Source organism: Aedes albopictus, chromosome 3 (genome assembly GCF_035046485.1).
Source record: "Aedes albopictus strain Foshan chromosome 3, AalbF5, whole genome shotgun sequence".
NCBI lineage: Eukaryota > Metazoa > Arthropoda > Insecta > Diptera > Culicidae > Aedes > Aedes albopictus.
The window spans coordinates 183,009,052-183,274,188 of record NC_085138.1 but is presented as its reverse complement, the minus strand read 5'-3'; the positions used below and the strand labels follow the sequence as shown (position 1 = coordinate 183,274,188).

Below are 265,137 nucleotides of genomic sequence, written 5' to 3'. Positions count from 1 at the left end.
TGACGAGGCTTTTGAAACGATGTACGCCACATGGTTTTGAAGGTCAGCTGAACATCCAGGAGAACACCAAAATCCTTCACTATCCAGCTTTTTACGCTCGCCCGCCATAAAATTTGAATCACCCCTATTTGACAATTCTTGCCGACACTATAAAATATTTATGGTTGGATCGAAGCAAGCACTGACATGCCGAAAATTTTCAATGTTTACCATGGAACGTCATTCTGCTTTTCCAACGAGTGAAAATCGGTGGATTATTTTACTCATATTTTAAAATAAATAATAACTTTTGACTATTTTAGGTTAATAAAGAGCATTACACGAAAATGGATAGTTTGGGACAACGACTGCAGCCCACATTCTGATTCCAAATAATCTAGGAACAAGTAACATCGCCTGTGAGTGCGATTTATTTTCGAAGTTGGGCAGGAAGTTGGGGATCTTCTTCTTCTTCTTGGCGTAACGTCCTCACTGGGACAAAGCCTGCTTCTCAGCTTAGTGTTCTATGAGCACTTCCACAGTTATTAACTGAGAGCTTCCTCTGCCAATGACCATTTTGCATGTGTATATCGTGTGGCAGGCACGAAGATACTCTATGCCCAAGGAAGTCAAGGAAATTTCCTTTACGAAAAGATCCTGGACCGACCGGGAATCGAACCCGTCACCCTCAGCATGGTCATGCTGAATACCCGTGCGTTTACCGCCTCGGCTATATGGGCCCTTGCCCTTGAAGTTGGGGATCATTATTACTAAAACTCCGTGCTGATATGTGAAGCCCGTGGCCACAACTCAATGAACCGTGTCTTTAGAAAATAAGTTGGTTACAGATCCTATATCCTTTCACCTGCAACGTCAAGCATTTTTTTTTTCTTCACCAAGAAATTGCGACCTTGTTTTGAACGAAGGAGAAATAAAAAAAAAGATCATTTCCTCTGAATAAATAAAACCCACAGCGTGATTGGTTTGTCATGTACACCTCAAAACCATGAAGTTCCAAGAAGACACATTTTTGCCACTCAAAAAGGTCATTTGTCTGTAGAACTATGAATATGTAAATCTTAGTCTTAGGCACGTCCTCTTTGATTTCATGAGATTTATTATGCCCTATTATGCCTAAAAATTTCCACAATATGTTGGAAAATTGAACTCAATCAGGACCTTAGCCTAAACTCGTCAGCAAACCTTTGTATAGCGTACACCTGTACACCGCACTATTGAGGGGGAACAATATTGAACCTCGATTTATTTTATTTGAATTTGTCAGTCATCTTTATAAGTTTCCAGTTGTAATCCTCCACCTAGAAAAGTTCCACGAATCCTAAAATTGTATAAAATAATTGAATTATTAAAATGAAAAATGTAAAAAATAGAACTCTAAGAAACCGTAGCTTCAAAACAATGGCTGTGAAAATTCTTGAAAATCAACAATCCTAAATCAATGCCTACTAAGAACAAGCTATAAAATCTGTCGGCAAGAATTGTCAAAATCAAATCACCCCTCGTCGTTTTATGGCCAGCGTAAAAAGCTGGTATCCAGCTTCAATCGGGTTTCCGCCTGTTGTTGTAGAAAAGACGCATCATGTGAGTTCCTCACTACGCAATACAGCTTTAGACCATCGGCATACGAGAGTTTCAGACAATCAAATACAAGATTGACATCGTTCATGTAGAGTAGGAACAAGAATGGACCGAGGTGGCTGCCTTGAGGAACGCCGGATCAATCCGCTTGAAAACTTAAAAAAAGACACTACACCGTCTTCAGCCAGAGGCTGCACAGACAACGGACAACACACATAACACCCAGTGGCCCAATGGAGAGTTTTCCGTTTGACGAAAAGTTTTCCTCGACTGGAGCGGGAATCGAACCCGCACTCCGTGGCTTCCAAAACGCCTAGACGGCTGACGCCGTTAACCACACGGCCACGAAGCCCACGAATGAAATTCCAAAAAAAGTTATTGAAAATATCGCACTGTGTTGCAATGTAAATTGTTTATTTGTTTATTTATTTATATCTCATCTGATTTTACTCTTGATGAGTTTTAAGATGGGGAAAACCCTTTTGAAAGAACCAAGTTCAATCAAAAGGGCATAAAACTCCATATCTTTTCAGAAAACATAATGCAATGAGTAATTCTCGCTGAAACGAGGCCACCATTTACATAAGGTCTGGGATTTCAATTTTTTCTTGCTTATTCGCTAGAATATTATAAAAAAGAATGAAAACCACTTTGGTTGGGTTAAATTGATGGACCCCTCGCTTGGCAAGGGGCTGACAAGGTGACAAAAAATGACGATTTTTCATCAAATTGCACCTAATTTATTGCAAAATATCTCAAAATTTAATGTTGTAACATATACAAAACTTCGCTTTTCTATGAAGGGAAAGTATAGACCTTTCATTTGAAGTTGAAAAATTGTTGGCAGCCAACTTGGATTTGGTCACCATTTTGAATTTTATTTTTTATTTTTTTCCAAATCATTTATTTGTATAGGCTCAATTGTTTAACAAAAAACTTAACGGAGCCGAAATTCTAATTAATATTTAAACATTCTAATGACAATTTGAAAACAATCCTAGTAAAGCGTTCTTCGTGCGCATTTCTTCTTCACCCGCGGTCCGGAACCTGAGCTTGAACCAGATGCGGCGAATTGAGCCCTACGCTGATCAGCAGTCGGATTTCCTATCACATCCTTAATGACCTTGGCTACTTCTTCCAGTTTCTCCATCTGTGTCATCGGGCGCCATTCATTTTCCGAATCTTCTCCAGGAACCCCTGATTGTACTTGTTCTCCATCTGTGTCCAACGGCTGATCCTCCAACACTTCAATTATATCATCTTCCGATATTAATTTCTGTTCCGGAGAAACCGGACCCTGCGACACAATAGCTGCATACGAGCTGGTTTCCGTTACTTTCCGCTGTTGATCCGCCTGGTGTGTTCGAGTTCCTCGTTGAGGACATGAATCTTTCCGATGGCCGACTGCTCGGCACAGGAAGCAGGTATCCTTCAATCCGTTGTGAAAAATCCGTCCTTTCCACTTTCCGACGTCAATCATTGGTGGTATGTCCTTTTTAACGTCTATGAATACTCCTCGCACGCCATTGTGGATATGACCGAGTCCCGATTCCGCGGCGAACTTTTCGCGAATCACTTGATCTATTTTTCCATATTCGGCGAGTACCAACGACAAGCACTCGTCACTCAGCTCCGGCGGCAAATCGAAAACCCGCACATATTGCACATTCGCGCCAGCGATGCACATCCGCACTTCGACGATCTTCCCGTTGGCGTAGATGAACTTTTTCGGATCCGCATTTTTCCTCAAAGCTTCCTTCATTGCCTCCAACGACGAAAACTTCAGAAACAACGAACGATCATTTGCCGTCTTATATGCTGATTCAATAAGCAGCAAATCAGTTTCCAGCGATTTCAGAAAACTAGCTATTTCTGCCCAGGACGGTCGCGGACTACCCGCCGGGAATCGAAATTGTGCGGTATTGATTATGTCACACATTTCGATATGAAGATGTTCCCGATAGCACAAAATGCACCACTGATGAGCAAACAAACGGTGAACGACCGGGAGACAAAAGACGCACGGGACCGTTTGCGCCGCACCAACTGATGGCAAATAAAGAGTTCGCTACGAAGTATACATTTCCTGCGTCTATACTCGACGGCAGCTGCGATCAAACTGATTTTTTTTTTTTTTTTTTTTTTTTTTTGAATTTTATCATTAAATTGCGATTTTCGCTGTGTCCGCAACCACCGATTTCAAATCCGAACTCATCATTAGAAATCTGAGAGTCAAAGCTTTCCAAAACATTCAAAAATTTAGGCGTGCATTGACCGCAACAATGATATAGGTACATATTAGCGTGGCTCAAAATATTGCTGTGTGCATTCGGATTGCAAATATCAAATGCAGGAGCACCAAATGCGGTAAGATTTTCTAACAAGTAACCCGATGTCAGTGGAAGCTTTTGAATCCCTGGTTGGCGGTGGTTTTCACTATGGTTGCTAAGTTGCCTTTGGTAACACTGTGTTACCGCGTTTGGAGCGCATTTGGGCACCGTTTGCATCCTGAACGCACACAGCAATAACACATGTCAAAAAGTTCGATGGGCCCTCTTCTCATTTCGTTCTATATGACGCCACGATGCTCTGGTCAAATTTTCAGCTGAATCCGTTAACATTAGGGCGGTGCTAAACTCGTTTGAAGTTTGTATGGGAGTTTATATGGAAAAACATCGTTTTTAGCATTTTTCTCATAAGGGGCATTATTTTTACATAAAACATATAGCCGATTATATAGAACTATAGTCTCACATGTGCTGAAAAACTTTGTCGAAGACCGCAAAGTCATCCGAAGCTTGTAAGAAAAGATATTACATGCAGACCATCTGGTGGTGCTTAACATTTAACATTTAAAGGAATAACAATAGCAATAAAATCTCATTGAATGAGCCTGTACTGTCTAGGCTATAGCTTTTTTCGCAAGTGTCTGATCACGTTGCGGTCTTCGACAAAGTTTTTTGGCATATCCCAGGCTATATTTCTATGGGATCAATTACGTGTTTTAAGGAAAATTTGGATCGATTACGTGTTTTAAGGAAAATTTGAACCCCTCCGAAGAAAATTGCAAAAAACGATGTTAACGGATTTAGCTGAAAATTTTACCAGAGTATCGTGGCGTCATATAGAACGAAATGAGAAGGGGGCCCATCGAACTTTTTGACATGTGGTTTTGCCATACAAGCTTGAGCCACCCTAGTACATATCGATGAAAACGTTAGGCGACCGCCTATTCTCCCATACATTTTGCTGCAGACGCCACGCGCATGCATGCGATTCCACCGATCCCGTTATCGCACGATCAGATGCGTGCGTGAAAATGTATGGGAAAATGGAAGGTTGCCTAACGTTTTAATCGATATATCATTGTTGCGGTCAATGCACACCTAAATTTTTGAATGTTTTGGAAAGCTTAGACTCTCAGGTTTCTAATGATGAGTTCGGATTTGAAATCGGTGATTGCGAACACAGCGAAAATAGCAATTTAATGATAAAATTCAAAAAGGCGACCAAATCCAAGATGGCTGCCAACAATTTTTCAAGTTCAAATGAAAGGTCTATACTTTCCCTTCATAGAAAAGGTAAGTTTTGTATATGTTACAACATTAAATTTTGATCAAACTGATGATAAATCGACTGATTTGGTGGAATTGATTATGTTTGGCTACGCAGTCATTTATTGAACAAACGACGTTCTTTATTTGCCCGACGTTTCGACACGTTTGTTCAATAAATGACTGCGTAGCCAAACATAATCAATTAAATTTTGAGATATTATGCGATAAATTAGGTGCGACTTGATGATTTTATGCAATTTTATCATATCCTAGCAATTAAGCAAGAAAAATTCTAAATCCTAAACTTTATGGTATTGGCAGCCTGGTTTCAGCGAGAATTACTCAATATAACATAAAAGATCACATACAATCGAATATTAAAAAACACATATTATAAGGTCCGTTTCATAATAATAACGCTATATACAATTTCACTAGTTCATTTAATCAAAAACTTCGAAAAGTTATATATTCCATGCCAATAGTATTCTTACATTCACAAAGTTCAGCTACCAGCCCAATAACTATTGAAAAAACATTTTTTTACTGTTTCCAAATTATAAGGCCACCAAAGAAACTATACAGAATATCAAATAAAATCAAAATTTTAACTGTTCAAATGCTTTCATTTCTTTTTTAATTACTTTATTAAATTGTGTTTTATGTTCTCTGTTAAATAACTTAGCTTTGTCAATAGAATGAAAAGCATCAGAAATTACCGGTTATATTTATAAACGCCGTCAACCATAATCTTCCAAAGATTTCTAGTAGGGTTTAGATCAAGTGAGCATGCTGATGAGTTAATGACATTGAATATCTCACTGAAAAACACCGTTATTGTTGCCCAACTTCCGAATACTTGCTTATTTTCTTGCAGAAATGTGAACAGTTTGAATCTATGTTTCCTTAAAAACGACACAATACATTCCTGAAATATGATAAATATGATGTAAACTGGTGCAACTAAAGACATAATAATGCCGGAAACGCTACCATCACACTACCTCTATCAAAGTCTGGGACGAATACTGGGACTCTGTGAAAATCTCTCTAATACCCACGGAATCCATCGATATTCCATTTTTTCTCATCAGAAAATATTACCTGAAGGTAAGTTGTAAAGAATAAGTAATTCCGTGACGTGCATTAACCTCTTTTTGTAAGCATGTCGGGAGTAAGAATAAACAACAGGTTTGCTAACTCGTTTCGCATTTTTATTACTGAAATGGTGTGAATTCTTGCATTCCGTGACTACCATATTTGAATTCGAGAAATTTCGCACATAACCGGTCTGACTTATTACGGGACACAGCGAAGATGAACGCACGAAAATGAATCCGCAGTACACATGATCAGGACAGAAAACTGGGGATTGATAGGCTTAAAACACTAGACTTCGCCCCCCTAAAATTCTGCTCTAATCTTCGCCACTTCATACATAAAAAATGGAATTTGTATGAAGGGGGCGAAGACTATATCAGTGGCGAAGTCTAATGGTTTTACCAATTTATTTTTTAAAATAAATTGGTGTAACAGCATCGAAAACATCACTTTGCCGAGTTTTAAGGACAGTGAAAATATCTAATTCGCTAATATGATGCAATCTTGCTTCAAGACTCCTAAATCGTCAAATCTTTGTATTCAATATGCTCGAGAAAATACACGGTAAAAACTCTGCACGCTGGATGGAAGGGAAAAATCCCTTAACTATTCAACGTCCCAATCAACATGATTAAAAATTCTTTTCCTTTTAAATCGCAATGTTATCAGTTTTGATTTGAGAACCAAAACAAACCCATCGAAGAAATAAACTGAAAATCACTTCGATTTGCACTTATGTACACAGCAATACAATCCAAGGGGAAAAGCTGTTGATTTGGTAGTGACTGTTTTGGGCTTGAAAGTAAATATAGATGCCAGGTAGTAGAAAGTGTTTCGCTTCGATTCGCACCTCATCATCAGATGTGAAGTGGTGTAGTGGTAAAGCAGAAGACCGTGAATCTCAAGGTCCTGGTATCGAATCTTGGCGTTGGGGGGTTACACTTTTTTATTTTTTATTTTGAAATCATAATATTATTAACAATGAATTGAAGTGCATTTCCAGTAAAACTGAAGAGGCATTGGATGTTCTTTTTCAAATGATATTTAGATGATAACAAACTGTTTGGACAGTAGTGCGAATTCAAGTGCCAATCTGTTCATATCAGAGTGCAGATTTTTTACCGTATAGATCGCAATAGGACACAATCGGCGAAGTACTAGAATTGAAGTAATGAGCTAAATTTTGTATGATGAGAAGTTCAATTCTCCGTGTCTGTAATGAAATGGTTCAAATAGCGTGGGTGTTATGATTCTCTGCCCAATTTGCTACTGTTTGAGCAAAACTTTTGGTAACCATGTTGTTGTTTCCCCCATTTCTTGTAACTGAAACAACACAGTTACCCAAAGTTTTGGTCAAACAGCATCAAATTAGGCAAGGAATCATAATATCCACACTTTTTCCACTCTTCCATTGCAGAAACGGAGAGTTGACCTTCTCACCATATAAAAATCAGCTCACTTCACCGATCGTGAGCGTGACCTATTGGAAATTAGTAGTCAACTCCTAACTTAGTATTTTTTACCTTCAGGAAATATTTTCTGATGGGTAAAATGGAATATCGATGGATTCCGTGGGTATTGTAGAGATTTTCGTAGAGTCTCAGTATTTTTCGAAGCTGAATATTGGTGGAAGTAGTGTGATGGTGTGGGGAGTGATTTCCGCATTATTATAACTTTATTTGCCTCAATTAACATCATATTTATGTCTATCAGGAATGTATTGTGTCGGTTTTTGGGAAACATAGATTCAAACTTTTCACAGATAGTAAGCAAGTGCTCGTGAGCTGAGTAACAATGGCGGTGTTTTTAAGCAAGATTATCAATGTCATGAACTCACGAGCATGCTCACCTGATCTAAACCCTACTAGAAATTCTTTAGAACATTATGGTCAGGGACGGCGTTTATAAATATAACCGGCATTTTAAGCCTGTTGACAAGCAAAAAGCAGAAATTTCTGATGCTTTTCATTCTATTGACAAATCTTAGTTAACAGAGAACATGAAAACACAATTTAATAAAGTAATCAAAAAGAAATGAAAGCACTTGAACAAGTAAAATTTTGATTTGGTTTGATATTCTGTTTAGTTTTTTTGGTGGCGTTATAATTTTGAAACAGTCAAATAAACATTTTTTCTCCCAATACATCTGAAGAGTCTTGTTTTTTCAATAGTTCTTGGGCTGGTAGCTGCACTTTGTGAATGTAAGAATACTATTGGTATGGAAGATATAAATTTTCGAAGTTTTTGAATAAATGAACTAGCGAAATTGTATATGGCGAAACGGACCTTATAACAACAGTCAAATGTCCAAAAAATAAAAAAAAAAACTTAACAACTAAAATACTAATCAGCAAATTCCGCGTCATGAAGGTTGTTGTCGCTCGTAGTAAAGGAGTTGATTGAATACCGAGAAAAAACAAAAACTCAGCAACCAACTTTCTTCAGGGCTAGGTATTGTGAGGTATATATTTGGCTGCACGAAGCTGTGGTTATGAGATTAATCACAGCAGGCGATCTAGTGCGTTTATCTGTGCTATGAACTGTCAAGCTAACAACGTTGGCATCAGTGAGTGTATAGCAACCACCACTGCCCATGACAACCAACTGCATTCGCCCTCGTCACTTGCGAACCGACGTCAGCCTGGGTAAGTTGTGCGTGCTGCATGTGTCGGGTGATTCCTTCCCGGATAAATCCTAAACTCCACAGGTATATTGGAGAGATACTCACCTGATTGTAAATGTTATCCGCTCACACAGATTCCGCATGTTTAGGTAGTTGTTTAAGTCGTCTTTTATATGTTGATATCGAGATGAAAAAGTCGAACAGATGATATACGTTGTTGAATTCGCGGCACATCGCAGTAATGGGTTCGTTGAGTCCATATTTAGTTCTCCGAAATTCAGGTCTCAGCGGATCTCTAACACGCAAGCTAACTGATGGTGCATAAAAGTCTAGCTATTTCAGGACGTTCGGTACATCAGTTATTCCTAATATCAGTTTATTGACAAATGAATGCTGAATGAATTCCATCGAAAGCGCAGCGTTTCCATGCAGTAGATGGCATCGAATCTCGTTTTCCGGCATGTTTGCAATATCATTCTATGATAGTAATCTTGTGAATCTGGCCTGAATAGCTTCCAATCTTAAAATCCAGATGTTCGTGTTAGGACTCCACACAACACACAATGTATTTTACTGCAGTCGAATGTATGTAAAAAAGAAGCATGTAGTTGTCACCCATCACTAACGAACCATGTATGAGTGTGATGATGGCAACTAGTTCTGTGAATTTTTATGTTTCTTTTTCACAAGGGAACCATTTGGGGGTCGCCAATGTTACGGAGGTGAACCAAATTTTTGAATACTTTTTAAGTAAATCAAACATCAACAAAAATTATAGAAACTAATGCCAACGAACGATACTTAAATTTCATATGATTTTGTTGTAAAAAAATCACTAAAATTTTATTGGATTTTTCAGTGAAATGTTTTTACTAATTAATATTTTTTTTACTGTATTAACGAGATTTTTAGCCCTAGGCTAGTTCATCTCGGGACCCACGCTTTACTTCCCTTCCGATGGAAGAACTCACATTTTGTGAGTTTGTCGGGAGTGGGATTCGATCCCAGGTCCTCGGCGTGATCACAGACAAACAGACGTAACACTTGCGAAATTTCCATCGACCACGCTTTTAACGATCATTTTAAATTTGCATAGTTGAAACTTTCACAACCAGAGGCGCGCGCATCGTTTTTCTATGCGTTTGACGTTTCACACTAGCGCCTTCTGTTGACGATATTGCACAACACAGTGATTCGTGCAACTTTTCCACCAGGTGATGGTAGTGTGAACTGGCCGATGGATTATAATGAAAATCGTTCAAGGTGTTACGTCTGTTTGTCTGTGGCGTGATAGTCAAGTGTTCTAACCATCACACCAGGTCCACTTCATAAATAATTAATCCTTAAAGTATCAAATGTAGATGGATGAAAAAAATCTACTGTAGATTTTCAGTGGAATTTAAGTGATATTTTCGCTCAGTGTGTTTCGTCCGATCAAATCGAAGCCAGAGGAGCTAATTATCGTTCATCCACAGTTTATCGAGTTTAGTAATCGCAATCTGATGATTCATTTTATCAAAAGCGGCAGACAGGTCGGGGTGGAGCGGACCTGGTGTGGTGGTTAGAACACTTGACTATCACGCCGAGGACCTGGGATCGAATCCCACTCCCGACATACTCACAAAATGTGGGTTCTTCCTTCGGAAGGGAAGTAAAACGTGGGTCCCGAGATGAACTAGCCTAGGGTTAAAAATCTCGTTAATACAGACAAAAAAAAAAAAGACAGGTCGGTGTAAATAGCGTCAACTTGCTGACCAGCTTCAGTTTGGCGAATCATGAACGAGGTAAAACATGCCAAATTAGTTGTCGTGGAGCGTTAAGGCATGAAACCGTGTTGATCCGGCGATATGAAATGACTGTAGCTCTGAATTAGCTGTTGCAAAACTATCACCTTGAATATTTTAGAAATCGAACTCAGTGCAGCTATACCTACCACGATAATTCGAAACATTCATTCAACTGCCTTTCTTGAACACAGGGAACACATATGATAGCTTCCAACATTCCGGGAACACCTTGGAGGTCAGAGACATGTTGAAAACTGTTGCCAAAGGTGCTGCCAATGAATCCAAACAGCTTTTTGATACCAAAGAAGGAACTCCATCTGGGCCGCACCCCGTAGAAGATTTTAGCTGCTTTCCAGCTGCAATAACCATGTCGTCGGAGATTGAAAACTGTTGCAGCGAATTATGCATTTTCAGCCATATCCGTTTAACGGTACTTTAAAACGACGCTCTAGAAAATTTGAGCTATGTACTCAAAATCTGAGCTATGTACTCCATGGATCGGAACGATATGCGGAAGTCTTAGCACCTTTTGAAGGTATACGGTAGAAGGCTTCGATTGTGCTTTTCATGGCACTATTTGAAACTATTGTGGTGCGCTGATGCGTTAGTGCAATCTTCTAGACTAGAGTGACGATCCTTTCCCCTAGCTGGCCTTTTTCCCATGCCCTATTCCTTTTCCTCTCCCTATGGCTCGGGTAGATGAGGAATAGGTTCGTGTTTATGGCAATGGCACAAATGTCCCAAATGGAGGAGAACGTGTCTTTGCAGCTGATATAATCGAGAGAAGAAGAGATCGAAACAAAGAAAAATAAATCGGATAAGGAAATAAATCATGGTGTATATCTGAAACATTTTTATTTTGCTAACCATATAGATATAATATAATCCATTTTGATCGATTCTTCTTTTGATATTTAGATCGGATACACACTTCTATTGTTTTGCAATGGTTCAACACACTTTGCCTAAAGTTTTTGCTCTCCCGTTGTGTAACTTCTAGGTATCTACGTTTAGAAATTTGATTTTTCGCCATACACTTATAAAAATAAAATGTCGTTCTTCATTTCTCTTATGCCCGTATCGGTGTGAAATCTGTTCCAACTCGTGTCATCAAGTTTACCAGTCAAATTCCGGCTTCCGTTTCAACTTCTAACGTTGCTTATATACTTGGATTACTTCGTTCCTAAATTTGCTTACTTCACTAGGTTTCGTTCAGTTAGCACTCGAGTGCGATTTGTAATAATTGTTTACACCTAAAACTATACAACAATTTCCTACAAACTTGAGTTTGATTTTGTTTAATATATAACAGGAAGTTCAACGTTAGAATACGATTTTGCTTCATTGTTTTGCTTTTTTTTTTCTATGTTCTCATTTCGAATGAGCTTCCGCTAGGATGGTTCACATTTGCCAAATCCAATAAGCTATTGCTTTACAAATTCTTGTAGTGACTTTATACGGGGTTTTACGTCAAATCCATAGGAAGAAACGAGATCAGGTAGTTCTATTATTTGGCTCTAAACTCTGTTTGTAATTCCTTGCCACGTCTTTGCAACACTGTAATAACAAATTTTACATCTAGATTAGACACTTATGGTACTGTTTTCTGTGTTTTCTCTTTGAGTTACCTCTATCATCGTTGATTTACTTCATCTTGTAGTATGTAGTTAAACGTTATGTAGTAGATACCACGTGTAGAAAAGATAACATTTGGAAGTATCAAACACTGTAACAAATTCCATTGCAGAATCTCCTTAGGAACGAAATGTGTGTTGAGTATAGACTCTGTTCAACATCGATTGGGGAAGGAACACTCAGATGAAGCTTCTTGAGTTTTATGAATACGTATCAAAAAATCTCGTTAGTAACATTTATTATATCCATAGACTTTGATTTTTTTTTCAAACAGATGCAATCTGTTGAACCCTTCTACATAGGCGAAACTACTGGGGGTGCCGGGGGTGCCAGGCACCCCCAAGAATTTGAATGCATTGCTATGAAATATGGGGTGATGAATGATGAATGAATGAACTAATGAATATTTGTTTGTAAGGCACCCCCTGGCAAAAAATCGTAGTTTCGCCAATGCCCTTCTATGAAAAAAGGACTGTCAAAATAATCGTTGTAGTTGTTGAACAATGGCTTTATGCTATGGGTTCGTCGTTACAATCAAGCTTAAAACATTTGTCAAAAAATGTACATCACATCTATAAAAAAAACGAAGATAAAACTACATCTGTCATATCTATACGATCGGATAAACACGTTCTTGACATCTGGTTCTCACAATACTGTTGGCAAAACATTTACTTTTTTATATGTACATGTTCATCGTTTTGGGCCCGAATAGGATATTTGTTTGTAACATGTAAGAAATCTACGGTGTATCTGTATCCAAGTGTGGTACATAGGTAACAATGTTTTGGTTGCTATTTCTATATATCTCTGTTTTTTTTTATTGTTTCGCAAAGTTGTAACAAGTTCCAATTGCTAAGGTTGCTCAGTGAGCGTTACTGTTGGTTTGTGTTGTTTGCTTAGTTTTTATCAAAATGCCACTCGAACGGAACGCATAACACAAAAAAAACGTAAAAAATGCACAAACACAGGAGATTTAAAATAAGTCCGAAAAACAAGAATTTAAAAAATATTTAACGACAGCATCCTAAACGTTTTGATGAAGCTACATGCATGTATGAATAAATCCTAGAAATCCAGTCATTTGGTCTATTTCGTAGAAAGCATAGCTGAAAGTCACACAGGATTTTTTTTTTCAACCCGGGCAAGTTCACTGCTTCCAGAGAGCTATTCGCTTTTTGAAGGAAGCATGACGATGCCTATTATAGACAACGCACAGTAGGAAAAAATATGTATAAAACGCGAATAAATTCAATATCTCAGCTCGGAGTGGATGGATTCGAATGAATTTTTGACACAAACTGTAAAGATCTTGGGTGTCATTCGCCGCACGATGCTGGAAATCAGTGTATTGAGCTCGTTTCACTCCGCTCTCTCTTTCTCACACATTTTTGAGAAAATCCTCATCTATTCCCACCTGGCGTTCAAAAAAATGCCTTGTTTAACTCGTATTTGTGTAAAAACTTCCACAGTATCGGCAATTTGACATAGGATTGGTCCTGCTCTTATGGTTTGCGTTCCACTTCGGGTGGAGATGCATGTGAAATTTTAAAGAAAAGGGGATGTCGGGGTAATTTGAAAGTATTCCAATTTTTAAGGCCATGTGGTGAGCTAAACCAGCTCCATTCGATACTACGGAAGTTTTTACACAAACACAAATTAGGGTCTTGTACCATTTGGGCAGGTGTACCTATTTTGGGCACTTGCCGCCATAACTAAGTCAATTTCAAACCGATTGATTTGAAATTTTGTATACAGTTAAGTACATACAGTATCAAACTCTGAACAAAAATTCAAATCAATCGGTTTGAAATTGACTTAGTTACAGCGACAAGTGCCCAAAATAGGTACACCTGCCCAAATGGTACAATACCCTAAACAAATTATTTATTTTGCACTCCAGAATTTGTCCAAAAAGGTGAAAAAGAGAGAAAATGGGGTAAAACGGGCCCGGTACATAGATTTCCAGCAACGTGCGGCGAATGACAACCCCCTTATCTGAACCTCTGTAGGGATTTTTGCAGTTTGTATCAGAAATTCATTCGAATCCATCCACTCCGAGCAGAGGTATTGAATTTATTTGCGTTTTATACCTATTTTTTCCCATTGTGCAACGGATTACCATGCAACGTCCAGTGGAACAGCCGAAAACATTTCCTGAAAACCGCAGCACGATGCTTTTTACTAAAGGCTTGGTGATACTAGCCGTACGAAGCCACAAAATCTTGCACTCCAGTTCAATGAACGAAGCATACCAACTAACTTCCGCAATAGGGAAAGATAAAAATGATTTCATTTTTTTTACATATCATATATTCTTTTGTTCTCTGGCGCACTAGGGTTCTGACCCCATTTCCGGCACTATAGGTAAACAAAATTGTGCATTACCTAAATTTACAACAAAACGACCGTTTTCGTCATCTTCTTCCATTTGATTTAGATACCTTATTGCGTGTTCTTGTTGTTAACAGTGATTGTTGTGAAGATTTTTTGCCAGAAAGTTGATTTTGAACGAGTTTACTGCACCTAGTCCAGCGCCAATTCTCGTCACCAGCGCCTAAAGGCGTCACCAGTGCCCAGGCGTCTAAAGAAGGTCGAAGAAAAATAGACCGAAACGCATCAGCCAAATAATGCTGTTTGTTGATCATTTCACCACACATAGCCAATCTAACTAAGCATACAAACGTACCCAAACAACTTTCCAAAATGTATCTGTCAAAAGTGGTCAAATATTTGGCGTCTGGGGAAATAGTGTACGAGCAGTTGCTCGAAAAGGTTCATTGAATCCGGAGATATAACAGCTCAAAGTTGGCTATCGGATAATTTTATCTTTTTCCTAGAATCTTTATAACTTCGAGCAGAATAGCCCGATGTTTTCCGAATTTTTACCACTGATACACAACTAGTTGATCATCTTACAGTGAAAATTTGAGAATATTTGATGCACTTTTACAGCTTATTGAACATTTTTTGAAAAGTTGAAGAAGAAGAGAATTTCATGCAGTGCCCTATACTAGGTCCCAACGCACCACCTGTTCATCGATTTCAAGGCGGCGTACGACAGTATCAACCGCAGTAAGCTATGGAAAATCATGGACGAGAACGGCTTCTCCGGAAGCTCATTGAATTGGTCAAAGTGACGATGGACGGTGTAAGAAACTGTGTAAGGATTTTGGGCGATCTGTCTAGTTCATTCGAATCTCGCCGGGGACTGCGACAAGGAGATGGACTCTCTTGCCTGTTGTTCAACATAGCCCTGGAAGGTGTTACGCGACCAGCCGGGTCTTGAGCCGGGCTCATCAGTCGAGGCACAGTTTTCACGGAGTTCGGCCAATTTGTCTGTTTTTCGGATGACATGGATATTCTTGCTAAAGCAATTGGAACGGTGGCAGAACTGTACACCCGCTTTAAAAGAGAAGCAGCAAAAGTAGGAGTCCGCTGGCAGGCGGAACCACGAACGACAGGGTAAGCCTAGGCAGCAGTGTTACGATAGACGGAGAGCCTTTCAAGGTGGTTGAGGACTTCGTCTACCTCTGGTCCTTATTAACGGCAGACAACAACGTTAGCCGCGAAATATGAAGACGCATCATCAGTGGAAATCGTTCATTCGTTGCAAATCCGGAAAATCTGCTAGCCGTGCTGTCAGTAACGCTGGCAGCGTACTTCGATGCATGTTAGTGTCAAAGTGATGTTGGAATTAGCGAATTTCATTCGCTAGTTGCAATGTAAAGATGTTGAAGCGAGTAAATGACTGATGTAGATGATATTCTACATACAGATTCCATTTTTTTATGTTTGAAATTGCAAAGATTAGAGCAGAATTCTTGGGGGTGGACGGAGCCTAGTGCTTTTACCCTATTACGTGTTTTATTTTAACCTAAGGGAAATTCACATTTTGATGGCCTATTTTCAGGTCATTTCGGGCAAGAAGATGTGTGAATCGTTCCCTAACAGGGACATAACACTGTAAACGTCTCGTATTGATACCCGAATTAAGATGCCCCTTAGGATTAGAAATTCCTAGATGATACACAAGCTATGAAAGCAACTAATGCTGCAAACAAAAGGCAATTTGCTAGAAAAACTACGATTGCCTACAGGATTGACTGACCAACAAAAATTATGAAATCTTGTCATTTGGGTTCGGAAGTTGTTATCCGCTAGGGTAACAGGGCAAAATATATGTCCTGTGTTGTCCATATGTGATGTTCTAGTTTATTACGCTTTTGTAGTGTTCCACTAGGAGATGGTATTTTAATATGTATTTGTAGTGCTTCATTATTTTTTTTTTTCGTTATATAGATTCCCTCGATTACAAGTTTTCTTCTAAGAATTCCAGCAACGATTTCTTAGGGACTTCTCCTGGAATTTCCAATGGGAATACTCTGGGGATTTCTTCAGAGATTTTTTTCGGATTTTTTTTCAGGAATTTCTCCCGTTATTCCTGCAGGGATTCCTTCAGAAATTCCTTCTGAGATTTCATTCGGAATCACTTCAAGGATTCCTTCCTCGATTGCTCTCGGAATTCTTTAAGAGATTTCTTTAGAATTATTCAGTAATTACTCCATGAGATCTTTCAGTGATTCCATCCGGGTATCTTGTCACGGTTCTTTCGAGAATTCCTTGAGAAACTCCTCTAGAATTCTTTACATAGAATTCCTTCAAGGATTTCTATTGATGTCCGGGATTTTTACATTGATTCCACCCGTGAATATCTTCGAGATCCCTTCTAGAATTTCTCTCATGATTCCTACAGGGACTCCATAATAAGTTCTTCTTCTTATTATTTGTGGCTCTACGTCCCACCTGGGACTTGGCCTGCCTCGTTTCAACTTAGTGTTCTTTGATCACTTCAACAGTTATTAACCCGCAAACACCCGGGACGATCTACTTTTGGCAGAAATGCAATATCTTCTTTGTTTTAAAACATTTTACACCAGGATTTTTTTTATAGTCAAGGGGAATAGTTGTGCTAAGAAATGCATGGTACCTCCCCCCTTTTGCGGGGAGGCGAAAATACGTGGCTTTTTTTTTGTAGTTTTTATAAATTCTACATGTTTTTGCTCAAATTTCATTGTTTTGCTAATCATCAATAGTTTTCACGGATCCTAGACATGCAATGTAATGACACATTCTACGGGCCCCGTATCATCAATACCAATTTTTCAAAGTTGAGTTATGCAGTGTTTGACAATTTTATCACATTCTACATTACTTCTGTCATCCAAAAATCTATTCGACTTGATATTAGTATGACAATAAATATAAATTGAACGACGATTAAGATTAACATTTAAATCGTGATTTTAAGTCTTTTAGGCACACTTTTCATCCAAACTATCGTATTTTAAACACCAACACACTGATTTTTCAAAAGTCTTCCATTATTTGTAGATAAATGTATGTAGATTTTTTAGCATAACAAGATTTTTAATCGGAAGACTTTACAACTCTGAAATATGGCTGATCATAGTATGGGTTTTTATTGCGTTGTAACGTCACGAAAAATCAACATTTTTAAATTTTATTCAAATACGGAAAACGTTACAAATATGATATTTTGTATGCTCTTTGTACTCGAAAAGATCTTTCAAATGAGACTAAAAAAAAAAGAAAATCGGTTCACGGAAGCCTGAGTTTCACCTGGTTGAAGTTTGCGTTGTAACGTCACGAAAAAAAGTTCTGTGGAAAAGACCAAATCTTTCTGGATTGGACGACTTCTGAATTGGACAAACGTAGTTCTATATTCAAAACAGTTTCGTTCTTGTTGTGTATGAGCTCTTTTTCGAGATATCGTTTATAAATTGCGTACCATTGCCGGTCAATAAACTACGTAGATTTTTTAAGAACGGGGGAGATGGTGTTAGGCCAAAATCTACGATGTAATTGTACTGCGATATTGTAAAATTTTTTAATCGTAATCTAATACCACTCAAACCGAAAATTTCTGTGATATGAGTGGCCAACGGACGAAACACTGACGAAATTACAAAGTTGGTCAAAGACTTACAGTTGATGGATAGTTTGATTTAAAGTTCCACCAACAGGCGGCGCTAGAGAACTTACAAATTTAAAATTTCATACATCTCAGGATCCCTTTTACATAGAAATACGATTTCTTCGGCAAAGTTGTTTGGTAAGTAAAGGACTTGCAGTTGATTTACCAATAGATGCGAGATTTTGCCACTAGAAGACGTTAGTTTCCATTTTGCAAAAGCAGGCAAGGGAATAGAATTTCTTGAAAAGTATTCTACAAGCTGGAACTTTTTTCACTTTGGACATATTGTATTCAAATCAAATTGAAATGAAAGATCAATATATAATTCTTAACTCTCAAAATTTAATTTAATTTGATTCACTTGTTCCTTAGATATAAGAGTTAATAGAACACAGTCAAAAATATGATTCTGCTTAAAGCGCTCCATCTTTGTGTAGAGCCAACCAATCAAGTCCAAAATTGTAAAAATTACAGATAACAAGATGAGGAACTATCAGTCAAAATTTGAGAATTTTTGATATATTTTATAAAAAGTTACGGCTTGTTGAATGTTTTTTCAGACTCTAGTTTAATTTAAAAACACTTCACTAATACTTCACTTTTGCAAAAGAAAATAAAAAATGAATAACTCTTTTAAAGAAAAACTAGAAAGGACGAGCAAATTCCTTTTAATTCTACTACTGTGCTTATCTTCGGACAGATAGGCCTATTTCGTCTGTGACTTACAGACTTCTTCAGTGTCAAGTGCTCGACTGAGTGTGTATGCCCTCTAGCGCCTCCTGGTGGAAGGATTTGAAATCATACGGCCCATCAATTGAAAGTTCTTGACCAGCAAAACAATTTTGTCGATGACACAAACTGTCTAAATAGTTAGGATCTTGAAATGTATGGAATGGTTATTACGTCAGTGTTACATCTATTTTTGATATAACAAGAACCACCGACAAACAGACGTAACACCTACGAGATTGAAACTCATATATCTCGGGACTCTAATTACTTAGACTTTAGACTTTTAGAATGTTTTGTCAAGAATTTTCAGTTTAAAAGCCGTTTGGTTCAAGTTTCTAACTGACTAGTGGTACATAGGGTGACCAAGGGTATTATCGGCAGGTTTGTTCTCTTCGTCATGGGGGGTTTTTGTGGGCCAAATTGCCTAAAATTTGGGCATACAGCTCAGCTTGGTTGGGAAGGATTTGAGGCTAACTCTGAGTTCAATAGGTTTCAAAAAACCTTCCATGACGAAGAGATCAAAACTGCCGAAAATACGTAATTTTCCCTAGTTGAAATTTTGAAAAATAATGCACTTTATATTTATTCAAATAATATTTAACATGTTGTAACTTCTTATAAAGTGTCCAAAGATTTTGCCAAAAAACTAATCAAAATTTGTTGATTTTTTTTTTAATTCTAAACTATTGTAAACTTTTAATAAGCGCCGCCCAGTGTGTCTGAATCTCACATCCAATAGTAAATCAGCTGTAAGTTTTTGACTTATCAAACAACTTTGCCAAAGACACTAACTCTCTAAGTAATTATGACTCTGACATATATAGGATGGATTTTTTTTGTCAGAATTAGATCTATTTGTCTCTGGAATCACAGAAATTGATGCCCCTAAGTGGTATGCAAATCCTCAGGTATGTCTTTGGTTCAATAACTGCTCGCACATCTTAAAGCTTTTTCAATTGAATCAATGACATTGCATAACCCTTTCGTGACGAACCAGCACAATCGTGCTGTTCAGCGGGTACAGTTTTGCATATTTTTTCATCTTTTTAGACTTTGTTTTATATGATGTAAACTGTTTCAATAATTCAGCTATAGCTTATACTTGTATGTGTGCAAACAAACCTTTGTTTACGTTGCCTGTGAATTATACCACAACAAGGTAAACAAAAAGTGGGCAAAAACCATAAAACATGAAAAAGTTTTATCTGTCGCATATTTCTGTTTCCGATTTACCTAGGTAGTCAAAGCAAGAAATCGAAAGATAAAGAGTAGTTCTTTTAAATGAGTAGAAATAATTGTTGCTTTTTTGGAAATTCTAAAAGTTGTGGAGAGCCAAAGTTGAGCAATTTGTATGGAGATTTCACTTTTTTGCGCTCCGTCCCGAAAGGGATAAATTATTGAACAAATGTTTAATTCGACGGCGTGATAAGCTTTATACTGCAAAATCTTAATATCTGGCGGTGCGAAGTAATGAATATCAACGGTTTAGTCTTTGGGACAATATTAGATTAATATGGGTGGTACTAGGCCGAAGATGGGTACCATTAACCTTCATGAAGGAGTTTTCATACTGCTGATAGCAATAACTTGGCCCTCCGAGCCATTTATCACAAAACGTATTTCCAATAAAATAAAGTTGCTCTTGGAGCAGTAAAAATAATGCAATAATATATTCACAAATTCGGGCAATTTTGTCTGATTATTCTGATTCAAAAATGATGTGCATTTTCGTGACGTTACAACGCGAGCAGAACCCTGTTTGAAACTGAACGGGCGTTGAAACATCACGAAATGTAAAAGTCAATTATTCAAAAACGAATCCGAAATGTATATGTTTTATTTCACTGCATTGAAGAACAAACCAATAAATTTCAATGGTGGGAGAAATTTTCAGTTTGAAATAAAAATCCGAGCAAATTTTTCAAAATGTTGGTTGCGCGGTAGAGGAGGTCGAATTCTAGCGCGTCACGCTACAAATGCGCATTTTGAACAAGTTTTTCTAATGAAAACTAAATTTTAAATAGGTCAAACATATCTGAAATTTTACAAGGAATCTGAATATGATAAAATATTTTGAGGTTTACAGCCGTTTTTTTGAATTATAGTAAAAAATCTGACTACGAATGCGTAGAAACGTTTTAACGTCACGGTAGAATGTGCCTTATCTCGACGGCGTGATGAGTTATATGCTGAAAAATTTTTAATATCTGGTGGTGCAAAATAATGGATCTCAGCGCGCTCGTCTTTGTTCCAAACAAGAAGAATATGGGTGATACTAAACCGAAGATGGGTGCCGGTGTCATTAACCTTCATGAAGGAATATTCATACTACTGATAGCAATAACTTAGCCCTCCGAGCCATTTATCAGAAAATGAATTTTCAATAGAATAAAGTTCCCCTTGAAGCAGTGAAGAAAATGCAATGATATATTCACAAATTCGGGTAAATTTGGCTGATTATTCTGATTCTGACATGATGTGCATTTTCGTGACGTTACAACGCGAGCAGGACCCTGTTTGAAACTGAACGGGCGTTGTAACGTCACGAAATGTAAAAGTCGATTATTCAAAAACAAATCCGAAATTTAAATATTTTATTCCATTTAATTGAAGGACAAACCAATAAATTTCAATGGTGGGAAAAAAATTCAGAATGTCATAAAAATCCGAGCAGATTTTTTAAGATGTTGGTAGAGCGTTAGAGAGGGTCGGATTCTAGCGCGTTGTAACGTCACGCTACAAATACGCATTTTGAACACGTTTTTCTAATGAAAACTAAATGTTCAATAGGTCAAATATCTCAGAAATTTTACAAGGAATCCAAATATGAAAAAATATTTTGCGGTTTACGCTCGTTTTCATGAGTTATAGAGGAAAATCTGACTACGAATGCATCAAAACGTTGTAACGTCACGGTAGAATGTGTCAATACTAACCATCATAGTCTGTTGAAGTTTTGATCCCAGAGCTATTCTAAGGCCTCCAAAGTACTCCGAAGTTTGTGACACAAATCTAACATTATCAACCAAATTTTGTACACGATGAATGATTACAGAACATTGTCTACGGTACTCAAAAAGCGTCAAAGCACTCCTAGAAAATTCATGGTACATGAATTGGGTGATCTAGGTCATCCAAACTACTCTGGAAATCATTTTCTTAAGATCTAAAACATCTACCATCGTTTGTGTTCACTCTGTTCAAGAAATTTAGTCACGTTGATGTCCATTAGACCTCACAATGCTATGAGCAACTCGATATTGTGGTAGTTGGACATTCCGTGAAAAGCAAAGGGCCCCCAATACACTTTGAAGTTTGGGTTACAATATCTACATACTGTATCATGCTTAAGTTTTGAAAAATTTGCATGGAATGTAGTCTATACTGCTAATGGAACCTCAGTGCACATCTATAATGCTTTTGGTACATTCATGGGATATTCCAGGCTTTCCAAACTATTCTGGAATTAGGAACTTCAAGATCTACAGGCTCTACTCTTGTTTTTCTTTACTCGAACGGAATAATTCTTTCACGATTGTATCTGTTGCACCTCATTATATTACGAGTATCTGTATTTGTTGCTATTCGGGTTTCCACTGGCATACAAATGGACCCAATGTATTTTGAAGTATGGGTCGCAATATCTGTAAATCTTAGGATATTTCTATTGTAGCTAATGCTTGCGGAATATAATCTGCGCTACTCTTAGAACCTCAGAGTGCAATTCTGATAACTCAGCAACATTCACTTGGTGATCTAGGTCATCCAAACTATTCTAGAATTAAGACCTTCAAGCTCTACAAGCTCTACTCTTGTATATCTTTATTTTATCGATGTACTTCTTCCACAATTACCTCTGTTGTATCTCATAATGTTTTGAGTATTTCTTTGTGTTGTTTGTGCATCCACTGACATACAAATGATCTTTATGGTATTTGAAGGTGTCAGAAATTACCCAGGAATTCCTCTAGGTGTTCCTCGGAAATTCCTCCAGGAGTCCCTCAGAAATTGATCGTGATGTTCTCCGAGAACATCTACGAGTTCCTAGGGAATGTCTCAGGACTTCCCGTAAAATTCTTCAGGAGTTTCCCAGCAGTTTCTCGAAAATTTATTCAGGAGCCATGCTGGAATTCCTTCAGGAGTTCCTCAGGAATTACTTCAAGAACTTTTCGAAAAATCCTGCAGGAGTTTCTTGGGAATTCCTCCAGAAATTCTCCGTAAATTCCACGGGAGTCCTTTAAAGATTTCTCCAGGCATTCCCTTAAAACTCCTCAAGGAAATTTTCTTAAAAATTCCTCCAGAAATTTCTCCTGAGATTCCTCCAAGAAGTTTTCCAGGGTTTCCTCCAGGAATTTTCTTAGGAATTTCTCCAGGGATTCCTCCAACGATTTCTCTAGAAATTCTTCCAAGGGATTTCTTAAGGGATTTTTCCAGAAACTTCTCCAGGGATTCCTTCACGCATTCCTCCATGGACTCATCAAGGAGTTCAGTTAGGAATTCCTCCAGAGCTCCTTCAGGAATTCATCTAAGATTTCCTCCAACAACTAATCCAGGGATTTCTTCAGGAATCAAGAGATTCTTCCAGAAATTCTTCCAGGAATTCCTCCAGAGTTTCCTCCAGGAATTCTTTCAGGCAATACTCTAGAAATTCCTCCAGAGAATTTCTCCGGGTAATCCTCCCGGGTAATTTCTCCAGAAATTCCTCCAGGAATTTCTTCATGAATAACTGCTAATTTATACATGAATTCGTCAAGGTATTCCTTAAGAAATTCCTCCACGGTGTCCTCTAGAAATTCTTCCAGGAGTTCCTTCAGGAATACCTCCAAGAATTCCTTCACAAAATTATCCCAGTATAGCTCCAGCAATTCCAACAAGGGTTCTTCCCGGAATTCCTCACAGGGATTCCTCCTTAAATTATCTCAGGAATTGCATTAATCATTCCTCCAGGGATTCCTCCAGGAATTCTTCCTGGATATACTCCAGGATATATTCCAAAAATTCTTCCAGCAAATACTCCAGGAGTTCTTTCAGGAATTACTCCAGGAGTTTCTCCAGGAATGACTCTACGAATTTCTTCTGGAATTACTACAGGAAATCGTCTAGGAATTGTTCCGGGAAACATCCCAGGAATTCCTTCAAGAAATATTCTACGAATACCTCCAGGAATTACTACAGGAATTTCTCCAGAAATTCCTTCAATTCCAGTTCTTGCGGGAAATACTTTTGAATTCGGAACTTTTCGCATGAATTATTCCATGAATTCTTACAGGAAATAATTCATGAAATCCTTCAGGAATTCCTCCAGAAATTGAAAATTGAAAAAAAAAATAAATTCTAAATTTCCTCGCAGTTCAAGGAAATCCTTAAGGAATTCCTCCCTGGGAAATTCTTTAAAAATTCCTTCACAAATTACTACATGAATTCTTTTAGAAAGTATTCCAGGAACTCCTTCAGGGTATTCTCCAGAAATTTCTTCGAGCAATTCTTGAAGAAATTCTTGGAAGTATTCTTGTAGGAATTCTTGGAGGAATTCCTGAAAAAAATCTTCAAGGAATTCCTGGAGAAATTCCTAGAGAGATTCTTGGGAGATTTCCTGAAGGAATTCTTGGAGAAATTCCCGAGGATATTCCAGTAGGCATTTCTGGAGAAATTTCTGAAGGTATTTATTGGAAAACCCTGGAGGTCTTCCTCGAGAAATTTATAAAGGAATCCCTGGTCAAATTCCAGGACGGATTTTTGGAGGAATTTTAACATAAATATTGGAGCAGGTCTTGGAGAAATTCTTATTAGAGTTCATGTTGGACTTCTTGAAAAAAAAATCTGAAAGAATTCCTTGAAAGAATTCTCGGTGGAATCCCTGGAATTGTCCCGGGAGTATTTTCTTGAGGAATTTCTGGAGGTTTCCTGAAGGATCTAGGAGGTATTCTTAAAGGAATTTCTGGAGGATTTTTTAAATGAATTTTTGAAGGAATTTCTTGAAAAATCCCTGGAGGAATTTCTGGCGAAATTCCTGAAGTGATTATTGGTAGATATCTTAGAGGGTTCTCTGGTAAAATTCTTCGGGAAGGTACAGTAGGAGTTTTTGGAATTCCTGGAGGGATTCTTGGAAGAATTCTATACAGATGTCTAGGACAGATGAAGGAATTTCCGGATAAATTTCTTGGGGAATTGCTGGAGAAAACTCTGGAGGAATCCCTGGAGAAATTTTTGGAAAATCCCTTGAATCCTGAAGAAAGCCCTGGGTTAGTTGCTGGAGGAAATCTTGGAAGAACTTCTGAGGGAGCTGTGGAGGAATTCCTGGAGGAATACCTGAATGAATTCCTTGATAAATCCATGGAGGAATCCATACAGGAATCCCTGGGGGTGTTCCTGAAGGAATCACTGGAAGAACTTCTAGAGAAACGCTGGAGGAATCCCTGGAGAAATTCTTAGGAAAGTTCTTGGAGGAATCCCTGGAAAATTTCCTGGAGGAATCCCAGGAAAAATTTCCAGAGGAACTCCTGCAGGATTTTTCGAAAAGTTTTAGAAGTAATTCCTGAGGAGCTCCTGAAGGAATTACAGCATAGCTCCTGAATAATTTTTCGGGACTGCTGGGAACCTCCTGAAGAATTTCACGGGAAGTCCTGAGACATTCCCTAGGAACTCGTAGAGATCTTCTCAGAGAACATCACGATGAATTCCTGAGGGACTCCTGGACAAATTTCCGAGGAACGCCTAGAGAAATTCCTGGGTAATTTCCGACACTTTCAAATACCATAAAGATCATTTGTATGTCAGTGGATGCACAAACAACACAAAGAAATACTCAAAACATTATGAGATACAACAGAGGTAATCGTGGAAGAAGTACATCGATAAAATAAAGATATACAAGAGTAGAGCTTGTAGAGCTTGAAGGTCTTAATTCCAGAATAGTTTGGATGACCTAGATCACCAAGTGAATGTTGCTGAGTTATCAGAATTGCACTCTGAGGTTCTAAGAGTAGCGCAGATTATATTCCGCAAGCATTAGCTACAATAGAAATATCCTAAGATTTACAGATATTGCGACCCATACTTCAAAATACATTGGGTCCATTTGTATGCCAGTGGACACCCGAATAGCAACAAATACAGATACTCGTATAATTAGGTGCAACAGATACAATCGTGAAAGAATTATTCCGTTAGAGTAAAGAAAAACAAGAGTAGAGCCTGTAGACCTTGAAGTTCCTAATTCCAGAATAGTTTGGAAAGCCTGGAATATCCCATGAATGTACCAAAAGCATTATAGATGTGCACTGAGGTTCCATCAGCAGTATAGACTACATTCCATGCAAATTTTTCAAAACTTAAGCATGATACAGTATGTAGATATTGTAACCCAAACTTCAAAGTGTATTGGAGGCCCTTTGCTTTTCACGGAATGCCCAACTACCACAATATCGAGTTGCTCATAGCATTGTGAGGTCTAATGGACATCAACGTGACTAAATTTCTTGAACAGAGTGAACACAAACGATGGTAGATGTTTTAGATCTTAAGAAAATGATTTCCAGAGTAGTTTGGATGACCTAGATCACCCAATTCATGTACCATAAATTTTCTAGGGGTGCTTTGACGCTTTTTGAGTACCGTAGACAATGCTCTGTAATCATTCATCGTGTACAAAATTTGGTTGAGAATGTTAGATTTGTGTCACAAACTTCGGAGTACTTTGGAGGCCTTAGAATAGCTCTGGGATCAAAACTTCAACAGACTATGATGGGTAGTATTACATTGCATGTCTAGGATCAGTGAAAACTATTGATGATTAGCAAAACAATGAAATTTGAGCAAAAACATGTAGAATTTATAAAAACTACAAAAAAAGCCACGTATTTTCGCCTCCCCGCAAAAGGGGGGAGGGTGCAAAGGGGGGAGGTACCATGCATTTCTTAGCACAACTATTCCCCTTGACTATAAAAAAAATCCGGGGTAAAATGTTTTAAAACAAAGAAGATATTGCATTTCCACCAAAAGTAGATCGTCCCGGGTGTTTACGGGTTAATTGAATGAGCTTCCTTTGCCTGCCTTCGCATGAATTTGTATATTGTGAGGCAAGCACAATGATACTTTATGCCAAGGGAGTCGAGAAAATTTTCCCGACCGTAGCCTTAAGCACTAGGCTAATTGTAGACCCATTCCATCATAAGTACTTTCAGATATACTTCTTCTTCTTGGCGTAAAGTGATTTTTATACATAATGTTGATGTTGGATAGCTCATAGCATAGCATAGCATAGCATGAATACTTGCACAAATCTTGGATGGAGTTGCAAAGTTGAATATTTCCATTGACATTGCTGATGTCGCTACTATCTACAATGTCATAGATTCACTCAGCTCCACACACCTGGCCAAGTCCTTGCAAGCATTTATAAATCCCTTCATCAACTTAGAAAGAGCCCAGAACTGAAGCATCTTCCAATAGATGAAAGGATGTTGAAAATAACGAATTTTCAACTCACAGGGGATGGCCAAAATGTTTGGGATAGGCAACTTTTTTTTCTCTCACAAAAAAGTTCAACACGTTATAACTTTTCATAGAGCGCATAAAAAAATCTCAAATTTTGACTGCTTGTTAACCTATTATATGTGCATCATTGGTACAAATTTGGGCTCGATTGATTAATATTTCGCAAAGTTAGAACCGTTCTGGTAAAACACCTTTTTTTAGACAACTCATTTTTGAGCTGTCATATCTCGGAAACGAGTAAACCGAATTGAATGAAATTTTGAACGTATACTAACAATATGTAAATGCTTCACAAACTATTAAAACATAGGTACTTTTTAAACGTTGAAAAAAGTTATCATGGATTGACACTTTTTGGACTTTTCTCGAAAAAATGTATTTTTTTTACATCAGTGTCAATAAATTTTAGAGTTGATACCCAAAGATTTTCCACTTCTGTTCTCAAATTATCTCTAATCCGATATATTAGAGCCTATTTAGATTGAAGGAAGAACACATTTAATATTTTTTGTGTGGTATTGTAAATTTTACTTATTTTCCTCTATATGGGTCACAATATCAACCCGATATAACTTAATTCGCTGTGAGAAAATATTACATTTTATAACGTCGTATTAAGTATCAATATATTGTTGATAAACGTTAAAAAAATCATTCAATTCGATTCACTGGTTTCCGAGATATGCCAGCTCAAAAATGAGTTGTCTGAAAAATAGTGTTTTACCCGAACGGTTCTAACTTTGCGAAATATTAATCAATCGCGCCCAAATTTGTACCAACGATGCACACATAATAGGTTGACAAACAGTCAAAATTTGAGATTTTTTGATGCACTCTATGAAAAGTTACAGCATGTTGAATTTTTTTGTGGGAGAAAAAAAGTTGCCTATCCCAAACATTTTGACCATCCCCTGTATATGCAGTTATAAAGTAAATATTCTGAAGTTGAATTGTTTATAAATAAATAATATTGGAAAGATCTCACCAATTGTTGTGGGGTTTTTGTGGTTCAATGCCGATCATCTAATTGTCTTGATTAATGTTCTTCTCTGTAAAGAACAACACAATACTCAGTACTGAACACTGAACACTCGCGCTTCTATTGTTTTGATTTTCACTCGAGACAATAGCGAACGCGATCGATTATGCTGCCATACTCACCCCTACAGGAGTGATGCATGCACAGCCAAGAACAACACAATACTCAATGTTGATGTTGGATAGCTCATACTGATTAAGTAAATATTTGGAAATGCTCAATCTAAAGACTACAAACTTTTCACAAAATTACGTACAGTACAGAAAATTTGTATTCGGACTGTTGAGTTCAGTCAAAAAAGTATCCCTAGAAGAATCCCCGAAGAAATTCCAGGAGTAAAATCCGAAGGAATTCTAAAAGGAGTCTTAGAAGAAAGTATAAGAGCAATTCAGAGGGAATTCAGGAAAGAATCCCCGAAGGAATTCCAGGAGGAATTTTCGGAACAATCCCAGAAATATATCCTGGAGAAATTCTTGTAGGAAATCCATGAGAGATCCTATCAAGAAATGCCTGATTAAAATCCTAAAGCAATTCCTGAAGGAACTCATAGCAGAATCCCTGAAGGAACTTCCGTAGACTTCTGGAGGCATTTCTGAGTCATCCTGGCTAAAACTTCAAACCAAAGAACGATCCTTGGAAGAAATCCTGGAAGAATCCCTAAAGAAACTTCCGGAGGAATCTTTGAAGGAACTCCTGGACTAATCCCTGAATGAACTTCTGTACTAATCCCCTGAGAAACTCCTGGGATAATTCCTGATTTCTTGGTTCCCCCTATTGTAAGAATCTATGAAAGAAAATCCTGCACGCTAAAACCGCTCGGCACTAAAATGTGTAAGACCTACCCATAAGCGCATAATTTCCAGACCACACAAAAAATGTGTGACAGCTACACATGCACAAAATCAACTCCTGCATCCACAAAATCGTGAAATTTGGAATGTTTTTTGTTCGGCGATCTATATAGGTTTACTAGTGACCTTGGTAAATCAAAAATATTGACATTTCGCATCTAGAAGATTATTTTTTATTCTTAACAGGTCAACTTAATTTACAGCTCTTTTGTGCTCTGCGGCACTACAAGAGCGATTCTACCTGACAGCCTCACTTACAGCTTGTACAGCGCTTAGATTTATGCCATTCTACTTTATCGAACTGGTATTTGTACTGCATTCACTTTTCTACTCTGTCCATGGTAGAATGATGAGCACGAGGAAGTTAATGTTTCGCTACTGTTTCCTATTGTATGCGCTATTTATTGGAATGAGTAACTGATATTAACGATTAGGTCTGGAAATTATACTGAGCTATTTTAGGGTATGGAGAGACCCCTGAAAGGGCTTCTGGAGGAATCCCTGAAGGAATTCCAGGAGAAATCTCTGAAAAAAAAACATCTGTACGAAACTTCTGGAGGAATCTCTGAAGAAACTCCTGAACTTAGCCTTATAGGAACCCTACTAACAAAAGTAGCTGCATAACAGCTTATGGAGCAAACGCTCTTGGAAGAAAGCTAGCATAAGCACTTATACAGCAGAAATGTTAGTTGGGAACTTCTGTAGGAATTCCCGAAGAAACTTCAGAAGGAGTTTCTGGAGGAACTCCTAGACTAATCTTTAAAGGGCCTCCCGTTGGAATTACTGCAGGAGCTTTTGGAAGTATTCATGATGGATCTCCTGTTGGAATAGCTGATAAGTTGGAACTTCTGAAGGAATTCCTGATAAAGCACTTGGAGGCGTCTCTGAATACTCCTGGTACTACATACTGAGGAGATTCCTGAAGGAACATCCTGAGCAATCTCTGAAAGAGCTACATACTATACTGCAGTAATCCTGGAAGAAACTCTTGGATTAATCCCTGGAGAAACTTATGTAGGAATACCTGAAGGATCTCCTAGAGAAATCCCTAGAAAATCCTGAAAGAATCACAGAGAATCTCCATGAGTCATCGCGAAGGAGTTTCAAGGGGAATCCCCGAAGAAATTTCAGAGGGGATCCTTCAAGAAATTGCAGGATGGATTCCAAAATGAACTCCAGGGTAAATGGATCATTAAAACTAAAGTGTCTCGAGTATACCAAAGTGGAGAATCCTTGTCGTTTTGACAGGTCTCCTGCTCGATTGGAACTATGCGGATGACAGTAGATCGACTGTTCCAATTTTGACGTTTCTCCTCTTTGTTTTATCCAGGCTCGTTAATTAAAACAAACTTTTCTGGCAGTTGCCGCAGCATCAAAACAAAGGAGCCACCGTATATGGGCTTTAGCATTGTGGTGACAGCAGACGAGTTATGTCAAACACACAAGGCTACGGTGGCGCTGGTGACATGAGGGAAATTCGAAATTTGTGTCAGCCTAAATGAAACAAAATAAAGTCCAGTTTTGAAAAACAATCAACAAAACAAAACTGATGAGTCGATAAACACGAGCTTGTATGGATTAAGTGTCACTTACTTCAAAATCAACTATCCAATCACTTTTACAATATGCATTATTCAACCTTCAACGGATGACATATATAAAATTCTATAAATTCTCTAAGTAATCAAATCGAAGATACGGATTTACCTAGCACAGTCTAAACTACTAAAATGTTCAACATTTCCTCGAAAAAAAAAGAATTCCGCGTTAAAGCTAGTGTTTGCACAAAGATCGTGATCTGTTGAGATCGTTCCTAAGATATCCGATATATGTTGGCTTTTCTAGTACGTCAAACCTTGCTTGGAAACAGTGTACCATGCTTTTACCTTGACTAAGGTCGGAAGTTCTGGCCGCGGGTGGCAACCTAGCTCCACCGGGCGACACTGACCGGTGGCGAGCGGGGTGATCGTGGCGATCCCTCCGGTCATCTGCGGTGGGTACTCGGAGTACCCGGACGGGTAGGACGGGTTCCTTACTGAACAGTGCGTGGGACGAGTCGATTGCTGTTGATACGTTTCGAAAGGAATGTGATAATGTTTGAGCTGGTGGTGATGATGGTAGCGAATGCTGCTGGACTTTTGCTTCGCCTTGCCGCCATTCATCAGGATCGATTGCTTGCGGTTGCTGGCTCGGGTGGACTTGCTGAGCTGGTTGGTGCTGGCAGACGTTTGTGATTTGGGAACGGTGGCAGTCTTTTGGTTTTCCTCTGTCCTTGGTCCGTTGGATGCGTCCGACTTGTAGACTGAAACCAAAGAAGGAATGGTTAACTTTTGCTTTCCCAAGGCTTTGAAGGATTATTCGGATAGAACACAAAACTTATTAAATTCCATTCACACCCCAATACTTACAATCAGTCTGCTGACTATAGCCGTTCATACTCTCGGTGGTATCTGCAGTGGGGTTTCGATCTACAACGTACGCCGGCAGCGTGTGTAGCTTCTCCAAAGGTCATATGGTTGAGTCGAATACGCTCATTGAATCGGAAATTATTTTATCCTTCCGACAGCAGTCTAGGAATTCCTCTATCGTTATCACTCCATCGCGGTTGGAGTCCATTTTCTGCAAGAAACAAAAGTTTTCCCCGTTGTAATAAAACATTTCATTTCGATTTCCACTTCTTGCTAGAAAACCACCTGAAAAATTATGTCGACTTTGTTCTTAATTTGCACATCATCGGTGCCGCCATCCTCGCGCTCACCCATCAGTTCGTAGATGGCTGTCACGATGTCAGTCATTTCCTCTCGGGTTATCTTCCCGTCGTGGTTGATATCATACAGCGAGAAAGTCCAGCAAAGTTTCTCCTCCAACGTACCCCTGGACAGAATCGATAGACCTTGCACAAAGTTCTGGCATACGAAAAGACATGTTAACTACTATAATTCAAGAGTTTAAAATTTCTTAATGTTTATGGGTCTCACCTCAAAGCTGAGAATTCCTGTATGGTCCTTATCTAAGGTGTTGAACACATAATGGGCATATAGACCTGTATTAGCTGTAAAAGAAAAAAAACGAAACATTAACTTGATTGTTTTTTTTACAATTCTTCATTTATTCCAATTGTATTGTACATGCTAAATCAATATCGCAAAAGCCTAGAAGCTGTTGTGGACAAGCTTCCGAAAGGTGATATCAAGATCCTCATTAGAAACTTCAACGCGAAGGTTGGTTCCGATAACTCGGACTATGAGCACGTCATGGGACGCCATGGTCTCGGAGAAATGAGCGAAAACGGAGAGTTGTTTGCAGAGTTTTGTGGCAACAATGACATGGTGAGTGGAAATCGCTCCTTACTCATCGACCAGTGCAGAATGTGACATGGGTTTCCCGTGATGGCGTCACGGAAAATCAAACCGACCACATCTGTATCAGCCGAGAATGGAGACAGAGCCTTCTTGATGTGCGGAACAAACGTAGCGCCGACATTGCGTCCGACCATCATCTTCTAATCGGCGAGATCCGACTGTGAATTGCTAGGATCCATCGACAGGAGAAGAAAATCGGGCGCCGGTTCAACACACGCTGACTGGAAGACGCTGCGCTGCGATGAAAAGGTCCTTCATCGAGGAGCTAAAGAACCGTTCTGCGGATATTCCAGAAGGTGGGGCGCCATCAAGAACGCTATCATCGCCACCGGTTAGAATAATTTGAGTGAGCCACGCTACGCACCCGGAGAAAGCAGTGGATCACAGATGTTACCTGGAGGAAGATAGAAGAGTGAAGGAACGGCAAAGCCGTGATAGAGCGAGCGAAAATACGAGGAGCCGTAGCCCGTCAGCGCTATAAGAAGAAAGTTAAACGCTAAAGTAGACGGGATAAAAGAGCGAGGGCGGACTCTCTACCCGACGAAGGCGAGAAAGCCGCTAACACCGGCGACATCCGTTTCTTCTGCGATGTTTCACGTCGTCTTAGTGGGACTATGATGAATGCTACGATGTCCGTGAAAGACACGTCTGCACAGTTATTGACCAACTTGCCTGACCAGCTGAAACGCTGGTTCGAGCACTTTGGAAACCTGTTTCAAGTGTCGGCCACGCCATCAACACCTCAACATGATCCGTCAAAGGTCCAACGCATTACCCGTGTCAACACCGAAGCTCCCGGAAAGAAGGACAGGGTGGGCCCGTAAAGGTCGGCCCGTGCCGGATCGAAGGGAACAGGGGGTTGCGACCTCTGTGATTGGTCTTCAGTAAGCCCAATTTAGGGCGGGTCAGGGGAATGACGCCAGGGGGCCAGGGGGAGTCAAAGTATTCGGAAGTCTTGAAGGCAATGAAGAGCGGCACCAAGATCGTGCATCTGGAAACCGACGTGGGCAGTGTTAGAGGCCAGATCACAACGTCCGAGGTCATACTGTTTCGGTTATTAAGCCATGTTTTTGCGAAATAACACATAAAATTTTGGATGTATCATAAGTGCCTTCTATCCTAGGACTTGCCCCAAGTAGCACTTGTAACTTACGGAATATTTCAGAAAAATCATGAAGGTTGCATAGCCGTTTCACTTTAGACTACTCGTAACTGTTCTGTATTTGCAGTATACATCTTGCTTGCTCAGACATCGCAATGCAACCTTAATATTGCAGAAGCTACATTAATGTCACATGGTAGCTTCCGTGTAATATGCTCCTGAACTGTCAGATTCAGAAAGTTACATACTTGACATTATTCTGTTACATCGAAACCAAGAACCAAAACAAATGATCAATACACCAGCAGCGAAGTCAAAGTTTGGTTACAATAGTCCTGTTCAACGACGTAGGTTGAACTTGCTCGAACTTGCTCCATCCCGCTCTTTCCCGTTTGTTGACAAATGAGTAAGCGTAGGATGCAGCAACTTCGAGCAAGTTCAACCTACATAGTTGAACAGGATTAATGTATCATGATACCGAATGCCATTTCCAAATAACGACAGTGCAACTAGTTGTTGTTTCATTGTAAACACATATAAGACGCACAAAAACGTACGACTACTTAGTCACAAAGGTGCGACCTAACTGTTACTAGTAGGTTAAGATCAACACTGCATGTCAAAAGTGTTTAGTAATTAGATGAGTTTGTATGCAAAAACTTATCAAATACAATGTTTAGAACTTATTATGTTAAAGTAGCTCACAGAAAATCCGAACTACCTATATTTTTGGGTGAATTCTTCCAAAAAAAATTGAGTATATCGAATAAACTAGTTTCCCAAAAAAAAAAACAAATAAAGCTGCATCGACTCAAGGGGAATCGTGGGCCAAATATGTAAGTCAATTTCGGGAAATGTAGTTTTACTCAAATTAGAGTTGTTTGCGGCAAGACCCCCGCTTGTATTCAATTAACATACTCTTGAGTAGATTTTTTGATGGAGGAAAGGCAATTTATCTAGTGCGATTTACTTAAATTTATCTTGTTGGGTCGAAATACGGGTTTGTTTCGTCGGTGCACCGTCATAAAATTGACTGGCAATTGTATTTTTCTGGTGAAATATTCAATTTTACTAGCAGAAAACACGAGCGCATGCAAAATTCGAGAATTTTAGCATATACATTTGCACATCGCACTGATTCATTGTACGATTTTGAACGGGAAAAAGGATCTATAATGCAACTTTGAGTTTATTTTTCTATTGCAGTGTAAACAAACTATATTACAAATTGGTTACCATCTAATATATGCGACGAACGACATGTTACACAAAGGCTCCACGCTCCAAGCTTTTTCGGTGACATAGTTGTAGAAATCGACGTTGCAGTCATTTAAAATCGATTTTTGAATTTGTCACGTAGAAATTACCGTGATTTAGTTGTAACAAAGTGTGCTGCTTGGGTGAAGAGGTATCTGCATGTTCGGACGTTATGCTTTGGAAAAATGCGCCATAAAATCCTATGAAAATCCTGGCTTCGGTCGTTATGATACTGCGCCGCAGTATTAGACGTACTCGTGCAGATGCAATGATCCTCGAGCTCAAGCGCGACAAGGAACGCAAGGGTGCCGTCTATGAAAGTCTGGCGGAAGATCCTTTGGCGAGGGCGTTGAGGTAAGGGCTCTTATAGCGAAAGCGATTCTGAATGTTAAAACGAAGACGAGATCACTAACGCGGAAGAGCTCGTGACGGCACTGCCGCAATAGTGCGTGGTGCTAGTAGCCATTAGTATACATTAGGTTTCGGATGGGCCCGGCAGACGCTAATAAGTCCGTTAAAATAGGGAAGCTCAAGGTGGGCTGGTCAGTATACCAATTGACCTTCCACGATCTAACGGAGGTTTGCTTCAGGTCAGAGTTTGGAATTTTATCGCGACCGCGAGCCACTGAGTGGTCTATACTCAGCTTGTGCTACACTCGACGAGTATAACGCATCGTAAAGCGATGTGCTCGGAAACGCTTCCCGAGTTGTGCTGTTCATTCTCTTGCACGGTTCAATACGAGAGCGCAATCAATAGAGAAGATGCTCGGTACAGACTGAACAAGCATTAACATTAGACAACGGATAACACACATAACACCCAGTGGCCCAGTGGAGAATTTTCCACTTGACGAAAAGTTTTGCCCGACTGGAGCGGGAATCAAACCCACACTACGAGGCTTACGAGACACCTAAACGACTGGCGCCGCTATCCGCTCGGCCACAAAGCCCACAACCTTTTAACCCTCCTAATGCATCAGGTTGGGAATAGCAGATCCTAATGCTTAAAGAGGGTTAAGCGGAGACGAGCTGGTGACGGTGCTTTTGCGTGCGTGCGATGCGACCGTGCCTAAGAAAGTCCACCCTAGAAATAGGAGACCACCGGCTTACTCGTGGACTCAAGCAATAACGGACCTGCGCCGCACCTACCTACGGGCTAGGTTGCGGATGCAGTGAGCACGAACTAAGGAAATGAACGGCGAGTGGTATCCACCACTGCTAAAGTCATGCTGAAGACCGACATAAGGGCAGGCAAAACCCCTGCTTCGAGGGCCTCTGTCAAAGTGCCAATGTAAATCGGAGTGATGTTTACAGGATCATGATGGCCAAGATGAGAGGTGTTATGACTCCTACAGAGCCATCTCCAGAGATATTGGAGGGGATCATCGGCTATGCAGAAATCCTGGAAGAGGGAGTTTTTCCAGAAGTATGGTTCTATTGCCAAAGGTGGGAAAACTACCCGGAGACCCGTCGGCATATAGACCAATATGCTTGATCGAAATGGCGGAGAAGGTGTTCGACAAGGTCATCCTCAATAGAATGTTGAGGCACTCGAGTAGCTGTGCGGCTTATGGAAGGGGAGGTCAACCGTAGACGCTATCCTGTTGGTTACAAAAACCGACACAGCCGAGATAGCGTTCAAGCGTAATAGGAAGGGAATGTGCAGCAGTAACTCTGGATGTAAGGAACATGTTCAATAGCGCCAGTTAGCCAGCTATTGCCGATGCGTTCCTGGGGATACCTGGGTACCTGTACAAAATTCTCGGAAGCTACTTCCAGAATCGAGTACTACTTTACGACACAGAGGTGGGTCGGAAGTGCTTTCATATAACCTTAGGAGCCTGCAAAGTTCCATCCTGGGTCCGGTGTTATGGAATGTTATGTACGACGAGGTGTTGAGGATAGAGTTCCAGGTGAGAGTGGAGATTGTCGGCTTTGCTGGTGACATAATGCTTGAATTTTACGGTGAGTCGATCGAAGAAGTAAAGTTGACTACTACCCACTTGATCAAGGTTGTAGAGGCGTGGATGAGGTCCACTGCCCCCATTCGCACAACAGTCCCATATGAAAAGAATACCCAGCAAACATGGGACTGTTACGCGAATAGGGGAACTCGAGAAAACTGGTGTTGGCTCACCACAAAACTGAGGTGGTGGATGTGAACAACCTGAAGTCGGAGCAACAAGCGTAAATTTGTAAAAAAAAATTTAGACTGGACAAAAAAAAAAAGAGACACACAAAATAGAGTATAACTTTTAATTGCGTGCACAAAAATAGCTGATGATGAACAGCATTATGTGTAGCATATAACATAAAAAAATCAACAAAATCGATAAGAAGGCAGAACAAGCACTTTAAAAAATATCACTTTTTTATACCTAAAATTGTAGAGCCAAAAAAAAAATTGCACCAGTTTCAATAAAAGAAATATACAAATATATATATATATATATATATATATATATATATATATATACATATATACATATATATATGTGTAAAAAATGTATGTTGAAGTATTGTGTCAAAATTTCATTCAATTTTTAAAATGGAAGCCCAAAGTTTCCAAAATCACATTTTATTGTATCGACAATTTCTCCGCACTCTTAACCGATTTTGATGATTTTTTTTTGTTATCAGCTATACATAATGTACTATTCCTGTTCAAAAATCAGCTACTTTTGTGCACGCAATCAAAAGTTATATACTATTTTGTGTGTCTCATTTTTTTCGAGTCCAGTCTTTAATACCTCTTCGAGACTGACTGCAAATTTGTGACCTCCCTTGATTTTGGTGCTTTTCATTTGGAGTGAAAACATTGTCTCTATTAATTGATTCTAAACAGCGTGAATTTGACTAAAAGCGTAGTCACCTAAACAACCTCAACGTAGGGTAGTGGAGGTATTTTGGACCGGGCAAGTATTTTGGCCCACCTAGGGAGTTTTATGATATTTATCACATAATCTCTACTAAATCTTGGTAATTTTTTATTGGAACATGAAAAGTATTCAATTATGTGATGACCTATATTTTGGATGTCCGTTAAATATGCCGACGGCTTTTCGGGCCCGTATGAAGTTGATCACCAATATTAACTTGTTTTCCCGATCAGCCTAGATAGCTGTGTAGTGTCGGTAGCGGTTAGTTCAACTGGCTAAGAATAGCACTACGGACCGCCTGCTCCAGTGGTAGGAATCCACTAATCAGGTGACCCCTAATTCATGGTGTTATGCGGCTTTACGCTTACCGTGCCTAGGAATGAATGGTTAGGGGGGTCTTATAAAAACCTAATCGCAAACGGAGCCTGTGGAGTACCAGGGCACCCTCCACAGTATTTGCCCTTACTGTGCTAACCGGAGCAATAGCGCGGTGGACCTTGTGTTTCTCCGAGACAATCAGCTGCCCTTCTTCAATCTCATACTTGAGGCTGAATAAGGGCGGGATTATGAAGATGTTGTTAATTAGTTTAGATTTTCACCTATATGGTTTCGCATTATGCGTTTTACAGTGTATTCTGTGCATCCTCGCCTTTGGAGCACTCAAATCGATACCGATCTGGCTTTATTGTTGCTGTTCTTTTTTGTGCTGTGATTGTTAAGAGTTTAATCTTGCCTAGTTTGGGTAGTGGCTACGGTTAGGATAGCTCAGATCAATCTTTAGCACAAAAGAACAGCAACGATCAATCTTTGTAGACTCATGCAAAATGGTACAGCCCAAGTGGCGTTAGTCCAAGAACCTTACTTTCGTAAGGGGAATTTCTATTTAGGAAACCTTGTGAATCCGGTGTTTGCTACTTTCAGTAAAAATGAAATGGCAAACTCACGTGTCATGCCTCGAGCATGTGTGCTTGTCAATAACGCAATCGTTGCTACACTCATCTCTGAACTAACTACCAGAGATGTATGTGCTATCACAATCGATGTATCTGTTGGAAACCTCAACAGAAAATACGTTTATTGTTCGGTTTATTTACCGCATGATGAAACATCCCCCACGGATGCTTTCAAGCAAGTCATTGCATACTGCACTTCAAAAGGCCTTCCGCTAATTGTTGGTAGTGATGCTAATGCTCACCATATAATCTGGGGCAGCTCAGACATCAATTTGAGAGGCTCCAGTTTGATGGAATACTTTAGTAGTACAGATCTTGGATTACTTAACATAGGCAACCGCCCAACCTTCATGGTATCTGGTAGAGAGGAAGTGTTAGACATAACGCTTTGCTCTAGCAGAATTAGTCATGAGCTAACCAATTGGCATGTGTCAGATGAAGAATCTTTATCTGACCATCGTTACATCTTGTTTGAACATGTGAAACTTTGCGTTTCAGGAATCCCCGGTCAACTAACTGGGATCTCTTTACCGATTTGGTTGCAGCCAAATTTCATGGATACTCACCATCAATTGACACTCCAAGTGATTTAGATGATGCCGTTGATACTACAACGGCCTTCATCATGGAAGCTTTTGAAGAAGCCTGCCCTCTGCGGTCTGTGAAGACCACAAGAGGAACCCCTTGGTGGAACTCCGATCTGGCGAAGCTCAGGAAACAATGTAGAAAGAGTTGGAACAGACGACGTTCGGCTGGATCGGAGGCTTTCAGGTCGGCTCGCAAGGCCTACCAGAAAGCTCTTCGGTCTGCTGAACGATCCGGCTGGAAAAACCTTTGTACAAATGTTCCCAGTCTGAGTGAAGCCAGTCGATTGAACAAAATCCTTGCAAAATCTAAGGATTTTCAAGTGAACGAACTTCGTTTGCCAAATGGTGATTTCACTTCCTCTGATGAGGAAGTTTTAGAATGTTTATTCAGTACACACTTCCCCGGATGTGTGGATATTACATCTTCGGATGAACCTGATGTCTTTTCTTGTAGTTATGATTCTTTAGCTTCGGCTCGGAGTATCATAACTTTAGAATCGATTGAATGGGCACTTAATAGCTTTGCTCCTTTCAAATCTCCTGGGGCAGATGGGATTTATCCTATTTTGCTTCAGAAGGGATTTGATCATTTCAAACATGTTTTGAAACAACTACTTGTTTGCAGTTTTGCTACAGGGTATATTCCCAAATCCTGGCGGGATATTACTATGAAGTTTATTCCGAAAGTGGGTCGCGCGTCGTATGAAGAAGCAAAGAGCTTCAGACCTATCAGTTTGACCTCTTTTCTTCTGAAATGCTTAGAACGCATTGTGGATCATCACATCCGTGATGTTCATCTGGCCAATGTGCCTCTTCATGTGAACCAACATGCTTACCAATCTGGAAAGTCCACTGTGACTCTTTTACACAAAGTTGTTTACGATATCGAGAAGGCATTCGCTCAAAAGCAATCCTGCTTGGGTGTTTTCTTAGATATCGAGGGTGCCTTTGACAACGTGCCTTTCGATGCCATATTGGAAGCCGCACGGGGTCATGGTATATCTCCAATGATTTCCAATTGGATTCACCAAATGCTCAAAAACCGACATCTCTTCACGACATTGCGTCAAGCGGCGATTAGGAAATTGAGTGTTTGTGGATGCCCCCAAGGGGGAGTCTTATCACCACTTTTATGGAATCTCGTAGCAGATACGCTATTGAGGCAACTCAATAATAGCGGTTTTCCTACTTATGGTTTTGCCGACGACTACCTAACATTGTTAGTCGGTATGTGCATCAGCACTCTTTTCGACCTGATGCAAAACGCTCTTCAGGTAGTTGAGGGTTGGTGTCGCCAATATGGCCTTTCGGTAAATCCGAGTAAAACATCTATTGTTCTTTTCACGGAAAAGCGAAACCGTAATGGTATTCGACCTTTACGTCTCTTTGATTCTGAAATCAATGTGACTGAACAGGTAAAGTACGTTGGAGTCATTCTTGATTCCAAGCTTTCCTGGACACCTCATGTTGAGTTCAGAATCAAGAAAGCTTGTATGGCCTTCGGGCAATGCCGGCGAACCTTTGGTACAACTTGGGGTCTAAAACCCAAGTATATCAAATGGATCTACACAACTGTTGTTCGGCCAATATTGGCTTATGGATGTCTTGTGTGGTGGCAAAAGGGTGAAGTGAGAACGGTCCAATCAAAATTAGGCCATCTCCAAAGGATGTGCTTAATGGCGATGTCTGGAGCGTTCTCTTCAACTCCCACGGCAGCGCTCGAAGTTCTCTTTGACGTTGCCCCACTACACATTCATCTTAAACAAGAAGCACTTTCTTGCACTTACCGCCTATGGGTACTCGGTTTGCTAGAGGAAACTCATGTGAACCGCAGTTCAACACACACCTCGTTGTTTCCACTTTTGGTGAATTGGGACAAAGTTGTCCTTGCTCCAAGTGATCTTACAATTGCTTGTAATTTTCCATATAGGACATTTTCCACGAAATTCCCTTCCCGGGAAGAGTGGACATCTGGTTATCTGGAGAGAAGTATTTCAGACGGCATCGTATGTTACACTGATGGCTCCCTTCTCGAAGGTCGAGCAGGTGCTGGTGTTTATTCTCGTGAGCTAAGGCTGTATCAGTCTTATTCACTTGGCAGACACTGCACCGTTTTTCAGGTTGAAGCTTCAGATTGACACCTGGGCTGCCACTCAGCACAAACAATACTGGAATAGTTTGGAGTCATGTCGTCAAACAAAATTGTATTGTACTGAGCCATCTCTAGGGGTGGCAAAGTATCTAACAAATCTGTCAAAGCAGAATTGCAGCATTCTTGTCAAAGCATTGACTGGCCACTGCCGACTCAGTTTTCACATGGCGAATATTCAGCAAGCTGATTCATTTGCATGTGATAGCTGTGAATCCGATTATGGAACTTCGTATCATTTAATATGTAACTGTCCAGTTTTTGCGCAATTGCGTTTCCGAGTACTCGGGAAACACTTATTAAGTGAAACTGACTTCAGAAACCTGAATCTTCAGGACGTTCTGTTGTTCTTGACCCGCTGTGGTAAAGAGCTATAGGCTCTCTTTACGCTTTATGCATTATCACAGTGCCCTTCTCAGGGCGCTGTTCGAACCCATTGTGGCACGCTTATGCGTTATTACAGTGTCCTTTTCAGGACGCTATGTGAACCCATTGTGGTACGCTTTTGCGAGTATGACGATCCTATTCCCTTACCTGTCCTTTCCCATGTCCTATCCTTTTTTTCCTTCCCTTCTCCGTCAGGTAAATGATGAATAGGCTCGTGTTCATGGCGATGGCACAAATTTCCCGAATGGAGGAGAACGTGCCTCTAGAGCCGACCTACTGATACCTGATACCACCTAAACAACCTCAACGTAGGGTAGTGGAGGTATTTTGGCCCACCTAGGGAGTTTTATGATATTTATCACATAATCTCTACTAAATCTTGGTAATTTTTTATTGGAACATGAAAAGTATTCAATTATGTGATGACCTATATTTTGGATGTCAGTTAAATATGCTGTTCAGTATCAAAAATAGAGAAAATGTTTTCACTTCCAATGAAACGCACGGAAAAGCACCTAAAACAAAGAAGGTGACACATTTGTAGTCGGCTTCGAAGAGGTATTAAGTTTTACAAATAAATATTTATTTCATGTGAATGTAGTTAGGGCCTTGTAAGAACTCAAAATAAACTGTTCTTAACCTCGGTGGAGCGATAATATTTACTAAAATGGTGGTTTGAGGTATGGCCAAAATATGTTCAACATGATCAGATGTGGACATATTTTGGACCACCTGTCAGATCCATCTCTCCAGTTCCTTCTAAAGGGAGAAAATATTCATGCCAATGTAATGTACTCTAAAAACAGATAAATAGAATAAGTTGGGGCCTCCCCTGATCTGGGTTGTTATACGTTTATTTTACAATGAGATTGTTGAGGGTTCGGTTTGTTCTAACAACTTTTCGCCAAGTTAAACATTTCGATTCGATTTGTGTCCTAACAAATCCTCGTATCATTCAAACTACTTTATTTTTGACAGCCTTTCCACTCATTACAATATGTGTGGATCGCCTTTATATTTAGCAAAATCACTAGACTTTCACATTTCCTATTAAACGTTACGTAATTTAAGCATGGTGACTGACGTCATGCAATAATTAATAAATACACATTTTGCGTAATTTTTTTTATGAAACGTCATACTACAATGCGAAAAAACTGGCAATTGCAACCAAATTTCATCATTTTTTACCGTTACGTAATTTTTAAACTTTCCCTGACTCAAAAAATGAATAGAAATGATGTAAACTTCACGTAGTTTTAACTAGTTTTAAATTATTGCTGAGGTGGCTTTCATTTCATCAATCAATTGAAGTTTAATTTGGTGGTCCAAAATAAAATCAAGTGGTCCAAAATAGGTGCCCGATATCCTTCAGGAGTTTAGATATTTCTTGTATTTACTACAACAATTTTGAGTTCTGTTTGGCCTTTTTCGACAGAAAACATGTTGCTCTACGTAATGCCTACTGACCCATATTTTGAAGTGGGAACCTTTTTTTCGCTGAATTGTTCATCTACTTCCTAAAGGGGTCCAAAATACCTCCCTTACCCTAGTCATTTTTTCCTGCAAACTCATTTTACAATACAGTATGGTTGAAAATTATTTGAAAATACAATGCCCAACTGTTAAAATAAGATTATTTTTGTTAATGTTCATTGTTCATGCTGTTAAATTAAGACTAAAGACTGTTCAATTTATAAAACGGACAACTTTATAAGGCTATAAAAAGAAGACGCGTAGTTCAAATTTAACCACGCTTGATTCGTTTTTCAGAACATCATCTCTCATTATAGTAATCATTTTTGAATCGAATAAAAATTGTTTTATTTTATAGAAAATCGGCCAGATGTTAAATGGGGTGAATTTTCGATAGCTGAAAATTCAAAATATATATGAAATTACTGATCACATATGGTATATCGCTTTTAATACCAGAAAAGTGTGTGCCATGCTGCAGCAGCATGAGTAATGAACATTCTGCCAAAATTTAAATTCAATTGGAAAATTAAGTGTTGAGATATTAAAGTCTCAATTTAGATTCGATTTTTTGAATAAAATTCAATTGTGAAACAAAAAGGTCATGAAAATATTAAATAATCAATTTTTTTATGCATCCAGTCGAAAGTGGGAATAATGTTGTTTTAAATGTAGAAAACTGCTTCTTAATAGCATTGCTGGTTTGGTTACTGTGCACCATTACAGACACAGTAATAAAAACAGTTTCGTTTTTTGATGGTTCTTCCAAATAACAAAGCAACCTAATGCAAATTTTGCACAACAATGCTGTTGGAAGTAAAAACTTTGCCTCCGATTATTATTATTAAATAAGGTGTACAATAACATAGGACCAGCTTTGTTGGACATATATAATAACAAGATTCGCTAGAGTCGAAAATCTGCATCAATGGAGCAAAAAGTATGGCATTTTTTAATATAAGATGGTCATATTGATGGTCATATGGATTATGATGAAAACTGCAATTAAAAGTAAATTTCTCTTCTGTATCATTCAGAGAGCATTATTCTACTACTATGGACAAATTTTTAGCCAAATCCGTGATGCTATTGCAACACATGACTTAAGGCTCAAGCATTCGTCATCACTTTTTCGAAAAATGAAAAGCAGTTTTTTCGCTGTAAACCAAAACAATGCTCACGAAAATGTATTCACTGAATTCCATTCCTAATGTGGAATGCAGTGAATATATTTTCATTAGAAAATATTTTGTTTTGAACGAAAAAACTGCTTTCAAATGTTTGATGATGACGATGATTTCAATGACGAATTGTTCAACGTTAAATGAACATTTTATAACAATTTCTATGAAAACAAGGCAACTCACTATATCAAGCTGGAACCTGCTTGGTGCATTATTACTGATCAACTATTGAGCTTTACCTTTAGTAGAATAGTATAAGCTTCCAATTCATTAAAAACTTCATGAAAATGTGCATGTTAAGTATGTGGAAAGTTATGTCGAATTTTGAGAAATGGGTTTTTATTGATATTTTACGAAAACCGCTTCAGTTACACAATAAAGAACATTTTGCTTAATGTTATATTTTTCCTACATTTGAGAATAGCTATAAAAGCTACGCCAAAAATTGATAATGATTTTATTGAAAAATAAAAAAGATATCGCACAAGCAAGTTGTCCGTTTTATAAATTGAACAGTCCTTATTTAACTGTACTGCTAGTTAAATTGACAGTGTTTATGTGGAATAAACTGAATGTTGTTGTCGGTTGAGAATCATAGGTACGGTTTAATTTTACTATGGAATCGATTGTTTCCACAACAATTAATTTCAGTGTATGGACATTGGACATTCTTTGCACTTCAAAGTCTTCTTTGTGAATGTTACAGCTAATATTTCCACGAATCCTCATGTGACCGGTTGCGCAAATATTTCGTAATGAGGAAAAAAATATTCAAAGGAATTCATGTTACCGGAAGCTGTAGGTACCATTGAACCAGTCCTGATTTCAGCATTCCTTAAGACATCAAAGGAAGAAATATCGCTCTGCTACCCAACAAATCACTCTCGTGAGCCAACAACATCGAACCCTCCCCATACATCTAGCCAAATCAATACAGATGGTTGAGCAAGCGATACTCGAAACCCATTCTTCCTTTAATCGTTTCCTTTCCCTCCCCAGATTTCCCGCCTTCCATGCACGCTACTTACTCACCTCCCTGGGGGAAGAACTGCGAATAAATAAATTTAAACGTCTCCTCCCGGATGATCCCGGCCGGGCACTCCGCCTTGAAGCCTCGGTAGATGCGTTTGATTTCCGACTCGGTGAACCGTGTTGCGGCACACAGCGCCGCAATGGATTCCGGCCGGTACTTCGGTGGGGCCACGATTTCCTCGAGCTCGCAATCTAGATATGTAAACGTAAAAAACATGGAATCACATTAATACGATCCGTGGGATAGGGAAAAGCTGCTAAATCAATCTGGGAAACTGAGGGTAAGCGAACTGAACGTGTACACGTGTAGGGCAGGAAGGAAGGTGCATTTTAAGGAGGGTATAACAATTTGTGGAAGGATCCCATAGATATATGGTAAGTGTGCAAAAAATGAGCATAGCAAATTTAAAAAATATATAAAACTCTTTCAACTAATTGGGTTTATCAAATTTTGAAAAATGTATTGATTTTTTTATATATGATTTTTTTCAGATATTTAGAACTCTGTTTTGGTACCTAAAATCAATTTCAAAGAGATTTTTTGAAATCACCTTTTGACAGCTGGGCAACTGTTTGACAGCTCCGCCCAGTACAAACTGCGACGAGGGGTGATTCGACAAATCGCTCCCATACAAACTTCAAATTGATTTTTAAATAGGTTCCCGGACTCCAAAATTCATGAAAATTTGGATTTCGGCTTAGTTTGACATGCAGATTCAGAATATGGGTTTATTTCAACACCGCTAAAGAAGCCAATTCCTTTTTATGGTATAAAAGACCATGCGTCTCCACCCACGATTGGTCTCTTGCCGACCGACCACGCTGAGTATAGTGTAGTAAACCAAGTGAATCATGAATAGTTAGGGATTGAAAGAAATATATAAAAAAATTCAACTTATCTGAGTGGAGTTATATATTAACTCCAGTGGGCTTCGTGGCCGTGCGGTTAGCGGCGTCAGTCGTCTAGGCGTTTCGTAAGCCTCGGAGTGCGGGTTCGATTCCCGCTCCAGTCGGGGAAAACTTTTCGTCAAACGGAAAATTCTCCATTGGGCCACTGGGTGTTATGTGTGTTGTCCGTTGTCTCGTGTATGTAATGTTCAGTCTGTGCAGCCTCTGGCTGAAGACGGTGTAGTGTCTTTTTTTTAACTGTGGAAGAACAATTTGTAAATAATGTAATAGCTGGGATCTAGGCTGGGATATAGTCAAATCCCATTCCCATTCCCAAAAGTTTTCCACGTATTTTAGAACCACTCCTTTCATGCATATGTCAATAATTGGCATGTTTACCCTACGCTAGTAATCTCAAAAGGAAAGTAGTTGAGGATGTTTTTTTACAGCGCAACGGAAATGAAAGTAAAGCGGAGCAACATTTTGAGGATTATGTTTTCATCTGTTTACCATATTGGGAGCTAATGTAAAGCAATTACGTTGGGCTAGGCTAGACTTATCGAGGCCGACGAAAATTGCCGATCCCTATCGTATGATTAATATCCTGAATGGCATTGATGTATATGTCCCAACCCATACTCTATAATTGAACCAAAGTTAGGGCTGTTCGGGCTCGTTTGGAAGTTGACCATCGATGTTAACTTCTTTTCCCGATCAGCCTAGATAGCTGTGTAGTGTCGGTAGCGGTTGTCTCAATTGGCTAAGAATAACACTACGGATCGCCTGATCCAGTGGTAAGAGTCCACTAAACAGGTGACCATTAATTCATGTTGTTATGCGGCTTTATGCTTACCGTGCCAACACGTCAAGTAATGAATGGTTAGGAGGGTCTTATAAAAACCTAACCACATACGGAGCCGGTGAAGAGTTAGGGCACCCTCCACAGTATTACGCCCTTACTGCGCTAACCGGAGCAATGGTGCAGTAGACCTTGCGTTTCTCCGAGATAATCAGTTGCCCTTCTTAAGTCTCAAATTTGAGGGCGGGAAATAAGGGCGGGATTATTCAAATGTTGTAAATTAGCTTTCATTAACCTATATGGTTTCACTTAATGCGTTTTCGCCATTGGCGTTTTTCAATTGACACCGATTTGGTTTGTTGTTACTGTTTCCTTTTTGTGCTGTGATTGTGAAGAGTGTAATCCTGTCTAGTTTGAGTAGTGGCTACGGCTAGGAAACCTCAGATCAATTTTCAGCGTAAAAAGCGTGTGTAGCCCAAGTGGCTCTACTTCAAAATGTTCATCTTCGTAGGGTAACTTCTGTATACGTTACCTTGTGAACCCAGTTTTGCTTTTTTCATTATAAATGAAGTTTGAGGCACGACACTCTATTTTAGAATAACGTTTACAGTATGTTTCAACCTTTCCTTATGGATGTCTTCAAGCAAGCTCTCGTATTCAGGATCTTTACGCATATATGTGGCAGTATTGATACGATGATTATATCATCTTAAGTAGCTCAAACATTAATTAGAGATTCTTCAGTTTGATAAAATACTTAGGTAGTACAGTTTATGGAAAACTTAACATAAAATTGCACCTAACCCAACTCTGCATAATCAGAATTTGTCATGAGTTGACTGATTCGCGTGTGTCAGATGAGGAGTATCCATTTGACCTTCTTTGCTCTGCCCCGAGTTATAGAATCGATTTATCTGGTTACGTCGTTCTTTCTGAAATACTTGAAACGCATTGTCGATTATCACAACTGTGATGTTCATCTGGCTAACATGCCTATTAATGCGAACTCACATGCCTCCCAATTTGGGATGTTCACTGTGACACTTTTACACAAAGTTGCAAACGTTTTCAAGAAAGCACTCGCTCAAACGTAGTTTTTGCTTGGGCCCTTTCTTGAATATTGAGGATGCTTTCGATGACGGGTCTTTCAATATCATATGGCGCCATCCACAAATTACGTAACGCTCTAGGGGGAGGGGGGAGAATGAACGAGCGTTACGGTCCATACAAAAAAATCGGGTTTTCATACAAAAAAGCGTTACGGAGGGGGAGGGGGGGGGAGGTCGAAAAATGTCGATTTTAGCGTTACGTAATAAATGGATGCTGCCTATTGAAAGTCCCACTAGCACAAATAGAAAGATAAAATCCTCCTGTCCTCCTCTTTCGATTAATGGATGTGAATTGCGTGAGATGAATAAAATACGATCTACAGCTCTATGAGAAAGCATTGGTTGCAAAAGCAGTTACGCCCTTTTGAAATGTTGGTGCCGCAATGAGCTGAGTATAGGCTCTATTTACGCTTATGCATTTTACAGTGTCCTTTTCAGGGCACTGATTCAACCCGTTTTGGTATAGGCTATGAGCTCTCGTTGCGCTTATGCGATCATTCCCTCTTCTAGGGCACCCCTTCCTATTCCATCGTCTTTCTCTTTCCAAATTCCCATCCTTTGTCCCATTCTCCCTCAGGTAAAAAATAAAATAGGCTTATATGTATGGCGATGGCACAAATGTCGCAAATGGGGCAAAACATGCCTCTGGATCCGGCCTTCCGATACCTGATACTAAAGTTCCTACTGGGTTTACTGAAAATTGCTTTCTTTTGTAATTATAGTTCAAATCCCGAAGGTTTAGCCGTAATGTAAATTTAGGTTAAATTTATGAACACGATTCGATTTATTGGTTATGAAGATTCGATAATGGTCTATTGACAACATCAACGATTACCGAGCCACAACTACCATCAGGGTACCAGATTCCGCTCATCTAAGGCCAGTTTCGCAGAAAAACATCATCTGTTAAATAACTGTTAAGCCAATTTGTAATGTTTTTCCATTTTATGTTAGTTCAATCTAAGTACAATCAGATACAAATCAAGACTTATGTAAAACTTTTCATAAAAGTATGATTTTATTACATTTGGTGTGAGACCAAAGTGGTTCTAATTCCGCTCACGAACAAATTTATGCCATCTTTTAAATAGACTTTTGTGGAAAAGCGCATTATTTTTGCAACTCTATGTTTTTACAATTATTTTTATGCAATTCAGTATCATAATTTATATTTTATAAAACTCATTTTGGTATCACAATGTCCACATTTTCCGATCTGATTCATTATGCAACTGAAATGAGTTGCATAATGAAAAATAGTTGTATAATGTTCATAATGCTACTCATTTGAGTTGCATTATGAACATTATGCAACTCAAATGGGTTGCATTATGAAAAAATCATTGCATAAAATTTTGTATGGAACTCGTTGCAAAACTCGATTTTTTCAGCACTCTTCGTATTTATCCAACTCGGCAAGCCTCGTTGGATAAATGTACGACTCGTGCTGAAAAAATCAACTTTTTGCAACTCGTCACATAAATAACTATTTCCTGTTCCGTAGGAGTGTATAATAGGGGTTAAACACACTGTGTACTAAAATCGGCAGATTTTACGATTTTGACGTATTTTTATACGTGAGCGGTTATTGGAACACATGAAATTACCTTGGGCTTTTTTGGGCCCAATAGCCGCTCAAAAATTTCATTGTTTTGTTTTTAAAATTTATGTTATCCAGTAAATATAGCATAAAATGGCTTTTACTCTCGTCTAATTTATATTAGCCAAGAATATCAGCACCGGAAAGAGTGTATTTATGCGTGTAAACTTGATTTTTGCAACAGTGAGCGGCTATTGGGTCATGAGCGGCTACTGGTACACTGACGGTATATTCAGATTTTTTGGTATTTTAATAGTTATTTATGTGACGAGTTGCAAAAAGTTGATTTTTCAGCACGAGTCGTACGAGTCGTGGATAAATACGAAGAGTGCTGAAAAGTCGAGTTTTGCAACGAGCTCCATACAAAATTTTATGCAATGATTTTTTCATAATGCAACTCATTTGAGTTGCATAATGTTCATAATGAAACTCAAATGAGTAGCATTATGAACATTGTGCAACTATTTTTCATTGTGTAACTCATTTCAGTTGCATTATGAACCGGTACGGAAAAGTGGGCCTGAAACGAGTAGTATAAAATAGAATTTATTACACTGAATTGCATAAATATTTTTTTCAGTTAAATTGAACATCTTCTTATCACTTTGTTATCTTTTATTTGTCTACAATTTGACGCTTTGAGAAAAAATATAAAAAAAAAAAACAAAAATTACACACACAGCTGATTTGATTAGAAAAAAATCTGAAAAAATATGGTTCCATATTGTTCACATTTTATGTAGGGGCTGTCCATAAACTATGACCAGACTATGACCAGAATCCGATGGAGACGCTTGGTATTTTTATTAATCAAAATAAAAAACTATCAAGCATCTTCACCAAAATATGGCCATGCACAAAATGCAAGGCAAACCAGGTGGAACCAATCATCAACGCGCTTGAAGAGATTGCTGAACATTTTCTTTTAGTACTTACGCAATAAAATCCACCACCATGATTGTTTACAACGCACGTCTGCAGTCCCAAGTAACTCTGAGGCAACAGGCAGAGATGAAATATACCCACACTTCCAGTAGCAAGCAACGCTATAACGCATAATGCTTAGGATGATGCTCTACACAGCGTGAGTTTCTTTTTTTAATGGTCGCTATTTGGTGGAACAATAAAAAATCTTGAAATGTATATTTTTCCAAAGTGAAATAACAGCATATGCCTTAAATGCAGCTGGTCAGTGGGAGTAACTGAGTGAGTTGTCAAAATAACCGTCTCACTAAAAATATTTTGAATTGGGGGTAGTAATGGCGAAGTCGATTCATAAAAATGATATACATAGCTCCATGGGAGCGAAACTTAGAAGATTGGTGGCTTAACTAGTGTTGGGTCTCATATAAAACTTATTCTACAGAATACTGCTGGGAACCCTATCCAAGTAACATTTTATGTTTTGTTTGGCTCTACTAGAGATCTTCATGACCAATTTTATAAAACTCGCAATAAAACTGATTTATTTATCAAAACCTCTTGATAACCTCTTTAAGAGCATCTTCCGGCTAAGTGGACTACTCTCGGAGAGGTTTTGCAAACCGCATTAAGAGTAGCAATAAAACCGTTTTAAAACCTAGTAGAAAAAAATCCTATTCTCGATTGTTGTTGTTTTTTTTTTTCAACAAAAACTATGACAGCTCAAGATGCAGAGAAGCTTCTTCGATGGCACGTAAAGTTCAGGACGATACATCATTCGTAAGTAGAAGCAGTCATTTCAAAGTAATATTTTAGTTGTTATTGTGTTGGTAGGTTTATGCGCATTCAATTTTACCGTGCATATTGGGGTGGCAGAATCATAAAACTAATGCGCTTCGAAAATAGTGAATATTATCATCTTGGAATGAAATAAATCAATTTGTTAATGTTGCAAAACCATCTCGAATCACAAGAAAACTCAACAGAGAGAGTTTATTTATGTGAGCATGTTATGGAAATGGTGGCAAACTATCAATTAATTGCTAATTTGAGCGAAATTAACTATTTTCCATTCACGTTAGCAAATTCTTCAATATGGCAACAACCATAATCAGCGAAAATAAAACGAAAGCAAGTTTACTTTTATGATGACCGCAATAGAAGTAAATTTGTGTATGTCGACTGGTTTGTGTCTCGGCTATAACCATACCATAATAAGACGTAGTGAGTGCAGCAATGGCTCCTGAATATATGTGTCTCATTATCACCATCTTGACGAACCTAGACAAGCGCCAATTTCTTATGTCGCCATTTGAATTTTCCATTGGCGCAATTGCAGAAGATAATAGGGGAATTGTTAGAGTTAGGTTTCGTAATAGAAAGACGACTTAAGCTCGATGACTTCGCTCGCATATCGGCTGGAGAATAGTGGTTATCGCGATTACAGTAAATTTTCAGTTAAGTTGAGTTGTGCTCTAGTTAACCTTTAGTAAAGCTTGAGACGGAGACTACGCGACCACGCGAACACTATTCTAGTGTTTTACTTTGAAATCGTACAAAAAAGCGCCTGGGCGCTTTTTTGGTACGGGCTGGAGTTCGAATCTTCGACAAGCGGAGTCGTTTGGGGCTTTTGTGGTGCTGTGCAAGACACCGTGATTAGTTTGAAAGGAGCTCGTGCATCCGCTAAGCCCGCCTAGCATAGGCAGTCAAACGGGGGAAGTGAAGATCGCCAGTAAGACGAGCGATATTCTCCAACGGTCGCCAATTAACCGTTGTTGTATAAGATCCACCCACCGTTACAACCCCTGTGGATCGGGAGTCAAGGAGAGCTCGGATTGGGTTCACGTCGCCAAAAGCGTGTCCCTTTCCGTACAGTCCGAAGGTCGGCACTATTCCTCGCTCGGTCATAACGGAAAGGTACGTGAAGCCGGGTCGTTGGGTCTAATGTCGGTCCGGAAGACCGTCCCGGGAAATCCGCGACCAATTGTCGGCGGAAAGCTCTCCCTAAAGAAAATCGGAAGGCCTCCGTCCAGCCGCCACTTCCCACCGCAACTTTATATCGGCCATCTTAGCACGAGCTCAGGTCCGCTCCTCGCCGCCATCGAGTGAGGAACGCTGCTAGCAGACCGCTAGCAATTCTTCGAATTCGACCAAGACTGACTTCTTCGCCGGCACCCCGCCGGAAGCTCATCGAGTCGAACATCGCATCGTAGAATACGCCGCTACGAGTCAACGACATCCAAAATCCTGCGCAGGTATGTGGTAGTTTTTTCATGGCCATGAATAGTTTTTCCCATTTCCCACTACCATAAAATAGTCCAACCCGAATGAGAAAGGTTCAATAAAAGTAATTGTAAAGTTGAAATTCCGAGACTTAGTTTGATCCCGTTTTTGAACACTGAAAGTTTTCCCTTTTTCTTACGTTTCTGTTTCCGTTTTTCGTTTGGGCTAATTGAGCCGCCGGACTTCTAATTTTCATTCGAGTTTGCGATTGTGTTTGAGCGAGTTTAAGTCGACGAAGGTTTGGGTAATTTGGATAATAAGATTGGTGATCTTAGAGCGAAAGTTTGGCGTTTTTCTAGCGGTCGAGAAAGTGTCTAGTTCGGTCCTTTTGTTTTGGTGAGTCAAAACAGCCGTTCAGATAACCCCTGAGGACTTGTCTCAGCAAAGTCGGGCAAATCAACAGACTGGTGGTCTCTCGCAAGCGAGAGTGGCGCTAAAGCCACCGAAAGTTTACAAAAAACCTCGGTTGAGTTCTTGAACGGTTACAATCTGTTGAGAGTTTTAACAGTTTTATTGTGGTAATAATGATTGCCAGAAGGTTTACAAATCGGAAAGTTTTGTTTACTCTTAAAATCTGTTTTTATGGATATCTTCAAGTATACTATAAAACATTTTATCAATGGTTTTTTATAAAAGCAGTCATAAAACTGCGAGTTTTAATTATTGCTGTGATAAAACCCTAATAAAAATCAAACAAAACTAATCAGCAATGAAATTGTTACTTGGGTAGTATAGCTGCGGAATCGATCTGTTTTACTAACCGTAAAAGATGTAGTTATTTTATAATTGCACACACACATAATAACATAATGACTTTGACAGCTTTCACCACACACTACCGGTTATACAATCGCTTTATTCTACACAGTGGTCACCAAACTGCGACCCGCAGGCTCTTGACCAGGTTTTGTACGGCCCGCGAACTGCTTTTGAAATGTATTAGAAAGTGGCCCACTCATAGATTCCATAATGAAAATCAGAAATTTCACAATTTTTAAAAACTTTCATGAGAGCATGAGGTGACCGTACACTTCCGTTACTGACCAGAACAGTCAACATTGCACAGGGAACCAAATGGATGGGGCCTGGGTGTAGCTATCCATCCTCAATGTGCAATTTTGAAGCTTCAAAACTTTATATTGTTAGTACCGGCGCCGGCCACGTCCTTACGGTCATCGGGGAAGGGATGCAATGTTGGTGTGACATCCGTTGCTACTAGAGACCGTGTGTACCTCCACATCCCCACGGTTGTCACAGGAAGGAAGTTTGTTAGTGGGAAGGGAAGTGATAGAAAGTTACATAGATCTGGATTCACATTGGTAAGTGAGGTGAGCTATGCAACCCTTGATATGATTTAGTCTTCCGCCAGCCGGCTGTCGGAAGAATACAATAATTTTATTGTATGTTTGTGTTTTAAATTTAATTATATACCGGGTATGAATAATTTTTAAACCACGCTTATTGCGGATTTTTAGAAAAATTTCCACTCTGCGGTAGCCGCCGAGTTCTACCGCAGCTGTCAAAGTCCTACCGCAGGCTTGAAAATCATCCTATCATTGAAACTGAAGGCCAAATCAAAGCATGCTTGCAAGGTGAATTGAACTGAAAACCAACAACAAACAATGATCATCGGCGTCGTATCCAAGGCATCGCTAGGGCTCGCTAAGGTAGATCGATGATACCTCAGTGAAAATCAGTAGTCTGACAGCTGCGGTAGCTTTTCGTTCTACCGTAAAACGGAAAGTTTTCTCTAAATTAGCAATATGTCAGATCAACTCGTAATAACGCACGTTTTAAGCTTATCGTTTCTTAGTCAGAAAATAAACTGTATGCAATTCCGTTTAGTGCTACTGCCAATTCTGAAAACCGAAACCCGCACCGTAGCTTTACGAGAAAACTGGATAACTAAACAACTAAAATCGTTGCTTTTGAGTTTCATCTATGTTTTAGTATTACTTTTTTTCGCGTTCACGTGTTAATAAGATTGCGGATAATAAAATCGTTGTACATACATATTTATTATCCGCGAATGTTCGCAACGCGTAATATAAGTTGAAGGTGTGATGAACAAAATTACATTATCATAAATATTCGAAAAAGAAATCGAAATTATGGAACTCGGCACGAATAAATCGACGCGGAAAACGTGGTCTACTTGTCACTGTATCGTACGGTAATCTTGACCTTTCTAAAGAGATGCTTCGCCGTTTTGATCGCTGATTGCCTGCTTGTCAATTCTTCGTGCTGATGTCGCTGAATTTATATTTTGTTTTTATCGGCGAAAAATTCATTGTTTTTTTTATATACAGTGACCCCACACCGATTAATCACCCACAGTTTATGAATCAGCTGGCTTTTTAATAACAAAATCAGAAGGTAACTTGCCACAACCCATCTAAAAAGTATTTTTGTTGAACAAATGATTGTGTATATCGAACTTCATAACAGTTGTTACAGCGCGGAATCCGATTTTGTTTCCGAAATCAACGAACATTGTCGGCGTAATTTTTATGCTGTCATTGTTGCCACTTTTTAGTCGCTTTTGCAAGACGTACGCCTGTTGTCGATTAGAAAAAACTGAGGATTTAGACGTTTCTAAACAGATTTTTGGGGATAAATCGAGTAGCAACCTACTGTAACAAGTTAAATCAGCATGTTTGTAAAGGAAAAGTGATGTGGAATGGCGACTTCACACAAAAATTTTTTTTTTTTTTACTTGTTCGTTTATTTGGAAGGCTCGGGCGCCACATGGGCATAACTGAGCCGAAATCTTTTGTTTTTACAATGGTTTTACATTTTACAATTTATTACTGCCTTAAGACTATGTTAGTTTGGGAAGCCGAAGTACTCGCGGCTGTTTCGAGGTTAAGGATTGAAAAAAAAAAAAAATAAAAAAAAAATAAAATAAAAAAATAAAAAAATAAAAAAAAAATAAAATAATATTGGGAAGGAGGGATTAATGGGTTTAAAACTAAATTATTTGCTAACTTATACTAAAACATTGATGGGACAATTGTCCATATCTGTAATGGAAGAAAGGACTTTATCGGTAGACAACGACAAGAAGAGGACAAACGGAAGGGGGGTGACGACAGACAGGGGCGAACAACAAAACCAAAAGGCGGACAACGAAAACAAGGAATGTACTACATCAAACTCTGACATCAACACGTTTCAAAAACTGATAAATCAGGTTCATGTATTCCAAATCAAGTCCTGCCAACACTTCTCTAACGGGTTTCTGTTGTTTTCCTCGGACCCGGAGAATTTCATGCAGCTCAGATCTGACCTCACGATACTCATTGCATCCCCACACGACATGTTCGATATCCTGGTAAGCCACGCCACAGACACAGAGATTGCTTTCTGAGAGCCCGACACGGAAGGTATGTGCGTTCAACAAATAGTGGTTGGACATCAACCGACACATTACACGAATGAAATCGCGGCTCAAATCCAACCCTTTGAACCATGGCTTCTTCGACACCTGTGGAATGATGGAGTGCAACCATCTACCCATCTCTCCATCTCTCCATTTGTGTTGCCAGCTGATCAAGGTCTCCTGACGGGCCAATGCAAAAAATTCATCGAAGGCGATTTGACGCTCGTAAATATCGCCTTCGCTAGCACCCACCTTAGCCAGAGAGTCCGCTTTCTCATTGCCCGGAATTGAGCAATGTGAAGGGACCCAAGCTATGGTGATGATGTATGAGCGTTTGGACAAAGCACTCAAGACTTGGCGTATTCCTTTCAGGAAGTACGCTGAGTGCTTCATCGGTTTCATTGACCGAACAGCCTCCAGAGAGCTTAGACTGTCGGTAAAAATGAAGTAGTGCTCAGGTGGGAGAGTGCGAATGTACTCTAAGGTGTAGTATATAGCCGCTAGCTCAGCAATATATACCGAACATGGCTTTTGAAGCATAAAGGTGGCGCTGTGAAATTCGTTGTAGACACCGAATCCAGTCGAATCATCGGTTTTGGAACCATCTGTGAAGAACTGTCTGGCCCCGCTAACATGCCCGAACTTACTTGCAAAAATTTGTGGAATACCTATGGAACGAAAAGATTCCGGTACACCGGTGATCTCATCCCTCATAGAGAGATCAAAATCCACAAAGGAGCTGTCGAAGTCTGAGAAGTTGTCACGATTGGTGTTAACCGGAGATGGGCTTACCTCCAGCGTCATGTACCAGTAGTACACACTCATAAAACGAGTTTGGGGATTCTGTTCGAGCAGCTTTTCGAAGTTTTCTATGACTAACGGATTCAGAACCTCGCATCGGATGAGGAACCGGAACGACAACTCCGCAAAGCGGTCTGTCAGAGGCTGTACACCAGCAAGTACCTCTAAACTCATTGTGTGAGTCGAGTTCATGCAACCTAACGCGATCCGAAGGCAACGGTACTGGACCCGTTGAAGCTTCAGCAAGTGTGTTTTCGCCGCAGATTGAAAACAGAAGCTACCGTATTCTAAAACCGATAGAATGGTTGTTTGGTACAGCCTGATCAGATCTTCCGGGTGTGCTCCCCACCATGTTCCGGTAATAGTTCGCATAAAGTTGATTCGTTTTTGGCATTTCTGTATCAGATACACAATGTGCTTCCCCCAGGTGCATTTGGAGTCGAACCAGACGCCGAGATATTGAGAAGACATGCTATGAGTGATTGTCTTACCCATCAGAACGAGCGGAAACTTAGCCGGTTTGTGTTTTTTAGAAAAGACAACCATCTCAGTTTTCTCCGGAGAGAACTCGATACCCAGCTTGAGAGCCCAAGTAGACAAATTGTCCAAAGTATCCTGTAGTGGTCCTTGCAGATCAACTGCTATTGATCCCGTTACAGAAACAACACAGTCATCCGCAAGCTGTCTTAACGTGCAATTTTCCATGAGACAATCATCTATGTCTCTAACATAAAAGTTGTAAAGAAGGGGGCTTAGACATGAACCCTGGGGGAGGCCCATGTAGCTAATTCGTGAAGCTGTCAAGTCGCCATGAGCGAAACTCATCTGCTTTTCAAACAGCAAATTATACAAAAAGTTGTTCAGAATTGGTGAAAGGCCACTGTCGTGTAGTTTGTCGGAAAGAACATCGACACAAACTGAATCAAAAGCCCCCTTAATATCCAAAAACACTGAGCCCATTTGCTGCTTTTGAGCAAAGGCAAGCTGAATTTCTGAAGAAAGCAACGCAAGACAGTCGTTCGTACCTTTGCCTCTGCGGAAACCAAACTGTGTATCTGACAACATGCCATTCGATTCAACCCATTTGTCCAGTCGAAAGAGAATCATCTTCTCCAACAGCTTCCGTAGACAAGACAACATCGCGATTGGACGGTACGAATTATGATCCGACGCGGGTTTCCCGGGTTTTTGAACAGCTATCACCCTCACTTGTCTCCAGTCATCCGGAACGATGTTGTTATCCAGGAACTGATTGAACAAGTTCAACAAGCGCCTCTTAGCGACGTCGGGGAGGTTTTTAAGCAAGTTGAACTTGATTCGATCCATTCCTGGAGCGGAATTGTTACATGAAAGAAGAGCAAGTGAGAATTCAACCATTGAAAAAGGCCTATCCATGTCGTCCCTATCTTCAGAAACATCACGAATTATTCGCTCGACGGGCACGGAATCTGGACAAACTTTTTTTGCGAACTTGAGAATCCACCGAGGAGAGCTTTCTCTATCCTCGTTTACCGACGACGCGTTACGCATTCTTTTTCCGACGTTCCAAAGTGTTCTCATCGAAGTCTCGCGCGACAAACCCTCGACGAACCGACGCCAGTAACCGCTTTTCTTCGCCTTGATCAAGTTCTTGAACTTGCTTTCAAGGGAAGCATACCGCTGAAAGTTTTCGACCGAACCGCGTTTCCGAAACACTTTGAACGCCGCGGATTTCTCGCGATAGATTTCTGTACACTCACTATCCCACCACGGATTGGGGGGTTTCCTACGAACCGACGGACCTGGCACTGGTCGACGTTGTGCCTGAAGCGCGCTACTGATGATCAGCTCCGACAGAAACCGATACTCTTCCCGCGGTGGAAGAACTTCTACCGATTGCTCACCGTCGATAATTGCTTCCGCGTACTTCTCCCAGTCAATGTGCTTGGTGAGATCGTAGGTGATATCGATCGATGGAGACTGATGCGACCCGTTGGAAATAGAAACAACAATCGGCAGATGATCACTACCATGGGGATCCTGGATAACCTTCCATGTACACTCCAGCGATAGTGAGCTCGAACAGATTGAGAGGTCTAATCGACTGTTTCTGGGGCTGCCATCTTGAGCTGGAGGTGCCACTCGTGTAACTTCTCCAGTATTCAAAATTGTCATGTTGAAGTCGTCGCAGAGGTCATATATCAACGTTGAACGGCTGTCATCGTACAGTTCCCCCCAGCCTGTACCATGGGAGTTGAAATCTCCCATGAGCAGCCGAGGCTCGGGCATAACCGAGCAGATGTGAGCGAGATCCCTGCGAGATATCGCAGTTCTCGGAGGAAGATATATGGAGGCAACACTGAGGGTTTTACCTCGGATAGTCACCTCACATGCGACGGCTTCAATGCCTGTCATCGGATAAAAATCGACTCTGTAAAATGGGTGCTGCTTCTTGATCCCTAGAAGCACCCCTCCGTACGGGTCGGATCGATCAAGGCGAATGATATTATAATCGGGAAAAGGTAAGGTTACATCAGGTGTCAGCCACGTTTCGGATAGTGCAAAAACATCGCATTGTAAATTGTTAACTAAAAACTTAAAAACGTCTAATTTCGGTGTAATACTACGACAGTTCCAGTGTAGAACCGAAATCGTATCTTCGACCTCGGTGGTTAAATTAGCCATCGAAAGATACGATTGTCGCAAGGAGGGGCATTTTAGAAGCCAACTGCTTCAAAAGAGGGGTCACACAAGGAAGAAGTCCTTTTACAATGTTCTTCACGGAATCTGAAGCATTGAAGAAGCTGAGGATGATGTCTACGATGCCAGAGAGCGTAAACAATGGCGCACCCTGAGGTTGCTCCTGGTGCTCCGAATGCTGTCTTTCTGGTTGAGAATTCGAAAAACGTGGGACATCTGGGATTTTAGATGTTCCCGGGAGTGATGGAAAGTCTCGTTCGTCCTGGATTTTGAATCCTGGAGGGGAACGTTTTGTGACTTTCTTACCACTCTTCAAATTTGTCATGGTGGGTTGGGGGTCGCTGCTAGGCAGATTCCGAGGTTTTTTGGTGGGTCTCTGGAGCCTCATCCGTTTCCTCGTTTCACCCTTGAAAACAAAGGGAACCCCGTCCCCGACCTCAGAGTCAGAGCCCTGATCATCGAGAGATAAAGACGAGTAGATGTTACGGGATTCAACGGTCGGGGCAGCTTTTTTCAGCATTTCGGCGTAGCTTCGCCGTGATCGCTGCTGCAACGATCGTTTTTGATGTTTTTTCTGCTGTATGTACCTTGGGCAATCAATCAGATCATGTGGACGGTCGCTGCCACAATAAACACACTTGGGCGGCGTTTTACACGCACCGTCCACATGTCTCTCCCCGCATGTTGCACAGCGAGGTTTATTGCTGCAGTACTGGGCGGTGTGACCCAGCTGCTTGCAATTGATGCAATTCATTACCTTCGGTACATACAGCCTCACAGGTAGCCGAAGTTTGCCAATCGCCAGCAGATCTGGTAATGCAGATCCGGAGAAGGTCACACAAAATTCATCAGATGGTGTGTAAACCTTCTTCTCGCCCTCCTGGGATACCGAATGCAGTTGCCGGCAATCCAGTATCTGGACAGGAGGTAGAGAAGGGTTATGGAAACGACCACAGCCTTCCATGATCGTTTCGTAGGTCAAAGATGCGTCGGCGACCTTCCCCGAAATCTCTATCGACGCGCTCGGAAGGTAAACGAAATACTCAAGAGTAAACAACTCGCAGGCCACAATCTCATTAGCGTGTTTTCGGTCGCCTACTGTCACCCGAAGCTTAGCTGTACCGACCATGTCAATGGAGACAACGGAAGAATACCGCTTAGTCAGATCCTTGCTGATTTGAACGGTGTTCAAACGTTTGCCTTTGGGTCGGAAGAAAACAACATATGGCCCGCCAAAGTCGGGAGGGTAGGCCTTGAGGCGGGGGGTCGTCGAAACAGTTTTACTGTTGGTGTCCATTGGAGAAGCACCAGGGTGAAGGGAGACAAAGGGGTTAGCATTTATATCGCCTTGTTGGCTCGAGCAATCCGATGCCAATAACAAAGCTTCGTTGATGCGGTACGACGTACCCCCGCCATCGTCATCATCGCCCATTGTGGTAGCTAACTACCACCACGGGGCACTCAAAAACCAACACTATCACGGGGACGAGAAATAATCAAAAAAACAAGGGACAAAATTAACGCTACAGGAAAAGTAAGAAAAAACTGCTTATGTACCAAATTAAATCTAATCAAAGAGTCAGTGGAGAGGGGGGAACAACGAGGGGTAACTTTATTTACTTATCTTTGTGCACTCTGTTTAGCCACAGGCTCGACGACGACAGGTCCAAGCGATCGGATCGCCCGCTCTGGGAGGAAGCGAGCTGCTGCTGAGCGCCCGTCGTGGCGTGCGGCGGTTGAACGCTCTCTGCTCTTCTCTCGGTGGGCTGCTGCTGTCGACGACGATGAGCTTGGGTACTCACTGGAAGAAGCCGATCACGGCGCGAGCGGCGCGGTGTGCGGGGGGTGCTGCACTTCTGTGCTCGATAGTCGGTCAATGCGCCACGTGATATAATGAAAACGTGAACTTTACTCAAATCAAACGAACTTTTGCGGCAAAAAATGTGGCCTAGCCAACCGCACTCGTCCCACTAGGGACAGTCACTTAATAACTTGATCACTGGGAAACACTAGCACTTTGAAAATAGCCACCGAACTGGAAAGTATCGGGAGAAAAACCGGACGAACTAAACCTTGCGACTGTCTCGCACGAACGCTCGCCAAAGAGTGACACACAAAAATTGAGAAAAACTCCTGATTCATAAATTGTGGAAAAAAAACGGGTAGGATTTACAATTTATAAATCAGGCAAAAATCGGTTGAAGTTTTGTAATTTACAATTATATTTCACCAGTTTTTCAACTATCGTAAAAAATGTTAGCATCTTATAGAACTCGGATGACCTTGGCTAGATTCAATGCCATTTTGTATGTTGTTATCGCTGCTGGACACTTGATGGAGGGCCTATCAGGTTTGTTCTTACAATGTGATGATCGGCAAACTTGTAGGGTAGTATGAATTTCAAATAACTCAACGTACATATGTTTTTGGTAAAATTGGGAGAAAATCCACAGCTCAAGTGAGATTTGAACTCACGACCCTTATTCGCTAGACAAGTGCTTTACCAACTTTTAACCACACGGATTGGTATTACCGAAAATTTGCACTTTGAGTGAGTCGTTTTCGAGCATCTACCTCTACGTAGTTATCCGTCGTATCAAACAGAATGCGAACGATGCGTTTGATCGCCTTCCAGGTAGCAATTGTTCTTCCTCTGCTGCAAGTGGTTGAGTAAGCGGTGCCTGTATGATAGGCATACAGTTTTAAACAATAAACAAATCGCTTTCGCTCTTCGTACATATGTACAACAGAGATGGTTAAATTTGCGGTTTAGGGGAAGATGATATAGATCGATGAGATTAGAATTGAACCTTATGAAAACTATGTTGCCGGGTCATTAATTGTTTCGGTAGCTTAGTTGGTAAAGCACTTGTCTAGCGAATAAAGGTCGTGAGTTCAAATCTCACCTGAGCTGTGAATTTTTTCCCCAATTTAACCAATAATTTACCCATATGTACATACATATGTACGTTGAGTTATTTGAAATTCATAATTGACCACACGGATTGGTATTACCGAAAATTTGCACTTTGAGTGAGTGTTGCATAATTCAACTCATTTCAGTTGCATAATGGACTAATGTGGAAAAGTTAGCCATTATTATACCGAAATAAGTTCTATAAAATGAAAATTGTGATACTGAATTGCATAAATAAACATATTTTTTTTTGATAAAAAAATAAAATCAGGGTACCGTTGATGGGGGTGACAATGGGTCTGGGGGATGAGATTGGGTCAAAACAGAGAAACATAAAATTTGAAATAGGTCAATAACTATCGATAATTTATATTGAAAACTTTATATTATTTCAAAGGGGAGATGTTTTTACACGTCATGGTGCAGAATAAGATGTTTTGCAATAATCGTTTTTTGTTAAATTTGTGGTTAAACTTATATGATGAAACTACTAGTAAATCACTCTGAATAAAATTCACCTTCGTAATGTTTAATACAAGTACCTAACCATAAATTTTCTTATAAGTGGTTAGCTGTAGGTATTACCTGTTTGATGTAATAAAAAAGCGGGCTGTCATTGCTCTTATTATTTAAAAACTTAATATTTTCGACCCCATGTCTAAATATTAAGAATGGGGGTGAGATTTACATATATTGGCGAGTTTTAGGGACGATTTCCTTAAATTTTAGCCAAATTTCCAAAAATATATGAAGAAATGTATTTTTTTCAATAAGAAAAAACAATCTAAAAATTCTTTCTCAACGTTAATTTGACATTTCATATGTAGGCCAGTTACAGTAAAAAATTCAGCTTAATCGGAGCATTGATAACGGAGAATGAGATGTGTGAAGTGAGCGACGTTGCTTAAAAATAGAACAAAAATCGATATCAAATCATCAACCTTGTATGGAAAGTCGAAAAAAATTCCGCTCTACTGCAATTTTTTTCCTTCGCGTTTTTGAACTCAGGGCATGATTCTACACCAAAAATGATCATCAGCTTACCGAGTTCAAAAATGCTGTAAACTAGTGTAATTAGACCTGTATTTTTTTTTTATTTCGTCATTAGGGTGATCGATCAATTTTATGATAGAGTGGTCCAAAAAATCATGTTTTTTCAAAACTATTTTTTTTTTCAAATTATAACTTTTGAGCCAGTTGACCGAATTTAAACTTTTTTTTTGTTTGAAATCTATTGAATTCTAGATTTCAGGAAAAGTACGTTGAAGGGGCTAAATTGTGTTTTGTGCAAATAATATGCAATTATATTAGTTTTTTTACGTTTTCATGGTCTCGGGATCAAATAGGTACCGTCGTTGGGGGTGAGAATGGGTCAAAAAACGATACTCAAAGATAGTTTGTTAAATAACAAATGCAATTGAAGTCGGAGTAACTTTTTATTTGGTATGTATACTCTCCTATGTGGTAATGATAGTTTAGCAAGAAAGTATCACGTTATATGAATTGCTTAGTAAACTACAAATGATTGAGAATTGACTCAATCTCACCCTTAGAGGGGGTGAGAATGGGTCAAAGTATTCGAAATCACCTATCTTAGAATATAAATTAATTTTATTGATCATATATAGTAAACCTACTTAAAACACAATGTTATCATGACAAATAAAGCTTAGGTAATTTTAAAAGATGATTAACCCACCTAAAAGGGCTAATACAACGGGAAAAATGGTCGAAATTTGATAATATAACGTTTGTATACTGTATCATCATTTTTAGCCATCATAATCATCCTCATTAAGAGTTTCAACCTCCATGAGAGGAGGAGAAATCACAATGAGGGAGGGGCGATGAAAGAATGAAAGATTGATTGTAAAAAAAACATGCTAGTTTTTGTATACTGCATAAGAAATGTCTAACCAAACCCTCCGTTATAAACTCTTATGTACATGATCATTGGCCTCTATATTGCTAAAGCAAATCACTCCATTTCAAGATAGTGGGTCTTTCAAATATTATGTTAAGTCTATTTTGTGAGCTTCCGATATTGCAGTACACTAAAGATTAGCTGATGATTAGAGGAGCTGTCCACACGCATGGGTGTATTGTTATGAATGATTTTAGGCACTAAACGTATTAACACACTCGTTTGACGCTTCTCGACATATTTTTGAAAGAAAGCGTGCTTTAGTGAAAATGCGGTAAACATGGCACCACTCTAACGTCAAATGGGGACTGGATAACAAGTTGAATTTTTAGTTAAGGTTACGTGCACTCGATAACTTGCTTGACCCAATCTCACCCCCATTCTTAATATTTAGACATGGGGTCGAAAATATTAAGTTTTTAAATAATAAGAGCAATGACAGCCCGCTTTTTTATTACATCAAACAGGTAATACCTACAGCTAACCACTTATAAGAAAATTTATGGTTAGGTACTTGTATTAAACATTACGAAGGTGAATTTTATTCAGAGTGATTTACTAGTAGTTTCATCATATAAGTTTAACCACAAATTTAACAAAAAACGATTATTGCAAAACATCTTATTCTGCACCATGACGTGTAAAAACATCTCCCCTTTGAAATAATATAAAGTTTTCAATATAAATTATCGATAGTTATTGACCTATTTCAAATTTTATGTTTCTCTGTTTTGACCCAATCTCACCCCCCAGACCCATTGTCACCCCCATCGACGGTACCCTGATTTTATTTTTTTATCAAAAAAAATATGTTTATTTATGCAATTCAGTATCACAATTTTCATTTTATAGAACTTATTTCGGTATAATAATGGCTAACTTTTCCACATTAGTCCATTATGCAACTGAAATGAGTTGAATTATGCAACACTCACTCAAAGTGCAAATTTTCGGTAATACCAATCCGTGTGGTCAATTATGAATTTCAAATAACTCAACGTACATATGTATGTACATATGGGTAAATTATTGGTTAAATTGGGGAAAAAATTCACAGCTCAGGTGAGATTTGAACTCACGACCCTTATTCGCTAGACAAGTGCTTTACCAACTTTTAACCACACGGATTGGTATTACCGAAAATTTGCACTTTGAGTGAGTCGTTTTCGAGCATCTACCTCTACGTAGTTATCCGTCGTATCAAACAGAATGCGAACGATGCGTTTGATCGCCTTCCAGGTTGCAATTGTTCTTCCTCTGCTGCAAGTGGTTGAGTAAGCGGTGCCTGTATGATAGGCATACAGTTTTAAACAATAAACAAATCGCTTTCGCTCTTCGTACATATGTACAACAGAGATGGTTAAATTTGCGGTTTAGGGGAAGATGATATAGATCGATGAGATTAGAATTGAACCTTATGAAAACTATGTTGCCGGGTCATTAATTGTTTCGGTAGCTTAGTTGGTAAAGCACTTGTCTAGCGAATAAAGGTCGTGAGTTCAAATCTCACCTGAGCTGTGAATTTTTTCCCCAATTTAACCAATAATTTACCCATATGTACATACATATGTACGTTGAGTTATTTGAAATTCATAATTGACCACACGGATTGGTATTACCGAAAATTTGCACTTTGAGTGAGTGTTGCATAATTCAACTCATTTCAGTTGCATAATGGACTAATGTGGAAAAGTTAGCCATTATTATACCGAAATAAGTTCTATAAAATGAAAATTGTGATACTGAATTGCATAAATAAACATATTTTTTTTTGATAAAAAAATAAAATCAGGGTACCGTCGATGGGGGTGACAATGGGTCTGGGGGGTGAGATTGGGTCAAAACAGAGAAACATAAAATTTGAAATAGGTCAATAACTATCGATAATTTATATTGAAAACTTTATATTATTTCAAAGGGGAGATGTTTTTACACGTCATGGTGCAGAATAAGATGTTTTGCAATAATCGTTTTTTGTTAAATTTGTGGTTAAACTTATATGATGAAACTACTAGTAAATCACTCTGAATAAAATTCACCTTCGTAATGTTTAATACAAGTACCTAACCATAAATTTTCTTATAAGTGGTTAGCTGTAGGTATTACCTGTTTGATGTAATAAAAAAGCGGGCTGTCATTGCTCTTATTATTTAAAAACTTAATATTTTCGACCCCATGTCTAAATATTAAGAATGGGGGTGAGATTGGGTCAAGCAAGTTATCGAGTGCACGTAACCTTAACTAAAAATTCAACTTGTTATCCAGTCCCCATTTGACGTTAGAGTGGTGCCATGTTTACCGCATTTTCACTAAAGCACGCTTTCTTTCAAAAATATGTCGAGAAGCGTCAAACGAGTGTGTTAATACGTTTAGTGCCTAAAATCATTCATAACAATACACCCATGCGTGTGGACAGCTCCTCTAATCATCAGCTAATCTTTAGTGTACTGCAATATCGGAAGCTCACAAAATAGACTTAACATAATATTTGAAAGACCCACTATCTTGAAATGGAGTGATTTGCTTTAGCAATATAGAGGCCAATGATCATGTACATAAGAGTTTATAACGGAGGGTTTGGTTAGACATTTCTTATGCAGTATACAAAAACTAGCATGTTTTTTTACAATCAATCTTTCATTCTTTCATCGCCCCTCCCTCATTGTGATTTCTCCTCCTCTCATGGAGGTTGAAACTCTTAATGAGGATGATTATGATGGCTAAAAATGATGATACAGTATACAAACGTTATATTATCAAATTTCGACCATTTTTCCCGTTGTATTAGCCCTTTTAGGTGGGTTAATCATCTTTTAAAATTACCTAAGCTTTATTTGTCATGATAACATTGTGTTTTAAGTAGGTTTACTATATATGATCAATAAAATTAATTTATATTCTAAGATAGGTGATTTCGAATACTTTGACCCATTCTCACCCCCTCTAAGGGTGAGATTGAGTCAATTCTCAATCATTTGTAGTTTACTAAGCAATTCATATAACGTGATACTTTCTTGCTAAACTATCATTACCACATAGGAGAGTATACATACCAAATAAAAAGTTACTCCGACTTCAATTGCATTTGTTATTTAACAAACTATCTTTGAGTATCGTTTTTTGACCCATTCTCACCCCCAACGACGGTACCTATTTGATCCCGAGACCATGAAAACGTAAAAAAACTAATATAATTGCATATTATTTGCACAAAACACAATTTAGCCCCTTCAACGTACTTTTCCTGAAATCTAGAATTCAATAGATTTCAAACAAAAAAAAAGTTTAAATTCGGTCAACTGGCTCAAAAGTTATAATTTGAAAAAAAAAATAGTTTTGAAAAAACATGATTTTTTGGACCACTCTATCATAAAATTGATCGATCACCCTAATGACGAAATAAAAAAAAAAAATACAGGTCTAATTACACTAGTTTACAGCATTTTTGAACTCGGTAAGCTGATGATCATTTTTGGTGTAGAATCATGCCCTGAGTTCAAAAACGCGAAGGAAAAAAATTGCAGTAGAGCGGAATTTTTTTCGACTTTCCATACAAGGTTGATGATTTGATATCGATTTTTGTTCTATTTTTAAGCAACGTCGCTCACTTCACACATCTCATTCTCCGTTATCAATGCTCCGATTAAGCTGAATTTTTTACTGTAACTGGCCTACATATGAAATGTCAAATTAACGTTGAGAAAGAATTTTTAGATTGTTTTTTCTTATTGAAAAAAATACATTTCTTCATATATTTTTGGAAATTTGGCTAAAATTTAAGGAAATCGTCCCTAAAACTCGCCAATATTTTGAATTTTAGCAATCTGACGCAAATACTGCACTCAGATGATCGAATGATATTGTATTCAGCTTTTAATTTATGGAAAAAGATTTGAAATTGGTCGAACAAAACGCAAGATATTTGAATTTTGGTAAATTTCATATTTTTAAAAATTGTAAAACTCAATATTGAGCTAAAACTCAAAAACTGCTCAACTTAAAATTTTTTAAAGCACGGTTCTGAAATCAGTGCTAAATTGTACTTCAAAAACTTTGGTCGTTGACAGAAGTTCACGACTTTCGTTTTATTTTGTAAACTAGTGTTATTTTCGATAAACTACAAACCCACCAAGTTGACAATGGAATGGCTGTATATATGTATCAGGATTCAAAAATTACTAGGAGGAGTGAGTTTTATAATTAATTCCCTGAAGAAATCACAGTTTAACGCTTAATGTATAGCGCATTTAGTTCACCACTGGACTATCGCACTAGTTTTCACGAGTGCGAAAACGCTAATAAAAGTGCGCGATTGCATCAAATCAACTCGGTGTCTTCAGAGCACTTGTTCTCTATAGATTGAAGAAATAGTGCGCCGAAGACATCAACCTGATTTGATGCAATCGCGGACTTTTATTTACGTTTTCGCACTTATAATGTCGCAGTTCGCAGTCCAGTAGTGAACTAAATGCGGTATATATTACTGAAAACAAATTCCAACGATACATTTGGAAAAAAATCTGGTGGGGCACAATAAAGGCCTAGTTGAAAACCGTGGAGGAATTCCAGGAGATTTCCTTTTGCTAGTAATTGCGAGCCAATCCCATGCGATTTTTTTTGAGACATTCTTTAAGGCTTAGCAAAATTATTTGGTCTTGACTCTTAGGACTTACTGTAAGAAAACTAGAAGCATTTTCTTAGCTTGCACATAGAAGATTACTTAGACCATCGTCGACGCGAGTTTTTAACATAAATAGACAATTACTAACATTTGCCAACGGACAACACAATAATAACACCGAGTGGAGAATTTTACGTTTGACGAAAAGTTTTGCCCGTCTGAAGCGGGAATAGGACACGACCAGCAAAGTACTAGATTTGTAGTAATAAGCTGAATTTTTGTTTGGTGAGAAGGTCTATTCTCCGTTTCTGCAAGGAAATCGTGGGTATTATGAATCATTGTCTAATTTGATGCTGTTTGAACAAAACATTGGAAAACTGTGTTTTCTCCATTTCTTGTCTTTTCAACAGTACAGTTTTCCAAAGTTTTGTTCAAACAGCATCAAATTAGACAATGATTCATAATACACACGATTTCCTTGCAGAAACGGAGAATAATTATTCGCCTTTTCACCATACAAAAAATCAGCTCATTACTACAAATCTAGTATCATCACCGATCGTGCCCTTTAGAACCCACACGCCAAGGCTATACACAGGGTGTTAAATTCCTGAGTGCAAACTTTTTAAAGGGTGATAGTAGTCCTCTATCACCCTTTAAAAAGTTTGCACTCAGGAATGGTGAAAAAAATTGCTCAACGCGTATGATCAAACCTCAACCGTTACGTAGCTACTGAACTTCCCATGTTTTTGACTATTATTGCCTTAACTGGCTATAACTTGAAAATGGTCAAACTTATCGCAGTTGTTTTTTACCCTTATCGAAAGATTATTGAATTTTCTATCAAATGACATCTTTGAATTGATTGGTTTAGTTAAATAACTAAGTTATCTAGAGCAAACAGCTCAAAAGTAGTGTGTTTTAATTTGTTTTTGTCAATTATCTATGAAAATGCACAATAATTTAAAATTCTTTATTAGGCAAAGTTGTGGCCCTGTTCCACTCTACAATTCGTTCTTTGACATCAAACTTCTATCTCTTACCGTTTTCTTGTAAATTTTGATGACCATTTTCAGGTTATAGCCAGTTAAGGCAATAATAGTCAAAAACATGGAAAGTTCAATAACTACATAACGGTTAAGATTTGAGCATATGCGTAGAACATTTTTATTCACCATTTATGGTCCTCTATCACTCTTTAAAATGTTTGCACTCACGAACCTAACACCCTGTATAGTTGTGTGCATAAATTTCAGTTACATAAAAGTTACCCATATGCATGAAAAATAATCGGGTTAGGATAAATAATTAAGTATGAGTTGAGCTTTGCGGTTTTCTGAAGCAGCGGAAATTTTGACCGATATTTTCTTCAACATGAAAATAACTTGGTACGGTAAAATCTCATGTAGGGTACTGGTTCCCTTATTAAGCATGTGGCTCCCATTTTCATCCTACGAAAAACAAAGGAATGAAGCGTTGTTTGTTTTGTTTCTTATTTTTGTATTTTTTGTTAGGAGTGAGCACGCATGAGAACAAAAAGAACGGAGTCAATCGGTGCCTTAATTGTTTGTTTCCGAATATGATGAATATGGGAGCGTGAGATTACTGATGGAACACATACCCTACATGACAGCTTTATGTAAAATGTAAAAAAGATAAAAAGTTTGTATTTGCTCCAAATCTCATTGAAAAATTTGATTATCAACAAAGATGTTCATCTTAATTGAACCATCGTAATCAAAATTTGAGCCAATTTTAATCTAGATTTGAACTACTGGCGGCAGCTCGAGCAGCTCACAAAACAACCTTAAATGTTAAACAATTAAAAATCACATGGAACTGCTAATTTTAGTATTTGGCTGTGAAATTTCAACTCAGAATGCTCGTAGTTCTTCAGGAATTTGGAAGCTGAATCGCCACCAATATTTCAAAAGGGCGTGACTGCTTTTGCAACCAATGCTTTCTCACAGAGCTGACTTATTGCGTGTAATGCAATGTGTGAGCTCTACGAGAGCACCGAAAATGTGCTTCCTCTGGGGGGAAATTGGTGAAATCACAGTGATTTTTCAATTGCCTATTTTCAATGAAATGTTACCAGGTTCTATTACGGAAAATCGTTTAGCACCTTTTGCGGGACAATATTTGCTCAAGTAGTAGGGTATTGGTTCCTTTATTAAGCATGTGCCTCCCATTTTTATCCTAAGAAAAACAAAGGATTGAAGCGCTGTTTGTTTTGTTTCTTATAAGTCTTTATATTTTTTGTTAGAAGTGAGCACCCATGAAAACAAAAAAGAACGGAATCAATCGGTGCCGTAATCGCATGTTTTCGAATAGGATGAATATGGGAGCGTGAGATTACTGATGGCACACATACCCTTTGTAGTTTTAATAGGTTTTAATGGTTCAAATTAAGATTACAATTTCACTAGTTCAAATTATAATTTCTGACCTTATGCGCATACAAATTTTGAACAATAATTTGAATGCGGTTACACTCATTGCACAATTATGGGTCACTATGTCACAATTAAGTCAGCCTGTTCATCATGATAAATGAAAATGACCCATAAGTGTATGTACACACCAAACATCGATTGAGAGTTTCAGCAAAATTTTGCTGAATTTTGCCGAGCTGAAGGCTTCAGCAAAATTTTGCTAATTTGTTCATTGAACTCTGCTGATCACCAGTAACGTTTTGCCGAAATTCAGCAAATTTTTCTGAAAGTTCAGCAAAAAAAAATTGCTGGACCCTTCAGCTCGGCAAAAATCAGCAAAATATTGCTGAAAGCGTTTAGTGTGTAGGTGACCTATGACTGTACCTTAGAAGAAAACATTCGGAAAATAAATGTGTAAATGAACAGAACAAGAAGCTCAAAAATGTGCATTGGTTATCTCTGTTATTGCCTACTCAGATTAGACTCAGATGCATAAACAATTATAACAGAAGATTTTGAAGTTGCTGTTTGGTATTCTTATATCCAAGCTTATATCAATATATAAACGATTCTAAGTTTCAAACACAATTATTTAAGCGCAATTCAGATGAAGCTAATATTATACTATTGCGAAACAAATTAAAGCAAAATATCATAAAGAACATGAAAATCGGCAGGTGCAATGGACGGACATCTATCAATCAAAATGAATATTTTACTAAGCAATAAAAACGATAAAAGCAACTTACCGGAAGGTGATACACAAGGAAAAGGGATAACGAAAAAAATGTGAAAAATGTGAACGGTATTAGAACAGCTATGATAAATACCAGAACTCGAGGAAAACTTTGCTCCCATCCAGGCGGTTCGCAGGTAGTTGAACACCCGGCGGCACAGCGGTCGCTTGTTGTGGCTCAAGTACTTGGAGACATCGTTTTCCAGATCTTTGTGCTGCAGGTGGGATATGAAATCATCGATCGTGCAAATGGAGCTGTCGTAATTCGTTGGCCGTGAAAGGCTGAGCGATGCCGTGTTGACGACGACCCCACCGGTTATGGACGGGGTCGTCACCGTGGACTCGTCGAAGTGCGGACCGGCCATGACGACGGCAACGGCGGCACAGAGAGGTCACTTTATCGCCTCAGTTGGCTTCGGGGTGGGATTTTCGTTACTCTTGGAATGTGTTGTAGATATAATCACTCACACGCACACTTTTCACCGGTTTCAGTCAGCGGAACACTTTGCGTTTAGTGGTGGGACATGGACGTCTTCTGTCCGTTGTAGGGGGGAACGCGAAAAGCAACATAAAACGGAAAGCTCACTTAAACTCGAGGATTATCACGTTTATTGCTATGGGGAATGTTAGGCTAGGTGGTGTTGCTGCTGGAAACAAAAGTTATAGCATTTTCTTATAGCTGGTCGGAATGTCAGTAGCAGTGGGATTAGTGATGAATGGAACGTAGTACATATATAATGTTAGTCGAAGTTCAGTTTGAAGTTTAAAAAATCAGTCATTATTATAGACCATGAGAAGAGGTTAGTTTAATAAACATGTAATATGAATATATATAAATAAAAATAATTTTCAAACCAACGAATTTATACAGGGTGGCCCAAGGCGCTTGTTAGTAGTATATATACTATTCTATAGTCAGGCACCACAAAGATGAGAATACACGTAGAAGTACAGTGAGGTGCATAATTTTATACAAAATGGCCAAGTTTGAGATGCTGTAACTAGTTTGCTTTGATGGATTTAGCTTAATTTTTGACACGGAACTACATATGCTGAATTTTCGTACACGTACAAAATGTTTTCGTTTACAGCCCTGGGCGCGACAAGGCGTTGAAAAATGTGCAAAAGTGGACGGACAGCGGCACGCGTGTAAATCAAAGGGGTACCGCTGTTCGATCACATTTGCACATTTTTCAACGCCTTGTCACGCCCAGTCCTGTGAACAAAAACATGTTGTACTTCGTGTAGGTACATAAAATTCAGCATATTAGAAGGTCCGTGTCAAAAACTTCGCTCAATCCATCAAAGCAAACCATAAATACAGCATCTTCAACTTGGCCATTTTGTATTTGTTCGATCAACTATGCACCACAGCGCACATTCCAAACCATTTTTTTGGGAAATGCGTTCATAAAATTTTTATGCACGTTCGTTTTGACATTTTTCTAGATTTTTAAAAAAAGGTTAGGAGAGATTTTAATTATCTTATAAAAACTAAAATGCCGTGTCAATAATTGGTTCGGTAGCTTAGTTAGTAAAATACTTGTCTAGCATATAAGGGTCGTGAGTTCAAATCTCACCGGAAATGTGTTTTTTTTTCATAATTTCCCCAATAATGTATCCATCGGTACATATTTGTATTTGCCATTTACTATAATGTATTTTCCAAGTAATACGTGTTCCCCAGAGTTAGATTACTTGGCATTTACTGTACGCATTCAACTTCTCCAAGCAGACCTCAACAACACCATCATCTAAATGTCGATGAACTGGTCATAGAAGTTCAAATTGAGTTTGTTCTACAATAGCGTTGCTGGAAGGAGGCCTATATATAACCCCCCTTCTCGGGTATGCGAGCCCCTCCCCGATCCCAGTTTAGTTCTAGTTATTGGGCACAAACGTGGCGTGGATGTGTTGTGGATTGGCATCTAAGCCGAACGAGAGATGGTTCGCGAAAAAAGGAATGTTCATGGTGTGTGCTCGGGTTCAGTTTGGCTTTCTATTCCGCAGAATCTTTACCTGTTCTGTGGCTTAGTTGGTTAAATCACCGGTCTAGTGAATACGAAGTGGTGTGTTCGAATCCCACCAGTACGCGATTTTTTTTAACAAATTCATATCTCAATTTGTCAATTAGCAACATCCTGTGCCTTCTAACTACAAGTTTTTCTGTATGAAAACATGAAATAGTTTCATCTCCCTCTAACGTGTACGGCAGTACGTACGAAGCAGTTTTTATTTTCGTCCTAAGTTGGACATCGTCCTGTAGATGGGCAACATCTAGCTAGGAACCGGTCGACGGAAATGTAAATGTTTAATTCCTTTTTATGTTTTGTAAGAACGATAAGTGTTGTGTCCGTGTCGCAAAACAAACGTCATTCATTCCTTTGTTTTGAGTTAGATGAAAAAGGGATAACATATGCTTAGCAAAGAAATGGATCACGTTCTGGTGAGATTCGAACCCATGACTCCGTATTCGCTAGACTGGCGCTTTAACCAACTAAGCCACAACTCATGTATTGCCATCTAAGCCGAAAGAGAGCCCAAGTAACACACTTGTCACAGAAGAGTCACGGCGGCTCTGGTTTTTGTTGCGCAGTAGTCACTGTGACTTACTTCTAACAAAAAAACACTTACTTGCTAGAAGTAAGTCACAGTAACTTCTGCGCAACAAAAACCTGCACCGCCGAGACTCTTCTGTGATAAGTGTGTTACTAGGAAGAAGGATATGTTTGACTTTCTATTCCGCAGAATCGTTACATGTACTGTGGCTTAATTGGTTAAAGCACCGGTCCAGCAAATACGGAGTCGTGGGTTCGAATCCCACCAGAACGCGATTTTTTTCACAAATTTCAGCTCTCAATTTGTCAATTAGCAACATTTCGTGCCTTCTAACTACAAGTTTTTCCAGTACTCGACTGTAAAGTTTCGACTTTTTCTTAGAAACGGCTACGTAGTCTTTTAATAATGTACCGAAAGAATGAATGAATTTTCCTTCAATTCCATTTATAATTTTTAATGGCGGGAATTGTGCCAAATCATTCTGTATGAGAATGTTGTCATAAATTCGGGCAGAATTTTCCATGAAATAACTTATTTTTTGATTTTGTGAAAGTTAATCAATGTAACATTACAGTGTGTCAGGGATATTTCCGTGCATGTGAAACGTACGTTAAAGATTGCTCCAAAGATCCATCGGATATTCAACAAGAAATAGTCAAAGGAAATCTCCAATTGAACTATAATAATAATAATAGTTAACCCTCTAATACCCAATCCCGCATTTAGACGGGGTATAGTTTGAGCATTTTTGTAATTTTTGTTTCATGGTAAATCATTTTTTTTATATTTTTGGCTGATATTTAGGACTGTTTTGTATATCTCAAAATAGTTTTTGGTGTATTTTAAAGCGTATTTACATTTTTTTAAAATCATTGAAAAATTGATGTTTTAGTCACCTTTTAGAAGTCATTGTTTATTTTGTATTGAATCGCTACAATTAACATATTTTAAATTTTTCCCAAATCATTCTATCCTTGTTTAATAGTTTAAGGGAATCGAATACACTCTTAAATTATTTTCCTTAAAATTACACGGAAAATAAAATTTTCAGTGAAAAAAAATTAAAAAAATAATATTTCAACAATAATCATAAAATCTCAAAATGTTTTTATCTCAAAAAGTCCGTTCCCCAAATTGGCTTCCAGGAAAAATATAAAAGTGTGGGGATATTCAAAAATAAAAATTAGAAAAATCAAAAACTGATATTCACGAAATCGAGAATTAAAAAGAATCATCTTCCAAAACATGTTTAGATCGATTTTAGATGACGTAAAATAATATTTAGATCAAAATCAAAAATTTGGGTATTAGAGGGTTAATGTTTTTTCGTAATTTTCTTTGAAAATAGACAAACAAACATAAAAAGTAGTCAGTACAAGCATCCATATCTCTTCTTCGTATGCTCTTCTAAAGAATTGGGTAAAACTTTGACAAAAGTTTCTCAAACTCACTCGCTAAAAAAAAACTCTGAAACAGTTTCTAGAAAGTTTTATCTACTACTAGCTGTCCCCGGCAGACTTTGTCTTGCCCACTGTGTTTTTGACGTCTTTAGTCTTTAGTCAAGTTCAAGTCCCCGTTCAAAACGTAAAAAAATCGATTTTCAAAAACTCTCAAATGTGACATGTTTTTTGCCTCATTCGGCCTTCCTCGGCCAAAAATTAACAGAAAAATTTCATTCAACCGTGTGCGGTCCCACGTATGCCTCTGCATTTTCAAATATATAAATGTTCAAAATTTCTCGCAAATGTTTTTAAAAACTTAATTGCTCGTTATTTCACATTAATTGATAATTTAAATATATTTTTATATTCATAGCATTTTTGGGTTTTTAATTGCTTTTTTGATATTTTCAAATTTATTATGAAAAAATTGGATTTATTAATGAAAAATACATACTTTTTGGTTGGAAAAATACATTTTTTACGCAATTGTTGATTCATTTTGTGCATTTTCGATACATTTTATGGGTCCAAAATAAATTGATTATAATCAATTATAAAAAAAAATGATTTGTTTATGCATTTTTCAATTCGGTTACGCAACTTTTTGTAACTTAACGTGGCTTCTATCCCAATTTTTTAAAGCGGAAGATTTTGATTTTTTTTATGAAAAATATTCACTTTTTTAAACGTTGTTATTATTTTATTTTTTAATATTGAATTTTCGAAAATATTTTTTCTTACGGAGCATTTTCTAGAGCTCTTGCAATTTGGAAATAAAATATGAATACCTTTGTTTTATTCTTATTCTGTAAAATTCTTCTTCATATCCAGCACAAAATTGTCCGCTGAAAATTTTTCGAAAATTTTGTATTTCAATAATATGTTTTTATAGCAGGAGTTTCTCTGGAAAATTTTCCAAAAATGTCTCCTAGTGTTTTGTAAAAGGAATTCCTAATACATTTCAATTTACTGTTTACATAATTTATGCCACCAGGCGCTTAAAAATTAAAAAAACACCTGTCACAATATATTACATAAATGCGGGAATTTTAACACATTTGTCTAGATGAATAACATTCCATGCGAATTCAATGAAAAGAAAAAAAGTGATCGAGCACCAAACTGCCGTGTGCAGCATAGTTGTCCCATGTTCTATGGGAATCCGTATTAACATGGGACAACTATGCTCCACACGGCAGCAAAGCATGTAACACAACTTCCCACTTTGTAGCCCAGCGAAAATGTTCCAGCCTGTCGTACGAAGTTTCTGCTTTCACGCAAATAAATCACTCTATTAAGATGGCAGCTTATGGAACAAACAGCTTTCTTCCGCATATACCACTTTTCGCGCGAATTTTGATATAAGCTATCAAAGTACATTACCGCTCAACAGCGAGTAGCACTCCCCATGCTTACTAGGGGGCAATTCATAAATCATGTTAATCTTTGCTGGAATTAAACGGCTATTCACAATCTTCCAACCGTACATCTCCTTTCGTGCAAAAACGCCGAAACAAAGATTGCAGAATTTATCCTTCAATCGCAACCAACGAGAGGAAGTTTTTCACGAACAACCCCCAAAGTTACACATTTGCAAACCCACTCCTCTATGGGTGGCGTCAGCTGGCATTTTCTTGGTTGAGCTGCAAACATTACCGTAACCGGCTTTCGAAGTGAACCAACCAATCTTGAGAAGTGAATTTTCAACCAAGCCCCGTTATGTGTATGACTTGATCCGTTTTCGCGCCCATCAAGCCCATTACCGGTGTTAATCTTAGCGAGTTGTAAAACAACATCAGACAGCACGAGACCTCTCGTATTACCTACGTGTTTTGCGCCTCCCGTGCTGGGGAATTCAGAAATCAAAATGGAAGGAGAGAACAATACAGAATGCACTGAAGGTGCTAAATTAGAGTAGCGATGGTTTTAAGGCTCTACAGTCTAGCTCCCTTCCAAGATGTTATCATTCAGTTTTGCCAACTTATAGTAAACCAAAAATAGTCATTTATCCCGTGATATGACTGTCCAAAATTTAATTCTTGGTCAAATTTAACTCATTAACCTTTCAACCCCCAATATTTGAGCATTATTGTATTATTTTTTCAATTCTGGGCAACTGAAGCATATAGTATAACTTTTACTGATAGTAATTTTTTAGTGTCTTCATACCTATTGCACGAAAGTCAAGTCAAGATGCAAACGCACAATTGTCTTTGGTAAAACAAACTCTCAGTTAAAAACTGTGGAAGCAGGGGTCCACGTATTCACCTCATTTAATTCATATTCACTTCCCTTTACTGAAGCGAGTCGAGATAGATGCAGCAAACGGGTAGTCCCGAACGAATACGCAACCCCATCGGCAGTGTGATGCGATGCCCCCCCAGTGCCAAAATTTCTGGAACAAATTTCCAGTATAAAACGCTTTAGGATGCAAAAAATTTCGGCTGCGTCGCTTTTTTGAACCTACGGCTCAAATTTAGTGTATTTATTCACGAAATGTGAGTGTCAAATAAAAAAAAAGTATTATTGATCATCGAAAACCCCTCCCAGAGCAGATTTCTGGCAACGCCACTGCGTCTTTTATTGCTTATCCTTTAACAGATACGAATATTTCGGCTACCACTTGCAATCTTCCTCAGTGTCAGTGTCAGTTATCCAGTGGGCGGAATCAAAACGTGCAGAACGTGCGTATTTCAACTTACCAATAACCAACTAACAGGCATATTAAAGAACTTTCAATAGCCTCGACCTTTCTGATATACTCCATGCCCAATGAAGGTAAGAAAATTTCCTTTACTAAGAGTTCCTGGACTGACCATGAATCGAATCCTGGAATCGAATTCACCACCCTCGGTCATGCTGAATACCCGTGCGCTTACCGCATCGGCTAGACGGGCGTTGTCCATCGGGCAGCAAGGATTATAGTCCCGGGGATTGACGAACCCCTGCCTTTGCGAGTCAGCTGCGTAGTTGCTGGCTAAAAATAGGACTACTAACCCCAACTCAAGGTGTCAAGCGACCTGTGCCGAGGAATTAGTGATCGAGGGGGAGAAAAAGATGCTCGATCGTTAACGGAGCCTGTGGGGTACCTGGGCACCCCCACAGTGTTTCGTCCCTTACCGCGTTAATGCAGGGCTCTGGCGTGGTGGACCTGCTTTCCCGTACTACTCGTGGGATTAATTTTGATATCAAATAGGTAGCGGTAGTGGCGAGGCTACCCCCTTCGCAAGAAGTGGGTTGGCAAGGTCTCCGTTAAGGAAAAAAAATCATGTATCTATCTACGGTAGGTTTGTTTATTCAAATAATCTCTAGTACACGGTGTGTTGAAACAGGATTATTATCGCACTTTCATGAACCTAGAATATTTTTTCGTTATAAGTTAGTCTTAGCTGTATATATTAAGATTCTGGAGGTTAAAAAATCTTTCATCGGGGAAAACGAAAATAAATTCGATTTTAGTAGTTTACCACTTTTCCCATATGATATGGTATTATGCAAATCTGATGAACCTAAACTCCGCTAGAAAAAGTCCCCTTTCTAATAATAAATTTGAAACCATTTAGAGAGAAACGAATGCAAAAGTTTTTACAACGAGTTTAAATTTGTTTAGCGTTCGTTTCATGTGTCCAGCCCACTACAGTCTGCCGAAAGTCATTAATCATAAAAGTCTACATCCCTTCCATTTGTCTGGCACATAGATATTTGTAATGGAGGTATACAAATTCTTCCCATTAGTGCAACTCATACATTTGAGGAAGCACCATACACCTGTGGCTCGTACCATTTGTAGCACATACTCTTCATGTGCTATTTTGCCTGAAATCGCTGGTTTAGTTGCACATACTTTGCATGCCAAACCACATCCACTTTAGGATATTTGCCAAAAATTATGAGTCGACTATACTGATCGTGCATGACTTATTTGTAAAAGTTCTGCCACTGATCTGTTAAGGACTTTTGTCCATACAAAATCTTAAAATTTTCAAAGGTATATTTCCTTGTTACTTATAAATCGATACCTTTAGGGTTAAGTAAACTGTTGAGTCTCCAATAACAAAAAGATGACACAAAATACAAACGATTGGTGCTGTCATATTATGTTAATGCATTCATAAATGATTATTATACATTTGGTATTAAATAAGGTACACCGGGACAAGTTGAAACGGGTAAGGTAAGAAGAAACAGCGGGTTAAGGCGATATTATCTAGTCATGATATGCAATTTGAATGTCATGCCCAGGTTCATCATCTTCATATCTTAAACTGTTTCAATCAAACATTGATTGATTTCATAATAAAAAAAAATTATTAAATATGCTTACCTTAAAGTACGTGTATTAAGGGCGTGTACCGAAAGAGTAATAAAAAGCTATTCCCTAAGGGCTGATTTCTTCACCTCGGATTAATCAGTAAACCAGATCTTGTACCGACTTTTCGAACCCTCTAAGCAGAATACCTTCTCCGAATGAGTACGAAACTGATTACACTCATTCGAACAGTAAACCAGGCTTACCCATATAGTTAAACCTGGTTTAACGCCTAAGCCAGGATGAAGGAATCGTCCCTATGTGTCCAACATGAGAACAAAAATATTCATAGAATGAATTATCACTTGTTAGTAAAACATCGAGCCCTACAAAATCAGAGCAGAATATATATAAGTTCTAATTATATTCGAAGCACTAGCAATATTTCTGCTAAACTAGCTTTTGAGCACTTAATTTACAGTTAACATGAATGTTAAAAAATACGCGTGATTAAGTCACCATATTTATTTAAGGACAAACGTCTTGAAATCCCGCTTCAACAGTGCATCAGAACTTCAGACGCACAAATCTCGAAAAGCTTGAAGCTTGCAACAGTGTATTTCATTATTCTGTGCTTGCTCACTTGTAATAAGCTTAAAATCAGAAGATCAGGTGCGCTGGTTTTGTTTACGAAGAGATTTGTGCGCTCAAAATCGTGAGTAGGTGCCAAAGCCGGTCAATGTGGCGGCCATTTTGGGATTCTAAAATTTCTTAATTGTTTCGCAATCGTGTATCGTTACATGGTCTGGCATGCAAAGTATGTGCAACTAATATCCGCCATTTCAGGCAAATTAGCACATGAAGAGTATGTGCTGTAAATGGTACGAGTCACAGTTACATGGTGCTTCCTCAAATGTATGAGTCACACTAATGGGAAGTATTTGTTTACCTCCATTACAAATATCTATGTGCCAGACAAATTGAAGGAATGTAGACTTTTATGATTAATGACTTTCGGCAGACTGTAGTGGGCTGGACACATGAAACGAACGCCAAACAAAATTGAACTCGTTGTAAAGACTTTTGCGTTCGTATCTCTCTAAATGGTTTCAAATTTATTATTAGAAAGGGGACTTTTTGTAGCGGAGTTTAGGTTCATCAGATTTCCGTAATACCATATTATATGAGAAAAGTGGTAAACTACTAAAATCGACAATGATTTTATTGCCCTTTTCCGGCTATACCAGTCGGCTAGTATGTCTGAAATAGACGTAAAAACTTGAAGTATTTTAGGCAAAGTACGTTTAATTGGCAAATTGAGAGATAAATTTGTGAAAAAATTACCACTTGTTTTGGTGGGATTCGAACCCACGACTCCGTTATCGCTAGTCCGGCGCTTTAACCAACTAAGCTACAGAACAAGTTACAACTCTGCAGAATAGAAAGTCAAACTGGATTCGAAGCACCACCCTAAACCGGGTCCGTCTTTCACAACTTTATCTCTCTTTCGGCTCTTAGATGCCAATCTCCCGCACTCTCGCGGCCTACCAACAACAAGTGTGCGCGTATTGGTATTGGTATTGGAGATTGGCATCTAAGAGCCGAAAGAGAGATAAAGTTGTGAAAGACGGACCCGGTTTAGGGTGGTGCTTCGAATCCAGTTTGACTTTCTATTCTGCAGAGTTGTAACTTGTTCTGTAGCTTAGTTGGTTAAAGCGCCGGACTAGCGATAACGGAGTCGTGGGTTCGAATCCCACCAAAACAAGTGGTAATTTTTTCACAAATTTATCTCTCAATTTGCCAATTAAACGTACTTTGCCTAAAATACTTCAAGTTTTTACGTCTACTAAAATCGAATTTATTTTAATTTTGCCCGATGAAAGATTTTTTAACCTCCAGATTGTTAATATAAACAGCTAAGGCTAACTTATAACGAAAAAATATTCTAGGTTCATGAAAGTGCGATAATAATCCTGTTTCAACACACCGTGACCGTGAGTAACACACTTTCTCACTAGATGGTGCTCTAGTATCTCTTTAATGAGCAGATTTAACTTGGTACGCTTGGTTATCTCTTTTGCTGAAACTCTGTTAATGACTTAAAGAGTTCCACAAATCAACTGTCAAGAATTCTAGATGAATGGTAAATATCGACAACCTAGGCCCAGGGAACAGAGTTAAATCTGCTGTTGAAAGCGCATTGAAAAGCTGCAAAACATCCTCAACTCGGTGAAAAGATTAGTCAGCTGGCTATGGATTTATCATAATTCCTATCAATTTTTCTCGTCATTCCGTATTACTCTATCAGTAGGTCGGCTGGCTCTAGAGGAAAGTTCTCCTTTTGATGATTCCATTCGGAATTATCTCTAACATTCTTTCCATGAGTCCACCAGGGAATCCTTCTTGATTCTTCTTGGGGTTTCTTTACAGATACCTCCGGGGACTCCTTTAGTGGTTTCTCCAGAATTCTTTCATGGGTTTCTCTCGAGATTCCTTCCGATACATCTTCCTCCCAGGATTTCTTCAGCAATTTTCCCCGGGATTTATTCAGTGATTTCTCCCGTAGTTGCTTCATTGATTCCTCCAAAGGTTTTCCCTAAAATTCGTTCAGGGATTTCTTTATTGATTATTCCCGGGTTGATTTAGAGATTTTTCCTAAGGCTCCTTCAGGAATTCTTTTCTGGATTTCTCCTGGAAATCCACTCGAGATTCCTTGCGAGATTTCTTCAAGGATTCCTTCAGAATTTATTCAGGGATTTCTCCTGGATTCCTTTTCGGGATTCCTTCTACGATTTCTATCGGGATTCTAGTCTAGGTAATTTTTCAAAGATTCCTTCTAGGATTACTCCATGTAGAGACTTTTTGATAAAGAGCCTTGTAATACCGTATGGGAAAATATGTTACAAGTAGACAGGGTCAGGGTCTTAGAAAAAGATCCTGGACCGATCTGAAATCGAATCCAGGAATTCTCAGCCCGGTTCTACTGTATATAAAAGCTTGAAATAGTGGAATGCAAATAGTGGAAGCTGGAGTTATAAGCAATCTAGGTTTAAGATTAAGATGATTTTATGCGTGTCTTGCGTTTTGAAAGTGAAGGGTGTCCCGATTCAAATTGCACCACGGAAAATAGTGTATAACTTTTGATTGCATGAATCAAAATGGCTGATTTTTCAATCGGCAACAGTTTATTATGTGCAGATAATGCCATCAAAATTTCATCAGAATCGGTTTAGTATTGATGAAGATATCTCTGATGCGAAAAATTAAGATTTTGGGAATCTTGTACAAACGAAGAATAAAAATAACAAATCTTTTACATATATGTAACGCTCGAGCCATAAATACTGAACCGATTACAATGATTTTTTTCTGTAAGTGACGTATGTGAAATTTAAAACAAATATTATTCGATTTGTACAAACGGATAGAAAGTTGCGGTCGTATATGTAGCCAAAAGTCGCAATATGCAAAAATGTTTTATTTTATTGTGAAATTCAAAGTTTTTGAACTTTGAAAGTGTTTAAACAAAATGGTTCGAAATTTGATTGAAACCATGCTATTATATTAGGATAACACTGTCCAATTTTATTGAGAATCGCAGCAGTATTGACAGTTTTATGATCGAAATAGTGCAAACGGACCTTCAAATTATTAAGAAGTGCCTATGAAATTCACTTTGAAGCGATTTGAGTTTTGAATTATATATAAACCGATCTTGGTGAAAATTTCACCACTTAATATGAATTATGTTGAAAACTTATAGTCAAAATTTCAGACGTTTTGATACACTAATTGAAAAGTTATAGCCTAAACCATTTTCAGAATGAGTGTACAAGATTTCAAAAAATTTGTTTTTCTCGCGTCGGAGATATCTCCGCCAATACTTAACCGATTCCGATAAAATTTGTATGGCATCATCTACACATAATATAATGTTGCGGGATTAAAAATCAGACATTTTGACGCATGCAATCAAAAGTTATACAGTGTTATCCGTGGATCAATTTGATTCGGGACATTTCCCGCTTTGAATTTCAATTGATTACCATGGGGCTCCATCGCTCCATCCAACTTTTTACGTCAACAAGCGGGAAGGTGTAGGAGGCGAATGGTAGTTAACCTTTCAGGACGCACGCCATCAAGCAACCGGAACTGCACCGCGCTCTCGCTATATACGACGAGCGAGGTTTTTTGGTGGTGTTGTACTTTTTACAACAGCGCGCGTGCTGAAGGGTCAATGGGTTTTATTCCATACAATTTGCGCGCAATCGCCTAAATTCCGTGCCTAATTTAATGTTTTCCACACTTTCATTCGAATATTCTAGTCATTCTTGGCATTGATCAGCTTTACTTTACATCAAGTTTTCTTGCATCTGACGGAAACATCATTGATATACTGAAAGCGTAGACACAGGGGGGCGACACTACTTTTCTCAAGCTGAAAAAAAACAAAAAAAAAAGATAAAACCCGCAAAAGTTTTGAGCGTTTTGTCGCATTTTTTCGTTTTTTTTGGGATATTTCGGCTTAGCAAAGCTAGTGTCGCTCCCCAGTGTAGACACGACCTTTTTCAATTCAAATTAAATTTTGCTCATGAAGTAAAGATCAAACATCTGTTTGACACCAATGAGAATTCGATCGATTCAAACAACTTGTTGGAGCATTGGTTTCTATTTGGACCCTGTGCATTGGGCCGACCTTAAGCTTCTAGGAAGCTAGCCGGCGGAGATACTGGACGAAGCGTGGTTGCTGAGGGTCATCAACCAAAAAAAAAGAAGGACTGCCCTTAATCGAGATGGCTGAGCAGCAACTTGGCAAGATCATCGACTTTGCGTCCACGAAGTCTAGCATTAGTTAAGGCCTGAAAATGGCCCAGCTGCGGCCAGGGATTGGCGGCATGCACCGAGCGGTGCGAAAAAAGCGTGTGCTTCACACAATCTCCAGTGCTTGTCTCCCGTTTAGCCGAGAGATAGAGACGATAGAGTGAGAGCTTTTATAATTGTGCGAGAGACAAATCGCAGCACTAGCTCTACGGCGCAGGGAGTAATGCACGGTGCTTGAGACTGTGCTTGTCAACAAACAGAGAAAAAAAACGCTTAACACTCTTGCGTCGATGCTAGTTTTCACTTACACGAACGTCGATGCCTCGAATAAAGTTGGAACGCTAGTCCAATTTTCATTTTTTTTTCTAAATTTATTACTGTATTTTGTAGGGTCTCTGGATGAGTATACATGTTTTGTAAATTTTCTCTGATACAATTATTATTTCTAGTACTAAAAAACCCGGAGCAAGTTGCTATAAATTTCATAACGTTTTTATGTTCACGCGGAATTTTGAATTTATCGCGATGACCACATGGGTTTTTGATGGTGAATGGCCCACGCGAATGTAAAAAGCTGTCAATGCGATTTTAGTGATTACTCATCACGCAAAGTACTCAATATATTCACAAAACTACGTATAATACACAGAAAACTATATTTTCTTTTGTAGCTTTAAATTTGTCACGATGACCACTGTATTTTTTTTATTTTAGAATGTGCCAACATAAGGAAGAAATTCTCAGAACACTATTTTTCTCTTCAAACAACTACAAAAAAATCAGAACACTACAAATTTTTCAGGAAAAATATACAATTTTGTTCCCTCAAATTTCCCTACATTTTATGATTTTAAAATATTTGCATATTTATCCAAAACAAGTTTGCAGAACATTGCTGATATAAATTTGGCCAAAGAACTACAAAAAATTTAGAAAACTACGATTTTTTTCAGAAAAATTGTACAGTTTTGTTATACGTAAATATTTTAAATATTTTAAAATTATAAAATGAATGGGGAGTTGAGTTTAATTTGAAGTTATAACAAAATTGTATATTTTCCCTGAAAATTTCGTACTGTTCTGATTTTTTTATAGTTCTTTGAAGAGAGTCAACAATGTTCTGAGAATTTCTTCCTTATGTATATGCGCACATTTTAAAATGAAAAAATACAGTGGTCATCGCGACAAATTTAAAGTTACAAAAGAAAATATTGTTTTTTTGTGTATTATACGTAGTTTTGTAAATAATTTGAGTACTTTGAGTAACGAATAATCACTCAAATCACATTGATAGCTTTACTACAGTCGTGTGGGATGGAAGGGAACAGGGGGATGCGACCGTTGTAAGGCCATCAGCAACCACAGAGTAGGGTGAATCAAGCGGAAGACCCTCCTTGGACGAAAGTCGAACGGAAGAGGAAGAAGAAAAAACCGCAGTTCGAGCAGATCGGGGACACCAAACCAAGCATGCGCAAATGAGTAGGTACCAAGCGCGAGAAAGGCGACGCTCTCGTCATCAAGAAGACCGAACAGTCACAGTACTTGGACTTCTACAAGGCGATGTGAAGCGACGCCGAGCTCGTGGATCTAGGAGCCGACGTGCGCAGTATCAGACGTACATGTACGGGTAAATGATCATAGATCATCATGATGAAGCGCGAAAAGAAACGCTAGGGCGCCGCCTACAAAAGTTTGGCGGAATCGGTCCTTGGCGAAGAAGTATTGTGTGAGGGCTCTTACAGCAGAGGCGACTCTGAAGGGAAAGAACCTAGACGAGATCATCGAAGCGGAAGAGCTCGTCATGGCACTATGGCAACAGTGCGACGTACAGGTAGCCACCGTAGCCGTTTGGCTACGGATGGGGCAGGCAGGGACACAGATTGCCTTGGTTCAGCTACCTGTGGCGGACGTAAAAACGTCTATTAAAGTAGAGAATGCCGGGGCCCATAGCGTAGTGGCTACACGTTCCTTTCATAAGTGGATGGTCATGTGTTCGATCTCAGCTCCGGCACATGCAATTTTTCGTCAGTTGCTCTTCCCCCCGAGAGCGGCTGACACCTGACCCTCTTCTGAGCATATGCACTAACGAACCCGCAAACTTGGATATCGGTTAACGGCAACTCATAATGGACCCCCAATCGGACTGGAAATGGAACAAAAACCACACAGCAACATCGTGCTCATAATTTATGGACAGGGAAGAAAAGTGATGGCAGCGCAAAGGCTACCAGTTGGAATTAGAATTAGTGGAATTAGCAGAGAATACAATTTGGCGCTGTACAAAGTGTAAGTGCAACCGCCAATTGGGATCGCTCACGCAGTGTCCTAGTGGACAAAAAAGCTGTAAATTAGGTTAAGTGGTTGAAGAATAAAAAACAAAGTAGAGAGTATAAAGGTAGGCTGGTGCGTATGTCATCTGACTTTCCACGAGCCACCCGAGGTTTGTTTCAGGTGACTGGAACCAGGACACAAGTCTTGATGGCGCAGTAGGGCAGCGTCCATTTATTACGTAACGCTAAAATCGAACTTTTTCGACCCCCCTCCCCCCTCCGTAACGCTTTTTTGTATGAAACCCCGAAAATTTTTGTATGGGCCGTAACGCTTGGCCGTACTCCCCCCCTCCCCCTAGAGCGTTACGTAATTTGTGGACGGCGCCTAGGCCATAAGGCACAAGGCTGCACGAGTCCACCCATTTGTCTGATTTGTACCGGGAAATCCGTGAACAATAGGCACCCAACGGGTAGGCCAAGGTGCTCGGCCTTCAAAAAAGTTGCAGTGAAATCACAGTGCAGGTAACGCAGCTAAACCTGAAACACTGTGACGCAGCTCAGCAACTGCTTTGTCAGGCGGTTTCTGAATGGGGGACAGATATTGCCATCATTGCGGACCCATACCGAGTATCCGCCGGAAACGGCAATTGGATCGCGGATGGGTCCAGAAAAATGGCGACGATATGAACGACGGGTACATAAATACCTCATCCAGGAGTTGGTGTCTTCTATCTATGAGGGTCGTGGTCACCAAAGTAAACCGGATCTTTTTCTGTAGCTTTTATGCACCTCCTCGGAGGCAGATCAAGCAGTTCACGCAGGTGCTGGACCGTATGAGACCATGCAACAGGACGAATGCCGGTGATAATGTCTGGGTCGTGGAATGGAGAAGCCGTTTCACGAACCAGCGGGGTCAGATCCTGCTAGAGACACTGACCATGTCGACCGGGCTCACAATAGATCTAAAAACAGGTCGCAGTGACTTATATACCCAACAAGGAATAAAATGTCGACCGGGCTAATGTCGGAACTAAGAGAAGCTTTAGTTGGGACGGTGCGGAGTCGATTATCGACGTCACTTTTTGTAGTCCTAGCCTAACAAGTAGTTCGATCTGGAGAGTAGACGATAGCTACACTCACAGCGATCACCTGGCGGTTCGCATCAGTATCGACTACAACAACAGCAGGCTTACCGGTGGACTCAAGCGATTGCGGACCTGCTCCGCGCCCCCCTACGGGCGGCAGATGCAGGGAGCACGATCCGAGGAAGAGCGAAACGAACGGCGGGTGGTGCTCGCCGCTGCAAAAGCCGCACTGAATACCGAGATAAGAGCAAGCAAAAAGGCCTGCTTCGAGGATCTCAGAATGCCAATGCGAATCCGTGGGGTGATGCCTAAGGATCGTGATGGCCAAAACGAGAGGTATAACAGAGATGCCGGAGGGGATCATCGATGGGCTTTTTCCGCGTCATGATCCTGATTATTGGCTTCCTTTCGTAGAACAGCCTGGGACTGGGGCTGGCGATGAGGAGAGGGTCACCGATGTGGAACTTGTGGGGATAGCAAGTTCCTTAACGTAGGTAAGGCCCCAGGTTCGGACGGAGCTGTGCACTAGCCCCTTTATGATGCAATGCCTTCTGGGTGGTTCCGGAGAGACGTTGGCGGTAATGGAAATGGTTATGTAAGTTTGGCCATTCCTACACTACTTTAGATCCCCGCTCGGGCAGATTATCCTCCGGTTGCTTAGAGAAGAAACATAATATGGCTGTTATCCTCATACTTATACTGAGATTTTCAACCAAGCCTATTAATGTTATACCAATGCAAATAATAGGAAAAATTTCCAACATTCTAGCCCTGTGCTAAACGCTAGTAACTATCTTCAAATTTAACTAACAAAGGATAGCTTTCCGGGAAAGGTCTTTTGGTGCTTCCTGAGGCACTATCCTCTTGGTACGGTTAGTTTGTTTGCGTTCCTACCGGCACACCGGCTGACAGGATAAAACCGTTTCGGAAAAGCATTTTGGCAGACGAACGACGGTTGGCTCTATTTGATTCCCATCGTTTTGGTAGTAGAAGGAAGGTGTGTATTTTGTAATACTTTCACGTATTGTCGGTCATCACGTGCGACCAGACTTGATATATGTACACATAAATATCCTCAAGCTCGTAAATAGGTGATCGATGAAGTTTAATTAGATTTATTTCAACTGACCCCTTTTCACTTTCTTACGTTACTGGCAGTCAACCCAGTACCTAGTGGAGAAAGAAGTCGGTAGGAAACGTTCTGGGTGTGAAAATACGTCACTGTTCATTGAACACAGGGCATTTCTAGGGAAATGCGTTTGTTATGATTATATATGTAAATGGATTCCGATTGAAGTTAGAGATTGAAAGAAACCTTGGGAAAAAGAAAGGCTTTTACCTTGAACTTCCTAAATTGCTTTGTTGGGAGTTGGGATCAACACCACATTAGATTCTGTTCGAAATATGTTTGAATCTAAACTGGAGCGGACCTGGTGTGATGCTTAAATCACGTGATTGTCACGTCAAAGAGCTGGGATCGTATCCCGCTTACGATATACTCGCCAAACGTGAGTTCTTGCTTCGGAAAAAAGTAAACCCGGGTAGAGGTACTGACGATCAAAATATGATATTGGTTTGATTGAGATAAGAGGTAAAAGTATTGAAAATAACAGCAAAAATTTGTTCTTGAACAAATAGCAAAATTTGATGTTTAAAGATCAATCAAATAGCTCACTGCTATTGGTTAGATCTTACTAAATGTGCTATGACGACGATGTTCCAGGAATAAATTAGATATTATTTTCAGTATTTTTACCTACTATCTCAAACAAACAAACATCACTTTTTGATCTCCGTATAAAAATATGCTATTATTTAGTTTTTTTTTCCTCTGCTCGGGAAACCGTGGGTCCCGAAATGAAATATTCCCGGGTTAATTAGCTTGTTAATAAAGATAACAAAAAACTTAAATCTAAGATGCTACAAAACTCTGGACTCACTGGAATCTTACTAAAGTTGCAACGTTTTCTTCTTTCTGGTCTTAATTTGAGTAAATATTAAAACAATCTTTGTTTACGCAAAAGAACCTAAAAGCAACACCATATGACAAGATTTTTTATTAATTATCCAGTAAACTCAATAGGGTTGTAGAAATCCATCCAAAACAGAGATAGCTCACATGAAGAGTTTACGTTTCATTTCTAATGGAGCATTATTGCGTGCTGTTATCACGTGGACCAAGCATGCGATTCGATTTTCACTAGCTCAGCTAAAATGCCTTCAACGTTAATAAATCTAACAAACTACCATCAGCAGGATGTAAGAGATGCCTTCCAAGAAGGCCGTTCTACGACCGCTACTATGAATAAGTAAATTCTCCATGAAAACGTCCTCTGGAAGATGACGGGTAAGCAGAACTTACAAACCATCGTTTATCCAAATAAAACCTTTGACCCGTGGCAAAACCCAAATGTATTCATTCATATTTACACCCAAAGAATTTCCCCGGAGAGCACCCTCGAATTCCAAAACGCTGCCGAAGCATTTTCCCACCCATCGAATAACATCAGTTCTCGAATACGTCTTAGTCAACGCCACGCCGGCGACTACCTACCACCACGCATTTTCTCACGATTTCTGCAACATGTAGCAACAAAACTTCCGAGAACTGGATGTGGGGGAGTTAATAAACGCACGCAAATAGTCCCAGGAACGTTCGTCGGCGTCGGCACCCGGTCGGATGTATAAATCCGCACGCCCATAAGGCTGGGGAGAAGATTGATAAGGGTTCGGAAGGAAGGAACATAAATAAATTTTCATCGTGATTGGGAAAGCCTTTTTCTTTTCGGCGGGCTAAACGGCCAAGGTGGAAGGTGAGCGCGCCGTCGTCGTCGTGTGAGGCGCGCCGATGGAGGTTATATGGAAGTCGTTTTTTATCGGTTCAACACTCGGTACGAATCTAATTATGATTACGTGAATGTGGCACCGATACCGGAAGAATGGGGGAGTTATTCAACTGATTTATTGGTTTTTATTTGCCATCAATATGGGGTAGGTAAAATGGATCCTTTTCCACGTGTTTCGTTGGTGGAAGTAAGGACTGATGATTAAGTTTTAATAACATGATTTAGGCCGATTTGATTCTCTTTAGCGTAGAAACAGGATAGGCATTAAGGTGGCCCACACTTATATGAAAAACAAAAATTTCGAAAAATGCCAAGTCTTACCTCCAAAATCAGTTGTTTTGGACTCCCAGAAGCTTCGTTCAAAATTTGAGCAAAATCAATTGAGCCTAAGGGGGCACTCAAAACGCTTGAAGTTTGTATGGGAAATGTATACAAAAATTGGCCAAATGTATGCAAAAAATTTAAGTTTTCGAATTTTGCCGCTTGGTGGCGCTGTAAGCGTTCAATAAATAAACCCTTTGGTATTATTGTAGGTGACTATATGCCAAACAAGTTTGTCGAAGACCGCAAAGTGATCCAACGTCTGTGAAAAAAGTTATATCATAGGTAAAGTTAGAAATTTTTCGAAATTTTTGTTTTTCATATAAGCACATACAAACAGACGTCTCACTCTACTCACTTCTCATCGTTACCCTTTTTACCGGTTAGTTCAAATATTTTGTAGTTCGCAAATCGCTCGGTCACGGCGCTCGCATCGTTTTTGCTCCTGTTTGACGTTTGCTCACTACTGCCACCTAGTAAGTGGTTTGCGTAACACAGCCTGGTTAGCATTGGGCGATTATGTTTTCGTGACCATGATTTTTACCGCTATTTGTTCCAAGTAATACGTCTGTTTATCTGTGATATAAGTGTGGGCCACCCTAATATGCATACATGGTGTCCGGCCGAATGCCGTTTAGCCGAATTATGATCAAATGAATTCATAGGTGAGGATGATTTCCGGGTAACATTCTAGCTGCCACTATGATCATCAGAAATATTTCCTTCTTTTAATTATTGGCTATTATTTTTAGTTTTACCATTGATTAATTATTTGGCGATTAAAGACGGGCTTGGTGATCTAGTGGCTACCGCTTCTGTTTCGTATGCAGAAGGTCATCGGTTCAATCCCTGGCCCGTCCCTTTTATCCTACTTTGTATCTTTCTATCCACTTTCTCTCTCTATCTCTTCTCTTTATATACAACTCATGTATAATCATATGTTTATAGCCATCGCTAGAACCAGAAATGAATTGCAAAAAATCGTTTCCCTTCCTTCTAACTTCCACAGCACAGCGTATATTCTTTATTACACTAACGAACCCAACCTCAAAATGAATGACAATTATCAGGTCATTTTGACAGATGTAACATGAGCATGAAAAGGACGGCAACAAGATCGATAAAGTAGAATCTATGATCCGTCTTTTTCGTGCATGTGTGTGGTCTGTCAAAATGACCTGAAAATTGTCAAACATTGTCATGGCTAGCTTTGTTGGTGTAATAAAGAATAACGCCTACAAGTCATGCAACCAAAGCGAACTGTGCCGCTTGTCCTTTATAGTAATCACCACACAACCTATCACCCTACGAACATCCCCAATCCATGGATCGCATCACCAATCCAACGCTGACTCCCAGATCTCCCATTCTTTCCGTCTAACAAATACCCCAGTCCGTGCTGGTTGTGGGGATGCAGAGGTGATCTCGGTCTTTAGTATGTAGCAACAACCAGCACACTCTAAATTATTGATCAAAAATGTATAAGCTGTTTAAATAGCACTTTGAGAATAAGTGGTTTGTCCCAGCCCTTATTCATTTGGATCTCAGTGCAATTGGTACCAGCTCAGATCAATCGTTTGATCGTTTGATCGTTTGATTAATTATTTGGCGGTAAAACTTTGATTTTTTGTCATAAATTTCTCCATGGCATCATAGGATGTTCTTTCGAGTTATATTGATGTGAAGAACACTGCCAAGCAGCACACATGTCACAAAGAAGTGTCGACTGCTAACTTCTATAGCCTAACCGAAAGAGCTCATTTTTCGGAGTTTAACGTGATTTTATTGCATTCCAATACCTTCGTTGATAGGTAAATAAACAAAACAGTTTAAGGCTTTTTACGGCATCATCAGCATCTTCAGCCATGTTGTATATGTGGCTCGAAATTTCAAAGTGATAATTCTCTGCCACCAAAGCGAATATTTGTATGAAAAAGTATCATCCCATATGCTCACTCGCAGTGATTACGATGATACTTTTTCAGCTGCGTTACTGCAGAATTGACAGTTTTTTATCACTTCAAAAACGCGAGGCAAATAATCATTGAAAAGCAAAAAGTCAATGATTCGTTTGGTGATGTATTATGGCACCTTAAATTTACGTGGATAGAATGGCAATACAATCTATAAAATGACAGTTCACTCAGAACAAAAAAAAATCCCCATATAAGGCCCCTTAGCGTGTCATCGCAAAATGGCTTCTTCAAAATCATTGACCGAAATCAACTTTACACAACATTGCACCAATACATATTTGTAAAAAATCGACACTTATCTTATTCTATAAAATAATCAATTTCACGCAAGATATTCGGCATAAAAATGTATTCACACTACTTCAAATACAAGCCTCTTTCCAAGTACTCACGATTACTAAGCATTATTTCACTCGAAAGTAGAAATTTTTAACGATTTGTTTCGACCGCACTCAAAATGTGGTTGGCGGTGTTTACCACCCACCGCAGTACCAACGACGACGCCGGCAGCGCGGTGATGTCTTTTGGCGCGCACAATCATCGATCATTACACGCAGTGATGTCGATCCTGCTGGCCAAAGCATCAATGAAATTGATCGAAATCAATTAAAAAATCCAGTCAAAGACATTGGTCATGCCTAGGGTCATGCGTTATAAAATCAAAAATAATTTGTGGGGTGATTATTTTTTAAGCAAAGCATTATAATTTACGAAATCTTCACCAAGCGGTCCGCCAGCACTGCTGTTGCAGCAAACATAAACAGTGGGAGAGCGTACCAAAATAATTCGATCATTTCTAGCTTGTTACATAAAAAATCTAACATTTTTCGTGACATTTGGATATGTTTCCTTGTTATGTTTGTTTATGGAAATGGTATAGAAAGGCTACACAACTACTATCGTGCTTGATGATTGTTTGGAATAAGACTAAAATAAGAAGAGCAAAATTTGAGCTGACACGCTAAGGGGCCATAAACTTTAAATGCATTTTAAAAATATTTCGCGGGCACCAAAAATGATGAAATTTCGGATGTTAACATATTTACCCTTGACCCACATGCACAATTTGGGTGCGGTTGGTTGAGCCCTCGCTCTTCGCTCATTGCGATTTAATATTGAATGGAATATTTCCATTTCCTGCATTTTTTTCTCATAAGGTCAAATTTCACATGAATCGTATTGAGCGTATAAGTATTCTCAGGATCGGCAAACGTCGATGGAAAGATAATGAGTACATATTCGACGAGAAAGGCACTACCACCACTAGGTGGATTAATCTGGGTTTTTTTGTGGTATTTTTACGTTCACAATTATTAATCACATGAACGAAACTGTTGATGCATAATTACTGGCAGTGACGAATGTGATGACTAGCTGACTAGTGGTCTAATCGGTCACAACTTGTAAGTACACCATGAGTTGAATTTCGGTTATAAATCGGTTGAGAACTAAAACCGTTTAAAACAAATGGATGTTTTATATTGGCTCCACCGCTTGCGCTTTTTTAGTTGCAATGTAGTCGTTAATAAGACGATTGGTTCAAATAGAATAACATTCAATATAGTTGCATTGAAATTGGCTTCTTTAGCGGTGTTGAGATAATTCCATATTCTAAATCTGCATGCAAAACTGAGCCGAAATCCAAATTTTCATGAATTTTGGTGCTCGGGAACCTATTTAAAAATCAACTTGAAGTTTGTATGGGAGCGATTTGTCGAATCACCCCTCGTCGCATTTTATACTTGGTGGAGCTGTCAAACAGCTACCCAGCTGTCAAAAGGTGATTTCAAAAAATCTCTTTGAAATTGATTTTAGGTACCAAAATAAAGTTCTAAAAATCTGAAAAAAATCATAGTGGCTCAGAAAAAGGTGCTCTTTCGTATAAAATCAAAAAATTGATACATTTTTCTTAATTTAAAAACCCAATTATAGGAACTTATTAATGCCCAAGTGTGTTGCTTGGGAAGATCAATGGAGCGCCATCAAGAACGCTCTCATTGCCACCGGCGAGAATAATTTGGGTGAGCTACGCACCCGAAGAAAGCAGTGGATCACAGATGATACCGGGAGGAAGATAGAGGAGCGAAGGAACGCCAAAGCCGCGATAGAGCGAGCGAAAACACGAGGTGCCTAAACCGTAGCCCGTCAGCGCTCTCAGGCGCCCGTCAGGCTCTCAAGAAGGAAGTGAAACGCTCATGTAGACGGGACTGGGTGGACTCCCTAGCCGACGAAGACGAGAAAGCCGCAAATACCGGCGACATCCGGTACGATGTTTTACGTTGCCTTACCTTAGAGGGACTAAAATGAATGCTACGAGGCCGGGAATGACACGTCTGGACAGTTACTGGCTGACCAGTTGAAACGCTGGTTCAAGCACTTTCGAAACAGTTTCAAGTGTCGGCCACGCCATCAACACCTCAGCATGATCCGCCAAGCGTTCGATGCATTACCCGTGTCAACACCGAAGCTCAGTGCAAGAGATAGAAACAGTCCGTAGTATGAAATCGAACAGGGCCCCAGGGGTCGATCGCATATCAGCTGAGATGCTCAAAGCTGACCTCGTTGTATCCGCACAACTACTGCATCTATTATTCTGCAACATATGGGAAACCGCAACATTTCCGGCCGACTGGATGCAAGGCGTCTTAGTAAAGGTACCCAAAAAGCGTGACCTGACTGTATGCGATAATTGGCGGGACATCATGTTACTGTGTATCGTTCTCAAAGCTCTCTGGCAAAGTGATGCTTAACCAGATACAGGAGAAGATTGACGCAACTCTCCGACGGTAGCAAGTAGGATTTCGTGCCGGACGATCCTGTGTGGACCATATTGTCACGCTCCGTATCATCCTGGAGCAAATCAATGAATTCCAAGAGTCTCTCTACCTGGTGTTCATTGATTACAAAAAAAAAACTTTCGACTGTTTTAATCACGAAAATATGTGGACTCAGACTCAGATGCACAGTATGGGGCATTTTCGTGCAGAGTACTGCACAGTGTTTTGTCCGACTCCATCCGGGTCGTCGCTGGAGTCAGAGATGTCCATATCCTCAGTGTGGGAAAGAGAAATAGTAAATACACCACTCACGCTGTGCATCTGAACAGGAGCCCTTCTCTTATATGTGGATCCACCACTGCGATTCGGATGCGCGCAAGCTTGGTGGGTAGAAATAAATCTCTTAGCTACCTGAGCACTAGGCCACACAACAGTGCGGCGAGAGCGATTTAAAATTCTCTTCGGTGAAAGTGTAAAAAATCACCCGGGCGCACGCTCCAGTGAGGTTTTTGCGCCAGAGTGCGCGCTGCCGTGAAACACCGGAGAGTTCTCGCCCCGGCGACACCATGGTGATAATTCGGTGACTGCTGGGTGAAAACACGGGAGAGCGCCGGAGAGCGATGCGCGCGAAAGAGTGAGCCACACTCGATCCAAGGCGGACGAGCAAGAGCACTCACTAGCGCTTGGTCTACCTACCACCCAAAACAAGAGAAACTGGCTTCTTGGTGTGGTGAAAAATGTTCCTATCCCCAGTGTGGTCGATAAACTGTCGCCGCAGTGAATCGCTACGGTGAAATGCCATCTCTGGCTGGAGTAAGGCAAGGATGTATACTATCGCCGCTAGTGTTCCTCATCATAATCGACGGAATCCTGGTAAGTGCAATCAGTCGTGAACCAAATCCTAGGTTTCTGTGGCAACCTATTACCATGGAGCACCTAAATGACTTCGAACTGACTGATGACGTTGCTCTCCTAGCTCAACGGTAGGTCTTAACATCAACGTCAACAAGACCAAACCGTTGAATGTGAACACGGTCAACCCTTTCAGCTTCACGGTGGCTGGGCAAGCAGTAGAGAATGTTGAATGCTTCCAATATCTTGGTAGCCAAATGGCGGCTGAAAACATTAGTGCACGTATCAAGAAGACTAGGGCTGCTTTGGCGAGTTAAGGAAATGTATAAAAAAAAAACAGTCAGATTTGTCAACGCACCAAAATCCGAATTTTTAACTCAAACGTGAAATCTGCGCTGCTTTACGCCAGTGAAACTTGGTATGTGTCAGTGGAGAACACTCAACGGCTGCAGGTCTTCATCAATGGATGTCTGCGCTATAAAACTCGTGCATAGATGGCGGCCTCACAATTGGATCTCCAACGTGGAGCTGCATCGTCGTTGTCATCAGAAGCCGATAGCGACAGAAATTCGTGGGGGGGGGGGGGGGGTGGAAGTGGGTCTGCCACACTCTACGCAGGGTCAGAAACGAAATGTGCTAGCAAGCATTAGATTGTTAGATTGAAATCCGACGGGAAATCAAGAAAGTCGACTGAAATTTGAACTGGCTACAAGTCAAGGAGAAGGCAAGCAATCGCCCAGGATAAAGATCTGTCAATTCGGCCCTCCGCACCATCATGAGTGCTTAGGACCTAAAGTACTTAAGTAAGTAAGTTGGCCGAAGTCCAGTCCAAAAATGAGTCCACGGTGATTATGGACAGCACCTTAGCGGCTAAACCAACCCCAGGCTCCATTTGTCGGTTCTATATGCAATTTTGATTATTCTACATAGTAAACCATGGAGAAGCTACCACCAGCCATTCAGTGATCATATATGATCATTATGATGATCGTAAACAATCATGAAAGGTAAAATTTAGAACTGAGCAAACATTCTTGTTTAATAAAAAAAAACGGTGTTTATAAAACATTGAGTAGGTATAATCAAATCTCAAATGACCGTTACATCTGAGTCTAACTGAACAGAACACGAAAATAATAAAAAAAAAAAAAAGATCACTCAAGTAAGAAGTAAAACTTTTTAATTCATAATTATTCAATTTGTTCTTAGCTCGAACACCCGCGACAATTATTGTTATCTAATTTCATCTTATATCGGCATAACCCTACCGAATGATGCAGCAACATATCAATCTAACGTAATCCATTCGTAAGCCACGAAACATTAATGATTATTACTGTTCAATCATAAATGAAAGTGTTATCATTCGCACACGGTGCTATATGAGGAATCTTGCAGTGGAAATGTGTTTGTAGAATTATATTTGCTCGATATCTGATGTTGTCTGATAGTGATAGGTTATTTCCTGCAAGATTCGACTACGAGAAATCGAGGAAAAAATTTCAAACGTTTGTTGGTAAAAACCGATGCACAATGGGGAAAAATAAGTATAAAACACGAATAAATTCTATATATTTGCTTGAAGTGGAGGGATTCGAATGATTTTTGGTACAAACTGTAAAAATATAAGGATAAGGACGGGAGCCTCCTGACGGACAAACGTGAGTTGATCGAAAGGTGGAAGCAGCACTTCGACGAGCACCGGAATGGCGAAGAGAATGTAGGCACGGGGGATGAAGGCAGCGGAGGAAATGACTATGTTGGTGCAGCAGAGGACGGGAACGAACCAACTCCCACGCTAAGGGAAGTTAAGGATGCCATCCACCAGCTCAAAAACAACATAGCGGCTGGTAAGGACGATATCGCAGCAGAACTCTTCAAGATGGGCCCGGAAAAATTGACCACCTGTCTGCACCAGTTAGTAGTTAAGATCTGGGAAACCGAACAGCTACCGGAGGAGTGGAAGGAAGGGATAATCTGTCCCATCCACAAGAAAGGCGACAAGTTAATGTGTGAGAACTTTTGAGCGATCACCATTTTGAATGCCGCCTACAAAGTGCTATCCCAGATCATCTTCCGTCGTCTTTCACCTAAAGTAAATGAGTTCGTGAGAAGTTGCCAAGCCGGTTTCATCGACGGCCGGTCGACAACGCACCAGATCTTCACCGTACGGCAAATCCTCCAGAAATGCCGTGAATACCAGGTCCCAACGCACCACGTTCATCGACTTCAAGGCGGCATACGACAGTATCGACCGCACAGAGCTATGAAAAATCATGGACGAGAACAGCTTTCCCGGGAAGCTTACCAGACTGATAAGAGCAACGATGGACAGTGTGCAGAACAGCGTAAGGATTTCGGGTGAATTATCCAGTTCATTCAAATCTCGACGGGGACTACGACAAGGTGATGGACTTTCCTGCCTACTATTCAACATCGCCCTGGAAGGTGTTATGCGACGAGCCGGGCTAAATAGCTAATTTGTCTGTTTTGCGGATGACATGGATATTATTGCGCCTGAAACGTGAAGCAGCAAAGGTTGGACTGGTGGTGAATGCGGCTAAGACAAAGTACATGCTGGTAAAACGGGCCTAAAACATGGATTTCCAGAATCGTGTGAAAAAGGACACCCTCCTTATCTAAAACTATAGACATTTTTGCGTCAAAAACTCATTCGAATCTATCCACTCCGTATAGAGAAACTGAATTCATTCGCGTTTTGTACCTTTTTTTCCACTGTGCGATGGTTGCACATTTAGTGAACATCAGTGCATTGTGATGGAATAAACTTTCCAAATATAAAATACTGAAAGGCTTCTAAGGACTGTTCAATTTATAAAACGGACAACTTTACAAGGCTATAAAAAGAAGACGCGCAGTTCAAATTTTACCACCCTTGCTTTGTTGTTCAGTACATCATCTTTCATTGAAGTAATGATTTTTGAATTGAGTAAAAATAGTTTTATTTTATAGAAAATCGGCCAGGTGTTAAATGAGGTGTATTTTTCGATTGCAGAAAATTGAAAATATATATAAAATTACTGTTCACATATGGTATATCGTTTTTAATATCAGAATAGTATGTGCCATGCTGCAGCAGCATGAGCAATAAACATTCGAAGTTTAAACTCAATAGCAAAATTTTGCAATTTATTAGTTGTTGAGACATTAAAGTCTCAAGTGAGATTCGATTTTTTTGAATAAAATTCAATTGTAAAGCAAAAAGGGCATGAAAATATTCAATAAACAATTGTTTTATGCATCCAGTCGAAAGTAGGAATATTTTTTATTCTTCAATCACTTAACTTAATTTACAGCTCTATTGTCCACTAGGGCACTGCGTGAGCGATTCTAATTGGAAGCTGTACACACACTTTGTACAGCGCCTAAATTTATTCTATTTTAATTGAACTACTAGCTGTCCCCGGCAAACTTTGTCTTGCCTACTGCGTTTTTTGACGTTTCAAGTCCCTAGCCAAGCCCAAGTCCCCGTTCAAAATGTATGAGAACCCCATTTTCATAAACTCTCAATTTTTCCATGTTTTTTGCCTCACAAACCTTCCTTGGGTGAAAACTAACAGAACAAAACTTAGACGACCCAAATCGGACCATCCGTTCGCAAGTTATGCGCGGTCTCACGTATGCCGTTGCATTTTTATATATATAGAAGATATCGAACTGGTTGCCGTTGCGCTGCTTTCACTTTCTACCCTATCATGGTAGAATGATGAGCACGAGGATGTTGATGTGTGGCTGTTGGTTGTTCCTGTTTCCAATCCGATTGGGAGTCCATTATGGGTTGCCGGTCACCGATGTCCAAGTATCCGGGTTCATTTGAGCCATGGGCTCAGAAAAGGGTCAGTGTCAGCTGCTCTCAGAGGGAAAGAGCAACTGACGAATGTGCCGGGGCTGGGATCGAACCCATGACCTTCTGCTTATGAAGTAAACGTGTAGCCACTACGCCACGGGCCCCGGCTAGTAGGAATAATGTGGTTTTTAATGCAGAAAACTGCTTCTTAATAGCTTTGCTGGCTTGGTTACTGTGCGTGAAGGCACACTGCCCATGATCGCATAGTTGGCGTAACCACCATTGACAATGTCAGCATTCACAAGCTAATATCTATCATATGAGCATAATTGTGGCCAGTTTTATTCAATAGAGCACAAGATCGAATCACTAGCTAGATGTGAACGTGAAAAAAAATCTTAAACTTTCCATTATTGATTGCTAAAATTTAAAAAGTGTGTAGAAAACTACAGTGGCGCTTACGTCAACTATGCCAGTATGAGCAGCACAGTAATCAAAACAGTTCCGTTCTTTGAAGGTTCTTCCAAATAAAAATGCAACCTAATGCAAATTTTGCATGACAATGATGTTGGAAATAAAAATTTTACATCCGATTATTATCAAAAAAGGTGTACAATAACATAGGACCAACTTTGTTGAAAATAAATAATAACAAGATTCGCAAGAGTCGAACATCTGCATCAATGGAGCAAAAAGAATGCAATTTTTTTTCTATGACCATCTTTATGGATGAAATTTTTGACGAAGAATGCAATTAAAAGATTTTTTTTCTTCTGTATCATTCAGAAAGCAATATTCTACTAATCTGGACAGATTTTTAACCGAATCTGTTGTGCATCGCATGGCTTAAATAAATATTTTTTTAATAATTTCTTTGTAAACAAGGAAACTCACTATATCAAGCTGAAGGCTGCTTGGTGCATTATTACTAACCAACTATTGAGCTTTACCTTTAGTAGAATAATATAAGATTCCAATACATTAACAACTTCATGAAAATGTGCATGTTAAGTATGTGGAAAGTTATGTCGAATTTTGAGAAATGATTTTTATTGATGTTTTACGAAAACCGCTTCAGTTACACAATAAAAAATATTTAGCTCTATGTTATATTTTTCCTAGATTTGAGAAATGCTATAGAAAGTTATGCAAAAAACTGATTACACAGCGTAACAAAAAAATAGCTTTTGGCCTGTCTCAAGAGCAAACTTATGTGTCTCTGACAGATTTTGGGCCGCTGAATCCGAATCCGGGCTCAGATTTGCTCCAACACGTCACAATTTTGATCTATACCTCAATTTATAGGGCAAAATATGCGATTTTGGGCTTTTTTGACTGCAAGTTATTAAGCATGGAAATATTTTTTTTCAAGCAACCAAAAGGTTAAACGGTCAATTAACATCTAAATTAACGACTCATGCAAAATATTTCGTTTTACCAAATCGAATTTGATAGTTTTAAGCGATTTATGCTAGGTACGATATTTCCCATACAAGTCACCCTTCAAAAGTTGCATGCAAGTTTTCATACTAACATAAAATGCTTAAATCTATCAAATTTGATTAGGTAAAACGAAATATTTTGCATGAGTTGTTAATTTAGATGTTAATTGACCAATTAACCTTTTGATTGGTTAAAAAAATATGTCCAAGCTTAATGGCTTGCAGTCAAAAAAGCCCAAAATCGCATATTTGCCCTATAAATTGAGGTATAGCTCAAAATTGTGACGTGTTGGAGCAAATCTGAACCCGGATTCGGATTCAGCAGCCCAAAATCCTTCGGAGACACATAAGTTTGCTCTTGAGACAAAAAAGTGTTGCGCTGTGTTATGATTTTATTGAAAAATAAAAAAAAGATATCGCACAAGCAAGTTATCCGTTTTATAAATTGAACAGTCCTTATTTTGGTCACTTTCCTGCTATAACTTAGGCAATTTTGAACCAATTGACACATTTTTTGGAACGAGGAGAGATACGTATAATATCTAGCTGTGTACAAAATTTCACGGTAGTTGATTTGGAATTGACTGATATAAAAAAAAACAAAACGTACCCAAAATACCAGCCACTACCCACATGGCCCAGTACCCTATGGGCAAAAGGTTGACATTTTGTGAAGAAAGATCGCAGGTACCGTCGATGGTGGTGACAATGGGTCTGGGGGGTGAGATTGGGTCAAAACGGAGAAACATAAAATTTGAAATAGCTCATCAACTATCGCTAATTTATATTGAAAACTTTATATTATTTCAAAGAGGAGATGTTTTTACACGTCATGATGCAGAATAAGATGTTTAGCAATAATCATTTTTTGTTAAATTTGTGGCTAAACTTATATGATGAAACTACTAGTAAATCACTCTGAAAAAATTTCTCCTTCGTAATGTTTAATACAAGTACCTAACCATAAATTTTCTTATAAGTGGTTAGCTGTAGGTATTACCTGGTTGATGCAATGAAAAAAGCGGGCTGTCATTGCTCTTTTTATTTAAAAATTCAATATTTTCGAACCCATGTCTAAATATTAAGAATGGGGGTGAGATTGGGTCAAGCAAGTTATCGAGTGCACATAACCCTAACTAAAAATTCAACTTGTTATCTAGTCCTCATTTGACGTTAGAGTGGTGCCATGTTCACCGTAACTTCATAAAAGCACACTTTCTCTCGAAAATATGTCGAGAAGTGTCAAACGAGTGTGTTAATACGTTCAGTGCCCAAAATAATTTATAACAATACACCCATGCGCTTGAACAGCTCCTCTAATCATCAGCTAATCTGTAGTGTACTGCAATATCGTAAGCTTACAAAATGGACTTAATAGCGTTCTTCTTCTTTACTCATTTTTCTTGTGTAACATAATATACGACCCTCTATCTTGAGATGGAGTGATTTACTTTAGCAATATAGAGGCCAATGATCATGTACATAAGAGTTTATAACGGAGGGTTTGGTTAAACATTTTTTATGCAGTATACTAAAACTATCATGTTTTTTTTACAATAAATCTTTCAATGCGCCCTTCTCTCATGGAGGTTGAAATTCTAAATGAGGATGATTATGATGGTTAAAAATGGTGATACAGCAACCAAACGTTATTTTATCAAATTTCAAACAATTTTCGGTTGTATTAGCCCTTTTAATCATCTTTTAAAATTACCTAAGTTTTTATTCGTCATGATAACATTGTGTTTTAAGTAGGTTTACTACATATGATCAATAAAATCAACTTATATTCTTAGATAGGCGATTTCGAATACTTTGACCCATTCTCACCCCCTCTAAGGGGTGAGATTGGGTCAATTTTCAATCATTTGTAGTTTAGTAAGCAATTCATATAATGTGATACTTTCTTGCTAAACTATCACTACCACATAGGAGAGTATACATACCAAATAAAAAGTTATTCCGACTTCAATTTCATTTGTTATTTAACAAACAATTCTTGAGTATCCTTTTTTGACCCATTCTCACCCCCAACGACGGTACATGAAAATTCGTTAATAATCAAAATTTTGACACCGTGCGATGGCTCGTGTGCACACGTTTCAAGTGGTAGTATTACGCTGGAAAGTGATTTTTTTTTTGCAACTTGGCACTATAATATTGTGTTTAATACTTGCCGTTTTAATGTCACTACGGCCTACTTTACCTCACTATAAAAAGCAGTTGCATTATGATTCATAATGCGACTCATTTGGGTTGCATCAAGGGGCCTGCAACTCTAAACTTTCTAGTATTTCTTGCTCAAGTATAGGGCACTGCATACTGCGGTTGCTAAGATATTTTTTTCTAAGTCTTTGACGTTTCGTGGCCTTGTTGTTTACTATTCGGACTTAGAAAAAATCAACGAGTTTCACCACCAGATCACCAGTAGTATCGCTAGTATTTTTAGGTATTAGCAAAGCATGCCTTGCGTCCATAGTAACGTCCATACGAAGAAAACAGTTCTCAGAGTTGTTGACGTCGCTGTCGACTGGCCTTCGCAAACAGAAGATCAATTAGAAATTTCTCAACGCAATGCGAACGATACTACAAGTAGAATAACTAGCCACAGAAGTCCAATGTCGCGACTGTTCGTGTGACTAACATCTAGTTTGCCACGCCCTTACAGCGTCAGCAGCGGTACTAGAAGTGTCAAGTTAATTTTGTTTACCATAACAAAAGGTCCTCTACAAGATGGACACTTTGAAATAGTAAATTATTGCAATTAAAGTTATTAACTCCTAAACTACCAAGGGTCCAAAAAAAGTCGGAAGTCCAACTTTGACAAGGCATTTCTCGGCCGTTTTTCAACCGATTTCAAAACTTTTTTTTGCGATGGAACCCGACAGGTTTCAAGATCATCTTCCATTAAAAAAAATATAAAATAGATGCGTCTACCCAAAGTTATTAAGCAAAAGGCACTTCCTAGTTTTTTCGAGAGCGCATTTTTTGCGCACATTGATCAATAAAACAAAATTTAAAGCGATGACATATGGTTTTTTCGACTCTAAATCATGCGTACAGCTGGAGTGAACATGTTTATGCAAAATTATTTATTTTGCAGTACACTGATAATTTACCTTACTCAAAAAACTGCTAAAATACCCTATTTTTCACATAAAATAAGCAATAAATCAAAATTCAAAGCGATGACATATAGTTTTTTTGGTCTTAAATTGCTCGTAGGATAGTACTCGACATTTTTGATGAACAATGAAAATGTTGTAATTACACTCTTATTTTGTTTTACCCGGAAAACTACGAAAATTCCAAACTTTTTACACAAAGTAGTCAACAAAATTAAATTTAAAACGATAACATGTAGTTTTTTAGCCTTGAAATGTTCGTAGCAGTTTGGGGGACATACTTGAAAAATAATAGTGATGTTTTCATTACACTCAAATTTTGATTCACTCAAAAATCAAAGAAAGTACCACATTTTTCACGCAAAGTGGTTAACAAAAATGATGGCTTACAATGCAAAGTAGGATTTTACCTTTAAATTACTCGTGAAAGCGTACTGGACGTTCTTGATGAGTAATAGTGATGTTTTCATGACACACTTAATTTATTTTACTCGAAAAGCTACAAAAATACCATAATGTTCATACAAAACAGTCAATAAAACAAAATTTAAAGCCATTACATGTAGTTGTATTGCCTTAAATTTTCCGTTACAACGTTCTGGACCTCTTTTTGATAAAATATTGATGTTTACATTACACTAATATTTTGTTTTATTAAAAAAAAGTACGAAAATACCACAAAAAAGCGAATAAGCCAAAATTTAAAGTAATGATGTATAGTTATTCAGCTTTGAATTTATCGTAGTAGTTTAGTGGATTTATTTGAACAATCCTAGGGATTTTTTTATTACACTCATATTTTATTTCACTCGAATACTAGGAAAATACCACATTTTTCACACAAAGTAGTCAACAAACAAAAATATAAGGCAATGCATTCTGGTTTTTTAGCTTGATTTTTTTTTCGTGAAATGATGAACGTTGAACAATAATACCGCCTTCATGACACCCTTAATTCATTTTACCATACAAGTTTTTAAAATACCAAAATTTTCTTACAAAATAGTCAATAAAACAAAATTTAAAGCAATGACATGTAGTTGTTAGTCTTAAAATTTTCCGTTGGATGTACTAGACATGTATTTGATAGCATTTTGATGTTCACATCACATCCACGTTTCGTTTTACTAAAAAATCACGAATGTGCCATATTTTTCACACAAAATAGCCAATAACACAAAATTCAAAACAAACACATGCAGATTTCTATTACTGACTTTTTTGTACCAGTTTCAGGTTATCTACTACCTGAAAAAAAATACAAGGCAAACCGAAAATTCACCAGGGTTGATTGATTGATTTGTCTTTATTAAAGAGACTTTCAGCCCTTAAACTATTCACCAGGGATTTTTTTATTTGTTTTTTGTTGAGTCCATTTGCGACTCCTAAACATGCAGTAGCAATCACCAAAAAATAAACGTAAATCCCGTGAAAATGAAAAAAAAGTTACGAACTTATTTCGTTTCCAAAGCTAAGGTTAGGTTATGTGTCTTTATCAGAGAGATTTTCAGCCTTTCATTCCTGTTCCTTGGGATTCCTTTTCAAATTCCTCTCGGAGATTCTTTCGTATTCCTATCCACGTTTTAACCCTAGATTCAAACAGTTCTTTCCGGAAAAATTCCTGGAGAATTTTGCAGGATTTCTGAAATCCAATTATTGTCATATGAAGGTTTTTATAAGAATCCTATAGATTTTTTCCACAGGTTTTCTCTTATTTGCTCTCAGAGTCTCTCGTTGGATTTTTCCTCCTGCGTTTTGCCCAAACAAATTTTCGTGGAATTTATTCTCTTTTCTCCGGGAATATACATCAGATGTTCTCGTAGAATTTCTCTTAGAGTTTCTCTCGGAAATTCTCTTGAAGGTTTTTCGCGATTTCTTCCGGTATTCATCTTGGTACTTCTCCATGAGATTTTTCTGGGGTTTCTAAGGTTTTTACAGAAACTATTCCTGGGATTTCAACTGAGGCTCCTCCCGGATTTCAAAGGTGTTTTTCACGAGTTTTCTGAAGGAATTGCTTCTGGGATTTCTCCTGAAGCTTTAAGAAATTTCAATGTTTTTTTTTTTTATTTCTCCCAGGATTTCTACAGAAGTTACATCCGGGATATTTTATAAAGGTTCTTGCGAGTGTTTTTTTTTAAGTTTCACCTGAGATTACTCTCGGAGTTTGTGCTTTATAAGCTGAAATACAGAGCTCCAAACTTAAGCATTTTGTATGAAAATCAGTCAGTGCGTCCAGTACGGTACTTTTTTAGAAGTGTTTCTCGAAAATCCTCCTGCCTGAGATAACCTACAAAATTCATTGTTGTAAATAACGGGAGACATGTCGGAATGAATCCACGTGATTTTTGCGAGAAATTATGCAATGAGAAACACGAGAGAAACTTCGGAAGAAAACCTGAGAAGAACTGGGAAATCTGGTAGGGAATATTTAGAAAATTCATGAAAGAACTCTGAAAATTTCTAAGAGAAATCCCGGGAGAAACTCCGGATGAAAACCAGCAAAGAAATTCAGGAGAAATATCGTAAAACTCTTTGGCAGAAATTCCAGAAGTAATTATCGGAAATCTCTAAAAATATCGAAAAAACCACGGAAGGAACTATTAATGGGAGCAAATAAAAGAAAAACACTTTGCATGAGAACTAGGATGGAAACTTGAGAGAGCTGGAGAAAGCCAGAAAAATACTTCGAAAATGCTCCTGGAAAAAAAATAAGAGATCCTGAAAAATATGATAATATTCTAAATGAGTCCTTGGAGCAATTTATCAAGCAATCGTTAGAGGAATTTCTGATGAAAACCCAAAGGAATAATACACGGAAACATTTCAAAAGTTTTCTAAAAGAATTCCTCGAGAAATAGAACCCCTAAATAAATTCCGCATGAATCCTTGATGTTTTTGAAAATATCCCTGAAGGAATCTCTGGAATATTTTTGAAAGATTTTCGAAGAGAACCCACGACAAAATATTTTGAAAGATATAAAATATAAATGTACCTTTTGTGAAATTTCTGAAAAACAAATGTATATAGAAGAGTTTCTGATGCAATACCGTAAAACTGGGTAGCTTTGATAGTTTTTCAGCAAATTTCCCCAATATTATTCCATGAATTTTTCCTGATTAATAATTTTAAAACAAGTACTGGTGTCTCAGATATAATTGCAATGTAAGGATTGGACAGTTTTAATTGTTTTGGGTGATCAATATTATTTTTTCATATGAGCGAGAATCACATTTTCATTTTGGGGAAACTTTGATAGTGCTCTGACAAACATATGAAATCCAAAAAAAATATTACAGATTACAAAGCAAAGAGTATCAGCATGATAGGAAAAGCCGTATGGAACATGTTAGGTTAATTAATTGTTTCAAAACATGAAGAATTTTATAAAATTATAAATAACAAATTGAGTCAGTACTCCACCTGAGTGAAAATCTCAGTGCTTTTAGCTTTTAGTGTAAAATATATTTTTTACGGTACATCAACATGTGACTATATGCTGCGCATAGTAAGTTCTCTTTATTTGAGTTGTTTTTGATTTTTTATAAACAAATTTAGAAAGCAACGAGTGTAATTGAAAGATCACTATTGATTATCAAACAAGTCAAGTACTTTTTTCACAAATAATTTCATGGCAAAAAAAAAACTATAATGCATTGACTCCAATTTTTATTTTATCACTACTTTGTGTGCAAAATGTGGTATTTTCCTAGTATTTTGAGTGATATAAAATATGAGTGTAATGAAAACATCACAAAGTTTGTTCAAATGAATCCACTAAACTACTACAATGTATTCAAAGTTGAAAAACTACATATCATTGCTTTAAATTTTGGCTTATTCGCTTTTTTGTGGTATTTCCGTACTTTTTTTTAACAAAACAAAATATTAGTGTAATGTAAACATCAATATTTTATCAAAAACAAGTTCAGTACATTGTAAAGGAAAATTTAAGGCCATACAACTACATGTTATGGCTTTAAATTTTGTTTTATTGACTGTTTTGTACAAAAGTTATAATATTTTTGCAGCTTTTCGAGTAAAATAAATTTGGTGTGTCATAAAAACGTCACTATTACTCATCAAGAACGTCCAGTACGCTTTCACGAATAATTTAAAGGTGAAAAACTACTTTGCATTGTAAGCCATTATTTTTGTTAACCACTTTGCGTGAAAAATGTGGTACTTTCTTTGATTTTTGAGTGAATCAAAATTTGAGTGTAATGAAAACATCACTATTATTCTTCAAGTATATCCCCCAAACTGCTACGAACATTTCAAGGCTAAAAAACTACATGTTATCGTTTTAAATTTAGTTTTGTTGACTACTTTGTGTAAAAAGTATGGAATTTTCGTAGTTTTCCGGGTAAAACAAAATAAGAGTGTAATTACAACATTTTCATTGTTCATCAAAAATGTCGAGTACAATCCTACGAACAATTTAAGACCAAAAAAACTATATGTCATCGCTTTGAATTTTGATTTATTGCTTATTTTATGTGAAAAATAGGGTATTTTAGCAGTTTTTTGAGTAAGGTAAATTATCAGTGTACTGCAAAATAAATAATTTTGCATAAACATGTTCACTCCAGCTGTACGCATGATTTAGAGTCGAAAAAACCATATGTCATCGCTTTAAATTTTGTTTTATTGATCAATGTGCGCAAAAAATGCGCTCTCGAAAAAACTAGGAAGTGCCTTTTGCTTAATAACTTTGGGTAGACGCATCTATTTTATATTTTTTTTAATGGAAGATGATCTTGAAACCTGTCCGGTTCCATCGCAAAAAAAAGTTTTGAAATCGGTTGAAAAACGGCCGAGAAATGCCTTGTCAAAGTTGGACTTCCGACTTTTTTTGGACCCTTGGTAGTTCGCGGGAATTTTTACCCCCTCGGTAGTTTAAGTGTTAAAATAATTAAATAGGAAAACTGACTACAGCGCCATTGGAGTTCTAGTGTATTTCTATTATACTACAGGATATCTATTCGATTGGTTCATTGATTGTGCAACGCATCGATCGTAACAGTTCAATCGGAAAATCAAGTTATGCTGCGAATCAAAATCCAAGAGAGGCCGCGCTAGAACGTTCTTTTTTCTGTAGCGATTGACGACATCACGGAAAGAAAAGGATTTACATGGATGAACAACGCTAGTTGGAATGCAGATGCACACATGACCGTTGGCGAACGAGTAACGTTGAATGCGGGTTGAGCGGGACTGAGAAAATGAGTAATCTTTTTACAAAACCAGCACCAGCACCTGCACCTGCATCGGCTTGTTAGCGCTAGGAGTACGAGTGATAGTCAACCAGAGCGGTTGAAAATTGACTTCAAAAGTATGTAACCAGCCATGGCGACAAGCGAATAGAATTTGCACGTGATTCTATTTATTCAGATTTCTAAAGAGAGGACAATAAACAACAATAAATTGTTCAATGACCTATGTGATTATTTCATTTCGTTTGACGGTTAACAACCCCAATCTGCCATCATATTTTTGCTGATTAAAATTAACTGCGGGCAAAAAATCTTATTTCAACCTGCAGCAGATTCATCCATTCTACCTACATGTATCACACTCTCATTGCTCTTGATCTATGTCAAGGAGTTTATAACAGCACATCTATTAAATAACATTAAGTAACGTTCAAATACAAATTCCAACAGATTCCAGGTTGGACATTATCATCCTTCTCCAATTAATTGAAAATAATGAATTGCTGTATCTTCTTGTTTAGCCAAACCAATTCGTTTTGACAGCTCACCAAAATGCTTGGCTCATATATCCACACAAATCAAAGCAATCGGCTTGCTCATCCGAAAGTATTTCCGTAGTATTTTCTAGTATTTTGTCATACTAGTGAAAGTTTAGAGTTGCAGGCCCCTTGGGTTGCATTATGATTCATAATGCAACTCATTTGGGTTGCATTATGAATCATAATGCAATTGTTTGGCCAACAACCTGTGTTTCCACGTCGAGAGCTTGAAAAACTGTGACGGTTATAGCACAGCTTACTTGATTCAAGTTTTGCGTTTAGCTTGATGAAACACGTGGGTGATTCCGTTCAACTATCAGGAGGCATGATGATACTAATGTAAATGATCATATTACCTACAGTGATTATTTTTTTCTCATTGCAAAAAATGTTGTATGCAACTCGTTGCAAAACTCGATTTTTACAGCACTCGTCATATTTATCCAACTCGGCAAGCCACGTTGGATAAATGTACGACTCGTGCTGTAAAAATCATCATTTTGCAACTCGTTACATAAATAACTATATTTCTTTTTTTGAACAAATTTGTAAATGTAAACAAGTATGGGCGACTACAAATGTCATCGGTTTAACTATTGTTCACTATTGTCATCGATTTGCAGTGGTAAGGGAATACGATCTATTCAATAGTGGACCCCAACAACCCCATAGTGGACCCCGGGGTCACTATTGGTTTAAATACCCTAAGTGATCGGAAGACGCTGCCTCAATTTGGTGCAAACGCAAACATTTATTGACGCTTTCGCACTTCTGAAAACTTCTGCGGTAGTCCAGTAGTGCATTAAGTGTGCACTGACGCATTTAATAAGCTTAAGTCAGAAACAAAAACTCTTCTCTAGAACCACTCTAGCTGTACAAAGAGATCAGATAAAATGTTTATTAAGAATATTCAATAAGTTTTGCTAACAAATTACCAAAAGTTAGATAATGTTCAAAGCGCATTATGAAAACTTTCCACTATCTCAATATTTTGAAAGGATATATTTTTTCTGTGCCGATAACTCTGTATTGCTTTTGTGTACGTCTTCTCAAATCATTTATCTGCATCATTCACGTCAACTGCAATACTCGACGTTGAAAAAGTGGCTCAAGGTGAATATGATTCCGAGAACGCTGTTCCGCAGCTACGCCCCACAATACCAAAACGAAAAGACAAGATGACAATCTCGTCATCGTGTTGCAAATAACATCGAGTTACCCCTTTTCAGCTCAGAGATGATTCACTTGTAAAATGAAAATAAAACTTTAACTAAAGCATCATACCGAACAAAATGAAATAGGACATCCACAACCCCACTGCTACTTTTATGTTTATGATGGGTTAAAAGTTGCTCCTCCTTATGGCTATCCACTCATTTTTTCCATAACTGCACACAGTTTTACGCTGCCCTTTGATGCTCGGAGACAGTCGTACACAAGTGGATATTCACCCGTTTTCATCAACGGGCAGTTTCCTTTTTGAATGCACTTTTCCACTTTAACACTTGCACTCGATGCAGCCAGGAGGATGTGTCGTCGACGACAACGGGCTGACTCAGGCTTCTTCTCACGTTGAGCAACGCGAACCGCGCGGGAGGACCACGGGGGTGTCGGTGTAAGTAAACAATCTCATAAACGAGCAACGAGTAAAACGCTCTTGTACAACTTCCTTCCTTTCGCTCCAAGCAGTTTCGCATTCTGCCATACGTCACGTTCGGAGCCTTTTCCCTATTAGGGAGCCACTTGAGCCATGTAACTTATTTTCCTGGGACGAAAGCTCTTGACTTTAATTTTTCTCGTTGGTGTCCTCCCACTTCACTGCACTTCTGGCTCATCTCTCGTTTAGCAGCGAAGGATCAGGTGGTTATATAATACGGCAATAGATACGGCATTACACTTCATTGCAGTATGTATTCTTCCTTAACTGGATTGAATTTCAAAGACGAATTCCCAATCCAAGTAAAACCCCCACACTTCCAATCGGAAAATTTCAACTCTTCATGTCTTCACATCTACGTTCAAGCTGGGTTCAAGTTCTTGCCACACATTCGGTCCAATCCTCTGCCTTGAACCCACCAGACATATGTCATTACAACCAAGCGCAAAATAAAATAAAACAATATTGAGACTAATATGAAAGACAGCAAAAAAAAAACCGACCGTGAATTTGACCGACCGACTCGGGAGCAAACAGCAGTCCGTAACTTTCCACCGACCCAGAGATACTGTGTGCGAAAATGTTACTGATAAAACGAAAACTGACACACGGAACATATGATTGCATTCGACATCGACACGACAACCAACCCCGACGGACGATCGAGAAAGGGGCGCTTCTGCATGTAAACAGCCAGCGAGCTCCGGGTGGCTATCAGTGGCGCGTGGAAAGCGTGGAAAACGGCGAAGGAATTTTGAGAACAATGAGAAATCCGGCTGGCTGAGGCTGACTATGTATAGAGATGAGAGATTCTGCGCAGTTCCGGGCGGCGGCGACGTCGTCGTCGGTGGCAATCGGGTTTCAGGTTCGGATGATTGATAAACGCGCGTGCTGTGATAACATACCCATGCACGCGGTTTACGAACCAGGCGCTTGGGATAGGTACACTGTGGGGTAGGACGTCACTTTCGATGAACTGTTTATAATTTTCCAAGAGCATGTTAGTTTTAAGAATATTTTATCTTGCTGCCTTTTCTAAACTTGATTCATTAAAAAACACAAGATACAACCTATCCTCATGTGCTCAACCATGCGCCTCCATTTGGGTGAAACAACCAATTCACACCTCAGCTTCATCCGTTCAATCAACGTGATGGGTCTTGCCAACGTTGAATGGTCCTCGCCAGTACGTTGGATGATATCTTTGGTTTTGTCCTTCGGAGCTGTGAGGGCTGAATCCTGGTTGCTTGATTGTGGATTCTGGAGATGAGCTTTCTATCCTATCGACATCCCGAACGCCCGCCAACGGAGTGGGTGACTCATCGGATTTCGAACGACATCTGTTCATCAAGGAGGTGCGGCTCAAACAGCGTCTCTTCTGGCATCCAGCGGCTGAGTATGAAATGCTCCTCCACCGGAAACTATACTAAGGTGGATAGGGGACCTCAGGCCAACAACCATCTGTTTCCGAAACCCAAAAAGCGTTACAGAAACCGAAAATGAAAGATTACTAGCTGATTCAACGGACACGACTTTTAGCGTGAAATAACGGACAGGAATTGGAACTTGGAATGTATTAACCCTTGCCCAATCGAGTGCCCCAGAATTGGTACAACTAACCAATGAAGCATGCCGTATGAAGCTTGAGATCCTAGGACAGAGCGAAGTCCGTTGGCCGAACTTTAGGGAACATAGATTGGCTTCGGGTCAAAATCTGCTATACTCTGGCAAACATGCTCCACGTCTTCGTGCCAATACAGTCCAGTGCTTTTGCCTAAATTTCTTGTGTTCATTGCCGAACACAATTTGGTCCTTCGAGCCGGATCAGGATCCGGTAGTGTGTGAAAGCGTTCCGCGTGGCTTCGACAGCGCGGTAGTGCGTAGTTTCAGAAGCGTGCACGTGGCTTCAACAGCGTGCTGTGCAGTGAATAGCGTGGACGTGGCTTCGACAACGTCCGTATCCGTGTCGGTCCGCGAGTGTAAACCGCGTCGTCGCGTAGTGACTTAATCCGTCGTTCCGGAATTCATGTGGAGTTGATTCCATCCGGACCGACAAGCGCGTCGATTTTCGTGGTATTCCGAGTGAGTCCGCCGTCGCCTAGTGCTACCTTCCGTTATCCCGGGCATTCTGTGATAGTGTACCACCCGTTGTAACAAGCGCGTCGGTTCCGAACCAATAGGTGACTGATTCCATTCCCGTTTTCCGCCGTCGTGTTGAGAGTTGCATCCATTGCTTCGGATTCTGTGCTACCTTCCATCCGCTGTGACGAGTGCATCGGAATTCCTATCTGCATTTTCGTTGCTGACCCGTGAAGGACTCGATTAATATGCCGCCCAAGAAAACACCAGTGAAGAAAGTTACAGATCCAGCTGAGGACGGAGTACTGAGAGTACTGTTCCTCAACCGTGGAGCTGCTCAACGAAGCGTTAGCAGAATCCAGACTAAAGCCTGCGCACTTTAAAATCGGTACGCTTTCTACCGGCTGCAGATCAAAAACGGTTTGACCTAGAACAAAATGTTGTAAGAAGCAAATGAAGCTTATTTATTGTGTTTTGTAGGAAAAATATGAGAAAATCAGTTTTTATTTGTTCAAGATAAAATTTTGACCTTATTGTGAAATTCATGCCATTTTATTCTGCACAAACCAATGATCGTCAATATTTTCAAATTTCACGGGCTGATATTTCCACAAGAAACACAATTATACTCATCAAACATATGCTCAAAACAAGTTACGACATTAAACTTTTGACAAATATGGTTCACAAGACCATAATAAACTTATAGCCTTATTGGCCATTCACGCTATATTCAAAACATAATTTTACTCACACAATTTTTTTATGAAAAAATATTTCCTGAGATCGTTTTTTGGATCTACAATTCCCCAATTCAAGTGGCTCAACTTAATTCATATCGAAACCTGGATTGTTTTTGGAATTATTAGCAGTTTTCCCTCACAGTAGTCGGTAATTAACAGTCATAAGGCTAACTCCTAATAATAAGCCTAAAATAAGATAGTTTTCATGGATAAAACACTGAAAACCATATAGATTATGGAACTCTAGATGTGATTCTATGATCACAAATAAAAAACTTCTGAGTAGATTCAGTTTTATTCAAAAAAAATCGTTAGATATTTCACGCCATCAAAACACATCCAATGAATTTCGTCAGCAATAGTCCATACAGCTTTCGAGCCACGATTAATTATATTGTTCTGCATCAAATAATTGATTTCTTGTATACCAATACTAATCGTATAGTATCCTTCCCGTATGCGTATTTGCCGAACTAAAGCTTATGCGAAAACAACTTTTTTGACCTTAAATATCTATGCAAGTCTTTGATTTTCCATAAAACCTTTCAAAGGCTTACCATAGCTATATTGGAAATTTTAAAACACTCATGGAATATTTTACCTCCCTTAATCAGCAATCATAATACCAGGAACTATTATATACTGTGTAATTGGTGGGTTTGATAATTATATATTCCTACACAAACCTTGAATCTGACAATGATTGGTTTTTGCTCAATGTGTGCAGAAAAAACTGGCACTATTTACGAATTCAGATCAATAGTTCATCTAAAAATATAAAAACAGCAATTTTTATACTTTTCCTACAATCTGTAATAGATAAGCTTCAATTGCTTCTAACAACACTTTTTTCCAAGTGACTCCGTTTTTGAGCGGCAGCCGGTTGAAAGTGTACCGATTCTAAAGTGCGCAGGCTTTATCCTGGAACAAGTCTGCTTTGGCTGCAACGTCGAGCTAACCTCAGCCAAGATAAAGGTGTACCAACGAAGCGTCGAGAATGCTCACACCGGGTACACCCGATTCCATCAAGAGATCATCGCCCTGTCCCCGCCAGATGGACTTGAGGGACTAGAAGAGTGTTACCACAAGTTTTTGGACCTGTACGAGGAGGTGTCTGTGCTGCTCCAGAGCTGGAACGAGAAGTTAACTCCAACCAACAGCCGATCATCGTTCAGTCGCAGTCCTTCGGTGCTCCATTGCCAACCTTCGATGGTCATTATGAAGCATGGCCCCGCTTCAAAGCCATGTTTCAGGATCTGATGCAGCGTTCGTCAGATTCAGACGCCGTAAAGTTGTACCATCTTGAGAACTCCTTGAAAGGAGATGCCGCTGGAGTGATCGATCTGGAGACGTTGCAGGACAACGACTACCAGCGCGCATGGGATATCCTGGAAGAGAGGTTTGGCAATAAGCGGGTGATCCTAGAATCGCACATTCTGGGCCTCCTAAACTTAAAACAGATAACAAGGAGATCGTCGAAGGAACTCCGGAGACTCATCGAAGAGTGTACTCGTCATGTAGCGAATTGCCTAAGAAAGAGTCATCGTAGTTTAGCGTGTCCTAACGGGAAGTCTTGCATGAAGTGCTTCAAAAGGCATCACATGCTGCTTCATTTCGAACGGAAGAGGATTCAAGCAAAGCGCGCTGACACACAGAAGCCTTCCGAAGCCAACCCAGTACCGGTAGCGATTCAGCATCCTGTAAGGTCATCGTGTTCCAGCAAACTTTCTCCATCAACAAAACATGTGTTCCTGATGACGGCGATGGTTAACCTAACTTCGAATAACGGTCAAGTTCATCGTGTGCATGCTCTATTGGACTCCGGATCACAGATCAACATCATCGCCGACTCAGTAGTGCAAAGAATGAAGCTTCTGAAGTTTCCTGCGAACATTCCAGTTGTTGGCGTCAATGGTACTAGATTCCAACTGCACCACAAGGTGGTGGTGCAAATGAGATCAAATTGTGGTGAACTTACCACCAACCTCGACTGTTACACTGTTCCAAAGGTGACAGATTCAACCCCAGCGGTACGTGTGAGTATTGATTCCTGGAGTATAGGGGAAAAAACATATTTTGGACACAGCAACGCGCCAATATTTTTTGGACACTTACGGCAAAAACAAATGCAAGTGTCCAAAATATATTGGCGTAACGCTGTGTCCAAAATACGTTGGTTCCCCTACCACCCGGTATTCTGCTCGCAGATGATTCCTTCCATCGCCCCAGCGAGATAGAGATGCTGATTGGAGCCGAACTGTTTGCGGAAATTCTAAAGCAAGGTCGGATCAAGCTCTCTGATCGCCTACCATCCCTGGTCGAAACAGAGTTTGGATGGACAGTGACCGGCTCGTACGACGATCAAGAAAGTGACAGTCCAGTATGTGCCTGTCAAGTAAACAAACTAACAGGCAAGGATATGCAACCAATGCCGGTTGGGAAGTCGACGAAAAGCGCCTTAATAAGGACATCGCCTCAGCAGCAACCAACGATCATTGGAATTGGATCTGCGTTCCAACGGGCGGGAGTATGTTCGCGAACATACGCTCCAAACGACGGCAGCAGCATGGCCAGCTGCGCATCCAACATCAACCATCGCATCGGAACCGTCATCGATGATCGTCACGAAGCACACGCACTCACCCGAGCCGACGAGACAGTAGCGACCAGCAGCGAGAGAGTGAGTACCGTGAGAGCCAGCCGCAAGAGCAGCAGCGAATGCCGCCGCCGTGGCCGTCATCATCATCGACGCTTGTCGCCCTGCAGCCAATGTGATGATGGTTTGTTCCACACACGTCGCGTGGCTTCTACGCGCGCGTAGAACCCCTAACGTGTCTAGAACAGTGGAACATCAGTATACAAATGCGCACCCTTTTGCGCAGCTAGTCAGTTGCAAATTAAGTGTGGACAAGTTACAAGCGCTCGCGTGGCTTGAACAACGCGAAGTGAAACAATCCAAAGTGTAAATAGTAACAGAGAGAAAAATAAAGTGATTAGTGTAGTGAAAGTGATCCCCAGTGTTATTCCTACCATTCCGAAATCCCATTTCTCTTCTGCCGTGCTATACCCAATACCTCGTGCCAATACAGTCCAGTGCTTTTGCCTAAATTTCTTGTGTTCATTGCCGAACAGATATCAAGATCCTCATGAGCGACTTCAACGCGAATGTTGATTCCGACAACTCGAACTATGAGCACGTCATGGGACGCCATGGTCTGGGAGAAATGAGCGAGAACGGAGAGCTGTTTGACATGGTGACATTGCGTCCGTCCATCATTGTTACAAAAATAAAAGAAATTAATTATTACAAAGGATTAACACTGCACGATACACATAGAACCTTACAAATGCACAAATAAAAGACATCACAATTTGACGCAGTACAACACATTACATAAATGTGCCCTGTTATCCAGATGGATAACATCTTCCGATCACAGGATGACGAGGTTTCTTTTATTGGTTTGGGTCCATCAGTCATCCTGGAATTGTATTTTAGTTGGCAGTATGCCTTTTAGTTCACAGTAGTTGTTATTGTGTTCATAGCTTGGTTTTGTCTAGGAAAACTAATCCTAATCGGGCATCCCGTTTCGGGTTTCATTACTAGAGTTTTATGACTTGAAGTCTGTGCCAGGGAAAGGTTTACTTCTCTGGTACCTAATCGCGTCCCGAAATGGCCTGAATGTTGGCAATCGAAATAAGATTGCGCACTTCATGGGCCTCTATTCTACCAGAACCCTATAAATGCTAATTACTACAAGGGTAATATCAACAAGTTAAAATTCAACATTTAACACAAAGAACGCACGAATATTAAACTTTGAACACATTATACAATTATTCTGTCTTATAATTGTAACAAATATTTATACCCGTAACACAATCCAACGTTTGAGCAAGAATTTTTCGTGAATCGTTCACCGATTCACGAAAAATTCAGCTCCCATATGCTTCATACCCTTTATAACAATAGTGTTAAGGCCATATACTTAACACTAAGATAAAGATAAATAACTTAACCTAAACTCAAAACAAAACCAAAACGAGTTATGCTACCCGAAAGCCACAATGCTTTCCAGAAACGTAGCGGTGAACAGGACTAACAAGTCCCCAGAAAACACCTCAACTCAAAACTAAAGATTTATGTTACCCGAAAGCCAAACTGCTCTCCAGATTTTGTAACGAATAAATCTTACCTCAACTAAACTTTACTTTTATGGACGAGCTCTGGTCCACAAAAATAAAATGGCCTTAAGACTGAAGTTATAATCTTTCCAACTAACCTTCATATGCATACACGGGGTTTTTTAGTTGGGCGCCATGTTACAAAAATAAAAGAGATCAATTATTACAAAGTATTACCACTTCACGATACACAGAACCTTACAAATGCACAAATTAGGAACATCAAAAATTGACGCAGCACAACACATAACATAAATGTGCCCTGTTATCCAGATGGATAACTCATTCCGATCACAGGATGACGAGGTTTCTTTTATTGGTTTGGGTCCATCAGTCATCCTGGAATTGTATTTTAGTTGGCAGTATGCCTTTTAGTTCACAGTAGTTGTTATTGTGTTCATAGCTAGGTTTTGTCTAGGAAAACTAATCCTAATCGGGCATCCCGTTTCGGGTTTCATTACTAGAGTTTTATGACTTGAAGTCTGTGCCAGGGAAAGGTTTACTTCTCTGGTACTCAATCGCGTCCCGAAATGGCCTGAATGTTGGCAATCGAAATAAGATTGCGCACTTCATGGGCCTCTATTCTACCAGAACCCTATAAATGCTAATTACTACAAGGGTAATATCAACAAGTTAAAATTCAACATTTAACACAAAGAACGCACGAATATTAAACTTTGAACACATTATACAATTATTCTGTCTTATAATTGTAACAAATATTTATACCCGTAACATCATCTCCTAGTCGGTGCGATCCAGCGGTGCATTGCGAGGATTCATCGACAGGAAGAAAAAATCGGGCGCCGGTTCAACACAGTTGCTGCGGTGAAAAGATTCTTCATCAAGGAGCTGGAGAACCGTGCTGTGGATATTCCGGAAGGCGCAAGTGTAGAAGATCAATGATGCGCCACTAATAACGCCTTCATCGCCACTGGCGAGAATGATTTGGGTGAGCTCCGCACCCAGAGGATCACAGTTGACATCTGGAGGAAGATAGAGGAGCGAAAGAACGCGATCGACCGAGCGAAATCACGAGGTGCCAAAGCCGTAGCCCATCGGCTCTCGGGAAGGAAGTGAAGCGGTCATGTAGGTGGGGCACAAGAGTGTTGCATAAAATGAAGCCAATGAAAGCGAGAAAACCGCAAATACTGTAGAAGCTGTGATCTGGTTATCGAGATAACTAATTGCTTAATGAAAAAGTACAGAACTGTGTGTTTTAATCCATGGCTTATAAACGTTTATAAAACTCAATTAACCGCCACACATTAATTCTGCTGATCAATTTAAAAACGTAAGCTCTATTATGTTTTTACAATAGTTCTTATTTTTGAATTTCAAATCCATCGTCCTATGTCTCATTTTTATCTCAGTTGGTATTTCAAGTTGGATCGAAAATGTGCTGCCTCTGAGACTGATTTTAACCTGTGACGAAGAATCAAGCGAAATGTACATTTTTCAAAACGAAAAAGAGAAATTTAAACCCAGACAATCAATTTACACGTATAATGAAGTTTATGTTTATGTTATAGTACTTTTATGCGGTTAAGTTACATCGCATAAGATGCAGTGCATTATGCGTACAAAAGTGGAGGCGCTATACGTGCATTGACGGAAAAATAATAACGCTATATGACTTCAGGTGATATCTCATGCGATGCACGGTGTGCGCTATTGCCACGTAATATAGCATCTTATGCGACTTATCCTAAAAAAAGAAATTCTTGTCACCTCAGTATCGAACTAAGAACCTTTGGATTTTCGAGGCACACTTCACACTTAACACCAAACACTTCTTATGAAACACACTGATCAATTGTCATGACCTTCTAACTCACCTCAGTGTTAGAATGCACTTGGTTTCCCTGCACTGTACGTGTTCGCCAGGCTATCTGGAGCTCAAAATGACGAAATGTGAATACCCGCACAGTTACCACTGCCTCTCTCTTGCTAGCACCACCCATTGTAAATTATCAGATCATCAAAACAAAAAGATGACTTTATAACCTGTTTAGTAACCATAATTATGACTGTTAACTTTCTTGTAGCTTTTTGGCACTCCAACAGTATCTCTTTCATTGTTATCACATATCGTCGGTTTCCTGCAATAGGGGCACAACTCAAAAATTGTCATTTTTGAGATTTTGATGGTAAATGATGAAAAACTATGTAAACTTTCATCTCACAAAGACCCGTTCCGAAATTCGATGAGAAACGCGAGAATTTTGCATTTTTATCAATTTTCCGCAATAAAGGCACAACTTAAAACCAGCCAAATTTTGCAATAGTCATTGAAAAATAGTAACCGAAAATTAATTAAACAGATAGTCCTTCAGTCCCTCTCCATGATACAATAACCAAAATTCGTTTACTTTTGTCAAATGATAAGAGAAATAAGTGAACTTGCAGGAGGTGCTTCAAGATTGCCAATTTTCAAACGCTCATTCTGAAAATTCACATTTTTTTAGTTGTGCCCCTATTGCAGGAAACCGACGATATCACATCGCAATATACCAACGTTAATGATTCTAGCTTATGCGAGTTTGTAGGCACATTTTAACGAGTTTATTTTTACTTTTATGCGATTTAGTTTGTACACCAATGCGAATTTATCTGACATAATAAGAAAAGTACCAAGCGAAGTCGTATAATCATCGCAGTGCGCAATTATGCGAATTCAATTGACACTGCGAGTCTGCTCGAACTCTTTCACGAATAAGTAAAGTTCTTCGCAACAAAACATCAGAATATCGTCTACTACGATGTAGTTATACATTATAAAAGTTAATTTGCACTCTTATACGATTTTACCAGATACATCGCAATAAGTTAACATGATATACGATGAAAATTGTCCCTCAGGTGTGTATTTATGCGATAGTGAGTTGAAATAGTACTTTATACGATATACAGCGTACATCCTTATGCGATTTCTGGTTGTCTTGGAAGCAAGTTGAAACCAAAAGCGTTCCAAGTGTTTCCGAAGTTGCTAGGGTAAATGTACCAATTATGGCTATAGTACCATTTATTCGCCATAGTTGATTTTCACCCTTTAACGATATATATCAACAATAAAAAAATGTGAAAAACAGATCACGTTCACAAAAGAAGGTTGCATTCATTTAAAGTCCACATTTTGCTCAAATTATGGTAGAAATAAATCATTTTCCTTAAAATTTCGGCTCCCTTGCACCCTTTTTCGCCATAGTGTACCAATTATGGCTAATCCCATAAGAAATGCATGTAAATAGTGCAAAAAGGAACCGAAGTTAAAAAATGTAGCCATAACTGGTACAGGGTTCCTATCATTGGCACACGCCGTAATAAATACTAAAAGTAGTTTTGGCTCCGTTTTTATATTTTTCCTGTAAAGTATGGAAACTAAACTATCTTTTAACATGTTGGTGACATTCGTTGGTTTTCGCGTTATTTTTGTACAAATAGTTTACCTTAGGTAGTGCCATAATTGGTACAGGCACCCTAGTGCCGCTCATATCGAAAAATCCGTTGAAGAGGATTTTGCGTCGCCCACAAGAACGGTGGGAAATGACCATTAATGGAATTACTCTTATCATGAAGCAACTCACGAGTGTAAAGTCAATACAACGCTTACTTACGATTCCGAGAGTAAACAATGTGTGAGTTTATTCGCACCCGCCTGCTTCGTGAGTGAGAATCAAAACGAAAACAAAAACACTCGTGAGTTTTTATTCGTGAAGAACTAGTGGAGGTTCGGGCAGTGCATTTTAGTGTGATTATAATAGCAAATCCAGTGATTATCCATCATAAACTAATGCTTTATGCTTCATTGTTCCTGAAAAGCAGCACTGCCATTCGTAAAAATGCGTTTTTCGTCAAAATGCAAAAAACTCAGCGAAGTTTCGCGAACCAAATGCGAGTGCTTGCCAGCTTCGTTTACCTACTCACGAATAAAGAAGTGCGACTATTCTTGGGTTCCTGTTGCGCACGAGTAGATTTGTTTTGGTTTGTGTCTGCTTAGCTGCACATCATCATTTTCCATTTCTGGAAAAGGGGACCCGACCTATTTTGAATGTTGCTTCCCCAAAATATGACGATGTTAGTGAAAATAATGAAAGTGACGGCGAATTTGTAGAACCGACAGCCGTTTGCAGAAATGTGCCAGAACATTAAGGCCACCGACTTGGCAGGCAATATTGGCGTTAAGGCCTAAGGAAAATACTCCAAGAAACCTTATCACGCATCGAGAACGTGCCAAATAGTGTGTCTTTAAACGTTAATATTGACGGATTGCCAGCGTTTCTCCAAATCTTTCTGGCCTATTCTAATCAACATGCTTGAATTGAGGGAAATTCAGCGACCGTTGATTGTTGGCCTGTTTTGTGAAGGAAGTATGTTTTTTTCATGGAGTATGAACATATTTATCACTATGACTTATATTTATAGACAAGCCGAAATATGTGAACGTTTTCCTTGAATCGTTTATCGACGAACTGAACGACTTTTGCAACACGGAATAACTGTTGCAAACGAGAAAATGTGTATCCCTCTTTGCTGTTCCATTTGCGATACGCCGGCGAGATCAATGCTTAGAGGTAATATATGAAATTTTGCAATATGATTCTGATGATTGGGATAATTGGGACAAAATTCTGGCTGCAAATTCAGGATTATGCAAAATGTCAGGTCCAACAATCTGTGAATGTCCGAACAGGAAAGAATACTAAGGGAATATCTTCACCAACTTTTAAACCTGATTTACACATATAGTTGAATCAGGTTTAATGCCTAAGTTGACGTAAGTAAAAGTAATAGTATTTTATGGCCGATTAGCCCTTTCCTTCCCACGACTTTGAATCATAATTTCTATGCTAAAAAAGCATTCTCGATCGCTGTCCGCAATTTTGAAGAAATGACACTTTCGACCGTCTCAATCATGAAAACATGTGGGGATCCCTCAGGCGCAAAGTGTCCTTGAGATAATCATCGTCCTCATTTATACAAAGTACCTCCAACGTGGAGCTCCATCGTCGATGTCAACAGCGACAGGAATTCAGGAGCAAAAGTGTTAGATTAGAGCCCAGCAGGACATCGCAGCAGAGGCAGATCCCAAGCAGAGGAGAATATAAAATTAATAACTACGAAATAACATAACTTGTTTTAATCTCTTGTTTTGTTATTGTTAATTTATCAAAACATTGCTTCTCCATAACATATTTTGTTGGACAATCTCATTTTGTTATGATCACGGTATTAGAATACGTTCATTGAATAACATCTGAATAATATATTTTCTTGGAAAACATGTTTAGTTATTATTTAAGTATTAAGATTGGCCAAATGTTTGATCATCAATAGCACGACAATAACAAGCTTTGATATCAAAATTGCATCATTCGAGATTTACGTTGTTTGCAACATTTCTTGATGGGAAGCTTGTGCATATTTACTCATCAGTTTCTCTGCCTTCTCCTGGCATTACATCCCAACTGCATATGAGTCAAAATCTCAACAATAACAGTAACTGGAGAAAATTAAGCACGCATTGATTGTTTGAGGGTTGAATCTCAGCTTCATGGGTCTGGATATTCATAATAATTTGAATTTGATCCGCGACAAATGATTTTTTTTCTGAGAAAAACTTTTCTAAATATCGCAAAACGTTCATTTCCATAAAAATAGCTAAATTGCGATTTTTCAATTGTTTTACCCAAATGGGTTATTCGGAAAAGTAGTGTGTTTCGTTAGACTGATTAACTTTGCAGACGAACCTGGTAATCTTAATATGGAAATTTCAAAGTTATTTCAAAATGAAAATTTCTCGATTTTTCTCGAATTAAGTCTTATTTCTTAACAAGTCAAATTTCATGTTATTAAAAGAGTCCAGTTAAATTTTGAAGTCAATCTGTGCACTAGAAGCCGAGATTCAGGGATTCCAAACATAAACATGTTGTATGAAATCGATCAATGCGTATTTTATTCTGTCCAGTACTGTATTATCTAGGTACATCAGCTGTACATAACATGTTTTGATTTAAGATTATTATTAATAACACTTCAAGTTCAAAATTTGTTATTGACAAATTTTCCAAATTCACTCTTATTACGTTGTTATTAAAACGAACAAAACATGTTATTGAATTAGTCTGCCAGGAACATTTTTTTGTTATGCTATTTGTTATTTTGCCGCTTATGACACGCATGTCTATAACATATTATGTTATGTTAATATTGTATTTTTTATGAATAATCAGACTTTGGCGACGAAATTGAACTCGCCCTAATATGGTACTAACCTAACATTTATGACACATTTTCGCCTTCTTTCCTCGATTCAGGCGAAACCAGCTGATTTTGTTATGAAAACAAAAACAGCTGGCAGCCGAGAACAATAAGGATGAACGTAAACATCGGTGTACCAGCTGGTTTTGTTGTGTAAATATGACCAGCTGGTGGACCGAGAACAAAAGACCTTAATGGTAAACATTGAGAAGGCCGGCGAAAACTGTCACATCATCGGGCGAGTTTCAAAAACCCCGCATGCGACTGAGATTGACAGCGAAATCGAAAGCGAAATATGAGTACGACGAAATTTATCGCATCAAAGTCTAAGTCGAAAAAAAAAATCGCAATAACATAAAAATAACAGATTCCTTTATGTAGTTGTACGCATTATATTATGCTGTTGTTATTCCCTTCTGTTCAGTCAGGGACTCATGGCGGTGCAGCCTCAACAAGGACATGGCAACCCTGGTCAAGACAATGATGGCTGGCAATCGCCCACGATGATGGTCAAAACTGAAAGTAATTAAATAGGTAAAGGCTGGCACAGCGATTCAGACATCTGCAGACATTCTTCAGTATCCTGCCATGTAACTCCGAACCTTACCTTCTAGTTGGAACCGGCCGGGATACGAGTAATCGAAGATCGGGTAACCAGCCCCTGTGGGAACTTTGGTCGTATGCACGACGAGGGGTTTGTTTGGGCAAACTTACTGCGTTCCTGCGTACAGTAAACCGGAGCGTTGATGTTTGGCCCTGCGAGCCGATCGTTTAAAACCTACTAGAGAATAATCACCAAGAAAACACGAACCGATACAATTGGCGACGACCACAGCGATGAAAAGGGACTTGTGATTGTATGCTCGGTACGTGGAACTGCAGATCTCTCAATTTCATCGGGAGCACCCGCATACTTGCCGATATACTAATGCACAACGGGATCGGCATTGTAGCGCTGCGGTTGCGTTGGACAGGATCAACGGTGCGAACGTTTAGATGTAATAATTATACTAGGTATCTACCACAGCTGCGGCAACGAATGCGAGCTGGGAACAGCTTTTTTACTGATGGGTGACATGAAAGCACTGATGATGACAAGGCCGCGCTGATCGAACGCGAGTACGATAGCTGCCCTATAGACACGACTTCAAGATCACCATAGGAAACCTAAACTCGGAACGGAGCTGAAGGAACGATTGGACAGTGAACCATGAATGGTGAATGGTACGGGGAGTGCAGACACAGAGGATCAAGGCAGCAGGAGAAATGACTACGTCAGTACAGCAGGGAACGAGCTAACTCCCACGTCAATGGATGTTAAAAATGCCATCCAGCAGCTCAAGAACATTACTACCTGTTCCAACCCCAGATCAACTTCCGTTGACCTGTTCCAACCCCAGATCAAGCCAGTTTCCGTTGACAACCGCACTTACCCAATACTTTTATTGGGTTTCGTCTACACCTGTTACCACCAAATACAAACGAATTTTGTTTCACAAATTGTATCGCAGAAAATTATTCTGCTGATACTTCGCTACAATAACATCGTTAAATCACCTGAACGATGTGTAAACTGAGATTTATTCCTATGCCAGGGAGCACGTGCTTTTCCCACACTCAATGGTGACAATGTCACGAAAGTTCTCGCACTTCACACATGCTCTCGTGAACGACTCCACAATCAATGAATGCCAGCTGTAACTAATGTCACCGTCTCGTCTGTTTATGTTGCAACTTTTCTAAATTTAAAACACTCACGTACGTCTCAATATCGCTTTCCTGCTTGAGAACAGAACAGATGAACTGCGTTAGGAGTATCTACAACTCTACAAGCATAAACAAGCCGGGCAGGATAAATATATAGCAGCCGTTACAGAGTTCGACTGTTGTAGCAAGTGAGTACTAAACACAATAATACTGACAGAGTAGCCGTAACAATAATAAACCATGAAAATATGTTGCTTAATAATTTTTCAAGGACAATAAATAGTGTTGACCTATTATCTTAGTGGTTGTCAATTCTTTCCCAAAGAAACATCCAACCATAAACGATGGAATTTTTATGATTTTCCGCCTCTAGCATGCCACGAAGTGCATCTAAACTGAACCAGACATAGGTACATTGTATTTATTTCGCTGTCCTGGATCAGTGCTCGTTGTTGGCAGTTAATGCCTTGAAAAGTCATAAATTTTGCTAACACATGTTGGAAGATTTCCGACTGTTGTTGGAGCAATAACTTACACGATTCAATGGCGATAAATGTAAACAATCGCAGTGAACATAACATGTTGCATAATGTTGCATTTCCTCGCGTGGGAGAACAACTAAAATGGTAACGACGGAAGGATTAGTTTGATGAAGACACACATCTTCGCTGCCTGTAGCAAATCACATCAGTCTTCTTAGTAAGGTATGAATTATATTTATATGCAGAATGATTCGGTTTTGAAAATTCATTGCTGCAGCTAAACTTCAGTCAAAAACCTTTCAAACAATTTAAATTTGCTAACGAATGAAATGTTGATGCCTAACTATTTAGCATTTTGAAGCACTACTTATTTGCAATTGGAATAGCAATAATTGCAACTAAAGTTGCTTTCAAACTTACTTACCTTACCTTACCGATCAGGCTAAGGCCTGGGTGACCTCTGATGTACAGTACATAGTAGCCCTCTCCATTCCACTCAATCATTGGCTGTTTGTCTCCAGTTCTGCACTCTGCGTATGGTCCGCAGATCGTCCTCCACTTGGTCGACCCACCTAGCTCGCTGCGCTCTACGTCTTCTTGTACCGGTCGGATGACTCTCGAGAACCATTTTAGTCGGGTTGCTATCCGACATTCTGATGACGTGACCCACCCACCGTAGCCTCCCGATTTTCGCGGTGTGGACGATGGTTGGTTCTCTCAGCAGCTGATACAGCTCGTGGTTCATTCGCCTTCTCCAAGTTCCGTCTTCTATCTGCACTCCCCCGTAGATGGTACGCAACACCTTCCGTTCGAAAACTCCAAGAGCGCGTTCGTCCTCTGCACGTAGGGTCCATGCTTCGTTCCCATAGAGGACTACCGGTCTAATCAGCGTTTTGTAAATAGTTAACTTCGTGTGACTGTTAACTTTGTTCGATCGTAGAGTTCTGCGGAGTCCAAAGTAAGCTCGATTTCCTGCCACAAGGCGTCTCTAAATTTCTCTGCTGGTGTCGTTGTTGGCAGTCACCAGTGAGCCCAAGTGCACGAATTCTACAACCGTCTCGATTTCATCACTGTCGATAGAAATTCGAGGTGGCGGGCACGGTGATTCCTCCCTAGTGCCCTTTGCCATCATGTACTTTGTCTTCGACACATTAATGACTAATCCAATTCGCCTGGGTTTACTCTTTAGTCGGATGTACGTTTCCGCCATCGTCTCAAATTTACGAGCTACAATATTAATATCATCAGCGAAATCAAGCAGCAGAACTACGCACATCACTCGATTCATCGTCGCCTTGATCAGTCGTATCAGTTTATCCGGAAATCCGTATTCGTGCAAAATCTGCCATAGCTGTTCTCGATCGATTGCATCATACGCCGATTTGAAATCGATGAACAAGTGATGTGTGGGCACGTTGAATTCGCGGCATTTCTACAACACTTGGCGGATGGCGAACACCTGGTCCGTTGTAGCGCGTTCACCCATGCATCCAGCCTGATATTGCCCCACGAACTCGCTTGCAATCGGTGATAGACGGTGGCATAAAATTTGAGAGAGTATTTTGTAGGCAGCGCTCTGTAGTGTGATCGCGCGATAGTTCCCGCAATCCAACTTGTCACCCTTTTTCTAGATGGGACACACGATACCTTCCATCCACTGCTCCGGCCATACTTCCTCCTCCCAAATCTTGGTGACCCAGTGTAGTGCTCTCACCAATGCTTCTCCACCGTATTTTAGTAACTCGCTTGGTAGTTGATTTGCTGCAGCGGCTTTGTTGTTTTTCAACCGGCTAACCTCCTCTTAAATCTATTGGAGGTTAGGGGCTGGAAATCTTTCGTCTTACTCCTAGATCTGTTACCACGCCACCTTCAGTGCTTGCAACTTCGCCATTGAGCTGCTCATCGTAATGCTGCCGCCACCTCTCGACCACCTCACGCTCGCTCGTGAGAATATTCCCGTGATTATCTCGGCACATGTCTGCTTGTGGCACAAAGCCTCTGCGCGAGGGGTTCAGCTTATCGTAGAACTTTCGTGTGTCCTTAGTGCGGTACAGCTCTTACATCGCTTTGCGATCTCGTTCTTCCTGCTGGCGCTTCTTCATCCGGAAGATTGAGTTCTGCCTGTTCCGCGCCTGTCTGTAACGTGCCTCATTTGCTCTCGTACGGTGTTGCAGCATTCTCGCCCATGCTGCATTCTTCTCGTTTTGCAGCTGTTCACATTTGCGTCTTACCAGTCGTTTCTGTGAGTCGGAGTCGCAAAGCCTAGTGCTGTAGCCGAGGTACTACCGGATCGGATGTCCCTCCAGCCATCTTCAAGTGTAGCTGCGCCAAGCTGCTCCTCTGTTGGTAGGGCCACTGCTAGCTGCTGCGCGTAGTCTTGAGCCATTTCTACGTTATGCAGTTACTCGATGTTGAGCCGCGGCGTTCGACTTCGACGCGTGGTGATAACTGTCGAAAGTTTTGAGCTCATGCATACAGGGACTAAAAAGTCGCCGAGAAGAATTTACCGTCTATTAGAACGTGGTCGATTTGGATTTCTGTTTGATGATCGGGTGATCTCCAGCTGGCTTTGTGGCTAACTTTGCGGAGGAAGAAGGTGCTTCGGACTACCAAACCACATGATGTTGCAAAGTTTACGCATGGCTGGCCGTTATCTTTCGATACGGCGTGCAGGCTGTTTCGTCCGATTACCGGTCTGTTCATTTCCTCCCTTCCTACCTGCGCGTTCATGTCGCCGACAACGATTTTCACGTCACGCGGTGAGTAACCATCGTATGTTTGCTCTAATTGCGCGTAGAACGCTTCTTTCTTATCATCAGGTCTCTCTCCATGAGAGCAGTGGACATTAATGATGCTGTAGTTGAAGAAACGGCCCTTAACTCTCAACATGCACATCCTTGTGTTGATCGGCTGTCACCCGATCACACGTTGTCGCATCTTGCCCAACACTATAAGTCCTGTTCCCAGTTCATTAGTGGTGCCACAGCTTTGGTAGAAGGTAGCCGCTCGATGCCCGCTTTCCACACTTTCTGTCCAGTCCAACAAAGTTCCTACAACGCCATGATGTCGAAGTTGCGGGGATGTAGTTCATCGTAGATTATCCTGTCACATCCTGCGAAACCAAGTGACTTGCAATTTCATGTTCCAAGTTTCCAATCGTAGTCCTTATTTCGTCGCGTGGGGCTTTGCCGATTGTATCGAGTCGTATTTTGTCCTATGTTATTCGCAATGGGGATTTTTACGGGTGGCTTATTGGGCCTACGCCAACACTCCTGTCTCACCGGAGGGCCATCGTCCCAGTTCTGTTTAACGTCCCAAACAACACTGGGACGAAAACACTGATGGGGCTACCACTTTGGATCTAGCTGGGCGTGGTGCAGCGTTTCTTACTCAGCCGCTGGATGCCAGAACAGATGCTGTTTCAGCCGCACCTCCTTGGTGATCAGACGCTCGGGTCGTACCTCCTCAATCTTGCTTAAGTCAGAAGGACAACAGTGCCCAGGTTGCACTACCAGCTAAGCACACAACTCTTAGCTGGCGGTCTTTGTCATCGTTTGACCCGTGGAAGCATGAGGCAGGAACTTGTGAGGACCATAGCTATTTTGGACGCTCTCCTTATCGACTCACCGTTTTGCAGCCCCAAGAGTATATGGGCCCATATAACCACAGCTGTAAAGGCGTTGGTATTCAGCGAGTGGCAGGTTCAGTCATTCCGGGAACTTTCCGTAATGGATGTTTTTTTTTGTTTTGAATTCCTAGGTCATAGAGTATGTTCATGCCTGCTACACAACATACACATGCAAAATAATCATTGGCAGAGGAAGCTCTCAGTTAATAACTGTTAATGTGCTCATAGAACTCTCATCTGAGAAACAGGTTTTGCCCCAACAGGTACGTCACGCCAGGAAGATGAAGAATCACATACAAAACAAATATGCAAATGCAATCCACTATCATTCATTACCACTTCACTTGTGTTGCCGTGACACTCAGATTCCTTCCGCGGTGCGCGTGTTTTGCCAATTTAGTCTTTCGCGTCTATTTTTAAAAAGAAGATTCAAAAATATTTGCAAATCCTCCGATACGACTGAAGGTACCAATCAGTTTGCCACGGAAACGAAGTCCGAAAAATCCACTCAACATGCAATGTGACGAGTACGGCTTCCGTTCGACCGCCACGCCAACGCACTGCTGCTGTGTGATGGAGCATTTTTTTTTTCTTCTCGTCTCGAGCTCGGCATGCCAACACTAGATACGGTTAGAATGTGCCAAATTGGAAAACGTGCCAAAGCTGGGGATGGGTTTAATAAATTTATACTGCAAAACAGCTGAGACATTCACACCGAACGCAAGCGCCTACGGGATGTCAATCTCTGGACGACCTGACCATAGGTGTAACTATTGGGCGAAAGGGTTGCCAGGGGTAGTTCATTAAATTTATGGACACCCAAGAAAACTTATGATGAGAAGACTAACTGAAAAATTGAATGAAATTTTCGAAAAAAAAAATGAGCTGTCACGTTAAAATTCAATTTTAAAAATTGTGTTATAAATAAAAAGCTAAAGCGTCCAACTCATAACATGAACACTATGTTTTTTTGATATTTTATCCTACTTTTAGGTTCATTGCTTGATGCTTTCCCTCATCCTACGTTATACCTTTCTACCTATTTTCTATTTATTCTCTAAATCTCAAGTGTATTCGGTTGTGCTATCTTTCACTGAATGCCGGTTTCTCCAATGTCGTGTCTCCGGAAACCGATTCCCCAAATGCCATTTCCTGTATGACTCGTTTCCCCGAATGACCCTCACGGTGTGCCAAAAACCGTTATTAACAAATAAAAATGTCCACCCAAATGGCACCCAGCATTCTATTCTAGTATCTCCTCTGAAAATTTGAAAATGTTTCATCGAGGGAAACTAAAGTTTTTGTTATTTGAAGATTTTGAGCCTTTTCTATAGGATTTTCTTATATGAGTAAATATATACCGCTATTAACAAAAAAATGTACTCCAAACTAACATCCGGCATTCAAAAGATATACTATTCTAGTATATCCTCCGAAAATTTAAAAATTTCTTATCGAGGGAAACCAAAGTTTCTACTGTTTGAAAATTTTCCTCTATTTTCATAGAATTAGCTCATATATGGGAATATTGTCATACGATGCTCTTAATATCATAAACAAATAATAACACAGCTCAACAAAATTTTAAAAAAAGTTCGTATCATGAGATGAGAAAAAACGAACAGGGATTTGGATCCATAGAAGTGTCATAGTGAAAAAAATTTCGAAAAATATTGGAACGGGACTTCACAGTTCAAGACCGAAGTTTGAATTGAGAACTTGGGGTTTCTAGGGTCCCAAATCCCTATTATTTTTTTCTCATCCCATAACGCGAACTAGTGTTGAACGGTGCAATGAGTTTCATAAATTTCAAAAGTACAATATTCAAGCTTCAACTTCTCTGAAAATTTGACAACATTTCATTAAGCGGAATGTCAATAACCATGGTGTGAGAATCTAATTAATATTCCATAGTTCTACCTGCTACTTGAATACAAATAAAAATGTGGCCCGCCCACGGCGTTTTTTAATCTGTATTAACAAGATTTTTAGCCCTAGGCTAGTTCATCTCGGGACACACGCTTTACTTCCCTTCCGAAGGAAGAACTCACATTTTGCGAGTTTGTCGGGAGTGGGATTCGATCCCAGGTCCTCGGCGTGATAGTCAAGTGTTCTAAGTCTAACCATCACACCAGGTCCGCTAACGGCGTTGACTACATAAAGTTTCTAAGAGTTTGACACTGATTTTTTTTTGTTTTTAAGCACTTTATATGTTGGTATCTTGTCGATGAATTTGAAAACGTTTCATGGTGAAACGAAAGTTAAAGTGAATTAACAGCCCAAGGTTTTGGTATTCGTAGGAAGCTTTGTAGATCATGTTTAGGATATTGAGCTTTTGAAGTAAACCTAAATGCTAATCTTTTTACTAGCCAGCTTTTAAATATACGTCATGTTACTAACGTGTTCGTCGTGAATTCAGAAATATTTCATATGAATGGTCATCAGTATCAACAATTTTAAGCTTTGATTCAATGTCATTGGAGATATGCATACTATCGCTTTGTCAATAAACACGTTAAAAACACCTACTGAGTTTTGTAACAGTATCGCATAAAATGTGATATATAATCAAAGTTTTTGATGAGTTACAAAATATATATTCATTGCGAGGAATGATTAACATGAGAAACTGAAATAATATTCTATGAAGTTGCTACATTTTCAATATACTTAATCATATCTTATATTTTCAAACCACTGTAATTTGCGATCGTTTCAATGAAATGTTGTCAAATTTCCAAAGAAGTTGTTTGAATGTTGTATCTTTGGAATGGTGTTTGTGAAACTTTTTAATATTTGTTTATACATAATTTGAAGTGCCATTGAAACATCCTATGACAATGTATGAGCTTATTCTATGAAAATAGAGAAAAACCTTCAAACAGTAAAAACTTTCGTTTCCCTCGATGAAACATTTTCAAATTTTCTGAGGTGATGCTAAAATGAAATATGTATCTTTCGAATGATGGATGGCAATATGATGTATATTTTTATTTGTTAATAGTGGTTCCAGGCACACCGTGCGCGCATATTTACTCATATAAGAAAATTTTATAGAAAAGGCTCAAAATCTTCAAATCACAAACACTTAAGTTTCCCTCGATAAAACATTTTCAGATTTTCAAATCCCAAGTAGCACCAGCAACTAAAATGGAAATGATCATCGTTGCAAACATTTTGCAACTGAGTTTTCATGAAACAAACAAAATAATAAACAAATAAAAACCTGTTGTTAATGCCAAAGTGAGGTGTAACAGTTTTATAACAACTAGCAAAACGAAAACAAACGTCATTATTAGTCGAAACTTGCGAAACCAAAAATTTTACAATGGGTTTACATTTTTTTTACAAAAAACGTGAAATTTTCGGTACGTAATATATGGACAGCCTCTTGTCGTTCAGAATCAGTTACCCAAAATAAAGTTGTTTTTCCTCTCTCCCCCACAGATGTTGTCGTAAATAAACAGAGATGCGTCCATCCAACGGGGGTCATTGTGGTCAATAAGCCAATTTGGGGTAAATGTAGATTTAATGAAATTTGGGTTGAATGAAAGGGGTCTGGGGTTGAATTTACCTACTCTTGAGTATATTTTTTGTTGGAGGTAAAGGTAATTTACCTTGTGTGAGTTTAATGGATTCACTCAAATGTTGACTTATTGGGCCGAACTATAGGATTGCGTCAAAAGAATCCAATTTTTGGTAGTTTGGCGGTTCCGTGTACCACGTGCAGCATTGTTTTACTTTGTCATTACGGATTCCCATAGACATGATTCAGCAAATAGTATCTTTCTAAATTCTAAAATTATTTTCAGCATTTTATGGGGACATTGAATAAGCTGCTGAAATGAACTCCGCCAAAGCAATATGGCGAGTTAATTTTTACCACAAATGCCTAAATTTTCACTCGCAAAATGATAGGTAGACTGAGGCGCGTTGAGAATACGGAGCTAAAATGCGTGACGTTCTCGGTCAGCCTTATTTGCGGTATATTCATGCACACAATTTATCAATCACAAGAACGAAAATGTTGATGCATAATAACTGGCAGTGACGGTGGTGGTAACTAGCTGCCTAGTTATCGAATCAGTCACCATTTTTAAGCAGATTATAAGTTATATCTTGGTTATAATTCGATTGCGTTATAAAATCGTTTATATCACGAATGGATGTTTTATATTGGCTCCACCTCTTGCGCTTTTTTGGTTGCTATTTAGTCGTTAATAAGACGATTGGTTCAAATGGCAGAACTTGCAATATAGTTGCATACAAATTACAGGAACTTATTAATGTCCAAGTGTGTTGCCTGGGATGAGATACTAGAATAGTATATCTTTCGAATGCCGGGTGCCATTTGGGTGGACATTTTTATTTGTTAATAACGGTTTTTGGCACACCGTGTCCTTCTTTAAGCGAGACTGGAGGCATTTCCTTATTTTTGTTTTTTTTTATATTAAATATTTTACATTTTTGAGAAACCCATTTTTTTTAAATTTTGTTTAAAAATGGTTCTTGCAAAAACAAAAAATATGTTCCTCCAGGAGAATAATCAGGAGATACCTTGATTCTTCCTCTACATGTGTATGGAAACCGATTTTGAAAAAAACATGGCTACGTTATTTAATGGAAAATCAAAAACAAATGAGTTTCGCCTTAATGTTATAGGCGGTTTTTTCGAGAAATGTTTCTCCCGAGACCCTTAATAAAAAAAGAACATAATAGGGGTACTCACTAAACATATTAAATTGCTGCGTAAGCCATGATTTTCTGCTTATTTGAAATGTTTCCTGATTTTGCGAATGAAATAATCAAAGATTGCCTTGGTGATCGCAACGTTTAATCAGTTTACGCTGTTAAGTGTATCCCCCTAATGAATTAATATATGCCTGTTGTTTTTCATGGCTGTTCATTCTTTCATTCGGTGACCTGTCTGACCGCATATATGCCAAAACTCCAGCTGAGAAGCAAACTCTACCCCAGTTGGGACGTAAAGCCATAATGAAGTACATATCTAAGTGTTTGAAAAACGTTTCTTTGGTTATTTCTTTTACCCTCCCTTTTACAAATTTTAGCTACGCTAATGTGAACGATGTGAATATGAATGAGGAGGATATTGGGGCATCAGCCGACTTGGGGACTACAGCTAAATATAGATTAGCGAGGTTCAAAAAATCGTTTTTGCTCCACACCGCTTATTCGATTCGTAACCAGATTCTAAGCCTTCTACCAAAAATTGAGCTGATTTGGTTGAACATTGAGAGTGCACAAGCCCTTCAAAGTTTGTATGGGATTACTATGGGTAACGACGTTTTTAGAATTCCCCAAATGCCCTAGAGTGTTGATTGACCTTTAGTACTCCTAGGCTACATCAGCTACAACTTTACCAAGGAACACATTTAAATCAGACACTTCATTAATTGATTACACTAGTTTACAAAATAAAATAAAAGTTGTGAACTTCTGTCAACGACCAAAATTTTTGAAGCACAATTTAGTTCTGATTTCGAAACCGTGCTTTAAAAAAATTAAAGTAGAGCAGTTTTTGAGTTTTAGCTCAATATCGAGTTTTACAACTTTTTAAAATATGGAATTTACTAAAATTCAAATATCTTGCGTTTTGTTCAACCAATTTCAAATCTTTTTCCATGAATTAAAAGCTGAATACAATACCATTTGATCATCTGAATGCAGGTTTTGCGTCAGATTGATGAAATTCAAGATACTGGCGAGTTTTAGGGACGATCTTCCTAAATTTTAGCCAAATTTCCAAAAATATTTGAAGAAATGTATTTTTTTTTCAATAAGAAAGAAACAATCTAAAAATTCTTTCTCAACGTTTACTTGACGTATCATATGTAGGAAAGTTACAGTAAAAAAATCAGCTCAATCGGAGCATTGATTACGATGAATGAGATGTGTGAATTGAGCGACGTTGCTTAAAAATAGAACAAAAATCGATTTCAATTCATCAACCTTGTATGAAAAGTCGAAAAAATTTCCGCTCTACTGTAATTTTTTTCCTTCACGTTTTCGTACTCAGGGCATGATTCTACACCAAAAATGATCATCAGCTTACCGAGTTCAAAAATGCTGTAAACTAGTGTTATTGATTTAATCCAACCGGAGAAACTTTAACAGTGATGGTTCAGCTTCCAAGCAGGCAACACTAAAGTACAGGGTATGGCCAAAATGTTTGGTATAGACAACTTTTTTATCTTTCACAAAAAAGTTCAACATGCTGTAACTGTAACATCATAAATTTTCAAATTTTGACTGTTTGTCAACCAATTATATGTGCATCATTGATACAAATTTGAGCTCGATTGGTTAATCTTTCGCGAAGCTAGAACCGTTCTCGTAAAACACTATTTTTTTGACAACTAATTTTTGAGCTGTCATATCTCGGAGACCAGTGAACCGATTTGAATAAAGTTTTGAACGTTTATCAACAATATTTTAATGCTTGAAAATTCTTTGAAACCTTAGTACTTTTCGAACGTTGAAAAAAGTTATGATGGATTGACACTTAGGATCTTTCTCGAAAAGGAAGAACACATTTAGTATTTTTTGCAACTCGGCACTATAAATTGTTACTTTTCACTTGCCGTTTTATCACCGAAACGGCCTGCTTTTTCGCACTATATCAAACAATTGCATTATGGTTCATAATGCAACTCATTTCAGTTGCATTACGAACCATAATGCAATTGTTTGATCAACAATCTGAGTTTCCACCTTGGTTGCCACTGTTTCCACGGTAAGAGCTTGCAAAACTGTGATGGTTATAGCACAGCTTGCTTGATCCAAATCTCGGGCCTAGTATGTTGGAACACGTGGTCGTTCCCATTGAACTACCGCAAAACATGATGGTACTGACCTTGGTACTGACGGAAATGATCATGTTCTAGTGAATAATTTTGGTCATTGCAAAAAATGTTGTATGCAACTCGTTGCATAAATAACTATTTTGTGTGGTATTGTAAATTTGACTCATTTTCCTCTATATGGGTGAAAATGTCATCATCATAATAGGTTAACAAACAGTTAAAGTTTGAGAATTTTTGATGCACTCTTTGAAAAGTTACAGAATGTTGATCTTTTTTGTGAGAGAAAAAAAAAAGTTGTCTTTCCCAAACATTTTGGCCACCCCCTGTATCTCACACATTTACATGATATATCGACTAAATTGTCAAGGACTGGAAATGTATACGACTGAAATGAAATTCACTAGGCATGTAATTTTCAATATGTTTAACCCGAGCATGTATTCAGCTCTCTTAGGGTATTTTTACCACTTGAACCCCAGCACCCCTTATGAGCACAGCTTGCGCCATCGATGAATGCAGCACAATCAAAACAAGATTAATTTGTCGCAGTTGTATTTAGAGAACACGGCTGAAAATAAACTTCCAAACAAACAACTGCAGCAAAGCGAGCGACACACGGTCTCGTCAACAGGTGATTTACCTCCGACTTGTGTTTATTTTTAATCATTTTGTCTTTGGAATCTGGACGGCTGCTGTACAGGAAAAGGCCAGACTCTACTAAGGTGCAAAAAAAAACTATCGTTTTAAGCGAGTTCACGGTCAAGGCGAGCATGTGGGTGTTGGGTTTCAGCTACTTATAAATTTCTCAAGTCTCAACATCAAAACAAGATATACGCTGGAATAACTGCACACTAACAATGCTGTTCGATAGACGAAATTAGTTCCACAGGGTAAAATGTACCAACGCTTGTTCCAACGTCTATAATCAGAGTGAATGAGAAAATGACAGCCGTATTGGTTCGTTAACCCATAAAAAATATTTGATTTATCAATTAAATTATTGTCTTTTCATCTCTCTAGCTCGGACGTTGGGTACCCGAGCAGGAGAAAATAGCTGAAGAATACCAAACTCAGGTATGGAATAACGAATACCTACACCCTCAATGAGGTATTAAGAAGCCCTGCATAAGAGGTAAAATACCAAAAATAATAACTGGTGTGTATTCTGTGCATAACACGTGAATAATGACATCAGGTATGGCAATACCTAAATAATAATCTGCGTTTTTTCATACAAAAAGCGATTTTTCCATAATTGAATAATACCTCAAGCAGTCCTCAACACCAAACCAATAACTCGTCGAGGTATTTTATCAATACCTGGAAAACACCAAAATAAGTTATTTTCAATACTTGGGTAACCGACCAATACCTCGTCTTGTTATGATACCTGATTTTGGTATGCTCCAGTTATGTGTCAGTTATTCGTTCCTGCTCGGGTAGGGTTCCCTTATTAAGCATATGGGTTCCATTCTCATTCTACTTGAAACAAAGGAATGAAGCGCTGTTTGTTTCGTTTCTTATTTTTGCATTTTTTTGTTGATAGTGAGCCCGCATGAAACCAAAAAGAACGGAATCAATTGGTGCCTTTATCGCTTGTTTTCGAATAGGATGAAATTGGGAGCATGAGATTATTCATGGCACTCGTACCCTACATATGTGTTTCCTTTGAAATAAAAATTCTCAGAAGGAGACGCATGGTTACTAACTGCTTGATCTCTAAATGTGGATGTGGACGATGTGGACAGAATCTTTGCCGATGTAGTGGATAATGGTGGATGAGGGGAAGGTATAAAAGAAGTTGGTGCTGGGATTAGTAGGATCTGTGTTGCTGTTTCTAGGCTGTACTATCCAACTACCATGTCCTTTTTCCGCTGAGTTAGTTTCCTTATTTTAGAAGTGGCATGCTGTCCTTATTCGCTGTCCAGGTTTTTTTAAACTTCTTCAAATAGTTTTGATTCCTTTAAAAAATTGATCATTGATCTTTTGTGCTCCTCATCATTGGCGAGAGTTTTGCCATGTTGTGGGACACTTATGTGTGCCCGGTTCGAAGACGGGACAGCACTATTTTTTCCTTTCGTGAAACTAGATCCATCCCGGGGCCAGGGCCCCGGGCCCCCACATCTTAGGGGCCCCCACAAAACCCGTTTTTGCTTTCTAAGTATTAACTTAATTTTTCCGTTTTGCTCAAGTACTGTTCAAAAATAAAGAAAAACTTTTTGCTCATCGCATTTGTACCTCCAAGGGTCCTTCACATCAGCTCTGGTCCCGGGCCCTCACAATCCTTAATCCGGGCCTGATTACTAGGCCGTCCCTTATTTTACAAAAGTTGGAAACGTTATAAGTTCGTTGTTTAAAAATGATCATTTTAGCTAAGAAATGATCGTGTCAAAATTTGAAGTCCTTATCTCAAGGCTAAGTAGTCCCTCAAGGGGCCTAAAGTTGTCAAAAATTGTATGGGATAAAAATAAACATAAATTTATTTTCGACAAAATCAATACTCTATTCTACTAAAACCGATGATTATAGGACCATGAAGGGTCAAAAATGTGCTCAGAATTGCGATATCTTCTCTCCTTTTTTAAATTATTGAGCAAAATAGTGTAGGTTTCCTCTGGGATCTAAAAAAATGTCAAAAATGTTGATTTTCGGTTGCTTTTTTTTTCAATAACTTGGAAACGAGTGCTGATATCGCAATTCTAAGTACATTTTTGGCCCTATAGGTTCATAAAATCATCGGTTCTAGTTGAATAGCGTATTTATTTCGTCGAAAAAAAAGTCCATGTTTTTTTGATCCTATACAATTTTTGACAACTTTGGGCCCTTTGACACAAACATTTATTGACTAAAACGATCATTTTCCAACAACGAACTTATAATATTTCCAATATTTGCAAAATAAGTGACGGCCTACTGATTACTTGCATTATATGTATGTATGAATAAAATGGGCAAAATCTGATATTTGTGCACTTCTATTGATTGACCGTTACAAATTCAAACCATATCGTTTTCGTGATGAACCAGCACAATTGTGCTGTTGAACAATAACAGTATAAGTATATCATCTGTTTAATCGTTTTATGTGATTTAATCAATGTGTGCAAAACACTTTTGTTTGCATTGCATGGGAAATTTACCACAATAAGTTAAACTAAAAATGGACGAAAACCGTAAACCATGAAAAAGTTATTTACGATTTATCTGGGAAGTCAAAGCAAGAAATCCAATGATAAAGAGTAGCTCTTCCAAATGAGGAACAACAATTGTTGTTTTGTTGAGAAATCTAAAAGTTCTGAAGAGCCAAACTTCTATGACTACCAAAACGTATTATATATACTGCGGTTGAAAAGTGGCCAATACTGTGTTACGAGTGTAGATGTGGAGACCTTACCCGAGCAAAGTCCAACAACAAAATTTCAGCAAATCGAAAACATGATTTGTATTCTGCAACAAATTGATATCATATTTTGATATCAGTTTATCGTTACTTAATTGGATTTCAAATTTTGTTTTCGGTTTGGTGTCATTTTAAGTCAATGTAAATATTAAGTGTTATAATAGTTTTGAATCTTTTAGTAAATTATGTAAATTAATTCTAGGGATATATCATGATATGTACCCGACGCTTCGTTACAAGTGTAGATATAAAGACCTTGACCAGTGATGGAATTACTCTCATCATGTAGCAATTCGCGAGTGTAAAACGAACAAAAGGCTTACTCACGATTCCGAGAGTAAACAGTGTGTGAGTTTATTCGCACCCACCTGCTTTGTGAGTAAGAAGCAAAACAAAAACAGAAACACTCATGAGTTTTTATTCGTGAAGAACTAGTGGAGATGCGGGAAATGCATTTTATTGTTGTTATAATAAATAGCAAATCCAGTGATTATCCAACATAAACTAATGCTTTATGCTTCATTATTCCTGAAACGCAGCACTGCCAGTCGTTAAAATGCGTTTTCGTCAAAATGCAAAAAAACTCACGAAGCTTCGCGAATCACATGCGTGTTTTTGCCAGCTTCGTTTACTCACGAATAAAGTCTGAACACCAAAACGTTTCATGTTGCCAAGAACATCACAATGTCATGACTACTATCATTTCATATTTCAAAATATATCTTCGAATGTAATGAACAAAGTTCAAATATTCAGTATAATAAGTTCAAAACTTCTGGACGTTTTGGATAGCATGGAGGATTTATGTATGTAAGTTTGCGCAAAATGACCCCTAGATTTTCTGGAAGCTGACAAAAACATCTTTCAAATAAACCTAGGGTGAAATGTATGCTCATATAATAAATCTTGGTTGAATTTATTTTTGTTCTCCCGTACATGGGAGTTTTAATTTCATGCGTGATGGACGTTCTTTAAAGAAATAATTCTCGTCCAATCAGCACAAAATTAAAAAAAGACTATTCAAATATTGAGAAAAAAATTATTTTGTATCAAAATACAGAAGTTGATTTTTCGACTTTTTTTTCGGCCCCTGCATCACTGTGCTTAACTATTAAATAGATGGCGACCGTGGCAGGACAAAATTCCGAGAGAAAACAAATCATAGACCTTTGCAGCCATTCCATAGAAAAACGGGTATGACTCCGATTATCGTGAAAGTTGCGGTGGGTTTGTAGTTGACCAAAATAATTACACCAGTATTTTTTTTATTTCGTTATTATGGTGACCAATTTTCAGATAGAGTCGTCCTAAAAATCAAGGTTTTAAAAAACTAAACATTTTCAAAAATCATATCTTTTGAACCAGTTGACCAACTTCAAACTTGTTTTTTTTTTGTTTGAAAGCTATTGAATTGTAGTTTTAAGGAAAAATATGTCGAGGAGGCCAAATTGTGTTTAAGGACAAGGTATTTGGAGTACATTACTCAAAATTTCTAGAGCACCGTTTTTTAGAACCGTTGAACGGATTTGGATTAAAATGCATCATGCTGTTGACAACCACTGAACAATTAGCGTGATGCATTTTCATCCAAAATCGTTCGACGGTTCTAAAAACCGGTGCTCTAGAAATTTTGAGCTATGCACTCCAAATATCTTGTCCTTAAGTGAAAAAATATTCGTTTATTTCAGTTTTTTTTCACTTTTTCAAGGTCTCGGGACAAAAAGGATACCCTGGATTTATATTTGTATCCGAAAATTCAGGAAAGCTTAACATATCAAAAAATCAGATATGTATGTTTTTTAGTTTTTGAGATTTGATTTTTGGAATATAGAGAGCCATATATTTTAATACTGGTCGCAGTGACTTATATACCCAACAAAGAATAAAAAAATACTAGCTGCTCTAAAATTGCCTGATATTGAAAATCCTCCTAAAACTATACCTTGTATTGCTTTCTTAATGGTGGCTGGTGTTGTTGGTAAATATTTTGTATGGGTAAATTTGGCACACATGAAACATATTTCAAAAACACAAAAACATACATCTGATTTTTTTATATGTTACGCCAAATTTCCTGAATTTTCTGATAAAAATATGTATAAAACCAGGGTATCCCTTTGATCCCGAGACCATGAAAATGTGAAAAAAAAACTGAAATAAACGCATATTTTTTGCATCTAAACACAACATGTATCTAAACAACAACATCTAAACACAACATCCTCAAAACTACAATTCAATAGCTTTCAAACAAAAAAAACGGTTTAAAAGCAGTCAACTGGTTCAAAAGTTATGAGTTTTTGAAAAATTTTAGTTCTTTAAAACCTAGATTTTTAGGACCACCCTCTCTGAAAATTGGTCACCCTAATGATGAAATAAAAAATACGGGTCTAATTTTTTTTGATAAACTATAAACCCACTAAGTTTCACGATAATCGGGGTCGCACTTTATCGTTTTTCTATGAAATATACATTGATATATTGAACCCATACACAGAGGGCGTGCTATATTTTTGCACTACATGGTTACGGATTCATAAAACGCATTTTAACAATAATACGATAATAGTCCTGTAATATTTGTTAAAAAATTTTAGACGAATACATAGGGTATATGGATCATTCCTTGGCCTAATTTGCAAACCGCCTTGACAATTTTGACCATAACTCATGAATTAATAGCACTAGAAATAATATGTTGACCCTATTACGCACTCTAGGCAATGCATGTTTCACCAATTGGAAGTATTGCGGATTTTTAGAAAAATTTCCACTCTGCGGTAGCCGCCGAGTTCTACCGCAGCTGTCAAAGTCCTACCGCAGGCTTGAAAATCATCCTATCATTGAAACTGAAGGCCAAATCAAAGCATGCTTGCAAGGTGAATTGAACTGAAAACCAACAACAAACAATGATCATCGGCGTCGTATCCAAGGCATCGCTAGGGCTCGCTAAGGTAGATCGATGATACCTCAGTGAAAATCAGTAGTCTGACAGCTGCGGTAGCTTTTCGTTCTACCGTAAAACGGAAAGTTTTCTCTAAATTAGCAATAAACTAACGTAAATATTCAAGAATTTACTTAACTAAGTTGAAAAGATTCGATGTGATGGTATGCAACGTTGGTCTATGGTACATAAATTGGCCTGTTAGTGGATACAACGTTGGCCTATTGCTTTCCATGCACTAGAACCACTAATTATCTCATTTTTTCAATATTTCTGCTGAGGTATTATCTCTGTTTGTTCACCAATCATACTTTCAAATTACATTTTCGGAGCCAAATTTTCAAAAAAAAACTATAAATAAATCACTTAAACTAAAGTTCTTTCTTTTTAGTAACGAAAACAATGCAACCCGATTATTGTGTTATATTTTTACAGTCACCGCACACAAAATCTATCTTTCTGTTCGTTCTTTCTGGTTCTTACGCAAGCAATGTTGTTGGCGTCACTTAATCGGTGTTTTTGACGTCACTTTACTGATGGGCCAAGATTTGGGTACATAGTGAAAAAAATGTCCTCAATATTCGGCCCACATGTAATTTGTAAAATAGTTATTATTCGTTAAAATCAAACATACAAATTCAAAATTGCATCTTTGACCGTCGCATCAAATGTTCAGTTATTGAAAAGGCAATTCGAAATATTCCAGAATCATGCCATTTATGATCATGTGTGTAGACTACCCACTAAGTCGAAGAATCATGGCGTCTACAAAAGCTAAACAAAGTGACATTTTCATACAATTTCAATACTCCAAAGTGCTAAAATTGAAACGAAATGTTACAGGTGTTTGGGGCAAAGCTTTTCCGATATCCAGTTCGGCGTGTTTGTTTGAGTTTTTGGTTAACGTTAAGATAGGCCGAACGAGGGGACTATGCCAACGAAGCATCCCGATACCCTATCTCCTAATATCGACCACCTTTTTTGAACAACCCTGAGAACCACTGCAAGTTCATTTTTGTATTACTCTTTATGTTTTGGTCAACATCTGTGATGTTCCTGGTCCAGATAAAACTGTAATAATTTTTGTATGAGTGCTTCAGCTGCCGTTGAAATACACCCAATGCAAACTCAATATAGCCAAAACATTCGATTAAATCTGAAAATGATGTGTTCTTCTGGCGAATCACTTAAAATGTATTAATACTACGTATATACCAATTGTAGATTCACTTCAAGTCTAGCACACTTAGGTCTTCAATGCTTTGTTGTGACCTACCACACGCACACGCACCTACACACGGTCACGCATCATCTGCCTTTCTTCTGTATACACAGATTTTGTTTAATAAATTTCTAAAACATTTTTTCTAGACAAAGAAGAAAACTCGAATGAAAACCATACTCACTCTCGAAACCATTTTCCTCGGTATCAGCCGCGTCGGTGGACTCCTCCATTCCTAGTGCCGCAGAAGACAGACACGCGAATCAAACAGACAAAAATTTTAATTCGAATCGTTTCAATCACTTCACGATTTGCGACTGATCACCTTTGTTACAGCATTTGCACAGCAGGCAATCCCTGAGACAAGAGCTCTTATTCGCATTCTGCTTTTGCGACGGATTCCTCGGCGGATGATGAGAATTCGCCGCGGGTCTCCGTCGCCGGCATCCGTCCTCGTCGCCACCGTCATTGCTTCCGTTGTTGGAATTCAGCACGGCGCACACCAACACAGATTCGGCCCGATGATGTCTCGCCTGTGGCGCAGAGTCATCCGGTTCCACATCAATGGCCGTGAATCCATTAGAACTTCGACGCACTTGCTGTTGACTCGTAACGGCTACCACTTGGATTGGTTCTTGACTACAGCTGGCCAAACTGGACCTGGGCGCACGTGCTGCCAGCTGCATTAGGTCCAGATCAGCACACACTTGCCCACACTCACGCACGTTATGTATATTCACAATAATTTTCTCTCAGACACAAAACGCCCGCTTCCTTCGCGAAGTTTTATCTTTCTGTTTCTGTTCACCGTTTGCCGATTCTATACGATTCTATCTGTAAATCTGTCCGAAAACATAGTCATAAATTTAATTTTATTGTTGGATTAGATCCAAAAATAAAAAAGCGTAATGAATCGAATAAATTAAGGCTGAGCGAACGTCCCTGAAAAAATGCCACTATTATGACCTACGAATTGAGTTTTTATGAATCGAAAACATGCTCTGGCACGTTAAGAGAGACGTCCACTAGGTAAGCTTATTCAAATGGGATTTTTGAGAATTAATCTACGATGCCAAAACATGCTCTTGTTATACTTTGACGAGCATTCATAAATAAACATGAATCTTTTTTGAATGTTCATTCGAAACCTCCAATTTGATAAACTCTAGTCACTTGGAACAAATGGATAACAGCTATTACGTGAAAGAAAACAGACAAGCGAGTTTTCGAGGATCTATTCTCCAGCAACTGTAAAATTTGTGTCTATTGACACATTCCACGCACTTCTACACCGCGGTTTTTGAACTTCATTGAACGATATTTCCGGGCTCTTGCTATCGATTTTGATTCTTTTTGCACCAAAATGAAGATAATTACATATATTCTTCGAATAGTACCAGAAACTTTGAAAACTGCTTCTGGAAAGTAGCAAAATTCTTGTCATTCGGTCAAAATTCGTCATTTTTTGCGATGGTGTCCCGTTACGCTGTATTTCTTGATTTCTTTCGAAGTATAAAGGTCCAATTCCCAATCAGAAAGCATAAAATGAATCTTCTATTCAAATCTGATCGTTTGATATGCCGGTTAGCATGTATTTAACAACATAACAAATTTTGGAAGCAAAAGTTTGATTCTCGCGCAAAACGTAACGCTTGGAATGTGTCATTACATATAGCGATTCGAAGCAATGGAGACGCATGGTCGCTAATGTATTATAACCATATTGATACAAAAGACACTGTTTTCAACCAGAGCACTATGTGCCATGGCAGATCCATACAAACAGGTGGAAAAGAATATTTTAACATCAATTCAGAAATGTTCGCATTTATTTGAAAGAATAATGCCTTGAATAAGTAAATACCGTAATCACCGGGGTATCATTAATCAGCGGGGTATCATTAATCAGCGGGGTAGCATTGATCAGCTTGACCCACCTTATGAAATGTTCAAACAAACACTTTCCACTGCATCAGTTTCTGCTAACGAATAGTTTTCCCTAAGCTGTTATTGTTTACCTACTAAATGATATCCAATTCGTGAAAATTGAGTTTCATAATCATATAAATAATTCGAATTTTCCTTAACCCATATCCGCCCAGCGCACTAAGGGGGTTCAGGTGGCCAAAAATCGAAAATTGACTTAATTCAATTTGAGATTAAGGTTCGGTAGTTGGAAGTAGACCACTTGGACCAGTAAACCCTAAAATATTAGTTTGCTAATCCCTACACTTATCGAGATATTGGCAGCAGAATGAGACCATTGCCAGTTTTTGGTAAAATTAATGAAATGTTCAACTTTGCATATATTCGGCTTAAATGGAAAATGTCAAACTTTTAAAGTGGTTTCTAAAAGCTTGCTTATAAACCTTTCGAAAGACGTATCAGACGTAGAAATGTTGATTGTAAAACTATTAAATGATGCCAGATCAAAAAATTAAAAAAAAATCCCATACAAACCGTTCCATACAAAAAAAAAGTTTCGCTGAATTTCGCTTCGGGACTATTTCTATGTCTTAGTTTAGAATCCTGGGAGGCATTGAAATCAAATGTGGCTGCTACTAGCTGCTATTCTGCAATTCCAATCATGTTGTCGGCGATGATTGAGATATTGCTATATGAAATCACCCTTTTGGCCATTAAATACTTCTGAGGAAATATTTGGTTGTCTTGGCCACTTTTATCGGTAGATCAATCATAGTGCAGTCTAAATCTGGTCTTGGATCTCTTAGCGAAGCGTGTTTTTATGAATTGGAATCCATTTTGTAAATAGGAACAGAAATCCTTAAACGCCTAAAGGTATGCAATGCCCTTGTAATTTCATGCTGTTTGAAACTGTCGTGTTGAAACAACCTGTTCAACATGTTTTTCATATTTTCAGGCATAAACCCTACGAATAGGAGCAAGACATTATAAAAATGACGTGAAAATATTTTTGGTCATCTGTTTGTATGGAGCCGCCCCATAGTGCAGCGTCCTATTTATAGGACAGATGCCTCGAACAGTCCTTTTGATATGAATATCTCCAGAATTATGCAAAATTTTTGAATACTTTCTTCAGAGAAGATGTTCTCCACATCTATATCTTGATCATAATTTATTTATTTATTTCGTCAATCAGAGTAGACTACAAGTTTAATGAATAAATTTACAGATATTGACTCATATAACATTTTATGTGTCGTTAGATCTACCATTTAGGACTTTCCTTAGTAGTGGTCTTGACATAGTTAAATCGATTATTTCGCAGTATTTATCATAGATATTCATTAATGAGCTCATTGGTTCGTTTATAGCATATGAATTTCATAGCGATTTGAGCTGAAATATATTACGTGATCTTAAAGAGCGAAATAGAGCACAAAAATTTAAGCTCGCTAATTAATTTTCCGATAGAGTGCGTTGTGAGATGAGATTGGTTATAAAAGCTATACATGCAATTTCCCTTCTTTTCTTAAGAGTTTCTAAATTGATAAGCAAGCACCGGGACTCATACGACGGAAGAGGATAGGATTGTTTTTATACAGATTCAATACGATTTGAATAAACATTAGGCCGTCCCTTATTTGTTAAATGTTATAAGTTCGTTATTGAAAATGATCGTTTTAGCTAAGAAATGATCGTGTCAAAATTTGAAGTCCGTATCTCAAGGCTAAGTGGTCCCTCGATGGGTCTAAAGTTGTCAAAAATTGTATGAGACTAAAAAACATGAGTTTTTTTTCGACAAAAAAATCGCTATTTTACTTAATCCGATGATTTTAGGATCTTAAGGGCCAACAATGTGCTTAGATTTGCGATATCTCCACTCGTTTTGAAGTTATTAAGCGAAATAGGGTAAGTTTCCTTCGGGATATAAAATAATGGGCAAAAAAGCTGATTTTTGGGTTGTTTTTTTGCCAATAACTCAGAAACGAGTAGAGATATCACAATTCTAAGCACATTTTAGTAGAATAGTGTATTTTTTCGTCGAAAAAAAAATTCTAAAATAACATACAATTTTTGACAACTTTAGACCCATTGAGGGACCACTTAGCCTTGACATACGGACTTCAAATTTTGACACGATCATTTCTTGGCTAAAGCGGTCATTTTCCAACAACGAACTTATAACACATCCATTGTTTGCAAAATAAGGGACGACCTAATGAACATTTTGATATGGAGACCAAACAACGCTACAATATTCTAGTATTGATCTCACATATGACATATTTATATAGAGTCTTTATTGTGTAAAGATCTTTGAAATGATAGCTGAATCTTTTAATAAAGCCAAGCATACTTTGAGATTTATGAATAACTGATCAACAAAAGAAAGCTTAGAGTCAAGTAATACTCCTAAATCTCTTACTTTGGTTTGTCTTACCACTTGTTCATTGCCCAACAAGCAGTTGAAATTAAATGGTTCGCGCTTCCTTGTAAAGGATATTATGTAACACTTTTTAACATTTATATCAAGCAGACTTTTTAGACACCAATTATGAAAAACATCAACCTCGCGTTGAAATTCTATTAAATCTGCCTTGTTCAATATTTCCATATATAATTTCTTATCGTCAGCATAAATCAGAACTCTAAGTTGTTTTAATATGAGAGTTACATCATTAACAAATAAAATGAAAAGTAAAGGCCCTAAATGTGAGTCTTGTAGAACACCAGATGTAGCATTGACGTGGTTAGATATCTTGCCTTTAAACTGAACTGACTGTATCCTGTTTCACATATATGATTCAATCCATGTCAGAAGCTCACTTGAAAATCCCACGCGCTGTATTTTGAAAACCAATAGTTTGATGTCAACCCTTTGGTAAAATCAGTGTATAACGCCTCGACATAGTTTCCACGGTCCATAGCAGCAAAAGTAAAATTCACAAACTCAAGCAAATTAGTAGTTGTAGATCTAGATTTAAAGAAGCCATGCTGACTATTTGTAAAACCATTTTTTACCTGATTAAATATTTTTTATTTACACTGAAACCTCCATTTAAGTCGATGCATGGCTGATCGAAAATATTTTTTTCCCGTGCAGGCAATGACTAAACTATACAGTTTTATATTTTTTGACAAATCTCCTTTGTCATGCGAAGTGTTAAAAAATATAAAAGTCTATAGTTTTGTCATTGCCTGCACGGTAAAAAATATTTTCGATCTGCCATGCATCGACTTAAATGGAGGTTTCAGTGTACAATGGCTTCGAATAACTTTGGAACGCATGAGATAATTGCAATTCCACGATAATTTTTGATCTCGGAACGCTTACCGGATTTGAAGATTGGTATTAAAAACGATTGCTTTCATTGCGATGGAAATACTATGGAGAGTTATTGAAAAGCCAAAACAAAAGCTTAATGGAAGAGGTAGCGAGTTTCTTCAAAAGAAAAAGAGGAATTCCATCGGGCCCTGGTCCTTTTGAAGAATCCAACCCTTCTAGTGCAGTTAAGATATGCACTGTGATAAAGCTGACTGAGATATTACTTGTACATTCTGGCAAAAAGTCAAAGTATTAGCGATCGAAAGAATCAATAAATGCGCTATACCCAAGTAACAAAATTAATTTTATAATGCTTTTGAAGTATTCTTCAACACCTGTTCTTTAAAACCATGCATAAACTAAATTGCTCTGCAACACGACATCAACTCAACCATAAACCCGCCATAAGACCAAAGAGGCCCATCCTAAGATGCTCTTGGAGAGTTGTTTTTAAATTTCTCTTAAAACTTGTTGTACTTCCCAAGTTGTCCTCAAGGCGAATTGCTCTCTCCTTGTAGAATTCTTCAAGTGCACGATAAAACGATAATAAATTTGTCAGTGTTGTTGCTGATACAGCTTTTATGTCGACAGAAAAGTTTGGTGAATTAAATTGAAATTAAAAACACAATGAAAATGATACATTATTGTAATCGGGATTAATTTATTACACAAATTGGAAATATTTCCGTGGTGTAACAAGGATGCCAAATGCCAAGCGAAATTCATCGTATAAATGTTGCAAGATACTTCCAAAAATTGCAACGCGCTTTCATTATAACGCATTAATAAAATATTTAAAAATATTATTCCTGGTCATGCGAACATTGCTCATGAGTTTTCTCAACATGGCTTCCATTGAAATCTGGGCCGGTGGTCGGTCCATCATCGATGGTTTTAATCAACATCACCATAAGATCGTCTTAAATTTCTTTCAACTCATGCCAGAGCTAAAAGCATAACTCAAGAATACTAGGATTTATAACGTTCTCAATGCAGCCTGGTTGGCCTCCATCCAGAACGCCTTAAATTTATTTCATCTTAGAGTACTCAGGTTTATAACGTTCTTGATATAGGTTTATGCAAACTCCGCCAAGAACGTCATAAAACATGTACGCCAAATTGTAAACAAACAATAAATTATCGCACCGCGGTGGATTTTGTGAATCTCGTCCGATGAATTTATTTATCAGCCCGGTACCGTTGTCAACCAGGCAGACCTTTTTCGATAACCGGCCTTGATGCGGTGCAGTGCCTCATTCCTCCGGTCAGCACTTCCAACAGGTACGTAGTTGTTGATTTTGAAGATCGATGATTGGAACCCCGATTGCACGCGAAACGACGTCCTAGATGACCATACCCACCTCATTTCGAATGCTGCAACCGGAGGAACTTGGCACTGCACCGCGTTGCGGTTGGGTTTCCGGATAGGTGTTCTTGATTGGCAGCAAAAATGGAACGATGAGAATCAAAATCTGATGCTTGAGTTTTTTCTTGTATTTTTCATGTACCAAACTGTTCTTATGCGAGAACAGTTACTCTTGATCAAGAACGGATGATTGAAGATAACTACAAGAACCTTATAAAACTGAAAATAAGTTCAACAGTTGTTGTTGTGTTTATGGTTTTATGAACTGAACCTCAAGTATTCTTGGAGGTGTTTTAAAAACCACATATTGACGAAGAATAGTTGTGCTCAGCTGAGACTCCGATAAGATCAACTAGAATATGCAATGTTCCGATAAAACTATCATAAAAACAAATAAAACCAAATAGAATTATGATTGTTACTTGGGATAGTTACCTTGAAAAAAAAAACTTGGCAAAATTATTGCAGATTTCTTGACTATCAGTACTAACAACCTCTTCAAACACCATGCTCGACGGAAAGTTATTAGTTTTCATTTTGCAATTGGCAAAACTAAAGAAAGCTTTTGGGTCATTCTTCACGTCATTTTCGATTTTCGTATTGTAACTCTCGTATGCGTTTTTAATTTCAGTATCAAGCAACTCACAAATGTTAATATATTGTTTTAGATTCTCCGCGGATCGGTTTCTTTTATAAGCTTTGTTCGTTTTAGTGGACAATATAGTTTGTGGCTGGTTCACTAGGTGGCGTAAACGATGCTGCAAAGATTACATGTTGCCGCGATCTATGAGCTTCATTTCCAATGCGAGAAAAAAATATATTTCCCTGGAATCTTGACAACGGTTAATGATTCATTTCTTCGGCAGAGTTCTTTATCAATATTGTATGTATCTAAGTCGATGTATATGATTCAATGTTTATATGCTTGTATTTTTATATGTTTGTCTATTTGTATGTTTATATGTATGTACGTATGTATATTAGGGCAGTTCAGACTTCAAATATGTTAAAAATTCAAAGCTCCCATATGTTCAGTGCAATCCTTGGTGCAAAATCCTGTCAAATTTTCAGCCATTTCGGTGGTGATTTAATGATGACCCAAGAGCAAAATAGGTTTATATGGGAATTACTATGGAGAATGCTCGAAAAAGGTTCTCCATGCTGTAGAGCATTAACACATGGATAAAGTCATAGAGTCAAAGTCAAATTGAATTCTTCAGATCTCAATGATGAATGTTGCCGAAGACCGCAACTCATTTCGACTCCCGAAAAAGAAGTTATTAATCAATATTTATCCATGCATGCTTGAACAGAAGACCACATCTCAACCGACACGCAATCATAGTATGCGTGTTAGCTTCTTGCACACCTCGCAGGACATCGTATATGAAGATGCGCATTCGAGTGAGAATTTGTTAAATATCTTATCTGTCAATTGTCCAAACCAAATAAGTTCCGGTCTTCGGCAACATTCATCATTGAGATCTGAAGAATTCAATTTGACTTTGACCCTATGACTTTATCCATTTGTGAATGCTCTACAACGCGGAGATTTTTCTTGAAAACTCTTCATAGTAATTCCCATACAAACCTATTTTGTTCTTGGGCCACCATTAAATCACCACCGAAATGGCTGAAAACTTATCAGGACTCTAGTTTTGCACTAAGGATTGTAATGAACATTTGGGAGCTTTGAATTTTCAACATTTTTGAAAACTGAACTGCCCTAATGTATATACAGGGTGTTAGGTTCCCGAGTGCAAACTTTTTAAAGGGTGATAGAGGACCATAAATGGAGGAAAAAATTGTTCTACGCATATGGTCAAATCTCAACCGTTACGTAGTTATTGAACTTCCCATGTTTATAACTCTTATTGCCTTAACTGGCAATAACTTGAAAATGGTCAAACTTATCGAAGTTTTTTTACCCTTATTCGAAAGATTATTGAATTTTCTAACAAATGGCATGTTTGAATCGATTGGTTTAGTTAAATAACTAAGTTTTCTAGAGCAAAATGACTAAAAATACTGTATTTTTATTGGTTGTTGTCAATTATCTTTGAAACATGCATGATAAATAAAAATTCTTTCTTAGGCAAAGTTGTGACCCCTGTTACACTCTACAATTCGTTCTTTGACACCAAACTTCTAGCTCTTATCGTTTTCTTGCAATTTTGATTTAAATGTGCGGCACAATGCGCAAAAAAGTGCTTTCCATGACAGTTGCAAATTTATGATCTGAAATGCGATGTTAAAATCGAAATTGCAACAAAACGATAAGAGATAGAAGTTTGGTGTCAAAGAACGAATTGTAGAGTGTAACAGGAGCCACAATTTTGCCGAAGGAAGAATTTTAATTTATTACGCATGTTTCAAAGATAATTGACAAAAACCAATAAAAATACACTATTTTTAGCTATTTTGCTCTAGAAAACTTAGTTATTCAACCAAACCAATCGATTCAAAGATGCCATTTGTTAGAAAATTCAATAATCTTCCGAATAAGGGTAAAAAAAAACTTCGATAAGTTCGACCATTTTCAAGTTATTGCCAGTTAAGGCAATAAGAGTCATAAACATGGGAAGTTCAATAACTACGTAACGATTGAGATTTGACCATATGCGTAGAACAATTTTTTTCTCCATTTATGGTCCTCTATCACCCTTTAAAAAGTTTGCACTCGGGAACCTAACACCCTGTATGTATGTATGTTCCGGCATAACTCTGGAATGCGTCAAGAAATTTCAATCAAATTTGGCATACACATTCCTAAGGATGTGGAGGTGGTAGTAGGGGTATTGGAATTCAAGATGGCGGTTTAGGTTCCAAGATAGTGGCTAAATCTCCACAATGTATGCTATTTAACGGCAATGCTGCTTCGGATACTATGCAATATGGGTAGGGTGGGGCGGGGCAAGATAGGTCAGTGCCATTTTCGAGCACATTACTCATGTTTTGATTATGTTAATAATTTTGTTAGGTGACCAGCATGAATATACAAAAGTTTAGGGTATTGATTGAAAAATAATTCACTCTCATTGGAAATAATAAATAAAATGGTTTTTATCCATTTTTCTTATGCGATACTTTCCATACAATCTCCATATAAACTACCGCGGGGAAAGATGGGTCACCTTCAATTTTGAGCATATTCTTGAAACATTTAAAAGCTATTTATTTTTTATTACACGCCTATCTCATAACTCACTTTAATCAAGCGGAATTAACGCTTAAAATTATATCATAATATTATGATAATGTTTAAGTGAAAACATCGATTTTCAAGACAAGTTAAAACCACTAAAATTGTAAAGTTTTTTTTATTTTCTAAATAAATTAATAAAATGTTTACTAGTAGCTCTTGTTTACTCATTATGGATATGGAGCAATTATGAATATGGAAAAAATCTTATATATTGCCGTTTATCGTTGAGAAAATGTGAATTACTTAAAAAGTGACCCATCTTGCCCCGCACTTTTTTCACGGAGCAAAATCGGTCACTTTTTAAAAATGCTTGTTTAAAACCATATTTTGTAATTTATAAACATTTTATCGACTTTTAACATAGCTAATTAATGTATTGAAGAGTAGAGGACGAATACAAACCAATACAATTTGTAGCTATAGAGTTATGATGATCCATCCTTAGGTGACCCATCTTGCCCCGCCCCACCCTATCTATCGATCGGGCTTCATGGGTTGAACTCAAAAACGAATATCCGACGCCTTTTTGAAATCCAAGATGGCGGACCATAACCAAGATGGAAGGATAGTTTGTGCTATAATACTATGCAATATGGATATCTATCGATCGGGCTTGATGAGTAGAAGTCAAAAATCGATATTCGACGCCATTTTGAAATACAAGATGGCGAACCATATCCAAGATGGTGGTCATATGCAAGATGGTCGGGTAGAGGGTTTGGGTGAAGGATAGAGTAGAGGGGGTGGGAGTAGAAGGTTAGGGTAGGGCGTAGGAGACTATATGAATGGCAAGTAGGGTTGTGGGCAGGAACTCTTTCCGGAATTTCTTCAGGCATTCCTCTCGTTAATCTTCCCAGGTTTCCTCCCGGGATTCCTTCAGATATTGCTTCCAGAATTGCTGTATGGAATGCTCCGTGATTCTCTTCAGGGATTTTTGTAGGGGTTGCTTTTGAAAATCCTGAAAGGATTCTTTTAGTTATTCTTTTCTGCACTCCTTAAGGGATTTGTGATGGAATTCCTTCAAAGATTCTTTAAGGGATTCCTCCCGAAAAAAAAACTATGAAAAATATAAATTTCTGCCGAATTTTTTTTTTTCAGGCAATCCTTAATCATAGAGACATCTTCTTTGGTTCATGCATGGCTCAGCTTGCAGCCGGCTTTCCTGTCATGATCCCTCTAAGGATTCCATCAGATATTTTTACGGGATCTCTTTAGGTATAACTTCAGGGATTTCTACCAGAATTGCTTCAGAAAATCTTGAAAGAATTCTTTCATAAATTTTAGCCAGCATTTTTTTCGTGGATTTCTGCTGAAATTATTTCACAAAAAATCCTAGTATACTTTCAAAGTGTTCTGTCGAAATACATCCAGAGAATCCTAGTGGAACTCTTTCAGGCATACATGCCGGGATCCTTGCTGGCTTCTCGGGAGTGTTTCATGCATTCCTCTCGGGATTTATGCAGCAATTCTTCCCGGAATTTCTTTTCTGATTTTTCAGGGATTCATACCAAGCTTTCAGCTGAGATTCCTCTCAGGATTCTACCAGATATGCCTCCCGGAATTCCTTAAGTAAATCCTTAAGTAAATAGGAATTTCTACCGGGATTGTTTTGGAAAATCTTTAAGGGTTTCTTTCATGTGTTCTAGTCAGCATTCCTTTAGGGACTACTGCTGAAGTTCCTTCGAACATCCTTCCTGGGATTTCGTAAATGGTTCCTTTAGAGGTTTTTTTTTATTCCTGTTCGGGTATGTCACTGCAACCAGTTTCTAGATCTATTGTGACTTTAGAGGTTCCTTCTAGGATTGCTCCAGGGGTTCCAACTTGAATTCTTACAAAGATTTCAGTGAATCTTGAGAATCTTGCGGATTTTTTTTAGGTATTCGTGCCAGAATTCCTGCCCGGGTTCCTCCAAAGATTCTTTCCATTTTTTATATTCCTCCCGGGATTTCTTCAATTATTCTTTCAGGGAGTCCTGCCGAGCTTCCAGCCAGGATACGGAAAGACTTTTTATTAATCCTATCAGGAATTCTGTATGAAATTTCTTTTGTGATTTTCAAGGATTCCTTCCGAGCATGAATTACAGCTTGCGAGTAAGAGAGTAAGAGAAAAAAAGAAAAGAGAAACATTGAGAAATAGGCTTTTTGAGGCTCTTAGATATCCTTAGTAAACCATGATGTCATCTGACAGTCATTTTTTTTATTTTTCTTCAGTAGTTGTCCTCTTTTTCACTAATTATAGATGCATTGTATCTATACGGATCAGATTACAAGGATAGTATACAATTTGTGCTTAAATAGAGCTCGAAAAAATGATTAGATGTCGAGGATCTACATTGATGGTATTTTTTGGAACAACACCTTAGACTTCTATGTTTTTCTTTGGAAAATCATGTTTATTTTAATGGAACTTGACTGTTGATAATATTTTTTATTGAAAATTTCAATTATAACACACTTTAGGCGTTAGTGGGTTAAAGATAGTTTTCTGTTTTGAATTGATGACGTTTGGAAAATAGTCCAATTTTTATTTCATCCTTTTGTAATTTCAGCTTTATGTTTTTTTCTTTTTTTTGTATGCAATTCTCAATTGCTATTGATAGATCAAATAAAATTGAATTTTTGGGTGGTTTATCATTTTTCATCATTATCTTTTTTTATGTAACTTTGATAGTGCCCAGAATAATACCATGCGTTCAAAATCACTGTATAAGCTTAATTTAATATCCCAGAGTCGGATTTCATAAACAAAACTTTTATAAAAGTGCTACCTTTAGGCGTTATAAGCGGTTTATAGAACTTTAATCCTAAAATAGTTCAAAAAGTACTCTCTCTCTCTCTTCTTGGCGTAACGTCCTCACTGGGACAAAGCCTGCTTCTCAGCTTAGTGTTCTATGAGCACTTCCACAGTTATTAACTCAGAGCTTTCTCTGCCAATGACCATTTTTCATGTGTATATCGTGTAGAAGGCACGAAGATACTCTATGCCCAAGGAAGTCAAGGAAATTTCCTTTACGAAAAGATCCTGGACCGACCGGGAATCGAACCCGTCACCCTCAGCATGGTCATGCTGAATACCCGTGCGTTTACCGCCTCGGCTATATGGGCCCTAGTTCAAAAAGTACATAACTAGTAAAAATTTTGACAACATATTCGAAATCAGGGTCCCCAAATTTAGTAAGTAAGGGTATTTTCAACACAAACGAACATTAATAACTAAGGTGATCAATGTTACCCCAAATCAGCAATATCAAAAATTAGGATAAAAATTCTATTTCTACATGTATTCAAGTTTCACAATACTTTTTGAGGTAGCTTAACACATACTCAGATGGTCAGTACTTATTTTAAAAATATAAAATACACTCCCGATCAAAAGTTTGGGGTCAGCCCCTCAAAAACATGTCATATTTTTAGGCCCATATCTCCGCAAATTTGCGTCCGATTTCAAAACCCTAGGTTTCATTCAAAAGGTAATAAGTCAAAGAACCTTTGAACATGATTTAAAAGAAACTTTTTCAAAAAAATTTGTATGTAAACTTAACTCAAAGTTGACATTTTTTTTTAAAAATTAATATAAACTTACGGCAGCGTCGCTGGAAATTGGGTCGACCAAATTTTAAGATGAGAGCGATAATATGATCCATTTTCTATTAGCTTTCAACTGCTTTTTACAGAACTTAGCTAAAAAATCTAGAAAAAAAAGTTATTAAGTAAATTGATCCTTGATGTCGTCGATCAAAAGTTTGGGGTCACCCCTCAATATGATGTATCAGCCAAAAGTTTGGGGTCACTTTCTTAAAACATGGAACAGTTATTTGGTGATACCTTCGTCATCTATAGTTCAATTTTAATTATTTTTGGCTCGTTTAAAAGATAATTAACTAAATTTATGTTTGATGTCTTTAACTTAACGTATTTAACGATTTTTGTATATAAAAATGTTATGTAAAGTTAACTCATTTCACCACACTTCAAAAAATGAGGCAACTTTACGTTAAGTTTTAGTATGTAAATTTCAACAAATATATGTGGTTCAATGTCTATGCAGTAAGTATCATTCATTTTGTTTTAAATAAGCCAAGAAGAATTAAAATGGAATGAAACATGACAAAGATATCAACAAATCACTTTTCCATGTTTTATGATAGTGACCCCAAACTTTTGGCCGATACATCATTTTGAGGGGTGACCCCAAACTTTTGATCGATGACATCAAGGATTAATTTACTTAATAACTTTTTTTCTAGATTTTTTAGCTAAGTTCTGTAAAAAGCAGTTGAAAGCTAATAGAAAATGGGTTATATTACCGCTCTCATCTTAAAATTTGGTCGACCCAATTTCCAGCGACACTGGGCCTAAAAAAATGACATATTTTTGAGGGGGTGACCCCAAATTTTTGATCGGGAGTGTATGTCCCATTTGCCTTGACAAGGGAATTAATCAAGAAAAATCGAAAATTTCGATTAATGTTACCCTGAATTACGGTACTTATTTTGCAGGCTATGAATACTTTGATGTTGATGGCACAAATGTCCCAAATGGAGGATAACGTGCCTCTGGAGCCGGCCTTCTGATAGTTCTTCATGTGTGTTTAGCGATTTTTAATGTTAATTTTTCTTATGGTCGAGACTATGAAAATTCATTGAAAATAAAACGGTATACCATTTAAGTTGCATGAATAATCTTGGTCCTCCAATACTCCATTGACACTGTATCAACTGTATGGATTTTTCAGGTCTTCCAAGGGCTTCATAGAATGGAAGTCAATAGTGCTACAATCGTGAGCAGTGCTCGTGGAGTTCCGTGAAGCTATGTATAGCTGTGCATTAGGGTGGCCCACACTTATATGAAAAACAAAAATTTCGAGAAATGCCAAGTCTTACCTCCTCAATCAGTTGTTTTGGACTCCCAGAAGCTATGTTCAAAATTTGAGCAAAATCGGTTGAGCCTAAGGGGGCGCTCAAAACGCTTGAAGTTTGTATGGGAAAACTTGGCCAAATGTATGCAGAAATTTAAAGTTTTCGAATTTTGCCGCTAGGTGGCGCTGTAAGCGTGCAATAATCAAACCCTTTGGTATTATTGTATGTATAGATATCCATATTGCATCGATTCCCGGTCGGTCCAGGATCTTTTCGTAAAGGAAATTTCCTTGACTTCCTTGGGCATAGAGTATCTTCGTGCCTGCCACACGATATACACATGCAAAATGGTCATAGGCAGAGGAAGCTCTCAGTTAATAACTGTGGAAGTGCTCATAGAACACTAAGCTGAGAAGCAGGCTTTGTCCCAGTGAGGACCAGTCCTGCAAAATATCAGTCTCAGTGCCTGTTTTTCAGCCGAAAATGAATGACTGCGGCGGTCGTTTTCAGTTCCTCGATGTGAGAACTGATAGAGTCCGAGAGCTCCATTCGTGAGCGACCCAACAAGATCAATTCCCAATCATCCACACACTACTCATGCTGAAAGGCCATTCGTCTCAAGCGGTGGCTTGTGAGAGTGAGTGCCCTATACGTTAGCACGGGTGAAAACACTCAACTACAGAAAATTGAATGGAAATTTAGCCCTGTCAGCTCTCGCTTTCAGCACGCTGCGTGCGAGTGTGAGTACCTATTTCATTTCGCTCCCATGTTGCTGATCGGAAAGCAACTTTGACAGGAAAACCAAAACGGAGAAAATGAAAAAAGCAAAATATCGCTTTCAAAAAGGCCTGTCGAAAAATTGCAGCACTGGTGAGGACGTTACGCCAAGAAGAGAGAGAGAGAGAGAGAGGTATTATTGTAGGTGACTATATGCCAAACAAGTTTGTCGAAGACCGCGAAGTGATCCGACGGCTGTGAAAAAAGTTATACCCTAGGCAAAGTGAGGCAAAGTATTGAGATTTCATTATTGATATTTTTCCTTTACATGTATTAGAAAAATAACAATAAAGTTTATCCTCACTTTTCCTAGGGTATAACTTTTTTCACAGACGTTGGATCACTTCGCGGTCTTCGGTCTTCGGTCTTGGCATATAGTCACCTACAATAATACCAAAGGGTTTGATTATTGATCGCTTACAGCGCCACCTAGCGGCAAAATTCGAAAACTTTAAATTTCTGCATACATTTGGCCAAGTTTTCCCATACAAACTTCAAGCGTTTTGAGCGCCCCCTTAGGCTCAACCGATTTTGCTCAAATTTTGAACGTAGCTTCTGGGAGTCCAAAACAACTGATTGAGGAGGTAAGACTTGGCATTTTTCGAAATTTTTGTTTTTCATATAAGTGTGGGCCACCTTACTGTGCATAGCTATCAACGACGCAGCGACGGATCAAATGTTTGACCTGCGAGAATATGACTTGCACACTCACCATCTGTTCATTGATTTTAAATCAGCATACGAGTCAGTGTAAGGAAATGCATTTTGGCAGATAATGTCAGAACAGGGTTTTCCGGTTGAACTAGTTCGGCTGATTCGCGCAACGCTGGATGGATCAAAATTGGACCTTCGATGGATTGAAGCAGGCGGATGCTCTTTCAAATGTTCTGCTCAACATTATTGCAAAGGAGCGATTGGGAGGTCTGGCGTGCAGAGGTATAGCACTATCATCACACGGTCTTGGCTTTGAGGAGGATATTGATCTCATCGGCATCGATCGTAGGGCCGTGGAGGATGCTAATGCTTCTCTGAAGAGAGAGATAGCGAGGATAAGCTTGACGATTAACTCTACCAAGACGAAGTACATGATAGCAAATAGAGACATAGGCAGGCCTAGTGGTGTTTGTGCTGAAGTAGTAATTGATGGGGATGTGATCGAAGTTGTTAAAATAATTTGTTTATCTTGGAACACTTGTGACATGTGATAATATCGTTTCCCGTGAAAAAGTGTAAAGGCATATTGCAGCTGTGAATAGGGTCTTTTGCGGATTGCGTAACCAGCTTAGGTCCCGTAACTTGCAACCACGAATGAAATTTGGTCACGAGGCGTGGACGTTAAAGGAGGTTGACCGATAAACTTTCGCAGTTTTCGAGCGCAAAGTGTTGCGAACAATTCTCGAAGGAAACAAAAAAATGAAGTAAAGAAATTACGAGTTGTACCAAATGTACAAAGATGCGAATTTTGTAAAACGTATAAAATGCGGATGGGGGGGGGAGCTACATATATTCTATCAAATTTCCAAGATGTGGGTTTTCTCCGTTCCTGAGTTATGTCTAATTGTGTGGAAATTGTCCAGATGTTGATTGATTTTCGACCGTCTCTATTATTAATTTGTACAAAGTTGGTCATAACTCAGGAACGAAGAAAACCCACATCTTGAAAATTTTACAGAAAATAGCTTATCAAATTTTCTTTCAAAAAAAATTTTTTTTTTTTGAATTTTTCCGGACGTCGAAAATAGTTTTTCCGACTATCTCCAACCGATTTACTTCAACAGTGGAAAATAATTTCAATTTTGTATTTTTTTTATTTGCTGACAAAATTTGCTTATGATTTCACAAAAAAAATGTGTCTACGATTCTTTGTTCTTGAGTTATGATTTTTCAAAATAGGTGGTGTCTGTAGAAAATGTTTGTTTTCCACTGGAGTTTTCCAGGGAACCAGGTAGAGGTCAGCGACTTCGTGACAATGGCATAAGAGGAAAAACAGCCCTAGCTCTGGTCATCTACAATAATTGTAAATAAAATAATTATAGATTTGTGGCGGGAATAGACCTGTGCGCCGACTATATTTTGCTCGGCGGCGGCGTGAGGGCCATTTTTGACCGGCGGCGGCGGCGTCATCGGCGTGACGCCGGTGGTAGCTTTCGGCGGCGGCGGCGGCGGCGTGAATCGGCGTGACCAAAATTTGATTGAAAGTATGAATATTGGCAAAGCAAAAAAGTTGTCATTACGCTCTAAAATTTGTAGTCTGAGCTTTTTCATAACCATTGATGACATAAACTATTACGTTAGAATCAAAACCTTTTTTTATTTCTGTGCGGGTCCGTCACTGCGTGATTAGACCTATTGCGACATTTTTTTACTTATTCGCCACATCCCAAGAAACAGAACTAGTTGTATAACAGTTTCTTAAACCAAAGATTGCTGAAGAGTTGTTTTTGTTCCACTACTGTACAGCTAAAATGTTTGTTGGGATGGGCATAAATGAGTCGAATTGATATGTACATTTTTGTTTTAACGTTGTTTACATTTTCCAAAATTTTAACTGCCTTAAAATTATATTAGTTTGGGAAGCCGAAGTACTCGCGGCTGTTTCGAGGTTAGGGATAACAAATATTAATAATTGGAAAGGGATATTGAGACATTACCGGTATCCTTAGTGTAATGAATGTTATTACTCCATTGCAAATGAAGAGCAATTAAATATTGATTTTGATACAGTTTTTTGTTTTGTTTTCTCAGAATCTTCAGAAGCTATCAAACTTAATAATAAAGTCACACTATTTACACTAAGGAATCCCGAAACGATTTCAGGGAGGAACTCTGAAGGAATCCTAGGAGTAGCCTGAAAGAAACTCCTTTAGAAATGCAAAAAAAAATATTCTAGACTAATCTCTGCAAGAACTGCTGTAGGAAACCCTGAAGAAACTTCTGCAGAAATCTCTGGCTGTTCAAGAATCTCTTTTGGAGATCTCTACAAAATATTCAGAGGAATTTCAGAAGGAAATCCAGGACGAATCTTCGAAAGAAATTTCAGGAGGATTCCCCAAATGAATTCAAGCAGGAATTTCCAAAGGAATTCCAGGAGGAATCCCCGACGGAATTCTAGCGGGTAGTATTTCTAAAGAATTTCGACAAGGAATCTCCAAAGAATTTCAAGGAGGAATCAACGAAAAATATCGAGAAGAAATCTCTGAAGGAATTCCAGCAGATATCCTTGAGAGAATACTAGGAGGGATTTCCGAAAGAATTCCATTAGGAATCCTCGAAGGAATTTCAGGAGAAATCTCATAAGGTATTCCAGCAGGAAACTCCGAAGGAATCCTAGGAAGAATCCCCGGAGGAATTCTAAGACGAATCCCCCGAGGAATTCCGTGAGGGATCCCCGAAGGAATTCTAGGAAGAGGAATCACCATAGGAATTTCAAGATGGAATCCCGAAGGAAATCCAGAAGAAATCCCCGACAAAATATCAGCAGATATCTTTGAAGGAATATTAAGAAGAATCCTCGAAGGAAGAACCGCTCAAAAGAAACCCCCAAAGGAATTCTAAAAGAAATCCCCGAAATTACTCTAGGAGGGATCTCCGAAGGAATTCCAGCAGGAATCTCTGAAGAAATCATAGAGAAATTCCAGGATTATTCCCGACACAATATCAGGAGGAATCCCCGAATGAAATTTAGAAGGAATTCGCGAAAGAAGTCTAGAAAGAATCCCCGAAGAAATTACAGGAGAAATTCTTACAGGAATCCCAGAAGTCACCTCCGATGGAATTCCGGGATGAATCTCCGAAGAAATCACAAGCGGATTCCTCAAAGAGCCCGAAGGGGACTCTAAGACCCGAAGAGCCCGAAGGAATTCTCAGACGAATTCCCATAGAAAGTGGAGTAGGAATCTCCAAAGATATTTAAGAAGGAATCCTCGAAGGAAGACATGGAAGAATCTTCGAATACCAGGAGAAATTCCCAAAGGAATTCTAGGAAAAATCACCGTAGAAATTCAAGAAGGAAATCCTGAAGGAATTCCAGGAGGAGTGATTCCATGAGTGTTCACGCCCAAGCGAGAACGGAGCGCCATGTGACAGCTCCATATGTTGTGGAAACGACAGACAGAAATCCGCCGAAACACCCAGAAACATCGGGAAGCAACGACGCGGACGCGCACGAGATGCGAACCCATCCGAGAGTGTGTCATCATCATCATCACGTAGCAGGGAGAGCGACGACGACCGTCATTAACGCAGCTGAGAGAGCGATGACGACCAGCGAGAGTGAGAGCGGGAGCGACGACCAACGCGGCTGCTCGCGTTGCAGTCAGAGTAACCATCGCGCCGCAGGCGGCAAAGCACGTGATGGCCTCTAGCGTGTTCGCGCGGGTGCGCGAACGTTCTAGAATTAAGTTTTCTACCATATATAAGCAGCGTAGCTGCGCGTACCCAGTTAGTTGTTAATTTGAATCCGCGTAATAAACATCGTAGTGTTAAGTAATAAGTGAAGTGTAATAGTGATTTTCTTACCAAATCCGAATCCCACAGTCCAACCAGTGGAGTGGAAGGAGCCTAAACTGAGTGTGTTAGGTTCACCGAGTCATAGCTGAAGGACTAGTCAGAGAGAGTTTTACCCACTAGCGCCTGAAGCTACCGTCATACCCAGTCAGAGCCTGGAGGAGGCTCTAACATTGGTCCTGATCGAACCGGATCTGCGAGCCAGGACGGTTACCACCGTGGAATACAGTGTGAAACCCTACCGAGAAGTGTGCTATCGAATCGAAAGTGTGAAACCGAACTGAAAAGTGAAAATTGAGCTGACTGTAGTGAGATTGAACTGCAAGACCGAAGTGAAAGTGTGACGTGAACCAAAACCGAGAAAGAACTGTGAACTGTACCAGTGCGAGAGAAGTGAACAGAATGTCGGTCGGTCGAACGCCGATAAAAACGACGGTGGATCCCGAGCAGGTGAAGATGCTCATCCACCAACGCGGAGTAGTGAAAGGGAAAGTGACGAAAATCCACAATACGCTCGAGAATGCTGAAGACCATCCGGAGTTAGTGAGTGTGCCCCTGCTGAAAGTGTTCCAGAAGAAATTAGAAATGCACTACAGTGAATATGAGGCAATCCATCGCGAAGTGTTGTCAGTGACGCCGCCATCCAAGGTTGAAGAGCAGGATGAAAAGCTGGAGGAGTTTGACAAACTGCACACCGATGCCTTGGTCAGACTGGAGCAGCTGATGGAGAGTCTCACCAAGCAACCTGCCACCGCGAATGTCAACGCTGGGACAGCACCTCCCGTAGTGGTGCAGCAATCCCACAAAGCTCCGATACCCTGCTTTGATGGGAAGACCGAGAACTGGCCAAAGTTCAAGGCAATGTTTTCGGACGTGGTGTGCAACAGCAGCGACTCGGATGCCGTCAAAATGCATCACTTGGACAAGGCCCTTGTCGGTGATGCCGCCGGACTCATCAACGCCAAGATGATTACCGACAACAACTTCAAGGAAGTTTGGAGGCAGCTGACCGAACATTTCGAGAACCCGAGAGTGATTGTGGACACCCACGTCGAGGGATTGATTCGTCTGAAGCCGATAGCGAAGGGATCTTCTGGAGCTGATCAAGACCTGCGAGCGTCACGTAGCTGGGCTGGAGTACCAGGGACTGAAGGTGGATACCCTCTCCGGTATCCTCATCACCAAGCTGCTGACGTCGCGGTTGGACGACCACACCCTTCAGCTGTGGGAGCGCAACCAGAAGCACGGTAAGTTACCCGACTTCAGCGATACGATGCGGTTCTTGAAAGGTGAGTGTCAAATACTTGAACGATTCCAACATTCTCGCCACTCTTCGAAAGATACTCCACCTAAGCCTCAATCCAAGTCTTTCAACCAAAAGGTCCATTCTGTCACATCCTCAAACCAATCAAGTCAATGTCAGTTTTGCAATGAAGACCATCGTCATTATGAATGCCCGAAGTTTAACCAAATGTCTGTTTCTGAGCGTATCATCAAGGTGAAGGAGTTGAAGATCTGCTTCAATTGCCTTCGGCCTGGACATCGAGTTATCGATTGTTCCACCAAAAGAGTTTGCGCGAAGTGTAAGAAGCGACACCATACGCTTCTACACGAAGAATCTTCGTTGAAGCCCCAGTCTGAACCCCTTCCTCAGAAGAATGATTCTCCAAAGGTTAACGCGGAAGTGAGCAATACACCCAAACCCCCAACGTCAGCAGCCCCAAATACCTCGTGCTCGTGCAGTAATCCCCAAACAGTGAAAACCGTGATGCTGTTGACGGCCGTTGTTAACCTCGAAGATTGTCGTGGTAATGTGGTTCCGTGCCGCACCCTTTTAGATAGTGGATCCCAAGTGTGCTTCCTGTCAGAAGTGATGGCCAACCGATTGTCCATTCCCCGTGAGTCTGTAAGCGTTCCGGTTACAGGAATCGGTGAAGCCAAGTTCTATGCTCGTGAGAAGCTGAACGTGTCAGTTTACTCCAGGTATTCGAACTTTTCTACCACCGTCGAGTGTCTGATTGTACCGAAGGTTACTGGAATTATTCCATCGTCGAAGATTGATATCTCCTCCTGGTCGATTCCAGCAGGGATACAATTAGCCGATCCCGAGTTTTTTGTGCCAGAGCGGATTGATATGCTCATTGGTGCTTCGAAGTTTTTTGATTTGCTTAAGTCAGGTCACCTCCGACTAGCAGATGGTTTGCCAGAACTCCATGAGACCCATTTCGGATGGGTTGTTGCGGGTGAGATAGACGATCGTGTTGTCAATACGGTGCTACAAGTGCATTCCGCCACTGTGGATTCTTTGAATGATACCGTGAAGAAGTTCTGGGAACTGGAAGAGATTGCTGATACCCCGAGCCTAGGAACCGAGCAGGACGAGTGTGAGGAGACCTTCCGATGGACCCACCATCGAACACCATCTGGACGATATGTTGTGCAATTACCCTTTAGAGAAGATGTCAACAAGCTTTGTGACAACCGAGAGATGGCTCTTCGTCGTTTCCTTGCTTTGGAAAGGCGACTCGTGAAGGATCCTACCCTGAAGGAGCAGTACGTTCGATTCATCCAAGAGTATGAGGAGTTGGGCCATTGCAGAGAAGTGGATGAAGCCCACGATCATCCATCGCATGGACGCTACTATTTACCCCACCACGCCGTGTTGAGACCATCTAGCTCCACAACCAAGCTACGAGTGGTTTTTGACGCATCGGCGCTACCATACCAAAACGCAAGGTCGCTGAATGACGTTCTGCAAGTCGATGGCAACGTACAAAATGACTTGCTTAGTATACTCCTTCGATTCCGCAGACATGCCATAGCCTTCACTGCCGACATCACGAAGATGTATCGGCAAGTGCTGGTTGATCCATCGCAGACTTGTTACCAAAGGATTTTCTGGAGATATAGCCCAGACAAACCACTGAGAGTATTGGAGTTACAGACCGTAACGTACGGGACTGCCGCTGCACCTTTTCTAGCCACCAGGTGTTTGAGCCAGTTGTGCGAGGATGAAGGAGGCAGGTTCCCAGTTGCAGCGAGAATAGTGCGGAAGGACTGTTACGTCGATGACGTCCTTTCAGGAGCCGAGAGCGTAGAAGAAGCAGTTGATGCCCAGCAGCAGTTACAACAGCTGTTGCGATGTGGTGGATTCCCGATACATAAAAGGAGTTCGAATTGTCCAGCGATGCTTACCAATGTTCCCGAGATAGACCGAGAGAAACTGATACGCTTGGATCAAGAGTCGACCCGAGAAGTAGTCAAGACCCTGGGACTGACTTGGAGCCCCAAAGCCGATGAGTTTGTGTTCGTTACCAGTAGTTGTGCTGAGGTTCCTGGCGATGAAATCAGACGGATTCATCAAAACGAGCCTTGTAATAAGATTGCACAGTTGCACCCAATATGGCAGGATGGAGTTCTAAGAGTCGGAGGGAGATTGAAACACTCGCCCATGATGTCAGAAGCAAAACACCCGTACATACTTCCGAGGCACCCGATTGTTGACCTGTTGATTCGAGCATACCATTTGGAGAACCTGCACGAGAGACAGTCTAGTTTGTTTGCGAACCTGCGCACTCGTTTCTGGATACTAGACGGACGATCGGCCGTGAGAAAAGTCATTAGAGGTTGCGTTACCTGTTTCCGTGCAAACCCAAAATGTTTCTCGCAGCAAATGGGCAATCTACCTTCTTGTCGGGTAACGCCGGCTCATCCATTTGAAATCACGGGCGTAGATTATGCAGGACCTGTATATGTGAAACAAGGGCGCCACCGACCGAGATTAGAGAAAGCATATCTGGGAGTCTTCGTGTGCATGGTCACAAGGGCTGTGCACCTGGAGTTAATTTCCGACATGACCACCGAAGCCTTTGTTGCGGCATTGCACCGATTCACCGCAAGAAGAGGAGTGCCGAGAGAGATCCATTCTGACAATGGATCCAACTTCCGAGGAGCGAGAAACGAGTTGCACGAGCTGTTTGAATTGTTCCGCTCAGAAGCGTTGGAGAATGAGATTGAGGATTTTTGTCAGCCAAGGGAAATTTCATGGCACTTCATTCCTCCTGAAGCGCCAAACTTTGGGGGAATTTGGGAGGCTGCTGTGAAAAGCGCAAAATTCCATTTGAAAAGAACTCTCAAAGACGCTCGGTTAACATTTGAGGAGTATGTGACAGTCTTGGTTCAGGTTGAGGCAATTCTAAATTCAAGACCGCTCTATTCCGTATCGTCTGACCCGGGTGACCCTGAAGTGATCACACCGGGACACTTCTTGATTGGCCGGCCCTTAACTGCCATACCGGAACCCAGCTATGAGGGTAGCCCGGTCAATCGTCTAAGTCGATGGCAATACCTCCAGAAACTGCGAGAAGGTTTCTGGCATAAGTGGAAGCGCGAATACCTTCAGTCCCTACAAGGTCGAAACAAAAACAGAAATAAGCAGCCAAACATTCAGCCCGGTATGATTGTGCTGCTCGAAGAAAAGGACACACCGCCACAACGATGGAAACTAGGCAAGATTGTGCGAACCTACCCTGGAACCGACGAGTTGGTTCGCACCGTCGATGTGCAGGTCGGAGATTCCATCTACAAGCGACCGATAACGAAAATCGCCGTATTACCGATTGAGGACAACATCATCGCGTCAGAAGCTTCTTCAGAGAGCAAGTCTCAGCCCGGGGGAGTATGTTCACGCCCAAGCGAGAACGGAGCGCCATGTGACAGCTCCATATGTTGTGGAAACGACAGACAGAAATCCGCCGAAACACCCAGAAACATCGGGAAGCAACGACGCGGACGCGCACGAGATGCGAACCCATCCGAGAGTGTGTCATCATCATCATCACGTAGCAGGGAGAGCGACGACGACCGTCATTCAGTCTTCAAAGATCATCATTGCGTACGTGAGTTTTAAAAAGCATGCTTTGAAAATTTTTTATAATAGACGATCATTTCAAATATTCGCATTTTATTGCTCCTATGCTCCTTCGATCGAAAATAATGCATCATTGATTCAAATCATTTCATTCCAACGGTACTGATATTCGGGTTTATGTTCGGGTTATTTTACTGAGCTTTTTGAAGCGGGTTTATTAAATGCAGTGTTTTTGATGTGCAATTGTCCATCTCAGTCCACACCACTGCCGTCCGTAGATGAATCGGAGTCATCTCTGGCGGGATCTGGGAAGCAATACAACAAATGTGAACAAACTGTAACCTTACACATTTAATCAAGCCGAAAAAAAAATACAAAATGATGAAATAACTTGATTCCTATAACCAGGGTCTCCTAGTGAACATCCGAAATGGATTACTGCACAAATATATACTGGCCTGCTAACTCTCACACGAAATTTGACACCGCTCAAACGTCAAATTTTCAGCTACTTTCGGAGGGAGATTTGAGGGAACCAATTTGGGAGTTAGTTGGAGGAAAGTGTTCATAAAATTATACATTGATGTATCTCGACCATGAACCCTGAGAGTTCAGACAGTGTTAAGCAAATTTTCCTGTGCATATCTTTCAGAATCAGTAATAAGTTTTTTTGATCATATACGGTGTCAAGACAAAAAAAACATTATACGATTAAAAATGAATTTTTATTCTGGTTAATAAAACAATGGCATGGGTTGTAACGTTTGGTGGGAAATTCAAGTGAAATTCAAGTAGAGAAGATCAGCCAAAAAAGGGCATACAGCTGGCCGAAGTGATCTGTGGACTCTATATCTTCAACACAATATTGTTCATAATGCCGCTCTTCTCTAACAGCTGGATAGTAGCAGAACTGAAAATGAAATAAATTTTGAAACATCTTTTTCTTTATAATGTTTATTGATTAAATTACCTCAAACCTTACAGCTAATCGCAACGTACCGCAACTGGCACACATTCAGTGTTAATGAAAATTTTCAGTCGCTAACAACAAGGGCCGAGTTGGTTGCTAGGCCTACCATGTATGCATGCAAGCTCTTGTGGTGCACTCAGCCAGTGTAAAGAGCTGTAATTGATTTGCATCAATGATGCAGTATTTTCTGGAAATGATAGGCACAAATCATGGCAATGCTGATTTGAAAAATAAGGAGAGTGCATTCTCCTGCTCTTTGTTTTTCAGATCATTGCAATGCAATGCAAAGGAAATTTTGAAGACTGCCGTCATTAACGCAGCTGAGAGAGCGATGACGACCAGCGAGAGTGAGAGCGGGAGCGACGACCAACGCGGCTGCTCGCGTTGCAGTCAGAGTCAGTGTTGCCACAGGTACAGATTATTCTGTAAAAGTACAGATTTTTTTCAACTTTTTGGTACAGATTCTGTACGGTACAGATTACAGATTTTCAGCAAAAGGTACAGAATGGTACAGATTTTTTGAATTTGAGAAAAATACATTAAAATTCAAATCAAAAACATTTTTAATACTGATATTTTTGTTTTTAAAGTTCAGAAATTGTTAACAGTATACTCAAATTAAGTGTTTTTCATAGTTTAGCCTGAATGTAATGCTCTTTTTTGTGTATTTCAAGCGATTTGAAATCAAATGTGGTACAAATTTGGTACAGATTTTGGGTATAGATTTTTCGAATGTCTGGTACAGATAAAAAAGATTTTTGAGCCTTCGGTACAGATAAAAATGTGGCAACACTGGTCAGAGTAACCATCGCGCCGCAGGCGGCAAAGCACGTGATGGCCTCTAGCGTGTTCGCGCGGGTGCGCGAACGTTCTAGAATTAAGTTTTCTACCATATATAAGCAGCGTAGCTGCGCGTACCCAGTTAGTTGTTAATTTGAATCCGCGTAATAAACATCGTAGTGTTAAGTAATAAGTGAAGTGTAATAGTGATTTTCTTACCAAATCCGAATCCCACAGTCCAACCAGTGGAGTGGAAGGAGCCTAAACTGAGTGTGTTACGTTCACCGAGTCATAGCTGAAGGACTAGTCAGAGAGAATAAATAAAAGAAAATCGGGTTAAGTACGGTTCCTTTGAATTCCACTAAGAATTTGCATCCTTTGACAGATACGTATTTCGACCTCAACTGTAAGGTCGTCTTCAGTGTCTTGTACTTGACTCGAGTCAAGTACAAGACACTGAAGACGACCTTACAGTTGAGGTCGAAATACGTATCTGTCAAAGGATGCAAATTCTTAGTGGAATTCAAAGGAACCGTACTTAACCCGATTTTCTTTTATTTACAGATATTCCCCTAACAAGCCCAGGTTAATCATCATAGTCAGAGAGAGTTTTACCCACTAGCGCCTGAAGCTACCGTCATACCCAGTCAGAGCCTGGAGGAGGCTCTAACAATGAGGGTTTTTTGAAAGAATGAAAGGAATAATCTCCGAAGGAAATCTAAGAGGAATCACCAAAGGAATTCCAGGAGGAAACCCCGAAGGAATCCACGAGGAAACATCTAGAGGAATGCCCGAAAAAATCCCTGAAGGATTTGATGAAGGAAGTCCAAGAGGAATCCCCAAAGAAATTCCAGATTTTTTTTGAAGGGATTCGAGAAGAAATTCTCAAAGTATTTCTGGGAGGAATTATCGAAAAATATCCAAGAGGAATCTTCGCAGGAATTCCATGAGAAACCCCTGAAATAATTTTAGGAGGAGTTCCCGCAGGAATTCCAAGAGGAAACTCCGAAAAAATTCCAGGAGAAATCTCTGAATTTCCGTAGAAATTTCAGGAGGAATCTCTGACGGAATATCACGAGAAACCCCCAATGAAATTTCAGGAGAACTCCCCGAAGGAACTCTAGAAGGAATTTAAGGAAGAATCTTTGAATTAATTCCAGAACGAATCCCTAAAGGAATTCCAGGAGGAATCCCCAAGGAAGTCCAGGAGAAATCCCTGAAGGAGGTCCAGCAGGAACATCCGACGGGATTCCTGGAAGAATTCCTGAAGCAATTTCTAGAGAAATCCCCGAAGAAATAAAAGGAAGAATCCCTGCAGGAATCCTAGAGGAAACCCCTGAAGGAATTCTGGGAGGAATCTCCGAAGGATTTCCAAGCGGAAAAGATTTTCAAGAAGAATTCCCATAAGAAGTCCAGGAAAAATCTCCGAAGGAATTCCTAGAGCAATCCCTGAAGTAGGGTAAAAGGGTATAATGCGCCCCACCGGGGCAAAACGCCCCTCTTGATTTTCTAGCGATTCAAGCGCTTTTCGCATGCGTGATCGATTGGAAATCTCAAACATTGAAGAATTATTGCCATCAAGCTGGTCCGTTAGTGGATTGGTAAAGAAAAGGAATAAAAATATCAAAAAGTCTGAAATCGAGGCTTTTGGCGTAATATTTTACCTCTTGTGAGCTGACTTCATTGAAAACGAAGCTAGTTCTGTTCGCGTGTGTTACTTTGCAACTTTTAGGCAGTTAAACACTTGTTGAAAGACCCTCCTAGGATAAGCATGTGGTGGAATTATCCCCTGGGACATTTTTATCACGGGGCTGGAGGTTTTTCTTTTGATGGGGCGTATTGCCCCGTTTGTTTTGAAAAGGCAAATTTTGGAACGTTTTCGAAAAACGTTTCAAAGCTTCCATAGGCACCTCTCCAAAGGCAAAGTTCGCATGCAACACTTCACTAACTTTAGTAACAACGATTTGCAGTGAACAATAGATGGAATAAGGCGCCAGTTTCAGATATATTGCCATTTCCACTTAGGGGGGGCATATTATACCTGTTTACCCTAATTCTAGGAGAAATCACTGAAGCAACCCCATAACGAAATTTCAAAGGAAATCCAGGAAGAATCTCCGAAGGAATTCTAAGAGAAATCATCAAAGAAATTCCAGAAGGAAACTCCGAAGTAATTTCAGGAGAAATCCACGTTAGAATATCAGGAAAAAGCCCCGAAAGAATTTCAGGAGGAATCCATGAAGGATGTCTAGGAGCAATACCAGAAGCAACTCCAAAAGAAATCCCCAAAGGAATTCCAGGAGACATTACAGAATGAATTCTAGGAGGAATCCCCGAAGAAAATACAAGAGGAGTCCCTAAATGAAGTACAGTAGAAATCCCTGGAGGAATTTCATGAAGATCCAGGTGGAATCTGCGAAAGAATTCTAAGAGAAACCACCAAAGAAATTTGACGGAATATTAGAAGGAATCCCTGAAAGAATTTCAGGAGGAATCCTCGAAGGAAGTCTAGGAGGAAACCTCGAAAGAAAATCTAGGAAGAATCTTTGGGGGAAATCCAAGAGGAATCCCCGAAAGAATTGCAGGAAAAAGCCAGATGGAATCCTCGAAGGTAGTCCAGGGGAACCCCTAAAGGAAGTCTAGGAGGAATCCCCGAAAAAATTACCGGAGAAATCTCTGCAGGGATTCCAGGGGAATGCTCGAAGGGATTCCGGTAGGAATATCCACAGGATTTTCAGGCGGAATCCTCGAAGGATTTCCAGAGGATCTTTCCCTACCCGGGAGGATTTTCAAGAGGTGTTCTCTAAAGAATTCCAAAAGGAAATCCTTGAGGAATTCTTGTAGAAACTCCATGAAAGACCCCTCAAAAATATCCTGGAGATAGGCCAGATTATATTCCTAAGAGAATTGTTGAAGGAACTCCTACAAAATTCCCTGAAGGAACTCCTGTAGGAATTCCTCAATGATCTTCTGGAGAAATCTCTGATGTAACTCCTGAAAACATCCGTGAGTCTTCCTGAAAAAAACTCAATCTCAATCTACAACCTGAAAAACCCCAGAAGCGATCCCTGGTAGAACTTCTGAAAGAATTCCTAAAGGAACTTCTTGAACAATCCTTAGGATATCCTAAAGAAATCTTGGAAGGAACTCTTATATAGGAATCACTGTATAAACTACTGGGGCAATCCCTGAGTTCTCCTGGTGGTATCCTTGGATCTTCGTATAAGATTCTCTGAAGGAACTTCTGTAATGATTTCTGAAGGAACTTCTGAATGAACTTCTGTAGGAATCCCTGAAGAAATTCAGCAGGAATCTCTGAACAAACATCGGCAAGACCTTAAACTCCTGAAGGAATCTCTTATGGAACTCCTGGAAAGAACTGCTGTAGGAATTTGTGATGGTACTTCAGGAGAAATTTCTGCAGGAACTCCTAGACTAATTTCTAAAGACCTCCTGCAGGAATTCCCGAAAAAACATCTCACGAGATTCTTGATGATCTTCAGGTGGCATTTATGAATCCTCCTGAAGAGTATTCAAAGGGACTTCTGGAAGGATACCTGAACCTCCCGTTGAAATTGTTAAGGAGTTTCTGAAGGAATTCCTAAAGAACACATGGAGGCATCCCTGTATCCTCCTGGAGCTATTACGGAGACCCCTGAGCGAACTCCTGGAGAGATCACCGAAGGAACTTCTGGAGCAATCCTTGAAGAACTCCTGAAAGAATCTGCAAATTTTTCTTGAGGCATCCCAAAGTAATTCCAAGAGGAATCCCCGAAGGAATTTTAGGAGGAATTCTTGAACAAATTCCAGGAATTTCTGATGGATCTCCTGGAGGAAACTCCTGGACTAGATCATAGATAAACTCCTGAAGGAACTTCTGAAGGAATCCATGAAGGAACTCTCAGGCTAATCTCTGAAGGACCTCCTATGAGAATTCCTGAAGGATCTCAGGATGAAACTACTCCTGTCGAGATCTTCCTGAGAAATCTTGTGAAAAAAAAAGTCATCCTGGAGGCATCCCTGAAATTTTTTTTGGAGGAATCCCTGGTGGATCTCCAGAAGGCATCACTGAATGTATCTGGAAGATTCTCTGAAGAAACTTCTGGAGAGATGTGAATGTGTGTTCTAAGAGTTGAGAAATCAATTATTGTAATCGAACTCTTTATGACAGTGATCGTGAGTTTTTTTTTTATCTTAACTTAATTTATATAAACTTAATTTTATTGGTGCACTGATCACCGGCGCGAAAAATGAAAATCGGCGGCGTGACAAACAGCGGCGTATGGCGCGCCGCCGATACCTCGGTCGGCGTCGGCGTGGGATAAAAAGTGTCGGCGGCGGCGGCGTGGCGCGGCGGCGCACAGGTCTAGGCGGGAAGTGCATATTGAAACGACGCCAAATGTAACCTACCATGTATCCAGTAGCTAATAAATAAATCAGTTCTGAAAGGATGAAATATTAATTCGAAATATAATTTTATGAACCAGATACTAGTCGATTCTCTCCTAAAATGTTTGTGAACGTCATGCAGCAGCATCCTAAAAAAATCACAACTCGTTATAAACACTTGCACTTCCACAATTGTTTCTCTCCAAAATCCAGATTCACGTTATAGGTAGAGGAAAAAAACATATTTCACCTTGATCGCCACCCCGTACACCGAACTGTGTGTGATGTTTTTACAAACATGCATCTTTTTTTTGCGCTTCGCTTCGAATGCGCGGCATCTGCGCCACTGGATACCCCCACGCAAACGGACGAGTCACATACCGCACATTAGAGGTACTTTTAAAGCTAGTCCCACTCATACGCGCTGATTTAATATCTTTATCCGGGCGTGTTCTTTTTTTTCTGTTCCTGCTAAAATTAAAAGCGTTTTTCCTTTGGCTCCAAATTGAAAATCTCAACACTCTATAAATAAATTATAAAACGGCAACGATTATTAACAGAGGCCTCCCGTAGGGTGCACCAAAATGTCGAACATTTTCAAATTCACGAAATAATATCAAACATAATAATAGAAAGCGATATTCATCGCACACAGTGGTATGCTTCCGATCGCCCAGTGGTCCAAAGTTACGCTAATTTTAGTCAAAATATCAGGAATGATGCATATGAGTTTTAGCTCCGTAGCATTAATTTCATTAAAATCAATTAATTCTAACCTTCTGACATCAAATTCAACCAACAAATACTGATTTTTTATGGAAAGTAATGAAGTGGATTAGAAGATATTACAAACATTATTTTTATTTGTTCCACGCAACATTTATAATATCGTATAGTTAACAAATACTACATACTCATACTCGTTGCCACTACCTTGAATGAAAGTATCTCCGTCTATCTAAGCACTGCTGCTAGGCTAATGATTAATCATGCCTGGTTCAGCTGAGGCTACCAGTATATAACAGTATATAATTGTTCCATCTAGCTAAATGTTAATAATAATTAGCTAGGATGGATTTACGAGGAGTCTTTCTTGAAGGAAGAAATATACACAAGAACTTCCTATGTTGATGACAGTATAAAACTGTTTATTACCTGTACACTCATGCTCATTGTAACTCAATCTCATAATAGAAAATATGAGTATCGTCTGACTCTATCTGGTTACAACAATAACTATGTTTTAGATGCATTCATCACCAGTTGGGCCTTTGCTGCTTCGCGTTTTAGGTGGGCTACCTAATCCTTAAAGCACCTCTAGAGGAATTCTTGCAGTAATTTATAGAATAATCATTGGAGAAATTCTTATCAAAATCTCTGAAAATATCCCCGTTAGGATTTCATATGAAATTCTTGGAGAATCCCCTGAGAAATCGCTGAAAAAGTTTTGGAGCAGTTCATGGAACAATCCCTGCAGAAATGGCTTGAAGAATTCTAGTATGAATTCCAGAATTCCCAGCAAGAATTGTTAGAGGAATTCCGGAAGAAGTTATAAGAGTCCTGAAGCAATACTAAGAGGTATTCCTGTATTCATAGATAAAAATAAGAAATAAAAACCTAAGAGTTTCCCCAGAGAAATTCCCGGATGAATCCCTGGTAGAATTACTGAAATAATTCCAGCACAAAATCCCAAAAGACATAAGAATTCCTGAAAGAATCCCTCCATAAATTCCTGGATAAACGCACGGACTAATAGGAGAAATTACTAAAGAATTTTTAGAAGTGCGAACCGAATTCGGTAAAGTGATCAAGAAGTCGATTCCAACGTTTTAAACAGTTTTTCAGACGGATTATGCTTACATACATTCATTTATTTGTTCAACATCACATTTAAGACAATACATAATCAACAATAGTACGCCACAATACTCGGTTTGTGACTGCCGCTGTCCATCCTCGGTCGCGCCCAATGCTTACCAGGTCACGTTCCACCTGGTCCGCCCATCGTGCCCTCCGCACTCCACGCCTTCTTGTGCCAACCGAATCAGTTGCAAACACCAGCTTTGCAGGGTTGTTGTCCGGCATTCTTGCAACATGCCCTACTCACCGTATCCTCCCGGCTTTCGCCACCTTCTGGATGCTGGGTTCGCCATAAAGTGCAGCGAGCTCGTGGTTCATCCTTCTCCGCCACATACCGTTCTCCTGCACACCGCCGAAGATCGTCCTTAGCACGCGCCGCTCAAAAACTCCGAGTGCTTGCAGGTCCTCCTCAAGCATGGTCCATGTCTTGTGCCCGTAGAGGACCACCGGTCTTATTAGCGTTTTGTACATGGTGCATTTGGTGCGTGGGTGAATCTTTTTCGACCGCAGTTTCTTCTGGAGCCCGTAGTAGGCCCGACTTCCGCTGATGATGCGCCTTTGAATTTCATGACTCACATTTTTGTCAGCCGTCAGTAAGGATCCGAGGTAAAGGAATTCCTCCACCACCTCGAAGGTATCCCCGTCTATCGTAACTTTACTACTCAGACGAACCCGGTCGTGTTCGTGTCCGCCTACCAGTATTTACTTTGTTTTTGAGACATTCACCACCAGTCCGGCCTTTGCTGCTTCGCGTTTCAGGCGAGTGTACAGCTCTGCCACCGTTCCAAATGTTCTGGCAATAATGTCCATGTCATCCGCAAAGCATATAAATTGACCGGATTTTGTGAAAATCGTTCCCCGGCTGTTGAGCCCGGCTCGTCGCATCACACCTTCCAGAGCGATGTTGAAGAGTAGGCATGAGAGTCCATCGCCTTGTCGCAGTCCTCGGCGAGATTCGAATGAACTGGATACTTCACCCGAAACCCTTACGCAGTTTTGCACACCGTCCATCGTTGCTTTAATCAGTCTAGTCAGCTTCCCAGGAAAGCCGTTTTTGTCCATGATTCTCCATAGCTCTGCGCGGTCGCTACTGTCGTATGTCGCTTTGAATTCGGTGAAGGAGTGATGCGTTAGGACCTGGTATTCACGGCATTTCTGGAGGATTTGCCGTACGGTAAAGATCTGGTCCGTTGTCAACCGGCCGTCGATGAAACCGGCTTGATAACTTCTCACGAACTCATTCGTTTTAGATGACAGACGACGGAAGATGATCTGGGATAGCACAGCATTCAAAATAGTGATCGCCCTGAAGTTCTCACATTCTAAATGGTCGCCTTTCTTGTGTATGGGGCAGATTACCCCTTCTTCCCACTCCTCCGGCTGTTCCTGGCTATCAGCCGATGCAGACAGGTGGCCAACTTTTCTGGGCCCATCTTGATGAGTTCAGCTGCGATACCATCCTTACCAGCTGCTTTGTTGGTTTTGAGCTGGAGAATGGCATCCTTAACTTCCCTCAGCGTGGGAGTTTGTTCATTTCCGTCCTCCGCTGCACTTTCGTCGTCGTTGCCTCCGTTGCTGTGGGCTCCCGTGTCTACGTTCTCCACGCCGTTCAGGTGCTGATCGAAGTGCTGCTTCCACCTTTCGATCACCTCACGTCCGTCCGTCAAGAGGCCTCCGTCTTTATCCCTGCATATTTCGGCTCGTGGCACGAAGCCGTTGCGGGATGCGTTGAGCTTCTGATAGAACCTCCGTGTTTCTTGGGAACGGTACAGTAGTTCCATTTCTTCACACTTCGCTTCCTCCAGGCGCCGCTTTTTCTCCCGAAAGAGGCGGGTCTGCTGTTTCCGCTGCTGTTTGTAACGTTCCACGTTCTGTCGAGTCCCTTGCTGCAGCATTACCGCCCTCGCTGCATTCTTCTCCTCTAAAACCGTTCTGCACTCTTCGTCGAACCATTCGTTCCGTCGATTCCGTTCCACGTACCCGATGGTTCTCTCGGCTGCGTCGTTGATGGCTGCTTTCACTGTACTCCAGCAGCCCTCTAGAGGGGCCTCATCGAGCTCGCCCTCGTCCGGCAACGCGGCCTCGAGATTTTGCGCGTATGCTGAGGGGACATCCGGTTGCTTCAGTCGCTCTGGTTGTACCGTGGCGGTCGCCGGTACCGTACATTGTCGATGACGGAGAGTTTTGGGCGCAGTTTGACCATCACCAGATAGTGGTCGGAGTCGATGTTGGCGCCACGATAGGTCCTGACGTCGATAAAATCGGAGAATTGCCGTCCGTCAATCAGAACGTGGTCGATTTGAGATTCCGTCTGCGGTGGTTATCTTCAGGTGTAACGATAGGGGAGGCTGTGTTGGAAAAAGGTGCTACGTATGGCCATATTTTTGGAGGCGGCGAAATTAATGAGTCGTAGGCCGTTTTCGGTCGTTTATTCGTCGGCGCTGAACTTTCCAATCGTCGGTCTGAATTCCTCATCCTGGCCTACCTGAGCGTTCAAATCTCCTATGATGATCTTGACGTCGTGGCTTGGGCAGCGATCGTACTCGCGTTCGAGCTGCGCGTAAAATGCGTCCTTGTCATCACCAGTGCTTCCGGAATGTGGGCTGTGCACTTTTATTATGCTGAAGTTGAAGAATCGGCCCTTGATCCACAACTTGCACATTCTTTCGTCGATCGGCCACCAACCGATCACGCGCCTCTGCATAACACCCATCACGATTAAAGCTGTTCCCAGCTCGCGTGTGTTGCCGCAGCTCTGGTAGATGGTATGATTACCTCTAAACGTTCGCACCATGGATCCTGTCCAACACACCTCCTGCAGCGCTACGATGCTGATCCCGCGGTCCTTCAGTAGATCGGCGAGTATGCGGGTGCTCCCAATGAAGTTGAGAGATCGGCAGTTCCACGTACCGAGTTTCCAATCGCTGTTCGCTGGGGTCGTTGCCGTTGATCTCGGTTCATATTATTCTGTTGCTGATTTTCCGTTACAATGGTTTTTTACGGCTGGCTCGTAGGGCCTGATACCAACCCCCTACTTTCCGGAGGACCATAGTGCACAGTTGAGCTTAGAGCCCTTCCCTGGCACTCGGACGTAGATCAGCCGCCCCTAACATGGGGATTAGACGCTGTTGTGAGTCGCTCCTCCTGAAGAACAGACGCTCAGGTTTGCCGAAGCAAACCCCCTATTCCCTGTCGGCCTACGATCAAAGTTCCCACCGGGGTTGGTTACCCGATCTTCCCTAAGGTTGCTCATAGTTTCCGGCCGGTAGCGCGAGGAGGTACCCAAGTAACACAGAAAACATCTTTTAGAAATTAAATATTCAAGAGATGTTTTATAACTGTACTTTTAGCGTATCTCCAAACATCTTGTGTTCTTATTTGGTTCTAATTATGTTAGACGATGACAAACAGCAAAACAAGTACCATCGGCTTTATCATGCTCAAATTATGTAAATTTCGCCAGAATATAACACTACTGAAGCATTCAACTAGTCAATAATGAAAGCAATAATGTTTACATTTTTTGCCATCGTTCTACTGAGCACATTTCATCACAACCTGAATGATTTGCAGTTTTGCATTGTTGAATATGCTACGTTCAATTCAGTAGCTGCACACTTAGTTATCTATAGTTTTACGGCGTTTCCACGCATCATACGAGAAATACCTCGATGGAAAATACAACACAATCGGGCGGGGAAAATACGCGGCAATCAGAAGTAGCCCCGATGAGGACGATAATGAGAGGAGGCCTCACGTTGGCCAGCATGCCAAGGCCAATTCCCAAAGAGAGAACCAGTCCAACTAAGTTGGTGGTGAATTAGGCATCGCAACACGTCAAATATTCGAGGAGTAGACCTATTGGCGGCCGAATAGCAGCTGCTCGAGAACCATCCCGGGCGTCGCGAAGCTTCCTTCGGAATTCCATTCGGCAGCAGCTTGGTTCGGAATCCGCAGGCGATCGATTTTTTTTTTAATAGTATCTCAATCAATTTTTACATTCTTCAACTTAATCTAGGTGTTCTGTGTATTATAACACACTATCATCCTAATTTGGTGAAATAAATTTAAGCTATTATCAATACTAATTAATAACATATTACATTTCATTTGCTGTAGCAGTTAAGATTTTTTGCAGGCTTTATTTTTCACCTGCGTGTCAGAAATACATTTTTTCAACTTATCCTAACCCTGACCTAACTTAAACTAAGTATACAAAGAACTAATCGTAGCAATAGAAGACTGCAACGATTTTTGACGAAAGTTGGCAATGATTTTAGTTGACATCTGTTCCAATGTTTCAATATTAGAAATTTGATGCAACTCATTAGTGCTATACCAGGGAGGCAACTTCAGAATCATTTTCAAAATTTCATTTTGAATCCTCTGAAGTTGCTTCTTTATGGTATTGCAACAGCTCGACCATATTGGGACAGCGTACAACATGGCCGGTCTGAAAATTTGTTTATAAATCAAAAATTTGTTTTTGCGACAAAACTTTGATTTTCTATTAATAAATGGGTATAATCACTTAATGTATTTATTGCACTTAGTTTGAATACTTTCTATGTGGTTTTTAAAAGTTAAGTTTTTATCTAGTAAGAGCAGGCGATCGATATTCTTCTGATGTCAATGTGCACTGTGCAGATATTATAATATTTGGCAAGTTTCTGGACTATCATCAGTGCGTGAAGTGCGACTACTTATGACAATGTTTACTTTTATGTTTTGACAGATTGAACTCGGCTGAATACAAGTTGTAATTCAGTTATTTCTGTGGTTTAATTACTGTCGCAGCGCATTATTATAGCTTACCAATTTTGTTTGCTGAAAATGTGTTACCAAAACGTCTTATATTAGTTTTAACAATATCTTCCATAATCTTTAGTGAAAGATGTTTTGAATACGTATTCGTAACGTAAATCTAACTTATTTCCAATTTTTATCATAGAATATTTTTTCACGTTACACTGCCAAGCAAAAGTATGCAATCGCAATTAAAACATGCAACAAATTTGTATATCATTTTCCTTTAATTTGCTGCTCATTCTAAAAACTGCAATTTGTTCAGTTGAGCCTACTGTAATCTCAGCCAAATCATAAATAATAATAATTACAACAAGCATTACTAAACATTACATAGTTGTTCAAATTTTTTTTGAACGGAGCTTTAATCAACATTGAAAATCTGCCATGTTTGTTCTTCGCGTGGATTGAAAAAAGTCGGCCATAACAGCAAAATTTGGTTGACTTTTGTTTAGATTTTTAAATATATTCAGAAGCGCTTGCAATATGGATGAGTAAAATCATGTGTTTCACCAAAAATCTGGAAGCGCATGTAAAATAAGCGCCTCTCGAAAGTGGGAATAACATGTGTCCTAATAAATTATCCGAATACTTTATAATAACTGACTTCATTACATTCACGAGTCCAACTTGTTTTTTGGGCTTGTTGTGGCAAAATGTATTTTTAAATGAAACTAGCTGTACCCGGCAAACTTTGTCTTGCCTACTGAGTTTTTTGACGTTTCAAGTTTCTATCCAAGACCAAGTCCCCGTTCAAAAGGTATGAAAACCCGATTTTCAAAAACTCCCAATTTTCCCATGTTTTAGGCCTCATAAACCTTCCTTGGGTGAAAACTAACTGAACAAAACTTAGACGACTCAAATCGGACCACCCGTTCGCAAGTTATGCGCGGTCCCACGTATGCCACTGCATTTTTATATATATAGATTTATTTTGTTTGCAACTAGCCAAGCTGATGTTTACATACAGTATTTTAATGTTGTATTACAATTGTTTTCTGTCAGTTATTTGACTTTTAAAAAGCCAATTTCTAACCTATGTATTTGTAAGTATTAGGTAGTCAGTCGGGAGTACTACAGAGACTCCCCGACTCAATGGCCTCAGGGTCGGCACGTTCACTATACAATTAACTCGCGGGGCAGGTAATTTCCGTACAAAATGGAGGAAAACCACAGCTCTAATTTACCGTTGACAATAGTTTATTGCTTAACTACACTTCTTTCTTGGCTTCTTCCTGGCACTTTCACTCCCACTTTCTTACTTCCCAAGTAGCACCTGCAACTAAAATGGAAATGATAATCGTTGCAAACATGTTGCAACTGAGTTTTCATGAAACAAACAACATTAAAACCTATTAAAACCCTGTTGGCAATGCCAAACTGAGATATAACATTTTTATAACAACTAGCCAAATGAAAACAAACGTCATCATTAGTCGAAACTTGCGAAACCAATTTGTAACTGAAGTATATTATTATTGTTTCAACAAATCTTAGTTACAACCGTTTACAAACCAAATCAACCAAAACATTGATTCTGATTGTAATAAACATGTTGCACGCAGAAAAATTGATTGTTCGTTCAGCAAAATGTTGGGTCAAACTTGACAAACCTGATTGTCATCTGAGGGCTAACAAACATTTTTGTTGAATTCAACCCAAAATGTTTGCTGCATCTACAATTATGATTGTAGCTGTCATTTTTGGACATGATTGTTATCTTTACAAACAAATTGTTCGATCGACAAATCTGTTTGTTAATATAACCAACTTCTGACAAACATGTTTGTTATTTTGACATTTGCAGTTTAGGTTTTTCTTTGCTTTTTTTTTTGTTTATAAAAACGAATAAATCTATATTTTTTGCATTTATTTACCGAGCTTTTCATCATATGCATAACATAATCTCCTGAAACACGTTTAACATTGATTAAGAATACGCATAAAAATTCGCCAGTTTCTTCCCCGTTGAATTACCGTCAACAGCTGCGTTGAAGGCGGCATCCACACTAGGTTATGTTGGGAAGACTGGATGGAATATGAATTCCTGACAGGATTCGAAACTGAAAGCGGGAAACAGATAATATAGATATTATATTGAAATAACGTAGCTACGGTAATTACCATGTGGAATTCTGCTGATTTTCATCCTCTGAAAGTGGAACCGGGTTCAATTTTATTTTCGCCGTAAGTCCGTAAAGCAGTGCGCAACCATTTTCTACGAAATATAAATTGTATCATAGATTAAATTTCTTTGAAACCAAGGTTTACTTCAGTGGGATATTCGCACATATTTCGTTTATTTTCTTAAATTTCGCAGTAAGTCACGATTACATTCGGACATTGTTTCTTGTTTACTCCGGCAAAACAATACACTGTTAAATTAAAAAAAAAAACTTAACCAACAACATGATTATTGAATCGTCCAATATATTTGTCATTGCAACAAAAACTGATTGTTGGTACGACAAAACCTGATAAACGGTTCAACAAACCGAAGGGTTTGAATTCAACAATTCATTTTGTTGAATCGACTCAACCAAATTTCTGTGCGTGTGCGCTTGGAACTTATTTAGAACATAACGAACAATTTTGACAGAAGAGGTAGAAGTTCCAAAAAGTGCGGCAAAATGTTTTTGTGATCATGAAAAATATAAAATGCACTATAAAAAACCAAAATGTTTTAAAAATTATGAAATCATGTACAAATAAAATGTATTTTTTCTTCATAAATTTATCGACATATTCCAAATTTTTGTAAAGTTAAAGTGGTAAAAGAGAAAAAAAATCTGATTGGAAATATAATAATGACTCAATAAAAAAAAGCCTCATTTTCGCAGTACTGAACGACTGCTATCTACCACTGGGAATATATGGGGGTTTGAGAAATCTATCGTAACGTACAAACATATTAGGAGTTTCCCACGACAAATTTTTACAATGGGTTAACTTTTTCTTTAAAAAAAACGTGAAATTTTCCTTACGTAATAAATGGACAGCCTCTTGTCGACGTAAATGGGAAGTACACGTCCAAGTGCCTGCTTTTTTGGTTACTTATGTCCTACACGGAAAATTCAAACTACCTTATTTCGGGTCGATTTTACCCTAAAATGAGTATATCAAATTTTTTAGGTTGTTTTTCTTCTCTCCCCCACCGATGTTGGTGGTGTGTTCGTAAATGAACGAAGATCCAACGGGGTCCTTGAGGCCAATAAGCCAATTTTGGGTAAATGTACATTTACCCAAATTTGGGTTGAATTTACCTACTCTTGAGTATATTTTTAGCTAGAGGTAAAGGCAATTTACCTAGCATAAGTTTAATCGACTCACGCAAATGTTGACTTATTGGGCCGAACTATGGGATTGCGTCAAAAGAATCCAATTTCGGGTAGTTTGGTGGTTCCGTGTACCTCGTGCAGCATTGTTGTACTTTGTCAATATGGATTCCCATAGACATGATTTAGCAAATAGTATCTTTCTAAATTCTAAAATTAACTTTCAGCATTTTACGGGTGCATTAAATAAGCTGCTGAAATGTACTCCGTCAAAGCAATATGGCGAGTTATTTTTTACAGCAAAGGCCTAAATTTTCACTCGCAAAATGATAGGTAGACTGAGGCGCGTTGGGAATACGGAGCCAAAATGCGTGACTTACCGATAAATCTGGAGCGGCACACAAATTGACGTTCTCGGTCAGACTTTTTTGCGGTATATTTGTGCACATAATTATTAATCACTTGAACGAAACTGTGGGTGCACAGTCACTGGCAGTGACGAATGTGGTGACTAGCTGACTAGTTGTCGAACCGGTCACAGTTTGTAAGCCGACTATAAGTTGTATCTTGGTTATAATTCGATTGCGTATTAAAGCCGTTTATATCACGAATGGATGTTTTATATTGGCTCCACCTCTTGCGCTTTTTTAGTTGTTATTTAGTCGGTAATATGACGATTGGTTCAAATGGCATAACTTTCAATATAGTTGCATACAAATTACAGGAACTTATTAATGTCCAAGTGTGTTGCTTGGGTTACTATCTGACCTGTTCTTTGCGGGGCCCCTTCTCCTTCTGCTCCACCACCTCTCCTTCTTCCTCGACTCCAACAACGGCTCGTGCGCGGGCGTGGATCCTCGGCTCGCTCTCCACGGGTTTCGGGGGGGGGGGGGGGGGGGGGTTGGCTTGGGACTCTCGCTGGGCTTCAACTACTCGTCCGGGTCCTACCGATATTGTAACGGATCGGTCTTCAGTCTTTGCCGGAATTACTCATGGACCCACGGGCGTCGTAGGGCGCTTCACGAGGTTTTAAACTCAAAAACGGCGGGGTTCTGATGTCCTCTTCGCCTCCTTTCCACTTCTTCAAACTCCTTCTATAACTTCTCACTGCTTTTATTGTCTCCCCTTCTCAAACTTTGTGTAATTGTCGACTGTCTTAATTGACGAACTCTATGCAAGTGAGTCTGCAATATGGAGTGAACAAGCTTGGAGGTCCACGACCTCGTACCTCGGTCATTGCCCCCACATTCCATGTTGTGATCTATTAATGGCCCCATTACGCCACCCCTCATGGCCGCCCAAGATTGGTAACCATCCATCTGGCGGTGGGTTTTGGAACTGAGGTGGGTGGATGATGGTGATCTTCTCGCAGGGTGGTCGAGCCTGAACCTGACTGTCGCTGTCGGGAGTTTAGCTGGGAAAAACCTACATTCATAACGAATACTACCTGCTATATTTAAACATTCACGGTTCACACAAAATAACACAAACTTCTCGGTAGTACTCACAACACGAATTATACAACACTTACATATTTGATGTGTTTTAAAAGTGTTTTCTGCTAGTTATATGACGGAAGAAAATGTTCCATTCAAACGTTTAAATGAGATCGTATTATAAAAGTGTTTTGCAAGTATTATTATTGACTGGCAGCTTCAAATATATTTGGGATGTGAATGGCATTTGCTTTGAGCATAAAGTTTAGTATTATAAATGTACTGCGATACATCTTATAATACTTGTAAGATGTTTTATAAGCCGCCATTTTTTGCGCTGTTTTGATTATATAAGTGTTCAAAATTATGTTCATAATGCAAGAAAAATACACTTTATTTTGTACAAAAAGTGAATTTTAAACAATTATATAACATGTTGTGTTACTTGGGTAGGGGTAGGAGTTGCTGGGCAGAGGCTAGTGGATCACAATGGGATCTGAATTGCGCTGCATACCCAGCCTTTACCGTGCCTGTTAAGAAAGTTTAGCAATCCTGAAATATCTCAAAGATATTTTGGAATGGCTCTGAGTTTCACCGAAGTCCACGGATCTGGGTAGGTTAAACAAGGTAACGTAACTTTCCATGGCACAAACAATGACTACAACGAATGTAGATTTCAAAAGATGTGTTTCATAAAAGTTTACACAACCTTAAATATTTCAAAGGTACAGAACGATGCCTACTAGTCTTTGAAGAATATTAGCAAATATGATTCATTATGTATCATTATTCAATGTAGCAGGCTAGCATTTCAAGTGTAGATATAAAGTTGTGTACTCCATGAAAAAAACGTATAACCTAAATTATCACGAAACTATCATGGAGTAGTTTGAGAGTTAACCCTCGACGGTCGCGTCTTAGACTACCTGCAGCAACGCCGCGTTCACGCTGTGTACCACATGCGTGCATTTTTCATGGTGCGTGGACTCAGTACACGACGCGACCGCTCCCGGGTTAAGAGGTTCACGGATTGGTTTATAATGTTACTATATAGGGTAAAAGGGTATAATGCGCCCCACCGGGGCAAAACGCCCCTCTTCATTTTCCAGCGATTCAAGCGCTTTTCGCATGTGTGATCGATTAGAAATCTCAAATATTGAAGATTTATTGCCATCAAGCTGGTCCGTTAGTGGATTGGTACAGAAAAGCAATAAAAATATCAAAAAGTCTGAAATCGAGGCTTTTGGCGTAATATTTTACCTCTTGTGAGCTTACTTCATTGTAAACGAAGCTAGTTCTTTTCGCTTGTGTTACTTTGCAACTTTTATGCAGTTAAACACTTGTTGAAAGACCCTCCTAGGATAAGCATGTGGTGGAATTATCCCCTGGGACAGTTTAATCACGGGGCTGGACGTTTTTCTTTGGAGGGGGCGTATTGCCCCGTTTGTTTTGATAAGGCAAATTTTGGAACGTTTTCGAAAAACGTTCCAAAGCTTCCATAGCCACGTCTCCAAAGGCAAAGTTCGCATGCAACACTTCACTAACTTTAGTAACAACGATTTGCAGTGAACAATAGATGGAATAAGGCGCTAGTTTCAGATATATTGCCATTTCTGCTTAGGGGGGGCATATTATACCTGTTTACCCTAAAACGAAATAATCAGGGGTTTTTATATCAATAAAGATTCATTTTCATTAATTGTAATGGTACAGTTCATTGTGAGAATAACTACTGTTCCTGTCAAGAGATAAACTTCAGGACAGCTTGGACGACTCAAAATGTCCCAAAGGTTTATGAAAATATCTAGTAGACATCCCAAGTAACAATTCCATTGCAGATTGGTTATGTTTGATTTTTATTAGGGATTTATTACAGTAATAATTAAAACTCACAGTTTTATGACTACTTTTATGAAAACCATCGATAAAATGTTTTATAGTATACTTGAAGATATCCATAAAGCCGTATTTCAAGAGTAAACAAAACTCTCTGATATGTAAACCTTCTGGCATTTATTATTACCGTAAACTGGGGTGTAGTTGATCAGTGGGGTGAACCTGATCGATCACTCAATTACCCGCGGATATCGACTTTCAAGGAAGCAACAATTATTTTTTAACCATTCGCAATCCAATGACGTAACATTAAAATGGAATGATAATTTCACAGACAAACAGACGTATCACTTGGAACAAATAGCGGTAAAAATCATCGTCACGAAAACATAATCGCCCAATGCTAACCAGGCTGTGTTACGCAAACCACTTACTAGGTGGCAGTAGTGAGCAAACGTCAAACAGGAGCAAAAACGATGCGAGTGCCGTGACCGAGCGATTCGCGAACTACAAAATATTTGAACTAACCGGTAAAAAGGGTAACGATGAGAAGTGAGTAGAGTGAGACGTCTGTTTGTCTGTGAAAACTTCCTTGAAAGTCAATATCCGTGGGTAATTGAGTGATCAGGTTCACCCCACTGATCAACTACACCCCAGTTTACGGTACCACAATAAAACTAAAAAAAACTCTCAACAGATGGCGATCCGTTCGATTAGTAACGACATCTGTTGGTGAAAAGCAGAAACTACGACTAGGTTTATTGCGGTCATCATAAAAGTAAAATTGCTTTCGGTTTACTTTCGCTAATTATGGTCGTCGCCATATTGAAAAATTAGCTGACGTGAATTGAAAATACAGTCGGAACCCGCTCGTTGAGCGACAACCTCCACCCAACCAACGAATTCGATTCGTTGGTTGGGTGAAGTGACAGCAGCACAAGGGGCGTGCGCATTGTTTTTTTTAATCATGTTTAGGTTGGAAGTAAAAAGTAAAATGTTTCAATTTGTTTCACATTTAGAGCAAAACTGATACGTTTTGCAAGATACATATATGGCTAATGCGAGAAATAATTATTTTTACCCATTTTAGTCGGTGAAGTGAAAATACAGATGAATAATTCACCACCCGGACCAAACTGCAAGCACAAAACGCTTTCAATGATCGACAAAATAAAGATTGGCGATGTTTTGCATTTGTTTATAATTAATTGTCCATATCGTTTTTTTTAAGAAATATGAAATAGAAATTCTTTTCGATTATTAGTAAAGTTTAAGAAACCAAAAACTCATTAGCTCGCCCCTCGGAATTACAGATTGGTTGTCATTTTCAGTTTGACATTGAATTATGACATCCAGGTTCTTTTTAGTTGGCTGACAGCTCAACTAACGGGGTCCCAACTAAAAAGTCACCCAACTATTAAACCCCCAACCAGCGGGTCCCGACTGTAGTTAAGCAATGAATTGATAGTTTGCCGCCATTTCTATAACATGCCCACGTAAATAATCTCCCTCAGCTAAGTTTTCTTGTGATTCGAGATAGTTTTACTAAATAAACAAGTTGATTTATTTCATCTCAACATGATAAATATTCACTATTTTCGAAGCGTATTAATTTTACGTTTCTGCAACCCCAATATTCACGGTAAAATTGAATGCGCATAAGCCTACCAACAAAATAACTACTAAAATATTACTTTGAAGATAGCTTTCTACTTACTAATAATATATCCTCCAGAACTTTACGAGCCATCGAAGAAGCTTCTGCATCTTGAGCTGTCATATTTTTTGTTGAAAAAAAAACAACAACAATCATCATAACCTTTTTTCGAGAATGGAAAATTTTCAACTAGGTTTTAAAACAGTTTTATTGCAACTCTTAATGTGGTTTGCAAAACCTCTCCGAGAGTGGTCCACTTAGCCGGAAGATGCTCTTAAAGAGGTTACCAAGAGGTTTTGATGTAAAAACAAGTTTTATAGCAAGTTTTATAAAATTGGTCATGAAGATCTCTTATAGAGCCGAACAATACGTAAAATGTTATTTGGGATCAGATTGGTCCAGTAACCACGCTTGATTATGCAGCGTTACTCAGTATATCAGATATGGCTACTGTTACGAGTGTAAACCTGAAGTTCTGAACTCTGTAACGTTTTGACGTTTTTATTATTAAATAAAAGTTTTGAATTCGGTTAAATTAAATTATTATTTTATTTGAATATTTCGATTTTGTTTTTAATGTTCGTTTTTATGTAATTTATAATTAGATTCATGATCATTTTAGTTAATTTGTAGCTTTTGACGTTTTTATCTTTTCAAGTAAAATCCAATTGCAGATTATTTGACTTTGAATTTGAACATTTGAGAATATCGTTCGTGTATGGTTTGTGTCCTGACTAAAATATGTAACGTGTATATGGGAAACGTAGCTAATAGGATATTTTGATGGCGCGGAATATTCTTCGCGGCCATCTGAAATTGGTTGGCGCAATTTTGGAAATTACTTGACTATTTGAATAGCTTTAATGTTTCAAAAGAGGCAGAGTTTCTTGCACGAAGCGCATCTTCTACTCTGCCATTTCGCTACTGATTCGGCTGGAGAGCAGAGGTGCGCGGATTAAAAGTTTAATATTCAGTTCCGTTTAGTCAAGTTGAATTTGAACGTTTTGTTAGTTTTGTTGTAACAATAAGGTAATAAGTTTAGTGAGTGATTTATGTAAAGTTGTGTTAAACGTTTTGCGTGTTTTTGACTCTTTCTCTATAGTAGTGGACTGAGGTCCGTCTAAACCGTGATTTCTGCAAATTTAAGTGTATTTCATCGTATTTTACGGAAAAAGGTAATTGTTAAGTTTAAATTGAAGTAAAATAATTGTATTGATGTGATTTCGTGTTGGACGTGTAGCGCCCAGCGCTTTTTCCGTACGGCTGGATTTTTTTGTGTTATTTCGACGGTCGTTATCGCCGAGTTGTGGTTCCGTTGGCGGTGTGAATCGCTCTCTCATCCGTTGAAGCATTTGACCCGTGTGCCCGTCAAGGCCCGCCTCACGAAGGTAGCTAAACAGAGGGTTGTGCAGTCGCTAGAGCATCAGGGTAGCGAATTCTCCCGTCGGTCGCTAATCGCCGAAGGTAAGGTCCCATCCGTTATTCCCCGAGGACCGGAGTACGAGAGTCGGTTCGTTTCCGCGTGTCGCCAAATGCATGCCGCGAACTAGGTCCAAATCCGGGAAGTAGAAGTCGTGCCATTCCCCGCTCGGCCATAGTTGGAATATAAGTACGCGAAGCCGGGTCGCTGGGCTGTGTTGCGCTTCTATTGACCGGAAAGGACCATCCCGGGAACTCTCGTTAACGTCAAATCGGAAGCTTCCGTCCAGCCGCCACACCCTCTGCACCGTTCTTCGGCCATATACACACGGGTCCAGTAAGTCGTCGCCGGACACGCCGATGGCCACCTACAAGCCGTCGCCATAATCGAGGACTGCCTGCCGCTATCGAGAAACATCGCACCGACTAGTAAAACCTGCGCAGGTACGTCTTTTTTGTTCATGGCTATGAAACATTTCCGTTCCGTACATTTTTGTAAAACGTCCAACCCGAATGAATGTCAAATTGAGTTTTAATAATGAATTTTAGAAGTTTGGTTTGAATTATTTGTTTTAACTACGTTTAACGATATCTATTTAAATAAAATTACTCACTTGCTTTTCTTATGTTGCGTTGTGTTTAGTTTGCGTTATTTTATTCAGTTTTCCCCAAGATTCAGTAGTGTTTGATAGAGTTTAAGATTCGGTTTCGTTTATAAGAAATTTTGCCGATTTTTCCGCGAGCCGTTCAACTTTCCTCTGAGATACTAGTCTCTTACAAAAGTCGGGCAAACCTAACACGACCGGTGGTCTCTCTTCGAGAGTGGCGCTAAAGCCACCGTGCTTTGATTAGATCTTTTGAGAAAGTTAGCGAACGGTTACAACTCTAAGATAGTTTGGCTAATTTGAAATATCGAATCTCAGTCAAATCCCAGTAGATTATGCAAAAAGACAATTACACCGTCTTCGACCTTGCGGCCTCTACAGACTGAACAATACTAACATTTGACAACGGACAACACATATAACACCCAGTGGCCCAGTGGAGAATTTTTCGTTTGACGAAAAGTTTTCCCCGACTGGAGCGGGAATCGAACCCACACTCCGAGGCTTATGAGACACCTAAACGACTGACGCCGCTAACCGCTCGGCCACGAAGCCCACAACAAATATCGGTACACTCGGTAATCGTATTTACCGTTCTCCAGTAACGATATTTATACCGTGTATCAGTAACTTTTGACAGTTTATTATCTGAGCTCGGTAACTTATTTACAGAATGTCCGCAAAAGAAACAACCGAGCGTACCGAGTTAAATCTGCTGTTGAGAACTCAGTAAAAATATGGGAAAAATACCGAGCTGATCTTAGTGTGTATGACCCCTCCGGCTCCAAAGGGTTAACGTCATTATTTTATTTTCTTTATTAGAGAGATTTTCCGATCGCTTATCAAACGTTCAGCATAAAATGTTGCTGCAGTTCGGCTAAATTTAGCAAAATATTGTTGAAAGCCTTTGGGACTTGGCAACTAATATGAATGCACCAGAAAAAATCATTATTCGCTGTTTGCTCAAATATTTTAGATTTTCGACCCATTTTTACCCTTCTGAGCTTCTGACCAACTGTTGCTCTTAGCAACGATATTTTGAATGTGAAAGTTATGTATCTCCTAAGGTTTTTATAATGTTCTAGTCTTGCACAGTTTGTGCAAGTGCCTTGAGCGCAGCCTCACAAATGATCATAATATAAAATTACACAATTTGCAGAATAAGTGATACTTAATACAGGATTTCTGAAAACTGTTATAGAAACAAAGTGTTCTATATTGAAGAAATATTGTGTGAATGTGTTATTCCAAACATAAACTAAAACAATAGGGTCTGGGACCCTTTGAGCAGGAGCATCTATTTTGGGCACTTGCTGCTATATCTCAGTCAATTTTTAACCGATTGACTTGATTTTTGAGACACGATCAGATAGGCACAGTATCTAGCCATGTGCAAAAATTCAAGTCAATCGGTTCGAAATTGACTGAGTTATAGCAGCAAAAGTCCAAAATAGGTGCTCCTGCCCAAATGGTCCCAGACCCTATTTTCACAAATTTTAGTAAAAAAATAAATTCACTTTACATAATTTTGACGGCAACATTTGGATCTCTCAATACTCTTCTCTGCGGGTCCACTGTGTACTGGGCTAGAACGGTTTCACTCAAGGGGACGGCAACCTATTTTTTCACTATGGAGTTTGACAGGTTGGATTGTGCCTCCTTACGTGGAGCATAAATTTATGCTCCAGCCAAAATATTCACCAACACAGTCGTGAAATTTGAATGTTTACCTTTTTACGAGGGATATCGGTGCAAAACGCTCACATCACATTAGATCTCATAAAAGTGTTGATCATGAAAAAGCTGCATTATTTGATAATTTTCAATTTGAGAAGGTCGATGTTTAGATAAAGTTCCTACAGAGAGTGATAATTGTTTGTGAAAAGTCACACAATACCTCTTTTTGTAAACTTTGTTCACCGAAGTGCGTTTTTCCTTATTTTCTCCCGCTGCTGTATTGAGTGAATGTTGGTATTAGTGTGCTCTGGTTGCGCATGATAAGCGGCAACAAAATCAGATCATCGTAGCATCCCCGTGGTTTCACTTGACCGGCTATCTACGATCGAATCCACCCGGCGCGCCGTGACCATGCCGGTGCCATATACAAATGCGTTCGATCTTCTTTTATTGGCGTTTGAATCGATGTTATTATTACCGCTCGATGTACCACCACTAAGCGAACCGAAAAATTCTTCCACCGCTCCGACGCCTGCTGCTAACCGTCGTCGGCGTGTCGTTTTCGATGATGAGATTGTTAGCGTAAAAGCCAGGCCACCGCACGGAACAAACGCAGAAGAAAAATCACGATCGTGAATCAATCACGGGGCAAACCGTGAGCGGCCGGACGCGCGCGTTTGCAGACTGGATCGACCGAACTGGCAGTCCGACGCGTTAACCTGTGAAGTTTAGCGCCGCGCCGTTCACTCGCTATGGCTATAGTTTGCTGATGTACACAACAGCGTACATGTGAGAAAGTAACCGTTTTACAGTAGGTACGAGGCAATCAAGTGGTCGATTACTACTACAAACAGCGATGTATCGCCATTCTCCAATCGCCGATTGAACCCGAACGTGATCGTGAAAATAGTTTGGAAGATGATACAAGAAAACTCAAGAGAAGAAAAATAAATTAGCTATTTATCAATATGCTTCAAAACGCTTTGTCATACGGATTTATTCATATGACTAATCATCACAACGCACCTCCAGTCAACTATGGGTAGGTGCAAATTTCACGCATCACCCAATATACCATTGACATTTCAGACATTATCACAGTGCTTTTTCTGTCTGTTCTAATGACTACATCGAACAAATCTTCGTAGATACTTTGGTAGGAAACACTAAAGCACATATAGTGATGTAACGAGTTGTATAAACTCCATATACCATGCGTCTCCATTGATATGGAGACGCATCATATAATGCATACAACTTGTTGATATGGAGACGCATGGTTCTGCAGTGCACACATCTTCACTGCCATATATAGTTCTATATGTACTTGGTCTGATCAAGTAACATGTTGTTGAAAAATAAACCTGGAAGCCCAGTTGTTACACTTATTTTTTTTTTCAATTCTAAACCTATTCAAGAGCAGTTCACATTATAGGATGGTTCGGGTTACCTACCAGTAATCTAATCAGGTGTAATCAGGCATAATGAAAAAAAAATGAACGAATACTGTAAAGTTAGGGCACAACAAAGGCTGGGTATGCTGCGCAATGCAGATCCCATTGTGGTCCACTTGCCTCTGCCCAGCAACTCGTATCCATATCTCCTCGTGGTACCGGCCGGAAACAACGAGCAACCTTAGGGAAGCTCGGGTAACCAACCCCGGTGCGAACTTTGGTCGTAGGCTGACAGGGAAGGGGAGTTTGCTTCTGCAAACCTGAGCGTCTGTTCTCCAGGAGGAGCGGCTCACAACAGCGTCTGATCCCCATATTAGGGTCGACTGATCAACGTCCGAGTACCAGGGAAGGACTCTAAGCTCAACTGTGCACTATGGTCCTCTGGAAAGAAGGGGATTGGTCTGCAACCAAGCTCAGTTGTTAGGTACTCTCTAATTATTTACATTCGACCACCCTATAATCTAATCATGCATAATAAAACAAATGATAAACGTATGCCGTTAAGTTAGTTGGGCTGCTCAATGGTGACTCCAACGTCAATCTACACTAATACCAAAGGGTTTGATTATTGAACGCTTACAGCGCCACCTAGCGGCAAAAATCGAGAACTTAAAATTTCTGCATACATTTGGCCAAGTTTTCCCATACAAACTTCAGGCGTTTTGAGCGCCCCCTTAGGCTCAACCGATTTTGCTCAAATTTTGAACGTAGCTTCTGGGAGTCCAAAACAACTGATTTAGGAGGTAAGACTTGGCATTTTTCGAAATTTTTGTTTTTCATATAAGTGTGGGCCACCCTAATACACTTGCATACAAAAGTTCAAGTCATTTTCATAAAGTAGAAATATAGTTGTTTCATTATTCAAAACAGTTCTCTGCGCCAAAATTTAAAAAATCCCGTTAAAAAGTTATGATGAAAAACATGATTTCTAGGGGTCATGCACATACAACGTAGAAACTTCTCCGAAGAAACTATATTGCAAAAATCAACGGTTGAAAAGTTATTAAAAAGGCGCACGAAATCGGCAAAATAAAACACTGTGGGCTGGTGCGCATGTCATTTGACATTCCACGAACCACCGGAAGTTTGTTTCAGGTGTCTGAAACCAAGACACAAGCCATGGGACTAGACTACAAAGCTGCCGACAGGAGCAAACTGTGTAGAAGATGCAGCGCCAAAGACCATAAGGCACAAGGCTGCACGAGTCCACCCATTTATCTGTTTTGTACCGGGAAATCCGTGAACAACAGGCATCCAATGGGTGGTCAAAGGTGCCCGGCCTTCAAAAAGCCGCAGTGAACAAATCACAGTGCAGGTAAGGCTGAACCTGAACCACTGAACGCAGCTCAGCAACTGCTTTGTCAGGCGGTTTCTGAGTGGGGGGCGGATATCGCCATCATTGTAGAACCAATGCCGGCAACGGCAATTGGATCGCGGATGGGTCCAGAAAAAATGGCGGCGATATGGACGACGGGTAAATACTAGAGATGGTCGGGTTTCGGGTTTTCAAACCCGAAACCCGACCCGAACCCGAACCCGACGGGTACGGGTCGGGTTCGGGCTTGGAAATTTGAAAAAAGCTCGGGTACGGGTCGGGTCCGGGTTTAAACAATTTCAAAATGTTCGGGTTCGGGTCGGGTCGGGTTTGAATAATGTCGGGTTCAAGTCGGGTTTGGTACCAATGTAGATAAATCAGTATTCAGAAAAATGTTTTATTTGTTATATCCGATACATTTAATGATTATTATTTAACTCGGGTTTCGGTCGGGTTTATTGGCAATTTTTTTTTCGGGTTCGGGTCGGGTTCGGGTTTGATCAACGAAAATTTTTCGGGTTCGGGTCGGGTCCGGGTTTGACGGAGCAAAAAATTCTCGGGTACGGGTCGGGTCCGGGTTTTGAAATTGAAAATTTTTCGGGTACGGGTCGGGTTCGGGTCTGTAAAATTTGAAACCCGACCATCTCTAGTAAATACCCCGTCCAAGAGTTTGTATCTACTGCCTATGAGGGCTTCATCGTCGCCAAAGTAAACGGGGTCTTATTCTGTAGCATCCGCGGTGGCTGATCGAGCAGTTCATACAGATGCTGGACTGTATGACGACCGTGCTAACAGTGTTGAGGTTAGATTTCCGGTGGGGGTGGAGATTGTCTGCTTTGCTGACGACATTACGCTGAAAGTCTACGGTGATTCGCAGAAGTGGAGTTGACTACTACCCGCTCGATCAAGGTTGTGGAGGCTTGGATGAGGTCCAGGAAACTGGAGTTGGCTCACCACAAAACTGTGGTGATGGTTGTGAACAGCCGGAATCGGAGTAGCAAGCGATGAGCAGTGTAGGCGATTGCTCTATCACGTCGAAGCGCTCCGTCACACTTGGACGTGATGATCGACTATAAGCTTACCTTCGGTAGCCACGTTGATTACGCCTATAATCAACGCCTCCACAGCTATACCCGAGTAGGAATGAATAACTGCCACATAACTAGAGCATACCAAAATCAGGTATTTATTTATTTATTTATTTATTTATTTATCTCTTGAATTCATGTAACTTAAGACATAATCTTTTTTAACGTTACAACATGATGTTTAACTCAGAAAACAGTTCTTAATTTCTAATATCTATTTGTTCTCTATAACTGTATGGACCTGACTACTGCAAGTGCTGCAGGAGATCCCTCTTGAAGCACGGAAACGAATTTATTTCCTTTATTTATGTAGGTAAGTTATTCCAGCTAACAATGCCCCTTACAAATAAAGTTTGGCTATAGTATGAAGATAACTTTTTGTTCTTGTTCCTCTTAACGGTACCAGTTTTTCAAAAAGATAAGCAGGGGAAGATGTTTTAATTAATCTGAATAGTCTTACGCATGATCTATATCTATAAAAATTAAAAAAAGGGCATCCTAAAAGGTTTTTCTGCAAGAGAGACACGTGTGAAAAACGAGAGAGGTTGTAAATATAACGAACACAGGCATTCAACGCAACTCTTAGCCTGTCCATTGATCCAACCAACGCATTTGTGAAAATGAAATCACCGTGCAGAAAATGAGGCAGAATTAAAGATTTAAAAAGTTTCAGTTTAATGGCAGAATTACAGTGTCTAGTCCTTAAATTTAATGTTTTTAATGATCTGTAGATTTTGGAGCATTGCATATTAATATGAGCATCCCAATCTAAGTTATTTTTAAAGATAACACCCAAATTATTTATACGATCGATGAATTGAACTTCAACACCATCTATTAGGAGTTGAGGTGGTAGTGGGGTATTTTTTAGCTTGGATATTAACATCGCTTTAGTTTTATCGGGATTAATCGGAAGAAGATTTTCTTTGGACCATTTCATAAGTTTTCGGAGGTCATGATTCATGCGAATACCCACGAACCTCATATCAATGTTTCCATCAGTACAAATATAAATTTGCACATCATCTGCAAAAATATGAACAGAACAAAAATCCAAAACAGTTGGGAGATCGTTTATAAAGAGTGTGAAAAGGATTGGTCCAAGAACGGACCTTTGGGGAACACCGGAAATAGTTGGTCTAAATTCAGACAGCTCCCCATTGCAATAGACCGCTTGACTCCGCTGGCTCAGATAATTACCGATTTTGCAGAACAGTTGGAGAAATTGTACAGAGATATAAGCTTGTTTATTAATTTACTATGAACCACACGATCAAATGGAAATGCCTTTGAAAAGTCAATCAACAATAAAATAGTTACACCATTTTTATCAATTGACTTTGCAATGTCGTCATGAACCTTTAATAATGCAGTATCAGTACTATGATGCCTTCTAAAACCAGATTGGAAACTATGAATGTAGTTCATTCTTGAAACGTATTCTGTGATCTGAACTTTGATCAATGTTTCAAAAATGTTAAATATTGTGGGCAGCAAGCTAATTGGTCTAAGGTTTGAGATAGCTTCTACGTTTGGTTTTTTATTTATTGCTATAACCTTAGTACATTTCCATTGAGTAGGGAATTTACTAGAAACGATGATTGAGTTGAAAAGATGCTCAAATACAGGTAATGCAAAAGAGGAAATAATCCTCAGAAACTTGATGGGAATGCCATCAAATCCAATAGCATTGGACTTGATATCAAAAATAGCATTTATGATTTCATAGTCCATTACAGGACGAAAATGAAAACCATCATCATTTGTTGAATATCGTATTGTTTCTCTATCACCTGCAGAAAAATTTGAGGAAAAATATTCATTTATATCATTTGGGGAATGTTTACTCACAACTGGTGGAGGAGGTTCTTTTGCCGATACGCCAAGCCTTTTTACGTTATTCCACAATTGTTTGCTAGGGAGATCAAGATTCAACTTTTGTCTGTCATGTGCTATTTTTGCATTGGAAATCATTGAACTTACTGAATTGCTCAATCTTTTGTATCGGGACTCGTTTTCGGGAGTTTTGGATAGTTTCCAATTTCTATAAGGGGGCATCCATTAAGTACGTCACGCTTAGAGGGGGGAGGGGGGGGGGGTTTGTGAAAGTGTGACAAGCAATGTATTAGGTATAGGAAAAACCCGTACGAAGGGGGGGGGGTTGAACATTCTTAGTTTTAGCGTGACGTACTTAATGGATGCTCCCTAAGCTAGATCTCTGTTTATCATAGCTATTTCAATGTCATTATTGAACCAAGGGTTCTTACGAAACTTTCGAAAACGCAATGGAAAGAATTGATCGTGAAGCATAGCAAGATGATTATTAAAGATATTTGTCAACATATCTGGGTCATCAACGCAAAAATAATCATTCCAGTTGATTCTAAAGAAGGACTCGAAAAGAGAGGCGTGGTCATAGTTAACGTAATCACGGTACCAGTAACCGGACTCATTATGTTTATTGGAAAAGTTCAGTGAAGTAAATAACAAATCATGTTTGGAAATGCCTGGCAAAGATATCTGACTGAATTTTAACACTGCATCAGGAGTATCCGTTAAAAAAAGGTCCAACAGTGAACTACCTGTACTGTAAAAATATGTAGGTTCTGAGTTAATTCTAGTATAAGACATGCTTGCCACTAAGTCATTCAAGCGTGAAGATCTTCTAGTTTGCTTAAACGGATCAGTGTTGAAATCACCTATGAAAATAGTGGATGAATATTTCATAGAATACTCTTCAAAATGGCTACGCAGAAGATCACAGCAGTCAACCTCCGGAGGATTGTAATATACAGCTAGGAGTAAACGATCTTTGCCAATTAGAATTTCTAAAATTAAATACTCAGTTTTGGTGGAAACATCATTTTCACAAATAACTGATTTCTTGATCAACCGATAAGCTAGACCTTTTCTTATGTAAATACAAATTCCTCCTCCATGTCTATTACGATCATTTCTAAGTAAATTGAAGCCTTCAATATTGATTAATCTGTCATTAATTTCGCTACTCAACCACGTCTCTGTAAAGCTTGCTATGAGAAACTAACGTTTTTAATTCTTCACGCAGAAAAATATATTGTAAAAGCAAAAGTATTACGCATAGATTCAACAAATTTTATTATTGACTCAGGGCTTACCAGAAACTTTTTTTGAATCAACTATTACGCTAATTAGTTTCGAAAAATAGATTTGTTGTTTCTAAAATCGCCTAAAATTGACAACTGTCATCAACAAATGATAAATTTTGTTGAAACAAAAATTAAAATTTGTCAAAACAACAAATGCAATGTATTGGTGTAACTAAAACAATCGGTTTGAAACTAAAACTCGTATTTGTTGAATTTTCAATTTGTTTTTATTTTATTATTATTATTATTATTATTATTATTAAAAACAGTAAACAAAAAACAAAAGTACACATTTTTACGCGTTTTATTATGTTTTTAAATTTGAAGAACCAACATGAGGAATCAAGCACACATCCGGGAAATGCATTTTTGAATACGCTGTAGGCAACTGAATCATGTGTGTAGGGGAGAGATAGAGAGAAAAAGATTAATAGGGCATATAGCGTCAGTTGCTGTGATGCACCACCGGAAAAACAAAGCAAACGATCAACACGAAATGAAACGTCAGTCTTGTAAAGCATTTTGTGCGAGAAGGTATCGCTCCTCCTCGTTAGCGTGCGTTTGGCTGCAGGATTCGGCTCAAGATTCGGCTGGTGTGCTCGGAAGTGTCCCTCCGGACACTACAGTGTGACACGGTACGGTACGCGCTCGCAACCCTCAGGCACATATGCCTGTAAGTACTTTCCAGCTTCCGCCGGACCGCCATACCTAAGTATGGGCGTAGCAACACTAGCCAGAAGCTTGCGCTTACTGGCGTACACTGCAGAGCTATTGGACATCATCCAGGACAGTGCCGCAATAGCTGTGGAGGCTCTTTTACAGGCATAATTGACTTGGCTACCAAAGGTAAGCTTATCGTCGATTATCATGCCCAAGTGTTTAACGGAGCGCTTTGACGGGATAGTGCACTCACCTACACTGATCACCGCCTGCTGCTCCAACTTCCGGTTGTAGCAAAGAGTTGTGTGCAAAGCTGATGTGCAGCCTGAGCACTGTTGTCCTTCTGACTTCAGCTGGATTGAAGAGGTAATAAGTTCCAAGCATCTAGCTGGATTGAAGAGGTAATAAGTTCCAAGCATCTGTTCACCAAGGAGGTGCGGCTCAAACAGCGTCAGTTTTGGCTTCCAGCGGCTGAATATGCAATGCTCCTCCACCAGAAGCTGTGCCTAGAGTGGCAGCAGCCCCACCACTATGGGGCGGCTTCATACAAACAGGTGACCAATCAATTCGCGTCAATTTTATAATGTCTTGCCCCTACTCGTAGGGTTTATGTCTTAAATATATGAAAAACATGTTGGACCTTCTGGTGTATATATATGTATGGATACTTCTCAGGTGTCCGATCTCCTTGAAGTTTAGTGTCTACTTTTTGAAGGTTTTTAATGGTCTGCGAAGTAATTTAGAGGTCCGCAAAGATCTACAATTGTATTTGAATATTATTCAAGACCTTTTGGTAATGCCGTGCATGGTGTGCTCTTTAAATGATTTAAATGAATATGAATATGAATTTGATATAGGATGTAAGATGAAGAATACAAGATAAAGGATGTGGAATGATGGTGATGATGATGATGATGAAGGATGAAAAATGTAGGATGAAGGAAGATAGATGTAGGATGAAGAAAGAAGGATATATGATGTAGGATGAAAGATGAAAGATGAAAAATAAAGAAAAGATGTTGGATGAGGTATGAAGGATGATGATGATGATGATGATGAAAATGATTATGATGATGAAGTATGGATGTAAGATAAAGGATAAAGGATGTAGAATGATGGTGATAATAATGATGAACGATGGAAAATGTAGGATGAAGGAAGATAGATGTAGGATGAAAAATGAAGGATATATGATGTAGGATGAATGATAGAGGAAAGTTGTTGGATGAAGTATGAAGGATACAGGATGTGAGATAAAGGATAAAAGATGTAAAATGATGGCGATGATGATGATGATCAAGGATGAAGAATGTAGGATGAAGGAAGAAAGATGTAGGATGAAGATTGAAGGATATAAGATGAAGAATGTAGGATGTAGGATATAGGATGTAGGATGAAGGATTAAGAATGATGATGATGATGATGATGATGATGATGATAATGTTTATGATGATTATGATGATGAAGTATGAAGGAAACAGGATGCTGGTGATGATTATGTGAATGAAAAATGAAGAGGATTAAGAATGGATGATGTAGGATGAAGTATGAAGGATGAAAGATGAAGGACAAAGAATTAATGTTGTAGGATGAATGATGAAGAATGTATGATGAAGGAAGAAGTATGTAGGATGAAGGAAGAAAGAAAAAGGATGAAGAAAGAAGGATAAAGGATGTAGGATGAAAGATGAAATATAAAGGAAAGATTTTGGATGAAGTATGAAGAATATAGGATGTAAGATAAAGGATAAAGGATGAAGGATAAAGGATGTAGAATGATGGCGATGATGATGATGATGATGATGAAGGATGAAGTAAGGAAGGTGTAGGATGAAGAAAGAAGGATATAGGATGTAGGTTGAAAGATGGAAGATAAAGGAAAGATGTTGGATGAAGTATGAAGGATATAGGACGTAAGATGAAGGATAAAGGACAAAGGATGTAGACTAATGGCGATGACGATGAAGGATGAAGTATGTAGGATGAAGGATGATGAAAGATGAAACATGAAGGATGAAGTATAAAGGATGTAGGATGAAATGTGCTGGGATGAGGGATGAAGAATGTAGGATGTAGGATGAATGATGATGATAATGAATATGATTATGATAATGGTGAAGTTTGAAGGATAAAGGATGAAGGATAAAGAATGAAGAATGAAAGATAAAGAACAAAGAGTAGATGTAGGATGAAGTTTGAAGAATGTAGGTTGAAGGAAGAAAGATGTAGGTGTAGGCTGTAGAATATAGGATGTAGGATGAAGGATTAAGGATGATGATGATGATAATGATTGTGATGATGAAGTATTAAGGATACAGGATGATGGTGATGATGATGTGAATGGAAGATAAAGAAGGTTAAGAATAGATGATGTAGGATGAAGTATGTAGGATGGAAGATAAAGGATAAAGAATTTATGTTGTAGGATGAAGGATGAAGAATGTATGATGAAGGAAGAAGGATGTAGGATGAAGAATGAAGGATATATGATATAGGATGATGATGATTAAGATGAATGATACGGCATGATAATGATGATGAAGATGAAGGATGAAGATTATAAGATGAAGGAAGAAAGATTTAGGACAAAGGAAGAAGGATATACGATGTAGGATGAAAGATAAAGGAAAGATGTTGGATAAAGTATGAAGGATATAGGATGTAAGATGAAGGATAAAGGATGTAGAATGGTCGTGATGATGATGCAATAATGTTCAATGCAGGTTTATAATGTTGGTAGAAAGTCATACATTTTTTTATTGTTTTTTATTCTTACTTTTTGAAGTTTTTAAACAATTAGAGAGTAGGACAGGGGGAGAATGTAGGGGTTGAGAGAGATAGAGAGAAAAAGATTAATAGGGCATATAGCGTCAGTTGCTGTGATGCACCACCGGAAAAACAAAGCAAACGATCAACACGAAATGAAACGTCAGTCTTGTAAACACGCAAAAACGGCTACGCTCAAAAATGTGTTCGGCCTGCACATTTTTAGTAAACATCCATGCCGCACATGACTGTGTTCGAAACACACATTTTTTTTAAATTGCTCGTACGCTCATATGAGCATGTATTTTGCAATAATTTCGACATGGTAACCTCACTGGGTTTATAAACCACCTTCAAATACCGAAAAATATTGATATTTTGCAAAAATGTGAGCGTGCGAGCAATTTAAAAAAATGTGTGTTTCCAACACAGTCCCTGTGCGGCATGGGCGCTACTCAAAAATGAGAGCTTTTATTTTAGAGAGAAGCATTTTGTGCGAGAAGGTATCGCTCCTCCTCGTTAGCGTGCGTTTGGCTGCAGGATTCGGCTCAAGATTCGGCTGGTGTGCTCGGAAGTGTCCCTCCGGACACTACAATGTGCAGATGTAATTCTTCCTAATGTGCTCGTCCTTAGTGTTAAGTTTCTTATTGTAACGGAAGTGGTGACGTATTATAAGAAAGGAAAATATTAGTTACTTCACATGTTAAGCATTTCACATTGAAAATTACCGGCTTCATGAATCAATTTAGAATCATGATCGAACCATGTCCGTTCCGCCAGAGATAGAATTTTTAACTTTTGTTCGTACATTCGGGGGTGATAAAATGTAATGAAATAGGTATGAATATTAATCTATAATAAATACAAACATCAGAAACTTACCCAACCAGTATTGGTAATAGCATAATCTCTATATGGCTTTGCAACAAATCCCGCCGGATTGGATTAATAAATTAAATAAATAAATTCATAATCCACTTCCTGGTCCACTTCACTTTTCGTCGTTTTTTCACAATGGCCTTTCTCTGTTTGCCTTGTAAACAAAAAAAAATGACAGCAGTTGTAATTCAATCAATAATAATTTTTAATTCTACAAAATTATTTTTTTTAAACAACAATAACACAGCGTAACAAAAATTAACTTTTTGTCTGTCTCAAGAGCAAACTTATGTGTCTCCGAAGGATTTTGGGCCGCTGAATCCGAATCCGGGCTCAGATTTGCTCTAACACGTCACAATTTTGAGCTATACCTCAATTTATAGGGCAAAATATGCGATTTTGGGCTTTTTTGACTGCAAGCCATTAAGCAATGAAATATTTTTTTTAAGCAACCAAAAGGTTAATTGGTCAATTAACATCTAAATTAACGACTCATGCAAAATATTTCGTTTTACCAATTCGAATTTGATAGTTTTAAGCGATTTATGTTAGGTACGATATTTCCCATACAAGTCACCCTCCAAAAGTTGCATGCAAGTTTTCATACTAACATAAAATGCTTAAATCTATAAAATTCGATTATGTAAAACGAAATATTTTGCATGAGTCGTTAATTTAGATGTAAATTGACCAATTAACCTTTTGATTGCCTAAAAAAAATATGTCCATGCTTAATGGCTTGCAGTCAAAAAAGCCCAAAATCGCATATTTAGCCCAATAAATTGAGGTATAGCTCAAAATTATGACGTGTTAGAGCAAATCTGAGCCCGGATTCGGATTCAGCGGCCCAAAATCCTTCGGAGACACATAAGTTTGCTCTTGAGACAAAAAAATGTTGCGCTGTGTAATTTACATTTGAAGTTAAACTCTAGTAGCATTGTTTCAGTTTACTCAAAAATTTGTTGTTTTAAAAAAATATGCTGTATTGAAGTAAACAAATACGTGAATTGATTCAATATACACAAACGTAATTAATTCTAACTGTTAGGTTTTTAAGTTCTACTTGGCGAAATTATTCTGCGTGTTCGAATTTACTTAACTTTCGTGCACATAAACTTTGCACATTATTATGGGCAATATTTAGCTTATCTTCTATCAAAACCGCATTAGCAACAGCTCTATAAATCACACTTGGTTCAGTAGCATTGTTGCTGGAAGACTCGATCCTATCCATAGTCAAGACACATGGTACAGCACTTCAAGAAAAACCACCCCACAAAACCAACAGCAGACAAATAACAAACAGATATAGAGAACCACAACTTAACCCTCTAATACCCAATCCCGCCTTAAGACGGGGTAAAGTTTGAGCATTTTTGTAATTTTTGTTTCGTGGAAAATCATTTTTTTTATATTTTTGGCTGATATTTAGGACTGTTCTGTACATCTCAAAATGGTTTTTGGTGTATTTTGAAGCGTATTTACATTTTTTAAAAATCATTGGAAAATTGATGTTTTAGTCACCTTTTAGAAGTCATTGTTTATTTTGTATTGAATCGCTACAATTAACACATTTTAAATTTTTCCCAAATCATTCTATCCTTATTCAATAGTTTAAGGGAATCGAATACACTCTAAAATTATTTTCCTTAAAATTACACGGAAAATAAAATTTTCTGTGAAAAAATTTTAATATAATAATATTTCAACAATAATCATAAAATCTCAAAATGTTTTCATCTAAAAAAATCCGTTCCCCAAATTGGCTTCCAGGAAAAATATAAAAGTGTGGGGATGTTCAAAAATAAAAATTAGAAAAATCAAAAACTGAAATTCACGAAATCGAGAATTAAAAAGAATCATCTTCTAAAACATGTTTAAATCGATTTTAGATGACGAAAAATGATATTTAGATCAAAATCAAAAATTTGGGTATTAGAGGGTTAAAACTAACTATAGGCTGCATATTTCAACGACTATCTGATAATAATTTTACTCGTCGCAGCCGAATCCATTCAAAAATCATACCAAGACAAGGTATTGGTCGGTTATCCAGGTTTTGAAATAACTTATTTTGGTATTTGGTAGGTATTGATACAATACCTCAACGAGTTATTGGTTTGGCGTTGAGGATGGTTTGAGGTATTATTCAATTATTGAAAAATCCCTATTTGCATGGAAAAATCGCCGATTATTATTTAGGTATTGCCATACCTGACGTCATTATTCACGCGTTATGCACAGAATACACACCAGTTTTTATTTTTTTTTTATTTTTTATTATTTTATTTTAGGTAATTTACTTCTTATGCAGGGCTACTTAATACCTCATTCAGGTTGTAGGTATTAGGTTTTCCATACTTGAGTTAGTTATTCTTCAGCTAGGGTATCGCGCCACTTGGGCGCACACTGGGGCAGAATTGAAAATACATGGAAAAAACCTCTAGCTCGTCGAGATGTCGAGATACTCATTGTGCGTCTTCAGAGAAAATATTTCTATGAACATGGTCGATATTCTGAGCGGTAGTCAATTTTTCTTACGTTATTCGCATAAAAGTCCTATAAGTCATTTTGGGCAAATTGCATTTTAGCTATATGGTTTTTTCGGCAAAGTTGTTGGGCTATTTATGCTGAAAAAGTTTGCTGAAGACGTCAAATTTCCAAAGCCTACTATTCTTGAGATATTGACCGATTTATAAAATACCTACCTAAAATCGATTTTTTCATTAAAATACGTTTTTAAGCAAATTTAATGTCCGTTTTCGAGTTATAATAATGAAAAATACTAAAATATATATGTTTTATTTTAGTATTTTTCGGGCAAGTTCGGGCAAGTTTTTTCATCGGCAATCACCTAAAAAATACATTAGCTTTCATGTAAAAAATTTTCACAGACATGATATTCAATGATTTTTTCTAAATTGAGCTCAAAGTGTACTGTTTTGGGTAAATTAGTACCAAAATTTTGTTCATAAAATACTACGTTTTAAGGTGCCAAGTGAACCATGAAAAGTATAGATACAATCTAGTCATAGATTTAGTTGTTTCTAATCTCAAAACAAATTGTAAAACACAAAAATGTCCCAAACGCCAATGAAAGTATGCTTTGGGTTTTAACATTCGTCAATGCGTTATACAGTCACACATCATGAATATTTTTTGATTGTATGATTATTATCTTATTTAATACAGATATTAGAAAAAATATTATATTTTAAGCAGAAATAAATGTATTCAACGATCTAACAACTCAAAAGCATGTGAGTAAAAATGTAGAAAAGCTTTTCAATTATTTTAACCTAGTCGTACGTGCTAAATATTTAAATATTTTGCGTACTAAGCAAAATTAATAACAATTCATCAGAAATATACCAGTAAATAACTTCTTTGTTATTTGATTCCTCTATTATTTTGCTGTCTTTCAAATTAGTGGTCATAACAGGAAGCAAACATATGTCTAGATCTCTACAAAATCTGGATGTGTTGTAAAACAGTCATAGAATCATCACGCAAATACATTACGTGTGAATAAATCATTAACGAATGATAAAATCAAGGCATGCTTTTATTGGCGGCATTTGGGACATTTTTGTGTTTTACAATTTGTTTGGAGATTAGAAACAACTAAATCTATGACTAGATTGTATCTATACTTTTCATGGTTCACTTGACACCTTAAAACGTAGTATTTTATGAACAAAAATTTTGTACTAATTTACCCAAAACAGTAAACTTTGAACTCAATTTAGAAAAAATCATTGAATATCATGTCTGTAAAATATTTCTACATGAAAGCTAATGTATTTTTTAGGTGATTGCCGATGAAAAAACTTGCCCGACTGCAAGAACGTCCTATATACATTTTGCGTGATTTTCGAGAACTTTCTATATAAAATCAATGCATATTTTATTTTTTCCAACTAATTTCCTCGATATATGTTTTATTTTAGTATTTTTCATTATTATAACTCGAAAACGGACATTAAATTTGTTTAAAAACGTATTTTAATGAAAAAAATCGATTTTAGGTAGGTATTTTATAAATCGGTCAATATCTCAAGAATAGTAGGCTTTGGAAACTTGACGTCTTCAGCAAACTTTTTCAGCATAAATAGCCCAACAACTTTGCCGAAGAAACCATATAGCTAAAATGCAATTTGGCCAAAATGACTTATAGGACTTTTATGCGAATAACGTAAGAAAAATTGACTACCGCTCAGAATATCGACCATGTTCATAGAAATATTTTCTCTGAAGACACCAAATGAGTATCTCGACATCTCGACGAGCTAGAGGTTTTTTCCATGTATTTTCAGTTCTGCCCCAGTGTGGGGCGGTGGCTTCTATATTTGTCTGTTTTCCACTATAACTCAGTCAATTTTGAACCAATTGACTTGAAATGTTGTACACGGGTAGATACTATACCTATCTCACCACATTCCAAAAGTTGTGTCAATTGGTTCAAATTTGACTGAGTTATAGTGGAAAACAGACGAATATAGAAGCCACCGCCCAAGTGGCGCGATTCCCTATTTTCTCCTGCTCGGTTAGTGGCACTATCCCGGATGATGCCCAATAGCTCTGTGGTGTATGCCAGTAAGCGTAAGCTTCTGGCTAGTGTCGCTACGTCCTACTAAGGTATGGCGGCCCGGCGTGAGGCACGCCGCTAAGTACCGAAAACTATCGTGGTAAGCTGGAAAGTATTTATAGGCTGATGTGCTGAGGGTTGTGAACGCGTACCGTACCGTATCACACGACGCGCTTTGCGTCATCACTGGTATGATGCCTATCGGCATCTTTATTAAGGAGGACATAGAGTACTTCTAGGAATGTAGTACCGGTAGTACCGGTATCGAAAATTCCGGTAAATATATATATAAATATATATATATTACCGACCAATTTTTGGTACCGAAATACCGGTACTGACTGATCCTTGGTACCGGTTCTTTCGGTACTGGGAAATCTCCCCTGAAGTGTTGAAATCCGGTCATTAGTATAGCTAATATACAATAGGGTGGGGCGGGGCAAGATGGGTCACGGGGCAAGATGGGTCAGTGCCATTTTTGGGCGCATTACTCATGTTTTGTTTAGATTAATAATTTTGTTAGATGACCAGCATGAATATACAAAAGTTTGGGGCATTTATTGAAAAATTATTCACTCTCATTGGAAATAAAAAATAAAATGGTTTTTAGCCATTTTTCTTATGCGATACATACCATATAATCTCCATATAAACGGCCGCGGGGCAAGATGGGTCACCTTCAATTTTGAACGTATTTTTGGAGCATTCAAAAGTTATTTATTTTTTATTACAAGACTATCTCATAAATGACTTCAATCAAGCGGAATGAACACTCAAAATTATAACATAAAATTATGATAATTTTTTAGTGAAAACATCGATTTTCAAGACGCCTTAGGACCACTCAAATCGTAAAGTTTTTTAATTTTCCAAATAAATCTATAAAATGTTTACTAGTAGCTCTCGTTTATATAAATATAAATCTTATATTTTGACGTTTTTCGTTGAGAAAATGTGAATTACTTAAAAGTTGACCCATCTTGCCCCGCACTTTTTTCACGGTGCAAAATCGATCACTTTTTAAAACTGCTCGTTTAACATCATATTTTGTATTTAATGAACTTTTTATCGACTTTTAGCATAGCTAACTAGTGTATTAAAAAGTAGCGGACGAATACAAACCAATAGGGTACTGCAAGCACCTGATCTAACCTCACTTTGTCTGACAGTTCAGCGAGCTTGTTTACAAGGTGTTAGAATTTTTAACGAGCGGCGAAAATTAAATTTACGTTTTCCATCCCGAAACCATTACAGTATGGAAATATTAATTATATTCAACTCTACCAGTACAAAACCAATCGCCTAATTACCGTTTTACTGAAATTGCATCGAAAAACAGTTTTGCCGGATCTCCGCCAGAGACTAAGTCCATGTAAACAAGCTCGCTGAACTGTCAGTGCACGGCTTCGTGACGTCATCTTGCAGTATCCTATACGATTTGTATTTACAAAGTTATGGTGATCCATCCTTATGCGACCCATCTTGCCCCGCCCCACCCTATATTTTTTTAACTGATGGCACACATACCCTATACATACAATATTTCTGCAAATCCAGGTCATAGCAATGATTGGCTTAATGAACGTTGAATATTTGAAATGGATTTACTAGTTTTGAAAAAAAAATTAGATAAGAGTTTCATGTTTTTATTCAGTTTTTAGAATCCGTTGATATTATCATCTCACCAAAAGTGGTCGGTACTGCGACCCCTAAGTGCTTCGAAATGCACGTCGTATTTAAGAGGCATACGCAAGAATGCCAGGGTGGCCTCCATGGTCAAATGGCAGCGCGCGTGGGACAGTTCCACTTGGTTCCACCAAATGAAGTTGGACCCATAGGTTGATTCCGAGAGTAGATAGTTGGATTAACAGGCGCCATGGGGAAGTAACATTCCACCTGACTCAGGTCCTATCGGGCCATAATTGCTTCCGACAGTTTCTACACCGTTTCAGTCATGCGGTTTCTCCCAGGTTTGTGCTGGTTTAGAAGAGACGGCGGAACACGTTTTGTTCGTGTGCTCGCGTTTTTGCACAATGCGTGACCGCATGCTCGTCACATGCGGTGAGGCCACAACTCCGGACAATTTTATACAGAGAATGTGTAGGGATGTGTTTGGCTGGAATGCCGTTTCAACGGCCATCACCCACATTGTCTTGGAGCTTTAGAGGAGGTGGCGCGTGGACTCGGAGAATGGCTAGTTCAGATGCGGTACAAGAGGTGGTCCATGGTTTCGGAGTCGGCTACGTAGGTCATACCGGTGCTCTGCAGTCGATATCAGCCTTTACAGCGATTAAATGTCCGCGGAGAGAACATCCTGGTAGCGTTGCTGTCGTGGCGTCGGTCTACTGGGTTGGATCCGAGCCCACGGTTGGAAAGGGGTACCCGGTAAGGTGGAGGCCCCACTGTCAGCAATCTTCTGGTGTAGCTGATAGGGCCTGGAGGGTAGTGAGTGATACACTTGCCTTCAGCAGATCAGATCTGGTTGCACGTAGGCATCTGTTCTTGGGCGCGGGCGTGGGATTGACCCTGCCGCCTTCCGAGGACAAAGGGAGTGGTGAGGACCATTCGGGAAACTGATTAAGCGCCAGCATGCTATCGTGATGGACTCTCCAAAGCGAGTCATCGTTGCTGAAGGCTACGCAACTAACCTTGTGGGTGCGATGTGCACTATAGCCCCTCTCTGAAGCAATGCCTTCTTGGTGGTTCCGGAAAGACGAAGGGTTTGGCAACCATAGGAATGTTGTATAGTGGGTCAAGGAGAGAGTAGTCCTCTGGCTTTTACTTTTGTTGTTGAAGACGGCCTTAAGGGTTAACCCCACACAAGGTGGGGGGTTTCAAACCCTGTCACAAAACCTATAATATTTCCACTAGGATTTGTAACGACCATCAAAACCGTCTCGAATCCAACCGACTTGGAAACATTGCTTGGGTATAGAATCTATTGAGCCCCGGCGGTCCCTCCGTGTTTATCGAGCATATGTCTGATGAATATGCCAAAACATATGATCAGCCATATTCCATCTGCAGCAGCCGATTCGTGATGAACCGTTGTAGCCGCATTAAAGTGTTAAAAAGGTGATATGATTCACTAAAGAATACTACATTACAATAACCTTCACTTTAATACCGTCAAACCCTACGAACTTGGCCAGGGAGAAAACGATTTTGATAATATTGCTCCGTTAATAACTAAACGTTTTAAAAGGAAAGGCATAAGTTTTTCCTTAAAACTAGTTGCGAAATTCTTCAGACTTGCACAATTTCACAAACATATTTCTTTCGACGAACAAAAGATGATAGGGCTTTCACAGGAAGCTCATATACTGCTAGATTAAATTTTGTCTATTGGATGTTTCACATGGTTCTAAGGAACAGAAGATAATACATTTTTTAAAAGGAGTTTATATGTTGGCTCATTTTTTATATTAGATACCTACCTTTTGACATGAAATTCATACTACTGATATTAGGAGATTTCGAGTAGCTATTTTTTTTCAGGTTGTATTTTTGAATGGTGTTCTTAAATACACTTTATTGTTAAAATATCCAATTACCAAATTGTGTAACCATTACTTAGGTTCTAACGAATAACATTTATCATTCAGATAATATTAACAAAAATCATTTTACTTAGGTGAGGACTTTAATCGTTTTACCTTTGATTCATATTCGAAATCGTCCTCCATGCCATCGTCATCGTCGTCATCCAGTTCTTCGTCCACTTCCATCTTCTGATGTTGTTGTTGACCGGCCACTTCCAAATTATGAACCTTCTTCTTGTGTGCCGTCAGTTCCCAGTTCTGGTAGAATCGAATGTCTTCCTCGCACATATCGCACGCAAACGGCCGCTCGCCGGTATGGATCCGCCGAATGTGAACCTGCAGTTTCGTGTTCCGTTGGTAGATCTTGTCGCAGTAGGTACACTTGTATGGATGGATACCCTCGTGGGCCAGCTGGTGAAACTTGCGAGCCGAGTACGTTCCGAAGGCTTTGTCACATTGGTTGCATTTGTAGGGTTTTTCTTTGGTATGAACTTTGCCGTGGTGGACCAGGTGAGCTTTCGATTTAAAACGGGCGGAACATACCTCACATTCAAATGGGCGTTCGTCGGAATGCGAAACAAGGTGGATGTGGAGGTCAGACTTTCGGAGGAAGCTTTTGTCGCAATTTTCTGCAGGACATTTGAACTGCTTTGATTCAGTGTGCAGTAAGCGATGGGATTTCAGCGTGCTGCTAGTGTGGAATGATTTGTCGCAATCTTCGCAAAAGTACGTCCGATCAGCATGTGTTTTCATGTGGTTCAGTAACGAACCTCGGCAGGTGAAACGAGAATTACACTTGTCACAGACGTGATTCTTCTCCCGATAAACATAAGACTGGTGCAGCGTTAAACGAGCATCACTGAGAAACCGTTTGAAGCATATGTTGCACTCAAATGGTTTGGCACTGTGCTTCAGTCTCATTTTTTCGTGCTCTTCAGAAGAGTGCTGCAAAAGTTCTTCATTGGAACTAAAATGTGCTTTGCATCCGCAACAAATAAATTTTCCGGAATACTCATCTTGGGTAAAATCAGAATCCACTCGGTCAACGAACGTATCATGCTCCACACTACCTCCGTCTTCTGCTGTAATCGTGTATTGCGCTTCTTCCGGATTCTCATCAGTCATTTCCAAATATACTTCTGAATATTCAAGTTCCTCTTCTACCATGTTTTCCATGTTCTGACTTGAAGTGATACACTCCTCATTCTGTATCTTCTCCGAAGAAGCAAGGTTTTCGTCTAATACTTCCTCGTCAAGATAGGCGTTTTCTTCATCTTCGATTTCTTCCTCGTGCTGTTCATCTCTTTCCTCTTGATTGGTATCCACATCATCCTCAGGCACCTTCTCCATTATCAAATCTGTGTTGCTTTCCTGCTTGATGTTAATTTGACTTACAGCTGCTTCCTTTTTCTCGATAACCGGAGCCATTGGAACACTAAGCTCGGCATGCTGAACAATATGCTCAGACGGTGCTGTCGCTGCGTCCACTGAAGATTGCTTATCGCTCGAGGAAGGCAGCAAGCCCATCAGTTTGTCATCGGAAATCACATTTTTCAAAACTTCCGGTGTAATATTATTGGGCTCTACTTTTGCTGCCCCTGCTACAGATGGTTCGCTTTTTTGGATTTCCTTCTGGAGATAAAACTCGACCATTTTCATCCTGAAATTGGTAGAAAAAAAACAACTTCAATTACATATTTAACGCAGTAAGAATAGGTTGAATATGAATAATATTGAATCGCAAAACATAATATAATTTTCATGTTCAATGTCAAGTCAGTCCAAACGCGTACTTACTTTTCATGCGTTTTCTCTAGCGTACTTCGCAGTTGTCGATCGGACTCCAAGCATTTGAGCCGCACTCGGTAGCATTTCTGAATGTCTTCGGAACATTCCTTACAGATGAACCGGGGAAGACCGTCGCCTTTCGCAATCTAAAGAAATGTAATAATGAAGTATGTTTTTAGGTTTATCCGAACGCACAAATATTACACACAAAAAGTACGTTATATGCTAATAAAGCATGTTGAGTAAATAAGATACTGACTAGTAAAGCAGAGTAATTGTAATATACATATTAGGTATCTATAGTTATACTATAATGTATAGTAATACTACAATTTTGTCCGAAGTACTAGTGATTGAACTTTGCAATTTCTAATTATCATATTTTTCAATGTCAAAAAAAATTGCTGTAGCCTATCTACAGCTAATTGAAGATTAAATTTTTACAAGAAAAATAATAAAATTTTAAGTGTTAAGTGTCTTGCCCCTACCTTTAATCCGGTCAGTGCATTCACCATCTCTGCGATCGGGATTTGCTCGGATTTTGAAAATAGCGACAGAAACACATCAGCTTCGTCTACCAAACAGATGCGGCAGCAATCCATGTTGCAACAGTAATGAATTCAATTGTAGAATTCTAATTCAACACAACGAATTTCATAAAAATTAAACTTTTAATCCCAAATTCTGATTCGACCGACAACCACGAAAGTTTGTAAACAAGATAAACGATGGCACAGTAAAAAAATATCGAGCGTCAAAACTGTTTGACATTTAAATACACGCGTCAAATTAATTACCCATAAAAAGCAGAAGCAAATGTACACATGTATAAATACCTTGGTTTTACTCGGCGATAATCTTCCGTGATATTTGAAAACGTCTTATGTTTTATTTTGTTTGGCCAAGTCTGGAGCTCGATTTGAATAGGTCGTATGTGCTTTTTTCGATTAAAAATTCGATCAGTTGGATTCGCTTATTATAGCGAAAACCGTTGAAATTGAGCAAAGTTGATACATACAGCAGAACCCTCACAAAACAGGCTTTCTGTTCCATCATTAAAAGTTTGCGCAATATCTGCCATATTGCTACAATGACTAAAATAAACCGATCGAATTTTATATCGACAAATGCACATACGACCTATTCAAATCGAGCTCCAGAAGTGTTTGGCTTGCGCTGAATCATCTTGAATCGTTTAAGGCCGGACGGGACGGTGGTTGAATTGTCCGCCATTGCTCTGTTGTTAGTAAGATGCAAAACTCAACTTCTACTTCATATTATTGGCTAGAAATTTGATCGTTCATTTGCTCACTTGCGGTGCACAATCGACTAAAGTTTCAGCTACGTCAGTGCAGTGGAAATTGATATTTGCATCTTCAAAATCGTGAGGCAAATTGTTAAGAAGAGAAGGAAGATAGGAAAAATTACACGTCGTCCCGTGCGGCCTTAAAATGATTCCAAAAAGATCACAGTGTCGCACCCCCTGTTTTGCAGTTAGTTTGCGATTTTACATCGAACCGTGTCAGTCTTCTGCGCACTTATTCATTACAAGGTGCTAAAAAAATAACTATACACTCAGCCAAATAACCTTAAGATTTCCATAAAGCCCAACTTATGAAACGGCCTTTAAATAATTCATAATGATTCGAATGAATTTCATAAAATCACTCTATGACGTAAAATCGTCTCACAGCTTGGCTTTTATTCATGTTTAGCAGCATGGTATTCTTAAGCGTCGGTAGCCGTGTGGATAAAACACGGGCTCGGTGATCCGGACGTTCATGGATCGATTACAGTATGCTTCATTTTGAGATTTTTTTGTTCTTTTCATAAGTCTGTCTTATGAAATTAGTCATAGCAAGCACGATCAATTTTCATAAGGTATTCTAATGCCATCCATAAGAATTAGTTATAGCAAATTTTCAAAAGGTATTTCGATGAACTTCGCTAGTTTTTTTCGCTGAGTGTAAATTAGGTGCGTGAATAAGGTCTTAGGCTTAGGCTCAACGAAAAAAAAACAGAATTGGGTTCTTTAGGGGCGAGTTTAGGGGTACATATCCGGATTATTTTATAAATTTATAAATCCAAAATTTCATAATTTTTGGAGTGCGGGAACTATTTTTAAAATGCATTTAAAGTTTGTATGGGATTTTTTTTTTGTTCGGGTCGAACTGTCATTTTATCGATTGAACTGTCATTCTGTCCACGAAAATAAAAACTGTTTTGTTATTTTAACCATCAAAACAAAGCTATTGGAATCCAATAAAATCACGTTATACTCAGAATAATGAGATATCTATCGATTAGGCTACAGAAAATAGCAATATTTTATCCACTAAACAACCCATTCAAAAAAGAGTTAAATATGCCCTCTTCAAATGTTTGCGCAGAATTCAACTTGAGATTCCCACCGCGACTCCATACCTTGGCACTTAGAAACGTCCAACCGAACGCAGCGCTTCTCGCTCGCTCCAGTGTCAGTCAGTGCAGCTACCCGACGGTGCCAGAACAGTTCGAAACGTATATAAGGAAAAGTGTCGTGACGAAAAATTTTGGTTTCGCTTTTTCACTGCGCTCTGGCGAAACCCACACTCGATTTGCTGCTGCTGCGGGGATACGAAAAACGAGTCCGTTCCGATTCCTGCGTAGAAGTTCCGTCTTGTCCCGCGCGTCCGCCGTTGGCAGTGTCGGAAGTTCGTGGCTGGAATATTCCGTCGCCTTCGACATCGCTCTGGAGCAGCCACACGCGTTTCTTTTCGGATAGTCTCTTTCCTTCTTCACCCCCCATCTTGTACAGTAGTAGCGCTCCGGACGGAGACGTTGTTACGAAGTGAAATATCTCTTGTGTAAATTTTTGCTTTGCCATCTTTCGTCTCGGCTACGTTTCCGCTCCCCCGGATTCCCTATCAGTTTTTATCACCGTGAAAATATCTAGCTCCGGTTAGATTTCAGCAAATCAAAAGACAATCTGTTCTTGGTCAAGTTTATCTAGTGGTGTCGTCGCTGCTGGGCAGCAAAGTCCCATATTGACCCAGAATACGTGTTCCGGACGACGACGAAGCGCGTATCGCGGTCAACATTTTTTCGCCTTGGTGCTGGGAGGCACGCAAACAGGTGACCAAAATCATTTGGAACACCGGAAGTGAACCCGTCTGTCGCAGCAACCATGGCCCTCAGTCAGACGTCGGTGGTGAGTCATTCATAAATTTTGCTTTTTATTCTTTCTGTGCCATTCATCAGTCGTAGCACTTCCGCACCACAAGAGGGGTTTGTACACAAAATGCAACAAGGTCATACGGGTAGAAATCTAGTTACCGGGGTGCTGCAGCTCTGTAACATATGTTTCGTTGTCAAGGGGATGGGCGGATGGGTCTCTTCTCAGTAGCCCGGTTTATATTATCCTAGCATAAGCTTGAATTTTGATGCTTTAAAATAAGACGTAACAGGCTTAGCTAAGCTATTTTAAGCACCAATTCGCAAGTTCGAGTGTCCTATGCTGATTTCCGTAATCATCACTCTAGCTCTAGGCGTATTTACACGAACTCAATTTATGGCATGTGTTTCATCAAGAGATAGAAGAATCCGGATTGAAACGCACTATTCAAGCCTAACTTTACAAAACAACGTAGGTATATGTAGTAAATGTAAACTAATCGATATTTTTATGATTTGCATATATGTACAGTCAGGTTTTTTTTACGCGGTTTTTTTTACGCGGTTTTCATTTACGAGGTTTTTTTACGCGGATTTTTGAATTAACGCGGTTTTTTTTACGCGGATTTTTGAATTAACGCAGTTTATTTTTACGCGGATTTTTGAATTAACGCGGTTTTCATTTACGTGGATTTTTAATTTTAAGCCGGAATTTTTTCAAGCATTATTATAGAGTTTTTCTACATATTTCTGTAGTTTTGGTGTTTAACAGCATTAAAAAGGTAGAATATGATGCAGAGTAATTTTATGGACATCCAAACTGTTCTTGAGTTTAGATCTTAAAGTCTACGTCTGTAACGGTAACTTCTTGCATTATACAAAGCAACGACTTGTAATCTATTATGTCCAGTAAGTCTTTAAAAGTTCAATAGACAGTTTCAGATCAGTCGGGATATCCTAGGTCATCCAAACTGTTCTTAAGTTTAGATCCCATATTCTACGGGTGCAGCGGTAACTTCTTGCATTATGCAAAGCAACGATTTGTAATCTATTAAGCCCAGTAAGTCTTTTGAAAGTTCAATAGATAGTTTCAGATCAGTCGGGATATCCTAGGTCATCCAAACTATTCTGGAGTTCAGATCTTAAAGTCTACGGGTGCAGCGGTAGATTCTTGCATCATACAAATCAACGATTTGTAATCTATTATGCTCAGTAAGTTTTTAAAAGTTCAATAGACAGTTTCAAATCAGTCGGGATATCCTAGGTCATCCAAACTATTCTGGAGTTTAGATCCTAAAGTCTACGGGTGTACCGGTAACTTCATTCATATAACAAAGCTACGACTTGTAACCTTTCATGACTTACTGAACATCTCAAAGTTTAATAGACAGCATCAGATCTGTTGAGATGTCTAAGGACATCAAACCGTTCTTGAGATTACATGAACTTTTTTCATTTAACAAATCTACGATTTGTAATCTATTATGTCCAGAGATTATTATTATATCTATTATTGTATCTATCTATCTATCAGATAATTATGTCTATTATGTCCATTTCTGGCTGTTCAATTGGCTGATTTGAAATATTTTAAAGCTATTTTGGAATAATTATTGATTTAAACCCTGTCTAGTTATGTATAGTTACTATTTTTAGCTTGAGAAACTACTGTCATAGCCATAGACTTTAAAAACTGAGCTCCAGAACACTTAGGATTACCTGGAATATCCCAAAATTTTCTAAGAGTGCTTTGTGACCTTTAACTATCAACCCACGAGCAATCTCGCTGTTGTATTTTGTACAACACGTTGAAATAATCTCGCTTTTCGTGTTCAGCATTAGCGTGGTGCTGACGGTGGTTGGCATCCGCGCGAGTTACTGAAGGTTAAGTGAACATGATTTACTGCCTGTAGTTTGACACTTATGCGACAACTGTGAGATGGAGTCTTAACAACGAACCGGTTTAAACCAGTGTTGCAAAACTTCATCTCATTCATTTGAACATTAGCCTACAATTATTTTTAAACATTTTTCTTCTACATATTCATGTTCAAAACCATTTCATTCAATCAGAGCACCTATCAAATGAGAAGCGAATCCTTGTCAATTGAATACATTGTCACTCGAATGAGTAGCTGGGCACGATACACGAGAAAACCATGCAAAATTCCGCCAGACTGAAAAAATATCGAATGTCGGGTCAAAGTTGGGTCAATTTTTATCGAATGTTGAGCCACTGTTGGACCAACATCGACCAAGTATTGGATCCATGTTGGGTTTGGTGGCCAAAATAAAAATAGGTGAATGATAGGTTGATGTCGGGTTTGACGTCATCAATGATGGTAAAAGCTTTAAACCTTTAAACAATAGCTTGTCAGTTTGTGTAACTTGTAGAAATTTTGAGTGACAGGCAAAAATCTTAAAATGTTGTCTTAAAATAACTCGTTGAGTTCATTTTTTAATATAAAATCAAGAAGGAAATTATTGAGTTAAAAGTGGTTTTCATTTACGCGGATTTTTGAATTAACGCGGTTTTCATTTACGCGGATTTTTGAATTAACGCGGTTTTTTTTACGCGGATTTTTGAATTAACGCGGTTTATTTTTACGCGGATTTTTGAATTAACGCGGTTTATTTTTACGCGGTTTTTTTTTACGCGGTATGTATCCCCCGCGTAAAAAAAACCTGACTGTATATCCTTTTCTTGACCTGAGCAAAAGTTGTAATAACTAACAGGCAGGCTACCGTTAAGAAATAAATTACAATTACACTGAAGTTTTTTTTACGACGGTATGGTCCCGCGTAAAAAAAACCGCGTTATTTCAAGACCCGTCGTAAAAAAAACCGCGTTATTTCAAGACCCGTCGTAAAAAAAAACCGCGTTATTTCAAAAAACGTCGTAAAAAAAGTCAAGTCACGTTAGATGTGGTGCTGACTATTTTACGCGTGTTTTTGAAAAAACGCGGATTTTTTTACGACGGTTTTTGAAATAACGCGGTTTTTTTACGACGGGTCTTGAAATAACGCGGTTTTTTTTAGGACGGACCGCGTAAAAAAAACCGCGTAAAAAAAAACTTCAGTGTACAATATAAGTAATTCTCACTGAGACCGGCCCACTATTTACACCTTGTCTTCAAAAATGTTTAAGATGCCGATTTTTTAAAGTCCCCCCCGTTAGTTAGAGCCACATTTTTTGCAGACCCCTCGATCTTGGTCAAATGGTGGCTCATTTAAACCGTTGCAACTCGGAAGTTTCTCCAAAAACCACCTCAAAACGAATTGTTGTTGAAAAGAGCAGGGTGTCCATCCATCCGAGAAATACGGGAAAACCGAAGAAGTCCATGAATGCGCTCTCGGAATTCCTGGAGAACTCGGTAAACCTGCAGACATTACTTTCGGCAAAGAGTTTTTTTTACGTTTGATAAAAAAATGTGTCGGTTCGTGGAGGAATTCTTAGTGAAACTCTTTTTATAATTTCTGCCAGATCCCTTAAATTCGATCCCTTTGGCAGAAGTCATGGAGAAAATTTTTGAAAAAACGCCTGGCAAAATTCACAGTGAAATTGTACCTATTCACTTCTGTTTTTAGGAGTTTTAGGCAAAATTCAAATAAAAATTTGAAGAGTAAGTACCACACTGGAAATTACAGCCAATTTTCCAAAAAAAAAAGCTACCACCATTTTGAGTGAAATTGATCGACGTGACTTAAAACAATATTTGGGAAATGGCCATCATTTGGCTCAAGGGTTATTGAATGATGAGTTAACATGTTTTATAGCCAATCTATCAGATCTTAAAACATTATTTTCCAGATCAGAACGTTCCAAACGAACGGCAAAGACACTTTTTCAAACTTTTATTACCGTACCAGTATCTCACATGTAATGAATAATCCTGCTGCGTTTTTGGCGGTTTTTGCGTTTCGCGCGAATTTCGCACGTTTTACTCATTTTGGCGCGGATTTTGCGGAAATGGTTTATAAATGTACTTACATCAAATATTTGGACACTGAGTTCAACACAATAAAAAAAAGAACATTTTCGAATTAGAGTTATGGCATTTTGTGTTTGAACAAAAATCAGTAACAAATTTTGAAAACGACGTATAATCAAAGCTACACCATTGATTATACGTCGTTTTCAAAATTTGTTACTGAAATAATGTTTACAGTCAATAGCATGGAGTGCTAGATAAGTTGCATAGCATTAGAAGCTCAATTTGTTAAAATTTAGAAGATCATATTCTGAATTTTTTAGTCAAACTCTTGAAGTCATTTCTGTCTTAACCCTGAGATCAGTTTTTGGCTAACATTTTGGATTTAATTCAAATTTTGGACGGAACTTACCTATAGAGCAATGCCTGATGCTCAAAAAAAAACACTGAGTAATGGCAAGATTTCTAAGATTGGTGTTTCTAAAAACATTTTTGTGGAATTTGCAAATAGACGTCTATTGGAAATTTTGTAGAAACATTTGGTTGAATTATGTAGTCTAATGTAACAGAATCCCGTCAAGAAAACCATTGGTTTTGTAGACTGTGTGTATCGTAAGCAATCAATCTGATAGAGTCTGATTGGTTTCTGACACAAAATGTCCGAAATTCCCGAAAAACAAAAAAGGTAAGACGTCCTGGAGATTTTTATGGTTGCATTCCTAAATAATTCCATAGAAAAAGCTTTGAAAAACTCTGGATAAAAAAATAATCATTAGATATATTTAGCGATTTTTTTTAACATGCAGGATTTTTTTTATTGATTATGGATGAGTTTCCTAAAACAATTATTAGTGGAACACCTGAACATCGATTATTTTTTACTAAAAGCACTGATGAAATTATCCTAAAAATACGTAAACTTCTGTTGTAATGGTAAAATTACTCATTGATCAATCGGAGCGCTCGTTAACCTTTCAGGACGCGCGCCATCAAGCAACCCAAACTGCACCGCGTTCGCGCCGCATACGACGAGCGAGGTTTTTTGGTAGTGTTGTACTTTGTACAACAGCGGGGGCGCTGAAGGGTTAAGATGGGCATTGCGGGCACAGTTATTGAAGGGTTTCTTGGTAGAATTTTTGGAGGATTTTTTTTTTGTAGAATACTTGAAAAAAAAAAGATTTTGGAATCCAAAGACTGAGGACATTCTTGCTGATATCTTCACTGAATTTCCAAGGGTGTGGTGTGACAAGAAATATTTCAGGCCAAACATGTCTAAAGGTCTAATCTGCAGAAGAGAGGCTCTCTTTGGTTTCTCTCTCTTTCGTTAATATCTCAGCTGTTTATTTGTATTTTGATTGCCTCCTTGCATTGAACGATGGTCAAAACACTCGTCTTTATATTTGTACTGCAAAAATAGTGGAAAAGTGTAACATTACATAACAATAATTGAAAGAGAAAGTAAACAAAGAGAGCCTCTCAAATGCAGATAGGACCTATTGAAATGTTTGGCCTGATTTATCATAAATTTCTGATGAATTAAAACTTTTCTGCATATCTTTTGCTTAATGTTAAGAATATATCACGAAATACTTCCTTTTTCATAAATATCTTCCTTAGGAATAAAATTTATTGGTGATGTAATCAATAAATTACACTAGAAATTGGTCTATGCTAGTATTGCTCCTAGTATTACTGTGAAGATTCAACAAAATAAGTTTCTGCGGAAAGTAATCCATGAATTTCCCAAAAAAGCTTATGAAAATTTTTCAAGAATGCTCCTTTTTTGGGACTGCTTCAGGGAACAGGAACTTCCATTTTTGTAAAATAGTAGACACCCTGATTGATAAGCAATCAAAGACCTATTGTTCCGAAACATTATATTCCAATTATAGAAACTAGTCTGTTTGCAACATGTTTAAACTCTTGTTTGATGTAAAAGTTGTCATTCAAATTCATGGATAAGTAATGGTTAAAAATCGATTTATCAATCCAGCTTTCCACGCTAGCCATAATGGCGGCTAGGATAGGATGTGACACCTGCAACTTCTCTGTCTAATTTCACAGCTTGCTGTCTTGTTTTTCCGCGTTGCTAAGATTATTGGTCCCCAAATTGGTCTCTTTAGGGCTGACTAGTTGTCGTATCCTATCCAAGAATGGCGGCTGCTATAAAAAAAAATGACAGTATTTGTGCCCCATGCTGAACTGAAATTAGAAAACAAAATCTCAGCAATCTTCGAAATCATGAAAAAAGTTTCAGCTGTCAAGTGATGAAAAATTCTACTGCAATAAATAATTTGAATGGGTTTGTTTAAACATTCTCGTCAATTTTTTTATAGCAGCCGCCATTATGGCTAGCGTGGAAAGCTGGATAGAAAAGCTCTTCATCTGGAGTGCAACAAAAGTCATGAATTGTTCATTTTCTTTGGATCTGACGCGGATTTGATCACCTCGGCGCGGATTTCAAAAGGCTTGGCGCGGATTTTGCGGTTTCCAAATCGACACTTTTGTAACAGCCCTGAGGGTTGTTACAACAGCGCGGATTTCGCGAATCTCGCGGATTTCGCGATTTTCGCGGATTTGGCGCGGATTTGCCCTTGGAATTCGGCCCTCGCGCGGATTTGGCGCGGATTTGGTTTTGCTGTTCCGTCATGCAAATTTTGTACATGATTCTACTTTGATTTGCATCATAGTTTTTTGTGTGAGATTGCTTTCTTTTGATCTACCAATCAGCGCTTGACGAATCCTTTCGACGAACTTTGTTCTGAGAATCTTGTATATGAAAATACTGAGAGTTAAGCCATTTTAGTGCTTGAAATAACTTTTATTCCCGTTGATATGAATCATAGACCCTTTAGATCTAGGGCAATATGTTTTAATAATAATTCAATACAAAATTGATCTAGGCAGCTCTGAAATAAACCAGATTAGTTACATTACATCTAGGGTGACAAAGGATATTATCGGCAGGTTTGTTCTTGGGGTTTTTGTGGGCCAAATTACCTGAAATTTGGGCATATAACTCAGCTTGGTTGGGAAGGATTTGCCAACTTTGAGACCAACAGGTTTTAGAAAACCTCCCATGACGAAGAGAACAAAACTGCCGAAAATATGTAAGTTCCCCTATGTAGTTTATTGTCGTAGCAATAAACTTCATTTTGCATAATAAGTTTTTACATGTAGGTATTCAAGTAAAACATGCTAGCACTCTCTCACCTTTATAAATGATCATCCGACATAACATATTATCTATTGGATTTAGAGGAATGAACTAAACTTCGAGGTCTATTCCGAATACTTCTTAGAAATTCTAAAATAAAATCCAAGTAATCATCAAAGGTCTTCTTCAAGGTGTTTCCCCGGAATTCCTCTAAGGATCTTTTCTGATATTGTTTTTAAGATTGATTAATTTAGCTATATCATAGAGACTTTCAGCTTTTGGCTGGTGCGTCTCTGTTCTTAAGATCTTTTTGAATTAACTTTTTTTCTTTTTTGGGTTAATGCTTTCATCTATAAAATTCTCGAGTGATTTGTTTCGTAACACCTGATTTTTTCTGTAAAAAAATCCTGTTAAAATATCGAAAGAAAATGAAAATTCTCGAAAGAGTTTCTTCTTCGAGTTAATAATTTTTAGTTCCCAAGTCGTGCACGCTGGCTATAGTGTATAACAAACGCGCACGGCATTGGAACTGAGGGGAAAAATTTGCTACGCGCATGGATATGGTACAATTGATCTTTTAAATACAAGTTTTTTAAAAAAAATAGAAAAAAAAAGATTTAAGGATTTTTTTTTACCAATATTTCTCAGGAATCCATGGCTGGAGTAATCCATCTATCAGAAGCCACTAGAAGAGCACCCGTAACAATAGATCTACCGTTGGAATTATCAGAGTGGTACACTACACCGCATAGTAATAATGCCATTTCTAGTAGAAATCCTTAGATCATTTTAGAACAACTGTCGGTGCCTCGAAGGAAATTTTGGTGAAAACTTTGAAGAAAACCCCTTAAGAATCTTTGAAGGAATGCATGGATAAATAACTGGACAAGTACCTGGAGAAATTCTAGAAAAAATCCTGAAGGAATTTTAAACCAGCAAGAAAGTCTTAAAAAATATAACATCGTCTTTCAGGAATTTCCCCATAGTTTCGTCCAATGATTGCTGTAGGGATTTTTTTTAGTATTTTAACTGCGAAGAAAGGTAATTTCAGTTTGTACAGGCATGTCCCCATGTGTTTCTCTTGGAATTTCTTCAGTATTTCCTCAAGAGGCTTCAATAAACTACGTAGACTCATTTTTGACCATTTCAGAGCCACCCTCATACCTAGGCTTTATCCATATAAAATTTTCGAAATTAGTATGAAGCTTAGACATTGGCCAGGCCATTCCCACCCCCTAACAGTCTATTATTTGCACTACAGCACGAATTAATAAGACTTTCGTACAAAATAGCATACAAAACCAAGAAAACTCGTATTACTTTTCAAAATAACTGCTCAAAACACCTTGAAAACAGCAAATTATTACATGTTCGGTGTTTAGCTGTTTTCTACAGGACATTTTAAATCAACGATTTTGTATACATAGTACGCCCAACAATAAAATTCACATCACTTTTTCTCAATGGAAAATCAACTAAATGTGACTTTTTTCTACACTGGATGGTCAACGCAAGTTATAGTTACCATATTCCATCCACTTTTTGATAATCACTTTGATAAATGTTAGTATTATGAGCGAAACATGTTTCTTAATTTTTGTCCCAAAGTTACCCCGACTGGCGGTAATGTCTCACTGGGATTCTCCAGACATTACTATTTTTTTCAAATTTATAAGAATTACCCTCACAATGTCCTACTCAAATTCATGCTCATTATTTTAAGAATTCCTCGAAAAAGTTTGTATCAGGTACTGTATATAAAAACTATAGGAGTGTGTAATGTCTGAGACATAACCGCAATGTTGACGTAGGACTAATTTTTAACGCATAATAAAGAATTTGGGGCTCACAGATGAAGTAAACGTGTACCTATTCAGCAAAAATAACGGCCAGAGTAAAATCACTATATGCTAAAGACTCGAAATCTGGCGATTGTTGCTGGTGATGATGATTCCCGTATCATGACGATGATGCTGCCGAGCAATGCGCATTTGACAGGTATCCTACTCGATTGGAATGACATTGACAGTAAATTTGGAATTCCAAATACTAAATATACAGCGGTGTATATCTATCTATCTATCTATATATATAAAAATGAATTTGAAGTTCCTTTGAGGCAACAAAACTCAAGAACGGGTGGACCGATCGGCATGACTCTTGCATGGTTCGATTCGTATTCGTGGTGGCTGTGTTTATATGTACAAAAAGTTACGAAAATCCACTAGAAAAGTAAAAAAAAAATATAAATTACGGATTACTCATGAGCCGGGAAGAAATTCAGCGTGATCAAAACTAAATCAATCTAGAGTGCGTTGCTGCGTTGACCTCAACAGTTGTCAAACCACCACAGCTTGGCAAGACAAAGTTTGCCGGGACAGCTAGTTTAGTATAAAAATTAAACTTTATCGATAAACTAAACTATAAAAAATTAGAATTATTTGAATTTTTAGAAATAATTGAATAATGCTCCAAATAACTCTTTCGGAAGCTTTGGGGCCCTTAAAAGGACCATTTTGGTATAATTCATTGCCACCCATGCCGCCACCACCGATTGATCCGAAAAGAATCGAGGCTTCATTGGACAGAGGGCGGTGCCACCCGCTTGCTCATCCGTTGAAGCGGATCTTTTTTGGGATCTTGCTGCTGCTGCCACCGACAATCCATGAAAGAATCGGGGCCCCGGCAAACGAAAAGTGACGCCAATCGAATTTTCGTTTGCCGAGGCGGATTTTTCTTTGGATGTTGCTTCCGCTGTTGCCTCCACCGCCGATGGATCCGAAAAGAATCGAGGCTTCATTGGACAGAGGGCGGTGCCACCCGCTTGCTCATCCGTTGAAGCGGATCTTTTTTGGGATCTTGCTGCCGCTCGGCGCTGTCCGTCCGCTGCTGTGTGTGCCGATGAAATGATCGAACTGAGTGTGTGCACCTCTTATATAAGTTTCGTCGTGTCGCCTCACAGAACTATGCTTGATTGGGATTGGTTGGGTAAGACAATAGAAATACACTAGAACGCCAATGGCGCTGTACTCAGTTTTCCTATTCAATTATTTTAATAACTTAAATTGTAATAATTGATTATGTTTAAGTGCCCATCCTGTAGAGGACCTTTTGTTTTGGTAAACAAAATTTATTTGACACTTATAGTACCGTTACTGACGCTGTAAGGGCGAGGCAAACTAGATGTTAGTCACACGAACAGTCGTGACATTGGATTTCTGTGGCTGGTTATTCTAATGGTAAGACTGACCTCGAGCTTTTACTAATTTTCAGCTCCAGCCTCAGTCAAGGCACATCATTCAATTGAGCCCCAGCTAGGAAGCATAAATTTGTGGTGTTTTAGGTTTAAAGCTTTTATCATAGTTGATGACGTCAAACCCGACATCAACCTATCATTCACCTATTTTGATTTTGGCCACCAAACCCAACATAGACCCAATAGTTGATCGATGTTGGTCCAACAGTGGCCCAACATTCGATAAAAATTGACCCGACTTTAACCCGACATTCGACATTTTTTCAGTCTGGCGGAATCCAGAAAGAAATCAGAGGGAACAGCTTTTATACCCCTAGATTAGCAGATGCAGCTCCTCCCATTCGGCTGGCTTTCCAGAATATTTCATTTGCATGGCCCGCCCCGCATGCTTCAGACGTTTCAAATGATTAATCAACACAGAAATGAGAAATTTTTTTCACTAAGCGTTAAAGTAAACAAAATATTGGAAGATTTAGATCATTTTAATTCGAAAATTGTTAGAGTTAAACAATGTTTTACGGAAAATAGTTCTGATAGGGTAATGCGTTGCTGAATTCTGGGTGGAACCATTAGTGGCCGGAATTCAATCATTCATTTTTCGGGTGAACCACACTTTTCTCGATTGATGGAGTAAAATTATCTGATTTACAACTCTTGAAGAATTATTTTTTGGTGATCCTGATAAGGACCGTTGGATAAAGTAACGATTTTAGGAAGAAAATGGCATGAAACCGCCTTGCCACGCAATGCGTGTTGGTTTTCTCCGTGCTATTCCTGCAGGATGCCACCGAAAATTGGTAGGCCGCTTTCTGCCGTGGATAAGATTCATGACGCTATCAGCACGATAGCCGAGAGTCGCCGCTGGGTACTGCTCAGGTGTGGAGGTGACATCCACCCTGCTTGACTAATCCAACGAAAATGACGAAAGAAATCAGAGGGAGCAGCTTTTATGCCCCTAGATTAGCAGATGAAGCTCCTCCCATTCGGCTGGCTTTTCAGTATATTTCATTTGCACGACCCGCCCCGCATGCGCCAGACGCTTGAAACGGTTAATCAACCGAGAAATGAGAAAATTTCCATTTAACGAATAAAGTAACCAAAATATTGGAATGTTAAGATCATTTTAATTCGAACAACGTTATAATTTATCGATGTTTCACGAAAAATGGTTCGGATAGGGTTGATAAATTCCGGATGGAACCATTAGTGGCCGGCATCATCATTCTTGCGGGGCCACCAAGCATTCAATCTTTCACTTTTCGGTTGCACCACACTTTTACCGATCCATGATGGAATGAAATAATTATCTGATTCACAACTCTTGATAAATAATTTTCTATGGTCCTGAAAAGAACCGTTTGAATATTGGACGATTTTAGACAAAAAATGACATGAATTTATCATGCCACGTAATGCGTGTTGGATTCCTCCGTGCTGAATGCTGCACGCCGTCGAAAATTGGCCCGCCGCTTGTTGCCCTGGATGTTCCTGATGCTATCATCAATGCGCCGCCGCCAATCAATCGGTGAAGGGCCGAGCCCCGAGGACAGCGACGCAACTCGCAAATTCGTCTGTCGCGGATCTTTCTGTGGATTTTGCTGCCTCTGCCACCACCGGCGAGCAATCGATGAAACGTATTCTTTCCTTCGTCTGCCGCTTTAGACGGTTAGAAGGCGAATGTGCAACAGCACCCTTGCCGACAACCACCGACGCCGAGCCAACACGGCCGTCAAAGAATAATGAGCGAAAACGCAAACGAAGAAAGTGGGCCGCTCTCGTTCGATGCGTTCACCTCGAGACGACAAAGACAAATGAGGGAAGATGCGAAGAAGCAGTAGCTTTTATATTCGACGGGAGCATCCAAAATGTGCTCGATCGTGATTGGCTGGAATAAACATGGGTTCACTTTTCCCAATTTTTCAATAGTTTGTTATTGAAAAACAGCAAATATTATTATTGGACATAATTGGTGTAAAGATTTGCAATCGATTGGTGCCAAAATTTTTAAAATTCAACAAGAAATGGCTGAGCTATTAACGCTCAAAATCTCCACTTTAAACGTAACGCGGCCGATTTCTGAAAATTTAGAATGACACCCGGTATAGAAAAGAGAGACGTAGTCCTACGTCAAAACTTCAGAAATTCTTTCCTTTTCATTCAGGTTTTTTCAAGGACTTTTAAAAGATAGCTTCATTTTTTTTTTAATTTTTCCCATATTCCCTTTGCTAGAAATTTCTTCACAAATCTTTTGGTATATTCTCCTCAATGACGGGCTCTGGCAGATATTCCAAGAACGCTTTGTAGATTGCTGCAGCGATTTTACTAAATATTCTTGAAGGAATATTGTTGAACAGAAAAACATGAAATAGATAACTGACACTGAGGAAGATTACAAGTGGTAGTCGAAATACGCGTATCTGTCAAAGGATAAGCAACATAGGGCGGAATTAAAAGGTTCGAAACTGATTACACTCATTCGAAGAGGGTATTCTGCTTAGAGGGTTTGAAAAGTCGGTACAAGATAAAATAGAGTTGTGACAAAACGTCTTCAAATTGCAGAAAGCTTAGAATATTTAAGATGAACTGCGTTAATTTACGAATCAACAGTTCAGCTCCAACCCATCACTCAATTAGTCCATTCCTGTTGAAAGTGCCTTTTCTTTATGCAAAACTGTAGATTGTTCAAATTTTATGTTTGATTGTAGAAAAATAAAACTTCACTTTCACACTCTTGTGGATTTGGCGCGAATTTAATTTCACAATCGCGCGGATTTGGCGCGGATTCAAAGTTTGTTCGCGCGGATTTGGCGCGGATTTTTTTCCACGCTTCTCGTAACAACCCTGGATTTTGGAAGCCCCCGATCCCCTTTTCCTCCGATTTGGTCGGCTTTTTGACCCGATTATGTTAGCCTCTTTTAACGAGAAAATTAAAATATTTTACTCAGCATTAACATTTTATATTTCCAGTATTTTACTGAGAGTATTTTAAAGTGTACCTCAAATTCAGATAATATTTGTTGGCGTCATATACAAATTACGTAACAAAAACAAATCTCGCGTTTTATTTGAAAAGGGCCAACAAATGTTAAATCTCTTCTCAGCGAAAAAACGCGAAATTTTGCATCTGTTTTCAAAACATGCCGTGAATCATCCAGCAAATTTTCAAATAATGATTGCTGGCATTTCTTCAGATAGAGTTTCTGGGATTTCTCCAAATTTTCCTTCAAAAGGAAACCATTCAGAGATTTATTCCTCCAAGAATTCCACCTGAGACTCCTTTGAGAATTTCTGCTGAGATTCCTCAAGCAATCCCTGCTGGAATTCCGCCATATATTTCCCGAGGAGATTTTTCGATTTTTTTCCCGAGCAATTCTTGTTGGGATTCCATCAGGATTTTATACTGAAAATTTTCCAAGGATTTTTGTAGTTGTACTTTAAATACCCAAAGGTGTATTTACGTTTTTTTTTAGGAATTATTCATGGGATTCTTATGCGGCTCTCTCCAGGAATTTCTTAAAGTTTCCTCCGGAATTTTCTGTTGATATTCCACCAGAAGTCCTTGAGGATTCTTTCAGGAATTCCTCCAAATATTTTTCTTCATTATTTTCTACAGGATTTCTTGCATGGATTTCTTCAGAAATTCTTCTGGATATTCCTCAGAATTCTTTTAGATTTCTCCAGGAAGCTTTTAATAAGGCTTGTCCACTTTTTCAAAAATGTTCTCTGATTCTCAAGTCCACGCCCAAATTTGGATTGGTACCCAAAAAGAAGTGACTGGTCAAAACTTCAGCCAAATCCATTGAAATTAAGAGTTCCAAAGCATGATTGTCCCCGAAAAGCTAGTTTTTAGGACACATTAGGCTTTCACGAATTTTAATAATTTTTGCTCAACTCCTACATCATTGATGTCAAAGAAGCAAATGACCAGAAAAAGCAGCTTCTTCTTTTTGGATGCCAATGAAAATATGGGGGTGGACTTGAGAATCAGAGAACTTTTCTGACGTTCGATTTGAATAGGTCGAATCTACATAGGAATCACAGCTAACTTAGGACCTATTCAAATCGAACGCCTGATTTTTATATTCCTTCAGGAGTTTAACCAAAATGTTTGTTCGGTTGGCATCACTGCTCCCAGTATTGTGTGGCCCACGGAAGAGGCTGTTTCTAGATTAGGACACTCTGAAAATTAACGCTGAATTCATCATATTGTTCGTGCAGTTGAAAATTGGAATTTTTGATACGCGAAAATCGATTTTTCTCCCAAACCGTGCGTCGGACGTATGTCGGGCAAGGTGCGCTGGATAGAGGGCCTGATCCGCTACCCAGCGCACTACGACCGACGTTAGGACTCACGTATGGAATTGGAGAAAACTCGAATACCGCGTGTGGAGAATCTTCGGGTTTCAACCGCGACGACAATACTACAGCTCCATTCACTTCAAAAGTTTTGTTTTCATGTCCTTCAACATTTTTTTTCCAATTTACACCAACTACACCCCTTTCCCTCAACCATGCTTTCTTTAGGGAACATCCATTTAGTACGTTACGCTAAAATTGGAAATTTTTATACTGACTTTTCCGTGACGTACTTAATGAATGGCCCCCAGTATTTATGTTTTGTTTCACGAACCCAGAGCCTTTTTATTTAGTTCACAATTGGCTTTTTAAGCGATGTTGAGATAATTCCATATTCTGAATCTGCACGCCAAACTGAGCCGAAATCCAAATTTTCAGGAATTTTGGAGCCCGGGAACCTATTTAAAAATCAATTTGAAGTTTGTATGGGAGCGATTTGTCGAATCACCCCTCGTCGGATTTTGTACTGGGCGGAGCTGTCAAGCAGTTGCCCAGCTGTCAAAAGGTGATTTGAATAAATCTTTTTGAAATTGATTTTAGGTATGAAAACAAAGTTCTAAAAATCTGAAAAAAATCATAGAGGTTTAGAAAAAGGTGCTCTTTCGTTTAAACATATAAAATCATTGAATTTTTCTAAATTTAAAAACCCAATTGACAGAAAAGTGCCCCGATCTTATCAACCAATCTACAGCATACAAAGGGAATCTCCAAAAATTACGTCACATTTTGAGAAGGGCGGGGAGATGCAGCAAATTGTGATGACCCATTAAAACTTCAGAAAACTTATATGTATAATTGTATAAACAGTGTGACTAGGGGAAGCAGCAAAAAAAGTTTTTTTACGTATTTTATGGACGATACCTTATTAGAATTTCTGTCCACGCCACTGCTTCATGAAAATAAAATAACAAAAACATATATTTTCATACGTTTTTAAATGTTGATTTTATTTTTATATGCGATTCGATTATCCGGAAAATTCGATTATCCGGAGTGAAATAAAAATCGATACTCCGGATAATCGAGTCCGACCTGTACATGAGAAATTAACGTCGGTAATTGTAGAGTTAGTTAGTTTTTTTAAATCATAATTCTTGAAATAGGATTTTTTTTAAATTCATATCGAATTATAACCCAATTAGAATTGTGTATAAAAATGCACTGAGTAGTGTCCTACTAGAGCAATAATTTGCGTTTGTCCATACCTGGGAAAAATCCGGGAATCGGTAAACTGAATTTGAATGGACACCCTGAAAGAGGAAAGATAGAGCTACTATTTACGATAATAAAAAGTTGTGTCGGCCATATTGATTTTGGCCACCATCTCGGATTTTTATACCAAAAAATTTTTTTTGCAATCACGTGGTGAAAAATTCTACTTTTCAATGACCTGAAGTGTGATTAAACGGCCTACTTTTACCCACCGATACAAGTGTGCCGAAAAGTACTACTTTTCGGCACTCTTATGAGTACTGAAAAGTAGCACTTTTCGGCACCTTTGTCAGCATACACTTTTTATTGACTGCCTTGTCTTCCGTAGATTCAGCTGTTGTTTCTACATTCACTGACAATCTCGAATCCGAATTTGGACGGTTCTTATTCCGATTCAGACTGCAAGTCCGGTAAAAAAGCAGCTGGTGTAGCTACTTTTGCGACTTTTGCCCTTGCCTGTGAAGAACTGTTTGACAACCCAAGCTCAATCGTAGGCATAGCCTACCTGATCGAATAAAAAACTACGCCGATGATGCGCGCACGTGGTTCCTTCTGATGCATGTTCGTGTAGCGCAAGGTGTAGCGAGAATAGATTATACTAAATAGCTATTTTTTCGTAATTGCAAAAAAATTTGTATGCAACTCGTTGCAAAACTCGATTTTTTCAGCACTCGCCGTATTTATCCAACTCGGCAAGCCTCGTTGGATAAATGTACGACTCGTGCTGAAAAAATCATCATTTTGCAACTTGTTGCATAAATAACTATTTCACCATGTTGGCAACCACCGATTTTCAAAATTTTTGCATCAATTGAAAGCTGAGACATTTACACATAACCATAACATATTAAAAAATTAAAGATGTCTTTTTTCCTATCAAAAGTTATCTGCAGTTTTGCAAATTAAGCCTCGTTTTCTCCATACATTTCCATGCGCACCATGCAACAGCATCCGAGTTTACGCCTGCATGTATAGGGTAAGTGTACCAATTATGGCTATAGTACCAATTATTCGCCATAATTGATTTTCACCCTGTAACGATAAAAATCAACAAGAAAAAAAATTGTGAACAACAGATCACGTTCACAAAAGATGGTCGTACTCAATTAAATGCCACATTTTGCTCAAATCATGGTAGAAATAAATCATTTTCCTTAAAATTTCGGCTTCCTTGCACCCTTTTTCGCCATAGTGTACCAGTTATGGCTAATCCCATAAGGAATGCATGCAAATAGTGCGAAAAGGAACCGAAGTTAAAAACTGTAACCATAACTGGTACAGGGTTCCTATCATTGGCACACGCTGTAATAAATACTAAAAGTACGATAGGCAAACAGTTTCAAACAATAAACAAATCGCTTTCGCTCTTCGTACATATGTACAACAGAGATGGTTATATTTGCGGTTTAGGGGAAGATGATATAGATCGATGAGATTAGAATTGAACCTTATGACAACTAAGTTGCCGGGTCATTAATTGGCTCGGTAGCTTAGTTGGTAAAGCACTTGTCTAGCGAATAAGGGTCGTGAGTTCAAATCTCACCTGAGCTGTGGATTTTTTCCCAATTTGACCAATAATTTACCCATCTGTACATATGTACGTTGAGTTATTTGAATTTCATAATTTGATCACACGGATTGGTATTACCGAAAATTTGCACTTCAAGTGAGTCGTTTTCGAGCATCTACCTCTACGTAGTTACCCGTCGTATCAAATAGAATGCGAACGACGCGTTTGATCGCCTTCCAGGTAGCATTGTTCTTCCTCTACAAGTGGTTGAGGAAGAGTTGCCTGTACGATAGGCAAACAGTTTCAAACAATAAACAAATCGCTTTCGCTCTTCGTACATATGTACAACAGAGATGGTTATATTTGCGGTTTAGGGGAAGATGATATAGATCGATGAGATTAGAATTGAACCTTATGACAACTAAGTTGCCGGGTCATTAATTGGCTCGGTAGCTTAGTTGGTAAAGCACTTGTCTAGCGAATAAGGGTCGTGAGTTCAAATCTCACCTGAGCTGTGGATTTTTTCCCAATTTGACCAATAATTTACCCATCTGTACATATGTACGTTGAGTTATTTGAATTTCATAATTTGATCACACGGATTGGTATTACCGAAAATTTGCACTTCAAGTGAGTCGTTTTCGAGCATCTACCTCTACGTAGTTACCCGTCGTATCAAATAGAATGCGAACGACGCGTTTGATCGCCTTCCAGGTAGCATTGTTCTTCCTCTACAAGTGGTTGAGGAAGAGTTGCCTGTACGATAGGCAAACAGTTTCAAACAATAAACAAATCGCTTTCGCTCTTCGTACATATGTACAACAGAGATGGTTATATTTGCGGTTTAGGGGAAGATGATATAGATCGATGAGATTAGAATTGAACCTTATGACAACTAAGTTGCCGGGTCATTAATTGGCTCGGTAGCTTAGTTGGTAAAGCACTTGTCTAGCGAATAAGGGTCGTGAGTTCAAATCTCACCTGAGCTGTGGATTTTTTCCCAATTTGACCAATAATTTACCCATCTGTACATATGTACGTTGAGTTATTTGAATTTCATAATTTTACTAAAAGTAGTTTTGGCTCCGTTTCTATATATTTCCTGTTAAGTATAGAAACTAAGCTGTCTTTTAACTTATTGATGACATTCGTTGGTCTTCTCGTTATTTTTGTATAAATAGCTTTCCTTAGGTAGTGCCATAATTGGTTCACGCACCCTACACAAAGCAATATTTGGTCAAATCGGAGGTTCGTTTCCGTTTTTAACTGTTTTTGAATGATGCGGGCATTGTTTTTATAACTTTTTTAGTGTTTTGAAAAGCTTAAGCTTTCAGCTTTTTATTAGTGGGTTCAGATTTTTGATTCGTGTTCGTAAACACTGCGAATTAACGCTGCATTTATGTAAACGGCCGGCACCGGGCCCAGTGGCATGGTTTACAAAACGGCAGATAACTTTTGAAAGAAGAATAGAACGTCTCTAATTTGTTGATATGTTTGGTATAAATGTCTCAGCTTTCAATTGATGCAAAAATTTTGAAAATCGGTGGTTGTCATCATGGTGAAAAAAATGTTTTGGTATAAAAATCCAAGATAGCGGCCAAAATCAATACCGACCGATCCATCTTTTTATTATTGTAAATAGTAGCTATATCTTTCCTCTTTTCAACAACAATTAATTCGTTTTGAGGTGGTTTTTTGAAAAAACTTTCGAGTTAAAACGGTTTAAATGAACCATCATTTGACCAAAATCGAGGGGTCTGCAAAAATTGTTGTGGTTCTAACTAACGGGGTGTCCATCAATTTATCAAATGCATTTCCTTACTTTTTTAGCGAGAATTTCCAGAAAATGCGCAACTTAAACATTTTTGAAGACAATAACGTTGACTCTCTCTAATAACCATACACCTGTTGAATATTCGCTATTTTTTCCCATCCTGTCATCTATTGGAAGCTGTTCCAGTTCTGGAGTCTTCTGGTTGATGATAAGATTTCATAAAAATGCTTGCAAAGACTTGGCTAGATATTTGGAGGTTAAGATTGGATGAAATTGAAAATGGCACTTACGTCGCTTTGCAGAATTACGGCAGAATATCGACCTACTGGAAGAGTGTAAATTTAATGCTGATGGTTTCAGGTAAAGATATCTGAGTTTCTCCATCAAAGTGTCTGCCCGGCATGTCATGTTACTTCTTATCAGCGGTGGATTTGGTATAAGGTTTGGTTTGTTTTTTTTTTTTTGTGCGACTGAGCTCATTACTGTGACAACGGCGGCCGGAGTAGCGATGCGAGTGTTCCCGTTGTGCTTGCTCGTCAATTCTATGCCAAGGTATTTCTGATGATGGTGCCCAAACACTAGCTACGTTCATTCATTCATGATCGTATTTTTTTATTCGTTGTGGAGTTACGGTTTTACTGGAACTTGGCCTGCCTATTTGGTTTAATTAGCGTTCCCATAAGTAATTGAGAAAGTCTCTTCCTTACACGGTCATTAGTAATCATTTCTAAAATAAAATACAAAACGAGTAAGAAAAAGAATAACCGTTTAATGGTTGATTTTCAGTAGGTTGAAACTAGTAGCACCCTTCTCGTTGTATCCGGACGCTATGTCTACAATAGAAGTTCGTCGATGTTACGAGGGTATGCAGAGCAGTGGGACTGACAAAACTACCTCTTATTACAAAATATTTAATCCCTTGTAACTTTTTTCGCGTGCATATTTTTTAATGTTATGGTTTACCATAACTAATGGTATTAGACCTAGCGTAATGGCATTAGGTACCTATAATGATGTTTGTGTTTCGTTTGGCATAATGGTCATTTTGCATAATTCTGTATAATGCTAATTACTACTATCGATGGTCCCATATTGGACATTCATTAACTTTTCTCATGTAAAAATTGATTCTCTAGACATGCAAAGAAATCTCGCGAGACATGTGCGAATAAGAAACACTTCACTGTAGGCGCTCGAAGGTCAAACCCTTTTATGAATATTTCAAGAAAACAAATGGGTCTATTGAGATAAGTAGGTATTGCACATAGGGGTAATCGATAAGTGCTCTAAAATTCACAACTGAAATGAAAGTGAACGACAAATGACTGATAGCACAAAAATGAATAAATTATTTAAATTGCAGCTCATGTTGTATCGGTGGCTTTGCTAATTCGGTTGCTCTTGTTTTCAGCTCAAACTGTACAACACCGTTATTGATGATGTTATTGCTGGCGTACGAGATGCATTCCTCGACGAGGGTGTCGATGAACAGGTATTGCAGGAGATGAAACAAGTATGGACGGCGAAACTGATGGCCAGCAAGGCGGTCGAAGCGGTAGTTGATCCTTTGGATCAACCGCCGTCAATTCTGGCAAAGGTATGACTTACGACAATGTTGTGAATCACTTCAAGATTTGGACAATTTGTAAGATATTGAATTCTAATGAGCCATTTTCTTTTCGTTTCATATTTTTGCACCGGTAATTACATCTGAATCGATAACTAATTGTAGTCCGTGTCAGGTTCAAAGGTAATGTATACATTTATGTTTCAATGCATAATTTATTTTCAAGCTTTCAGCGACATCGTATATTGTAAGAATTTGTCTACTTTCAACAAGCAAATCATCTCAGGCGCCATCCACAAATTACGTACCGCTCTAGGGGCAGGGGGAGTAAATATGCTCGAGCGTTACGGTCCATACAAAAAATTAGGATTTTCATACAAAGAAGCGTTATGGACGCCCTCATACATGTTGATGGACCGCTACAAATCGTCCCTAATAAACGTTGCATGAATACTCAACCCAAGGGTTTGCAGATCCTCTTCGATTCATTTAGTTATTCAGTGATGCATAATACCTGCCTTAATTATTCGTTGGCTACAAAGTAACTTTACTCCAACACCGAGCGTATGTAGAGCCCCATCTTCGTCGGTCTTTGGTGATATTCCTCTGCGTCTATCTCTACCCGCTATCATGTACTTCGTCTTGGTAGAGTTAATCGTCAAGCCTACCCTCGCTGTCCATCTTCTCAGAGGAGCATAAGCTTCCTTCACTGCCCTACGATCGATGCCGCCAATATCGCCCGCAAAGCCGAGGAGCATGTTCGACCGTGTGATTTTTTGTTGTCTGTATTAACGAGATTTTTAGCCCTAGGCTAGTTCATCTCGGGACCCACGCTTTACTTCCCTTCCGAAGGAAGAACTCACATTTTGCGAGTTTGTCGGAAGTGGGATTCGATCTCAGGTCCTCGGCGTGATAATCAAGTGTTCTAACCATCACACCAGGTCCGCTCCACTTCGACCGTGTGATGATAAGACCAGTCTTCTGCACGCCAAACCTCTTAATCGATCCTTCTAGTGCAATGTTGAACAGTAAATTTGAAAGAGCATCACCCTGCTTCAATCCATCCAAGGTCACAAACGAAGTACAAACTTTGCGATCCGTATACTTGATTTTGATTCAACCAGCGTTGCGCGTCAGCCTAATTAGTTTCGTCGGAAATATACACTCTGATATACACATTTATTTTCACTGAATCATACGCTGCTTTAAAATCCTTGAACAAATTGTGAGTCTGCAAGTTATATTCCCGAAATTTATCTAGGATCATCCGCAGGCTAAACATTTGATCCGTCGTTGATCGGCCCTCACGAAAACTAGCCTGGTATTCACCGATGAAGGACTCCTCAAGAGGTCTCAGTCTGTTCAACAGTATCTCATACGCCGAGTTTAAAATCCCTCTGTAAGAGTGTTCCATCTAGTCCGTGCCCTTTCTTGTAGATTGCGCATATAATGCCATCCAACCAACTGGTAGGCAATTCTTCATCCCCCCCAAATCTTTACATTAATCTGGTGGATTGATTGATGTAGCAGCTCGCTTCCCAGAAGCCTCGCTGTTTTTCAGCTCCTTTACGGCTTCATCCAGTGTTAGTGGTGTTAGAAATAAAAACACAGGCGAGGCTTTGTTCTCCAAACCCAGGCACTGACTGATATCGCTACCAGCGCAGTGCTTCTCCTTTATTCAATCTAGGTCAGGGTACGAAAAACGGATCACGCCGAAAAACAAACGCTTTGTCATAAGCGGTGCATGTTGGTAACAAAGGCGCTCCGCAACAAATGCATGTCAGGCGATGAGAGCAATAAAACAAACATCGCTTGCCGTGCGTGTGCTGATATTCCGGCTTTTCTGCTGAAATTTTCGACCCACATTACCGAATTCATAAGCATTAGGACGAAATAAGACTCTTGCAAACCGCAGAGTTGAGTTTCAGTTGTAAAACAATGCGAAAATCACGATGTGAATGGAACGAGACAAATATTCCTACCGTTTTTGTTGTGAACAAACTCGGGAGCGATTTTGTCATTATCTGCTAACGAAAAAACAAAACGTTGTTGCCGTGCCTTCTTTGTTGCCTATTTTTCGCTTGCGGTGCCATATTTTGCGTACACTGATCTAGGTATAACATAATATTTACAATTTACTAGCTGAACCCGGCAAACTTTGTCACTTTGCAAGCCCAAGTCCCCGTTCAAAATGTATGAAAACCCGATTTGCAAAAACTCTCTATTTACCCATGTTTTTTGCCTCATAAACCTTCCTTGGGTGAAAACTAACAGAACAAAACTTAGACGACCCAAATTGGACCATCCGTTCGCAAGTTATGTACGGTCCCACGTATGCCACTGCATTTTTATATATAGCGCATTTAGTTCACCACTGGACTATCGCACTAGTTTTCACGAGTGCGAAAACGCTAATAAAAGTGCGCGATTGCATCAAATCAACTCGGTGTCTTCAGAGCACTTGTTCACCATAGACTGAAGAAATAGTGCGCCGAAGACATCAACCTGATTTGATGCAATCGCGCACTTTTATTTACGATTTCGCACTTATGAAGTCGTAGTTCGCAGTCCAGTGGTGAACTAAATGCGGTATATATAGATTTCCATTTACCTACCAGTTGATATTGTCGCGCTTATCTTAGATTCTCAGCAAGCTGCGTTCGAAACGCGCAGCCTCAGATCGCGCACGTATGATTTGTACACGGTGTGCACCTTGGCTAAAACTGTTTTGCAGCCGCCGGGTGGAGCTGTCAGCCGCCGTGTACAAATCAAACGGGCGCAATCTTATGGCGGCTGACTCAGATCAGCAGGATCTGAGTGATTAAGCTAAGATGCACAATACCTAGCTCTCCACTGAGCTGTGTGATGCACCTTCAAGGATGTACCTACCATTCAACAAGTGGTTCCACTGCTTGACCGTCATCTATTAAAATCCTGTTCCTTAGTGCTCCTTCACTGCTACCATTTAACAAATCTTCCGCCTAGCTGTCATCATTATTGTTTTGTCTGTCAGCAAATTTTCTTCCCGGCCATTGCACATGGCGGACACTGCCGCAGTATTGTGCTGCGCACCATTGACAGTTGCATAAAGCCTCTGCATATCGGTCCTGTCCATACTTTCCTGCACTTCAGCAATCACACTCTCTTCGTGCTACCGATTTTTACTGCGGTGGATTCGTTTCTCTTCTGCTCTTGTTACCCTGTATGGCTCCCTGTTGAGCCGGGCTTGGAGCCGGGCACCGGCCACCGCCACTAGCATTCGACTTCTGGCGGCACTTTTTTTCCGTTCGTTGGCATTCCTCGTCGAACCAACCATTACGTTTACGTCATTGAGCGGTACGTAAAGAGAGGTGATGTGTTTGTAAACGCTATCACGCCGAGGACCTGGGATCGAATCCCACTCCCGACATACTCACAAAATGTGGGTTCTTCCTTCGGAAGGGAAGTAAAGCGTGGGTCCCGAGATGAACTAGCCTAGGGTTAAAAATCTCGTTAATACAGACAAAAAAAAAAAAAGTGTTTGTAAACGGCAGTCAAAATGATGTTCGCTGCAAAGTTCCCAAAATCAAGCGTATTTCATAGTACCTTCTTAACCCATCTTCTATTCTATAATTTCAGTCAAATGGTACTAAAAAGGCTAAAGCTGCGGCTGCAGCTGCTGCTGCCGCTGCCAACCAAGAAAATCAAAACGGAATCGCAAAATCAGCCCCCAACAACATTGCACCTGCAATTCCACCACCACCTGCAGTCAAGCCCGAACCGGTAGCTGAAACGCAACAAATTCTACCACAACAACAACAGCAGCAACAACTCCAACCACCCCCATTAGCTCAGGCCCATCCCTCGTTGCCACAACCTGCTGCAGTACAACCACCACCAGCACAACAGCCAGCTCCTCCGGCGGCAGTCGTAGCAGCACTGGATCCCAACAAAATGGTCGCAATTCAGATAACCCTACCAGCACTGCCAAATGTACCAAACTCACAACCAAGAGTACTAACGATTCAGGTGCCGGCATCGGCGCTCCAGGAAAATCAACTGCAACAAGTACTCACTGGACCCATCATCACTTCGATCATGCCCCTACCACCGCAGATTGCCTCGTCCGTACTTCAGCAGCATGTCAACTCCTATCTGCAGAACAACACAATGAGTAATGTCTTGCTCAACCTATTAACTATAGACTGGTCTAACAGAGCTATCTTCCTTTTTCTCCTAGATACAATTCAAATTCACAAACAGATGGACGGAGCCTACGATATGCATATGGACACAATTGCTGAAGAAGATCATCAGACACCGCCGATGTTTGCTCTTTCCGAAGTATTGGATCATCATCTGATGTCCAAAGTGGCGCACAATGGAGCGGTAGTATCTCAAATGGATTCGGTACCATCAACGTCGGCATCCTGCTCAAGTGGAGCAGTTCTAAAGAAGAAATTGCGACATCGCAGAAGAGGTATATAAATTAATGTTGTTCTTTTTGCCTTTTGCGTACTTTAAAAATCAATTTTTAAACCCTTCCAGTTATGATTGAAATAAGACACCAGCTTGACGGTGCAGTTGATACATCGGACGAAGAAGCTAGCGATATAAGTGACGACAACATCGGGGACGACGACGAAGACGACCTGGACAAGGAGGACGATGAAGATTTGGATGGCGAGGGTGGAGCGGAAGAAGAACCCCTGAACAGCGAGGACGATGTAACCGATGAGGATGCTTCCGATTTGTTCGATACGGATAACGTAGTCGTTTGCCAGTATGATAAGGTAACGCTGAAGAATTTCGCAAAATTGTTGAATAGTAAATGGAGTAAAAATCCAACCTATTTCTTTTTGCAGATTACAAGATCGAGAAACAAGTGGAAGTTTTACCTGAAGGACGGCATCATGAACATCACCGGTAAGGATTACGTGTTTCAAAAGTCCAATGGAGATGCTGAATGGTAAAGTGCGATTCGAAAGACAAACTACTGTGTAAGCTCAATATGTATGAAATCAGGAGTAGGTATTCGATGTTTATGCCTACTTGGGTGGTTGATAGCGCCAGAGAAAAGCGGGTCTGAGTACTAATTCACCGACGACGGGATATCTTCGTTCTAAGCTTTGGTAAAATATAGCTACATACACAAAAAAAAAACTTGATTTAACTTATCTAAATGTATTTAGCCCAGTATCACTAAGATCACTTATCCCTCGACAAACAAACGGTGTCGAACGAAATAAAGAAGCCTTACAAAATGCCTAAAGATTTCCCCATTTCGCAACAAAATACACAACTTAGTTGCTACCTTTGGTTGCGTTGCAAACCTATACATAAAGCATTCTAGTAGAATATTGTGTAAAAAAATGTTTTTAAAAAAATATGCACATTTTAGTTTAAATCACATCTTACAGCTACTAAATTTACAGTATCCCTCTTACACTAGTTATGAGTTTGTTTCCCCAAGGCTGTTTGATGATGAACAGTGTAGGATAGGAAGATGAAAAAAAGTGCAAGTCAGCTACAAAACCACAAAAAATGGCCAACTCACAGTTGGTCCTAACTTATATAATATTACCAACATACCAAGTTGTGTATCTCAACTAAATCGTTTGTGTAAACTTTCAAGCTGCTTTGGATGGGTTAAGAAGTACAGCGTGCAGGTCTGGTTTGTACGGAAAATTCAACATTGTTATACTTGAGAAACTAATCAAAGAACATATGTGTAGGAATATAAGCAATTTCATGCAGCACAACTGGACGCTTTTTTACTAACCATCCGAACTTGTCCTTAATCACGTAAATTGTCAATTTCGCAGCAACATACTATCTTTTTTTTATAGAATGAGAAAATTCAACTTGCTGTTGGTCGACCCACCATTTTCTCTGTAGTTCAAATGATTCCGTGGAAGTAACGCAGTGCGACTTGTGCAATGCCCCGGTACACATCCTTTCAACAATATTGTCAGGACACCTGACTCAGGAGTGATATCGATAGGATACATCACCTGCATACTCGATCATTGCTCCACGAAGCGTGGGCATTCAAAAAGCACATGCTCCGCGGTCTCGTCGCAGTCTGCGCTTTCTGGATATGCGGAGGAGCGTGCATATCCGAATTTGTGCATATACCGCCTGAACCATCTATGGACCTAACAGAAATTGTGTTAAGTGAAAGTTCACCTCGCCACGGGGCCTGCTCGTCCATTTACACACGCTCGGTATGAGCCTATGCTTCCATCTACCCTTGCTGGAAGAATCTCATTCCCTCTGCTACTTCAACCAGTCGTGGCATTGCGTAACCTCACTTTTTAGCTGTGTACCGACCCTAAAACTTATGGCATGAAATTTCTGCTATTATCAACGCATCCCCTGGCTTTCGCCCATCTGCGTTGTCTTTTCACTAGGGAATACGTCTACCAATTGATGTTTATGGGCTTGCCGGACCAAGTCATGTAGCTAAGCCAAACACCCCTACAACTGTTGGGTAGGCACCATTGTCCCGCCCACTGGTCTTTTACAGCTAGTTGCATGTGTGCGTGTAAGTATTGGAGTGTGTGTGTTAGTGTTGGTGTATTGTTGACGCCAACTCGTTCTAATCCACTCTGATTGCTAACTATTGCTAACACCTTATTGAACCATTACCCTTAAATTTGGCAATCTATGAAATAGAATGAGTTAAACGCCTGTAAAAAACAGTTAGTTAAATCAAACAAGGATATTAGTATTAAAGCGAAGATACAACGAAGCAACGCCCCGAACCTCGAGAGCACAAACCCCAAGAACCAAATGACAGGCAGCGCCGATAAGTCGATCGACTGGCCACCATCAGTGAATAACCAATCGAGCAAACCCCCCAGCACAAACTGCCACCAGCTCTCCCGACCTGCGCTCAACAAATCCGAGGCTCAGCCCAGCCTTAGCTTCACCTTAAAACCAAAATCTAGATTACAGAGCACAATACTTCCCAAGTAATCAAGCAGCTCGGGCCGCAATTCACGCACAACACGGCACAAATAAGACAAACACTACCCCGCCCGTACAACCGAAACCGACCTAGAGTAGAGAAGGATCTCTTTCCACTCCAACCCGGACTCAACTGCACCCACAGGGCAGCGCACCTTACACATACGCCGCACTCATTCATGCATCACTGTCCGAGCCGCACGGTCACCTGGGTTGAGTCTATCTGCATGACCTCTCCCAACCCGTTACACAGAGTTAAAATCCCTCTCTTGCATTACAAAGTACTCCCTCTTCCCAAAAGTCTGTGCGTGGTATAAATGAGATCTTAAGGCTGAAGAAATCGTCACCAATACAACCGCCAACACTGAGCACTCAATGATGTCGGCCTTATCAACGACGACCCCCTCAGTCCCAAGTAACCCCTCTGCTGAAGCCGTATGCACCGCACGCACAAAGCACACACACACACAGACACGCACCACCCCACACAAACCACCAAAGCCGAACAAAAGCGGAAAGCAGTGCCACCACCACTGCTGAATCACGACTTTTTCAGTATAATTCAGCAATCATAGATCCATTCCCCGACCCTACTCAGCCCTAACGGTCCATCACGCAGAGAAAAGTCGCATATTAGAATCAAATACATTACTACTTTGATTCAAATTCATTACTTTTATTGAATCAAAGCATATTTATATTTGGTTCAAATACTAGACAACTTTGAATCTAAAATAATTGTATTAGAAACAATGTCGTTTTGTATTTGATTTGAAAACATAGGTACTTTGAAATTGACATAGTTTTTTGCACAGGTTTAATTGTCATCATTTTGTCGATGCGATCATAAACGAAAAAATTGACTCGCCGAGCGAGAAATCGCAGTTGAAACGTTGTTAAAATTTTTGATTTGTCGGATGATTTTGTGGGAACCTTCACAGGTAAGTAAAGGCTACGTAAAACATATTATATAACTCTAAAAATCATATAATTCTTTCCAGATGACGGCTGCACAGTTAAGCTGCTGAAAATAACTGAGCGAAAAAAAGTCAAGGAGCTCATTCCACAGTCGTTTTAGCTGAAATGGCTGAGACCAGCATCGTCGGATGGAGAAAAAATCTGGTAAGCACTTGTTGATTTCCGTAAGAATAAATATGTTTATTAACGAAACTCTTTTTATTTAACAGAATCTTCCCCCGATCGTCTTGAACTATGACGCCTAAACCAACGCCGCCCGTTGCCACTGCTAAGTAACAAGAGGCAACTGCACAGCGATTTTCTTGCATATCAGCAAAGATAATGTAGAGATTTGTTTGTAATAAATTATTTAAATATAGTAAATGTTGTTCCTTGAAAGCCTTGTTTATTTTTATTGGATTAAATAACAATTAATCTCTCAAATAATAATTTTTAAAACAAATAAATTTTGTTTTTAATTCTAAAATATGTGTTTTTTGTTTCAAAAATAAATATTTTTAAAACAAAGCAGTAATATATTTGTTTCGATGAAATGAAGTATTTGAATCAAATATTTTTTACTTTGAATTTACAATCAGGCTCACGATAGCTAGACTTAGAAACAATAACAAAAGTGCTTTGAATCTAATATTCAGTGTTATTGATTCAATGAAAATTGCACTTAGGCCGTGGATCAATGATTATTTTTCTTTATTTCAAAGTCGTTTATTTTTGATTTTAATATATATTTTTCTGCGTGATAGCAATGCCTGTCAATATATGCGCCTCACACATGCAACCCCTACACCCTAACAATATGGTCACTTGGGTATCCCTGGGTTTTTGACATGATGGTCAGGGATCACAGCCATCAAAACGTTCCACACTTTATCTGGGCTTACGACCTGTAGACATGATGATTTCTCAATAGTTTCAAGCTCGGACCTTCCGCGATGGGAGACCATCATGGCTAGCGGTGTTATGAATTAATTACGCCAAATTCATGTAGAAATAATCATGTTTTCACGTAAAAGTTACCTGAAATATCAGTATAACTCACTAATATTTCACGTAAACGATACGTCAGATTTACCTGATTCATCACGTCGATTAGCGAAGTTGAAATTTGTCCAGCTACCTGACATTCCGGCGAAGGTTACGTGAAAAATATGGTATCGTCTATAGACGAAAACTACTTACCTTTTCACGTAAATCGGACGTGAAAATTTTTCAGAGTGATAGCATTTCAGTGTTGCAATCCGGGATTCGAGTTGTACCAATTCAACTGATTGACGGTATACAGGGTGTCCGGCCACGTGCATTGATTGAGGTACATCAGGCTTTCCACCGCTTCCTGGTACGGAATGCTGATCATTTGCTCCGTCTCCTGAGGGGCCGTCCATATACAACGTGGACAACTTAGAGGGGGGAGGGGGTTTGAGAAAAGTCCACGCTTGTCCACGGAGAGGGGGGTGGGGGTTTGTCAAATGTCCACGTGGACAATATTGATTTAAGAAAAAAAAAGAGATTCATCAGTGTAACAAATTATGTTGTATTATTGATGTGATTCTACTACATGACAGTTATCTATTATATTATTTTTTTTAATAACTTGTTTTTATTTCGCGACGGCTACTCAAAGGATAAAATCATAACTTTTAAAACCAATTTTGAAATTATAATGGCAACATTCTTGAAAAATTATCAGGATTTCGAACTGTCTAGTGTCTAAAATTTTCATTAAAATTCTATATAAAATATTTAATAGCACATTAAGTACAAAATCATATCACTATGAGTGAGTTTTGAAACTATATTGTGCAATTTCAAAGTGTTGTTGTAATAAATGTTTTTTCGGCAATGATCTAAAAAAAATGAAATCTTTGATAGATAGTATATAAAAGCATAAAAGTCATCTAAAAATATGAGAAAATCATGGGTTGAACTTTCAGAGAGCCATGGTAGCCTATGTAGATAATTTGTAATACGAAAATATTCGTAATATATAAAATTAAGAAAAATATTTTATCCATTATTGCATCATTTAAAAAAAAAATTAAAAATTACTTTTTTTTCAAATAAAAATAAATCGAAATATTTTTTTCTGAAGTCCACGTGGACATTAGGGGAGGGGGGTAGGGGTCAGTGAAAAGTCCACGCTTGTCCACGGGGAGGGGGGAGGGGGTCAAAAATCACGATTTTTCTGTCCACGTGGTATATGGACGGCCCCTGAGTTGTCTTCGGCAACATATCCTTTCGTGAGCCTGTCGGTCATCGGCACTTTCACTGGTGGGCATTTTTTTTTTTTTATTATCGTACAAATTGTGCCGAAGGGTCTCGGTTTTTGATGAAACTTTTTCCACAGGCGGGCTCGTGGATAAATGAAAACCAAAATTGAGAAAAATTTTGAGTCGGAAAACTCTATTTTCTCGGAAAACTCAGGTGGAAGTTTCTTGTTTTCCCCTGACACTACTTACTTTAAAAAATCATAACTCAAGAACGAAGCATCGTAGAACAAAGTTTTTTTTAATGAAAATTAAAGCAAATTTACTCAGGAATCTAAAAAAAATGAAGTGAAAAAAGTTTACCACAAAATTTTTCACCATTGAGAAAATTACTACACTTATACACTAACAAATACGCCATCATACGCCGCGGTGACGTTGTAGCTCATCTCGCCATCCTCGGTGTCATATATTAGCACCCTATTCTGGAAGCTCTCCAGTATCTTATGCTACGGTCTATGTCATTTGGCGTAAAGCCATTTGACATACGGTCACTTGGAATAAATACATTTGGCATAACTGTCATTTGGCATAATGGACACTTGGTATAATGGACACTTGGCATAATAAAGAAGGATGCATTTCGATTATGCCAAATGACCGTTATGCCAAATGAACGTTATGCCAAGTGTCCTTATGCCGAACGACTATATGCCAAATGTCCCGCTCCCCGGGACTCCTAGGTGACGATGGCGGCCCAGCTGACGCTATTGACGCATTTTCCTTCGCTTCCTTTGGAGCGCTATCTCGGTCAATTTGATCACTGGCCTAATAGCATCCACCGTCGATCGACCCTTCCGGAAGCCGAATTGGTAGAACCAGTTTCGTTGTCTTTTCCAACTCTCCGGAAATTCGTCTCTGTCCAGGCGCATATACATAGCAATTCTGAACATGTCAGAGCGAGCTTCGATGGCCACCTTAATGAATACTGTCGGAATACCATCTGGACCCAGTGCACACTGGGCCACGAGCGGGATCTAGCAAGTAAAAACCTCTAGCGTTTTTGGAGTACATTTTTTTGAGTTGGTGTCTTCGGAGACTTGTATTAATTTTACCTGTACTTTTAAGTGGTTAAGAAAATTAGTTGGTAAATTTGCCGCATAGGTGGCGCTGCGATATTAACTTTTTTGTCTTACGTCCTAGAGGTTTCCCGTCTTCTGCAAAGTTGTAGAGTGTGAAAAAATAAGTTAAGTCGTCGAAGACACCAAAGTTGTGTGACTTCAAATAACAAAGTTATATTAAAAATAGTAAAATTTATGTGAAAATCACATTTTCATGACTATTTTGAATGTTTATCGCAAATTTATCAATTTTAACACTTCACACGTGTTAATCAAAGTAGCCTGTGTCTGATAATACCAACTTTACAATTTTTCGGGACGTTTAAAATGTTTTTTGGGCAAAATAGTAAAAATTACTATGATTTTTACTAGCAGTTTTTTTTTTCAAAAAGCTGCAAATTTCGGCTAAATTTGATGCTTGCATCAAAATATACCACTCAAGATCTATCAAATCTGAAAGTTTTCCGGAGGTATAATTTGATGTTTTTGAAATATTTTGTTTCAAAATATTGATGTTTTTATACCTAAATTATTTTGAAAGAGATGCAATTCTTTATTCCGGAGTTGTCAGATCCTCACGGATCACTTTTAAATAAAAAGTTTTATGTTTACCCAACGCCTTAATTACTTGAAATTGACGTTTTGAGTTCAATTGTCTTGTGCATCAGTGTATTGAATCGATAATGCACATATATGTATTGGTCTATTGAAAGAAAAAAAAATATAATGCTTTTTGATCCTGTGTGAGCGACTTACGTTAGTGCAAAGTTCCGGTATACCAATCCGTGAAATCAATAATGATTTTCAGTTAACTCAACGTACATATGTTTAGATGGATATTGATGAAATTATGAAAAAAAACTTAGCTCGTCAATGCCGTATCATTTATTGGCACTGTGACTTAGTAAGTAAAGCACTTGTATAAGAGTCGTGAATTCAAATCACATCTTGAACTGAAGTTTTTTTTATAATATAACCAATAATTTATTCATTTTTACGTATGTACGTTGAGTTAACTGAAAATCATTATTGACCACACGGATTGGTATTACGAAACTTAGCACTTGCGTAAGTCGCTCAAACAGGGCCAAAAACCATTATAATTTCTTTCTTTCAATAGACCAATAAATATATGAGCACTGTTGATTTAACAAATTGATGCACAAAACAATTGAACACAAAACGTCAATTTTGAGTAATCAGGGCGTTGGGTAAACATGAAACTCTTGATTGAAAAGTGATCCGTGAGTATCTACTGGCAGGACAACTCCGGAATATCCCGAGATGAACTAGCCTAGGGTTAAAAATCTCGTTAATACAGACAAAAAAAAAACTCCGGAATAAAGTATTCCTTCTCTTTCAAAATAAAAACAACATTATTTAAAAACAAGATATCTCAAAAGAAACCAAATTATACCTCCGGCAAACTTTCAAATTTATTAGATCTTGAGTGGTATATTTTGATGCAAGCATCAAATTTAGCCGAAATTTGCAGCTTTTTGAAAAGACTGCTAGTAAAAATCATAGTAATTTTTACTATTTTGCCCAAAAAAACATTTTAAAGGTCCCGAAAAATTGTAAAGTTGGTATCATCAGACACAGGCTACTTTGATTAACACATGTGAAGTGTTAAAATTGATAAATTTGCGATAAACATTCACAATAGTCATGAAAACGTGATTTCCACGTAAATTTTACTATTTTTAATATAACTTTGTTACTTGAAGTCACACAACTTTGGTGTCTTCGACGACTTAACTTATTTTTGCACGCTCTACAACTTTGCAGAAGACGGGAAACCTCTAGGACGTAAGACAAAAAAGTTAGTGTCGCAGCGCCACCTATGCGGCAAATTTACCAACTAATTTTCTTAACCACTTAAAAGTACAGGTAAAATTAATACAAGTCTCCGAAGACATCAACTCAAAAAAATGTACTCCAAAAACGCTAGAGGTTTTTACTTGCTAGATCCCGCTCGTGGCCCAGTGTGCAGTGCAAAGATGGTTAAGAAGATGCTAGTACACAGGGTAAAATATTTGGTCAAAAATAAACCGATGCTCAAACATCAGGCTTGGCTCGATCAAATTTTCATTAGTGTCAAACAGATGCTTACTCTTCAGTTCACTGCCCCCACTCGCATATGTAACTGTCCCATATGAATAGGAATCCCAGCAAAGATGGGACTGTTATGCGAGTGGGGGCAGTTTATTCTTTGTCCAATATTTGACCCCGTATACTCCATAGAGTAGTATGTATGTACACATGCCAATTCAGAACGCAATAGGCTTTTTAACTCACTGTGGCAAACATAGAAGACTGGCCAAAATTGATGATTTTATCCTTTAGTACTCCCCGTTAAAACTAGTTAGAAAAGGAGAGTTTTCGGAACATTAACATCAGCCATTGGGTATAATAAAAAAAAACCTTATATATAAAAAAGCAGTTGTACAATATGGTGGGCAATTAAAATAGAAAATAAAGACAAAACATTAAAATTACGCCTGCGCTGCTTCTGGCACAATCTGTAAAATTGTTTTACGCTTAGCATCGTAAACGAAGCCATTCATTTTGAAAACCTCGCTGTCGTAGAACGGTTTCAGGTTGTGAATGTCCACCGTTTTGGCCCGCTCGATGAGATCCTTTTCCATAATTTCCACATGGGTAGCGCGAGGCCCCTCCTTGCAGCGAATGTACGCCAACTGGTCGAGCGTCAGCTGACGGAGAATGAAGTACAACAGCTCGGAGTGATCCTTCTGGAACGACAGGTACTTCTGGAAGGTGGATTGCATCTTCTTCTTGACGCTGAACTTTTGCGCCTCGATGAAACTCTCCAGCATCATCCGGATGGCCATGTTGACGTCTACGTCCTGCACCGTATCGCGCAGATGCATGCGGGCGTGCGCTTCCGACATGCGGATAACACTTTCGATGTGTCGTACCGTGATGGGCAAGGAACCGGTGGAGAGGGACTCCTGGCGCAGCTGCGAGTACATTTTGGCAATCTTGTCCTGGTCCATGTTCTGCGGAGACAAAATTAATGGAATATTATTTAATATCGACAGATAATTCAAAACAAGTAACTTACCGTCAGCTTGGGATGCACGTTCTCCTTCGCGTAAACGATGTACTTCTTGAGCAAATCTTGCGGAATCTGCATACCGTCGGTGGGTTGTGATTCCGGAATGACCTCGTCCATCGTGGGATGGTTTTTGATGTGCGACCCGACGACAAACCGCGCCAAATGCTGATCCTGCATCGGATCGTACTCGTCCTTCACCACGCACAGGATATCGAAACGGGACAGAATCGGCTCCGACAGGTTCACGTTCTCCGAGAAGGTCAAACTGGGATCGTACCGACCGCCGATAGGGTTGGCCGCGGCAATTACGGCACAACGGGCCTGTAGGGACGTGATGATGCCCGCCTTGGAAATGGAGATCGACTGTTGTTCCATGGCTTCGTGGATGGAGGTTCGATCCTGATCGTTCATTTTGTCGAACTCGTCGATAAGGCAGACACCCTGATCGGCAAGGACGAGCGCACCCGCTTCCAAAGTCCACTCGCGAGTAGCGGGGTTTCGGCGCACGTAAGCCGTGAGACCGACGGCCGAGGCACCCTGTCCGGTAGTAAACACGGCACGAGGGGCAATCTTTTCCGAATACTTGAGGAACTGAGACTTTGCCGTTCCGGGATCTCCGCAGATCAGGACGTTGATGTCACCTCGAAGTTTATGTTTCTCGCCGTGGTTTTTCGCTTCCCCGCCAAACAAGGTCAACGCCAAGCTACGTTTAATGTAGTCGTGCCCGTAGATCGACGGAGCCATGCTTTGGACAATGCGCTCACTGATGCGGGGGTCTTTGCTCAGTTTTTGAATGGTGGAAATGTCCTCATCGGTGAGAGAAGCGACAACCTGTTTGCTATCCTTCACGACCAGATGATTGGCAATGAGAACCGTTGCAAACACTGGGAATCCTTGCTCTGTGTTAAGAGATCCGTCGTAATTGTTTGTGTAGATTCCGGTCACCTCGATTTCATCTCCCGGTTTGCATTGGTCGCAAAGATCCGACAACAGGATGCAATCTTTGCTGCGAGGGATACGTCCGGCTGGGATTCGACCCGGCGACTCTTGCAGGGTAATTTTCTGGTAGTTTCTGTATAAGGTTTGCTCCATGTTGATCGAGAATGGTCCAGCGCTTTGACACTCTGGACAAGAACCGGGTTTGACCTCTGTGTTCTGGCTTTGTACGAACGGACCCAGAATATAACCGCATTTGACGCAATCGTACTTAATGATAGATAACTGCGGCAGCACTCCAGTCGTCGCAGTAACTACTCCCAGGGTACGAACCAACTGATTCAAGTGAAGTTTCCGGAAAGTGCGCAACTCTTCCACCAACGGCAAGTCGGAAATGCGGACATGAATCTCGTTTGTAACTCTTTCGTATGTGGGATAGATGCTCAGCACCATTTCCTTCGCCACTTTGTCCATAATTTCGAGCATTTGGAACGGTGCCTCAGGCAAGAAGTAAGCCAACACATGCTGGTTATTGGCCACATCCGTATACGACACCACAAAGCTCGACTTGTTCTGTTCGCACATTCGGCGAATCCGGTCCCGATACACGTACTGTCCCTTGTCGTCGACGAACGTCCGCAAAAAGCTATTGAAACGATTGGCAATTTCCGTTCGCGGACCCAACATCGACACCCACTCCTTGATGCTATGCCCCTTGGTGTCCTCGAGGTTCTCGATCGATTCGATCATTTCAGTGTCCTCCACCTCGCCATCGGCAGCCTTTTCCGCAGCACGTCGCTTGGCCCGCGGAATGTCATCCTCATCGTCGCTGCGCTCATAGAACAGCTCCCGGTCGTCACGATGAACTCCAGCGGCGCGATCTCGCCGACGCATTTCCGCCTCGGCGGCGGCCCGATCCGTCTGTGAAATGTCGCTGTAAACCTCCTGGTCCAGCTGGTCCAAATCGTAGCGATCCAGATGGGGAACCGGACGATAATCACTAGTGAAACGAATCCCATGAGTACAAGTCACAATCACATCAGTTACCACCAGATCACTTACTTTTCAACGTTATCTCCGAACAAGTCCTCCCCCTCTTCATCTTCGTCGTAATTGTCCTCCCGGATGGTCATATCGCCCAGAATTTCTTCCTCATTTTCGAACGGTTCAAACTCGCCCACCGGAGAGGTCATAGCGGCGCGAAGATTCCGGCGATCGAGGTCGCTCGGAGTGTTCGGTGGCGGAGAGCTGGGATTGTCCTACCGGATTAAATCAACAATAATTATTATTTGCGGTTCCAAGCAATCCCCTCGATCGATTGTACTTACAGACATCTTGTTAAGTGGTTCTGGTTATTCTATTGATGCAAAATCCTTATAAAATTGAGTTATTATAACAAAACTTTTCAGCACTATCGAAAACACGTTCGTTCACCACAAACTATCAGCAAACAACTCGCTCTTTTGCGCGCGTAAATTTGACAGTACTGCTGCAAGAACTGCAATAAAAATGGGTCGTGCACACGGAAAACAAAAATAAGTCAAAATTTGTTTCTGGTACACTGTGGGTCAGATACTCTGAAATTAAAAAAAATCTAGATTGAGTTTAAATAAGGGCGAAAGTAACATGAGAGAGTTCTCTTCATCGACTCTCTCTTCTTCAAATTCAAGTGACAAGATGCAAGTATGGTTGCACTTTTTAGTCATAAATCGCTAGGTTGCGATGCAATCTAGCGTCTAAGTGTAAAAAAGTTCGATTGAATTTGTATCTTGTCACTTTAATTTGCAGAAGAGAGAGTCGATGAAGAGAACTCTCTCATGTTACTTTCGCCCTTATTTAAACTCAATCTAGAAATATTCATTTAATTTGGGGGCTCGTTAATAGACTATAGTCCATTTTACGAGCCGATTTAAGAATGAATTTTGACAGGAGGTAGCGTCCAATAACCCGTGAAAATGAATAATATTCATGATATTATCATCATCAACATTGTTGTCACTTCGTAAAATGGCTCATTGACAACGAAATGGAGTGGATCAATCACATATTGTCACAGTTTGTGGCCATGCATAAAATAGTACATATCAGGCCAAACATGTCTAAAGGTCCTATCTGCAGAAGAGAGGCTCTCTTTGGTTTCCCTCTCTTTCGTCAATATCTCAGCTGTTTATTTGTATTATGATTGTCTCCTTGCATTGATCGATGGTCAAAACAATCGTCTTTTGATTTGTACTGCAAAAATAGTTGGAAAGTGTTCAGTTACATTGGAATTATTGAAAGAGAAAGTGAACAAAGAGAGCCTCTCAAATGCAGATAGGACCTATTGAAATGTTTGGCCTGATATTATTGTGTATTCAGTTCAAAGTTGGATTATCCACGTATGTGGCAACCCTAATCCCACCTAATGCATCTGACAGGAGCCAACATCTATCGTGTATCCACAATGGAATCCATTGTGGATACACAAATGTTTACATACTGATGTTGGATTCTTAAAAATGGCGGCCTGGCACCCTGGTGGGATTATCCCGACTGTTTGGAACTGGACGGTCAATAAAAAGTTGGAGGGGTTATATACTAGACACGACCGCAAGTCTGACGTTGAATAACGTCCGTTTATGCAAAAGTTTCGATTATTGAATGCTGTTTTAACATTGATAAAGCCTGTGATGTGAAATTTTAGTTTGGTTTAGTTTGATTGTAGACGGCAATTGATAGGGGAGTTTAATTTATCATTATTTTCGATCCGATTCATTCCTTATGAACTTTGCCGTTCAATTTGAATAGGTCGTAAATTTGCTGGGATTCCTATACAGATACGACCTATTCAAATCGAACGTCAGAACTCTTTAAACCTGTGTACTAGCCCAGCACTAGGTTTTCTTGGTTCACCATTTATGAGCAGCCCAGGTACTGGTAGTCGTAGCTAGTTTCTCTTTCATTAAACTATGTTGTTGCTCTCGAAATACAGTGAGTCAATTTGCACAATAATTTCAGCGGGCCAACTGTAGTTTGCTAGACCTTTGAATTTCTTTGGATGCTAACATGTAATTATTTTGCGAAGAAAATTGATGCAGATTTCAAATCCTCTCGCACAATTTCTCTGCTTTTGCAGGTTTATATATAGAAATTTAGAATGGACGCGACAAGACTTGTTCAGCGTAGCAGTTGGTTTTAAAATGTTTCCATAAACGAATTTTTCAAAACCATTTAAAAATCTTTACCTATAATAGAATTCCCGCATAACTATGAACCATACTAGTACTCTTTGCCATACTGTTCGAAACTATTCATTACAGTACCCCGACAATATAGTATAACATCTAAAGCAACAATAAACCAACAGTACCATGAATGAATTCAACAGTTTGATAGATGGTTTTCGGGCAAATAACAGTATGGGGAATAGGCGGTTAAGTTATGTTACAATAAAAAAACGCCAATTTTCTCGAACAAAATTTTTCGTTTACAGTTTGTCAAAAGGTCAATATACTATCCATTTTTTGCCCAGTTCACTGTTCAGCTCACTGTTCTAGAACAGTTAAACTGTAAAATCGAAAAGAAAATTGGCAATGCATATGTAACTGTTGCTTTATTGTACAATATGGTTCAAAGGTAATATAATATACAGTTGTGATGCAGTTAAAATTTTAGAATAAAACTAGCACAATATTCAAATGATTGAAGTTTTTTTATTCAAACTACATAAAAAAGAATTCCTAAATCAAAATATGCTCATTTCACTCATCTTACCCCTAGTAGGTGCCAGCAAAAGCATGTAAAACATGGATACGAATAAATTGAAATAGTTTAAGCGGGTTTCCTTCTCGAGCTTCCGGTCCGGTGGTTCGTAAACATCCTCTTTTCAATCTTTTCATAAAATACCAGCTCGACGTGACCATCACTACGGATAATCCTCCAATTCCTTGCTTCGTACGGATTTGTACCAGTTAGTCACCTCAAAAAACATCGTTGACCGGGTCGAGCCGATTTGGATCAGCTTCTTATGCATCCGTGTTGCACTGTGTGAATTAGGAGCAGCAGCACCGAAAGGGCTTCTTTTAGGGTAATTAGATGCTGGTTGAGGTATACTAAGGTGATGTAGCTGTGGTACTTTGAAATGATCACCACGTCCGGTTTGTAAATAGGTCCTAAGAGGGAAAGAAAATTCGTAAATGTTTGGAAAATGTTTAGTTAATGAGAGGGAAAAACTTACCAATTTCTCTCAAAATGCATTTCCGATACCGGTTGCAGACCTCGTTGCAAGCTGTTTCTAATCCACTGTGAGAGTTTTGAAGGGGTTATTTTAGTAAATAAACAAGAATTTTCATTACTTACAGGAGGAATACCCTTTCGAGCTGCTGGATTTCCTGGTGAATGAACTACCTGCATCGGTTTCCGATCGGCGCTTCGAATATTTTTCAACTCTATCGGAAATTAATGGAAACTAATCAATGTTCCATCAAACTCCAACAGATGGTGACTCTGTATCATATACAAGTTTACAGTGCTTGCCTCAGATTAGGGAAGATTTTATTTTATGATTTTTTGCTTTCGAATATAATTTGAATATTGGATGTTCGAGGGATCGACTGTTTGGATGTAACCCTACAGTTAAAGAAAATAGCTACTCCATCCAAAAGTGCAAAAATTAAAACAGTGATTATATTAAGTAAATGGACAAATTTAACACAAAAACGAATGTAAGTCAATAGCCAAAAAATAATAATAACCATAATCACTAAAAAATTCCAAAATTACACAGCATATGTACAACCTACCACAACATAACACGACAACACTATTAGCAAAGACATTAGACGGTGAACGATATTCATGATTTGTAAGTATAGATTCTAAGTTATTGTACAAAACAACATTTAAAATAAACCCTCCCCCTCCCAGTTCCCCTGAAGAAGGCACCAACAATTGCCGAAACGTAGGGACGAATCCTAAACGGTCGTTCTAGAGAACTTTATACTTATGACACACATGTGATACAAGAATCACTGTACAATTGCGCTTGAAATGACTGCCATACTGAAAATTCTCTCAGTTCAAGTCAGTCATGTTAGAATTTTCTTGACACTGCGTACCGTTGTACAGGAATCACACTCGTATCACATGTCTGTCTGGGGTATTAGACTGCAAAGCCGAACTCCCATCAATCGATAATTTGAATAATCATTTAGAAATGCCCTACAGCGCATTGTTTTAAACATGTAATGCATTTTATATAAAACTATGTACATGTGTTGTTTTGTTGTTAAAATGAGTATATAAAATATTTAAATTTTACATTCGGTGCTGGAAATGGTGCAGTACGGTAAGCCTACCACAACAAAATTTTGACAGTTCGTTTCATCAGCAGTGAAATTCGCGACTACGAAGGTTGATGAGCCGGGAAACACTCTTTCTTCCTACGGGGTTTCTTATGGGAGTATGAGTGAACACAAAGCATTAAATCTTCCCTCCTTCACTGTCTCACAGAAAACCGCAAACAAAATCATCACCTTCGAAGTCCCCAATGGTCCACTGCACGAATTTATTCTGGCCTGCTTACTCTCACGCGAAATATGACGTTTGAGCGGTGTCGGCACCGCTCAAACGTCAAATTTCGCGTGAGAGTAAGCAGGCCAGCATAAATTCGTGCATTGGACCATAGCGATCGCATCGCAGCAGCAGCAACCAAACATCGTATGTAAATAAGTAGATGAATAGTGAAGAAAATACACGAATTTTATTACGAATGATTTCGAAGCAAGTAGACCTACCTATACCTATCGCGAAGAAGATCCGAATAGAATCAGCCAATGACGGAATAATTAAAAAAACAGGTGAGCTGAAGCTTTTCTGATTTGCGCTGATTTTTTTTCTAAAGCTACCTACCTCGCGAAAACAGGCCACCTCATCATGCGAAGCGAAATCGGTCGAGAAGTCAGGTGTGGAATATCAGCCACCGGGAGATCATCCGCAGAGGCAGAAAAGTACAGGTGAGTTGAAAACACTAGACACAACGTGTGTGTAGTCCGCGCTAATAGCTACCGCTTTCAGCTTACGACATCGCCGACTTTTTGACCAGCCGTGCGTGTTAACATGAAAATTGCGCCGAACATGGAAACCGCTGAAACCTGGAACCGCTCCAGCTGAGTTTACGTAGTGACGCGGACGTGGCCGCAGCTTCCGAAACCGCAGTAGTCAGTGAGCTGGTTTTGAGGAAAGGAAGCCTTGATTGGCAATCCGCCGGGCCAACAGAAGCCACCAAGTTAGCCGCAATAAAGAGAGGATTTGCATGAAGGAGGAATGATCGGTCAACATCGAGGCAGAAGGGGACCTTCAGGTTAGCTGACCGCATCCGTGTTCAAGAACGCATTGTGCTAAGTGTAGGCCAAAACAAGTGAGAGTTAACAATATACATGTTGGATAATGCTTAACGCAAATATAAAGCTTGAGATTTGTGCAAAAAGCGTTTGTGATTCGAAACGTCCGAAACTCTTTGCTTTACGGTGGTTTCGTCGGCAACTTCCAACAACTTGGTGGAGCTTTGAACGACAAATAATTTCTTATGAACTATTTCAGATATCTCCCCAAATTGAACAACCTATCACAGTATGATAAGAGTACACATTTGCCTCAGATCGTCTTCGGTGCACATATTCCTTGATTTATTCAAGGAATAGGTAAGGTGCACTAAAGACTCGATCCTGTACACTTTGAAAGTGTGTGCACACGTAAAGTGTCAGTTAAATTTGGGCTGAACCCACAATGTTTTAGAGGTTTTAGAAGAAAGAATATTATGCAAAAAATAATCTTGCAATGCGTCACATCACATTTTGAGAGAACTTGGTGAACCAGCTTCGATTATTTCTGACTAATCGCAAAAATTTCCTCTAAAGTATTTCAAAGTTTTATGAGAAAGAATATAATATAGCTTGCAATGCGTCACCTCGCATCTTGAGAGAATTTTTGTGAACCAGTATCGACTATTTCTGACTAATCACAAAAATTTCCTATAAGGTATTGCAAAGTTGAAGAAGAAAGAATACGATATGACTTGAAATGCATCACCTCGCATTTTGAGAGAACTTGGTGAACCAGCTTTGATTATTTCTGACTAATCGCAAAAATTTCCTCTAAAGTATTTCAAAGTTTTATGAGAAAGAATATAATATACATAGCTTGCAATGCGTCACCTCGCATCTTGAGAGAACTTTTGTGAACCAGTATCGACTATTTCTGACTAATAGCAAAATTTTCCTATAAAGTATTTCAAAGTTTTATGAGAAAGAATATGATATAGCTTGCAGTGCGTCACCTCGCATCTTGAGAGAACTTTTGTGAACCAGTATCGACTATTTCTGACTAATAGCAAAATTTTTCTATAAAGTATTTCAAAGTTTTATGAGAAAGAATATGATATAGCTTGCAGTGCGTCACCTCGCATCTTGAGAGAACTTTTGTGAACCAGTATCGACTATTTCTGACTAATCACAAAAATTTCCTATAAAGTATTGCAAAGTTGAAGAAGAAAGAATACGATATGACTTGAAATGCATCACCTCGCATTTTGAGAGAACTTGGTGAACCAGCTTTGATTATTTCTGACGAATCACAAAAATTTCCTATAAAGTATTGCAAAGTTGAAGAAGAAAGAATACGATATGACTTGAAATGCATCACCTCGCATTTTGAGAGAACTTGGTGAACCAGCTTTGATTATTTCTGACGAATCACAAAAATTTCCTATAAAGTATTGCAAAGTTGAAGAAGAAAGAATACGATATGACTTGAAATGCATCACCTCGCATTTTGAGAGAACTTGATGAACCAGCTTTGATAATTTCTGACTAATCGCAAAAATTTCCTATAAAGTATTTCAAAG

General features: G+C 39.2%; 4 protein-coding genes and 2 long non-coding RNA genes across 13 annotated transcripts; 1 reads left to right on the top strand and 5 right to left on the bottom strand.

Moving 5' to 3' along the window:
• Positions 1-31,559: 31,559 nt before the first annotated feature.
• Positions 31,560-196,786, bottom strand: LOC109429237 (Kv channel-interacting protein 4). Of its 8 annotated transcripts, none has more exons than XM_029862848.2 (8): positions 196,707-196,786; positions 147,644-148,160; positions 147,503-147,553; positions 45,766-45,957; positions 32,376-32,449; positions 32,091-32,303; positions 31,806-32,016; positions 31,560-31,699 (listed from the first exon to the last, which is right to left on the bottom strand). In XM_029862848.2, exons 2-7 carry the CDS (start codon positions 148,002-148,004, stop codon positions 31,906-31,908), a joined length of 1,002 nt encoding a protein of 333 aa, XP_029718708.2. In that variant the 5' UTR covers positions 148,005-148,160; positions 196,707-196,786; the 3' UTR covers positions 31,560-31,699; positions 31,806-31,905. The 8 variants fall into 8 exon arrangements, with proteins under 8 accessions (XP_029718708.2, XP_062712264.1, XP_062712265.1 ...); XM_062856280.1 differs by lacking the exons at positions 147,503-147,553; positions 147,644-148,160; positions 196,707-196,786 and adding exons at positions 72,955-73,507; positions 113,471-114,110; positions 114,347-114,457; XM_062856281.1 differs by lacking the exons at positions 147,503-147,553; positions 147,644-148,160; positions 196,707-196,786 and adding exons at positions 72,955-73,507; positions 113,471-114,110; positions 114,363-114,380.
• Positions 186,810-187,507, bottom strand: LOC109400971 (uncharacterized). Its single transcript, XR_009999380.1, has 2 exons — positions 187,081-187,507; positions 186,810-187,019 (listed from the first exon to the last, which is right to left on the bottom strand). It is a non-coding gene; the product is annotated as an uncharacterized LOC109400971 (long non-coding RNA).
• A 19,452-nt stretch (positions 196,787-216,238) lies between the features above and the next one.
• LOC109417348 (zinc finger protein 624) lies at positions 216,239-218,783 on the bottom strand. Its single transcript, XM_062860518.1, has 3 exons — positions 218,558-218,783; positions 218,079-218,215; positions 216,239-217,941 (listed from the first exon to the last, which is right to left on the bottom strand). The coding sequence occupies exons 1-3, from the start codon at positions 218,669-218,671 to the stop codon at positions 216,366-216,368; spliced, it is 1,827 nt and encodes a 608-aa protein (XP_062716502.1). The 5' UTR covers positions 218,672-218,783; the 3' UTR covers positions 216,239-216,365.
• A 1,766-nt stretch (positions 218,784-220,549) lies between these two features.
• LOC109417347 (transcription initiation factor IIA subunit 1) lies at positions 220,550-247,727 on the top strand. The gene is made up of 7 exons (XM_019691453.3): positions 220,550-221,259; positions 241,831-242,016; positions 242,152-242,169; positions 245,605-246,139; positions 246,206-246,445; positions 246,514-246,758; positions 246,831-247,727. Exons 1-7 carry the CDS (start codon positions 221,236-221,238, stop codon positions 246,936-246,938), a joined length of 1,356 nt encoding a protein of 451 aa, XP_019546998.3. The 5' UTR covers positions 220,550-221,235; the 3' UTR covers positions 246,939-247,727.
• A 7,921-nt stretch (positions 247,728-255,648) lies between these two features.
• Positions 255,649-258,742, bottom strand: LOC109398867 (DNA replication licensing factor Mcm2). The gene is made up of 4 exons (XM_029854114.2): positions 258,584-258,742; positions 258,318-258,514; positions 256,326-258,255; positions 255,649-256,260 (listed from the first exon to the last, which is right to left on the bottom strand). The coding sequence occupies exons 1-4, from the start codon at positions 258,587-258,589 to the stop codon at positions 255,736-255,738; spliced, it is 2,658 nt and encodes an 885-aa protein (XP_029709974.2). The 5' UTR covers positions 258,590-258,742; the 3' UTR covers positions 255,649-255,735.
• Positions 258,743-260,994: 2,252 nt separating this feature from the next.
• LOC115270228 (uncharacterized) lies at positions 260,995-261,634 on the bottom strand. Its single transcript, XR_009998726.1, has 3 exons — positions 261,594-261,634; positions 261,472-261,536; positions 260,995-261,406 (listed from the first exon to the last, which is right to left on the bottom strand). It is a non-coding gene; the product is annotated as an uncharacterized LOC115270228 (long non-coding RNA).
• Positions 261,635-265,137: the final 3,503 nt, after the last annotated feature.

Coding starts and splice junctions, on each gene's coding strand:
- LOC109429237 (XM_029862848.2), bottom strand. CDS start 148,004: ATGCAGCTGGCAGCACGTGCGCCCAGGTCCAGTTTGGCCAGCTGTAGT. Junction 147,554..147,643: donor GTGCAAATGCTGTAACAAAG/GTGATCAGTCGC, acceptor CTGCGGCACTAG/GAATGGAGGAGTCCACCGAC. Junction 45,958..147,502: donor CGAGGAAAATGGTTTCGAGA/GTGAGTATGGTT, acceptor TTACATATCTAG/ATTGCGAGCTCGAGGAAATC.
- LOC109417347 (XM_019691453.3), top strand. CDS start 221,236: ATGGCCCTCAGTCAGACGTCGGTG. Junction 246,140..246,205: donor TCTGCAGAACAACACAATGA/GTAATGTCTTGC, acceptor TTTTTCTCCTAG/ATACAATTCAAATTCACAAA. Junction 246,759..246,830: donor TCGTTTGCCAGTATGATAAG/GTAACGCTGAAG, acceptor TTCTTTTTGCAG/ATTACAAGATCGAGAAACAA.
- LOC109417348 (XM_062860518.1), bottom strand. CDS start 218,671: ATGGATTGCTGCCGCATCTGTTTGGTAGACGAAGCTGATGTGTTTCTG. Junction 218,216..218,557: donor ATGCACTGACCGGATTAAAG/GTAGGGGCAAGA, acceptor ACATTTCTTTAG/ATTGCGAAAGGCGACGGTCT. Junction 217,942..218,078: donor CTAGAGAAAACGCATGAAAA/GTAAGTACGCGT, acceptor TACCAATTTCAG/GATGAAAATGGTCGAGTTTT.
- LOC109398867 (XM_029854114.2), bottom strand. Junction 258,256..258,317: donor TTCGGAGATAACGTTGAAAA/GTAAGTGATCTG, acceptor TCGTTTCACTAG/TGATTATCGTCCGGTTCCCC. Junction 256,261..256,325: donor ACGTGCATCCCAAGCTGACG/GTAAGTTACTTG, acceptor TTGTCTCCGCAG/AACATGGACCAGGACAAGAT.